Source organism: Neoarius graeffei, chromosome 18 (assembly GCF_027579695.1).
Source record: "Neoarius graeffei isolate fNeoGra1 chromosome 18, fNeoGra1.pri, whole genome shotgun sequence".
NCBI lineage: Eukaryota > Metazoa > Chordata > Actinopteri > Siluriformes > Ariidae > Neoarius > Neoarius graeffei.
In genome coordinates, this window is record NC_083586.1 from 45,427,639 (window position 1) to 45,668,232 (window position 240,594).

The 240,594-nt window shown below is 41.1% G+C and overlaps 1 protein-coding gene across 1 annotated transcript; it reads left to right on the plus strand.

Annotated features, from left to right (window-relative positions):
* The first annotated feature begins 16,892 nt into the window (after positions 1–16,892).
* grin2bb (glutamate receptor, ionotropic, N-methyl D-aspartate 2B, genome duplicate b) lies at positions 16,893–237,163 on the plus strand. The gene is made up of 17 exons (XM_060898923.1): positions 16,893–17,087; positions 117,842–117,985; positions 120,051–120,321; positions 120,494–120,686; positions 175,806–175,920; positions 176,656–176,864; positions 179,188–179,359; positions 186,877–187,030; positions 189,568–189,693; positions 193,553–193,782; positions 202,385–202,545; positions 209,803–209,990; positions 225,581–225,819; positions 234,698–235,832; positions 235,887–236,255; positions 236,301–236,858; positions 236,952–237,163. The coding sequence occupies exons 1-17, from the start codon at positions 16,893–16,895 to the stop codon at positions 237,161–237,163; spliced, it is 4,671 nt and encodes a 1,556-aa protein (XP_060754906.1).
* Positions 237,164–240,594: the final 3,431 nt, after the last annotated feature.

Genomic DNA, 240,594 nt, shown 5'->3' on the forward strand with positions numbered 1-240,594 from the left:
TGTATCTCTTCCCTCAGTTCTTTTCCTCCCACTCGCTCTCCTCTTCCCCACTTCCCTCCCTCTCAGAAGTGAGCGCATTCACAATTAGCATACGTACCTGCAATTAGTGCTGACAAACCTCCAATAATTATCCTGTAAGAGCTGCCTTTCTTTCGGATTAAACCCTCCTCCCCTCTCCTCTCATCCTCCCTATAGCATGTGGCGTGTTTACACCAGGCACCTGGCTTGCACACTTCTCCTTAAAGGGGCCGGCTCACCCTTCCCAAAAGCCTCTGCGCTAAATAGCGAGTCATCATTTTTAATACCATTAATATTCCACAGTGTTACATTTGAAAAACAGTCTGCAACAATGCGGCGACATCCTCGGCCATAGATCATAAATTGTAATGGGAAATTGAAGATATTTTGTCAGAGTAGTTGTTTTTTTTAAAATTCTTTCGACCTCTTTGCGTATGCTTATTCTGTTGTATAATGAACCAGATTCCATTACAGACTCGGGGGCAACCATGAAGGAAACATAATGAAACAATAATGAAATTAAAGTTGACAAAGTTGGCTTAGTAAGGGGTAATGTACAGCAAGCTGGTCTTTTTGCAAAATAAACCCTGACAGGGTGATGCGGGACTCTGATGTGAAGCAGAGGGGTATTGAATCATCCTGAAGGGGTCTATTTCACAATAATGACTGGCTTGCTGTACATTATCCCTTATTTAGTCAAATTTGTCAACTTTAATTTCATTATTGATTGTTTCATTATCTTTCCTTCATGGCTGCCCTTGAGTCTGGGTCTGCCAATGATGTAGTCCATAGTAGGGTGCATCAGTTGCCCTCACTTTCATAAAATCTGATGCATTTTTGTTTGGGTGTTCCTTTTCACCAATAAAGACATCCTGTAAAATTTTCTGACCATATTCAAAAGTCTAATGGTGGCACCATGAGGTTCATTTTTTGCCAAAAAACGCTTATTTTATGTTTTCGCGTAAGGTTTGAATCACAATGTTGGACTCCATTTATTGATTTCTTGTGACCCAGAGATCATGTTAAGAACCTTTGCAAGGGATTGAGAAGCATTAATGTGATTCATAATACATTTGTATTGTTTAAAAGTAGTTGAACAATGATTCAATGAACAGCTAAAACTCAAACTGTGCTTGATAATATATTTAGAATATGTACTAAAAATGTGTATCTAAGATATTTGGTATACTCTATAAGGTGCCATAATGTTTCATGAAAAGTGATTGAAATTGTCATAAAAGTCATAAAATAGCAGCTTTTTCCATAACTTTGAGCTCCTGGTGCCACCATTAAACTTTTGAATTTTTTCAAAATATTTCACCCAGTGTGCTTTCTTACCAAAAGGAACATAAAAACAAAAATGCATCATGATCGGAGGAACTTTTCATTTTTAGGGGGCAACTGATGCACCCTTGTCCCTAGCAATGGTCTGTTGTTCATAGCAATGGTCTGTTATTTGGAAATAACAAACTGAAAAATGCCATAATTGACCAATCAGAAGCGAGTTAGATAAACTTCAATCTTAACACTCGCTGAGGCTGATAATTATCCATTACATTACTGGTATTTAGCAGATGCACTTATCCAGAGCAACGTATAACATACCCAGAGCAGCCTGGGGTTAGGTGCCTTCCTCAAGGGCATTTCAGCCATTCCTGCTGGTCCAGGGAATCGACCCGGCAACCTTTTGGTTGCTTCTCTAACCATTAGGCCATGTTTTCCCCACAACTAGAGGTTGCCTGACTTTGTTGATCCTCTGTTATTGTTAATGATTTGATAGGATTGGAGACCCACAGACATTTAATTCCTGATAACTGGTCCCTTCTACATCTAGGTCGATGCTTGACTCATCATAATCTTTTTCTGCAACAATGTCTTCCAATTTTATTAGTGAAAGTTTTCTTGTAAAGGCTCGGTATTCAGCTAGGTGGGTGTTACGACCCGGCTCAAGACCGTAACAAAAGAGGAGGACACACATCTTAAATTAGAAAACTCAAGGATGTATTGAGATAAACCTAAATAAAACTTAAACTGAAGAAAGAATTAAAGACAAACAAAATAAGCAAATGGGTCAGTATGGATAGTCAGTAATCAATAGCATAAGGAAAGTGTCTAGATGAATGAAATAAAAGGTGTGGTGCCCTGTAAAAAAAAAAATAATAATGCAACAAAAAAACCCACAAGCCAAGAAGGCCAGCTTCCACCTGTCCCTCCTCTCTCTGGTATCTGCCAAACTGATCTTATATAGAGGCTGAACCAGGTGAGACAGGCCTCAGGTAAGCAGGTGGGAGGAGCCAACACAAAACAGGAAAAGCAAACGAGCCCAGAGATCGTTACAGTGAGCATGCACGAAGAGAGCTAGTACAGTAGCGGTCATGTGCTTTCAAAACGCAGTTGCTCGTATGTAAACAAAACCAATGCATTAGATTCTGGGTAGGTTGAGCTGGCCACTTTAATGCCACTGTGTCAAGCTGTCAAGCCCTTAAGAGACACGAGTGGAATACTGTCAACACTCACTCACTCACTCACTCACACACACACACACACACACACACTGCACATTTCTTGGTGACTAAGTGTTTGTCTCTGCATTGCTGCTAATGAGAATGGCAGGGAACAATAACAAGTTTCCTTCAGGCATTTACAAAGGAATGGAAAAAAGACGAGGAGAGCAAAAGGAGGGGGAGGAAAGAAGGAAAGAAGGAAAGAGTGAGTGTTGAGTGAGAGATAATGTGGATTCTTAACAGGATAAGGTCATATTTGTGCTATTGGACATTGGGTGTGTACCATAGACATGAGTGATATAGAATATTTTATTGATATTGCAATTAGTGAAGTATATATATATATATATATATATATATATATATATATATATATATATATATATACACAGTTTTCGAAATACCCGTCTGCAGTCTGCATTTTGCAGAATGATTTTCAAGATTGCAGAAGAAAAATTAAACAACCTGCAATTTTGCAGAATGAAAAAAGCAGGCTCGGGATTCAATGGTTCTCAATTTAGCAAACTAGTGGCGCTGTAAATAAACCGAAACCTGCGCCATGCAAACCTGACGGCGTTTTCCAGGTCAAAGTTGAGCAATATTTACGTAATACCGACGAAAGGTGACGACAACCAAATAAGGGCAGTTGCCATTTTCCGATGTAAGATTTCATCACGGCGGCACGGTGGTGTAGTGGTTAGCGCTGTCGCCTCACAGCAAGAAGGTCCGGGTTCGAGCCCCGTGGCCGGCGAGGGCCTTTCTGTGTGAAGTTTGCATGTTCTCCCCGTGTCCGCGTGGGTTTCCTCCGGGTGCTCCAGTTTCCCCCACAGCCCAAAGACATGCAGGTTAGGTTAACTGGTGACTCTAAATTGACCGTAGGTGTGAATGTGAGTGTGAATGGTTGTCTGTGTCTATGTGTCAGCCCTGTGATGACCTGGCGACTTGTCCAGGGTGTACCCCGCCTTTCGCCCGTAGTCAGCTGGGATAGGCTCCAGCTTGCCTGCGACCCTGTAGAACAGGATAAAGCGGCTACAGATAATGAGATGAGAAGATTTCATCACTTTTAATACTCGCCGGGAGGACCCGACAACTACCTTGGCAGTGTTCGGCAGTTTCCGCCATGCATCTCCCAGAATTCAATGCGGCACAACAAACATGGCTACCAAGAAGAGGATTGTTTCTTCGGGGCAAGAGTCCGACAAAAATGCCAAGAAAACAAGGACGATTTTATTGTATCTCGGCAAAACCGGCAGCCAGCGTGACTCCAACAACAGCGACAGATCACGCGTCCGTGAGGGGGACAAAAATGAAGCCGGTCGCTGCTGACTAGTTCTTATCTTGCATACATATATATTGGTAAATTGTATAGGTTTGTATATATTGTATTGTTGAATCATGCAAAATTATACTGATATTATATCCCTTTTGAAGACAGCAACAGTATTTTACCTTTATTCATAGATACTTTTGAATATTTTGTTTTCTCATACCAAGCTACACTAATACATGTTTTGTGTACATGTTCTATTTTTTTTTTTACTAGTGCTGTCTTGCCTGTGGTGCAGACTAGCACAAAGTAAAACAGTTACCCTGTAAGACAAAGCTCATGGGTTCAGTTCTGTAGCTCTCAGTAGTTCTGTAGCTCTCAGTTCTGCCATGATTAGTTTGTACCCAGTTCTCTGTTGTTAGTTTAGAGCAGTAAAGCCCCTGCAGTAGTTCTCAGTTCAGTTCATGACCTTGCACTTTAGAAGCCAGGCAAACACAATGAACCCAAATGTCTTTCCATTTGCCAGTTGGGTTTTATTCCATAATGGCATCAATTCTTTGCATCATCGTAAGATGCAACAGAGTGTAGAATTGAAACCTTGCTTTCAATTTAAAACTACAGGTTGCAGATGCAAACACTGTGAATGAAGTACATTTTGGGTAACAATCTATTATTCAAGCTAGAAACTTAATCTTGACAAAATGTAACATGACGTGTAACATGAAAATGAATGTTTTGTTTCTTGAAGAACAGTTGTGTTCTATTTTTTATTGTGGTGATACCTTTATTAGTATGTTGTGTTGAAGGATAATGTGTGGGTGTGATAACTAGTACATTTATGAATTACAGTGGTGCTCGAAAGTTTGTGAACCCTATAGAATTTTCTATTTTTCTGCATAAATATGACCTAAAACATCATCAGATTTTCACACAAGTCCTAGAAGTAGATAAAGAGAACCCAGTTAAACAAATGAGACAAAAATATTATACTTGGCCATTTACATATTGAGGAAAATGATCCAATATTACATATCTGTGAGTGGCAAAAGTATGTGACCCTTTGCTTTCAGTATCTGGTGTGACCCCCTTGTGCAGCAATAACTGCAACTAAACATTTGCGGTAACTGTTGATCAGTCCTGCACACCGGCTTGGAGGAATTTTAGCCCGTTCCTCCGTACAGAACAGCTTCAACTCTGGGATGTTGGTGGGTTTCCTCACATGAACTGCTCGCTTCAGGTCCTTCCACAACATTTCCATTGGATTAAGGTCAGGACTTTGACTTGGCCATTCCAAAACATTCACTTTATTCTTCTTTAACCATTCTTTGGTAGAACGACTTGTGTGCTTAGGGTCGTTGTCTTGCTGCATGACCCACCTTCTCTTGAGATTCAGTTCATGGAGAGATGTCCTGACATTTTCCTTTAGAATTCGCTGGTATAATTCAGAATTCATTGTTCCATCAATGATGGCAAGCCGTCCTGGCCCAGATGCAGCAAAACAGGCCCAAACCATGATACTACCACCACCATGTTTCACAGATGGGATAAGGTTCTTTTGCTGGAATGCAGTGTTTTCCTTTCTCCAAACATAACGCTTCTCATTTAAACCAAAAAGTTCTATTTTGGTCTCATCCATCCACAAAACATTTTTCCAATAGCCTTCTGGCTTGTCCAAGTGATCTTTAGCAAACTGCAGACTAGCAGCAATGTTCTTTTTGGAGAGCAGTGGCTTTCTCCTTCCAAACTTGCCTTACACACCATTGTTGTTCAGTGTTCTCCTGATGATGACCTCATGAACATTAATATTAACCAATGTGAGAGAGACCTTCGGTTGCTTAGATGTTACTCTGGGGTGCTTTGTGACCTCGCTGACTATTACACGCCTTGCTCTTGGAGTGATCTTTGTTGGTTGACTACTCCTGGGGAGGGTAACAATGGTCTTGAATTTCCTCCATTTGTACACAATCTGTCTGACTGTGGATTGGTGGAGTACAAACTCTTTAGAGATGGTTTTGTAACCTTTTCCAGCCTGATGAGCATCAACAACGCTTTTTCTGGGGTCCTCAGAAATCTCCTTTGTTCGTGCCATAATACACTTCCACAAACATGTGTTGTGAAGATCAGACTTTGATAGATCCCTGTTCTTTAAATAAAACAGGGTGCCCACTCACACCTGATTGTCATCCCACTGATTGAAAACGCCTGACTCTAATTTCACCTTCAAATTAACTGCTAATCCTAGAGGTTCACATACTTTTGCCACTCACAGATATGCAATATTGGATCATTTTCCTCAATAAATAAATGACCAAGGATAATAATTTTGTTTCATTTGTTTAACTGGGTTCTCTTTATCTACTTTTAGGACTTGTGTGAAAATCTGATGATGTTTTAGGTCATATTTATGCAGAAATATAGAAAATTCTAAAGGGTTCACAAACTTTCAAGCACCATTGTAGTTGGTATACTTCAAGTTGTAGTAGCCCGTAGTGTCAGGGCGAGGGGGATGAAAGACCTGTGGAGGTATCATGGAATAACTTTGCTGCAGAGAAGGATCTGTGAAGACTGAAATTAAAAATAGAGTGAGAGAATAAAGAATTACAGTAATGCTATGAGTTGTAAAGCTAGATATGATGTAAATATAGGCATTATTAGGTTGAGAAAGGTGTAGTATGGGGGCTTGTGTATTTGCAGAAAATATTTCCAAATTGCAGAACAAAATTGACATTCTGCAATATTGCAGAACACAGGAAAAAAGTATTTTGACCACTGAGATATATATATATATATATATACACACACACACACACACACACACACACACACACACACACACACGGGTAAGTCAAAAAGTTCTAAGACAGATGTTATAATTTCAAAATGTGTGAAAGACATTCCCCAGAATTCTACAAAGAAGGAATTCTCTGATGAAAACACCGCTCCACCCCGTCTGTCCCTCTGAGTTACATGTTGGTCCTGGGATCGAGATGCTGACCTCTACTGCTCTTCGGACCTGCCTGATCCATCCTGGTGCCCTGTGTCTGGTTGGAGTCTCATCACATTGCTCCTGTGGAGGGCAGCCCAATGTGGACAATTGGGGGTCGTGCCTGGAGGACTCTTGCAGTGGTGCTTTTGTGGCTGGGGACTGCAGTTGACTTGCTGCCTTTAGGGCTGCAGTTGACTTGCTGACTTTGGGACTGTGGTTGTCGTGAACGGTTTTGTGCTCGGGTTCCCGTTGGTGGGGGGTTTATAGCATGAACGAAGCTGACTTTATGTTAGGGCTGTTAATGTTATAGTCATGTTGTCTGTTGTTGCTCAAATGAGGATGGGTTCCCTTTCGAGTCTGGTTCCTCTTGAGGTTTCTTCCTCATGTCGTCTGAGGGAGTTTTTCCTTGCCACCGTCGCCACAGGCTTGCTCATTGGGGATAGATTAGGGATAAAATTAGCTCATATTTGAAGTCGTTCAAATTCTGTAAAGCTGCATTGCGACAATGTTTATTGTTAAAAGCGCGATACAAATAAACTTGACCACTTGCAGAAGTGTTTAGACTTAAATGGAGGATATGTAGAGAAATAGCTTTGCTATTTTCATAAATAAAGATTTTTTTCAATTTGTCTTAGAACTTTTTGACTTACCCTCGTGTGTGTGTGTATATATATAAAAAAAAAAATCTCCTTCTCACCCCCGGCGGGGGGGGTGGTATCCATGTCATCCTCAAGCTCGGGTCCTCTACCAGAGGCCTGGGAGTTTGAGGGTTCTGCGCAGTATCTTCGATGTTCCTAGGACTGCGCTCTTCTGGACTGAGGCTTCAGATGTTGTTCCTGGGATTTGCTGGAGCCACTCTCCCAGTTTGGGGGTTACTGCCCCAAGTGCCCCCACTACCACGGGGACCACGCAACCCTTGACCTTCCACATCCGTTCCAGCTGCTCTTTCAACCCTTGATACTTCTCAAGTTTCTCATGTTCCTTCTTCCTGATGTTGGCGTCAGCTGGGATCGCCACATCTATCACCACCACCCTCTTCTGCTCTTTGTCCACCACCACTATGTCCGGTTGGTTAGCCAGGATCTGTTTGTCAGCCTGGAAGCTGAAGTCCCACAGAATCTTGGCCCTGTTGTTCTCAGCCACCTTCTGTGGTATGGCCCATTGGGACTTGGGTACTTCTATTCCATACTGGTTGCAGATGTTCCTGTATACTATCCCAGCCACTTGGTTGTGCCTCTCCATGTACGCTGATCCAGCTAGCATCTTACACCCTGCTACTATGTGCTGGACTGTTTCAGGGGCTTCTTTGCACAGTCTGCATCTTGGGTCTGATCTACTCTGGTAGATCCTGGCCTCTATGGCTCTTGTGCTTATGGCCTGTTCTTGCGCTGCCATGATTAGTGCCTCTGTGCTGTCTGTCAGTCCTGCATTATCCAGCCACTGGTAGGATTTCTTGATATCAGCCACTTCCTCTATCTGACGGTGGTACATGCCATGTAGGGGTTTGTCTCTCCAGGTTGTCTGTTCCTCCTCCTCCTCTGCACTCTCATCAGGGTTCTGCTGCCTGAGACATTCACTTAGCAGTTCATCCTTTGGGGCCATCTTTCTGATGTATTCTCGGATTTTCGATGTTTCATCCTGGACCGTGGTCTTGACGCTCACTAGCCCTCGGCCTCCCTCTTTCCGCTTAGTGTATAGTCTCAGGGTGCTGGACTTGGGGTGGAACCCTCCATGCATGGTGAGGAGCTTTCTAGTCTTGATATCTGTGGCTTCTATCTCCTCCTTTGGCCAGTTTATGATACCAGCAGGGTATCTGATGACTGGTAGTGCATACATGTTGATGGCTCGGACCTTGTTTTTACCATTCAGCTGACTTTTCAGGACCTGCCTTACTCTCTGGAGGTATTTGGCTGTGGTTGACTTCCTTGTGGCCTCTTCATGGTTTCCATTAGCCTGTGGGATGCCAAGGTACTTGTAGCTGTCTTGGATATCACCTATGTTGCCCTCTGGTAGGTCAATCCCTTCAGTCTGGATCATCTTGCCTCTCTTTGAGACCATCCGGCCACACTTGTCCAATCCGAATGACATCCCTATGTCATCGCTGTAGATCCGGGTGGTGTGGATCAGCGAGTCTATTTCTCGCTCGTTCCTGGCATACAGCTTGATGTCATCCATGTAGAGCAGGTGGCTGATTGTTGCCCCACTACGGAATCGGTACCCGTAGCCGCTCTTCGTGATGATCTGACTGAGGGGGTTCAGGCCTATGCAGAACAGCAGTGGTGATAGCGCATCTCCTTGGTATATGCCGCACTTGATGTTGACTTGGGCAATGGGTTTTGAGTTGGCCTCTAGGGTTGTCTTCCACATTTCCATTGAGTTCTGTATGAAGGTCCTTAGGTTCCTGTTGATCTTATACAGTTCCAGACATTCCAGTATCCATGTGTGTGGCATTGAGTCGTAGGCTTTCTTGTAGTCAATCCAGGCAGTGCACAGGTTGGTCTGTCTCTTCTTACAGTCTCGGGCGACTGTTCTATCGGCCAGTAGCTGGTGCTTGGCTCCTCTGGTGTTACTGCCAATTCCTTTCTGTGCCTCGCTCATGTATTGAGCCACATGCTTACTCATTTTTGCCGCAATGATGCCTGACAGGGCCTTCCATGTTGTGCAGAGACAGGTAATTGGCCGGTAGTTGGATGGGATGGGTCCCTTCTGGGGGTCCTTCATGATTAGGACTGTCCTGCCTTGGGTTAGCCATTCTGGGTGGGTTCCATCCCTCAGCAGCTGGTTCATCTGTGCTGCTAGGCGTTCATGGAGTGCAGTTAGCTTCTTCAGCCAGTACGTATGGATCATATCGGGGCCTGGTGCTGTCCAGCTCTTCATCTTTGACACTCTTTCTTGGACGTCTGCCATTGAGATGGTTACTGGTTCTTGTTCTGGGAGGTTGCTGTGGTCAGCTCTTAGGTCCACTAACCATTGGGCATCGGTGTTGTGTGATGCCTTTCTTTCCCATATGTCTTTCCAGTATTTTTCCACCTCAGCTCTTGGTGGGTCTGACCGGTTGTTGTTCCCCTGCCATTGAGAGTACACCTTGGCTGGTTCAGTGGAGAACAGCTTGTTTATTCTCCTGGCCTCTCCTTCCTTGGTGTATCTCCTCAACCGGGTGGCCAGAGCTGTTAGTCGCTGTTTGGCAGTTTCGAGTGCCTCTGGTATGGAGAGTGAGTTGTACTTCCTGGGCGCCCCTTTATTCACCATGTTCCCTTTCTGTAGTTCAGCTAGCTGGCTAACTTCTCTCCTTGCTGCCTTTATCTTGGCCTCTAATCGTCTCTTCCATGGTGGATACTGTTTGTTATGTCCCGAGCCCACCTTGTGTCCAAGCATCTCCATGATTACTGTTGCTGTACTGTGTATCAGCTTGTTGGTCTCAGTGATGGTTCTTGTGGAGATTGTCTTCAGAGCAGCATTCACATCTACTAGTAGATCTTCTGAAGGTACTTGGCAACTCAGCTTCGGTATTCGTCGGGGGCTCCAGGTTTCCAGTTGGGTCACGATCTTCCTTCTCAGGTCAGCAGCTCTTGTGTTGAGGCTGTTAGCTGTTGGGGCTTGGTACCCAATCTCTGGTTGTGGGGATGATGACATCTCCCCGCTGACCTGTCTTCCTGGCTCCCCCTTGCCGTAGCATCGTTGTTGTATTTCATTAATCTCTAGTTGTGATAGCAGATTTCGATTATGGATGTTGGAACACTGGGCTAATAGCTGTTTCTTTGTTAGCCTTGATTGTGGGTTTCGAAGTATCCAATGGTCCCACATTCTCTGCATGTATCCCCTCTCTCTGGGATTGCTTGTATAGTAGCATTCCAGCAAATCCGTATTTTCTGTCCTCGTCCATCGATGTCTTGTTCCAGTAGCCCATTTCTCATCAGTTTGCCCTGGTTCCCTAGCAACTGACGCAGACCTTGTTGACCCGGGCGACGTCTGAGCCGGTATGACTCTTTCAGTTATGTTTTCACTCATTCCTGAGGTAGGCTGATATATCATGAGGGGTTTTTGCCTAAGGACCCTTACTGGATGATGTTTTGCCCCGACCGGGATTCGAACCCCGATCTAGTAGTCAGTGAGCATTACCACTGTACTATCCAGCTGATATATATATATATATGTGTGTGTGTGTGTGTGTATAACTTGCAATGTGTGTGTGTGTAATATACATATATATATATATATATATATACACAACCCCGATTCCAAAAAAGTTGGGACAAAGTACAAATTGTAAATAAAAACAGAATGCAATGATGTGGAAGTTTCAAAATTCCATATTTTATTCAGAATAGAACATAGATGACATATCAAATGTTTAAACTGAGAAAATGTATCATTTAAAGAGAAAAATTAGGTGATTTTAAATTTCATGACAACAACACATCTCAAAAAAGTTGGGACAAGGCCATGTTTACCACTGTGAGACATCCCCTTTTCTCTTTACAACAGTCTGTAAACGTCTGGGGACTGAGGAGACAAGCTGCTCAAGTTTAGGGATAGGAATGTTAACCCATTCTTGTCTAATGTAGGATTCTAGTTGCTCAACTGTCTTAGGTCTTTTTTGTCGTATCTTCCGTTTTATGAGGCGCCAAATGTTTTCTATGGGTGAAAGATCTGGACTGCAGGCTGGCCAGTTCAGTACCCGGACCCTTCTTCTACGCAGCCATGATGCTGTAATTGATGCAGTATGTGGTTTGGCATTGTCATGTTGGAAAATGCAAGGTCTTCCCTGAAAGAGACGTCGTCTGGATGGGAGCATATGTTGCTCTCAAACCTGGATATACCTTTCAGCATTGATGATGTCTTTCCAGATGTGTAAGCTGCCCATGCCACATGCACTAATGCAACCCCATACCATTAGAGATGCAGGCTTCTGAACTGAGCGCTGATAACATCTTGGGTCGTCCTTCTCCTCTTTAGTCCGAATGACACGGCGTCCCTGATTTCCATAAAGAACTTCAAATTTTGATTCGTCTGACCACAGAACAGTTTTCCACTTTGCCACAGTCCATTTTAAATGAGCCTTGGCCCAGAGAAGACGTCTGCGCTTCTGGATCATGTTTAGATATGGCTTCTTCTTTGAACTATAGCGTTTTAGCTGGCAACGGCGGATGTCACGGTGAATTGTGTTCACAGATAATGTTCTCTGGAAATATTCCTGAGCCCATTTTGTGATTTCCAATACAGAAGCATGCTTGTATGTGATGCAGTGCCATCTAAGGGTCCGAAGATCACGGGCACCCAGTATGGTTTTCCAGCCTTGACCCTTACACACAGAGATTCTTCCAGATTCTCTGAATCTTTTGATGATATTATGCACTGTAGATGATGATATGTTCAAACTCTTTGCAATTTTACACTGTCAAACTCCTTTCTGATATTGCTCCACTATTTGTCGGCGCAGGATTAGGGGAATTGGTGATCCTCTTCCCATCTTTACTTCTGAGAGCCGCTGCCACTCCAAGATGCTCTTTTTATACCCAGTCATGTTAATGACCTATTGCCAATTGACCTAATGAGTTGCAATTTGGTCCTCCAGCTGTTCCTTTTTTGTACCTTTAACTTTTCCAGCCTCTTATTGCCCTGTCCCAACTTTTTTGAGATGTTTTGCTGTCATGAAATTTCAAATGAGCCAATATTTGGCATGAAATTTCAAAATGTCTCACTTTCAACATTTGATATGTTGTCTATGTTCTATTGTGAATACAATATCAGTTTTTGAGATTTGTAAATTATTGCATTCCATTTTTATTTACAATTTGTACTTTGTCACAACTTTTTTGGAATCGGGGTTGTGTGTGTGTATATATATATATATATATATATATATATATATATATATATATATATATATATATATATATATATAAGACATTGTAGTATAATTAGTACTTTTATACCATCATCCATCACCATTGCAAGTTCTCAAACTGGACATTTATGTAAAACCTATATATGTAACAACTGTTTTATTTTTTTCTGTATTCCCACACATTAAAGGGGCTGTTTGTAATGTTCAGAGCACCCTGCTGTCTGCGCAATGAATTACAACTGCAGTGAAAAAAAATCTTGAGAAGCCTTCCCTGAGCAACCAACCAATCACCCCCTACCGACCCTACCGCCTGAGTTACCCATTTAAGGAAAAGGGGTGGAGCTGAGCATTTTTCCCCAGCAAGGGGCGGGGCTATTTTCCAGCCTTAGAAAAATGATAAACATCCATCCATCCATTATCTGTAGCCGCTTGTCCTTTGCAGGCTTACGGGCAAGCTGGAGCCTGTCCCAGCTGACTATGGGTGAGAGGCGGGGTACACCCTGGACAAGTCACCAGGTCATCACAGGGCTGACACATAGAGACGAATAACAATTCACACTCACATTCACACCTACGGTCAATTTGGAGCCACTAATTAGCCGTCAGAGCAGCCACGTCACTATAGTGATATGCCAAACTGGATGGATGGAATTAGCCTAACCTGCATGTCTTTGGACTGTGGGGGAAACCGGAGCACCTGGAGGAAACCAACCCATGCAAACATGGGGAGAACATGCAAACTCCACACAGAAAGGCCTCCGTTGGCCACTGGGCTCAAACCCAGAAGCTTCTTGCTGCGAGGCGACAGTGCTATCCACTACACCACTGCACCGCCCAAAATGAGAAACAGAATGCTGAAATAAAGAAACTATCCACATCCATTGCAAAGGTATAGAGTTTAAACTACACACTCTGACTTTAAATTAAAAAAATATATTTTTGCAATAACAAAAAAAAATACGTCATTGCTGTTTTGCAAGGCAAAGCTAAATATGCTGACATGTATCACATAGGTTTTGTGATATAATACCCCTGGTGTGCCATTCTGTCAACTAATCAACCAACTGGTGTCTCATTCTGTCTGCTCGACACATTCACATGCTGTCTCATTTTCTTGTTCTCTATCACCCTTTCTCTCTGTCTGTCGATATCTCATATCATCTGTCTATCACTGTCTTTCTCACTGCCCTTTCAAACCAAAGCTCATTGTGCTCCACAATCAATTTCCTTTAAAGCTTTTTGTTAACAGAGTGTGCTTTTGATTTTTTTGTCAATATGTGAGCATGCACTCCGAAAGTCGTGGTTCAATTCACATAAAGAATTTATTTGTTATCTGCAATACAATGCATTTACAGCCTATAAAACCAGTAACAAACGCACACATCTCCCTTCAGATGTGATCCATCAAACCATAAAATATAGCACTCGCCTCGTCTCATTAAAGGCGCATTTTACTCAAATGGCTTGGAAGAAAATATTCTTTTGAATTGCAGTTTATAGAAATGGCTTAAAGAAAAAAAGAAAAAAAAAAGCTTTGACTCCTGAGAGTTGTAGCTTATGGAAATGGCTTATGTAAAAAAAGAAGAAGAAAAAAAATCTGTCTTGATTTGTTTGAGTTCCTGTACTTACTTTAGTTAACCTGGGTACAGTGTATGTAAGAAGCAAATCCAAAAAATCTTTAAAGGAATATTATAATATTTTTTCAGCCTGATATCTACAGTACCAGTCAAAAGTTTGTACACCCCTACTCATTCATAGGTTTTTCTGTATTAGGACTATTTTCTACTGAAGACATCAAAACTATGAAATAGCATTATGGAACATATATGGAATTATGTAGTAAACAAAAATTTGTGAAACAAAATATGTTTCAGATTTAGATTCTTCAAAGTATCCACCGTTTTCCTTAATGACGTTTTGCACACTACTGGCATTATCTTAACCAGCTTCATGAGGTAGTCACCTGGAACGCTTTTCAACTAACAGGTGCCTCGTCAAAAGATAATTAGTGCAATTTCTTACCTTCTTAACACATTTGAGCTCAAACGGTAAATAAAAATAATAACAATACAGTAAATAGCCCTATTCTACTACTGTAGTAATCTGTATTATGTCCAGAACCACTCAACTAAGTAAAGAGGAACGACATCCATCATTACTTTAAGACATTAAGTGTCTTTTAATTAATAACATTAAAAAAACAGTGGAATTAGAGGTGTGTTCAAATGTTTGACTTGTACTGTATGTTCAGTATCTGTAATTTATGTGTGACTACCACAGTCAAGAATTTTGATATTTCTCTGTATTGAGAAATGATCATCAAACTAATTTACTCAAAAATCAATCAGAATTGAAATCTAAGGCCGGCTGTTGAATACAGCTTTGTAGAATGCTTCATGAATATTTCATGTTTCATAAATGGTTCTGATTAAGATATTTATCAATTAAGCTCTAGATTTAAAAAAAAAAATCTTTAAGAATGGCAGTATTTTTTCTGACTCAGAATTTGTGGTTATGTATTAAACAATGTACTGCAGCTTTAACACAGAAATGCCCCAGATTCTGCCTGATGGTGCATGGAAACCAAAAGAAAGAAAGAAAGAAAGCACAACTTTATTCATCATACACTTGTGAAATTCCTCTCTGCATTTAACCCATCTGAAGCAGTGAACACACACATGCACACACGTGAGCAATGAGCACACACACACCCAGAGCAATGGGCAGCCATGCTAACAGTGCCCGGGGAGCAGTTGGGAGTTAGGTGCCTCGCTCAAGGGCACCTCAGCCCAAGGCCGTCCCATATTAACCTAACCGCATGTCTTTGGACTGTGGGGGAAACCGGAGCACCCGGAGGAAACCCACGCAGACATGGGGAGAACATGCAAACTCCACACAGAAAGGCCCCCGCCGGCTGCTGGGCTCGAACCCAGAACCTTCTTGCTGTGAGGCGACCATGCTAACCACTTACATGACCGTGCCACCCAAAACTTTCATCCATCGATTATCTGTAACCACTTATCCTGTGTAGAGTCATGGGCAAGCTGGAGCCTATCCCAGCTGACTGTGGGCGAGAGGTGGGGTACACCCTGGACAAGTCGCCAGGTCATCACAGGGCTGACACATAGAGACAAACAACCATTCACACTCACATTCACACCTACGGTCAATTTAGATCCACCAATTAGCCTAACCTGCATGTCTTTGGACTGTGGGGGAAACCGGAGCACCCGGAGGAAACCCATGCAGGCACGGGGAGAACATACAAACTCCACACAGAAAGGCCTCCGTCGCCCACTGGGCTCGAACCCAGAACCTTCTTACTGTGAGGTGGCAGCGCTAACTACTACACCAATGTGCTGCCCCCCAAAACTTTCAGGAAAGTGAAAAGTTAGACAAAACTACATTACACTTAGCTTTGGTAAGATATTCTCTCTATTTTTGTTAGAGTGTAAGTTATAGTTTTAAATTTGTGCGGTACTGTCACATTTATTGACAGAATTCAACACCTGCCTTTAAACTTCCGTTATAAATGATTTTTGAGTAAACACGTTTTTGTTTCTTGTGTCATTACAGTGAAGCGTGAAAATAGATGTCTTTGGTAATCACTCATTATCCAGATGGATACAGTGGTAGACAGAAATTAGGGAAAAAAATAACTGCTGGAGAATTCCTTTAAAGATAGATGGTAAAAAGATGTTAAATATAGAAGTTTGGCAAACTTGTTACTAAATTCAACAGCTGTATGACAGAATTCTCTGGAGGCTTTCGACATTTCCATGGACCCTGTCCAAAACGTGCCATTAATTAGTAGTGAAGGCTGACGAAGAGAAAGCATATGACACATTTTTCTAAACTCTCTCCCTGTCTCCCTTCCTCCAGGGCCTGCGTCTTCACTTCGCTGCCATGCTTGTCAGCCTCGGCCTCTTTCCCTCCTTCCGCCGTACCCTCTCCTCGTCCTCCATCCTCCCTTCACCTTCCAGACTCCCTCGTTTCTCCTTTGTGCTCCTCCTGTCACTGCTGCTCTTCCCAGCTTGCGAGTCGCGACGGGGTGGTGGGGGCATGGCTGGGGGCGTGGCCACTGGCAACATCATTGGGCCTCCTCATTACGGTCCACCAAATCCGGTGGCATCAGTGCCCAAGTTGGCGCAGGGCCTTAGCATTGCCGTGGTGCTTGTGGGCAACTCGAGTGAGGTGGCGCTGGCTGAGGGCCTAGAAAAGGAGGACTTCCTGCATGTACCGCTGGCACCGAAGCTCGACCTGGTCACCATGAATGAAACAGACCCAAAGAGCATCATCACGCGCATATGTGCGCTCATGTCTCGCCATTGGCTCCAGGGCGTTGTGTTTGGAGATGACACAGACCAGGAGGCCATCGCCCAGATCCTTGATTTCATCTCAGCGCAGACCCACATCCCCATCCTCGGCATCCGCGGAGGTTCCTCCATGATCATGGCTGCCAAGGTAATGTCTCATCTCAAGAATGTCTCTTTATCTATTGTTAAAGGCTCTCTCTGACTATTTCTTTCAGCATCCCTTCTATCCCCTGGTCTATACTTTCAGAAATAAAGGTACCACAATAAACTGTACTTGTTGCTGGTTCAAGGTTAATCAATGTTTTGTATCTTTACTATGTATATTTTTGATGAAAACATGAACAGAGGGTACCTTTAAAAAGAACTTAAGCTACATAATTAGACCTCAAGGACCATTTTATCCTTAACTCACATGCACATTCCCAGGTAAAATATACATACTAAAGGTAAAAAGGATGTAACCTGGATGATACTATCACAGTGACAAGAAAAGCCTTTATTTCGGAGAGTGTAACATCTTCTGGCAAATCATTCTCTGGTTCATCTCTGAGTTTTTTTTTGTCTCTATCCAATGCCATGCTGAGGTTTTTAGACATGGGATGGAGAATGTGTTGGAAGAGCACACTTATTATAGTGACACTTAATTATGTACAGGTCCAAGAGAAGTTCCATTCTCAGAATGTCTGATTTGTTCTTTTGTGCAAAATGAGTAGCTGCATAATGACATTACTGGGTTGGCGTCATAGTTGCTGGATCGTTCTGAATACTCAATGGATGTGGTATAAATACCTGCAACACTCCAATGATAATTTGATATGAATGGAGTGATGAGCCTCTCTGAGATGTGATTAGGTCAGATTTAGGGTAACCATACTGTCCTCTCAATCTTTTTGTCGTACTCTTCTATCTGGTTTCACTCTCTTGCCCTTTTAGGCTCTCTTTATCCTTCTATCTGTCTTTACTTTTCTATTGATTTTCTTCTGTGCCTGTCTTTTAGTCATTCTAGCTTTCTTTTTGTCTTTTACCTCTTTTAGTCCCTTTTGCTTTTTGGCTTCTTCTCCTCTCTAACCTTCAGCCTGTTTTTTTTCTCAGTTTTTCTATGTCTTCTTTTTCATTAATTCATCTTCACTAACCACTGTAGCCTGATCAGGGTCACTGTGATTTCTATATTGCCCTGTGGCATCTCTCTGTCTTGCGCTTTTGGTCTCTCTCTATTTTTCTATCTGTTTTATCTCCTTTGGTTCTACTACCTCTTGGATTCTCCTTTCTCTCTAGTTTCTCTCTCTCTCTCTCTCTCTCTCTCTCTCTCTCTCTCTCTCTCTCTCTCTCTATATATATATATATATATATATATAGTGTGTTCTATTCAGAGCAATTACCAAGGTAATTGCACTATTGCACCAGTTGGTGAGTGTCATTTGAAAAAGCGATCCAGACCGTCCCAGTGTCCTACGTGTCAAAGACTCTTTTATCTGGTGCAAAGATCATGGGTAACATGGCTCAAAGGGGATTGAACAAAGCACTTTGAAGTCGAAAGTTGAAGATATTGCTGTGTTGGGTAGTAATGCGACGGGCTCGTGGGCTCAGTATTAGTATTCCTGTCACTTCTGCTATTATCACTACACTGCTGCCTTTTACACCAACAGACTTTGATGAACGACAGTAAGAGTGAATGAAGAAAAGAAAAAAGTCAACATCCAAGTGGTAAACAGGGAGAAGAAAGAGAGAAAGAGAGAAGGAGAAGGCCAGACTAAAAGAACCGTTATTGGTTTTAGCCTGTAGAAAGCAGAGGAATGAATAGACTGAGGGACAGAGAGAGAAAAGAGAAAGAAAGAAAGGAAATGTCAGCAAGACTTTTAGCAAATGCCACCAACTGATAGAGTGGGAGTCGAATACAGTTGTTTTGTCATTCTGGAGAAAAAGAAGGGGACCAAAGTTAAAAAAAAAAGCATGAGACTGTCTCAGCACGAGTCTAAATTGTGATGGTGAGAAATCACTGGACCAACCAAGCAGACGTATTCCAACAGCAATAAATAAGATATAAAAGACGACAGGGGATGCTGTTATAGGAAAATAATCAACAACAGGATGGGTTGATGAGACCTGAAGCAAAGCAGACTTTAGTCTTACCATCCCAAAGTTGATTATTTTCCTATAACTCCATATCTCCAAGAGCTTTATTTATCTTATACTGCAATTTGTAGATTAATGATTATGAAATTGTAATTTATTAATCAATCACACATCATACTTTATAGATCATTCAATGTTGTGGAACATCCACAAGACAAGTTAGTTCCTGTTATCACTTACATTATAACAGCTGTAAACAGTTTTCTCTTCTTGTGTCTCGTTTTTCTCTCTTGATGTTAATGAAAAAAAACAAAAACAAAACAAAACACAAAACTTTTCATGTTGCCAAGAAACTAGAAAGTGTGAAGTACATTACAAAGATCTGACACTGGAGACTCCTTCCTGAAATTCTTACTTTTTCAAATAACAATGCATTTGTTTTGTTATTAGACTTACAGTACCAGTTAAAAGTTTGGACACCTTCTAATTCAGTGTTTTTTCTTTAATTTTATTAATTAAAAGATAATTGTCTTGAAGTAATGATGGATGTCATTTCTCTTTACTTAGTTGAGCAGTTCTTGACATAATATGGATTACTACAGTTGTGGAATAGGGCTATTTACTGTATTTTTATTATTTACTATTTACTGTTTGATCTCAAACTCATTAAGAAGGCAAGAAATTAGTCCACTAATTAACTTTTGATGAGGCACTCCTGTCAATACAAAAGCATTCCAGGTGACTACCTCATGAAGCTGGTTAAGATAATGCCAATAGTGTGCAAAGTGTCATCAAGGTAAACGCTGGATACTATGAAGAATCTAAAATATGAAACATATTTTGTTTTTTAACACATTTTTGTCTCATCTCATCTCATTATCTCTAGCCGCTTTATCCTGTCCTACAGGGTCGCAGGCAAGCTGGAGCCTATCCCAGCTGACTACGGGCGAAAGGCGGGGTACACCCTGGACAAGTCGCCAGGTCATCACAGGGCTGACACATAGACACAGACAACCATTCACACTCACATTCACACCTACGGTCAATTTAGAGTCACCAGTTAACCTAACCTGCATGTCTTTGGACTGTGGGGGAAACCGGAGCACCCGGAGGAAACCCACGCGGACACGGGGAGAACATGCAAACTCCGCACAGAAAGGCCCTCGCCGGCCACGGGGCTCGAACCCGGACCTTCTTGCTGTGAGGCAACAGCGCTAACCACTACACCACCGTGCTGCCACACATTTTTGTTTACCACATAATTCCATATGTTCCATTTGTTGTTTCATAGCTTTGATGTCTTCAGTATTGTTCTACAATGTAGAAAATAGTCCAAATACAGAAAAACCTATGAAGCCAAGAAATTTTTATTTGTCATACTCAAGCACAGACTTAGTGAACATGCAAATGAGCAATGAGCACACACATACCCAGAGCAGAAGGCAGCTATGCTACAGCACCCGGGGAGCAGTTATGGATTAGGTGCCCTTGCTCAGGGGCACTTCAGTTCAACCTCAGTCCATGGCTGCCTCATGTTAACCTAACCGCATGTCTTTGAACTGTGGGGGAAACTGGAGCACCCAGAGGAAACCCACGCAGACATGGGAAGAACACGCAAACTTCACACAGAAAGGCCCCAAGGCTTGAACCCAGAACCTTCTTGCTGTGAGGCAACAGTGCTAACCACGACACCACTGTGCCACCGGCACGATGAATGAGTAGGGGTGTATAAACTTTTGACTCGTACTATAGATTATGTGGTGCATCCTCCATAAAAATACCTCTGAATTTGAAGTCTCATCTCATCATCTGTAGCCACTTTATCCTGTTCTACAGGGTTGCAGGCAAGCTGGAGCCTATCCCAGCTGACTATGGGCGAAAGGTGGGGTACACCCTGGACAAGTCGCCAGGTCATCACAGGGCTGACACATAGACACAGACAACCATTCACACTCACATTCACACCTACGGTCAATTTAGAGTCACCAGTTAACCTAACCTGCATGTCTTTGGACTGTGGGGGAAACCGGAACACCCAGAGGAAACCCACGCGGACACAGGGAGAACATGCAAACTCTGCACAGAAAGGCCCTCGCCGGCCACGGGGCTCGAACCCGGACCTTCTTGCTGTGAGGCGACAGCGCTAACCACTACACCACTGTGCCGCCCTGAATTTGAAGTCTTATCTCATCTCATTATCTCTAGCCGCTTTATCCTTCTACAGCGTCGCAGGCAAGCTGGAGCCTATCCCAGCTGACTACGGGCGAAAGGCGGGGTACACCCTGGACAAGTCGCCAGGTCATCACAGGGCTGACACATAGACACAGACAACCATTCACACTCACATTCACACCTACGGTCAATTTAGAGTCACCAGTTAACCTAACCTGCATGTCTTTGGACTGTGGGGGAAACCGGAGCACCCAGAGGAAACCCACGCGGACACGGGGAGAATATGCAAACTCTGCACAGAAAGGCCCTCACCGGCCACGGGGCTTGAACCCGGACCTTCTTGCTGTGAGGCAACAGCGCTAACCACTACACCACTGTGCCGCCCTGAATTTGAAGTTACTACAGAAAACCAACATATTAGAATGAGTGCATTAATACCAATGTGTGATTCGATTTACAGCCAGTTCTACTGTTCGAACTGCTGTTTAAAAAAAAAAAATTAAGTAATACCTTCCGACCAATCAGGTTCGAGTGTTCAAAAACATTGTGATATAAAAGTATGTAATAATTCAGACATTACAATACATTATTCTTTCATTGTATTCTGTATTTACATTTATTATTTGTCGGATATTTCATCCAAAGCCGCTGTATCACCGAGCAGATGAGGCTGAAGTCCTTTGTCAGCCTTTTTGTCACTAGAATGCTAGAGCAGAACCATAAGCACTGAAACACAACTGTCACAATAATAATGATCCTATTCACGAACGAATCCAAAATATCTTTCTGTATGACATCATCAATGCATGGTGTATTTCTGATCACTTTATACTGTAGAATGAAATTATGACCTGACAGAGATTTGAACTGTCTGACCAAAAATTCTTTATCAGTTTACATATGAGCCATTGGGTATTTATTTCATAACACAGTTTTAGAGCTCTCCCTCTTGCAGGAAAAAATAAAATTCGCTTCTTTTTAAGGAATAATGTATTATAGTAATACACTATGAGTCATATATTGTGATTATATATATATATATATATATATATATATATATATATATATATATATATAAACTTGTTCACTGGTTGTAATGTTCCAGTGGACAAATCCTATATATAGGATATAATATAAAGTAATATTTAGTTTTCTTGGCTAGTTTTTTTTTGGTCCTTTACACTCCTTCTCTACTTTTGTCTCTTACAGACTTTCCTTTAAGCTTTATATTTTCCTACTTTAATACTTTTTTTGTCCTTTCTCTTATTTGTTGGATAACCTTGGATAACGGTGTGCAGAAATAATCTAGGAATCGTATTACAGATTAATTAAGGGTGCTGATGATGATGTGGATATGGAGCAGCACCTTCTTCATCAGCACTAAAATACAGTGGTAAAATAGGACAGTGCCTTAAAGATGGCTGCCATGAAAAAGATGGAACAGTCGGGTTGGTGCTTGACTAAGTTCTGTAGTGACCTGGCATTCATTTACACACACACACACACATACACAATATATATATATATATATATATATATATATATATATATATATATATATATATATATATATATAATTTTCCTCAAAAAAATAAATCTCGTCATCAAATCACAAGCTCATGATCTAAGCAGCATCTGTAAATATTTCTAGTTGGGGGAAGTAATAAAGTATCAGTACGTTGTTAATGAAGTAATTGTCGCTTACATTTTATTTTCATTCACCTATACTTCAGACTTTTACTTACTGTGTTCCAAAATAAATATTTCTCCTTTCCACTAACTACATTTTAAACACCAGTGCATAAGGTGACTTTTTTAGCATCAGATGTTAATCTTGAAGATGTTAATCTCAACTCGTAATAAACAATAACTTTTAACTTATGATAATGTATTAATAATAACTTTAACAGATGTAGCAGCAAGAATGAAACCTAATACTCAAAACTGTAAAATGTCATTACTGTATGTACACTTTGTAGCACCATAGCTAGGAATTAGCATTTAGCTAGTTTGTCTCATTGTTATTGTATTGAGAGATTAGGGAAAAACCTGTCCTAATTTAGCCTTGGCCATTTTTTTGGGGACCAATATTCTTTCTTTGGTTCCTTGGTAAAAGAAGCACTAAATAGCATTACTACATCTGTAACTCAAATCAGGGTGTCAAGTCAAATATATTGTCCCACCAGGGGAAATTAGGTTGCAGTTAAGCATTTGAAAACATACAAACTAGAATAAATACAACATTGAAGACAAATACAAACAGACAGAGGTGGACAAAGTACCCAACTTCATTACTGAAGTAAAAGTACACATCCCACTGGTCAAATGTTACTCCGATACAAGTGAAAGTTGTACAGTCAAATTTTTACTTAAGTTAAAGTACTGAAGTATTTGCTTTTAAAAATACTTAAGTATTAAAAGTACATTTTCTGTCAATGCATCGTTGTTTTATTGCCACAACACTTACAAAACCTAACGCCGTTACCAAAGACAGAAATGTGAATTCACAAAATGAACGCATGCTGTGCCCGACATGCTAGCAAACTCTTTTCAAACTCAAAATCATACTGGGTAGCTAATGTTACTAGAAAAGAAAGATTTCTACATTCTGTTTATTTGGCAAGATTATGCTAAAACATATTTCTGAAAGGACTTCAGATAAGTTAACATTATTCATGTTAGCATAACTCCGTTTTTACATGCTAACTAACAGTGTCCAAGTTAACTAGCTAAGTGTTAATGTTAGCCATGGACAAGGCCATGGCAACTTGGCGGGCAAAGTCATTTGACTAACCAGACTGCATAGCTATTGCAACATTATCACTAGCTCTAAAAGCACAGCCAACTTTGTTGCAAGCATTCTCTAGGAATAAAACATTTACATACCTCAATATGCTTCTGCGGGTTGGATGGCGATTTTTTGTAGGCCGTGATGTGGTTCATTTTTGGCAAACAAAGCAAACATTTAAAACAAAAGAAATCTTTCTTCCTTTCCCCAGAGCATTCCCCAGAAGAACCACCTCCTTCCATTCTGCCATCAACTGATCGTGTTCAAATAATGCTGCTGAGAAATCATTGAACTTGATTTTATACAGTCTATGGATGTGACGTGACCCTAGTGATTACTGATAGGCTCTCAGTGTCACTTGCAAAAAAACCATCACATTTAGAAAATAAAAAAACATTCACTTTCAAAGCTGCTTCATACAGTGGTGCTTGAAAGTTTGTGAACCCTTTAGAATTTTCTATATTTCTGCATAACTATGACCTAAAACATCATCAGCTTTTCACACAAGTCCTAAAAGTAGATCAAGAGAACCCAGTTAAACAAATGAGACAAAAATATTATACTTGCTCATTTATTTATTGAGGAAAATGATCCAATATTACATATCTGTGAGTGGCAAAAGTATGTGAACCTCTAGGATTAGCAGTTCATTTGAAGGTGAAATTAGAGTCAGGTGTTTTCAATCAATGGGATGACAATCAGGTGTGAGTGGGCACCCTGTTTTATTTAAAGAATAGGGATCTATCAAAGTCTGATCTTCACAACACATGTTTGTGGAAGTGTATCATGGCACGAACAAAGGAGATTTCTGAGGACCTCAGAAAAAGTGTTGTTGATGCTCATCAGGCTGGAAAAGGTTACAAAACCATCTCTAAAGAGTTTGTACTCCACCAATCCACAGTCAGACAGATTGTGTACAAATGGAGGAAATTCAAGACCATTGTTACCCTCCCCAGGAGTGGTCGACCAACAAAGATAACTCCAAGAGCAAGGCGTGTAATAGTCGGCAAGGTCACAAAGGACCCCAGGGTAACTTCTAAGCAACTGAAGGCCTCTCTCACATTGGCTAATGTTAATGTTCATGAGTCCACCATCAGGAGAACACTGAACAACAATGGTGTGCATGGCAGGGTTGCAAGGATAAAGCCACTGCTCTCCAAAAAGAACATTGCTGCTCGTCTGCAGTTTGCTAAAGATCACGTGGACAAGCCAGAAGGCTATTGGAAAAAATGTTTTGTGGACGGATGAAACCAAAATAGAACTTTTTGGTTTAAATGAGAAGCATTATATTTGGAGAAAGGAAAACACTGCATTCCAGCATAAGAACCTTATCCCATCTGTGAAACATGGTGGTGGTAGTATCATGGTTTGGGCCTGTTTTGCTGCATCTGGGCCAGGACGGCTTGCCATCATTGATGGAACAATGAATTCTGAATTATACCAGCAAATTCTAAAAGAAAATGTCAGGACATCCGTCCATGAACTGAATCTCAAGAGAAGGTGGGTCATGCAGCAAGACAATGACCCTAAGCACACAAGTCGTTCTACCAAAGAATGGTTAAAGAAGAATAAAGTTAATGTTTTGGAATGGCCATGTCAAAGTCCTGACCTTAATCCAATCGAAATGTTGTGGAAGGACCTGAAGCGAGCAGTTCATGTGAGGAAACCCACCAACATCCCAGAGTCGAAGCTGTTCTGTACAGAGGAATGGGCTAAAATTCCTCCAAGCCGGTGTGCAGGACTGATCAACAGTTACCGGAAACATTTAGTTGCAGTTATTGCTGCACAAGGGGGTCACACCAGATACTGAAAGCAACGGTTCACATACTTTTGCCACTCACAGATATGTAATATTGGATCATTTTCCTCAATAAATAAATGAGCAAGTATAATATTTTTGTCTCATTTGTTTAACTGGGTTCTCTTTATCTACTTTTAGGACTTGTATGAAAATCTGATGATGTTTTAGGTCATATTTATGCAGAAATATAGAAAATTCTAAAGGGTTCACAAACTTTCAAGCACCACTGTAGTAACGAGGACCTTGATAGAAATGTAGTGGAGTAAAAAGTACGATATTTTCCTTTCAAATGTAGTGAAGTTAAAGTCATAAGTTTCCCAAAAAAATACTCAAGTAAAGTACAGATACTCAAAAAGTGTACTTAAGTACAGTACTCAAGTAAATGTACTTCGTTACTGTCCACCTCTGCAAACAGGTAACAGGGACTGAAGACACAGTACAGCACAATGCAAGATCACTACATGGAGAGGCCAGGATAAGCGAAAAGTCCAGTACAGAACTGTAAGGTGCAACAGTGACATCATTTGTGCAAATTCAGCATATTAATTGCAGTGCAGACAAAGGAAAGTTTGAATCTTTTTGTCCTGTGGGTGGGAACTCTGTATCTCCTACCTGAAGGTAGAAGTTCAAACTCCCTATAAAGGGGGTGGTCAATGTAGTCCAATATGATGATCATAAAGCTGAGCTTGAGTCACCTCAATGACCTTGCTGGCTACTCTAACAAGCCGACCAAGCTTATTCCTGTCTGTAAGCTTAAAGGTAGACTGCCTTTCAGATTTTTCAAGTGTAGGTCATAAAAAGAATTTTCCATGACACCCAATTATTCTTGTTTAGTGGACCGAAAGCTACTGAATTTGAATCACAGACTTCCAGTTTTATTATTATTATTATTATTATTATTATTATTATTATTATTTTATTTTTAAATAGAACAATTAATGAATTTAGGACCACATGGGTCTAAATTCTCTGCTATTTTTTCCTGCTTTACCATGACCAAATTCAAGATACTACGTCATGCATCACATGGTAGGCTTTCCCCGTTCGCGCAAAGCATTGTGGGATACAAATTTGGAAGAGGAGAGAAAAATAGAGGACATGAGTGTGTGAATGAAACATGAAAGACTGACTACAGTAATGGAACGTGAGAAGAAAAGACGTTATGTTGCGAAAGAAAGGAAACGCAGGACCAAACTAATAAATATCGGCGGTCAGCAAGCACCTCAGTGTGATCAGCTGTTTGTTTAACGACAAAATTATGTAACTGTCAGTGCATGGTCAAATGTAAACCTGTAGATGGCAGTAATGCAACACTGTGGATGCCAGCTGGTGTAAAACCCAAAAGAAGAAGAAGAAGGTAAACCTGTGCATGCGCACACAGACTTCCTCTGTCTGCTTGACTGTGCGAAGCGAGCAATTTCATGCACATCATTTGCTCGGGAATCCGCTCAAATTAAATAACTTCTTAGCCACAGAATGGCCTAATATTTTGTGAGATATTACAGAAATAAACATATATCACAATGACCAAATTTCAGAGGGAACTAAATTTCACCGATTTTATGAAATCGAAAGGCCGTCTAGCTTTAAGGTTACCAAACCATAAAACAATAGAGAAGGACAGGGCTGACTCAATAAAAGTTCTATAAAACAAAGTCACCATTTTGGTGCACACATTAAAAGAGTTCATTATTCTCAGAAAATGTGCGATGTAAGGTTTTCCTTTAGTGAATCTTTCCTGTACTTTTAAATACTGTTAGCAAATTTAAGAGCTTATATCTTTCTACTTTAACTTCACTGAAGAATTTGAAGATGTACTTCATAGGATTTGCATATTAAGATGAGTAACCATGATGCATGTTTAGTGGAGTGAAGAATTTCAGTAATTTTACAATCATTTTATTTTTAAGGTGATAAAATTTAGGTTTGCCATTAATATAAGAATCATTTATGAATCTTTTGGCAACATTGCGTGCAAATATTTTTGTAGGGCAAACTGAATAAAAAAAAATGAACAGTCAATTTACAAAAGTTTGGTCAAGCTGATTTTCTTTGTATTCGTGTGTATGTTGATGAAGGTCAATTACTTCTAAATTGCCAAGTGGTTTATTAACACTGAATGATGCCTAAATAATTCCATAAAAGGCAAGGCTCCAAAGAGCAAAAAAACAACAAAATGATGACTAGTTCATGAAGAAAGCCTCCTAAAAGCAGTATGTCCTCAATCTTCCAGTGAGGCAGCTTAGCCACTGAACTTAGTTTTTTGTCCCCCAAAACACTTATAAGAAATGATAGAATTTCAAAAATGTTGTTAAATTTGTGCATGCAATTAAAATAAACAAGCTATTTAATCTCAACTGTACAATCTGTCTACACAATTACAGTATCTCATGCTAATAAAATTATTCCTCATAGGACACAATCAATTTTCAGAATTAACAGTATTTTAATGACTAGACTCTTAATGAACAAAATTTTTCACCCATCTTTTCTAAACAGTCCTACAAACATTTATGAATAAATCCATTCATATCCAGCTTGATAAACAAGGCCCAGTGTATTCATTGACTATATTGTCAAACTTTTCAATCCCATGTTTTTTTTTCTTCATTCTTGCATACATTCATAATTATCGCTCAAAGTTATTTTATGCCAGATTCCTCAAAGTAGCTTTGATTACAGTTTTGTAATCCCTGGCATTCTCTCAACCAGCTTCATGATGTTTCCACCTGGGATAAGTTTCCACACATGCTGTGCGCTTGTTGGCTGTTTTTCCTAACAAGTATTGTAAATGAAAACTGTGCTGTGGGACATTTACAAAATGATTCAGCTTAGAGAAGTGTCAGATGTGGACTTATGTTCATATAATCTGTACATGTAAGTATCATGTAAATGAGGATATACTGTATAGACTGTTACAAATAGATTACAGCAGTAAGCTTTTATGTACTGTAAAAACACGTGTCTGAACTTCAAGTAATCAAGTGCATGTTAACAGTTTCAACAGGACATGCTTCCACAGGTCATTATAATTTTGTGAAAAGGTGAGAATAATTACATTTGTATGAACTGATGGTTTTCCAGGAACACTTTTCTTTCTGTTTTGATCAAGATGTGTTTAATTACTTACATTATTGGGTAAAATTGATATAACCTGTTATCATGTTACAGCATATTTACAGAGGTGTACGTTTTTTTTTTACAAGTTAGCCATAGTGTTTTGTATTTTGAGCTGAGATATATTTGAAAACTACACTCGCTCTATTTGCTGAGTGAAAAAGACAATTCACTAAGGGAAAAAAAATGTGGGATGTGAAAGGAACATTCATTTGCTGTTACTTGTTTCATGTTGACTTTATATAGGTGAACTTTGACCTGCAAAGTTGCAAACCTCGGTCTTGTGAAACAATAGAAAGTAAGTAGTCAGGACAGCGTTGTCTTTGGTGAGCGAAAAAAATGAACAAGCTCTCAAGTATTAATCTTCATAACATCATCATTCAACTAAATTCTTTTGAAAGATTAATAAGCTCTTTTGAATGACCAACAACTGATGTTCCATTGATTCGCTCGTCTTTCTAGATGTTGCACAACTGTGCCGTAGCATTTTGGATTTTTTAGCCACAATTGCGCAAAATCAATAAAGGCCATATACACTGCCTGGCCAAAACAAGAACATCCGTCCATTATCTGTAACTGCTTATCCTGTGCAGGGTTGTGGGCAAGCTGGAGCCTATCCCAGCTGGTTATGGGTGAGAGGCGGGGTACACCCTGGACAAGTTGCCAGATCATCACAGGGCTGACACATAGAGACAAGCACCTATTCACACTCACATTCACACCTACGGTCAATTTAGAGCCACCAATTAGCCTAACCTGCATGTCTTTGGACTGTGGGGGAAACCGGAGCACCTGGAGGAAACCCACACAGACACGGGGAGAACATGCAAACTCCACACAGAAGAGCCCCCATCAGCCGCTGGGCTCAAACCCAGAACCTTCTTGCTGTGAGGCGACAGTGCTAACCAGAACACCACTGTGCCACCAAACCAAGCTGTTGTTTTGATTTAACTAAACAAATACTTAAGAGCCTGTGATTGGAGAATTACTGCAGTGATTAATATGTTTCAGTGGGCAACAATTCTTTTAACCCTAACTGATGCAGTGAGTAGCTTCTCATTTCTTAAACAATCATTTTGGAAGATGTATCCCGTGGTTGTGGAAAAGATGTTGCTGTGTTTCAGAAGGGACAAATTATTGGCCTGCATCAAGCAAAGAAAACAACTAAGGAGACTGCTGAAATGACTGGAGGTGGGTGAAGAACTGTCCATGCATTATTAAAACCTGGAAGGATAGTGGAGAACCATCAACTTCACAGAAGAAATGTGGTCAGAAAAAAAATCTTGACTGACCGAGATCTGTGATCAATTAAACACTTGGTGAATTTGAATTATGGAAACTCAACAGTAGAATTTAATAGTGAAAGTAAGAGCATTTCCACAATACAACAGGAACTCACAGGATTGGGACTAAACAGATGTGTGGCCATAAAAAAACCTGCTTGTTCGTGAGGTTAATTGGAAGAAAAGGCTTCAAATTTTTAGGGAGCATAAAGATTGGACTCTGGAGCAATGGAGAAACATCATGTGGTCTGATGAGTCCAGATTGACCCCATTCCTGAGTGATGGGCGTGTCAGGGTAAGAAGGGAAGCACATGAAGTGATGCACCCATCATGCATAGTGACCACTGTACAAGCCTCTGGAGGCAGTGTTATGATCTGTGGTTGCTTCAGTTGGTCAGGTCAAGGCTCAGCAACATTATGTGGCAATAAAATGGAATCAGCTGATGACCTGAATGTACTGAATGACCAGATTATCACATTAATGGCTCAAATCATAAAATAATGGTTCAGAAAACATCAGGAATCCTTTTCACACATGAATTGGCCACCACAGAGTCATGACCTTACCTTAACCCCAATAAAAGTGCTGGAGAAGACTTTATGGAGCGGTTTGACTTTCCCATTGTCAATACAAGATCTCAGTGAAAAATTAATGCAACTTTGGATGGAAATAAACATTGTGACATTGCATAAAGCTGTTGAAACAATGCCATGGTGAATGCCTGCCATAATAAAAGCCAATGGCGGTCCGACAAAATACACTCACTCGTCACTTTATTAAGTACTCCCATACACCTGCTGTTTTATGCAGTTATCTAATCAGCCAATCCCTTGACAGCAGCGCAAGGCATAAAATCACGTAGATACAAATCCAGAGCTTCAGTTAAGGTTCACTTCAAACATCAGAATGGAAAAAATTGTGATCTCAAAGTGTGACTTTCTTTCACTGTGGCATGGGTGTTGGTTTGAGCCAGATGGACTGGTTTGAGTATTTCAGAAACTGCTGATCTCCTCGGGTTTTCACACATAGTCTCTAGAGTTTACACAGAATGGTGTGAAAAACAAAAAACATTGAGTGAGTGACAGTTCTGTGGGTGGAAACAAACGTCTTGTTGATAAGAGAGGTCAAAGGAAAATGGCCAGATTGGTTCGAGCTGCCAGGAAGGATATAGCATCTCATATAATCACTCTTTACAACTGTGGTGAGCAGAAAAGCATCTCAGCACGCAACAGCAGAAGACCACACTGGATTTCGCTCCTGCCAGCCAAGAACAGGAATCTTAGAATCAAGAACAAGTTCTTATTAAAGTGGCCAGTGAGCGTATTAGTGTGTGCGACTTTTTTTGGCCAGGCAGTGTATATAGCCATAGATTTATTATTGCCCCTAGTGGTCAATTTGGGAACTGCAGCAAGCACTGATAGAGGCTCATTTGGGGCAGGAATCACGCTGTCCTGTGCTCACTCCATTAATGTCTTCATTGGCTGAGGAGCAACAGACGTACACAAAAAAAAAATCTCATGGTTGCCATATCGTGTTTTTTTATGCCAAATTAGAGAATTTAAACAAATCCAGAGGCAGCTAAGATCTTGTTTTATAGTAAATAATCCAAATTATATCTTATAATTTTCCACAAACAAAGTGTAAATGCAGACAGTGTGTCTCTGATATAAAGAACAATTTTTGTTGTAAGATATTTTGGAGGAGGGAAAGGGAGTTTACGGAGTGGATGATATCTGAAAATCAGAAATACTTGTGCAAGACAGTGAACTGACTGAGACTGAGAAAAAGAAGAAAAAATTATTTTTGGGGCCAGTTTTGGTTCTTTTGTGTACTTTTTGAGATGTAGTTAATCTGGCAATCCTGGTTAATGATATTAGGTCTTCTGTGGGGTAGTAAAATTCTGTTCATTCTTTTTGATTGCGAGGGTTTCCTTGTTAGCAATGTTGGCAACTCTGCATTTATTCTACTGTAATTATGTAGAGGCTACACTTTAAATGTGGATCTGTTCTGAGTAGTTTGTACATAGGTAGTGCAGGGGTGATTATGTTACAACGTTTATATTGGCTTCACTTAAAAATACATGGGAAATTCCTTTTAGTGTGCAGGGAATAGTCACAAGCTGGAAGTAAAAACTCATCTCATCTCATTATCTCTAGCTGCTTTATCCTTCTACAGGGTTGCAGACAAGCTGGAGCCTATCCCAGCTGACTATGGGCGAAAGGCGGGGTACACCCTGGACAAGTCGCCAGGTCATCACAGGGCTGACACATAGACACAGACAACCATTCACACTCACATTCACACCTACGGTCAATTTAGAGTCACCAGTTAACCTAACCTGCATGTCTTTGGACTGTGGGGGAAAACCAGAGCACCCGGAGGAAACCCACGCGGACATGGGGAGAACATGCAAACTCTGCACAGAAAGGCCCTCGCCGGCCACAGGGCTCGAACCCGGACCTTCTTGCTGTGAGGCAACAGCACTAACCACTACACCACTGTGCCACCGAAGTAAAAACTTCTTACTGAAAAATCTGCACCCCATAAAAAATTTATTACAGGTTTATTATCATACTGTTGTATTCACAGTACATATGATGTACTGCTGTAATGCATCTATACGCATGCATACATACAACCCCAATTCTAAAAAAGTTTGGACACTGTGTAAAACATAAATAAAAACAGAATGTGAAGATTTGAATGTGAAATCATGGAAACCTTACATTTCATTGAAAATAGTACAAAGACAACATATCATATGTTGAAACTAAGAAATTTTATTGTTTTTTTGAAAAATATATATACTCATTTTGAATTTGATGTCAGCAATATGTTTCAGAAAAGCTGGGACAGGCACAACAAAAGACTGAAAAATTTATGTAATGCTAAAAACCCCCTAATTTGGTTAATTGGCAACAGGTCAGTAACATGATTGGGTATAAAAAGAGCATCCCAGAGTCTCTCAGAAGTAAAGATTGGGAGGGGTTCACTGCTCTGTGAAAGACTGCATGGGCAAACAGTGCAACAATATAAGAATAACGTTCCTCATTGTAAAACTACAAAAAATTTAGGGATCACGTCATCTATGGTACATAATATCATTAAACGATTCAGAGAATCTGGAGGAATCTCTGTATGCAAGAGACAAGGCTGGAAACTGACACTGGATGCCTGTGATCTTCAGGCCCTCAGGTGACACTGCATTAAAAGCAGACATGTGTCTGTAGTGGAAATCAGTGTATGGGCTCAGGAACACTTCAGAAAACCATCGTCTGTGAAAACAGTTCATTACTGCATCCACAAATGAAAGTTAAAATCATATATAAACAATATCCAGAAACACCACCACCTTCTCTTGACCCGAGTTCCTTTACGATGGACTGAGGCGAAGTGGAAAATTGTCTTGAGGTCTGACGAATCAAAAGTAAAAATTCTTTTTAGAAATCATGGACACCACGTCCTCCAGGCTAAGGAGGAGAGGGACCATCCGGCTTGTTATCAGTGCACAGTTCAAAAGCCAACATCTGTGATGGTATGAAGGTGCATTAATGCACATGGCATGGGTAGCTCGTACATCTGGGAAGTCATCATTAATGCTGAATGATATATACACGTTTCAGAGCAATATGCTGTTATCTGGCGGCACGGTGGTGTAATGATCAGTGCTGTTGCCTCACAGCAAGAAGGTCCAGGTTTGAGCCCCGGGGCCGGTGAGGGCCTTTCTGTGCAGAGTTTGCATGTTCTCCTGGTGTCCGCCTGAGTTTCCTCCGGGTGCTCCGGTTTCCCCCACAGTCCAAAGACATGCAGGTTAGGTTAACTGGTGTCTCTAAATTGACCGTAGGTATGAATGTGAGTGTGAATGGTTGTCTGTGTCTATGTGTCAGCCCTGTGATGACCTGGCGACTTGTCCAGGGTGTACCCCGCCTTTCGCCCGTAGTCAGCTGGGATAGGCTCCAGCTTACCTGCGACCCTGTAGAATAGGATAAAGCGGCTAGAGATAATGAGATGAGATGAGATGCTGTTATCCAGACAAAATCTTTTTCAGGGAAGGCCTTCCTTCTTTCAGCAAGACAATGCCAAACCACTTTCTGCACATATTAAAACATAATTACAGTGTTGTTAAACGTAGAGGTGATGCAACACAGTGGTAAACATGCCCCTGTCCCAACTTTTTTGAAACGTGTTGCTGACATCAAATTCAAAATGAGCATATATTTTTTCCAAAAACAATCAAATTTCTCAGTTTCAACATTTGATATGTTGTCTTTGTACTATTTTCAGTGAAATATAGGGTTTCCATGATTTACAAATTATTGCATTCTGTTTTTATGTACAGTTTACACAGCGTCCCAACTTTTTTGGAATTGGGGTTGTACTTAGTAATATATTGCATGTGCAGTTTACGTGTAACTACACAGGTAATAGCGAGAGCAAAATGCATCTTCAGCTTAAAGTTTTGGAGCAAATTGTTAATGAAAAAGTTGTCTTAGAAAGATTTAGACAAATAGAATAAGGGATTAAGAACAATTCAGCACACTGAAATGGAATTTGGTATCATCGATATGTGTCATATAAGACATAATATGTGACATGAACAAAAATTGAATTATGCACCAAAAAAAGATTAATTTTACTAGCTAAAAGCTTTACATTCTTCTGTAATAATTATAATTCCTGTTTTCTTTAAGAAATTGCTGTAGTGTATATTTATTTTATATTTATCAGTCAAATTCTTTCAATACCGCTGTATAACAGTGCAAATCATTTTGACTGAATGTATTAAAAAGAGATTGAGAATATGGAGAACAGGAAAGAGGAGGGATAAACATGCCATCTGGAGACAGAGATGGGTAGATTAGGAGCACACTGTACACTCCAAGAGAGAAGGAAAAGAAAGAAGAAGGGGGGTGTTATGAAACGAAGCGAACTGTGGGGGTGTGAAATAAAGGAAGCTTCTCAACATGCAATTACAACATGTTTAAGTTTGCAAAAGGAAGATTTTTTTAGGCGGAACACAAGAAAGAAGGCAGAACCTGAGCAGGCACTGGAGTCATCATCCGGGGACACAGAAAGATCTAGAGGAAGAGAAAGTGAGATGAGAAGCCGGCACAGGAAGCTGAGAGAAAGGAGCACAAAGTCAGAAAAAAAAACAAAAAACATGCAAGTGAGTAGCTGCAATTGGGAGGTGCAGATGGAGAGCGAGAAAAAGCATGTGAATGTAAAGGAGAGAGAGAGAGAGAGAGAGAGAGAGAGAGAGATTGAGGAGGAGGGAGATCTGTGACATGCCACAGGAGGAGGTGGTTAAATAGAGGGGATTGAGGAGTGTTTTCAACCCTGTCTTTTTCTTAATAATTACCTCTCTCTCACTCCCCCTCTCTCACACACACTCACACACACTAGTTCTGTGGGCTGAATCGGTTACCATGGTAACCAGTGGCACATACATTTATATATATGTAAAAGGATGCTCTGAGAGAGAGAGAGAGAGAGAGAGAGAGAGAGAGAGAGAGAGAGAGAGAGAGCATGCGAGAGCAGAATGGAGAAAAAGCAGCTGAGATAGAAGGAAAGAGTGTATTTTTTGAGGGAGTTGGTGGGGGGGGGGGGGGGGGGGAGAGCTTCAGGTGTTGATGGTAAAGAGGCAGAGGACATGCCAAAAGGGATGACACAACACACACACACACACACACACACGAAGAGAAATAGAAAAAAAGTAAGAAATTTAACAACAGAGTAATGTGAAAATGTGAAAGAGAGCGAGAGACTTAACTTAGTTTTTTTGTGTCACATTCTTAATAATTCATTAAAAAGCCATTTTGAATTAAAAACAACTCTTACATCATTGCAGTATGGAAGTATTCTAAATGCATCGTGTGGTCTTAAGCACAATGAGTAATCCTATAACACAATAATTCCTCATTACTGCCGTACCAGAGAGAATCTCCTGATCTCGAACATTTTGTCATTCTCCATTCTTATTTATCTCGCATTCCAACTTTTCTCTCATTAAACTCCTCTGAACCAAGCTGGAAAGCCTTATTACAGCTAAACAGATCAAACAAGCCTATAAGAGAGAGAACAGAAACACAGGTCACATGTTGTCTATTGCACAATAAAACCCATAAGTCTCTTTTAGACCTCTTTAAATGTTTTGGTCCAAAATGTTTGTGACAAAGAGTAATATATAAAAAGTCAATACCCCCATCCCCCACCATTCTTTTTTTTTTTTTTTAATAATTATATTCTGCTATGCTATGCTGGGAAACATTCCTAATGTTCACATTTGCATTCTTCTTCACTGTAAGTTGCTTATTAACTTGGGAAATCAAAATCCTCATCCCTGCTCTCTGATTAATCTCTAACACTTACCTCAGTTTATCTAAGGTGACGATACCATCTACACACTAATAACTGTGAGGAGCCATTAATCACGACTACATCATCTGCATATAAAGATGATATAACATTTCCTGGCTCCTCTGAAACCTATTATGAAATTGTGAATTCCCTACAAAGTGATTTCAAGTAGAACCCCTTTAGAAACCTTCAACTATCCAAAGAACCAGGCACACATGTATGAAACAAATGCATTGTGGAAACATTATGCTTTGCATGTTGTGTCATTTACCTTCAGATTTAAAATAGTAAATGTGTATAGTTAAAGATGGGGTTTTGAAAAGTTCCTGATGCGGTTGGTTATTCTGTGAAGCTTGTGTTGCCCAATCAGCAATGCGAGATGGTTCTTTGGTTAAACTATTGTGCTAATGATCAGAATGTCATGAGTTCAAATCCCAGCACAACCAAGCTGTCACTGTTGGGCGCTCAGTTGTATCTTGTCTAAACTGTAAAGGCTGAGTTATAGTTGTCCATAATCTCTACATAGAGCCTATGCTGTTGTGAGTGTTTATACTTGTATTTTAAAAAGCATTGAATTAGAAAGTACAGTTATGGTCAGAAGTTTACATACAGTGACATGAATGTCATGGCAATATTTGGGCATTCAGTAATTTCTTTGAACTGTTCTTTTTCTGTGGCAGACTGTACAGGATACATCTTTAATTAAAAAAACACACTAGAATTTGGTGCTCAAGTTTTAATTTTCTTTGGGTTTCCTGAGATCAGCACAGGGTCAAAATTATACATACAGGGCCAAAAATATACATACAGCACACCTAATATTTGGGTAAAATATCTCTTCGTAAGATTCACCTTGACCAAGCATTTTTGTTTACCATGAACAAGCTTCTGGCAGAATTCTGGTTGGATATTTCATGACTTTTCATTTTAGAATTGGTAGAGTTCAATTAAATTAGTTTTTTTCTTGGCATGTACTCGACTTATAAGCACGGTCCATATATTTTCAATAGGGTTGAAGTCAGGACTTGTTTTAAGCTTAATGTTAGCCTGTATTATCCTCCACAACCAGCTCTGATGCGTGTTTAGGTTCATTGTCCAGTTGTAAGTCTCATGTCCAAAGTCGTGTTCAAATTTCTGATGGTTTATGCTGAAGAATTCTGAGGTAGTCCTCCTTCATTATTCCATCCACTTTGTGCAATGAACCAGTTCCACTGGCAGCAAAACAGCCCCAGAGCATGATGATCCTACCACCACTACCAGCTGGTACAGTGTCCCTCTGTACATGGTGGTCATTGTGGCCAAACAACTCAATCTTTGTCTCATCTGACCATACAGCTATCCTCCAGAAGGCTTTTTCTTTGTCTGTGTGGTCAGCTTCAAACTTTTGTTAAGCTTGAAGGTGTCAATTTTGGAGCAGGGGGTTATTTCTTGGATAGCAGCCTCTTAGTCCATGGTGATCTGAACCGTAGACAGTGATCCATCAGCTTCCAGTTCATGGCAGGGCTGTGCCATGGTGGTTCCCAGGTTGTTCCTGACCACTCAAACCAATTTCCTTTCAGCTGAGGGTGATAGTTTGGGTTTTCTTGAAGCAAAGTGGCTTGGCAAAGTGACTACACCTCACAATAACTTGGATACAATTGTTTGAACTGATCTTGGAATTTGAAGTTGTTTAGAAATGGCTCCAAGAGACATTCTGGAGTTGTGTATATCTGCAATCCTCTTTTTCAGATCTGCACTGAGCTCCTTGGACTTTCCCATTTTACTGTCAAACCCTTTTTATGAAAGCACAGAGAAGCTACCAGCTGTAGTCAATCATGATCACTAACAGGAAGTTAAGAGACCTCGGTCTTGGCAAGATAAGAGACATTTTGTAAGTTTCAGCACCTCTGAATTAATAATCTAAGTGAGCGTATGTAAATTTTTGACCCTGTATGTATAATTTTGACCCTGTGTTGATTTCAGAAAACCCAAAGAAAATAAAACTTGTGCACCAAATTCGTGTTTTTTTTATTAAAGATGTATGCTGTATAATCATTCTGCCACAGAAAAAGAACAGTTCAAAGAAATAATTGAAAGCCTGAATACTGCCATGACATTCATATCCAAGATGACATTCATGTCACTGTATGCAAACTTCTGACCACAACTGTATGTCCAACTAAAAGTGTCCTTTATTCCTCCAGATGAAATGTACCTAAAGTTCCCGAAAAAAGTTCCTACAGTGGAAACACACTTACAACATTTGCAGCTCAGTCCTCAAGCTATGCAAAAAAAGAATGTATTGCTAAATAATATACCTTACCACACAGTGGGCAATCCTGTTGAATTCTTTTCTGAATGCTCATAAAATCCATTCCCAACCAATCCAATCACATTATAGACCAAGAAGAGATTGCTCAGTTGAGAAAGCAAGATTAACCTGAATTCATATTTTCATAGAATGGCACTTTAATTGTATTTTGTAGTCAAGAAACAATAATATCCCCAGCCTCCTGGTACTTCAAAAACTCTATTTTGAAAGAAGAAGCAATACTGCCCTTGTGAAACCAGTAGGTAGTCTTGCAACACTAAAGAACCATTTAAAAATCTCATACATTCCAAGTGCTTGACAAAAACATTAATAAGATTGGGTCGGCATGCCATCAATACCAGGTGCACAGCCAAATGAAAGCTGCTGAACAGCAATAGTTAGTTCCTGGGATTCAATATCAGAGTGCAGTGATTTGATTTGTACTGTCCCCAATTTAAGCAGTCCCATCAATAACTCGTCTCTACAAGATGGATCACAAGCATCAACACAGTAAAGGTCTGGATAAAAGTCGGTGGCAATCTGCAGGCTCTATAGTCAAAGTTCCAAGACTAGATCGAATCCATGCTACAGAAATGGGTAGAAATTGAGTTTTGAAAGCACTTGTATCTTCAATCTATTCGTCAAAATATTCTGCAAATAGTCTTGGTAATAGCAGTAGTGTGTGTAGCTCATCCTTTGGTCAGGTTACACTGATCCCTGTTTTGACCCACTATATACTGAGCCTCTTCTTTCAATAGTAGTTCAATGTTTTCATTTGTTTGTGGTTTGTGTGGGCTCTTAAGCGTTTTTTTCCTGATATCGTTGCACTCAAGGCACTGTGTACTTATACACACATGTATATGACTTATATACATTCCTCTGTGCCACAGTCTACAATACATCCATAGTAAGCTCATTTGTAAACATACCTCTCTGTTAAACGGCGCCATCCCACTTAACAAAATGAGGAAGTTCACATTTAACTAAATTATATACTCCTGATTAACTAAATTATGCACATAACTAAATTATGTACTCCAACGTACCACCATGTTGTCCTAAACAGGGCATCTCTTTAGGAAAAAAATGGTGGTACACTGGAGGACATAATTTAGTCACTGGCAAAAGTGATAGGATCAGTAAATAAAAAAAAGTTATGCTTACTGCAATTATGGACTTAATTAACAAATTAACAAAGTCCTTTCTCTTTAAAACATTACTACATCTGTGCTAGCATTACAGGAGAATGTAGGCAGTGATACTGTTTTAACAAGATAAAAGGTTCACACCAGACCTGAGAATAGAATGAGAGGGACAGGAAGTGTCCTCCATAAGAGCTGTCAATCAAAACTTGAATTTGAATGCCAGTATGTTCTGGGTGCATTTTAATGGCCAATACATGACATCATTAACGTAGCTGGTTAAGTCATATGTATGAACATTCTATACGCACTTGAGTTTTCAAATTACAACCCCGATTCCAAAAAAGTTGGGACAAAGTACAAATTGTAAATAAAAACGGAATGCAATGATGTGGAAGTTTCAAAATTCCATATTTTATTCAGAATAGAACATAGATGACATATCAAATGCTTAAACTGAGAAAATGTATCATTTAAAGAGAAAAATTAGGTGATTTTACATTTCATGCCAACAACACATCTCAAAAAAGTTGGGACAAGGCCATGTTTACCACTGTGAGACATCCCCTTTTCTCTTTACAACAGTCTGTAAATGTCTGGGGACTGAGGAGACAAGTTGCTCAAGTTTAGGGATAGGAATGTTAACCCATTCTTGTCTAACATAGGATTCTAGTTGCTCAACTGTCTTAGGTCTTTTTTGTCGTATCTTCTGTTTTATGATGCGCCAAATGTTTTCTATGGGTGAAAGATCTGGACTGCAGGCTGGCCAGTTCAGTACCCGGACCCTTCTTCTACGCAGCCATGATACTGTAATTGATGTAGTATGTGGTTTGGCATTGTCATGTTGGAAAATGCAAGGTCTTCCCTGAATGAGACGTCGTCTGGATGGGAGCATATGTTGCTATAGAACCTGGATATACCTTTCAGCATTGATGGTGTCTTTCCAGATGTGTAAGCTGCCCGTGCCACACGCACTAATGCAACCCCATACCATCAGAGATGCAGGCTTCTGAACTGAGCGCTGATAACAACTTGGGTCGTCCTTCTCCTCTTTAGTCCGAATGACACGGCGCCCCTGATTTCCATAAAGAACTTCAAATTTTGATTCGTCTGACCACAGTGGCACGGTGAATTGGCACGGTGAATTGTGTTCACAGATAATGTTCTCTGGAAATATTCCTGAGCCCATTTTGTGATTTCCAATACAGAAGCATGCCTGTATGTGATGCAGTGCCGTCTAAGGGCCCGAAGATCACGGGCACCCAGTATGGTTTTCCGGCCTTGACCCTTGCGCACAGAGATTCTTCCAGATTCTCTGAATCTTTTCATGATATTATGCACTGTAGATGATGATATGTTCAAACTCTTTGCAATTTTACACTGTCGAACTCCTTTCTGATATTGCTCCACTATTTGTCGGCGCAGAATTAGGGGGATTGGTGATCCTCTTCCCATCTTTACTTCTAAGAGCCGCTGCCACTCCAAGATGCTCTTTTTATACCCAGTCATGTTAATGACCTATTGCCAATTGACCTAATAAGTTGCAATTTGGTCCTCCAGCTGTTCCTTTTTTGTACCTTTAACTTTTCCAGCCTCTTATTGCCCCTGTCCCAACTTTTTTGTGATGTGTTGCTGTCATGAAATTTCAAATGAGCCAATATTTGGCATGAAATTTCAAAATGCCTCACTTTCGACATTTGATATGTTATCTATGTTCTATTGTGAATACAATGTCAGTTTTTGAGATTTGTAAATTATTGCATTCCGTTTTTATTTACAATTTGTACTTTGTCACAACTTTTTTGGAATTGGGGTTGTAAATAAATAAATTAAAAGAATGACCATGGATTAGTTGTTAGACAGAACTGGAGTCCAGAATTGTTCTACTGAGTGCCACATGAAAAGGATTAGAAGGGGTGAAATGGAATCACAGAGATTTTTTTTAACTAACTATTCAGATAAATGTGTACAATATTAAAAAGTAATAATAATTTAAACATAATACATAGTAATAATTTTTAAACATAGCACAATTTTATTAGGTGGCATGGTGGTGTAGTGGTTAGTACTGTTGCCTCACAGCAAGAAGGTTCTGGGTTCAAGCCCAGTGGCCGATGGCGTCCTTTCTGTGTGGAGTCTACATGTTCTTCCCATGTCTGTGTGGGATTCCTCCAAAGACATGCAGGTTAGATTAATTGGTAACTCTAAATTGACCGAAAGTGTGAGTGTGAATGGTTGTTTGTCTCTATGTGTCAGCCCTGTGATGACCTGCTGACTTGTCCAGGGTGTACCCCGCCTCTCGCCCATAGTCAGCTGGGATAGGCTCCAGCTTGCCCACAACCCTGTACAGGATAAGCAGTTATGGATAATAAGTGGACAATTTTATTAACCCAGCCGTTTCAACCAATTTTGCATCAAACCACAGCATCTGACTCCCATAATACACTCCCATATTAACCAATGTCAGAAGTGTGCAGCATCTACATTACCAGACAAAAGTTCAGACACACCTTCTAATTCAATGTTTTTTCTTTATTTTTATTAATTAAAAGTCACATTATGCCTTAAAGTGATGATGGAAGTTGTTTCTCGTTGCTTAGTAGAGCGATTCTTGACATAATATGGTTTACTACAGTTGTGGAATAGGGCTATTTACTGTATTTTTTTATTTATTATTTACTATTTACTGTTTGATCTCAAATGCATTAATAAGGCAAGAAACTAATTAACTTTTGACGAAGCACAGCTGTTAATTGAAAAGCGTTCCAGGTGACTACCTCACGAAGCTGGTTAAGATAATGCCAGTAGTGTGCAAAGCGTCATCAAGGTAAATGCTGGCTACTTTGAAGAATCTAAAATATGAAACATATTTTGTTTTTTTTTAAACTACATATATCCATATATGTTCCATATGTTATTTCATAGTTTTGATGTCTTCAGTATTGTTCTACAATGTAGAAAATAGTTCAAATACAGAAAAACCTATGAATGAGTAGGGAAACTCATGAATGATAGTCAAACTATTGACTGGTAATGTAAATATTTATTTGCTTGAGATGTTTCTGTGGTTTTGACCTAGAAATAACATAAAACATAATGTTCATGATACTGTATATTTTGCAATATCTAAATAGCACATGAGCTCTATTTCAGACTGTAGCCTGCTGCAGCATTGTGCCTTCTGGCAAACTTTCTCACTGTAACAGAGCACAGAAGTGAAAATCTCATTGAATTAACAAACATCATATGAGCTTATTCAGTGGTATTTCATGTTTTATATCCAGTAAAGATGTTTTTCCAAACTGGGCTTTATGTTCATGAAAATATTAGGTGAAATGGAATATATGAATCTGACTAAACTAATGAACTCTTCGTATCATGTCTGAACATGTATTTGAGTGAAGTAGGGTTCAGTGCATAAGGTGCATGAAATCCAAGCACTGAACTATGCTGGATATAACAACCAAAAACTTTAACACCTGACTTTGAGAAGCTACAGTGAGATTGTCTAATGTAGAAGGTGATTCATAAAAGCGTTTTAAAATTTGTTTTAAAAAAAGAAAACAAGTGGGACCCTCAAATGTAATGTTTTCCCATTCATGTGCTGCAACATGATTATATTATGTGTAGGACTGCAGCATTGAAATAAATGCTAACATGCTAGCACCTCAAATGGTTAGCCTCAGACATTTAACAATTATTCCATGAAACTGAGTTGGATATGCGCTGACAGCCGACGAGGTGTGTCGTGCCGAGTTGGCTATAAGCCATGTACAATGAGATTGAGTGGAATAACTGTTTTATTTTATCCACATTCACTGGAGTTTAAGAAACAGAGCATTTTTATTTTTATTTTTTTGCAAATTCAATGAGTAAAAACTTTACGCAAAACATCCGGCAAAATCGTTTCCGCTTAGAATGTAAACAAACTGGCGAAATGACAGGAGCAATTTGTGAAAAATGCTGGAATAATAATTCTTGAAAAATAAAAAAATGATATGTTCTTACCATCAAATTTTGTTGCTTTCTTTGTATTTTTTGGGGTTTTGTTTTCGAGTAGAGTTTTTATTTTGTCCTCGGTTGGTTCAGCAACACACTCCGCCATTTTGTTTTTCTTTACTCACAGTATATGAGCTGATAGCCTAGTAGTAGAGTAGCCAATCAGAGTGCATGATTGCTCATATCCAGTGAATGTGGATAGAATAATAGCTTTTATACTCTTTGTATTTCCCAGTTGCCTAGCAACAGTGTTCTCTTAATCACTTGAACACATGAATGGCGCACGCTTGAAACCTCTCCAAGTAAAAATTCACAAATTCACTATTTTGTATCTTGGATCATTGTGCGAACAATATTATAAGAATATTGTGACTCTTCTCACATTTTTCAGAACGTTGCAAAAATGTCACAGTTTAATCCTCTTATAATCGATAGAATTTAAGAAACTATTTTGATAATGCTCTTTCTGAGCCGTGAGCTTATACTAGTCTATGAGACCTTGAAATGTCTGAACAAAGCCTGAAGAAAAGCGGGACACAAAGGCCCAAATGACCATTCTCTGACCACATCACATACTCCATCTGCCCACACTCCCAGCATGCATCAGAGAGATAGAGAAAAAATTACATGATAGAGACTAATGGTGGACAGATTGCTTATTGTATTATGACTCGAGGCAAAACCATTTCCCGAATGTCTCAACATTACAGCTTGAGCCAGACTCAGGTGTTCTTAAACTAGCATTGTTATCTTCTTCACACGGTTGTGGATTTGATTATCCTCCTGAGTGCATATACTCTCTTCTGTCCTGGCAAAACCACCAGCACTGGCACGTGTGTGAGTGTGTGTGTGTGCACTAGAGAGATAATGACAGCAGTATTGTTCTCTGCAATTATGCCATTGGTTAGAAAGTGCCGATAATAATCCTCTTCATATTAGATCATACTTATTGTCGCACAGCTGGGGCAATAGAATGCAATAATGTTTTGGCCACTAGCAAGAGGTAAGATTTATGCTTCCATCCCATAATACTCGCTGCTCTGGGATGCCTGTCTTGGGGCCAAGTGTCACCACATGGGTCCAAACGGTTGCTACGGAGGTGTGGAGTAATTCTGAGATGGGATGGTGTGTTCAGCCTGTAACTGCTTCAGAGACATGCAGTCACACATACACACACACACACACACACGTCAATTATAGGTGTATAATATTATAAAGAAGTACAGAAATTATAGACAGATATTTATTATTTTAAATTTACTAAGAATAATGAATGCAGTATATGTTCTAAATAAATAATAAATAGTTTAAAAAATTATTATAGGCAAACAATAGGCACTGATTGAGTCAGGCTTTTTCTGTGTCTAAGTCTACATAAGGTATAACTGTTATTTTATACCCTATAAAGTGAACATAGACTGAATAGTAAATAGGAAGCCATTTGAGATTTAACCCGAATTGTGTGTTGGAGTGCAGTTACGGTACAGTGTAAAATTAGCAGTACACTGCCTTTTCTTTAGCATTTACCAACACATCTGAAGAAAATGTTAATATTACTGATAGTTTTGTCTTATTGGCACAATCACTATGTCTTTACATTGTCTGTATAAAAGATTGCTAGCTTCAGGCTTTAGCTAGCTTCCCTGGTTAGCATCCATATGTTCTAGTGATGTGCCTAGTGACAATGTTCTCACAATGTTTTTGGTCATTTGACAATTGAGGTTTTTCACCCACATGACCAAGTCATGTGATGCATCGTTAGGCTGCCATTTTGGACGTCACGGCTCGAATCAGTTTGAATGCGAGGAAGGCGACAAATGAAAAACATAAAAGAAAAAGGAGCGAGATGCAAAAAACACCTTCACTATCCAGCGACGTAGGGCATTTACAGGGCGAGCAGAGGGAGAGGTATTTGCAAAAATTGAGGTTAGCAGGCTTAGAGAACGACGTTTACCTGCTTCCACCAGGATTGTTCACTGACGTACGGAAGTACACGAAGCCCTCGTCTTTACCTGACTTCGGCCCACATGATCTGTATACCTATGTCGTTAAAAACCCATCGCCATACACAGGTATAGATCTGAAAGCGTATAAGAGTTTGGATGCCTACAAATATTTTGTGTCAGGCTGGGTAACATGCCTACATCAGCGGGTCGTCCCTGGAGCCGGTGGTCGCCATCTTATTACAGCTAAGGTTTGTTCACATTTTCATTTACTTTCGGTCCTCAGGAGAAACAAAATGTTATTAAATGTCATTGAAATAACTTCTTAGTCTGTTGAGACATGGCCCGTTATAAATTTGCTGTTACCAGGCAATGACCAAGAACTGTATTATTAGGGTCGGTGTCTGTGTTGTAGCAGTGTACTAGCAGCTAGCTGTTAGCACTAGCTAATGTCAACAACATAGTAGCTAGTATGTTACTGTAGCAATGTTTACGTTCAGTCATTTGGATGACTGTTAAAACCTTTCAGTCTCAAGTTTTTCCTTTACTGTATTTACTAGTTTACTGTAATTATGATCTGGCAGCTATTTACACTGGATCCAGTGTAAATAGCTGCCGGAGCGCGCTCCGGCTTGCTCCCCGTCAAATTAAGCAGCGTGCTCCGGCTTGCTCCTGGCTCCGGGAGCAAGCCGGAGCGCGCTGCTTAATTTGAGGGGGAGCAAGCCGGAGCGTGCTCCAGAACCTCGGCCGGAGCACTCCGGGAGCAAGCCGGAGCGTGCTGCTTAATTTGAGGGGGAGCAAGCCGGAGCGCGCTGCTTAATTTGAGGGGGAGCAAGCCGGAGCGCGCTCCAGAACCTCGGCCGGAGCACTCCGGGAGCAAGCCGGAGCGTGCTGCTTAATTTGAGGGGGAGCAAGCCGGAGCGCGCTCCGGAACCTTGGCCGGAGCACTCCGGGAGCAAGCCGGAGCGCGCTGCTTAATTTGACGGGGAGCAAGCCGGAGCGCGCTCCGGTAGCTATTTACACTGGATCCGGTGTAAATAGCTGCTGGATCATAATTACAGTAAACTAGTAAATACAGTAAAGGAAAAACTTGAGACTGAAAGGTTTTAACAGTCATCCAAATGACTGAACGTAAACATTGCTACAGTAACATACTAGCTACTATGTTGTTGACATTAGCTAGCTTGACCTTCAAAATGGCGGACACCGGGGCGTCACGTGACCCTGTGACGTCAGGTGAAATACCTCAATATACATATTAAAGGTAGACTGTCTTTCAGATTTTTCAAGTGTAGGTCATAAAAAGAATTTTCCAATTATTTTTGTTTAGTGGACCGTAAGCTACTGAATTCAGATCACAAACTTCCAATTTTATTAGTTTAAAAAAAATAGAACAATTAATGAATTTAGGGCCATGTGGCCCTAAATTGTCCGCTATTTTTTCCTGCTTCACCGTGACCCAATTCAAGATACTATGTCATACATCACGTGATGGGCTTTCCCTGTTCACGCAAGACATTGTGGGATACAAATTTGAATCAGGAGAGAAAAATGGAGGACGTGAGTCTGCGAATGAAACGTGAAAGACCGACTACAGTAACGGAAAGCGAGAAGAAAAGATGTTATGTTACGAAGGAAAGGAAACGCAGGACCACACTAATAAATATTGGCGGTCAGCGAGCACCTCGGGGTGATCAGCTGTTCATTTAGCGACAGAATGATGGAACTGTCAGTGCATGCTCAAAGGTAAACCTGTAGATGGCAGTAATGCAACACTGTGGATGCCAGCTGCCATAAAACCCAAAAGAAAAAGAGGAGGAGGAAGAAGAAGAAGGTAAACCTGCGCATGCACACACAAACTTCCTCTGTCTACTTGACTGCGCAAAGTGAGTGATTTCATGCACATTATTTGCTCGGGAATCCCATCAAATTAAATAACTTCCCAGCTACAGAATGGCCTGATATTATTTTTTTTTGTGAGATATTACAGAAATAAACATACAGCAAAACGACCAAATTTCAGAGGGAACTAAGGCCATGTACACACGTAGCCGGGTATTTTTAAAACCGAACATTTTCCCCCCCTCCGTTTATAAAAATGTTTTATCCACACCACCTCGTCTTCGAAAAAAATCCACACATAACCGAACATCTGCGTTTTCAATCACATTCATAAGCATTCCAAACCTGTAGATGGCATTATTTCCCCAAATCCTACCCCCTAATCACATCAGAATAGCCCTCTGTTGGCGTCACTTCCGCCTAAACATAAAACATGACGCCAAGCTCGTTCGTCTGGACAGACTCGGAGACAGAATTGCTTCTAAACACAATTTTGGAGTATAAACTTCAAAAGACGCAAGAAAACGTTGATTGGGAATCTTGTCAGTAGTTGGGCTTCTAAAATTAAACATGTAAATAGCACCTGCACAATAATTAATGCTTTCAAGGCACTACTCCGATCCATTACTCTTTGTCCATGCTTAATCTGGCTTCTGCAGTAAACAAAGGTCGCACGTTTGACGTCAGGGCAGATTTGTTGTCATTTTTTTGGCGCAGATTGTGACGTTCTAAAACGCAAAACTCCGGTTATCTCTGTCTACACGAAAAGGCATACACGGAGTTTTCAAAAATCTTCACTTTGCCCGGAGTTTTTTTAAATATTCGTTTTTGATGTGTTTTCATGTGGATGACAGGCCAAAACGTAGAAAAATATCTTCGATTTAGCAGATACCCGGCTACGTGTGGACGGGGTCTTAATTTCACCGATTTGATGAAATCGAAAGACCGTCTAGCTTTAAGTGTTGCATGTTTTTTTGTGAAGGAGGTTTTTTGTGAAGTGTTTGTTTTTAGGTGGCACCTGGTTACTGGAACATCAGGAATGTTCCAGTAACTCTGCTTCTTTAGCTTCTCTTTGCTTTATGTGTTAAAAACAGTTCATTAATTCATGTTTAATTAACTTTCTGATGACTTTGTTAGAGGTCGTGTGTGAATTAGCATGAGGCAGTTTATATCTGTGCAAGTCGAAGGCCCCCTAGTGGTGTGTCTCTGGGAAAATCTGTTACAGCAGAGATGAGTGCTCTCTCTCTCTCTCTCTCTCTCTCTGTCTCCCTCATATTCCCACACATGTGTATCCTTCATCGTGTTCCTCACCGTCTTCCCCTTTCTTGTTTCATGCTGGTCTGATTGTCCCACTGAAGAATGAATCCTACAGAGAATTTCTTCCGAAGATCTAGAGAAGGAAGAGAAATACGATCATGTTCTCATTTTGTCTTTTAGCGCTAAGTAATTCTGTGAGTTGTTAAAATGCGAAAGCAGCCCACGCATTCTCTCCTATCTGTCTCTCTTTTCTCTCTCTGTCTTGGCCTCTCATCTGCCGTCACATTTTATCTGCTCCTCTTTCTTCTCTCTTTTTCTCTGCTTTCTTTCTTCCCTTCTCCTGTTTCTCTCCATCCTCTCCCCTCTTTAGCTTTTCTTATTTCTCCTATCCTTTCTTTAACTCAGTTTATCCTCTCATCATGTTTATCTCCCCTTTTCTCTCTCCCTTCTTCTCTCCTCTCTGTAGTTCTTGTTTCCTTTCTCCCCATCACCTCCCTATCCTTTCCTCACTTTATCTCACCCCACGTTTCTTTATTTCTCCTCTCCTCAGCTCTGTCTCTCTCTTTCTTGACCTGTACTTTTACCACGGTTTCCTGCCTCAGCTTTCCTCTCTTTATCTCTCTCTCTCTCTCTCTCTCTCTCTCTCTCTCTCTCTATCTCATTTAAACATTTCCTCATCTCTCCTCTCTTGGGCACTCGTGTGTTTTGCCGTCCTCCTCTTCTACCTCCTCCACCTGCTTTCCTCTTTCCTCTCTCTCTCTCTCTCTCTCTCTCTCCCTCCCAAATATTTCTATACCTTCTGGTGTCCAGGTGTTTAGTAGAGTTGGACCATATGTTTATTTTGATGTTACAAATGTTCACTTTTTATCATTTTTGATGAACAAAACTTCTAGATACAGTTTACTTCCTTCTTGTCCATTTTCTGGTACTTTAAACGAGACCCCTTTCTCAAACACACTCCACACACTCTCTGGGATTCAGGTTCTGATCGTACTCCTGGGTTGAAATGTGTGTGTGTGTGCGCCGCTCTGCTCAAAGATCACAGGAGTTTGAGTGTGTGTCATAGATCAAAGGGGAATGTGGTGAAGACACCGAGCATGCCAATGATTACAAGGCCTCTGTGTGTGTGTGTGTGTATGCATGGCTCGGGTTTGCAGCAGACCCATATTAGCTCCAATTTTTCAGTCATTTCCAATTCCCACCCACTAGCTAGTTTTCTTCAATCACACAGCAACCAACCAGGGAAAAGATTATTTATTTCCAGCCTTACCTACGAACCTCTCATATTACTTTTAGGAGGTATACTTGCTGTATTTACTACTAGAGACCTGTGCAGGTTTGAGCTCAGCCTTTTACGTCAATAGCAGGATTTGAACCGACATTGCAAAATCTGTTCCTTGCATGGACAGCGCTCTAGACCACTCAGCCACGTCACAAACTGAGATTATGTAACGTGGTGCTTACATAGTCAGTACGCAGCAGCACTACACCACGACTGTGGAATCTCTACCTGAGGCTGGTACGCCAATTATATTCTTAAATACGCTCAAACTCGGTTAAACATACACATACAGACAGGCGCGTCTATAGACTTCAGCCAAAGGCTGAGCCAAAAATGGTATTGAAAGCTCTTTAACTGGTCTAGTTGCATTCAAATCTATTATGATTTATTAGGAATACCATGCCATTCAAAAGTTTGTACACCCCTACTCATTCACAAGGTTTTTTTTGTATTTGGACTATTTTCTACATTGTAGAACAATACTGCAGACATCAAAACTATGGAACAACACATGGAACATATATGGAATTATGCTGTAAACAAAAAAGTGATGAAAAACAAAATGTTTCATATTTTAGATTCTTCAAAGTATCCAACGTTTACCTTGATGACACTTTGCACACTATTGGCATTATCTTAACCAGCTTCATGAGGTAGTCACCTGGAATGCTTTTCAATTAACAGCTGTGCTTCATCAAAAGTTAATTATTGCAATTTCTTTCCTTCTTAATGCATCTAAGATCAAGTAATAAATAGTAAATAATAAAAGCACAGTAAATAGCCCTATTCCACTACTGTAGTAATCCATATTATGCCAAGAACCGCTCAACTAAGTCAAGAGAAACGACATCCATCATTACTTTACAACATGAAGTGACTTTTAATTAATAAAAATAAAGGAAACTTGAATTAGAAGGTGTGTCTGAACTTTTGTCTGGTACTCTATGTGTATTAATGATGTCCTCAAACTAAATTAATAAATAAAGTAGCATTTTATAACTCTATTATCAAGCACTATGTATGCAAATGGATAACTTGTAAGATAAATATGAAAACTTAAGAATACATTGAACTTTTAATGGTTGTCCCTATGAAGAAAGCCTTAAAGGTTTGATGTAAAACACTTTTAAGAGAGTAAAAACCCTTAATCATTCAATGAACCTTAAAGCTAGATGGCCTTTCGATTTCATAAAATCAGTGAAATTTAGTTCCCTCTGAAATTTGGTCATTGTGATATATGTTTATTTCTATAATATCTCACAAAATATCAGGCCATTCTGTGACTGGGAAGTTATTTAATTTGAGGGGATTCCTGAGCAAATAATGTGCATGAAATCGCTTGCTTTGTGCAGTCAAGTAGACAGAGGAAGTCCGTGTGCACATGTGCAGATTTACCTTCTTCTTCTTCTTTTGGGTTTTATGGCAGCTGACATCCAGTATTGCATTACTGTCATCTCCAGGTTTACCTTGACCGTGCACTGACAGTTACATCATTTTGTCGCTAAACGAACAACTGATCACACGACGTCATCCACATTTCATGAAAATCGCTTCTTCTCTCTGAATTCTTCACTGATTTTTATTCTTTTTAGCAGGAAGGTAGGTCTGCCTGGGGTGCATATGGTTTCTACTCAAATTTGCATAATTGCAATTAATAATGAAGATATGGAGTAATTAAGTCCTCACGAGCAGTTTCCATACAAATCGCTTCTTCTCCCTCAATTCTTCACCGATTTTGATTCTTTCTGGCATGAAGGCAGGGGTACCTAGGTTGCATATAACTTCTACCCAGATTTGCTTAATTGCACTTATTAATGACGTTACGGATTAATTAAGTCTTAATGAGCAGTTCAACAAAAATCGCTTCTTCTCAGTCAATTCCTTGCTATTTTGGATTCTTTCTGGTAAATGGGTAGGTATTCCTAGCTTCTATATATAGCTTGTAAATAGTATATATAGCTTGCAACATTTATTGCGCAAGGTGACTCACTTTAGATCATTCCTTCTGGACTAGATGGGGTCAGAGTGAGCTATGCCTTGATTGACGGTCTTGTTATGTATTTATTACAGGCAATTATGCCTCATTATAAGTATGTGTAAGAGTGTGTGTGGACATTTTTGAGGAGCTTGTTCTCAGTCTCCCTCACTACACAATGAACCATTACTTCGTGACACCCTTTTTGTCACAAATACACACAAACACTACAAATGAAAAAAAAAGAGGAAGAGTCAGGGTCACAGATACAGATAATATGAAAGAACTGCACAAAATACATTCAATGGCTTGAAACCATCTGGCACTGATATGCTATTTATTAGAGGATAATAATGTGGTAACCTCCCCAAAGTTGAGTAGCTTGATTGGTTGTCATGGTCACAAAATGACTCCACCCCTCAACAGTTCTTGGTTCCAAATCGGCAGCATTTTGCTTAATAGTTTAAAATTAGACACTGTTACTGTGATGGTGGATAAGGGCTGTGTGTGTGTGTGTGTGTGTGTTCACCAGACTACACTACAGACCATATGTCGCTGTGGGTGGGAGTGTACGCTTGTACGGTTGTTATGTATTTATTACAGGCAATTATGCCTCATTATAGGTATGTGTGAGAGCATGTGTGCATTTTTGAGGAGCTTGTTCTCAGTATCCCTCACTACACGATGAACCATCACTTCATGACACCCTTTTTTCACAAATACACACAAACACTACAAAAGAGTCACAGATACGCAGATGGAGGACACACACACACACACACACACACACACACACACACACACACACACACACACACACACACACACACACACACACAGGCTGAGTTGAGTCAACTGTGTGTGATATATGAAGGAACTCTGCCATCAGATTGTATTAGTCTACCTCAAGACATTAACCATGCTCGCTCTCTCTCGCTCTCTCACACACACACACACACACACACACACACACACACACACACACACACACACACACACACACAGAGTGTATAGTCTACAATAATGCTCATGACCCTTCACAGATTTCATATTATGTACATTATGCATATGGTATACAATATAATCTATTATTATAAATACCGGACACTTTTTCGATGGACTAAAAACATGTGTTCTATTCCCTTCTAGCGGGTTTCATTAATTTGGTTTGATAGCATGTAATATTGTTAGTATATCGCTTATCCTATGTGTATTACATCACTCTACCCAAAGAAGAATGACTGTTGAATATGGTTTACGATATTGCATGGTTGTCAAGACAACATGATGTCACATGTCGGATCTGATGCAAATAATCAATGAGAGAGTTTTCTGCTGCGCATGTACAGAAGCATTTCTTTGTTCGCTGGGAAAGAGAAAGGCCAGGCTAATCCAGTGCTAGGATTAGCTATGCTATAATTTAGCACTAAAATAAACAAACTGAAAACTGAAACTAAAGACGTGTTGAACAATCACACATGCACTATTCTTCACACATAATTACAAGCAGTGGTGAGCTGTTACTATTAGAGCTGGGACTTCAGATCAACCAAACCTTAGCCAGACACCAAAACAGCAACAGGGCAAAGGATTTTGCAAGGGATTAGTGGCAGGGTGCCAGGTCGCTCCATTGTGTGTAGTTGTCATTGTTGATTTTAAAAGTAACTAAGTAAATTACAGAAGGAAATGAATACTTAAGTCAGAGTGAAAAATACTGTAGTGAGCATGCAGCATGGAAGAAGAGTCTGGAGACAGAAATCTTAGGCTACGTTTACATTAGACCGTATCTGTATCGTTTTCTTCGCAGATGCACTGTCCGTTTACATTAAACCGCCTGGAAACGCCGGGAAACGGGAATCCGCCAGCGTCCACGTATTCAATCCAGATCGTGTCAGCTCCGGTGCTGTGTAAACATTCAGAATACGCGGATACGCTGTGCTGAGCTCTAGCTGGCGTCGTCATTGGACAACGTCACTGTGACATCCACCTTCCTGATTCGCTGGCGTTGGTCATGTGACACGACTGCTGAAAAACGGCGCGGACTTCCGCCTTGTATCACCTTTCATTAAAGAGTATAAAAGTATGAAAATACTGCAAATACTGATGCAAATACTGCCCATTGTGTAGTTATGATTGTCTTTAGGCTTGCCATCCTTCCACTTGCAAGTGGTAAGTGATGTGTGCTGGGATCACACACACAGCGGCTCAGTCCCGAATCACAGCTTGTTCACTTCACTCGCGTGCTCTGTGAGCTGCGCAAGGCCGGAGTGCGCACCCTCCAGAGGGCACTCGCTGTTCAGGGCGGAGTGATTTGGAGCGCAGGATGCCTGCGGAGCCGAGCGTATCCGTGTATTGGTATTGCTGTGTGCACGCAAATCGTGTATTGGTGTTGCCGTGTGCACACTAATCGTTTTAAAAATGTTAATCTGATGATCCGCTGATACGGTCTAATGTAAACATGGGCTTAGTTTCTTGGTTGTTAGCCTGTGCTACTTGCTCTCGATAGCACTGGCTTGACCGCTTTATTAGCATTTGCTAACACAACTGATGAACGCTACACCGGCTGGAAGGTGGCTTCACTGCTGTGCTGATGGCACCGACTCGCGGTTAAGCTAGCGTTGGCCTTCGAGAAGGCTGAGGGTGATAAATTTTTGGTCCCTCCCACTATAACTCAAAATCTGATTGGTTAATTTATCTGCCACTTCCTGTATAAACAGACAATGCCATGGCCTTCTGTCCCGGCAATGAAGTCGAAACCAATAAATGAGCCAGCTTTAAACTCTTCTCTGCCTAGAGACAACAAACAAAAAAAATCTCATTGGATAACTCTAATTTAATGTTTTCAGGACAGTAACCCTTTCATTTCTGAAGCAAATTTGAGAGAAAATGAGACCAAATTAGAATTAGAAGAGAATAATGATCATGAAATTATGAAAGAATGAAAGAAATTAAATATGACATTTGAAATGCTGATATGTTTGGGCCTTCTCTGGAGGCCTAGAAGGCCCTGAGAGTTCTCCTCTGTTTACAGGAGAAAAACATAAAAACGGACATCGAAAAACTGGAAAAAGAGAGTGTGTATGTATAATAATAATATTGGCTGGCTTTTTTTGTGGTATATTAGATATATTCCATTCAGCTAGCATGATATTGAACTTGTCTTCGACTTGTTCAGTATCATGTTGGCTGAATGGAATATATTTGATGTACCACTCAATGCCAGCCAATATTACTTAAATATATAATGTATAGTACTGGGGTGGAGCTCGGGTATTGTGTCGGGGGGGCGGGATATGTCCCCCCCCCCCCCACTGATATGTTGCAGTAGCCCAGTCTATTATACTAGCCAATTCTAAATGTTGGCTTACACTAGCGTAATTTCAGCAACCTTTCCATTCACACATGTAACATGCAGTACAAACCAAAATATTTAATATATGTTTATTTCAGAAAAAAAACCCTTTGATCATAGCTGCCTATTCCAGTCAAACAAGCAAACAACAACTTTGCAAACTCATTTAACATGTTAAAGGGACAACAACTATCCCATCCTTTTTAAAGAAAATAAACTTAGGCTAAATGAAAACAATATCCCATAGCCAACGCCTATCGGGAAAATGAACGATTGTGAACTCAAGAATGTTAAAAGTTGGCCCACTTTTAAGAATTTCAACAAAGAAAAAACCAGACACATAGCCTAACAGGCCTAAAAGGACATGCACACTGCAAAAACATTTAATCTATTTTGAGCTTTAGCATCCTCTCCTTCATGTTTGCAAATCTGTCGACTACTTTATCCTTATATGGTCTCTCCCGATACAGAGCAGCACCAGGTCTGACAGCCGCGACTCACCCATGGTGGAGCGCAAGAAACTCTTAATAAGTTTCAGTCGGCTAAAACTTCTCTCTGCCTTCGCACTGCTTATTGGAATTGTCAAATAAATGCGATAAAGAATGGCACGATTTGGAAAAGCCCAATCCATGTCGTTTGCGATGAGAAATGGGAGGATTCTGTGTGTGTTTAAATGCACGCACAGCTCACTGTACATTGCACAAAATATATCAAACTTATTAACCACTTCGTCTGCACTGGATAGATCCTGTGAATAAAAGTCCGCAAAAAAAAAAGTCCGCAAAAAAAAAAATCCTGACCAGTGGGGGCCCCCCCAGCGGAGAGGCCCCGGATTGTTCGTGCTGCAGCCCCCCCCCCCCCAATCTCTGCTACTGGTATAGTATAATATAATCAATGTATTCCTTACTGCATTATGAAATGTATACCCTATTGTATGGAATATAATATAATATATAGTGCATATATTATATGCACTATATATTATATATAGTGCATATAATATATGCACTATATATATTATATATATTATATCTATTCCAATATCGCAGTGCTTATTGGAATCGTCAAATAAATGCGATAAAGAAACTCTGCCTTCGCACTGCTTATTGGAATTGTCAAATAAATGCGATAAAGAATGGCACGATTTGGAAAAGCCCAATCCATGTCATTTGCTATGAGAAATAGGAGGATTCTGTGTGTGTTTAAATGCACGCACAGCTCACTGTACATTGCACAAAATGTATCAAACTTATTAACCACTTCGTCTGCACTGGATAGATCCTGTGAATAAAAGTCCGCAAAAAAAAAGTCCGCAAAAAAAAAAAATCCTGACCAGTGGGGGCCCCCCCAGCGGAGAGGCCCCGGATTGTTCGCGCTGCAGTCCCCCCCCCCAATCTCTGCTACTGGTATAGTATAATATAATCAATGTATTCCTTACTGCATTATGAAATATATACCCTATTGTATGGAATATAATATAATATATAGTGCATATAACAGTATCATATACACTACCATTCAAAAGTTTGGGGTCACCCAGACAATTTTGTGTTTTCCATGAAAAGTCACACTTTTATTTACCACCATAAGTTGTAAAATGAATAGAAAATATAGTCAAGACATTTTTCTGGCCATTTTGAGCATTTAATCGACCCCACAAATGTGCTCCAGAAACTCAATCTGCTCAAAGGAAGGTCAGTTTTATAGCTTCTCTAAAGAGCTCAACTGTTTTCAGCTGTGCTAACATGATTGTACAAGGGTTTTCTAATCATCCATTAGCCTTCTGAGGCAATGAGCAAACACATTGTACCATTAGAACACTGGAGTGATAGTTGCTGGAAATGGGCCTCTATACACCTATGGAGATATTGCACCAAAAACCAGACATTTGCAGCTAGAATAGTCATTTACCACATTAGCAATGTATAGAGTGGATTTCTGATTAGTTTAAAGTGATCTTCATTGAAAAGAACAGAGCTTTTCTTTCAAAAATAAGGAAATTTCAAAGTGACCCCAAACTTTTGAATGGTAGTGTAATATAAAGCAGTGTTGTAGTCGAGTCACTAAACCTCGAGTCTGAGTCCAAGTCATTAAAAAAATTTCAAGTTGAGTCCGAGTCGAATCCACTATTGATCTGAGTCGAGTCTGAGAACAAGACTCCAACCGCACCATTTGACGGTGGCTGTTTTAGTGCCATTAATATTAGTTTGTTCCTGAACATGATGTATGAACAGGTGAATGTGCATTCTCTTGTCAGGGAGTGCGATGTACTCTGTCAGAGATGGTTGGGAGATGGATGTAAGTGCAGAAGATGTGTTTATTAATGCAAGTGAAGACAGGTAAACAATCTGGAATGGCAGGCAAAATTGTAAAACGGTGAAACAGGCAATAGGTTGAGCGAGGCATAAACAGGCTATCGTAGACTTGGCAGACTCAAAAATGAGAAACAGGAAATCAGGGATCAGGAAACCAAACAAGGAAATAAGGCTCGGTAATGTGTCAGCAACGTAAAACAATACTTCGCAAAGTAAGTGCATTTTCACAGTTATTATATAGAGATCTTGCAGTCACGTGACTGGAAAGTACACAGCCGCCATCTTGTCGGTAAAAAACACCGCTGAATACTGCTGCACTCGTGTACAAAATGGATAAATTTCAACTGACGGACTACACGGCTCATTTTTCTAATGAACAGATAACTAGATATATGTCTAAAATAAACGACCTACAGATTAGTGACCCTTATCGATTACCGGACGTAGTTTTCACGACCGTGTCAGTGGATATTGAACTGCCAGAGGTGGAATACCCAGACGTGTATAATTACCTCATTAACTTTCCCTCGCTGTTCAGTGGTGAAGCACTGCGTGCTTATAAATCTCTGGACAGTTATCTTTACAGAAATTCAGGATTTGTCAGCCGCCCTCAGATGTGGCATCTTGTAAACAAGAAAATAACAATCCTCATTGGACAGGTAAGTCACTTAAGTATTACTAGTACTGATACTAGATATATCAGTAGTATCTAGTATAGCACTGACCAGCCACTTATAGAATAGAATAGAATAGAATAGAATAAGGTAATTCCAGCTGTAATTCCAAATCGTCCATCTTGTTTACCATGGATCTGGCGTTGGAGAGATAGAGGCTTGGCAGTGGAGGTTTGAGTGGCTGTTTTCTGAGCTTAGTCAACAGGCCGGCTCTGCAGCCTTGCTTTTGCTTCCACTCCCAATGCCGCCTCCTTCGCCTGCCAGACCCGATAACAATCCACGGAGACCCCGCTGGTCTCGCTATCTCGTCCGGAATGTTGTGCATGCAATGGAAATCTCTACAAACCGTCATTTTCTGCTGGAAACCAATGTCCAGTAAGTCCATACGGTTGTAGTGGATATTGAAGTCCGGTACAGACGAACAACATGCAAAAATACACACAAAAAACATTAAAAATGTGCACAGGTAGGGAGAGCTTGTAGCCGCAGCCGTTGTAGTAGAATTGTATATAGTAGGGTTTTCCAGAAGAAAAGGTAGAAGTAGAACCAGAAGTAGAAGTAGAAGGTGGAAATATGGCGTTTGACCGACAAGATGGCGTCTGTTACAATCTGGATCGGCTGTGACATCACATGCAAGATCTCTATAGGCCCGCTGATTGCACCTTAATCCTGTGCAGGTGCGAGTCGTTTACGGCGCACGCACGAGAGTCCCCAAGAGTCTATCTGATGCACGCACCAAGGCGTGCAGGTGTGACACTCTTGCACGAAATTAGTACAAAAATTTATGTAGATATAAATATCTTATGCCAAATTATTATGGCATGTTACAAAAAATAAAGAAAAAATTCAAGTCCTCATCTCCTTATGAGTCCGAATGCAGTTAATGCATGAGTCTGAGTCCAAGTGCGAATCACCAGCGCTCAAGTCGGAGTCAAATCATGAGTCCTTAAAATTAGGGCATGAGTCAGACTCGAGTACTACAAACCTAATATAAAGTTTAAAACACAATATAATGTTTAGTGTATAGTATGATATATAGTATAATAATGTAAAAGGCTAAAATCAAAGAGTAATCCTATGAATAAATTATAAGCTATAATAAATAACAAAATGGGTTATGGGTTTATAGTATTATTAATCTGTGATATTTTTTCATACCATTACAGTCCTACTTAGTATCTAGCCAAGCATCCTGCATTTTTTAATGTTCTGCTGCTATGCTGTTTTATAACACTTCAATTACAAAACGCATTTAATTTAATTTAATTTATTGAAATCCTGCAAGGCGTATTGAGGGCATGCTCCCTTGTTTATAATAGTGCTGAAATACAGGACCCCCCAGAAATCAGAACGTAACAAAGACAAAGATTAAAGATTACAAAACTGAAAATGTAGGAAAGGTCACACACAGCAAGGCTGAAGCTCCTCTGAAAGTGTGTTCTACATGTGTGCAGAGCTGTATTGGATGGCTGTCATTCTCAGGTCAGGATGAACATGATATATTGAACATTCATGACTATACTGAGCAGGTCTTGTAGGTGGAGAGGTAGTGTTGCATGCTCACAGCTCCAGGGTCCCTGGTTTGATCTTTACTGTCTGTGTGGAGCTCCACTTGTTCTCCTTAGGTTTGCATGGGTTTCTTCCAGGTTCTCCAGTTTCCTTAAACTAACCAAAAACATGTAATTAGGCAGATTGGCTATGTGAAGTTGCCTCTGGGTGTGAATTCTCCCAACTTGAGTTCAGTGTTCCTGCAGTTGGCTCCAGATCCATGGCACCATTGACCAGGATAAAAATGGTGCTGAAGATGTCTGAATAAATGGGTTTATTGTAGTGCTGGTACAAGTCCATCAGTGGTCATTTAATGATGGACATCTACGGTTGGACATTGTTTCCCAAACCAGTCTTACATAACCCAAACCCATTCACATTTTTCTCTCCCACCATGCTCCTGCTCAGTATTTAGTGGGCTTGAATGCTTGTTTTCCGTCCATTGGGGCTTTGGAAAGAATACAAATGTGGGCTGGATTGATTTCCTACAGAAGCCATGCCAGAAAAAGAAAAACAGATCAGTATCATGTTATAATGTGAAAGGTTTGTTGTTATAACAAGATGTTTTACATGTTTTAACAAGATATGTTTACGTTATTTCAACATACAAACTAATTATACATTACTTTTCTTGTTATATAGCAATATTGCATAACAGGCATTTAGTAGACGCTCTTATCCAGAGCAACATACAACAATGGGGTACATGACACAGTGCTCTTGGAGCAGAGAGGATTAAGGGCCCTAGTCAAGGGCCCTACGTTGGCAACTTGTCAGTGCTGGGGCATGAACCTGTGACCTTCTGGTCAGTAACCCAGAATCTTAACTGTTGAATCACCACTGCCCCCTAAATAGTAAATATACTATTTATCTTGTTATTCAACATAATGAATTATTGTTAAAACAGTGTTATTACATTTTAACATAAAATGTTTCATGTCATAGCAAGATAAATACATTGTTAGAACAAGAACATTTTTCTTATAATGTGATAAGTTTGTATGTTGAAATAACGTGAAAATATCTTGTTATCACAACAAACTTCATGTTATAACATGACACTGATCCGTGTTTCTTTTTCTTGCATGGTAGCAATACACTTGCGTAAGTCTCCGAGGATGAACTGTGGAAACACTTGGATAGACAGATTGTGAATAGCAGCAGATGGGATACAGTCAGTCTAATTGTATAATTACAATTATGCATTTATACCCATAATTATACTTTGGTGTACTATATAGCATATGTTAGGTGACCCTGATAAACTCCCTGCCTATACTAAACTATTTTATCAAAAATGGTCTCGTCTGAGGCTGAGAGAACGTCTTGCTACTTTCTTATATCAAATATAAAAGCTGAGAGAATCATAAGGGTTAGAGTTTAAGTACAGAGAAGAAAGCATGTCTGTTAATTATCTCCATCACCAAGAACTAAGAGAACTTTCTTTGCTCTACTGACATTTCCCTATTTATCATATCTCTCCTTTTTCAAGAATGTAATATGGCAGTCAAGTAGAGGTGCCGTCGTCTGCCTCTTCACCTCCGGAATGTTCTAAGAGATCCACCATTTAAATATAGAACCTGATATTAATTTAAATATAGAACTCGAAGGCCTCTTGTTGTCATGATGAGATAGAAGCCCTGGCCTGTGACCATGGTGATATGTAAAGGAACTTGGCGTCTTGATGGGCGAGAGACAGTGGCATGACATGATGACATAACAGTATCGTAGCTGTTGTTTTGATACAAGCTCTGTTCTGTCCCTTACTGAATCATCGTACACACACACACACACACACACACACACACATAAATCAAGGTGTGTGTAATTCCCAAGACATTTCTAATTTACACACCCAATAAACGGGGCAGCACGGTGGTGTAGTGGTTAGCACTGTCGCCTCACAGCAAGAAGGTCCGGGTTCAAGCCCCGTGGCCGGCGAGGGCCTTTCTGTGCGGAGTTTGCATGTTCTCCCCGTGTCCGCGTGGATTCCCTCTGGGTGCTCCGGTTTCCCCCACAGTCCAAAGACATGCAGGTTAGGTTAACTGGTGACTCTAAATTGACCGTAGGTGTGAATGTGAGTGTGAATGGTTGTCTGTGTCTATATGTCAGCCTTGTGATGACCTGGCGACTTGTCCAGGGTGTACCCTGCCTTTCGCCCGTAGTCAGCTGGGATAGGCTCCTGCGACCCTGTAGAACAGGATAAAGCGGCTAGAGATAATGAGATGAGACACCCAATAAACACACACACACAGCCTCTGTGGTGTTTTACAATATTACACAAAATACAATATTTATGCACATCGTACAGCACAGTGTAATATGTATGTAGCCTGTTCAGCAATTTAAAACATGAAAAAAGGAAACACACACACACACACACACTAATAATCTAATCCTAATCATAAACTTTTAACGCTACACTCTCAACCCTAATCTAACCCTAAGGTTATCAACCTTATCCTTGATAACTCTAACCTCACAAACCTCACTAGCTCTACCAAATCCTAATCTCTAACCTCACTAACCCCTAATTCTAGTCCTTACCTCTAACCTCACTAACCCCTAATCCTTGCCTCTAACCTCACTAACCCCTAACCCTAATCCTTACCTTTAACCTCACGAACCTCTAATCCTAGTCCTTACCTCTAACCTCACTAACCCCTAATCCTAATCCTTACATTTAACCTCACTAACCCCTAACCCTTATCCTTACCTCTAACTTCAATAACCCCTAATCCTTACCTTTAACCTTACTAACCCCAATCCTAGTACTTGCCTCTAACCACACTAACCCCTAATCCTAACCTCTAAACTCACTAACCCCTAGTCATAATATTTAGCTCTGACCTCACTAACCTCTAATCCTAATCCTTAATCCTATGATCACTAACACCTAATCCTAATCCCTAACCTCACTTATCCCATCCTAATCCATAATTCTAAATTCAAAAACCCTAATCCTAATCCCTAACCTCACTAACCCTACCCTAATCCTTACCTTTAACCTCGCTAACCCTACCCTAATCCATACCTCTAACCTCACTAACCCCAATCATAATTCTTACCTCTAACCTCACTAACCCCTAACCCTAATCCTTATCTCTAACCTCACTATCCAATAATCCTGATCCTTACCTTTAACCTCACTAACCCCTAATCCTGGTCCTTACCTCTAACATCACTAACCCCTACCCATAGCCCTTACCTCTAACCTCACTAACCATAATCCTTACCTATAACCTCACTAACCCCTAATCCTTACATTTAACATCACTAACCCCAACCATTATCCCTACCTCTAACCTCACTAACCCCTAATCCTAATCCTTACCGTTAACCTCACGAACCCCTAATCATAGTACTTACCTCTAACCTCACTAACCCCAATCCTAATCCTTACCTCTAAACTCACTAACCCCTAGTCATAATATTTAGCTCTAACCTCACTAACCTCTAATCCTAATCCTTAATTCTATGATCAATAACACCTAATCCTAATCCCTAACCTCACTTATCCCATCTTAATCCATAATTCTAACTTCAAAAACCCTAATCCTAATCCCTAACCGCACTAACCCTACCCTAATCCTTACCTTTAACCTCGCTAATCCTACCCTACTCCTTACCTTGAACCTCACTAACCCTACCCTAATCCGTACCTCTAACCTCGCTAACCATACCCTAATCCTTACCTGTAACCTCACTAATCCTACCCTAATCCTTACCTCAAGCCTCACTAACACCTAATCCTAATCCCTAACCCCACTTACCCTATCCTAATCCACAATTCTAACTTCAAAAACCCTAATCATAATTCCTAATCTCACTAACCCTACCCTAATCCTATCTGTAACCTCAATAAAGCATAATCTTTATCTCTAACATCGTTAACCATACTCCTAATCCCGAGCACTAACCTTACTATCTTAGATCCCTTACCTCTATCACCATATGTAAACACAGAGTCTAATGATGGGGTAGCCAGTAAAATATCTCTTAACACCCCATCATTAACCCTAACCTCCTCTAATATTAACCTCAATGTCTAAAAAGAGAACTTTCTGCTGTTTTAATTTTGCACTTTTCTTCATAGAGACTAACCAAATGTCTCCTCAATGTCAAAACAGCCACGTATTTCATAAATCAATGGGACATTTGGCTCCTACAAAGAGCTAAATATACATGCCTACACACATAGGCACATACTCTTGCACACATACAGATGGATACTCTTAAAGTGAGGTATTTTTCTCGAGCGATATCGATGTTTCTACTTGCCATCGACTATTAGTCCAGTTTAATGTGCTAAAGGGGTTGTTCTTATGGGAAACAAATACTTGTGTGTTACTGCAGTACACTCTGTATATGTGTGTGTGTTTGTGTGTGTGTGTGTGTGTGTGTGTTTCATGGGTGAATGTTCCAGTATGGAGTATATATTTGTGTCTGTGTGACTTTTGCTTGTTTGTGTTTGAATATGTGTGTATACCCCCTGTGATGACCTGGCGACTTGTCCAGGGTGTACCCCGCCTTTCGCCCGTAGTCAGCTGGGATAGGCTCCAGCTTGCTTGCGACCCTGTAGAACAGGATAAAGCGGCTAGAGATAATGAGATGAGATGAGATGTGTGTATACCTGTATGTGTTTGTGTGTACAGTGCTTTGGAGTACAAGTGGATATTTTTTCACTCTCATGGCATCTTTAGCGAGACCGTTACGATGGAAACTATGTTGCCATGGAAACGCTGGATGTCTCTTTGAATTAGACATCTCTCCTGACTTCCTCCCATCTCTCTCCTATATTCTCTCTCTCTCTCTCTCTCTCTCTTTCAGAATGCTGTAGCTCTAAACGCACTTGTGTATGTGGAATGTTTTATTGGTGCCGCTTGCTGACCCTTGGGCGCACTTTCTCTCCGTGACAGAAAAATCATATCCATACTTTCTTTTCCTTCATGTTTTTGTCACTTTTACAGTGCCAGCTGCACTAGTTCTCTACAGCCTGATTTGATGGCATTAGTTTTCCATGGGGCAGTGAAACTATTCCTTCCTCTAAAGGTGCTACACTTTGACCTTATCAATCTTGAAAAAAGATGCTTTGGTAGTCTTTCTAAAAGGACACTGTATCATTGGAAGATTACAGGTTCAAATCCTGATGATGCCACAGCCATCCATAGGGAGCCAGAGAGCAAAATTGGCCGTGCTCTCATGGTGGGAGGGATGACATACTCTCTCTCCCCTGTCAATCACAGTGACACTAGCCAATTGTGGATGTCTATGAGCTCATGTACGCTTAAAGGGTAGATAGCGCTTTTTTCTGAGTGTGTTACGCTGACATGAGTATCAGTTAGAAAAAATGCAGCTGGATCAGAGGAAGCACATGTTAGCCTTTATTCTGCCTGGTTGGTACCAGTGTTGTAGTCAAGTCACTAAACCTTGAGTCCAAGTCCAGTCTTGAGTCCCCAGAGTTCAAGTCCCAGTCAAGTCCAAGTCATTAAAGAAAATTTTGAGTCGAGTCCACTACTGAGCCAAGTCTGAGTCGAGTCTGAGAACAAGACTCCAGCTGCACCATTTGATGGTGGCTGTTGCCACCTTTATGTGAAACCGTCTCTGCTACTGTGTTGGACTAACGCTACTGCTTGACTGCCCCATTTTAGTTAATATGCTACAGATGAAAAGCTTTTTCATTGCTCAGCAAGCCCCACCCACTATCAACAGGGCAAATAACATGAGAGAGAGGGTTAACACTAGCTAGTTCATTGGTCAACAAGTAAGCCCCGCAATCAACAGAGCAATGAACATAGTGTGTCACTTCCTTCTCTGGGTGGAGTCTTACCAAATGACGATTGAAGTTCGAGGTTGTCCCCATCATCTCCTTGATAGTTCTTCTACATATGGAACACAGCAGTGCATTTTTTCCCACTGCACGAGAAGTCTGTATAAGCAAAGTGGGCAATCCTAGGGCTTCTCTCCAGGCATTTTAGCTCCATTAATGTTAGTTTGTTCCTGCACATGACGTATGAACAGGTGAATGTGCATTCTCTTGCACAAAATTAGGATAAAAATAATGTGGATATAAATATCTTCTGCTAAATTATTATGGCATGTTACAAAAAATAAAGAAAAAAATCTGAGTCCTCGTCTCCAATTTACGAGTCCGAATGCAGTTAATGCACGAGTTTGAGTCTGAGTCATCAGCGCTCAAGTCCAAGCCAAGTCATGAGTCCTTAAAATTAGTGCACGAGTCGGACTCGAGTCGGACTCCTGGACTCGAGTACTATACAAGCCTGGTTGGTACGTAGCTGTCATATGATAGGCATCAACTGGATGTTGGGTAGGAATTAGCAGGTGATAAAATGACAAAACTCCACGCCAAAATATAGAAAAGAAAGCCTCATTTTATATTTACATGTGCTGAAAATGTAATCATTTTGGCATGTGTTACAAACATCCAGGTTGTTAGGTAAAGGAACTCGTTCCATGTCACCTGGATGCAGGAGTTTTGTCAGGGAAATAAAACAAGCTGAGAAACGAATACTGTCTGGAGAGGAGTACAGTATACTTTTAACCCTTTTCCTTTAGTCTCTCTCTCTCTCTCTCTCTCTCTCTCGTTTTGCTTGTTTGTTGACAGTGCAGGTGTCCCATGTCAGGAAGTGTTTGAAGCAGACAGAAATTCAAATTTAAAACAGAAGTGCGGAAGTATCTGGAGTGTCTTGATTTAGAAATATAAAGACAGGTGGATTCATGGACAGGAAACTTAAAGAAATAATTGCCTCCGTAAAGAGATAGGCAGAGGAAAGGTGAGTGAAGAAGTGTGGCGGAACTGGAGTGGCGAGATAAGCTTAGAAGCAGTGGATAACAGATGTAAGAAGGGCGTTAGTGACTGTGTGTGTGTGTGTGTGTGTGTGACAGACACGCTCAGCGAAGAAAACTGACAGAGGGAGGATTGGGTGAGAGAGAGGAGAGCTTTAAAGAGGGAGAGACGAGAAGAGAAATGAAGAGTAGTGTAGGAGGAGGAAAAAACAGGCATAAAGAAAGAGTTGATGGGATGTGAGCTGGAGTGGAAACGAGTGTGTTTAAGATGAAGGGGTAGAGAGAAACACACAGAATCGCTCACACACACAGAATCACACACTCATTGGACACATACCTACATTAGAGATAGAGAGAAAGCACAGGGACTGAATGAACGCAGAAGACCCCCCCCACACACACACACACACTCAGAGCTCTTCATAAATGGGGGACATTTTTACACTTTCAGTGTGCTGCTTGGTTTCACAGCCTAGTGAATAGCTCTGATTCATTAAGCTAATGAAACTTAATGGATCTGTCCCTTTCAGAACGAAATGGTAAACATCGTAACAGAAGAGCCCCTTAGCTATTGTTCTGTATTTGGGAGGACATGTTTTTGTATTTTAGTGAAGACCAAATGATAGGAAGATAGGAATATCTATCCATTTTGATCATTTGTGGATATTTGGATGGTCCCCACAAGGGAGACTGTTTTTTTTTTTGTCTTTTATTTAATAAGCCAAAAGACCCATATTGTTTCTTTTTGGTGAGTGAGGTGAGGTTGAGGGTAAGGCTAGATTTAGAAAAAGGAATAGCATTAATTAAGTGCAGGGTTCTAAATAGGACTTGTCAGTGTATTGGGCCGATATGCAATGTTTCCTTATTGCTACGTCCACAATATTGCCGGCACGCCTGTAAAAGTTGCCGCTACACTCATAAAAAGACTTGTCAATTTTGAAAATGTGGCCTTTTATTTCATTTTCTCTTGTTGTCCCCACACGGCGGTGATGGCATGCCACCATGCAAATGTTCTACATTGAGACATACTCCACTCCCCGTCTATGTAAGTGCCCAGTGCATAGCTGCCTGAGTAGTTCTGTGTGAAGATTGTCACTGATCATGCTAGTCCAGTTTACCTCCTTCCTTATGCTGTGTTCACGGTAAAGTGCCATCCGTGTTAAGAGGCACTTACACGCCATGCACATAACACATGCCAGGCCCTGAGTTAGATCTGGATAGTCATGTATTGTAATTGAATGGCTGAAGTTGAAAATAAAGCTGACACTTGGTGAACATCAATTGGTTGTTGTATTCTTATTCCATACATATGTCACCAATATAGTTGAATATTAATTATAATAAGTCTTCAATAAAAAAATCACAGCAACTTTTGACAAAAACAAAACAGAACAACAACTCATTAATATTACCAAAAAAGAGTGACTTTCAGGGAGGCCTGCAAGTGCCAAGAAATGCACTAGAATGCATCTCTGAGCATGTAGAACCCATGAGCTTTTGGGAGACTAAGGTGGCCCCCGAACCCCCAGCTGTTATGACTGGTGCCACTACACTGATATTTTGGTCTAGTTAGAACATTGAGGTGCATTAATAATTATGTCTATAGAAGGTCCTCACAAGGATAGGAAGGACAAACACACACAAAGCTAGATTTATATCTGTCATATATAAATACACATTTTCACAATATATTTAATCCTTTACAGACTACACTTCAGTAATCTGACATCGAGAAAACCTGAAATCTACACAAGTCAATTGGGTTTTTGATTTTTTTTCCTCCTCAAATGCATAACACAGGCGAAATAGGGCACTCACTTTACAAACCACCAGTAAATCCAAACTTACCATAGAGCCACTTAACTGCTACATCTGGAGGCTTTTATGATTTTAAAATGCTGCCCTGGTTCAACCTGATAACCCCAATGACATATCGCTGCATTCCCACAGACTACTGCCCATGAGGGGCAAAACCTCAACTTGGGCAAAAAGCATCAGGTACAGTGTCTTGCAAAAGTATTCATCCCCCTTGGTGTTTGTCCTGTTTGGTCACATTACAAGCTGAAGTTAAAATGGATTTTTTGGGGGTTAGCACCATTTGATTTACACAACATTCCTACCACTTTAAAGGTGCACATTGTTGTTTTATTGTGACACAAACAATAATTAAGATGAAAAAACTGAAATCTGGAGTGTGCACAGGTATTCACCCCCTTTTGTATGAAACACCTAAATAAGAGCTGGTCCAACCAATTCACTTCATAAGTCACATAGTTGATTAAAGGTCCCATGGCATGGTGGTTTGTTGATGCTTTAAACGGGATCGTGGAGGCTTCCGGATGTTGTATCCGCAGCCTTTCTCGAAATGAACCCTCGGAACGTAAATATAGCCTCCTGGAAGAAAGCCCCATTTCAGCGCTTTTCCCAGTGCGTCGTTTTGCTAATGAGAAGCAGGAGGCGGGGAAGGGTAGAGGGTGGGGGCATGCCATGGGGGGAGGGGGAGGGGCTGCCGTCTGCATCCCAAGCTGGCCAAGAGCGCTCCTCGTCGGGCACGGCCAGGCGGGCGAATGCCCTGGTCCGTCCGCCCTGTCTAAAAAAATGGTACAACTCGAGCCCATGGTAAAACTGGGACTTTGTCGGGTTTTTTTCAGCCTGAGGCCCATGGTAAAACTGAGCAGTTTTACCATGGAGGAGTGGGGACTTTGCCGTTTCCTCGCCCCTGGAAGAACCGCTGCCTCCACGGGTGGCCGGTGCCGCTGGAGGGCCGCCCGCGCGACCTCGGCTCCCGACAAAAGATTGGATCTAGGGCTGACTTTCAATGGATCGCAGCGATGGAGCTGCTCTGCCACTCACGACACCCCGGCCCAGAATCAGGGAAAAATACCTCGCGCTGACGTCATTAAGGTGTGACGCGAGGAAATAAAATAAATTCAACAAATGTTTGGGTTTTTACTGAACAAACAAAACATAAAATGAACAAGTGACTTAAAAAAAAGAATGTGGATGTCTTTGTAAAAACTGTTTTGATTGGCTATTATAACAGAGGTAGCGCAGAGTACCTGGCTAACTGCAGGAAGCGGTTAGCTGCACAGCTAATGTAGCCATTGCAAATGCACTGATTTTAAAACACGGCAAAACGACTTAACAGTTATACACTTACTTGTTCGGTGTTTGTTGCTGATGCGGCAGGGATGCTTAGTACGGACCCAGGCTTCAGTGACAGTTGATGAGCAAAACCTGCCCTGTTGTTTCCCAAGTTGTGGAAACATTCATCAGGAAAATGCTTCCGACAAACATACACCGTCTTAGGTAGACTCAACGGTGTATTATTGAAGTAAATAAAATTAAGCCACTGCGTCTTCAGGGGCTTTCCCGTCGGCAGTAAAAACAGACTCTTTTCTGTGTTGTCACATCCATATACAGTGCAATTTCCATGTTTCGCTCGCTTAGGTGATGCCATGTTGTTGTGTCCTCCCTCTATGGTCTCCTCACTACAACTGGGCGGGGCAATCCATAAAGTGGGTGGGAATCCAGAGTGGGGGCGTGGGGATCATCTCCCTTGCTGACGTAGTGAAGGGAAGAGTTTATCAATGCACCGTTTTGACGCGCCATTCTCAAATGTTGGGCATAGTTTGGTTTACACATTATGAAATTTCTAGCAACTGGGGTGACTTAAGAAGGTCAGAGGAACTCATTTTAATGTTAAAAAACCTCAGAAAGTGAAAATTTCATGCCATGGGACCTTTAAGATCCACCTTTGTGCAATCAAAGTGTCACATGATCTGTCACATGATGTCTGTATAAATCAAGCTGTTCTGGAAGGACCCTGACTCTGCTACACTACTAAACAAGCAACATGAAAACCAAGGAGCCTCCAAACAGGTCAGAGACAAAGTTGTGAAGAAGTATGGATCAGGGTTGGGGTATAAAAAATATCCCAAACTTTGAATATCCCAGGGAGCACCATTACATCCATTATAGCAAACTGGAAAGAATATGGCACCACTACAAACCTGACAAGAGAAGGCCACCCACTAAAGCTCACAGACCGGACAAGGAGGGCATTAATCAGAGATGCAAGATAACATTGAAGGAGCTGCAAAGATCCACAGCCGAAATGGGAGTATCTGTCCATAGGACCACTTTAAAGTGCATATTCTGGACCAATTTCGTGTTTTTTTATATGAAAGAAGGGTAATTTTGCACCAGGCCATCTGTCTACAGCTGAAAAAAATAAAATAACAAAACACGTCTGGAAAAATCCCAAGGGAGTCTGGAGCCAGATTCGTGACGTTACCTGCGGAAGTGCCAGCAGGCTGCGCGAGCTTTGCACAGTTTCAGTACACAGCCTGTGTAGACCAAGCGCTCCCATTTCTCTCTCATTGTCCGGTCTTTTGGAAAATGATGAGTACTAATCTCATCAAGATTGGTGTTGCTACACACTCCTACGATACATCTATTAACCAGTTTAATAATTACGCGATAACATTGAAGAAATTTGCAGAAAACCACCAGGTCGTTTTCTCATAAACTAACCAGCGCTGACGTAGGATTCAGAGGGAGGTGTCCCGCAGATGACATCACAAAAATCAATGTTTGCCAGGAAATCCAAATGCCAAGTTTTTTCAGAGGCGGATCAATTCGCCTCAAATGGCTTGATTTCAACTGAATTTTTCTGGTATTGTGCAAGGTAAAAAAAATTGCAGAGAATGCAGAATGTTACAGATATTTGACCAAAGTTTAATATAAAATAGGAGAATTACATTGATCTTGCTCCTGAATTTACCCGTGATATGCACTTTAAGCCGTACACTCCACAGAGTGGGGCTTTATGGAAGAGTGGCCAGAAAAAAGTCATTGCTTAAGAAAACACGTTTGGAGTTTGCCTAACAGCATGTGGCAGACTCCCCAAACACATGGAAGAAGTTTCTCCAGTCAAATGAGACTAAAATTGATCTTTTTGGCCATCATAGGAAATGCCATGTGTGGCACAAACCCAACACCCCGAGAACACCATTCCTACAGTGAAGCATGGTGGTGGCAGCATCATGCTGTGGGGATATTTTTTATCTGCAGGGACAGGAAAGCTGGTCAGGACTGAAGGAAAGATGGATGGCACTAAATACAGGGCAATTCTGGAGGAAAACCTGTTTGAATCGGCCAGAGATTTGAGACTGGGACGAAGGTTCACGTTCCAGCAGGACCATGACCCTAAACATACTGCTAAAGCTACACTGGAGTGCTTTAAAGGGAAAAATTTAAATGTCTTTGAATGGCCTAATCAAAGCCCAGACCTCAATCCAATTGAGGATCTGTGGCATAACTTGAAGATTGCTGTACACCAACGCAACCCATCTAACTTGAAGGAGTTGGAGCAGTTTTGCCTTGAGCAATGGGCAAAAATCCCAGTGGCTAGATGTGCTAAGCTAATAGAGACATACTTCAAGAGACTTGCAGCTGTAATTGTTGCAAAAGGTGGCTCTACAAAGTATTGACTTTTGGGGGAATACCTGTGCACACTCCAGATTTCTGTTTTTCATCTTAATTATTGTTTGTGTCACAATAAAACAACAATTTTTACCTTTAAAGTGGTAGGTATGTTGTGTAAATCAAATGATGCTAACCTCCCAAAAATCCATTTTAATTCCAGCTTGTAATGTGACAAAACAGGACAAACACTAAGTGGGATGAATACTTTTGCAAGACATTGTAAAGTTGAAGTGTAAATGAATGTGAGAAAGTTTAACGCACAAGGTGGCTAAGAACTGCCGAACTGATTCTTATTGCAATTGTTCAATCCCAGACCCTGATTTTAAAGAACTTGCATCCTTGGCCATCTTCCCAGGCAATTTCCAGTCAAAACCAGGCTCCAATCTAATTGAATAGGTAATGACCCATAAACCTGGAATGAATTGAAAAAAATATCCACTAAAATCAGTGTTACAGTCTGACAAAAAAATTATGTAAATAATTTGCAGTCTTCAGGACGCTCTGTGAATGTGCATGTGCTTTTCTCCATAACAAGCAGGGCAAAGGCCAGACCAAAGCATGGGCTGAATCCCAAATGTCTTTCTGTCTCCTACAAACTTCCAAAACACTGGGTAAGCATAATAGCTTCTAAAGTAATGCATAAGCCAGTGTGCAGCCTTTAAATAGCTTACTATATTCTATGGAAGGTGGAGCTAAGGTGTATAGGACCAGTCAAAAGTTTAGACCCACCTTTGATTCAGTGGTTTTTCTTTATTTTTATTGATTAAAAGATGCTTCATGTCTTAAAGTAATGATGGATGTCGTTTCTCTTTACTTAGTTGAGCAGTTCTTGACATAATATGGATTACTACAGTTGTGGAATAGGGCTATTTACTGTATTTTTATTATTTACTATTTACTGTTTGATCTCAAACACATTAAGAAGGCAAGAAATGGCACTATTTAACTTTTGACGAGGCACTCCTGTTGGTCAGTATGTTATTTCATAGTTTTGATGTCTTCAGTATTGTTCTATAATGCAGAAAATAGTCAAAATACAGAAAAACCTATGAACGAGTAGGTGTGTCCAAACTTTTGACTGGGCCTGTATTTCCAGTGGGAGTTGTATTTATAGATACTTCCATGTAGCTAACACAGTCACAATCATATCTCCTTGGCATGATCTTCACTGATATGTTAGTTCTGAGGATTGGCTGCAGTTCTTGGCATGGAGAGAAATCTCAAGCATAATATGTTGATTATGAGGTAACATTAGCCAAAAAACAGACAGAAATGTCACAGAGGAAGTTAGTGGAATCTGATATGTCTAGCTTTTTCCACTAACAAACGATACCTCTTTTTATTGAAGGGGCAGGACATGTGTATTCCAGCCACCATTTTAAGTGTTCCATGCTATCTGAGGCACATTCCAACCTGTACACTGTGTCTACTCTTCATAGAGTCTCTTGTTGTACCATACACATCAGATTTTCATTGATGGATCGTGTGAGTCTGTGACTCTATTCACCCAAGGAGGATTTTTCCGCCACCCACCCAACCTGGCTCTTTACATCCTTATACTGTAAGGATGAAGGCTAGATACTCCTGTAAAAACAAGGAAGAAGAAGCCTTTATTTATCACACGTACACTCAAACACAGACTGAAGCACAGTGAAATGTGTCCTCTGTATTTAACCCATCTGAAGCAGTAAACATACACATGCACACAAGTGAGCAATGAGCACACATACATACCCTGAGCAGTGGGGAGCGATGCTACAGTACCCGGGGATTGGTTGGGGGTTAGGTGCCTTGCTTAAGGGCACTTCAGCCCAACCTTCAGGCCATGGCTGCCTCATTTAACCTTACTGCATGTCTTTGGACTGTAGGGGAAACTGGAGCACCCAGAGGAAACCCACACAGACATGGGGAGAACATGCAAACTCCACACAGAAAGGCCCCCGTCAGCCACTGGGCTTGAACCCAGAACCTTCTGGGTTCTGAGGTGACAGTGCTAACCACTACACCACCATGTCTTGTATACTCTCGTTATACAGTACATTATACAAATGAATGGGCTACATCTAAGATGTTTTTAAAGCAATTCTTGAGATGTGATCACAACTTTAAATTGATATAATATTGTGTAGTAAACTATTTATGTGACCACTTGAATAATCTGGTAACCAGAAGAAGAGTGTATTATGAGTGTAAATGCAGTGAGTCTCCTCAAATTCTCATTCTCTCGTCCCTGTTTTCTCTTGCTCTTTCCGTTCTGTCACTGTGTGAAAGTCCTAGCTATTACTGTTCTTACTGGAAAAATGTTCAGCTGTAATTACACTCTATTGTCTGTGTTTTTTTGCTTTTCTCTTTCCAGTCTAAGATTGTGAGAGATCCTAAGACCACAGATTTAACTACACAAGCCTACTGTGTAAAAATACAGATTAATGGTTGTTTGTTATATGTGGATTGTGTCCGTCTCTCTCTCTCTCTCTCTCTCTCTCTCTGTGCGTGTCACTCTGATGTGGCTCATATCAGTCAGTGATTAATAGCTTTTATACTCTCTTTGGCTAGCAAGCTTAATGAACTCCTAAGCATCGCGAATTTAATTAGCCATGGGTCGAATGGCATTGGAACATATTGACTCCACCTTCTTACTGCCCTCCCCATGAACACGAGACAAAGAGAATGAACAGAAAGAGCGTGAGACATTGCAACATGAGCACCGACAGCACGCCATGGAGATGTCAGGGCCCGTTTTATGATTAGCATATAATGTTGAGACTAATTTTGACTCCTGAAGATTGATCTCTTTTGATTACAAATTCATATGTAGATAAAGGAGGGATGAAAGAAGCTTCTTTTGAGATTCTTTCAAGGGTTGGTGAATTGGAATGAGATGTCTTGAGGGGAAAAAAGAAAGAAAGAGAGAACATGACAGACCTACAGTGACTGAAAAGGCACAAAGAACAAATGAAATAGAGAGGTTATGAAAATCAAAGGATTTTAGGGCTGCTGGTGTGACACCAGATGATGATGCATGTCATAGAATTAATTTTATTTTCGTATTAATTTTACACTATACACTGTGCCTGTCTACTATACTGTCCAGTGCAACTAAAACAGTGCATTGTAATAATGAGTTTAACTAATTTAAAAAATATATTTTAAAGCCGTTAGAACGAGAGTGGTGCTTGAAAGTTTGTGAACCCTTTAGAATTTTCTATATTTCTGCATAAATATGACCTAAAACATCATCACATTTTCACACAAGTCCTAAAAGTACATAAAGAGAACCCAGTTAAACAAATGAGACAAAAATATTATACTTGCTCATTTATTTATTGAGGGGCGGCACGGTGGTGTAGTGGTTAGCGCTGTCGCCTCACAGCAAGGAGGTCCTGGGTTTGAGCCCCGGGTCCGGCGAGGGCCTTTCTGTGTGGAGTTTGCATGTTCTCCCTGTGTCTGCGTGGGTTTCCTCCGGGTGCTCCGGTTTCCCCCACAGTCCAAAGACATGCAGGTCAGGTTAACTGGTGACTCTAAATTGACCGTAGGTGTGAATGGTTGTCTGTGTCTATGTGTCAGCCCTGTGATGACCTGGCGACTTGTCCAGGGTGTACCCCGCCTTTCGCCCGTAGTCAGCTGGGAAAGGCTCCAGCTTGCCTGCGACCCTGTAGAAGGATAAAGCGGCTAGAGATAATGAGATGAGATGAGATTTATTTATTGAGGAAAATGATCCAATATTACATATCTGTGAGTGGCAAAAGTATGTGAACCTTTGCTTTCAATATCTGGTGTGACCCCCTTGTGCAGCAATAACTGCAGCTAAACGTTTCCGGTAACTGTTGATCAGTCCTGCACACCGGCTTGGAGGAATTTTAGCCCATTCCTCCGTACAGAACAGCTTCAACTCTGGGATGTTGGTGGGTTTCCTCACATGAACTGCTCACTTCAGGTCCTTCCACAACATTTCGACTGGATTAAGGTCAGGTGTGGCAGCGGGGGCGTGGTCAAGCGCCGGTCTGTGACAGGAGGGCGGAGTCAGGGAAGGTAAGTGGCAGAATCACTACACCTGATGTCAATTAACCTGTGTTTGTGTGTCTTCCCAGTGACCGCGCCCTATATAAAGAGAGAGAGAGCAGAGGAAGGCAGCTCTCTCTTGAACCAGCCAACTGGTGTGTTCTGTGGGACTGAAATATATTTGTGTCTGAAAAGAACAAATAAATACAATTATGGAACTTTATTCTGGCCTGCCGTCTTTCTGTGCTCCTCCCCCTCCTACGAACTGCTACAGTGGTGCTGTAACCCAGGAGAATTTGCGGCAGGCCCAAGAACGGCAAACCCGTCTGTATGACAGGGGTACGCACCTTAGGGAGTTTGCACCGGGAGATAAAGTACTCGTACTGTTGCCCACATCGAGCTCCAAATTGATCGCCAAGTGGCAAGGACCCTTTGAGGTCACACGGCGAGTCGGGGACGTCGACTATGAGGTGAGGCGAACGGACAGGGGTGGGGCGCTACAGATTTACCACCTCAATCTACTCAAACTCTGGAACGAGGAGGTCCCCATAGCATTGGTGTCGGTGGTTCCGGAGAAGGCGGAGCTGGGGCCGGAAGTTCAAAAGGGCGCATTGGCATCGCATACCTCTCCGGTCCCCTGTGGAGACCACCTCTCCCCGACCCAACTAGCGGAGGTCGCCCAGTTGCAGACCGAGTTTTCGGACGTGTTCTCGCCCCTGCCCAGCCGCACTGACCTCATAGAGCACCACATTGAGACGCCCCCGGGGGTGGTAGTGCGTAGCCGCCCTTACAGGCTGCCTGAACACAAGGAAAAAGTGGTTCAGGAAGAACTCGAGGCCATGCTCGAGATGGGCATTGTCGAGGTGTCCCACAGTGACTGGAGCAGCCCAGTGGTCTTGGTTCCCAAGGCCGACGGGTCGGTCCGGTTCTGTGTGGACTACAGAAAAGTCAACGCGGTGTCTAAATTTGACGCATACCCAATGTCTCGTATTGATGAGTTGCTCGATCGGCTAGGCACGGCTCGCTTTTACTTGACACTGGATTTGACAAAGGGTTATTGGCAGATCCCCTTGACTCCATTTTCCTGAGAAAAAACGGCCTTTTCCACACCGTTCGGCTTACACCAGTTTGTCACACTTCCTTTTGGGCTGTTTGGGGCGCCCGCTACGTTTCAGCGGCTGATGGACAGGGTCCTCCGCCCCCACGCCACCTATGCGGCCGCATACCTCGACGATATCATTATTTATAGTAATGACTGGCAGCGGCACTTACAACACCTGAGGGCCGTCCTTAAGTCGCTGAGGCGAGCGGGTCTCACAGCCAACCCAAAGAAGTGTGCGATTGGGCGGGTGGAAGTACGGTATCGGGGCTTCCACTTGGGCAACGGGCAGGTGCGTCCCCAAATTAACAAGACAGCAGCAATTGCGGCCTGCCCGAGGCCCAAGACCAAAAAGGGGGTGAGACAGTTCCTGGGGCTGTCTGGCTACTATCGTAGGTTTATACCTAATTATTCGGACGTCACCAGCCCGCTGACTGATCTCACTAAAAAGGGGGCACCAGATCCGGTCCAGTGGACGGAGCAATGCCAGCGGGTTTTCTCTGAGGTAAAGGCTGCACTGTGCGGGGGGCCACTATTACACTCCCCTGACTTTTCTCTCCCTTTTATGTTACAGTCGGATACGTTGGACAGAGGGCTGGGGGCCGTGTTGTCCCAGGAGGTGGAGGGAGAGGATCGTCCTGTGCTGTACATCAGCAGAAAGCTGTCGGTACGCGAGGGGCGCTACAGCACGATAGAAAAGGAGTGCCTCGGGATCAAGTGGGCGGTCCTCGCCCTCTGATACTACCTGTTGGGACGCCCTTTCACCCTCTGTTCGGACCACGCGCCCCTCCAGTGGTTCCACCGCATGAAGGATGCCAACGCGTGGATCACCCGTTGGTATCTGGCACTCCAACCCTTAATTTCAAGGTGATCCACAGGCCGGGGGCGCAGATGGTTGTGGTGGACTTTCTCTCCCGTCAGGGGGGGAGTTGGCTGCAGGCCGGACGGCTGCCCGGCCTGAGTCGGGCGGTGGGGGTATATGGCAGCGGGGGCGTGGTCAAGCGCCAGTCTGTGACAGGAGGGCGGAGTCAGGGAAGGTAAGTGGCAGAATCACTACACCTGATGTCAATTAACCTGTGTTTGTGTGTCTTCCCAGTGACTGTGCCCTATATAAAGAGAGAGAGAGCAGAGGAAGGCAGCTCTCTCTTGAACCAGCCAACTGGTGTGTTCTGTGGGACTGAAATATATTTGTGTCTGAAAAGAACAAATAAATACAATTATGGAACTTTAATCTGGCCTGCCATCTTTCTGTGCTCCTCCCCCTCCTACGAACTGCTACATCAGGACTTTGACTTGGTCATTCTAAAACATTAACTTTATTCTTCTTTAACCATTCTTTGGTAGAACGACTTGTGTGCTTAGGGTCATTGTCTTGCTGCATGACCCACCTTCTCTTGAGATTCAGTTCAAGGACAGATGCCCTGACATTTTCTTTTAGAATTTGCTGGTATAATTCAGAATTCATTGTTCCATCAATGATGGCAAGCCGTCCTAGCCCAGATGCAGCAAAACAGGCCCAAACCATGATACTACCACCACCATGTTTCACAGATGGGATAAGGTTCTTATGCTGGAATGCAGTGTTTTCCTTTCTCCAAACATAATGCTTCTCATTTAAACCAAAATGTTCTATTTTGGCCTCACTCGTCCACAAAACATTTTTCCAATAGCCTTCTGGCTTGTCCATGTGATCTTTAACAAACTGCAGAAGAGCAGCAATGTTCTTTTTGGAGAGCAGTGGCTTTCTTCTTGCAACCCTGCCATGCACACCATTGTTGTTCAGTGTTCTCCTGATGATGGACTCATGAACATTAGCCAATGTGAGAGAGACCTTCAGTTGCTTAGAAGTTACCCTAGGGTCCTTTGTGACCTCTCTGACTATTACACGCCTTGCTCTTGGAGTGATCTTTGTTGGGCGACCACTCCTGGAGAGGGTAACAATGGTCTTGAATTTCCTCCATTTGTACACAATCTGTCTGACTGTGGATTGGTGGAGTCCAAACTTTTTAGAGATGGTTTTGTAACCTTTTCCAGCCTGATGAGCATCAACAACACTTTTTCTGAGGTCCTCAGAAATCTCCTTTGTTCGTGCCATGATACACTTCCACAAACATGTGTTGTGAAGATCAGACTTTGATAGATCCCTGTTCTTCAAATAAAACAGGGTGCCCACTCACACCTGATTGTCATCCCATTGATTGAAAACACCCGACTCTAATTTCACCTTCAAATTAACTGCTAATCCTAGAGGTTCACATACTTTTGCCACTCACAGATATGTAATATTGGATCATTTTCCTCAATAAATAAATGGCCATGTATAATATTTTTGTCTCATTTGTTTAACTGGGTTCTCCTTATCTACTTTTAGGACTTGTGTGAAAATGTGATGATGTTTTACGTCATATTTATGCAGAAATATAGAACATTCTAAAGGGTTCACAAACTTTCAAGCACCACTGTAGAAGGGAGCTCGGTAGAGTGTATACCTCCACCAAAACACATATTATCAACATCAAAATCAAATCACTTGAACCTAGGATAATATTCAAGCTGTACACCAAATTTCATCAAAATCCATTCACTACTTTTTGAGTTGCATTGGGAAAAGACAAAAAAATAAATAGATCCTGGATCTACATACATATCCAGATTTGCATCAAAATCTTAACAATTGTTCCTTGACCCTTGGCTCACCTTTGCTCAAATTTTCATCAAAATCCATTCACTACTTTTAAACATAACCACCTCCAACAAAGTTGGCAGAGGTAATTACTTGGATACTTTCTTGTCTCTGTGTGTGTGTGTGTGTGTGTGTGTGTGTGTGTGTGTGCACGTACATGTGTGCGTGACAGCATACCAAGACCTTTCAACAAGGTCACATAGTGATGTATGAACTGTATTTGCAATAAATATCAGGGTCACACAAGCCATGTTTCACCTTTTACATGTCAGACCACATGCACACCATATGGAGCAATCTTCCTAACAGTAAGCCTCCAGTAATAACCAGTCCAATAGTAACTGAATTCCACTAACATGAAATACTACGGCTGTAGTTTGGATTCCCTCTATCTGCCCCTCATTCTTCCCACGTGGCCAAACAAACCATTCTCACAGTACTTTTAGTTCACCATAGCTTGGTTTGCTCATCCAGCCATAGGCCAGGCCAGATGAGCTTATGCAGTCACGTGTCGTCTGTCCGTCATCATCGTCCATCCACAATTTACAAAAATCGCTATTCCTCTTACAGGATTGATCAAATTTCGATCAAACTCACACATTATGTTCCCCAGGTTGGTATATATAAAAGTTGTCAAGATATTGGCGCCACCTGTCATATTTATGATTTTATGGGTGTCTGAAATTTTTGGGTGACTCGTCACATTACTACTACTACTCTTTGTAAACTGCTGGGATGTTTTCACTGAAACTCACCCAGAAGACTCTAAAGACATACCAACAAGAGTTGTTCACCAGGTGGCGCCACTTAACATGGATGAGACTACAGAAGGGTCACATGCAATTTCACGAAAATCGCTACTCCTCCTACAGGAGTGATCGGCTTTTGATCAAACTCATATGGAATGTTCCCCAGGTGGGTATGCATAAACGTTGTCAAGATGGTGGCATCACCTGTCATATTTAACATTTTATGGGTGTTTGAAAATTTTGGGTGACTCATCACACCAAACACTACTGTTTGTAAACTGCGAGGATGTTTTCACTGAAACTCACCCAGAAGACTCTAAAGACATATTCCAACAAGAATTGTTCACCAGGTGGCACCACCTGCCATGGATGCGGCTACATAGGGGTCATATGCAATTTCACGAAAATTGCTACTCCTCCCACGGGATTGATTGGATTTCAAGCTCACACACAACAACAGTGGCTGGTATGAGCTATAGCCTCACTGAGGCTATTTTTTTGTAGTCCAAGACCCACAAAGGTTCCACCTGCCTCGCACAGTTTTTAGTCAGACAGAATGACGCTTTCAGGCCCCTAGCAGGTGCTTAAGCATCCCCATCATTCTTGCCAGTCAGGCCTTTCCCAGCTAAATGTTCACCAAAGAAGGTCCTGGGACCAGCGACAGTATGCTTTACAGCTGAAAACTTTGCTCACTTGTAAGCAACTGTATCAGATTCGTAGAATGTCTGAGAGATACAGATTCCACTTCCTAAGCTGGCCACCAACCTTCTCAGGGCTCAGAGACTTATTGATATCAGATCCTAATAAAGTTTGAACCCAAGAAGCTCTTCAAGACATGATTGAGAAGGCTCAATGCAAATGGTTTTTCTCAACATACTGCCTTGGTGAGAAGAAAGATGGTGTTTTCCATACAATTCTAGATCTTAAAGGTCTGAACTGGTTCCTAAAGACCCCTTTTATTCATATTTCCTTAAGTTTATTAGATGCCATACAACCACAAGACTGATTCACCTGCATTGTACCTAGTTTATATCCTCTTATAAGAATAGCCTTCCAAGGACTGTCATTTAAATTCAAAATTCTCCTCTTTGGCCTCTCCCTAGCACCATGGGTGTTTTCAGGTGGCCTTGTCTCGCCCGAAGGCCAAAAGATCAATATGTTGATAAAGCTGGACTCTAAATACCACACAGATGGTTCCGCTTTACAGCAAGAGGGGAACAGGCCTTAGCTTGCTGAAGACACAAGGCTTCTTAATGAAAGGGGGAGCAGTGACCCATTGGAAAGAGATAGTCACCACAGGTGCTCCTCAGTGTGGAGTCACAGTGTCACGCCCCCCAGTATGTGATCAAAGCACATCAACAAGCTGGAACTGAGACAATGCATCTGATTAATGATTAATGACATTTAGCAGACGCCCTTATCCAGAGTGACGTACAATATATCCAGAGCAGCCTGGGGAGCAGTTGGGGGTTAGGTGCCTTGCTCAAGGGCACTTCAGCCATTCCTGCTGGTCCAGGGAATTGGACCGGCAACCTTTTGGTCCCAAAGCTGCTTCTCTAACCATTTGGCCCTCAGGTTTTTCTTAGTGATTTTGAGATGACATCATCTATTAGTCTGATCAGACAACATCGTGACATTCAGATATATCAATCATCAGGCAGGCACGAAGTCAGACGTCTTTCTGCCTCCTCTGGAAGCTTCTTAGGTGGGTGTGAGATAGAGAAAGTGATACACAATGAGAGACAGAGAGACAGAGAGAGCAGGTAACATGATGAAGGCTATGCGGGTGGCAGATGTGTGTGTGTGTTTGGCATAGGCATTAGTAATCTGTAGTGTTAGGATGCTAAGCAACTGTAGCTTTTGCTTTGAAAGATGAAGTTTATTCGTTCGACATGTGAGTCTTTGGAAGATGAAGCGTTTTCAGCTGTGATTTTATGACAGCATTTTTCACTCTGATTGAAGCTCATCTATCTATGTCTCAGCAAGGGACCACATCTGTGTGCGTGTGTGGTGGATGCAGGTGTGTGGTGTCTTTCTAAAGAAAATACATTTATTGGCCTTTTACATGGATTTCTCATGTATATATTTCAGATGTGGTACAATAATATAAACAGGAACATGTGACTACCAAGAGCTGCTTTTACTTCATCAAATCAAAGAACACAGCATTTATTCAGGAGAGCTGTATTATTCAGAAAGTACATTATTTAAAGAACCCTCAGTGAAAATACATGCTGAATAGCTGAATATCCTGCTCACACATCACTTCCTTCATTTTTTAACAAATTATTGTAAGGCCATATATTGCATTCAAAATATTCAGTGTTGAGAGGCATAGTCGCTTAATTGCTTACATTTGCCATTGCCTCAAAGAGCATTGTCCTGTATATATCACCCCTACTGCTTTCATTGAATAAAAACCTTTTTCTTAGATGCATATTAATGAAGAGTGATGTATTTAAAAAAAAAGGAACATTATTATTTGTCAGCTGATGTATTTCATCAACTCACAATACAAAATCAAAGTCTTTCCCATGCCATTTGGGCAGTGCCAATCTCCATTTCTATAGCCCTCGGTCTCTCGCCTATTACATAGCTAGGGTTACAGCTGGGGGGCTAGTCCTCCGGTGACTGCGAGAGTTTGACTTCCTACTCACATCTGCATTGTGGTGCGCCTTGCCAGATGGCACCATTTTTATGATGGTTTTTGGTACAACCCGAACATGAATAGAACACAACAATCTTCCTGTGGCGAGGCAGACATGCTAACCACTAGGCCAACTCGCAGTAACTCCCAACACAGTTGAGTGCAAAATTGTACCTAAACTTGAGAAAAAATGATGAAGGCAAGAAATTTAATAAGGAGCTAAACAGTAAATTGGTGTATGTAATATTGTATGCGAGATATTAATAATAAAGTAATAGATGCTCAAATCAGTCCAGACATTTTATCTTCTTCTTGACATGTACTGTACATTATAAGTGACAGATTTCATAACAACACTCTAATTTGAAGATTAGAACAAGTCTTAATGTTTTAAATGGTTGTCATGTTGCAGAATAAACCTACATCTAATCATCACCATTTTTCTTTTTTCCAATTAAAACCCATGGGTGACGTAAACTCAAATATATACTATACTATACTATACTATACTATACTATACTATACTATACTATACTGTGTAGACTCTCAGACAGTGAAATCAGGACAGATAAGATGCATGTGAGCTTCCACGGAGGAATCTGGGTAACCATGGTAATTTGCATGACACATGCTTCTGCCCAAGGGGTATATTTAACACTATTAGCATAGAATTTTGCTGTGGATATACTTATCTTCTGTATACAAGCCGATCAAAGCCTAGTCCTACTGCACAGGAAGCATTGCGGCCTTTTATCAAGATTATGCAGGCAAACTACCTTTTTAGATGAAGCGTTGTCTTAGCTCGACTAGTGAATACACTATAGCCCGGGTAAATATTTTGTGCATCTGTGAATGTTACAGCAGTCCAGTTTCAGTGAGCCTGTTCCCTGTAGCCTCAGATTTCTATTCTTGGCTGAGAGGAGTGTCTAGCACCAACAACCATGCCACAGTCAAAGTCGACAGATCACATTTCCCCCTGTTCTGATGTTTGATATGAACATTAACTGAATGAATTGCATGCATGTGCAGATCTTCCTGTGTTCCAACAAGATCAACTGTGAGTTACTGCTCACTTACGTATCCCCCCATTCTCGCTTATATCAGAATGCAAGCAATCGAAGGAATAGGACACTTATTATGAATGTTGACTTCAACAAAAAAATGAACCCTGAAACAAGTAAGAAAAGAGCAGTGTTCTCTCCAGGAATTTGAAATAGCATCCTGGTAAACCAGACCTGGGCATTTTACGGCCCGCGGGCCGCATCCAGCCCTTTGATTCATTCTGACCGGCCCGCGTAAAGTTAATGAGAAATTACAAAATAAACTTATTTTCTAATTTTACCTCATGCATGGACTAAATGTGCATTGCTTTTATTTTGAAGTTGTGTTCAACAAAAACGCAATGTGTGCGACATGAACATGACATGAAATCCCACAAAACCTAATCCCGCGATAACTACTTCCGTAATTTGTCCAGACCAACCACAAACTTGTACGTCATCCTTCAAATGGTCCAGCCAATCACATAGTGTGACGTCACCAGCAGGCGCCGGAGCCCGAGCCGATCTGTAGATCTGATACCTACACCGAATCGACATTGTTGCGAGCAGATCACAAGAAGACTTTAGCCCCCAAAATGTCCGCAAAAAGAAGAAAGGTAGATGCCGAATGCAGGGCTTTCAACAAACATGAGGAGACATGCTCAGAAGATGTTTGTTCTCTTTGGCTCTACCTACATATGTGAACAAACATTTTCAGTGATGAAGTTTAACAAATCCAGGTATAGATCCTCTCTCACCGATGATCATCTGTCAGCTGTGCTTCGCATCTCCACCTCAGACATTCAGCCTGACTTTGATGCACTCGTTAAAGACCAACGGAGACTAGATTTCTCTCACTGAACAAATAAAAAACTGAAAAACACCAAATGAAGTGATTAGACTACAAATGTGGGCATCATTATTACAATATGATGTATCTTGCTTGATATTTGGAGTAGGGAAGACAATATTGTGATGTCTTTATTGCGTTTTGGGGTGAATGTGACTGAAAAAAATGGTACAAATGTTCACATTTTGTTAACCATTGTTTTGGGAAATTTGATTGAATAAATGACATTTATTTTGTAAGGCAACCTCGTTTTTTCCATACTCTTACCAGTCTTAGCAGCTTGTAAAAACAATGTTATTTACTACTTTATATAAAGAAATACAATTAATATTATGCAGAATTTAGTTCAGCCTTTTGGTCCGGCCCTCCACAAAATCTTCTGTTTCTCATGTGGCCCCATGGAAAAATAATTGCCCACCCCTGTGGTAAACTGTCATTTTGCAATAGTATTTTGCTTCTTGAAATAGCATCAAAATCCACCCTATATGTTTCGTAAATACATTCAGTCAGTAAACAGGAAGTTGATGTGCAACAGACCTGAAAACAGTATACATGGTATAGAACCCCAAGCTGAAGCTCAATATCAAATATCAAGCAGTTGTGATTTGTAGTTGCGGAGAAAAGTGTTCTGAAAATTGTGTAACTCCACCCTATCTGTTTTGTAAATAAATTCAGTCAGTAAACAGGAAGTTGATGTGTGACAGACTTGAAAACAGTATACACTGTATAGAACCCCAAACTGAAGTTTGGTACCAAGTGGCTATGATTTGTGGTTGCTGAGAAAAAGGGTGTTCTGGACAGATGGAGATACGGATGGACGGAGGTAAACCAGTATACCGCCATCCTTTGGAGCAGGGGCATAATAAAGTGGACAGTGAGTGTATGTAATGAATGAATGAATGATGATATTCATAGCCTTTTTTAAGACTATTTTTAGATACCCTTGTCGACTTACCTCTCGATTCCATCTTAATGGCTGTTCCATTACTGTGTATTCGAATGACATTTGTTAGATGACCCCTTGGAGAAGCAAAAGGTCAAGTCAAAATAAATGGACTCCTGAGGTGCAGAACCTGCCCAGGAATCATCTCAATCAAACACAATTTCATTTAAATTACTTATTCAATATTGATTCAATGAGTCATTCTTCCCTGCGACCCTGTAGGACAGGATAAGCGGCTATAGATAATGGATGGATGGATGGATCTTCCCTTGTTTGGCAGGTGACCAATTGTTTGACATTTGAGTCATAAGGGGAAGTCAGTGAGAGCTTCTTATTTATAAATAAATAAATAAATAAATAACTGAAACAGAGCCTGAGTGCCATACTGGAACAGGACAGAGAGGAGCTGTCACTATGTTAGCACAGGTATTAATGGGGTAGTCTGGCGTTCGTATTATTCATACTCCATTTACTTTTACACACAGCAAATTAATGGCAAATCTGTGAGCCATATAAATGTTTGCATATTAGCAAACAGGGGGACATCATTAGCATTTCAGTCATTAATATAGACTAATTGCTTCAACCATGTTGCGGGTTTCAGTACTTATTTAATAAAAAAAAAAAGTGAATAGTAACGTGACCACACATTTAGAGTAAAAGATTAAATTTGGCCGCTGGGAGTAAGGATTAAAGAGAGTGAGAGAGAGTTTTGCTTTTAATAAAAGGAAGGCATATTCTCTCTTCACTCAATGCCAAGGAGTACTGCAAGAGCCAAGAGAAGCGTAGCCACGACCTCTTCATGTGATGCAGGAAGTTCAACAAAAATAAATTCAACTACAATGACTTCTGGAGATCTGCTGTCAATCAGAGAATTTTCTTCTCCAACATATGGAGTGATGGGAAATTTTGACAACAACAAATTCCAAAATAAATGTATTAAATACAGGCTTGTAGTACTCGAGTCCAGGACTCGGACTTGAGTCTAACTCATGCCCTAATTTTAAGGACTCGTGACTTGACTTGGACTTAAGCACTGATGACTCGGACTGCATTTGGACTCATAAATCGGAGATGAGGACTCGGATTTTTTCTTTATTTTTTGTAACATGGCATATTAATTTGGCATAAGATATTTATCTCTACATTAATTTTTATACTAATTTCGTGCAAGAGAATGCACATTCACCTGTTCATACGCCATGTTCAGGAGCAAACTAACGTTAATGGCACTAAAATGCCTGGAGAGAAGCCCCTAGGATTGTCCACTTTGCTTATACAGACTTCTTGTGCAGTGGGAAAAAATGCACTGCTATGTGTCCCATATGTAGAAGAACTATTGAGGAGATGACGGGGACAACCTCGAACTTCAATCGTCATTTGGCAAGATTCCACCCAGAGAAGGAAGTGACACGCTATGTTCATTGCTCTGTTAATAGCGGGGTTTGCTTGTTGACTGAGGAACTAGCTAGTGTTAACCCTCTCTCATGTTATTTGCCCTGTTGATAGTGGGCGTGGCTTGCTGAGTGATGAACAAGCTTTTTATCTGTAACTTATTAACTAAAATGGGGCAGTCAAGCAGTAATGTTAGTCCAAAACAGTAGCAGAGATGGTTTCACATAAAGGCAGCAACAGCCACCATCAAATGGTGCGGTTCTTGGACTCGACTCAAAATTTTCTTTAATGACTTGGACTTGACTCGGACTTGAACACTGGGGACTCGAGACTGGACTCGGACTCGAGGTTTAGTGACTCGACTACAGCACTGATTAAATATGTAAATAAAATTAAAACAGCTGGCTTGCCACTGGGCTTTAAGACTGTTATAATCACCTGCATCATTATCTTAATCATTTCACTGATTGTGACTGTATCTTCATCCAATATACTGTGTCCATCATCCACTGTCATATCTACATCGTCTTTTCTGTTATTATCTTCACCATCACCTTCTTTTCTGCAACTGTGCTATTCACAGTGACTCATAACTCCATTACCTTCCATGTGCTAATCCAAAAACCCCTGAGCTGCATATGTGTGTTGTATTGCTCAGAATTTCTGATCTTGGCCGACGGAACATGCCTGATGGAATTCATATTATTTCAGTTACAATCATCATCCCATCGGCAGAAAGAGGGAGGAAAACATTTACGCTATTCCCAACAGAACCAACACTGTTTGCCTCAAAGCTGATGTAGTTAATGCAGAAAAAAATAACAGTGAGACAATTCAGTGTGGTGAGAAAGGTTAATAAGTAGAAGGCAGAGACAAATCAAGAGAGGAAAAGTCAGTCTTAGAAGACGAGACTGTCTTATCTAGATGTAGTGTCTTGGATAATCAACAAAAAAGGAAGATGAAAGACAGAGAAAAGGGCTGGGTGTTGAACAACAGAAGAGGAAAAGCTTGAGCAAGGTGAGAGGAGGGAACAACAGAGAGATGACAGAATAAGACAGAATAACAGAGAACGATAATGGAGGAACCACTTTCAACAATTAATGAGTAGATCTCATTTTCTGCAGGAGAAGAACAACGGATCAGAGAAGAGAGGCAGAAAGGCGAGAGCCTCAGGTCTCATTTCCCCCTCAGGCTCCCTGAGGCTGAAGAACGTAAAAAAAAAAAGACAGCAAATGAGGTCATTGCTACATAGAACATGACTTAGGTCATTGCCAATAGCTTTGATGGCAATCCTTGCCTACTTCATTAAGAATTGCGAAAAGACATGGTCATGCTATTAAACCTCATTAGCTGGATTACACTAAACTGACTGTTTTCACATCATTGGCAAGGTGGCCATGGGGAATATTCTATTTCCCACTCCCTGTTTTTCAATAAAAAGGTAGTCCCCTGTTTACTGTTAAACCATCGTGCAGCCATGTTGTAATTCATGACGACAAGATGTCAGCATCTGTACTTTACATCGCCTGGTCTTTTCCCTGTCTTCACCTGTCCAGTTTCCTGCACTCACTGTAGCCTCAGATTGATTTTTGGCTGACAGGAGTGGAATCCAATGTGGTCTTCTACTGTTGTAACCATCCACCTGAAAGACTGATGTGTTGTGCATCCTGAGATGCTTTTCTGCTCACCGTGGTTGTAAAGAGTGGTTTTTTTGAATTACTATACTGCAACTATTCTATGAGTGCAAACCAGCCTGCCCATTCTTCTCTGACCTTTCTCATCAGTGCTTTGTGACTGCAGACCAGACACTCACTGGTAGTTTATTTTCCCTACACCATTCTGTGTAAACTCTACAGACTGTTGTGGTTGAAAATGCCGGGAGCTCTGCAGTTTCTGAAACATTTAAACCAGCAACCATGCCACGATCAAAGTCACTGAGATAACACTTTTCACATTCTGATGTCTGATGTGAGCGTTAACTGAAGCTCTTGACCTGTATTGTGCTACTGCCACTTGATTGGCTGATTGAATAATTGCATGAATGTGCAGGTGCACAGGTGATCCTGTTAAAATGGTCGGTGAGTGTATAGAGTTTGTTCCCTCTGGAACAATAACATGCATAATGGAGCAAGAAGATGAAAATCTTGGATTTGTCATATGGAAGGAAGCCATGGCCTAATGGCTAGAAAAGTAGCTTTAGTACCAAAGGGTTGTTGGTTCAGTTCTCTGTACCAGCAGGAATGGCGGAAGTGCCTTTGAGCAAGGCACCTAACCCCCAACTGCTCCCCAGGCTGCTCTGGGTATGTTGTATGTCACTCTGGATAAAAGCATCTGAAGAGTTTGGTTCCAAAACGCTATATATCCAATTCCACTGTTTTGAGAAAAATCACTTTTTCTGATTATGGGAAGTGATAAAAGGAAAACCATTGTATCCTGTTTTAAAATTTATTGACTAACTCCTTAATGATAATAAACTTCAAAAATGAAATCCAGAACTAATTAACAGCTTTTAACTGAACCAAGTAATTATTTTATGTCAAGTCGCTACATATCCACACCACGGCATTTTTTCCCCCAAAATGCTACATATCCCTTTCTATTTAAAGTGCATTTAACCATGTTCTTTCATGACAGATTATTTTATTTTAGAGATTATTTTATTTTTTAGATTATTTTATTAAAATTATTCATAATTCAGCGTGAAATTGTTCAATAAATGCAAGAAGTGATGAAGCGATTTCCTACTTTATGGGTGCAGCCATCTTAGAAGGCTTCATGCCAATGGCGGCCTCTGACTGGCCAAATAGATATGTCTGGTTTTGAGAAAAAATCAGTGATGTTGTTTGTTGCGTTTTGGAATGAAAGGCCATAATGCAGTGTGTAAATCAATGGCAGATATCGGGTTTTGGCAAAAACTGAATATGGTACGAGTAAGATATGATTATTGCTGATGGTTTGGTGTCGGGAGTTTCAGTTTTTCAAATTTAGTGTTTATCGCGTTTTGGAACCAAATTCTTCATTTGCTATATGCTACTAATGTAATGAAATACATCCTGAACTGAAGTGACATATTTACCAATATCCTCACTTGTAAGGATATTGATGAATTGTTTTGATAAGTTTGCGTACTTTTTGTTTGTGAACGTGTTACTGGGAAATACGGCACTCGTATTTTTCATACAAACTACATCCGGGACATTGAGTAACATATTTTTCAATATCTTCACTCATGAGGAAACTGATGAATTGTTTTGATCAATTTGGGTACTTTTTGTTTGTGAATGTGTCTATACAATAAAAAGAAAATCACACTTTGTCTTGAACATATGAAGTTTATCTTCTCGTGTTGAAAAACGTGTATTCTTGTATTTTTCCTAAGAAATACGTCATGGATCTGAGTGACATATTTTCCGATATTTCACTCCGATGACGTCCCTCCCAGTGTTTTCCTGTTGGCTGTCTTGTTAAAATGGCGAACCAGTTCAAAATTAAAATTCTTTTGATTAACTTGTGTTTATATAATAAAAAGAGTATTACGCAGTGGTGCGAACATATGAAGTTTATCTTCTTGTGTTGAAAAATATTTCACTTGTTTGCTTCACTCACTTCTGAATATGTTCACTACTCGAAAATAAACTTCATATCTTCACGCCACCATATAATATTATATATCACCTATAGTAAACTATACTAAATATAGTATTATTAATTATGATATATACTGTAACAGTATAGAACTGTCTATGGCACCACTTCAGGCTTCTAATATTGCACTAAATAATTTGCACTACATTATTCTGAAGGCCATGTATACAGCACATATTATATTTTAACATTAATATTATAATTAAATAGTACTGTACATATTAGAGTAAATAGTAAATAGCATTATGCTTTAGCAGCATGACCTATTTATAAATATTGTGTTCATTCTGTTCTACTTCATCCTTATCATGGTTCCTTATCCATGGCTTTGTCTGGTTTTTTGTTTGTTTGTTTGTTTACTGGATTACTTGGTTTTACTTTGTGTGTTCATCCGTCATTCCACTCATTCAGAGAAAGATAAGCTTTACCTAATCAGTTTAGCTACCCGTATGTTGTTAGCAATATGCTAATTTAAGCCCCCAGACTAAATATCCACTGCGACGCATTATCTCTGACTGAATCTCATTGAGAATTTAGTAGTTTCTTCTCACCACATTTGGCACAGATTGGAAACATTATCAATATTTCAGTATTCAGAAAGATGAAACTACTCATGGAAGTACCTCGAAGGATTTATTATGCAGCAGGAAGCTTAATTTGTGGGCTGGTGACCAATTGCTTAGAAAAAGAAAGGGATGAAGTAACCCCAGTATCCGGTTGATAATAGGCAGTGTTATATAAAGAACCCGGTAGCCATAAGTAAAAGGAAAAATACTGTACATTTCTGAGACATGATTTAATTTACTGTGAGAAAAGTATTTAAGTTTTTAAGATATATGACAATTTAAGCATCAAAACTGTCAAAAATAGCAAAAAATACATTTTGCATGTTTTATAAAGAATATAAATGTCCAATCTGCCAGCTTTTTGTGCCAATCAGTAATGTTTTTGTGAACTATTAATGTTTAAGACAAACACATGAAGCTTTTTAATGAATCTGTGAAAAGTAGTCATTAGCTTTCGAAAATGCACTTAGTAAAGTCTGAAACATTTGTATTACCAAATCATCATATTAGTGGATTAATAACTGGTTATGTCAGCAATGTGAATAGGCTCACTCTGTAGCAAAACTATGGTAGGCTCCAGGACACATTAATAAACCGAAATGTTTGGCCACCTCATTCAGAAAGTCTCGTTACAAAAGAAATGGCTTTCTAGTGCCTTTACTTGTACATGTAGATGGTATTAGCTTACAAAACATGAGCAAGCTATGAAGCACCAGGTAGCTTAGCTACCTCCCCAAGGCTGCTGTCACTCCATCTTTACTATAGCTAGTTATAAAGTGTGTTAAGTATATTTTACTGGAATGTTTGCTAACTTAGCCTGACTAACTTCTTAAGTCACAGAGCCTTTTGCTACCTATCACATCGAGCAATGGAGGGCCCTTTGCCACTTAGCATATCTACAACCCCAATTCCAAAAAAGTTGGGACACGGTGTAAAACATAAATAAAACAGTGTGAAGATTTTAAAATCATGGAAACACTATATTTCATTAAAAATAGTACAAAGACAACATATCAAATGTTAAAACTGAGAAATTTTATTGTTTTTTGAAAAATATATGTTCATTTTGAATTTGATGTCAGCAGCACGTTTCAGAAAAGTTGGGACAGGAGCAACAAAAGACAGAAAAAGTCGTGTAATGCTAAAAAAAACCCCAAACAAACAACCCCCCCCCCCCCCCCCCCCAATTTGGTAAATTGGTAACAGGTCAGTAACATGATTGGGTATAAAAAGAGCATCCCAGAGAGGCGGAGTCTCTTACAAGTAAAGATGGGGAGGGGTTCACTGCTCTGTGAAAGACTGTGTGGGCAAACAGTGCAACAATTTAAGAATAATGTTCCTCAGTGTAAAATTGTAAACAATTTGGGGATCACATCATCTATGGTACATAATATCTTTAAAAGATTCAGATAGTCTGGAGGAATCTCTGTATGCAAGAGACAAGGCTGGAAACTGACATTGGATGCCTATGATCTTCAGGCCCTCAGGTAATGCTGCATTAAAAGCAGACATGTGTCTGTAGTGGAAATCACTGCACTGTAAAAAAAGAATAGTTGAGAATACTTGAAATTTCAAGGCAACAGTCTGCATTAAGAATTTTATGTTTTGCCAATGATGTGCCCATGATAATCCAAACTATGATAAAACTGTTATCTTTATTAAGTCAATTTTCAATTCCTCATTCTGCCAACATAGATTTCTCTTTTTGCTGAACAGTGGCATTCACAGTAGTACAAAAAGGCAATTGAGGTTATCAGACTTTTTTCACCTTTATTTGGATAGGACAGTGTAGAAACAGGAAATAAGCAGGAGAGAGAGACAGGGAGGGATTGTGAAATGACCTCGGCTCAGAATCGAACCCGGGTCCCCGGATTTATGGTATGGCACCTTATCCACCTGAGCCACAACGCCATACCCACGATGTGGGTTTTAAAAACTTTATTTCAATATTGAAGTTTTGTAATTGTGTAGAACAATGAAAAAAGGCATGTATAGTTTAATGATAAATTGTGATAACCTCAGGCGTCGTGGCTCAGGTGGATAAGGCGCCATACCATAAATCCGGGGACCCGGGTTTGGTTCCGACCTGAGGTAATTTCCCGATCCCTCCCCATTTCTCTCTCTCCCGCTCATTTCCTGTCTCTACGCTGTCCTATCCAAATAGAGGTGAAAAAAGCCCCCCCAAAATTGCGATAACCTCAAATGCCTTTTTGCACTACTGTGAATGCCACTGTTCAGCAAAAAGAGAAATCTATGTTGGCAGAATGAGGAATTGAAAATTGACTTAATTAAGAATTCTTAATAAAGATAACAGTTTTATCATAGTTTGGATTATCATGGGCACATCGTTGGCAAAACATAAAATTCTTAATGCAGACGGTTGCCTTGAAATTTCAAGTATTCTCAACTATTTTTTTTTACAGTGTGCATGGGCTCAGGAACACTTCAGAAAACCATCATCTGTGAAAACAGTTCACTACTGCATCCACAAATGCAAGTTAAAAGCAGATATAAACAATATCCAGAAACACCACCACCTTCTCTGGGCCCGAGCTCTTTTACGGTGGACTGAGGCTTGTTATTAGTGCAGTTCAAAAGCCAGCATCTGTGATGGTATGAGGGTGCATTAGTGCACATGGCATGGGTAGCTTGTACATCTGGGAAAGCATCATTAATGCTGAATGAAATAACATGTTTCAGAGCAATATGCTGCCATCTAGACAAAATCTTTTTCAGGGAAGGCCTTCCTTCTTTCAGCAAGACAATGCCAAACTGCTTTCTGCACATATTAAAACTGCATGGCTCTGTAGCAAAAGAGAAAAGAGTCCAGGTGATAAACTGGCCTGCCTGCAGTCCAGACCTGTCTCCCATTTAAAACATTTGGCGCATTATGAAGCGCAAAATATGACAAAGGAGACCCTGAACTGGGTGGCACGGTGGTGTAGTGGTTAGCGCTGTCACCTCTCAGCAAGAAGGTCCAGGTTCGAGCCCCGTGGCCGGCGAGGGCCTTTCTGTGCGGAGTTTGCATGTTCTCCCCGTGTCCGTGTGGGTTTCCTCCGGGTGCTCCGGTTTCCCCCACAGTCCAAAGACATGCAGGTTAGGTTAACTGGTGACTCTAAATTGACCGTAGGTGTGAATGTGAGTGTGAATGGTTGTCTGTGTCTATGTGTCAGCCCTGTGATGACCTGTCGACTTGTCCAGGGTGTACCCCGCCTTTCGCCCGTAGTCAGCTGGGATAGGCTCCAGCTTGCCTGCGACCCTGTAGAACAGGATAAAGCGGCTAGAGATGATGAGATGAGATGAGACCCTGAACTGTTGAGCAACTGAAATTGTATATCAGGCAAGAATGGGACAACATTTCTCTTTCAGAACTACAGCAATTGGTCTCCTCAGGTCCCAAACGTTTACAGAGTGCTGTTAAAAGTAGAGGTGATGCAACACCATGGTAAACATGTCCCATCCCAACTTTTTTGAAACGTGTTGCTAACATCAAATTCAAAATGAGCATATATATATTTTTTCAAAAAAACAATACACTTTCTCAGTTTCAACATTTGATATGCTGTCTTTGTACTATTTTCAATGAAATATAGTGTTTCCATGATTTTAAAATCTTCACACTGTTTTATTTATGTTTTACACTGTGTCCCAACTTTTTTGGAATTGGGGTTGTAGATAGGTAGCTGATCAGTTTTTCACACATGGTTTGTATGCTCTGAAAGATTCTAAATCATGCCCGTTTTCCCAAAAACATCATAAAATTAACTTGTAGAGAGTGTTCAGTGTGACGCTCGAACTACCTTTTAACAATGATCTTTTGGAATGCTTTTGAGAAACAGTCCAGTTTACAACGTGAATGAAGTGTAATAATAACATGTTCTGTAGAAAACCTTATTAACCACATTTGCAAACTTGGGGAAGTAGACTATGGAGTGAAAGTGTGTGTATTTGGATGCAACACAAAAGGAATGTAAAAAGCAGCAAAGAAAGAAAGAGAATAAAATTAATTATCTCTGTTGGACAGAAATAGCTTCATGTTTCAATCAAAGCCAGGCTTTCTTTAAAAATTTGATTTAAAAGAGAAAGAAGGGATGGGGTATGATAATGGGATTTGAGGTCGTTGGCGTTAATTATGCTTCGCATGTGACATGTAATTAATTCGGCATGTGTTTGATTAGAGATTGATGGGACTTCATAAAAAAGGTAGGCAGGATGAACTGAGAAAAAAGTGAGAATAAAATAAAAAGATGAAAAGGAGGGGCAGGATTCGAATGTTATCTGGATGGAAAAATGTAGTGGTAAGGAGTGACACAAAAGCTTGGAAAATGGGCCAGACAAAAGAACGTACTGGAGAAAAGAAGTAATCAATTTTAAAATGGTAAAAAAAATGGGGTGCGACAGGAATGTGAGAAATGATTTAAAGATTAGACGATACAACATGCTGCATGCAGAGATGAGCAGTGACAATGAGAGACTGCGGATGGCCAGATGGATGATAAAGCGTAGAGTCTGTCACTTTTCAAAAGAGTGAAGATGGATGAATTTAGACAGATGAAATGTAGTTCAGAATAGAATAATGGCCATGTAATGGTCATCAGCAGAGTTTATCTTCTTGCTGACGTACTATATCGTGTGCCTATGACTACATAACAGCCAATATGTAGCGTGGGGGTGGTGTACCTTCAGAAAGGACACTGGAATCTCTCCAGTGTGATCCGGCAAGGAGTTTTATTTTAAATATGTTAAAATGATGACTGGACACATTGAGCATTAATCCACCACATACTGCGTTTTCGAGGCTGTAATCGGGGTTAAACCAGGAAGACTCTGCAATTAGTTTGCAAAAGTTCACAGCCGCTGATTACCTTTTCCTTAATACTCTGATTGTTGAGTTTCTAAGGAGCAAATTCTTGCACAGTATTTATTTATTTATTTATTTATTTATTTATTTATTTTTGCCTCATAGTAGTAAAGGAGTGGTCCACTGACAAGATCTGACATTTATGCCGCTTTTCCACTACAAACGCGGCTGTGCCGTGCCGAGTCGAGCTGAGTCGAGCTGAGCGGGGCTGTTGGAGTTGCATTTCGACTACAACCGCGCTGAACCGTGCTGGCTGGAAGTGGGTGGACACATTGGGTGGAGTTAGCGAAAGTGGGTGGACGTCAGGTGATGTCGTTAAGCAGCGCAAACAGTGACATCAGTGACAGTGGCGGAACAAGTCAGAGCCGGGCCGGGGGCGGGGCAAATGACCGGGCCCTTTATTAAAGCTTATCATAACATCATTTTAGGCTACAAAATGTCCGCAACTGCGGTGTTTACCAATTTCAACACTACCGGGTGCAACTATGTTATTTAGTACATCAAGTCCTTCAAACGAACATGTAACTCAGAAACAAAAAAACATTAGGATACTGTACATGGCTCATAATAAAACATCAATAGCCTATACTGCGCACATTATTTGAAGGGCATACGAATGAGCGCTCAGAGTGGTGACAGGAAGAGTCAGAAATAAAAGGAGGGCGGTGCAAACCTCACTGAATGCACTGTGTTTACCAATTTCAACACTCCGGGGTGCAACTGTTATTTTGTACATTAAGTCCTTCAAACGAACATGTAACTCAGAAACAAAAAAACATTCGGCGACATACTGTACATGGCTCATAATAAAACATCAATAGCCTACTGCGCGCATTATTTGAAGGGCATACGACGAGCCTTGCGCTCCGCGAACTCGTCCACGATGCTCTGTATGTCACTGATTCAGTGAGCTTTTCAGCGGTAGTCTCACAACCCGGATAGTAAACAATAAACATGGAGGACATGGAGTTGTTAGTGTTGCTGGTCTTGGTGCTGTGGCTTGTTGTCACCGACAACGCCAACAGATACTGGCAAGAGCGTATAGATGAGGCGAGGCGCATAAGGCTTCAGAAATTCTCGTAATTCGTAATTATTCTTCTTCCGGGTTTGCGGTGTTTACAGATCCCAGCGCGCTCGCGGGGCGTGTGTGGGCATGTGAGGACACTCCTCCTCACCAATCAGTGCACAGGGGAGTGTCTGCTCACGCCCCCAGCCTCAGTTGGCACGGTTTGGCTCGCTTCAGCCCCACTCCAAAACGGTGTGAGTTTTAGGGGCTAAGCAGGGCTGAAACGAGCTGAGTCGTGCTGGTTTTTGGTAGTCGAAACGCGAGCCGTGTCGGGCTGAAGCGAGCTGAAAAAGGGTAGTGGAAAAGGGCCATTAGTATGAAATCAATTCTCCTGCAGTGTGTTCATTCAGTGACAGTTATATTTTGTCATTAAGGAACATGACAAAACATATTATAATCAAGTGCATGTGTAAAATGTTGAAGGTTTTCTCTATATGCATTAATTATAGATTAATAAGAAGGCTCTCTTGACTGGATATAAAAATTCTACTTTCTAGTGAGACAAATACAGGGTGTTTCAAAAAATCTGATATCATTTCACAATCTAATAACTTTGCCAATTCTCGTTCAATTGACCTCAAATTTTAACAGCATATGTGGAAACAGGCAAAAATTTGATGTTTAATGTTTTTTGTTTTCATCTTTTTAGGTATAGAAATGCCATTCACTGGAAAAGAAAATGTGTTTTGTGTGTTAGAGTACGCTCGAACACAGCCGAACAAGACTGTGCAGCGTGCATTTACAGTATGAGAGAAATCTCTAAAAATGCACTGTTACCAGAAAAGACTGTTACCAAAGACATGCTGCAGCATGTTTGGCAGGAGCTGGACTACCGACTTGACGTGTGTCTGTGTCTCAGTCGGCGCGCTTATTGAAAATTTGTGAAATCGTTCATGGAATCTACATACCTTTGGATTTCTCATTCAAATTTTGAGGAATAAATCTGATATTGTTCAACATTAAGCCTCTTCAGTTTCATTTGCCTAGACTATGTAGTTTCTGGAATATTTACATCTCAAGTAATATAAAATTTTTTGAAACACCTTGTATTGTTAGCAGTGGCTCGTGATTATAGAGTTTGGTGGGGCAGGACGACAATAATAACAACATAGCCTCAAACAAAATTAAGATGAGAGGCTTTCACACTTATGCTATTGACTACTACTAAGTAAACTTTTAGAGTAACCCCATAATAGACAGTTGACATTTCATTTACATTTATGTCATTTAGCAGACAGCAAATGAGTCATCATTCAAGATTCAAGAGAGCTTGATAGGCAATACGTCCATACACAAGGGTACAGTGCATTGAAATACCCTCAGGTTCCCCATAATGCATTTAGAGAGAAAATAGAAAGATTACAAAACAAGGTATATAAATAACTGTATTTAGTATAAATATGCAGATGATTATAGAAAATCACAAGCGCTGATTGGTTGAGAAATTCGGACTATTTCTTGATAATCACCTCGAGCGACTCGGTAAAATGGCGGCCGATCGCTTTGTCACCGTAGGTGAGGAAGAATTACAAATTATGAAAGAAAATACTGTTCCTAAAAGCACTAAAGATGCTATAAAGCTTGGTCTAAAACTATTCAAAGGTAAGGTGGAATTGTGATTTATTTGATCAATTTCCAAACAAAGTATTTTATATGAGTTGGCATAGATAAGTGACCCAAGTCTGTGTGTGCCTTTATTAGATTTGCATGTCGCTTTTGAAGTTTTAAATAAATGAGTTTTTTAATACAATTTTTAAAAATAATCACCTGTGTATTTATATTAAAACAATTATCTGCCTCAAGCTCAGTGAATATCGGTGAATAATAACTTTGTCTCGGTTATTATTCACTGATATTCACTTCACCTTCAATGAATAACTGTTAATTATTCTATCGACAGTCACTGGATATGAGCAATCGCATGCTCTGATTGGCTACTCTACTACTAGGATATCAGCTCATATACCGTGAGTAGAGAAAAACAAAATGGCAGAGTGTGTTGCTGAACCAACCGAGGATGAAATAAAAACTCTACTCAAAAACAAAACCCCAAAAATTACAAAAAAAGTGCAACAAAATATGGAATGAAAGTATTTGATGGTAAGAACCTATCTTTTTTATTTTTCAAGAATTATTATTATTATAGCAGTTTTCACAAATTGCTACTGTCTTTTCGCTAGTTTATTTGCATTCTAAGCAGAAATTATTTTGTCAGATGTTTTGTATGAAGTTTTTACTTATCAAATTTGCAAAAAATAAAAATAAAAATGCTCTGTTTCTCAAACTCCAGTAAATGTGGATGGAATAAAACAGTTATTCCACTCAATCTCATCGCACATGGCTTATAGCCAACTTGGTGCTACATGCCTCATTGGCTACCAGCTCATGTACGACTTGATTTCGTAGAATAACTGTTAAATATTGCTATCTAAGTAACATTTAGCTATCAAAACATCTCGCTATCTAAACATCTAGCTATCAAAGTACAATAAACAACATAAATGACAAAACAAAGACAGGTGCAAAGTGACATTGTGCATTCATGTTCTAATAATAATAATAATAATAATAATAATTTCAATTTATATAGCGCCTTTCTCAAAACCCAAGGTCTCTTTACAGTTATAGGGAACAAACAAACAAACAAACAAAGTCCACCAAATAGAGGCCAGGATATCATTCCAACGGTGTAGCAGCCACAGTCCCACTAAAAGGCACATGAAAACAAGTCCCACACCGCCAGCACAGCACAGCAAATGGTCATTTTAGTGCAAAAATTCAAGAGGCAAGAGTTCAAGTTTTACCAGGATATTACAAAAAAGACTAGAGAGGTGCAAAATGAGCATTGTGTATGTGGAAATGGGCAGTGTAGTGCAAATGGATGAGAAACTGTAGTTTCAGTTTGAATTGTTTGATTACTGTCAGTTCTTCAAGGGTAACACTGAGTTGAAGACTCTGACTGCCTGGGGAAAGAAGCTGTTGCAGTGTTTGGAAGTGACGATTCAGATGCTTCGGTATCTTCTGCCAGATGGCAGGAGGGAGAACAGTGGATGTGATGGGTGGGACTTGTCCTGCACTATGCCGTTGTCACAGCGCATGATGTGCTTTTTATAGGAGTTGGGAGATGGGTGGGAGAGGAACCCCAACGATCCTGTCTGCTATCCTCACTATCCACTGCAGAGACTTTTGTTCAACAATGTTGCAGTTCCTGAACCAGACAGTGATGTAATAACAGAGAACACTCTCAATTGTCCCTTGGGAGAAGAATGTGAGCATGGGAAGAGGGAGGCTGGCCTTCTTCAGCTTTCGCAGAAAGTGTAAATGCTGTTGAGCTTCTACACTTCATCATACAGTCGCCCAGCATGCAGTCTAGCAACTCCTTTGTTCAGTCGTTTTTGATACAGGAAGTGTTCACCATTAACCAGGGTTGCCAGGTCTCAGCAAAATTTCCAGTAAAACTGCATCTCAAAAACTACACAAAAGACCCAAATCTATCCCCAAAATCTATGCACTGAAAATGGGAGACACATTTTTCTTCTTCTTTTTTTTTTAGCTTCTGCTTAGAAAGTATGGTCGCTGTGGTGCACATGCATTTCTGATGTACATTATCTACTCCATATTCCTCCTTTCCCTCTCCCAACCTTTGCAATATATTTTACAATAGCAATAATTCTGTGCATCAGAGACATACTGTCTGCAATTACACTTTATCTTTGTTTGTGAAAACGTATTAGTTTTAATTGTGCTATAAAATACAATCTTGACACTGTGGAGTATGTGGAGCACAATTTGGCAACCCTGTCATAAACCAGCAAGGACTGCTGTTCCTCCACTGAGCATGGGGCAGCATGAGTCGTACCCCAGTAGGCTTCTATTAGCACTTATTGCAGTTCCCATATTTGACCAGTAGGTGCAATAATAACTGTGAGTGCACTGCCCCATGACAGCACAACATCTATGATGAAATAATGATCCAATATGGTCAGTGGCGGCTGGTAGTCTTTCAAACAGGGGAGGCTGGTCGGTTACGATATTTCCAGATTTTAAAAGAAAAAACACATCAATTTTGCCCATACTCTTGCCTCTGATCTGGCTGATTGTTGGCAGGGTCACAAACTGTGAAATAACAGGTTCTTTTGGCCCATTAGCCTACTGTCCAATATACATGATGGTGGTGTTGGGGGGGTATTTTAACATTTTATATTTTAAAATTGTTGTTTAAAAATTGATCATTATTGAAAGCAGCTCTTTGTCAGGAACCTCAGCAGTAGAGCTGGGTGCCACACATTTCATTCAATGACACTTTCCCTATATTTTACTTATTTTGACTGAGAAATGTTTTATTGACAAATTTTGATAACCCTTCACTTTTAATCCAGGTCTGTAGTGTGAAATGTTCTCGGCTGTGTTTTTGTTTAAAAATGTTTTCCAAATTGTAGCTGTGTTTAATTCATATCCAGAAAAATATATATTCCAATATAATATACTCAGCATAAACATTTTAAATAGATTCTATATTTTTGGTCCATCCATGACATATTACTAAAGTAGCCTATTTACTGTTGTTGATGTGGGTCACTTGCTGTTAGCCAATTCACTTTCTCGTACCAGGAGAGCTGAAAGGAACGAGTATTATTCCCTACCTTTTTCACCAAGTCAATTTGAGGCGTTGGTCTCTTTAATTTTAATTTTTTCCTCGAAAGGAAGACTGACAAATGGCTTCGCCAAAATTAAATCAGCAATGCTTGGCATCCGTGCGCAGCTTTCTTGCTAGCTGACTAGCCCCCTCAAGTTCAAGTTCAGTCACTCAAATAAACGAAATTTCTGGAACTAAGATAGCAAACTTGACAACACTATATTTACACTTTATTTACAATGAAAATATATACAAACTAAAAAAGCTGGTAGAAACCGTATGTAATGAATGAAATCGAAATGTAAGCTGAGCTCTTACAATACACCACAGCACTTCCGAATCCGCATGGGCCTGAACCGAAAGTTACCGCTGCCTGTCTATAGTTGAAACGAGCTGTCAATCAAAGAAAATATCCGGCCGCTTTCACCAATCACCAGTCTCCTCGCGGAAACTGCCATGTCCCTCCCATGTGAGGCTCGGAGTCCGTAGGCGGGCGTTTTCGCAGTATTTGTCCAATAACCGTCTTGCATTTTGAGATTGAAAAGCGCATAGCTCCCAAATGCTGTTGAAGTCCACTGAGGCTGGGAGTCCGTGGGAGTCCGTAGGCGGGCATTTTCACAGTATTTGTCCAATAATCGTCTTGCATTTTGAGATTGAAAAGCGCAGAGCTCCCAAATGCCATTGAAGTCCACTGAGGCTGCGCTGCATCATGCTGTCACGAGGGGGAAAAACTCACGCGCACATTAAAGTTATAAGGGCATTTTTAGAGGAGGCTGAGCCTCCCTCGTTGTCTTAGAGCAATCGCCCGTGAATATGGTATATAGTAATAGCAACCATATTTATAAGAATCACAACTGAAGCTGTTCATTCCTGTTGACAAGAGTCTACTCATATCCAGCAAACGATCCTTACTACTGCAAGGCTGTGGTGTAAATTTTCACTGACAAATGTAAATTTGTGATTTAAGATTGTAAATTGCTATGTGACAGAGTATATGAAGGAAAATCTATGAAGGGCCTCTCAATAAGGCTTCCAAAATTGTACATTTTTAATTACACATATTTTTTCACTCTGGATTTTACTCATTGATATGATGTTTCAAATAAATCTACATCACTCTTTTGTTCTCAATCTACATGTCATATTATATATCTGCTTTTTTTAATTTGCATTGTGTGTGTGTGTGTGTGTGTGTGTGTGTGTAGATATTCAGTAGGCACTGGCTGAGTTATTGCCTCTTGTTGCCTGTTTTGTGTTATATGGTGAGCTTAATGGTTGCAGTCAGGTTTATCAAGCCCACGGTTGTTGTGATTGTTAGCACTCAGGTTGACCTTCAAAAGGTCTCAAAAGGTCTCCTTTTCACCCACCTGAACCTGCACCAGCTTTCATTAGAGCTGCTGAAGAGAATGATATACCACTTTGATGGACATTATACTGGATTCTTTCCGGCTTCTGAGTTAAAAGTTATTTGTGGACGTTTTCAAATGAGCATTGGCATGCTGGTTTGTTTTCATGGTCCCAATTAATGTTCTAAAAACTTAAATCTACTAAGACTTAAATATACAGTGGTGCTTGAAAGTTTGTGAACTCTTTAGAATTTTCTATATTTCTGCATAAATATGACCTAAAACATCAGATTTTCACACAAGTCCTAAAAGTAGATAAAGAAAATCCAGTTAAACAAATGAGACAAAAATACTTGGTCATTTATTTATTGAGGAAAATGATCTAATATTACATATCTGTGAGTGGCAAAAGTATGTGAACTGTTGCTTTCAGTATCTGGTGTGATCCCCTTGTGCAGCAATAACTGCAACTCAACGTTTCCGGTAACTGTTGATCAGTCCTGCACACTGGCTTGGAGGAATTTTAGCCCATTCCTCTGTACAGAACAGCTTCAACTCTGGGATGTTGGTGGGTTTCCTCACATGAACTGCTCGCTTCAGGTCCTTCCACAACATTTCGATTGGATTAAGGTCAGGACTTTGACTTGGCCATTCCAAAACATTAACTTTATTCTTCTTTGACCATTCTTTGGTAGAACGACTTGTGTGCTTAGGGTCGTTGTCTTGCTGCATGACCCACCTTCTCTTGAGATTCAGTTCATGGACAGATGTCCTGACATTTTCTTTTAGAATTTGCTGGTATAATTCAGAATTCATTGTTCCATCAACGATGGCAAGCCGTCCTGGCCCAGATGCAGCAAAACAGGCCCAAACCACGATACTACCACCACCATGTTTCACAGATGGGATAAGGTTCTTATGCTGGAATGCAGTGTTTTCCTTTCTCCAAACATAACGCTTCTCATTTAAACCAAAATGTTCTATTTTGGTCTCATCTGTTCACAAAACATTTTTTCAATAGCCTTCTGGCTTGTCCACTCCTGGGGAGGGTAACAATGGTCTTGAATTTCCTCCATTTGTACACAATCTGTCTGACTGTGCATTGGTGGAGTCCAAACTCTTTAGAGATGGTTTTGTAACCTTTTCCAGCCTGATGAGCATCAACAGTGCTTTTTCTGAGGTCCTCAGAAATCTCCTTTGTTCGTGCCATGATACACTTCCACAAATGTGTTATGAAGATCAGACTTTGATAGATCCCTGTTCTTTAAATAAAACAGGGTGCCCACTCACACCTGATTGTCATCCCATTGATTGAAAACACCTGACCCTAATTTCATCTTCAAATGAACTGCTAATCCTAGAGGTTCACATACTTTTGCCACTCACAAATATGTAATATTGGATCATTTTCCTCAATAAATAAATGACCAAGTATAATCTTTTTGTCTCATTTGTTTAACTGGGTTCTCTTGATCTACTTTTAGGACTTGTGTGAAAAGCTGATGATGTTTTAGGTCATATTTATGCAGAAAAATAGAAAATTCTAAAGGGTTCACAAATTTTCAAGCACCGTTGTATTATCCCCCCTCCCCGGATTCTTTACATTGGCAACTAATTAATACAAAGGTGTTCATCTGTCGCCACATTATACTCATTATACAGGCTTCAAACATCCTATGCATTAGGTATTTCATACATTCATATCGATCATGTCTCCTGTGACTCGCTGTTTCAAATTTTCAGCTGTTCATTCCTATAAGTCATGCTGTGATCGAATGAGGTTTTGTTCATCATGTTTACAATGTGATTTGATTACAAATGAATAGCCTGAGGCGGCACGGTGGTGTAGTGGTTAGCACTGTCGCCTCACAGCAAGAAGGTTTTGGGTTCGAGCCCAGTGGCCGACGGGGGTCTTTCTGTGTGGAGTTTGCATGTTCTCCCAGTGTCTGCGTGGATTTCCTCCGAGTGTTCCAGTTTCCCCCACAGTTCAAAGAAATGCAAATTAGGTAAAATACCCAGCCACTGGGGTTGTACAAGCCAGTGCATACTTAGTGCTGATCCCAAGCCTGGATAGATTGGAGAGGGTTGCATCAGGAAGGGCATCCAGTGTAAAAAACCTGTGCCAAATCAAATATGTGGATCAGGATCCATTGTGGCGACCCCGAATGGGAGCAGCCGAAGTAATAATAATAATAAAAATAATAATAAGCCATGGCCTAAAGGTTAGAGAAAAGGTTACCAGTTCGATGCCCTATACCAGCAGGAATGGCTGAAGTGTCCCTGACCAAGGCCCCGACTGTGCCCCAGGCTGCACTGAGTATGTTGTATGTTGCTCTGGATAAGAGCGTCTGCTAAAAGACATTAATGTAATAATAATAATAATAATATTAATAATAAATATACTGTATATATAAATATATAGCAAAGAAATCTAGTCAACTGGATAAAAAAAAAGCTGACCCCCGTGCTAAGAGCACTGTTATGGTTAAAGTGTGCTCATCATGTAAGGTGGTTTTGTTCAAATCAGCACAAAATGTGCCCCAGGTGGTGCTTTTTTTTTTTTTTTTGCCTCGTGTGAACGCAGTTTATTACGTTCTAGCATCCTAGTGAGAATTCTAGAACCACACGTTCTAATTTACTCACACCTCCAAGGCTTAGCGCTGTAATAGAGCCAGATGAAAAACACATCCCCAAAACCAAATTGCCCTCACTACACAACAACTTCTCTTACCACGTCGTTTTTTTTGTTTGTTTTTTTTAAACCCAGAGCCCCTTGTTGCTGAACTGATGCTATTTGCCATACTTGAACCTCTCCAGCCTATTTTAATGCTGCACTCTGCTCACACTCGCTCATGGACGTCACAGGTCTAGCTCGATTTCCCCCTGGCCAGCAGCAGAGGGACTTGCCAGAGAAATTATTTAAGGGCCTCATTATTAAGTCTGATATTAGAATTGCTCTGTTCTTATATACTTGCACTGCGGGACACGCTGAGCCTTTCTCTCACCAAGATTATTAGTAACAGAGAGTGAGCTAGCAAGAGAGAAATGAAAAGAATAGCAGGAATTAGTAGTAAGGTTTCAGAGGCTATTAGCATGCCACGGTTTGTCCAGGCCTGCTGGGGGAAGGAGTGAGAAGGGCTGGCCACTTCAGTGTATTAAACATTGAAGAGAATAAATGGACAGGACCTGCAGATTCAATTATTGTTTAAATGTGCAGGAGATGTACGGGTAGTGGAACACTGAATGATGGAGAGACTAAACTTAAAATGGCAAGAGAGTGAGAGGCTGGAGGCTAGAGCGATGGAGAGAAATCTGAGATGTTGGAAGGATAAATAAATGTGATGCAGTATTTTAGAGGGAGAAATTTGGCTGATATCAAGTGAGTGTTTCAGTGTGTCTGTGTGTGGTAATGTGGTGTTTTGTGAAGTATATGTATTTTTCATGAAAACCTGCCGACTCAACCTTGGGGAAGAACTTACATGGTGAGAAAGTGGTAGTAATAACATATGAAGAGCTAGGTAACTAGTTAACTGTGTTAATACAAAGAGAAACAAATGAGCATAAAAATTCCTGTATAATTGACGACTCTGTTTATGCATATCATAATCTTCTAACAAAGTCTCTACATAGTCAGCACGTCATTGGACTAAATTTTGCAGATAGTGTGATGTGGCGGTGCTCTCTCCTCACGCTGCAAGGAAAATATATTAAGTCTGTGTAGTTTCTTAATTTTTTAGTTAACAGTTATTCACCGAAGGCAAAGTGAATATCGGTGATTATTATATGACACTAGCTACTTCCGGTAAAATCATGCACTCTGATTGGTTCCTTGGTGGGCAGAATTTTCCTGTCATGCCTGTGAGCCATTACAGACTTTCTCTGTAAGGCGCTGGCTTTCAATGTTGCAAAAAAACAAACAAAAACAAAACGAAAAAAAAGATTAATTGGAAATCAAAACGGAATCAAAACCGGCTGAAACACAAAAACAAACAAGAGTCACTGAGTTGCTCAAGAAACGAGCAACGAAGAGCATTCACAAACTGCTAACCGCCAACAGAAATTCAGTCTTGAAACCGCTAGCTGTTTATTCTGCATGCGTTACAAATATTACCTGACTGAAAGCAGCGTCATGCCTCATTACAGTGACCGTCTATTTTAATCTTAGAAATAAAAAAGCCATATAATAAACTCCTTATTAACCTTGCTAGCTTTGTCTTTACAGGAAAATATCAGACTCGCCTACAGTTCGGTCCGTACTGTCAAGACCTCAGTCTGATATTTTCCCGTAAAGACCTCGTGCAGTGCCTCTGACTGGAAGAATGTGAGGATAGTGGTGAGGACAGCAGAGAAAATCATTGGGACTTCTCTCCATTCAGGACATGGCACCAAGGCGTTGCATGTCTCGAGCCAGAAACATCATCAGTGTCCCCTCACACCCTCACTATAGACTGTTCTCACCTCTGGCCTCTGGAAAGAGGTTCCGCAGCATTTGGTGCAGGACCACCAGGTTCTGTAACAGCTTTTTCCCCCAGGTCACCAGACTGCTGAACTCCAAACCCAAACTCTAAACTTCTATTTATAACTTGAACATTCCTAATTCCACAGGTCACTTTATACTACTGCACTTTATAATATTTTTGTTGCTGCATAATTTAATTTAATTTAATTTAATACACTTCATATTTATTTCTATGCTGAGCCAAATTGCAACGAAATTTCATTCGGTGTACACTTGTTGCATACTGAATGACAATAAAGGGTGTCTAAGTCTCTAAGTGCTCAGTTAATAAATAGATAATGATAAGCGAGACAAAGTCGAGGTTATTATTCACCGATTTTTTTATCTATTTCAAAACAAAGTATTTTATGTGAGTCGGCATAGATAAGTGACAGTCTGTGCCGCGCCTTTATCACATCTGCATGCTGGTTTTGAAGTTTGAAATAAATGATTTTTTATATGATTTTTCTTAAATAATCACCTGTGTATTTATTTATATTAAAACAATTATCCGCCTCAGGCTCAGTGAATAGATTAGATTAGATCAATAAAGTTTTATCTAATCTAATCTAATCTAATCTAATCTATTCACTGAACCTGAGGCAGATGATTGTTTTAATATAAATACACAGGTGATTATTTAAGAAAAATCATATAAAAATAATTTATTTCAAACTTCAAAACCAGCATGCAGATGTAAAAAAAGGCGTGGCACATACTGTCACTTATCTATGCTGACTCACATAAAATTCTTTGTTTTGAAATAGATAAAATAAATTACAATGCCACCTTACTTTTGAATAGTTTTAGATCAAACTTTGGAGCATCTTTAGTGCTTTTAGGAACAGCATTTTCTTTCATAATTTGTAATTATTCCTCACTTATGGTGACAAAGCAATTGGCAGCCATTTTGCTGAGTCGCTCAAGGTGATTATCGAGAAATAGTCAGAATTTCTCGACCAGTCAGCATGCGCAATTTTCTATAATCACCTGTGTATTTATACTAAACGTGTTTAACTGCGAGATGTATAAATGTGTTTGGTAAAAAGAAGTGTTATATGACAGATTTGCACTAAACATTATTTTACTTGGCTTCATTAGTGTTTCCACATACCTATGTATTCCATATTCAGAAAAAAATCATCTGTTATTGTTATTCAAGCCAATTAATAAAATAAAATTAAAAACCTGTTACAGTGTCAGCAAGCTTAAGCTTTGGCTGATGTGTGTAGCGCAGCAGGTGGTGGGATTCAGAAACATGTGCTACAGTAATTACTACATCAAGGTACATCACATCACATACTCTATACACCAAATGGAAATATGAGTTTTGTGAATTTAATAGGATGTAGCTTTCTTTTCTCTCTCTGGTTCTTAAACGTACTTGTCCTATGAATAAATGACTAAGCGTCTAATGGAATCTGCTTCTCCCGGGTACCAGGGCTACTGATTTGATTAAAAAAGGCAGCTGTTAAATACAGTCATTAGCACTGAAAATATACAACAATATACTATAGAGCTAATTAACAGTTATTCCACAAAATTGAATCGTATATGAGCTGATAGCTGAGTTGGCTATAAGCCATGTACAATGAGAGTGGAATAACTTACATTCTATCCACATTTACTGGATTTTGAGAAACAGAGCATTTTTATTTTCATTTTTTGCTAATTCAATAAATAAAAACTTTATACAAAACATTCGACAAAATCATTTCCGCTTAGAATGTAAACAAACCAGCGAAACGACAGTAGCAATTTGTGAAAAATGTTATAATAATAATAATTCTTGAAAAATAAAAAAGATACGTTCTTACCACCAAGTACTTTCATTCCATATTTTGTTACTTTTTATTTTTATTTTTTGGGGTTTTGTTTTCGATTAGAGTTTTTATTTTGTCCTTGGTTGATTCAGCAACACACTCCGTCATTTTGGTTTCCTCTACTCACAGTATATGAGCTGATAGCTTAGTAGTAGAGTAGCCAATCAGAGCACGTGATTGCTCATGTCCAGTGAATGTGGATAGAATAATAAAATATAAACTACAATGAAGGTAAATAAATAAAAATTAGTAATTAGTAATAACTAATAATAATTCAAACATTATTGATTTTGTTATTTAATATACTTCCAGTGCATATATTCACTTCAAATGTACATACATGATTTTTTTTCCTTTGGTCATTGGTCTTTGGGCTTATAAACATCATGTTTATAACATGAAGAAAAAAGGTGTATTGATGAAATTATTTATTCTGAAATTATTAATGATAGGAGAAAAAGTATTCAGATACAACAAATGAACAGCATTAGGATTTGGACACACTATGTCTTCCTGAAAGAACTAATTGGCTTTTTGCAGTATTGTGGTTTAATGTTTGCTTATTCCTCTTGGAAAATCATGTTTACTTCTCAGAGGTCTCTGAGAATCCCTTGGAAATTGGACTTTTCAATGGGATTCAAGTCAGGAGACTGGCAAGAACATGCAAGGTCTTCTTGAGTTATTTTGGCTGTATATTCTATAGAAATGTCCATCTTCTCACCAGATTATCTCACTATCATGCATGTCCTGGGACATCACTTCATTTATGTTTCCTTGATGACATGTCATGCCCCAGTCGAAAAAGTCAAAAGTTCTTCCCGTGCCATATGATGCATAGAGCAGCGCCAGTCTCCATTTCTGTAGCCCTCGGCCTCTCGCCTATTACATAGTTAGGGTTACAGTGGGGAGCTAGAGCTCTGGTAACCACGAGAGTTTGACTCCCCACTCGCATCTGTATTGCAGTGTGACTTGCCAGATGTCAGTAGGTACCATTTTTATGATGGTCTTTGGTATTACCTGACCGCGAGTACACTGTAAAAAAAAAAATCCGTTGTTTTTACGGAAAAATACTGGCAGCTATGGTTGCCAGAATAATCCTGTTAAAAATACAGTGAAATGTAAACATTACAGAATAACTTGTACATTTCACTGGGATTCCATGTACAATTAATGATAACTAAATGTAAATTTTACAGGTATTCAGTGTACAATAATCAATACATAACTGTTAATTTTACGGATATTCATTGTACAATAAAAAAGCATCTAGGAATGAATTGCGAGTGTTCTCGATTATTGGTTTTTGTGGCTCCAAAATGATAGTTACAAGCAATGATCTACTAGGCAGATATTTTATTTGATTTAGAGTTTTACGAAATGTGCCGGAGAGCCTCTACTGACATTTTTAAATTTTTTTAACAGGGCAATGATGTAATTTTAACTATCACATTCTGTTTTAGTATTACAGCTTGTCTGTGTTTAAACTACAACAATTTGTAAATTCTACAAAAAAAATGATCAATTCAACATATTCTTACTGTTAAATTAACAGTGGTATTTGGTTAGGAGTTTTACAGTATATTGATGTAAATTACACACTGCTTCATTGTTTTTGTATTTACAGTTTTTTTATGTCATGATTTTACATAAATTCACTGTTAATTCTACGGACATTTTTTACAGTGTAGAACTCACGATCTCCTGATTGAGAGGCGGACACGCTAACCACTAGGCCAACTCGCATTTTAATAATGCCCCAGTATCACTCTCAATAAGTCAAACAACTTGATGTGCATAAATTTGAAGTGGATATATGCACTGGAAGAATATTAAATAGCAAAAATCACAAGTGTCCAAATACTTATTTCCCCTTACTGTATATAAAACTATTCAAAACCCCAACTGTTACATTAAAATAAAGTACTTAGGATGAGACAAACATTTGAGAATGTCTTTGAAGTCTGGTGCAATGTGCTCGAGTCAATTACACCTTCCTAAATGTTTTGTAGAGTACATACGCAATCAGGAGAAAAGTCTCTGAGAAAAAGTGATTTATGAATTATCTTTACTACTGGGCGGCATGGTGGTGTAGTGGTTAGCGCTGTCGCCTCACAGCAAGAAGGTCCGGGTTCGAGCCCCGTGGCCGGCGAGGGCCTTTCTGTGCGGAGTTTGCATGTTCTCCCCGTGTCCGCGTGGGTTTCCTCCGGGTGCTCCGGTTTCCCCCACAGTCCAAAGACATGCAGGTTAGGTTAACTGGTGACTCTAAATTGAGCGTAGGTGTGAATGTGAGTGTGAATGGTTGTCTGTGTCTATGTGTCAGCCCTGTGATGACCTGGCGACTTGTCCAGGGTGTACCCCGCCTTTCACCCGTAGTCAGCTGGGATAGGCTCCAGCTTGCCTGCGACCCTGTAGAACAGGATAAAGTGGCTACAGATAATGAGATGAGATCTTTACTACTAAAGGAAGGCTGTCTGTCTCTCGGTCTGTCTCTTCACCAACATGGCTGGAGGCACATACTCCATACTTTGCACATGGGTTGGTGACACCCCAGAGGGGCCCAAGACAACATTTTTGATTTTCCAAAACATGGGATTAGTGCTAATCCAAAACACTATCATTTCCCATAGGCTACATGCTCACGCTAACACACTGTGCTAATCCAAGACTCTATCATTTCCCATAGGCTACATGCTCATGAAAAAAATATCTGTAATTAAAAACGTACAATCTTGGAAGCTTTATTGAGAGGCCCTTCATAGATTTTCCTTCATATACTCTGTCATATACTGTAGCAATTTACAATTTTAAATAACAAATCCCCTCCCCGACTTGCCTGAGAGTTTTGACTGTACAGGACCTCGCAATCAGCGCTCCTTGCTGGAGATTTCCACGAGGGCCAAGTCTACCGAGTCACTGAGGAGACGCAGGGAGCGATTTATGTCATTTTGACAGAACACAGTGAAAACATATATCATCACACATGCCCACTCAACTTTCCACTGGGCCTTCTAGACCTGTGTTATACAAAGGTACCATTCAGAGGAAATGAAGTTCACGGGCAATAACTACTCGTTCTGATTGAAACCTAACTGCCCTTAGACTTCCGTTAGGGGCTCATTTCACCGAGTACGATCTGGAAAAATTGCACGCGACCACGCGCGACTATGATCGCGGCTATGTTTTCCCATAGTCGCGGGCAAAATCTGTGCGACCTAAACCCATTATTTTCTGTGTACGCTCTATGTTCGATGTTATCTCATTCGACCTTCTATGTGTACGCTCTACCTGTGTCCTATACGCTCTGTAGACGCTTTACATACGCTCTACTTGCGTCTATCCACTCGATCTGATACGATCTTAACACAACCAAGGCTCGTTCTGTTCAACCAATCTGCAACATAGCGTCGATCTCTTGGCGATCTGTCCTTGGAAGTCTGCGACCTTGGCCGATCAAGGCTCAATCTTGGCCGATCTAGCTACGTACGAGTTGCAACGTACCCTTGATCAATATGATTTAGCCTGCGATATAAACGTTCTAGCCTCGCTCTGTACGCGCAATTCTCGAGCTTTTCTAGACAGATTCTCACCTGAGCTACGCGCAAATTTGTCATGGTCGCCCGGATTTGCGTGTGACCCACTGCGCCCGTATAAAAAGGCCCGGCGATTGGTGGCCGACCATCAGTTTTTGACCAGCCTCCAAAGGGACAACATGGACCCAATCGCTCTGCATCATGCTATGTTATTACAGCACTGTCAGGGGTGAAAGTAACTTTTATTTCTTGCCGGTACTATTATTTTGAGTCATAATGCGTGCGCACAGCGCGCGCCGGAAAATACACCTAATTATTTATTATTGTCTACTTATCAAGCATTCACTAGGACTTCTTATCACTCAGTAGTACTAGTATAGTACTTTTTATCACTCTTTCATCCACCTGTATCAGTTTTTGATTATAAATAAATTGCAAACACATCATTTCAACAACACAATTTAAAAACATTTTTTTTAGCTGAACAGTTGAAAACTAACTTTTCTCTTTGGACATTGGACACAGAACAGTGTAACAGAACAGAAAAGTGAAAGTTTTTAGGTAAAACACTTAAAATAAATTCCAAAGAGGCTTGAACGTTTGAGAAAGTGCGTGCGTTCTACAGTAAGTGCGTGTGTTCTCCATGCATTGGGAGCCTAGTTACTCTGCTCGCTCCAACCAGACAGTAATCTAGAATCTTTGCCCCAACTTCCACTCGATTTACGAATTCTGATCAAAGTAATTTTTAAATAGTCTATCATGAAACATTAACATGTTTCTTTATATGCCTTTTTATTTGGGAGACTTTGCAACTAACGTCTGTCTGCTAAAACACTTTGATTACCAGCTATTACCACGTTATAGCACAAGATCTGGTTAATTTTTTTTTTTAGTTTTTAAATTTTTTTTTCAGAGACAGTATATTTTTCTTTCCAGTATGGCCAAATCTTTTAGTGGTACGCCGGACCGGCCAGGACCGGCTTACTTTCACCCCTGAGCACCGTGCCCTGCAACTGCAGCAAGACTCTCTGGTTATGCTTAATGCGCCCTATTTATATGACATTCAGTACGCGTAGCTTTAATAGGATTAGGCGAAGGTAGGTCGCAACTTAAGCGATGGTCGATCTTTATTGGTTGAAGAAGGTCGCACCTTAATCCTCTTTAGAATCCAATCGTGCCCATGGGAAGAATAGGGAGTGTACGGGTCTAGGGAAGGTCTGGGACAGGTTGCGTGGAGCGAGGCTTGATCGCAAAAGAGTGAAGCTAGATCACACGGATTGAGTGAGTGTCGAGGACGGGCCGAGCAGCACAACCACGCGCGCAATCAGTTCTCGCGCGAGAAGACTGAGCATCGCTCATCCCCGTTCTAGCCTCGATTGTCTCTCGACCAATGCGTCCTTTCCTCGACCTTGTTCGCTCTTTCGACGCTCTCTGTGCGACTTTTAGGTCGAGGCTCAGTTTTTTTACATGTCAAAAAACCGAGCTACGATCTCTTTGTTGGGGAGACCATTCCTCGACCACGTGCAACCACGGAAGACCAAGGCGTGACCAACCCTCGGTCAACCGTCGACTGCGTACGACCTGCGGCAACCAAACCACGTTCTGAGATCGCAGCTCGGTCTTCCGGGAAGATTTCTCGGTGAAATGACCCCCTTACATAAGTTAATTTTGAGTAAAGGGTTGTTTTACAAACAGGGTACAAAGTTTGTGTCACAGGGGTCCAAAATTCAAATAAAAAAAAATATATATCAAATCTGTACTTTTGGAAATTAATACACATATGAACATAGGCATGTGTAATAGTTTGTATTATAACAAGATTTTTAAGATATTTTTTTTTTTGGGCTTTTTGCACCTTTATTGGATAGGACAGTGTAGAGACAGGAAATGAGCGGGAGAGAGAGAGACAGGAAGGGATCGGGAAATGACCTCGAGCCGGAATCGAACCCGGGTCGCCCGCATTCAGTGGTATGGCGCCTTAACCACGACGCCCCCTTATTATAACAAGATTAAGTGTAGCTTTAAGCAGGGCTGGGAGAAACAAATGAAGTGATACTCGGAGAGGACATTTTTTTTTTTTGACAATTCAGAATCCACTACTTCCATAGTGCTTTTAAATATAAGGCTGTAAGCTTTGTGTTAGTTGTCTCTAATATTTATGTCCCAATATCTTGACCACATTTTAGGATGGGCGGCACGGTGGTGTAGTGGTTAGCGCTGTTGCCTCACAGCAAGAAGGTCCTGGGTTCGAGCCCCAGGGCCGGCGAGGGCCTTTCTGTGCGGAGTTTGCATGTTCTCCCCGTGTCCGCGTGGGTTTCCTCCGGGTGCTCCGGTTTCCCACACAGTCCAAAGACATGCAGGTTAGGTTAACTGGTGACTCTAAATTGAGCGTAGGTGTGAATGTGAGTGTGAATGGTTGTCTGTGTCTATGTGTCAGCCCTGTGATGACCTGGCGACTTGTCCAGGGTGTACCCCGCCTTTCGCCCGTAGTCAGCTGGGATAGGCTCCAGCTTGCCTGCGACCCTGTAAAAGGATAAAGCGGCTAGAGATAATGAGATGAGAATTTTAGGATGAAAATAATCATTTTAGATATGTTATTTTATATTGAAAAATTAGCTGTCTCGGAGAGGACATTTTTTTGACACAATTACATACTAATTTGATCAAAATAGTCTGAAAACTTACTGGCATTCAACATTAAAACTTAACTATGTTTCCAATGATATGGAACCAAATATGTGTTTTATGGTATAAAGAATGATTTAAGTGCATCCCTTTTGGAGCTACCTGTGGTCAAAAAAGCACTTTTTCTAAACGACACGAGTAATTTTGCTAAATATGACACATATTGCCATACATTCACCAAAAATAACGTTATCACCAAATATTTTTTTTGCATGGTAAATAGAGCAATCACAGGGCTACAATAAACAACCAAGTTTATTTAGTCAAGCCTTTTGATATTGAAGATAATAAGTGTTAAATGTGATTTTTAGCTTGCGTACCCCGATTGTAAAACAACCCATAAGTTAATTTTGAGTAAACAGGATTTGTGTTCTTTCTTCAGGACAAAAAAAATTTTTGCCTGGTAATCCCACATCCCGCAGATAATAGATAAAGATTAAGATAGATAGATAAATAAATAAATATGCCTGAGTGTTCATTTAACTTCCATCTAAACACAAATTCCCACTGCACGGAGATACATTCAACACTATAGGTGTTAGGTTAATGGTGGGGATTTTTTTTGCTGTGCCCCCTACCTCTGTCTGCTGTGTCAGTGTTTTTATCTCATTAAAGCCGAAGCGAGGTAGCGGATGAGTCCATGAGTCCACTTCCCGGGGGTGTGCACTCCAGGGTAGTGAGCTTTGATGTTGATTGGAGCGTTGAGACCTGAGAGACAGACACAGAAAGAATGAATTAGTTCAGCATGCATCATGATCACACACTCATATACGGCTGATTTCATGGACGCGCGCACACACACATACACACACACAACCTAAATTGTCCATTTTTTACTCATGAACACAGTTCACTGGCCAAAATCCAAAACCAATGATGCATAAATACATGAACAAGGCATTGTAATTTGTTGACTTGGATGCAGCTGGGAGTGCGCGCATGCACACACACACGGCGCAACCCACTTTTGTGTATACAAGTCTATTTACAACATATTACATGCACAGAAGCTCTTGTGCTCATACTGACGGCATTTAGACTTGCTGGAACAAAAGCTAAACATTACTTTTGGATATGAAAACGTGCATAGAAAAACAATGAATGCACAATCAAGTGAGGAAATGCATGTGACATGGTATTATATTGGCTCGTGTGTTGTAACGATACAGCATCTCAGTTTTACAGCTGACTTTCTGATCGTGATGTTGTTCCAACATTGATTAGCAATTAGTGCATAATGAATAAGAGGCGTCTCGTATGCAGTCACCTACTGAATGGCTCGTTTCGTATTCATGCATTTGTATTCACATCAGGTCTGTTTTCTGCTCGGCAGGATGACAACTCCATGTTCTTCCAGTTTGGGCCGTCTATAGAGCAGCAGGCGTCCGTCATGCTCAACATCATGGAGGAGTACGATTGGTACATCTTCTCCATCGTCACTACCTACTACCCAGGGTACCAGGACTTCGTCAACAGGGTGAGAAAGATACTCTAAAATGTCTAATTCTTCCCCATTATGAAAAGATAAAATATACATAAAATGTATGTTTATATTTTATACCAAATGTAAAAATTTGGACAAACAGGTTTGGTGTCTGAAGGGAGCTCATGAGACTAACATAAACAATAAGGGAGGTTTAGAGCTTCCAGTTTAACATACAAAGTTAAACAGACTTGAGGCATTGTTATGTATAAAACTTGACAAAAGGACATCATAGAGCTTCAAAAAGTAGCAGCTATGTGGAGCAAGGTTTGTCTTTTAGATTTCCAAAGTCTGAAGGTGAAATATTATGTTAAAACTGAATGTAGTTAATAAATAGAGGATATTACACAGTGGCGCAAAGATATGAAGTTTATTTTCAAGTTTATTTTATAACACAAGAAGATAAACTGGGGCGGCACGGTGGTGTAGTGGTTAGCGCTGTCGCCTCGCAGCAAGAAGGTCCGTGTTCGAGCCCCGTGGCCGGCGAGGGCTTTTCTGTGTGGAGTTTGCATGTTGTCCGCGTGGGTTTCCTCCGGGTGCTCCGGTTTCCCCCACAGTCCAAAGACATGCAGGTTAGGTTAACTGGTGACTCTAAATTGACCGTAGGTGTGAATGTGAGTGTGAATGGTTGTCTGTGTCTATGTGTCAGCCCTGTGATGACCTGGCGACTTGTCCAGGGTGTACCCCGCCTTTCGCCCGTAGTCAGCTGGGATAGGCTCCAGCTTGCCTGCGACCCTGTAGAACAGGATAAAGCGGCTAGAGATAATGAGATGAGATGAGAAGAAGATAAACTTCATATCTTGGCATCACAGTGTAATGTTTATATTATATGAACACACAAAAAATCTGCAAGTTAATCAAAAGAATTTTAATTTTGAACCCGTTTGCCATTTTGACAAGTCAGTGGGAAAACACTGGGAGTGACGTCATCAGATTGAAGTATCGGGAAATATTACACAAACAAGCGACTTTTTCGATGGAATAAAAACATGTTCGATTCCCTTCTAGCGGGTTTCGTTCATTTGGTTTGATAGCATGCAATATTGTTAGCATATCACTTATTCTACGTGTATTACGTCACGCTACCCAATGGAGAATGAGTGTGCAATATTGTTACAATATTGCATGGTTGTCGGGACAACATGACATCACACGTCGGAAATGTAAAACTTCCGCGCTAGCGACCGACTGTGATGATTTGTAAACAAACATGGCCACCAGGTTTGCTTCGTTAAATATGGAAGATTTTGTCTCAGTCTCGATACACTTTAGTCTTGGTCATGACTTGGTCTTGGTTTAGGTGGTCTTGACTACAGCACTACGTATAATAGAAGTAGTTGATTGTGATCGCCATCATATGCATGTAATAACTAATTAATGACAAAAAATTATTAAAATAAAACAAACAGAGCAGGTTAATACTAAAATGTCTGACAACAGTAGTTGACTGATGTCTATAGTATTAAGCAGACAATCAGATAAATAAGTAAACAAACAAACAAATGGAATAAAACAAACAAAAACAAACAACTAAATACAAATCAAGCAAACAAACATACAAATAAATAAATCAAGGAACTTTCTTGCTGTTTATCACTGGCCCCTGTAGGTTCTTGGACCCCGCTTTGAGAAATGAATCACTGGTAATAATAATAATAATAATAATAATAATGTGTTGTAATGTAATAGTAATAATACAGAGCCATTTCCCAAGACTGCTGTATTAGGGCCAAATAAAAAGAAAGTTGTTCATTCGAACAGTCTCATTAAGAATACAGAAATTCTGATCCTTTTAAACAGAAGAAACTCTCTGCTGAGGTTTTACTTTCACTGATCATTGTGTCTCGATGCAGTCTGACTGATGAACAGTCCCACTATTCAAGCAACGTTTCGTGAATGATCCCAATCAAACCTTATTCCCACTGAATCCGGTTCAATCAGTAACTCAGCTTTCTGTCTTTCAGAAACGAATGCTGCATCAATGATAAACATTCTCAAGTATAATTATTTTGTCTCGATGATGTTGATGAAGACATTCTGCCATGTTTATCACCCACAGATCCGGAGTACCATAGAGAATAGCTTTGTGGGTTGGGAACTGGAGGAGGTGTTATTGCTCGATATGTCAGTGGACGATGGTGACTCTAAGATCCAGAACCAGCTGAAGAAGCTCCAGAGCCCCGTTATACTGCTGTACTGCACTAAAGAAGAGGCCACCACCATTTTCGAGGTGGCGCATTCTGTCGGCCTCACCGGATACGGTTACACCTGGATCGTACCAGCACTGGTAGCTGGAGACGCCGACAACGTGCCCAATGTCTTTCCTACAGGTCTAAAAAGATAGTGTTGATAAATTTTGTTGCATTAAAAGATATTAAGGTTTAGATCTAAAAAATGCTGTGTGCTATAAAATGGTAAAATGTTGAATAATGAAAAGCAAGGAAAGGAGACGAAAGCTTTCTGTTTTTCGTTTTTTGTTTTGTTTTTTTTAAACTCTCTCAGGCCTGATTTCGGTGTCCTATGATGAGTGGGACTATGGACTGGAGGCGCGTGTGCGTGATGCCGTAGCAATCATTGCCATGGCAACCTCCACCATGATGCTGGACAGAGGTCCCCACACACTGTTGAAGTCAGGTTGCCACGGTGCACCTGAAAAGAAAGGCCTGAAAGGGGGGAACCCTAATGAAGTTCTGAGGTGAGTCACCCACACACACACACACACACACCCCTACAGTTTTTGGATTTAAAAAGAAAGGCATATTGATGCGCTTGTCCTTTCTTCCTCCTGCCGTGCCTGTTTGGCCTTTTAGCTAGAACTAATACTCAGTATAATGAGTACAGAATGGACACAGTGTTCCTACACACACACAGGCACACACACAAACACACACACGCATGTATATACGTCTCTGGGAAGCACTTAGGTGCACTCAATTTGTCTTAGTCAATTGAAGGAAAGAGATAGAAGGAGAGAGAGATACTAAGGCTGTGATTTACTGAGTGCACTATCAGGAGCAGCTAATTTGCTTGCGCAGAAAATTTAATGGCATCAGAAATCCATTTCCTGTTTATTGGTGTCTTGGAAAATGTTGTTGCTTAACCTGTCAGTCAATTTGCAGGTATATTCAGACCTTCTTAGTAACCTAAGGGCTCGGTCGCCTGCACAAAATAATGGAAAGCATCAATCCTATAGTTTCCAGTTGCATAGTTTTTGGTACTTGTTAAAGATAAAGAAGAGTGTGGCTAGCATTGCTAGGGGTGGCACAACAGGTAGTGTTACTCCCTCACAGCTCCAAGTTTACTGGTTTGATCTTGAGGGGTGGAGCTACACTGTTAGACATCGGGGTAGAGTAGGAGTCCATTTCTGTCCCTCAAGGTACAATCTACATTAATTTACCTCCCTATGGCTCATTATTGGACCTCAAGGTAACTATGTGTACCTTTTTAGGGCCAAAAAGGTACATATATGGTCCCGATCGGCATATCGTAAGTGCTAAAGAAGGCAACTGGACTTGCTTGAAATTCTTGAACACATTTCACCTCTCATCCGAAAGGCTTCTTCAGTTCTGTCTGACTAGTGGGGAGTTTCAGGTATTTATCCTTTAATGGATCAAAAGCAACCCTAGGGAGAGTCATTGAGGTCACATGGGTTGTTGACCCTCTTAGGCTACATCCACACGACAACGGCAACGAGATTTTTTTTTTTAAAATATCGCGTCCACATGGGCAACGGATCAGTAAAATTTCAGGTACATATGGCAATGCAACGCTTGCTGAAAACAATGCAATACACATGCCACACCTCTACGTGCGCTGTAAGACGGTCCCATCGGAGACACCAGAACAATAGAAGAAGTAGACGCATGCGCATAAACCCCTTCTTCTGTAGCATTAGCCACATAAAATTTTGATTATTAATCAGTAGCGTAAAACGAAAGACGCGGAAAGAGGAATGAATGGGGGTAGATGGAAGCCGGTACGCCAACATTCTGATATCCTCCAGAATTCTTTAATGGTCCGGAATAAATTGAATGCTACACGTTGATGGATTACTTTGTTCTTCTACGCCCTTTTTGAGGAATGTATTGTCGGACTTAAACCAACATCTGAAGAGGTGAGATCGCTCCTTTTTTTTCCCCTATTTTTGCTGGCGGGATTGTTTTTGTTTTTGGAAAGTGCACGGGCGGTGCGCGGTTTGGTACTGCTTCCGCAGTGTTTGGACTAAAGACTCTGCCCTAAGGGCTATTCTCTCTCTCTCTCTCTCTCTCTCTCTCTCTCTCTCTCTCTCTCTCACTTTGCACCATTACACAATAAATATTCACAGTGAAAATATTTTGTAAGCGCGTTTCATGAACCAAGTTATAGGATTTGTTGACAACTCGCATCGAGTTCGTTACACTTCTACCCAGTGTGAAGCACTGACAGTCATGTGGTTGTGACGTCATCGTAAACAAATCCGTTCTAGTCATCCAGACGACTTCGCAACGGCGCTGTTGCCAGATTTTTCCACTCTGGAACCCATTCTCAAAAGATTTCGTTTTGGGGCACCCAAAACGCTGGTGCCGTGTGGACGCCAGGCCGAAACGATAAACAATTTTATCAGATTCACCTGAATCCGTTGCCGTGTGGACAGGGCCTTAGTCATACCTCCGATTTCTCACGCTAGAAAAAAATCTAGTTTATCTATCTGATCTAGGCTACCCATTGCATCGCGCCAACCACTTGTGATTGATCAATTACGCCTTACGCATGGCTAAACAGGCAGAGAGGTGTTCCCTTCTGTACACACTCCCCTATGGTAGGTGGCGCATCTAATGATGCTGCACTCGCCGGAAGTTGGATAATTGCCTACCATCAATTTAGAGGAAGAGGAGGGAGAAGAAGGTATCCAAGTTGAAGATGGGTGTCTCAGACAGGTTTGTACATATGCACGCCAATGTGTGGTGTTACTGGTGTAATTATGAACTTATATAAAGTTTCTTAATAGTTTTAGCCTATAAGTGTTGTGAGAATATTTAATGCCATATCGAGAGCTGTGTACTAGGCATGCTAAATCATTATAGGCCTACTGCTGTGCCACAGCCTCTATCTTCCCCAACAAGCAGCACGGGAGAGCACCTCCTTAGCACACGTTTATTAAGGCGCATTTTTAGTTTGTTTACTGTATGTTATCATACTTTATGACTTTATTTGAAGCCATACTGGAAATGTTGTAAAATAAAGCAAGTAAGAGATAATATTACAAATGCAAGAAGAGCCATTAGCCACCATACCTATTGTTTATTTACAGGGTATTTATTTTTAATTATTTATGATGTATGTAATTGCTCAGTTAAAGTAAATAAAGCATGGTCACCTGTAATATCAAAGAACTTGAACTTGTGAATAATTAAAAAAAAAAGACAGAGAACAATATACTGAGGACACAGGGTTTCAAAGAGGGCGAGACAGACAGAGAATGTTTGCCAGATAACAGGCCCTGACGAATGCTCTATTACTAATAAGAAACATAGATAAGAAATAAATTAATAAGAAATATATTAATATAGCTTATTTAAGTATGACCAAAATGTTTAAGCCCAACTTTGTGTGCACATTCCCACCTATGGCCAAGGTTCAGGTTTTGTGTTTCAATACTGTTCAAACTTAATCATTTTAATGTTTCTTGTAGCACATGCACATTTTGCTTACTGTTTAAGCATTTTATTTGTTCTTTTGCTGTTGATATTTTTCCCCATGCCAATCTTCTGCTGAACCCAGTGGTGGGGAAAGCCCTTAAATGCATAATGAATAGTCAGTGAGGGACAATCTTATTTTTTGCAACAGTTATTAAAAACTTAACATTTAGTTTCAATTCAGAAGGTGTTTAGGCTTAGCTGATGAAATATTTTCAAACATGAACTTGCCTTTAAATCTGAAACACAGGTCTATAGGGCTACAGGAACATTGGCAGTCATCTGTAGTTTTCTAGTGTGGGGGCTTTTAAGCCAAAACTTGGTGCTTTTGTTGGCCACAAGCTGAAGGCCTGGCAAGTCAGGGTGTGTAAGAATGTAGGTATGGCACAGCAGGCCACTCCAAAAATCCACCAGAATGCAGGAACATCTACTAAATCCAAAATCTCAACCCCCCCCCCCCCCCCCCCCCCCCAATTGTCCATCTCCAGCTGGACGACCCACAAACAAAACACCAGAATGCAGGGGGACAAGTGAATATCAAACTGAATACAAAATTCCCACTTACTGCATGGTGTGCGGAAAAATTTTGCTGTCGACCCCCCCCCCCCAAAAAAAAATCTCACTCCAAGGAATTTCGAAAAGTTGGCAGCCCTGTCTAAAACCACCTCTTCTGACAAGACAGAAGTGCTGACTTGGAGGAAGAAATCTGACCAGGCAACACAACCTGGCATCCAAGAGAAGTGAATGAAGAACTTATCCGACAGGGAACTCACTCAACCAGAGAAGGGTGTTTTGTCCAAAGGACTAAACTTTGCAGTTTCACCAGAGCAGATATCAGTGGTAGATCTCATCACAGCCACAAAGTCAGCCATCTAGCCAATGACCCACAGATCACCCTAATGACTCTCTAGGTTTCTAATACCATTCACACCCAGCATCCAGTGACCCTAACACCTACAGGATGACTGAGGCCAAGTTTACATTAGACCGTATCTGTCTCGTTTTCTTCGCGGATGCACTGTCCGTTTACATTAAAACACCTGGAAACGCCGGGAAACGGGAATCCGCCAGGGTCCACGTATTCAATCCAGATCGTGTCTGGTCCGGTGCTGTGTAAACATTGAGATACGCAGATACGCTGTGCTGAGCTCTAGCTGGCATCGTCATTGGACAACGTCACTGTGACATCCACCTTCCTGATTCGCTGGCGTTGGTCATGTGACGCGACTGCTGAAAAACGGCGCGGACTTCCGCCTTGTATCACCTTTCATTAAAGAGTATAAAAGTATGAAAATACTGCAAATACTGATGCAAATACTGCCCATTGTGTAGTTATGATTGTCTTTAGGCTTGCCATCCTTCCACTTGCAAGTGGTAAGTGATGCATGCCCGATATGCACTAGGATCACACACACAGCGGCTCAGTCCCGAATCACTGCTCGTGCACTTCACTCGCGCGCTCTGTGAGCTGCTCAGGGCCAGAGTGCGCACCCTCCAGAGGGCACTCGCTGTTCAGGGCGGAGTGATTTGGAGCGCAGGATGCCTGCGGAGCCAAGCTGCTGAGGAGAAATTTCCACATTACACATTTACACATTTCAACTTACGTGCCGTCTAATTAGTCATGTGATTAGCGTGTCCGTGTATTGGCATTGCTGTGTGCACGCAAATTGTGTATTGGCGTTGCTGTGTGCACGCTAATCGTTTTTAAAAACGTTAATCTGATGATCCGCTGATACGGTCTAATGTAAACCCCACCTGAGAGGGCCAATGACCCATGTGACCTCAACGACTCTCCTCAGAGTTGCTTTTGTTCCATTAGAGGATAAATACCTGGAACTCCTCACTAGTCAGAACTGAAGAAGATTTTCGGATGAGAGGTGAAACGTCTTCAAGGATTTCAAGCAAGTCCAGTTGCCTTCTTTAGCACCTACGGTTTACTATGACCTGGATGACTGAAAACCTTCACAGACATGTCCCAAGCAGTATAGAAGAAGAAGAAGAAGAAGAAGAAGAAGCATTTACTAGTCACATGCACACTCAAGCACAGTGAAATTCAACCTCTGTATTTAACCCATCTGAAGCAGTGAACACACGCACACACACCCAGAGCAGTGGGCAGCCACACTACAGTGACCGGGGAGCAGTTAGGGGTTAGGTACCTTGCTCAAGGGCACTTCAGCCCAAGGCTGCCCCATGTTAAAGGACAACTGAAGTGATTTTTAAACTTGTTTTATTTCTTAATTAATGTGTTATTCAATTACGTTTTCGGTTTTAGTAACCTTATATCATGAGTCATATTGACAACTAATTGCAATTAAATATTATACTTATCGGCCTATTCGGTTTTTAGCCATGTTGAATGTAGTTCATTTGGTCCACAGCAGGCGTCACTTATCCGCGCGATCTTCGCGAGACTTGTGCGAGACTTTGAAATGTGAAGTGTCAGCCAGGTGTCAGTGCCGCCATTTTGAAAACTGTTTTCCAAATGAAATATTGCACAAGAACAAGTTTAAATGATGATTACTGCCTTTTTTTTCAAACTTTCCTGATTGCTATCAAAACAAACACAACTTCCAGCTTGATTACATCAGCATTCGAAAGCAGAGGTGGACAAAGTACCCAACTTCATTACTTAAGTGAAAGTACAGATCCCACTGGTCAAATGTTACTCCGATACAAGTGAAAGTTGTCTAGTCAAATGTTTACTTTAACTTAAATATTGAAGTACTTACTTTTAAAAATACTTAAGTATTAAAAGTACATTTTCCATCAACGCATTGTTGTATTATTGCCACAATGCTTACAAAACCTAATGCCATTACCAAAGACAGAAATGTGAATTCACAAAATGAATGCATGCTGTGCCATCATGGTGGTATAACGTTAAGCTAGCTAGTCAGTGAAACGCCACCTGACATGCTAGCAAACTATTTTCAAGCTTGAAATCGTATTGGGTAGGTAACGCTACTAGAAAAGAAAGATTTCTACATTGTTTATTTGGGAAGATTATGCTAAAACATATTTCTGAAAGGACTTCAGATAAGGGGCAGCACGGTGGTGTAGTGGTTAGCGCTGTCGCCTCACAGCAAGAAGGTCCGGGTTCGAGCCCCATGGCCGGCGAGGGCCTTTCTGTGTGGAGTTTGCATGTTCTCCCTGTGTCCACGTGGGTTTCCTCCGGGTGCTCCGGTTTCCCCCACAGTCCAAAGACATGCAGGTTAGGTTAACTGGTGACTCTAAATTGACCGTAGGTGTGAGTGTGAATGGTTGTCTGTGTCTGTGTCAGCCCTGTGATGACCTGGCGACTTGTCCAGGGTGTACCCCGCCTTTCGCCCGTAATCAGCTGGGATAGGCTCCACCTTGCCTGCGACCCTGTAGAACAGGATTAAGTGGCTAGAGATAATGAGATGAGATGAGACTTCAGATAAGTTAATGTTATTCATGTTAGCGTAACTCCGTTTTTACATGCTAACTAACAGTGTCCAAGTTAACTAGCTATGTGTAAATGCTAGCCATGGACAAGGCTATGGCAGCTTGGTGGGAAAATCCATAGAAAGTCATTTGACTAGCCAGACTGCATAGCTTTTGCAAAGTTATCACTAACTCTAAAAGCACAGACAACTTCATTGCAAGCTTTCTCTTGGAATAAAACATTTATATACCTCAAGATACTTCCGCAGGTCGCATGGCAAGTTTTTGTAGGCTGTGATGTGGTTTGTTTTCGGCAAACAAAGCAAACATTTAAAACGAAATGAATCTTTAATCCTTTCAGAAAACTGAAACATGGGTTCTAGGTATAGCCATGAGTGTGTGCATTCCCCAGAAGAACCGCCTCCTTCCATTCTGCCATCAACTGATCATGTTAAATAATGCTGCTGAGAAATCATTGATCTTGATTTTATACAGTCAATGCACGTGACGTGACCCTAGTGATTACTGATAGGCTTTCAGTGTCACCTGCTAAAAAAAACCAACCACGTTTTAGAAAAGAAAAGAAAAAAACTTTCAAAGCCACTTCATAGTAATGAGTAACGAGTACCTTGACAGAAATGTAGTGGAGTAAAAAGTACAATATTTGTCTTTCAAATGTAGTGAAGTTAAAGTCATAAGTTTGCAAAAAAAAATAATACTCAAGTACAGTACAGATACTCAAAAGGTGTACTTAAATATAGTACTCAAGTAAATGTACTTCGTTACTGTCCACCTCTGTTCAAAAGAGGGCGCGTGTATCTTTTGACAATGTTGGCAGATGTTGGTCACTTTGATTTCCTCTGTACGTTTTACTTCCATCCTACGATGTCTCGCACAGGTTTCAATGAATCTCGTTTATGGCCATTGCTTTGACATATGGACTGATATATTACATAGCATATTTCAAACACTCATGACTTGCTATAGCAGTGACAAAATAGCTGTCAGAAATGTATTCCTATATTTAATAAAATGAGATAAATAGAATTTTGATAATAAAAAAATTTGCCTTTAGTTCTCCTTTAACCTAACGTGTACACACACACACAGTATATATATATATATATATATATATATATATATATATATATATATATATATATATATATATATATGCACACACACACACACACGTTATATAAAGAGTACATATAAGTACCTTAGAGTGTATTGCATCAGTGACAAGTCATTGTACCCCTAAAGGTACAATAACGTATTTAATTTTTTTCTCGGTACGGTTTCCATCAAATCCTGTGCTCTGATTGGCTGGCAAGCGGGTCTGTATCCTACAATACAGACCCCAGTTACGGACCCAGGTTACAGACCTCTGGCGACTTGCTCATTCACAACAACAACAAACATAGTAGCAATTTTTGTCAACAATTATTTTTGCATTTCTCAGGAGAATAGCATTGATTTTACATCATGAATAGTGATAACGACAGGCTTCACAGCGAAAGTGAGTTTTACTACCCTGAGGAAGAAGAAATAAAAGAAAACTGTAAGAATCTGAGCAGGTGGGTGGAGCACAGAAGACAGCAGGCCAGAACTGAGTTCTCTCAAACTCTTTATTTTAGCTTTTCAGCTTTCACTTTACATTCTCCCAGTCACACGTATGCACACACACAAGCGTTCTGGTTGGGGAGAGAGCTCCCTTTCTCTGCTCTCTCTCTCCTTTTATAGGGTGCGGTCACTGGGTAAGACACACAAACACAAGTTAACTCGCATCAGGTGCAGTAATTCTGCCACTTACCTTCCCTGACTCCGCCCTCCATTCACAGACCGACGCTTGACCACTCCCCCGCTGCCACATACCCCCACCGCCCAACTCAGGCCGGGGAGCCGCCCGGCCTGCAGCTGACTCCCCCCCGACGAGAGAGGAAATCCGCCACGACCATCTGCGCCCCTGGCCTGTGGACCACCTTGAACTTAAACAGCTGGAGTGCCAGATACCAACGGGTGATCCGCGCGTTGGCATCCTTCATGCGGTGGAGCCACTGGAGGGGCGCATGGTCCGAACAGAGGGTGAAAGGGCATCCCAGCAGGTAGTAGCGGAGGGCGAGGACCGCCCACTTGATGGCAAGGCACTACTTTTCTATGGTGCTGTACCGGCCCTCACGCACTGACAGCTTCCGGCTGATGTACAGCACTGGACGATCCCCCCCCTCCACCTCCTGGGACAGAACAGCCCCCAGCCCTCTGTCCGACGCGTCTGTCTGCAAAACAAAGGGGAGAGAAAAGTCAGGGGAGTGTAACAGTGGCCCCCCACACAGTGCACCCTTTACCTCAGAGAAAGCCCGCTGGCATTGCTCTGTCCACTGGACCGGATCTGGTGCCCCCTTTTTAGTGAGATCAGTCAGCGGGCTGGTGACGTCCGAATAATTAGGTATAAACCTACGATAGTAGCCAGCCAACCCCAGGAACTATCTCACCCCTTTTTTGGTCTTGGGCCTCGGACAGGCTGCAATCGCTGCTGTCTTATTAATTTGGAGATGCACCTGCCCATTGCCCAAGTGGAAGCCCAGATACCGTACTTCCACCCGCCCAATCGCACACTTCTTCGGGTTGGCTGTGAGACCCGCTTGCTTCAGCGACCTAAGGATGGCCCTTAGATGTTGTAGGTGTCACGGCCAGTCATTACTATAAATAATGATGTCATCCAAGTATGCGGCCGCGTAGGCAGTGTGGGGGCGGAGGACCCTATCCATAAGCCGCTGGAACGTAGCGGGCACCCCAAACAGCCCAAAAGGAAGTGTGACAAACTGGTGTAAGCCAAACGGTGTGGAAAAGGCAGTTTTCTCTCAGAATAATGGAGTCAAGGGGATCTGCCAATATCCCTTTGTCAAATCCAGTGTTGAATAAAAACAAGCCGTGCCTAGTCAATCAAGCAACTCGTCAATACGAGGCATTGGGTATGCATTGAATTTAGACACCGCGTTGACTTTTCTATAGTCCACACAGAACTGGACCGACCTGTCAGCCTTGGGAACCAAGACCACCGGGCTGCTCCAGTCACTGTGGGACTCCTCGACAATGCCCATGTCGAGCATGGCCTCGAGTTCTTCCCGAACCACCTTTTTCTTGTGTTCGGGAAGCCGGTAAGGGCGGCTGCGCACTACCACCCCTGGGGGTGTCTCAATGTGGTGTTCTATGAGGCGGGTGCAGCTGGGCAGGGATGAGAACACGTCAGAAAATTCTGTCTGCAACTGGGCAACCTCCGTGAGTTGGGTCAGGGAGAGGTGGTCTCCACAGGGGACCAGAGTGGTAGGCGATGTCAATGTTCCCTTTTGAACCTCCGACCCCAGCTCCTCCTTCTCTGGAACCAATGACACCAATGCCACCGGGGCCTCCCCCTGCTAAACTATGGCAGGCCCCACTCTTCACTAAATGAGTCATTAATTCCCCAAATCCCAGCCAATCAGTCCCCAAAATTATCGAGTGGGTAAGACAAGGATTAACCACTGCCTTTACTCTAAATTTCTCCCCTCAAAATAGAATGTGGACCGACACTAAAGGGTAGTTGTGAACATCCCTGTGCACACACAACACCTTCACCAATTGTGCTCTCCCCAATGCCTCGTCTTGCACCAGGCTTTGGTGGATTGAGGTCTGATTACAGCCAGAGTCCATCAAAGCCTGATACGTATCCCCTTGGATACTCACTGGTATGCGATACGCTCCGGCCTGATCGAGGGCGGTCCCAGGCGCGTCGGGGATCCAGACCACCGCACCCACCTCCATCGCTGAGCACTGATGCTGGAGGTGCCCCAGCTCCCCGCAGCGCCAGCAAATCAGCCCAGGCTCTCTCTCTGCACCGGTGTTCTGGAGCTCACTCACCTGAGGGGGGGGGAGAGACAGACACGGAAGTGGGAAATGGTAGGGCACCGCGGGTGCGGCGGGCTGGCTGGGGTGGAGCCGGCCCCCGTCTCCGTGGTGGGGGAACGGGGTGAGGACGAGGAACAGAAGGGGAGGGAGAGACAGAGAGAGAGGAGAGGGGAGAAGAGGAGACATGCTGTCCTGCCATCAGAACAGACACCAAATGGTCCTCCGCCAGCTCGATGGCCTGATCCAGCGACGCCGGGCGATGGCACTGGACCCACTCCGCTGTTCCTTCGGGAAGTCGGGCAATGAATTGTTCCAGCAGCACCAGGTCGATGATTCCCTTGGCATCGCGGTTGTCGGCCCTCAGCCACCGCCGGCAGGCATCCCAGAGTTGCTGGCCAAACGCGAACGGCCAGCCGACCTCCTCTAGGCGCAGTGCATGGAAGCGCTGCTGTTGTTGCTCCGGGGTGCACCCCACACGCTGGAGGACAGCCCCACGGAGGTCGGCGTAGACCAGCTGGCTGTCGGCGGGGAGCTGTAGCGCGGCCAGCTGCGCCTCGCCCGTTAGCAGGGGGAGAAGACGCACCGTGCCCTGTTCCACCGGCCAGCCCCACGCCTCTGCTGCCTGCTCAAAGAGAGCGAGGAAGGCCTTGGGGTCGTCGTGCGGGCCCATCTTTGTTAGGGTGAGGTGGGGAGGGTCCACGGCAGTGGAGGTGGTGGATCCCGCTGATGCGAGTAGGTGTCGGAACGCCTGGCGATCTTTCTGCTGCGCCAGCACCAGGGCCTCGAACCTTTGCTCCTGCTTCTTCCGGAGGGCGACCAGCACCTGGTGCTGGCTCTGTTGGGCCGTGGCGAGGGCATGGATCAGGTCCTTGAAAGAGGAGGACTCCATGGGGCTGTTCTCCTCTGCGCTCCGTTCCCAGGTTTCGGCACCACTGTAAGAATCTGAGCAGGTGGGTGGAGCACAGAAGCATGGCAGGCCAGAACTGAGTTCTCTCAAACTGTTTATTTTAGCTTTTCAGCTTTCACTTTACACTCTCCCAGTCACATGCATGCACACACACAAGCGTTCTGGTTGGGGAGAGAGCTCCCTTTCTCTGCTCTCTCTCTCCTTTTATAGGGCGCGGTCACTGGGGAAGACACACAAACACAGGTTAACTCACATCAGGTGCAGTGATTCTGCCACTTACCTTCCCTGACTCCGCCCTCCATTCACAGACCAACGCTTGACCATGCCCCCGCTGCCACAAAAACATTTCAGGAGAAAGCTAAAAACCTCTAACTGTTGCTAACGCCAAGAAAAACATGGCTGAATCCTGAATAACTCAATTTTGTATAAATAGGGGACTACATAGGCGGCAAAATGTAGTTTTTTTTTCCTGCCATGGAAGTGCACTTGTATACCGAGTAGGAAGCCATTTGCATTACAGCCATGAATGAGGATTCAAAATAGCATTAATTTTACAGCATGGATAGCGGTAACAACAGTGTTCACAGCGAAAGTGAGTTTTACTACCCTGAGGAAGAAGAATTAAAAGAGAACATTTCAGGAGAAAGCTAAAAACTGTTGCTAATGCCGAGCAAAAACATGGCTGAATCCTGAATGACTCAATTTTTTATAAATAGGGGACTACATAGGCGGCAACATGTAGTTTTTTTCCTGCCATGGAAGTGCACTTGTATACTGAGGAGGAAGCAATTTGCATTACAGCCGTGAATGAGGATTCAAAATGGCGGCTCGGCTCGGTTTTCCCTTTCAGACGCTCTCGTTTTCTGTTAGAATTTGGTAAAGAAAAAAAAATATTATTTACCAGCTTAAGGTCAGTCTGTATGGTGAAATACCGTGACCTCGGCCTTGAATGCTGACCTCGGCCCAGTAGGCCTCGGTCAGTACTTTCAAGACCTTGGTCACGGTATTTCACGATACAGACCTCCCAGCTGGTAAATAACATATATGTATTTTCTGAGAATGGATGTCAGGTCAGGTAATCACCTGCTACTGGTAAGCTGTAGCCCAGTACTATCCTGTCTCAGCCCCAGCTATCGACACCTAGCCCCACTGCCTTGTGGGTGGCCTGGAAAAGCCAAAGGCTAAGGGAGTCAACCCTGACAGAAAAACCGGAGTGGTGCCCCGAAGGCGGTTGTTTGGCATAGTTGCCTGCTTCCGGCAGCGCTTGCATCCTGCTACGTCCCCAGCCGTCTTGACTCTGTCTTGCCACTGGATCCGGCGTACCAAGACGAGAGAGTGAGGCTGATTCAGCGCATGTCTCCCTCACTTTAATCCAATTCACGCACAAGTCAAGACTTCATATGTTTTCACATCCTCCAAGTCCTACGGCGATAGACGAGTGGCGAAGCGACAGGTGTGGACTCACTGGCAGTCATAGTCACAAATCTACACGTTAGGCGGCTCAGGCCATAGGGTCGCTTTCCAGCGAATGAGACAGCACTGGAATTCGGCAGCCACCTGAGCGACGAAGCAGCCCTCTTTAGGACAGCACTGCTTCCCCCCTAGCCTGGGGAAGGGGCTAGAAAAGGTGCCCCAAAAATTGCCTGTCTCACCTCTCCCTGGCCAGTATGCCGTGGCTGGCGGGGGTCCCATACCAGCGGTAAGAAGACAAAGAAGAGAACCAAAACACCTATGGTGACAGCTGTCACCCTGGGCGCATGGAATATCTGAACCCTTCTTGATTGTGCCGGTGCAAACAGACCAGAGAGACGAACCGCCCTCATTGCCAGTGAGCTTGCTCGCTATAATGTGCACATCGCGGCCCTCAGTGAGACACGTCTAGCTGAGGAAGGAGAACTGACAGAGGAGTCTGCTGGCTACACTTTCTTCTGGATCGGACGAAGTCAGAACGAACGACGAGAGGCAGGAGTTGGCTTTGCCATCCAGTCCAACCTGCTCCAGAAGCTGGCTGCTCGCCCAAAAGGGATCAATGACCGGCTGATGACAGCCCGCCTCCCCCTTCCGAAGAAGAAATTTGCCACACTGATAAGCGCCTATGCCCCCACTATGACAAATCCTGACGAGGTGAAAGAGAGATTCTACGAAGATCTGAAGGATGCCATTGCAGCAGTGCCGCGGACTGATAAGCTCATCATCCTTGGTGACTTCAATGCCCGAGTTGGGAAACACCACACAGCTTGGGAGGGAGTACTGGGGCGCCACGGTATTGGCAAATGCAACAGCAATGGCCTACTCCTGCTTGAGACGTGCGCCGCGAATGATCTCCTTATAACCAACACGGTCTTTCGCCTGCCTAACCGCAACAAGACGTCCTGGATGCACCCTCGCTCCAAGCACTGGCATTTACTTGACTACGTCATTATCAGACAACAGGACAGGCAGGACGTCAGAGTCACGAAGACCATGTGCGGCACGGAATGCTGGACAGACCACCGCTTGCTAATCTCCAAGTTGAACCTCCGCATTACTCAACCTAGGAGGCCTCAAGGCATCAAAGTACCAAAACATCTGAACGTCACGAAGCTCAAGAACGACTCGGTGAAACAACAGCTCGTTGATGTGCTGCAAGAGAAGTTACCACCCCCCAATGTCGGCCCCAACGCCGACGTGGAAGCTGAATGGGCCAGCCTCCGCGACTCTCTCTATGATGCAGCCTCTAATGTCTTAGGCCAATCAGTCCACAAACACCGGGACTGGTTCGATGAAAACAACACTCGCATCCAGTCACTTCTCAAAGAGAAGCGGAAACTCCAGCGCGCACTCCTTGATGATCCAACATCTGTCTCTAAAAGGGATGCCTTTCGCACAGCCAAAAACACAGTTCAGACTGAGCTCCGGCGCATGCAAGAGGACTGGTACAGTCAACAAGCCGATTCTATCCAGGCATTCGCCGACAAAAAAGATATGAAGAACTTCTATAGTGCCCTCAAGACCGTCTACGGTCCAACCTCATCCAGCTCGCCCCCTCTCCTCAGCGCAGACGGAAACACACTGATCTCGGACAAGGAGAAAATTCTTGAGCGTTGAGCGGAACACTTCGAAAATGTCCTTAACCGCCCCTCGAACATCAACGAAGAAGCCATTGAACGACTGCCTCAGATTCCAATTGATGAGTCACTGGCTGATCCACCAACTGTAGAAGAAGTCACAAATGCCATTAAGCGCCTCTCCAGCGGCAAGGCACCTGGTGCTGACTCTATCCCTGCAGAAATCTATGCCTGTGGCTGTCCCAAACTGACGCAGAGCCTCACTAGTCTGTTTAACACCATGTGGACTCAGGAAAAACTGCCGCAGGAGCACAAAGACGCCTCTATCATCCACCAGTACAAGTGCAAAGGGGATAGAAAATTGTGCGATAATCACTGTGGCATCTCCTTGCTTGTCATTGCGGGGAAAATCCTGGCCAGGATCATGCTCAATCACCTCAACACACATCTGGAACATGGCTTACTTCCAGAAAGCCAGTGCGGTTTCCGTGAAGGCCGCGGTACCACCGACATGATCTTTGCAGCCCAACAACTCCAGGAAAAATGTCAGGAACAGAACGTTGGACTTTATTCTACCTTTGTGGACCTAATGAAAGCCTTTGACACTGTCTGCCATGAGGGTCTATGGAAGATCATGGCCAAGTTTGGCTGTCCAGCTAAGTTCATTGCGATGGTTCGGCAATTCCATGACGGCATGAACGCAAGGGTACGAGATGATGGTGAATACTCGCAGCCCTTTCCCGTCTCCAATGGCGTGAAACAGGGCTGCATGTTAGCTCCTACTCTCTTTAGCATGGTGTTCTCCGCAATGCTATCTGACGCCTTCAGAGATGGTGATATTGGTATTGGCTTCCATTTCCGCACTGATGGCAACCTATTCAACCTCCGTAGACTGCAGGCAAAGACTAAAGTACATCATGACACAGCCCGTGATTTCTTGTTTGCTGATGACTGCGCACTGAATGCCAGTACCCATCACGACATGCAGCAGAGCGTGAATCTCTTCTCCAAAGCCTGTGATGACTTTGGTCTCACAATATCCACCAAGAAGACTGAAGTCCTTTACCAACCAGCACCAGGCTCACCCTACACCGAACCAAACATCAAAGTCAATGGCGAGAGATTAGCAGTCTCAGAAAAGTTTGTCTACCTTGGAAGCACTCTCTCACGCTCAGCTAACATTGATGAAGAGGTGGCCTACAGAATAGCTAGAGCAAGCACAGCGTTTGGCCGCTTGAAGCAGAATGTGTGGGAGCGTCGTGGGCTCAGCCTGGAAACTAAGCTCAAAGTGTACCGAGCAGTTGTGTTACCATCTTTGCTCTATGCATGTGAGACATGGACCGTCTACAGCCGACATGCCAAACAGCTCAATGCTTTCCACCTGAGGTGTCTAAGAGCATTGCTCCGCGTCAAGTGGCAGGACAAAGTGCCCGATACCGAAGTTCTTAAGCGTGCTGAGTCTGAGAGCATCCATGCCATCCTCCTACGCTCTCAGCTCCGTTGGGCTGGTCATGTCCGTCGCATGGACGACAGTCGCCTCCCGAAAAGACTGCTATATGGCGAATTGTCAACAGGCAAGCGCTCACTGGGGCGTCCAAAGATGCGTTACAAAGACACCCTGAAAGTAGCCCTCAAACACTGCTTGATCCCGAATTCTTCGTGGGAAAGGTGTGCTGAGAACCGGTCTGCGTGGCGTTCGCTTGTCAGCTCGGGAGTAACAGCCTTCGAAAACAAACGCATCCACGACAAAGAGCAGAGCCGCATGAGGAGGAAAGAGAGACAAAGCGCTACCTGTCAACCTGGCCAGACACCAAGGATTCCCTGCCCTCATTGCGACAGACATTTCTCAGCCAAGATTGGTCTCATCAGCCATCTTCGTACCCATCCCAACCCCCAGTGATCAGAAGTCTTGGTCCTATTCGAATACGAATGACGAACATCATTTTCTGAGAGTGTAGAAGCATAACTAAAGACACAAATATTTGCAAAAATGAATTAAAAAAAACCCCAAACACAAAAAAATTGGTTGGTTCATTGGTGTGCCAATTGTGCTCAGAAGCAACATTGTGCTATTTGTTGTTGTTGTTGATTTGTTTTTGTCAACGTGTTGAAATTAAAATCATTTTAATTTGTCACGGTTTGCCTTTTTGTAATGTCGTTATCGTTGACAAAATGGAAAAACAACCATCATCACTCAGGCTTTTTGTAAATAATTTAGTTTCAATTATTGCCACTAATCTCTCTTTGACAGCTGATTAACCAGACCGACAATCCGACAAAGGAACGATTTTAATCCAGACCCTCCTTCCATGTTAACTTTAATAGCATTGTTACACACTGAATTGATGATGCAACCCATTTCATTGTCGTCCTTCATGTGGAAAATGAATTTGTACTACAACCTTAAGGTCCATTGGCTGCTATTTGGGATGATTCTCGTTTTCTTCAGTGGGAAGACGCTGTATTTAGTAACCGACTGAGGTGATTTCAGGACCCTGAGAGGTAAAATGGGTGTCATATAAGAAAGAGTATTAGAGTTCAGCCAACAGGATTGTGATGTACTGAATTGGTTGAATTGAATGCAGAGTTGCAGCACCCAGCTGTCATGTTAATGCTGAGGCGGGGAACATTGTGAGGAGAGCACGCAAAAAGAAAATGAGCTAAATCAAAAAGACCTAGGCGAGATGAACTTTAGGATAGCCAGCATGCTGGAAGAAATCGTTGCTATAATAGAGTGACAGCATTCACACAAAAGAAGCATTTCATTTCATTCAGGGATTCGACAGGAGCCGCTATTCTTTTCATTACTGTTACATGGTCTATTGTTCTGTAGCATGCACAGCACTTCAGGGGGTTCAAATGACTACTGCAGGTCGCCTATTGCTCCTTTTGAAATGGCATGGCAGGAGGAGTCACGCATGTGAATATATCTGACCTGTGAATCTGAATGAGTTCATCTTCCACTCGTATCAGGCAGCTGCTAACTCTTCTAACAATGGATTTCTACGCACTTGGTGATTAATCTGGTGATTAGTGTCCATTATGATGAGAGTCAGTGTCTTTACATATCCACACTGAGGCCTGGATTTGACCTAGTATAAAAAATGAGTACATGATGAGGAAGAAATATCCATAAATATAACTCCTGCAGCTTGTCCTTTTAATGATGCACTCATAGGGATTCACAAGGGCTTGTACAGTCAGCTATCGTGATAAAAATGAACCAGATTTCTTACAGATATTTACCCAGACTCCATTTTCATATCTGATTGTCAACACATTTATGGAAAGAAACAATTTTTAGCTGCTTTAGGCATGGAGTAAAACAGAATACTGTGCAAAAAAAAAAATCTGCTGAAAAAAATTTGACAAATAGTTACACTGACTGGCCACTTTATTAGGTACACCCACACACCTGCTGTTCTGTTTTATGCAGTTCTCTAATCAGCCAATCCCTTGACAGCAGCACAATGCATAAAATCATGCAGATACAAATCAAGAGCTTCAGTTAATATTCACTTCAAACATCAGAATGGGAAAAATTGTAATCTCAAAGTGTGAATTTCTTTCACTGTGGCATGGGTGTTAATTTGAGCCAGATGGACTGGTTTGAGTATTTCAGAAACTGTTGATCTCCTGGGGTTTTCACACACAACAGTCTGTAGAGTTTACATGGAATGGTGCGGAAAACAAAAAAACATTGAATGAGTGACAGTTCTGTGGGTGGAAACAAACGCCTTGCTGATAAGAGAGGTCAGAGGAAAATGGGCAGATTGGTTCAAAGTGCCAGGAAGGATATAGTAACTCATAGCAACTCTTTACAACTGTGGTGAGCAGAAAAGCATCTCAGCATGCAACAGCAGAAGACCACATTGGGTTCCACTCCTGCCAGCCAAGAACAGGAATCTTAGAATCAAGAACAAGTTCCTATTAAAGTGGACAATGAGTATATAAATGCAATGTGACTGACACTTGATAAACAGAACAGATAAACACACTTGAATCTTAATCCTTTCAGATTCAGTTTTTAATCATTCATCTCAAAGCATATTACTTCCTATGAACTATTCAACAATAAATTTAATAAAATGTTATCATATGACCCATATGGACCCGTGTGCATGATCTTTATAAAACCACTGGGAAAAGTCACGTGACTGGACAGATATGGATTTTTGAATCCAGTCCAGAAAAAGCCGTGTGCGGCCCTGGACCCATTTCCCTTGCTTCCACCATTTTCGTTTTGCTCTGAATTGATACTTTGAAAAATGAGCGACATGACTGAGCACAGTGAAAGTGAATTTTATTATCTAGATGATTTGTCAGACACAGACCTAATTGAACAAGCTGAAATTGTCGAAGAAAATGAAAAAAGTAATTTTGAGAAAAGAAATTCACTTGTTTAAACAAGGATAACAACAAGAAAACACTGTAAAAAAAAAAAAAAACTAAGTACGACATGAATGTTTTAAAAAGATTTCTTAGGAAACCGTCATAACACTCATCCCCTCTAAGGAGCTAGACAGCTTGCTATGTAGTTTCTATATAAAAGCAAAGAAAAAAGGAAATTTAGACTACGAACCTGACACTTTGTCTTCCTTTTCACAAAGTATTCGATACGGTCAATCAAATAAAAATTGGTTCATTTTTCGCACACCATTGTTCACTGTTTTCCACTGTGTATGTTAGTTAAAAAGGTCATATGATAAAATGCTTATTGACCGAGTTAGGTCAGGCTGGACAGGAAAATATTTGGTTCGAGGTCATGCCGTATTGATTGAGTGCAGCGAGCCCTCACACTCAGTCAATAATTACATATTATTTAACTGATACAGTGGATATAAAAAGTATACACACCGCATTAAAATGATAAGTTTTTCTGATGTAAAAAAATGAGACCATGATAAATAATTTCAAAACTTTTCCTAGCTTTAATGTGACCTATAACCTGTACAATTCAATTGAAAAACAAACAAATCTGTTAGGGGGAAAAACACACCTGCCATCAATTAAAATGACTCTGATTAACCCCAAATAAAGTTCAGACATTTACTCAGTTGCATCCTCCAGCAAAAGCCAGGATTCACAGAGAGCTTACAAAGCGTCAAAGGGATCTCACTGTTGAAAGGTATCAGTCAGGAGAAGGGTACAAAAACATTTCCACAGCATTAGATATACCATGGAGCACAGTGAAGACAATCATCAAGAAGTGGAGAACATATGGGACAACAGTGACATTACCGAGAACTGGACGTCCCTCCAAAACTGATGAAAAGACAAGACAAAAACTGGTCAGGGAGGCTGCCAAGAGGCCTACAGCAACACTGAAGGAGCTGCAGGAATTTCTGGCAAGTATTGGTTGTGTATTACATGTGACAACAATCTCCTGTATTCTCCATATGTCTGGACTATGAGGTAGGGTCAAAGAAAAACATCCAGGCCCGGCTAAATTTTGCAAAAAACACAAACAAACAAACAAAAAACCTCTCCCAAAAGCATGTGGGAAAATGTGTTATGGTCTGATGAAACCAAGGTTGAACTTTTTGGTCACAATTCCAAAAGGTATGTTTGGCTCAAAAACAACACTGCACATCACCAAAAGAACACCGTACCCATGGTGAAGCATGGTGGTGGCAGTATTATGTTTTGGGGTTGTTTTTCTTCAACTGGAACAGGGGCTTTAGTCAAGGTGGAGGGAATTATGAACAGTTCTAAATACCAGTCAATTTTGGCCCAAAACCTTCAGGTGTCTGCTAGAAAGCTGAAGATGAAGAGGAATTTCATCTTTCAGCATGACAATGACCGCAAAAAAGTTTTGGAATGGCCCAGCCAGAGCCCAGACCTAAATCCAATTGAAAATCTGTGGGGTGACCTGAAGAGGTCTGTGCACAAGAGATGCCCTCGCAATCTGACAGACTTTTGCAAGGAAGAGTGGGCAAATATTGCCAAGTCTAGATGTGGCAGGCTGATAGACTCTGACCCAAAAAGACTGAATGCTGTAATTAAATCAAAAGGTGCGTCAACAAAGTATTAGTTTAAGGGTGTGCACACTTATGCAACCAGCTTATTGTATGTTTTTTATTTTTTATGTTTTCCCCCCTATCAGATTTGTTTGTTTTTCAATTGAACTGTACAGGTCACATTAAAGGTGGGAAAAGTTTTGAAATTATTTATCGTGTGTTTTTGTTTTTTTATATATCAGAATAACCTATCATTTTAATGGGGTGTGTACACTTTTTATATCCACTGTATATTGTTTCACCGGCAGTCACTTCAGTGTTCAACAGTTCAATGTTGGCATGATTGAAAAGCATTCTTACCATCTTGTCTACACAGTTGTGAACAAGTGAAACAGTTTTGTCTGATTCATGCATGAAATCTCAGGCGAATAAACACAATCACATGACGTTACAAATAACACTAACATTAATACTCTTATTACGAATGTTTAATGCCAGATAATGCTTGATGCGAGCTAATACTTACACAGTAGACTGCTTTTTATGGAATCATAAATCAGTCAGTAGTAATGTTGTTATCCTGATCACTATTCTATTTTGCTGTCAGGTTTGAGTTGCGATTTGCTTTGATATATTTTGAATACGTCTTGGCAGTTAAAAACCATTGACAGGATAGATGAAGGGTGGGGGAGGGGTTGGGTCGAGTGTTTCTTTTCTCAGCAACTTTTTGACATTTTGACAGCATGCAACGTGTCTGCTTATTATCTCGGCTTTTGTAGTTTTACAAACACCCACGTTTTAATTGCCACATGAAAAACCACCTTTCACTCAAGCAGCTTTGCCTCTCCGTTGTTTTGATACTTGACACAGAGGGGGCATTGATTGCTAATTATTAATTAGCATTTAGGCTTTGTAGCACTCACTTTTAGCAGGGCCATTTGTTCTGCAGTGGTGTCAGTAATAGAGCGCTCAGGGCGAAGCTGAATTAGAGACAGAAGGGAACAGCAGACTGCCTTTCTTTCTCTCACCTTTTTTTCTAATCAGACTTTTTCCTCTTCCCAGATATTTTTATCTATCCCTTATCCACTCATTCCACTTTCATGTTTCTCTCCTCATCTTTTTAGCTCTTGACCTCTTTAGTACACCCTTTCTTTCTTTCTTTCTTTCTTTCTTTCTTTCTTTCTTTCTTTCTTTCTTTCTTTCTTTCTTTCTTTCTTTCTTTCTTTCTTTCTTTCTTTCTTTCTTTCTTTCTTTCTTTCTTTCTTTCTTTCTTTCTTTCTTTCTTTCTTTCTTTCTTTCTTTCTTTCTTGTCTACACCACATTTATGCCACACTTTGGAGCATATTTTCCTTCTCCTTGTCTTAGCTGTAATTAAATAAGAGCATGATATTCATTGTATAATTAGCTAACTAGAAAACTAGTATGAACGGTTAGGGTTTGCCTTGTACACGTAGTTCTTCAGTACTGTTTGTTTCAGCCTTTTGCAATCAGTGCTGCTTGAATTGTTTGTCACACAGAGCGAATGAGACTCTCACCGTGCAGCTGTGTGATTTTCGCTCACTCCTATTGAAGAGATTGACAAAGTTGCTAGACTTTCCCAGGGAGAGGATCTCACCGTCTCTGCTTTTATGATCCTGAAGTGAAAGATCAGAATGTTTGGTTCTGCCAGGCATTCTACAGTGTCTGGAAATGCAGGCATATCTTATATGTGCCTGGAACACACCAATAACTTTCTATCCTCTTTCACATGACATTTGAAAACTGATTAAAGGAATATTTCAGACTTTTTCAGTCAAATCTCTATGTACCACATTCACTGGATATGAGCAATCATGTGCTCTGATTGGCTACTCTACTACTAGGCTATCAGCTCATATACCGGGAGTAGAGAAAGACAAAATGGCGGAGCGCATCAAGTCAGATATATCACTTTGTTACCAAGTATTTAAAAGAAACAGAAATAGCTAAATAAAAGAATATAGTTCCCCCCCCAGTATCTACTGTTCCACACTCCAGCCCAGTCAGTGGCAGTAATGCATCTTTAAAGTGCATATTCTGGACCAATTTCATTTTTTTTTAGATGAAAGTATGTCCCTTTACACACTCATCCAGAAGGGTAATTTTGCACAAGGCTATCTGTCTACAGAAGAACAAAATAAAATAACAAAATGCGTCTGGAAAAATCCCAAGGGAGTCTGGAGCCAGATTCGTGACGTTACCTGCGGAAGCGCCAGCAGGCTGCGCGAGCTTGCATGGTTTCAATGCACAGCCTGTGTAGACCAAGCGCTCCCATTTCTCTCTCATTGTCCGGTCTTTTGGGAAACGATGAGTACTAATCCCATCAAGATTGGTGTTGGTACACCCTCCTACGATACATCTGTTAACCGTTTTAATAATTACGCGATAACATTGAAGAAATTTGCAGAAAACCACCAGGTCGTTTTCTCATAAACAAACCAGCGCTGATGTAGGATTCAGAAGTAAGCGTCCCGCACACGACGTCACAAAAATCAATGTTTCCCGGGAAATCCAAATGCCAAGTTTTTTCAGAGGCGGATCAATTCGCCTCAAATGGCTTGATTTCAACTGAATTTTCCTGGTATTGCGCAAAGTAAAAAAATTGCAGAAAATGCAGAATGTTACAGATATTTGACCATATTTTGCCAACCATCACTAAAAGAAGAAAAGAAAATGGCAGATCGTGTTACTGAACCAACCAAGGACAAAACAAAACCCCTCCCAAAAAAACAAACAAAAAAAGCAACAACATATGGAATAAAAGTATTTGATGATGAGAACGTATCTTTTTTTCAAGAATTATTATTATAACATTTTTCACAAATTGATCCTGTCATTTCGACGGTTTGTTTATATTCTAAGCAGAAACGATTTTGTCGAATGTTTTGTATAAAGTTTTTATTTATCAAATTTGCAAAAACTAAAAATAAAAATGCTCCGTTTCTCAAAATCCAGTGCATGTGGATAGAATAAAACAGTTATTCTACTCAATCTCCTCGTACATGGTTTGCAGCCAACTTGGCGCTACACGCCTCGTCAGCTGTCAGCTCATGTATGACTCGATTTCGTGGAATAACTGTTAAATAATGCTCATTCACGTGTAGCTGGAAGTGTTAAAGAGAGACTCAGCCATACTCATATATTCTTATCTAACTTTTATCTGCTGCATCTGCAGCATGTGTGTCGTTATCAGAGCCAAAAATTTCGACATGTTTGTCTGTGCTGAGAAAAGACCAGAAAAACTGCTTACTTTAAACTCACTTATTGAAGTCTAAGGGCAGTTGTTTGATTGCATAAATAGACTTTGATGTCACAAGATCTCGTGAATGATCCAATCAGAGTAACTTTGGTAATGCATTACCTGGGTAGTACATTTTTACATGATAATATATCAGTCCTACAAAATATTTGCAAAACCAGAACTTGTAGCAATCCCACAGAAGAGCTACTGTAGCACAAACTGCTGAAAAAGTTAATGGTGACACCTTTCTGTTTTAGCCAGCATTAACTTTTTCAGCAGTTTGTGCTACAGGAGCTCTTCTGTGAGATTGGACCATATGGGCTAGCCTTCGTGCCCCATGTGAATCAATGAGCCTTCAACACCCATGACCTTGTCGTCGGTTCACCGGTTGTCCTTCCTTGGACCACTTTTGGTAGGTACTAACCACAACTATTGCATACCATGAACACCCTACAAGATGGGCCATTTTGGAGATGCTCAGACCCAGTCATCTAGCCATCACAATTTGGCCCTTGTCAGAGTCACTCAGATCCTTACACTTGCCCATTTTTCCTGCTTCCAACACATCAACTTCAAGAACTGACTGTTCTCTTGCTGCCTAATATATCCCACCCTTGACAGGTGCCATTGTAATGAGATAATCAGTGTAATTCACTTCACCTGTCATAATGTTATGGCTGATCAGTGTACAGTGCTTTGCAAAAGTATTCATCCCCCTTGGTGTTTATCAGGTTTTGTCACATTACAAGCTGGAATTAAAATGGATTTTTGGAGGGTTAGCACCATTTGATTTACACAACATGCCTACCACTTTAAAGGCGCACATTGTTTTTTTTTATTGTGACACAAACAATTAAAATGAAAAAAAAAATCAGAAATCTGGAGTGTGCATAGGTATTCACCCCCCAAGTCAATACTTTATAGGGCCACCTTTTGCTACAATTACAGCTGCAAGTCTCTTGGAGTATGTCTCTATTAGTTTAGCATATCTAGCCACTGGGATTTTTGCCCGTTCCTCAAGGCAAAACTGCTCCAACTCCTTCAAGTTAGATGGGTTGCGTTGGTGTACAGCAATCTTGAAGTTATGCCACAGATTCCAATTGGATTGAGGTCTGAGCTTTGACTAGGCCATTCCAAGACATTTAAATGTTTCCCTTTAAATCACTCCAGTGTAGCTTTAGCAGTATGTTTAGGGTCATTGTCCTGCTGGAACGTGAACCTTTGTCCCAATTTCAAACCTCTGGATGACTCAAACAGGTTTTCCTCCAGAATTGCCCTGTATTTAGTGCCATCCATCTTTCCTTCAGTCCTGACCAGCTTTCCTGTCCCTGCAGATGAAAAACATCCCCACAGCATGATGCTGCCACCACCATGCTTCAATGTAGGGATGGTGTTCTCAGGATGTTGGGTTTGTACCACACATGGCATTTCCCATGATGGCCAAAAAGTTAAATTTTTTATCTCATTTGACCAGAGAATCTTCTTCCATGTGTTTGGGGAGTCTGCCAAATGCTGTTGGGCAAACTCCAAACATGATTTCTTTAGTAATGACTTTTTCTGGCCACTCTTCCATAAAGCCCCACTCTGTGGAGTGTATGGCTTAAAGTGGTCCTATGGGCAGATACTCCCATCTCCGCTGTGGATCCTTGCAGCTCCTTCAGTGTTATCTTTGGTGTCTTTGTTGCATCTCTGATTAATGCCCTCCTTGCCTGGTCTGTGAGTTTTGGTGGGCGGCCTTCTCTTGTCAGGTTTGTAGTGCTGCCATATTCTTTCCATTTTGCTATAATGGATTTAATGGTGCTCCCTGGGATATTCAAAGTTTGGGATATTTTTTTATAACCCAACCCTGATCTATACTTCTCCACAACTTTGTCTCTGACCTGTTTGGAGTGCTCCTTGGTTTTCATGTTGCTTGCTGAGGAGTGTTGCAGAGTCAGGGTCCTTCCAGAACAGGTTGATTTATACAGGCATCATGTGACATATCATACGACACTTTGGTTGCACACATGTGGATCTTAATCAACTAATTATGTGACTTATGAAGTGAATTGGTTGGACCAGCTCTTATTTAGGGGTTTCATACGAAAGGGTGTGAATACCTATGCACACTTCAGATTTCTGTTTTTTTCATCTTAATTATTGTTTGTGTCACAATAAAACAACAATATTCATCTTTAAAGTGGTAGGCATGTTGTGTAAATCAAATGGTGCTAACCCCCCAAAAATCCATTTTAATTCCATCTTGTAATGCGACAAAACAGGACAAACACCAAGGGGGATGAATACTTTTGCAAGGCACTGCATATGGTGAATAGTGACTAGAATGAAAAACACTGAAGTATTCCTTTAAGCATAGTCTATATATTCAGTGACCTACACATTGAATTAAAACTTTCTGCCTGATTATACACTCTAAAAATTCATCCAATTCACTCTTATTTTACTTAAAATACACTGAAAACTTTCATCACAGATATATAATTTTTCTTTCATTCTAGAAATTTCTTCTCCTATGAGTATTTCTCTCTCCTGGTTTCTCTTTCTTTTTGGTTGCAACTCTTGATCTTCCCATCCTATCTTTCCTTTCTCTCTCTCTCTCTCTCTCTCTCTCTCTCTCTCTCTCTAACAACTCATTAAAACAGCTATGTCTTGCAGAAGCAGTTTTTCATGGCAGACACTGGTACAGAGACAAGCTGTGTGTAGGAGCGCGTCCCTTAAACACTCCTACCCAACCCAAAAGCACCATTCATCCTCAATCCTCATGCTCCACTCTCCTCGCCATCCAAAATAAATGCTCTAAAATATTCCATGCTAAATTTGGCATTTGAAGAGATACAGCTGTGTAAACAGCAGTATAGAAATGAACTCCAGTATAACTTTTGACACCATAATTTCAGGCTTTTAGTGTTTGCGTAAGCTTTAAGAAATTAGAAACCTACATCAAGAAGCAGTTCATGGGAAATCATTAGTTAACTCTTTTATATATTGCAAATATATGGAAGTATTGATTAATGACCAAATAAATAATTACTGTTACAGTGATTTATGGACCGATCAGTCACATGGGCTGAATCTTTGTCTTTGCGATGACAGAGACAGGTTAAATGGTTGAGTAATCGACGTTCTAGACTATAAGGCAGTATAATTATTTTAAGTGTATTTACATTATATGATCTTTTAGAAGATGATGGTTAATTTTCTCTAAGAGCTTTGCTCTGACAGCTGTGCTGGCTTTAAATAAAATGATTACTTCTATCATAACAGGTCATATTCACAAGGACTTGTATTAGGAACGTTCCACATAATTTAAGACTCACAATAAATGGATTTAAAATCATGTTTGTATTTAACAAAGAAAAGTGTACAATCATCAATATGTTGAAGCTTTCTGTAACAATATGTTTATTTAAAATTTTTGAGAAAGTCTCCAGTGTTAGAGCTTTGTCATTTCTGCCATTCAGGACAGGGGACTTGACGCTTCTAGGTTTCTTGGTAACACGCCAAACTACATGTACTTCAAGAAAAAGAAAAAAGAGAGAGAGGCTGGTGAGGGAACTGTTAATAATTGCTATAACAGAAGTGAAAACAGGAATGAACTTTTCTTCCTTGTGGTCATTCCATAAAATTATATGTAATTATAAACATTTATAAACAAAAAAGTTTTAAAAAGCATGATGTCATTTATTAATAATAAAAATATATAATTTTGGGCAAATTGCTGTATTTGTATGAGGAATAAAACAATTTGGGATGTGCTTTTGCACATTGACAGTTAAGCACAAAAACATATTGAGGCTATGTTAAATTTTCAAATGTGATCTTTTAAAAAAATGCACATGAGGCATATCAGGCATATCAGGTGAAAACTCAAACTCTATCCAAATTGCTTGAAATGGCTCTTGTTGAATTCAGAATTGAATGTAGAACAACATACTTTTTACAGAATTAAAATATGTTTATCCGTTCTGGAGATATTACAAATCAAAGATTGAAAAAACGGCTTAATTTTTCAAAAACTGCTGTAATGTTCTGTATGAGGATCACATGGTTCAAAATGGGCCTCATTAACGAATGAGATCAAATGTTTTTTCTTAATAACTTTTCTATTTTTCAAGATATGTACATGGAAATTGGCAGGCACATAGATGGTTGTATACTGAATACAAAGGTTGAAAAATTAGTAAAAACAAATTATGCAAATTAATATTTAATTAGTATTGATTATGCTAGTTTGGTAAAAATGTTAAATCAGTTCACTCAATAAAAAAGTAATAAAGCATTATTTCTTATACCTTCTTTGTGCTCTGTAGGCCTTTGTATTTCTCAAAAGTAGGGCCTACTAGTGTTTATATTAAAGAATATAAATGATAATATTCACAGCTTTCAAGGTGAGTTTCGAAAAAACTGTGTGAGCCACATCCAATAAACACTTCACATTAATTGAACTGAAATTAACACTCACGTTTCTGACTTCCGGTTTTTTAAAATATCATTCCGACCACTAAGATCTAAATATTTTTCATCAAAACAACTACAGTTATATTCTAAAATAGTTATTTACTTACATGAATCAGTTTGATTTGAAAAAAATAAGTAGGTAAAGCTATGAAAACTCAATTCAAAGTCTCCCATGAATCATAACATCAAAACTAGCTGATGGGAAATTTTGCTGAATACTTCATCAGAAACAGTAAGATAGAGAGAACATCCCTATAACAGTTATCTGATTGATATTCTTGAGTAATCCAGTCAGAAACCAATCAGAAGAGAGAGAGCCTGACTGCTTTCGTGTGACTTGGAAAGCACCAGCAGTTTCCTGACGTCACGTGAGCAGAGAGTTTTTACTCTGTTGTACCAACTTCAACCTGCCGTTACTCCCAAAGTAATGAACAGATCTTCTCGTCTCGTCTTCTTCTGCTTATCCAGGACCGGGTCGCGGAGGCAGCAGTCTAAGCATGGAAGCCCAAACTTCCCTTTCCTCAGACACCTCGGCCAGCTCCTCGGGAAGAACACCGAGGCGTTCCCAGGCCAGCCGAGAGACATAGTCCCTCCAGCATGTCCTGGGTCTTCCCCGGGGCCTCTTCCCGGGGGGACATGCCTGGAACACCTCCCCAGGGAGGCGTCCAGGAGGCATCCGAAAAAGATGCCCGAGCCACCTCAGCTGATTCCTCTCGATGTGGAGGAGCAGCAGCTCTACTCCGAGCTCCTCCTGAGTGACTGTGCTTCTCACCCTATCTCTAAGGGAGCGCCCAGCCACCCTGCGAAGGAAACTCATTTCCACCGCTTGTATCCGCGATCTTGTTCTTTCGGTCATTACCCAAAGTTCATGACCATAGGTGAGAGTCTGAACGTAGATCAACCGGTAAATTGAGAGCTTCGCCTTTTGGCTCCGCTCCTTCACCACGACAGACCGGTAAAGCGACCGCATCACTGCAGAGGCTGCACCGATCCGCCTGTCGATCTCACGCTCCATCCTTCCCTCACTTGTGAACAAGATCCCGAGATACTTAAACTCCTCCACTTGAGGCAGGACTTCTCCACCAACCTGGAGAGGGCAAGCCACCCTTTTCCAGTCGAGAACCATGGCCTCGGACTTGGAGGTGCTGATTCTCATCCCAGCCGCTTCACACTCGACTGCAAACCGCCCCAGTGCATGCTGAAGGTCCTGGTTTGAAGAAGCCAACAGGACAACATCATCTGCAAAAAGCAGAGATGAAATCCTGTGGTTCCCAAACAGGATTCCTTCCGGCCCCTGGCTGTGCCTAGAAATTCTGTCCATAAAAATTATGAACAGAACCGGTGACAAAGGGCAGCCCTGCCGGAGTCCAACATGCACTGGGAACAGGTCTGACTTACTGCCGGCAATGCGAACCAGACTCCTGCTCCGTTCATACAGGGACCGGACAGCCCTTAGCAAAGAGCCCCGAACCCCATACTCCCGAAGCACCCCCCACAGAATACCACGGGGGACACGGTCGAATGCCTTCTCCAGATCCACAAAGCACATGTGGACTGGTTGGGCAAACTCCCATGAACCCTCAAGCACCCTATGAAGGGTATAGAGCTGGTCCAGTGTTCCGCGACCAGGACGAAAACCGCATTGTTCCTCCTGGATCCGAGGTTCGACTATTGGTCGAGTTCTCCTCTCCAGTACCCTGGAGTAAACCTTCCCTGGGAGGTTTTGAACAGATCTTAACAAGATAAATTTCTTTGGAAAACAGAAATTATAAGCTTTTTAATGATAGTATTCATGATAGAAAAAATTCAAGAATTAAATAATGACAGATTTGGAAACTTAGATGAGCGTTTGCATTTACAGTTTTCACAGCACGGCCAGCGAGCGTCTGATATGCCTATGAATAGCTCATTTGTGTAAACTGTGCATACAAATTTACTCTCTAAGATAAACTAGAAGGGAACTCGGTAGAGTGTATACCTCCACCAAGACACATATTATCAACATGAAAATCAAATCACTTGAACCAGGATAATACTAAAGCTGTACACCAAATTTAAGCAAAAGCTGTTCACTACTTTTTGAGTTACATTGGGAACAGACAAAAAAAAAAAATAATAATAATCCTGGATCGGGGCGGCACGGTGGTGTAGTGGTTAGCGCTGTCGCCTCACAGCAAGAAGGTCCGGGTTCGAGCCCCGTGGCCGGCGAGGGCCTTTCTGTGCGGAGTTTGCATGTTCTCCCCATGTCCGCGTGGGTTTCCTCCGGGTGCTCCGGTTTCCCCCACAGTCCAAAGACATGCAGGTTAGGTTAACTGGTGACTCTAAATTGACCGTAGGTGTGAATGTGAGTATGAATGGTTGTCTGTGTCTATGTGTCAGCCCTGTGATGACCTGGCGACTTGTCCAGGGTGTACCCCGCCTTTCGCCCGTAGTCAGCTGGGATAGGCTCCAGCTTGCCTGTGACCCTGTAGAAGAGGATAAAGTGGCTAGAGATAATGAGATAAGATGAGATAATCCTGGATCCACATACATATCTGGATTTGCATCAAAATCTAAACAATTGTTCCTTGGCTCATGGCTCACCTTTCCTCAAAATTTCATCAAAATCTGTTCACTAATTTTTGAGCTACGTTAGGAGCAGACAAACAAACAGAACAAACAAGCAAACAAATAAACGGAGGTGAAAACATAACCTCCTCCAAAAAAATTGGGGCAGGCAATAAAGAGCCTAACTATACCTCATTTTGGCCAATCTGACATCCTTTCGGTTTGCAATCAGGGAAAATAAGAATGATGACTGCAACTGTTCATTCTACTCACAGCCGTAATTACACAGAAAGTACAGCTAAATATAGAAAAAAATGATTTTACTCCTCTTGAACAGCCAAGCACAGCACTAAATTCACATTTTCTCCTTTGAAGCAGTGACTTTCTCAATACTTTTATTTAAAAAAAAAAAAGATTTCAGGTCAGTGTGAATGATTTGTGGTACCTGGAAGTTTTATTCATGGAACTTGTATGCAAAGCTAGCTAGCTAACTTAGCTAATATTATGAATGAACAAAATATGGGTTGTTGTAGTATTTTGATAGGATATAATACGATTACCTATCTGTCTAAGAATATGACAATTAAATAAAACTCAGACGCTGAAACCTCACTGACTGCCTGTAGTAAAGGCAGCTAGGTTACTACCAGGCAGCTAATTAGCTAGCTAATTTAGCTAATGAACAAAATAATTGTTTTGCTATGATCATATAAACCATTGAAAATCTCACTCAAATCTCACTTAGTGCCACCTGAGTGAGTGGGATTTCAGTCAGTTAATTTACTAGCTGACAGAAATGCAAGATAGTTTGTTAGCAGGTAACTAGCCTGCTAGGTGTTTGGGATGACAGGAGGACTTGAGGCATTTCCAAATTGCATTTTCATGTGTAGTAATGTTTGGAAGCCGCTCATAGTGGCATCATGGGTATTTTTTATGGTTTCAAATGACATTTAGGAACAGTTTCATTATTTTATGATTAAGTCACAGTTATGAAAAGCAGTGGGTGATTTCTTCCATATGATAGAGATCTGGGGATTTATGCATAGAGAAAAACAGAAGCTATGAACAAACGAGTAAAAATAATTATAATGATATACGGTAACACACATTTTATATATATATATACTATCAGCTGGATAGTACAGTGGTAATGCTCACTGACTACGACGCAGGAGATCGGGGTTCGAATCCCGGTCGGGGCAAAACATCATCCAGTAAGGGTCCTTAGGCAAAACCCCTCATGATATATCAGCCTACCTCAGGAATGAGTGAAAACATAACTGATAGAGTCATACCGGCTCAGACGTCGCCCGGGTCAACAAGGTCTGCGTCAGTTGCTAGGGAACCAGGGCAAACTGATGAGAAATGGGCTACTGGAACAAGACATCGATGGACGAGGACAGAAAATACGGATTTGCTGGAATGCTACTATACAAGCAATCCCAGAGAGAGGGGATACATGCAGCGAATGTGGGACCATTGGATACTTCGAAACCCACAATTAGCCCAGTGTTCCAACATCCATAATCGAAATCTGCTATCACAACTAGAGATTAATGAAATACAACAATGATGCTACGGCAAGGGGGAGCCAGGAAGACAGGTCAGAGGGGAGATGTCATCATCCCCACAACCAGAGATTGGGTACCAAGCCCCAACAGCTAACAGCCTCAACACAAGAGCTGCTGACCTGAGAAGGAAGATCGTGACCCAACTGGAAACCTGGAGCCCCCGACGAATACCGAAGCTGAGTTGCAAGTATCTTCAGAAGATCTACTAGTAGATGTGAATGCTGCTCTGAAGACAATCTCCACAAGAACCATCACTGAGACCAACAAGCTGATACACAGTACAGCAACAGTAATCATGGAGATGCTTGGACACAAGGTGGGCTCGGGACATAACAAACAGTATCCACCATGGAAGAGACGATTAGAGGCCAAGATAAAGGCAGCAAGGAGAGAAGGTACTCGAAACTGCCAAACAGCGACTAACAGCTCTGGCCACCCGGTTGAGGAGATACACCAAGGAGGGAGAGGCCAGGAGAATAAACAAGCTGTTCTCCACTGAACCAGCCAAGGTAGGGGAACAACAACTGGTCAGACCCACCAAGAGCTGAGGTGGAAAAATACTGGAAAGAAAGGCATCACACAACACCGATGCCCAATGGTTAGTGGACCTAAGAGCTGACCACAGCAACCTCCCAGAACAAGAACCAGTAACCATCTCAATGGCAGACGTCCAAGAAAGAGTGTCAAAGATGAAGAGCTGGACAGCACCAGGCCCCGATATGATCCATACGTACTGGCTGAAGAAGCTAACTGCACTCCATGAACGCCTAGCAGCACAGATGAACCAGCTGCTGAGGGATGGAACCCACCCAGAATGGCTAACCCAAGGCAGGACAGTCCTAATCATGAAGGACCCCCAGAAGGGACCCATCCCATCCAACTACCGGCCAATTACCTGTCTCTGCACAACATGGAAGGCCCTGTCAGGCATCATTGTGGCAAAAATGAGTAAGCATGTGGCTCAATACATGAGCGAGGCACAGAAAGGAATTGGCAGTAACACCAGAGGAGCCAAGCACCAGCTACTGGCCGATAGAACAGTCGCCCGAGACTGTAAGAAGAGACAGACCAACCTGTGCACTGCCTGGATTGACTACAAGAAAGCCTACGACTCAATGCCACACACATGGATACTGGAATGTCTGGAACTGTATAAGATCAACAGGAACCTAAGGACCTTCATACAGAACTCAATGGAAATGTGGAAGACAACCCTAGAGGCCAACTCAAAACCCATTGCCCAAGTCAACATCAAGTGCGGCATATACCAAGGAGATGCGCTATCACCACTGCTGTTCTGCATAGGCCTGAACCCCCTCAGTCAGATCATCACGAAGAGCGGCTACGGGTACCGATTCCGTAGTGGGGCAACAATCAGCCACCTGCTCTACATGGATGACATCAAGCTGTATGCCAGGAATGAGCGAGAAATAGACTCGCTGATCCACACCACCCGGATCTACAGCGATGACATAGGGATGTCATTCGGATTGGACAAGTGTGGCCGGATGGTCTCAAAGAGAGGCAAGATGATCCGGACTGAAGGGATTGACCTACCAGAGGGCAACATAGGTGATATCCAAGACAGCTACAAGTACCTTGGCATCCCACAGGCTAATGGAAACCATGAAGAGGCCACAAGGAAGTCAACCACAGCCAAATACCTCCAGAGAGTAAGGCAGGTCCTGAAAAGTCAGCTGAATGGTAAAAACAAGGTCCGAGCCATCATGTATGCACTACCAGTCATCAGATACCCCGCTGGTATCATAAACTGGCCAAAGGAGGAGATAGAAGCCACAGATATCAAGACTAGAAAGCTCCTCACCATGCATGGAGGGTTCCACCCCAAGTCCAGCACCCTGAGACTATACACTAAGCGGAAAGAGGGAGGCCGAGGGCTAGTGAGCGTCAAGACCACGGTCCAGGATGAAACATCGAAAATCCGAGAATACATCAGAAAGATGGCCCCAAAGGATGAACTGCTAAGTGAATGTCTCAGGCAGCAGAACCCTGATGAGAGTGCAGAGGAGGAGGAGGAACAGACAACCTGGAGAGACAAACCCCTACATGGCATGTACCACCGTCAGATAGAGGAAGTGGCTGATATCAAGAAATCCTACCAGTGGCTGGATAATGCAGGACTGACAGACAGCACAGAGGCACTAATCATGGCAGCACAAGAACAGGCCATAAGCACAAGAGCCATAGAGGCCAGGATCTACCAGAGTAGATCAGACCCAAGATGCAGACTGTGCAAAGAAGCCCCTGAAACAGTCCAGCACATAGTAGCAGGGTGTAAGATGCTAGCTGGATCAGCGTACATGGAGAGGCACAACCAAGTGGCTGGGATAGTATACAGGAACATCTGCAACCAGTATGGAATAGAAATACCCAAGTCCCAATGGGCCATACCACAGAAGGTGGCTGAGAACAACAGGGCCAAGATTCTGTGGGACTTCAGCTTCCAGACTGACAAACAGATCCTGGCTAACCAACCGGACATAGTGGTGGTGGACAAAGAGCAGAAGAGGGTGGTGGTGATAGATGTGGCGATCCCAGCTGACGCCAACATCAGGAAGAAGGAACATGAGAAACTTGAGAAGTATCAAGGGTTGAAAGAGCAGCTGGAACGGATGTGGAAGGTCAAGGGTTGCGTGGTCCCCGTGGTAGTGGGGGCACTTGGGGCAGTAACCCCCAAACTGGGAGAGTGGCTCCAGCAAATCCCAGGAACAACATCTGAAGCCTCAGTCCAGAAGAGCGCAGTCCTAGGAACATCGAAGATACTGCGCAGAACCCTCAAACTCCCAGTCTTCTGGTAGAGGACCCGAGCTTGAGGATGCCATGGATACCACCCCCCCACCGGGGGTGAGAAGGAGATTTTTTTTTTTTATTTGATTATGGCTTGATAACAGTATAATAAGATGTCAGAAATGACAATCACTCGACTCGCTGACCCTCAGCACATTTTAAAAGCTTTGTTTCCAGGACAAATAGGGACAGCGGTGCTGCCATTTCATAATTTCATTATATTTCTGGAACATTCTGTTGTGCAGTGTTGTTCAAGGAGAGGAAGGCAAATCAGTGTCATATGTAAACATGGTACAGAGGGAGGGAGGGATGGCAGGATTGAATAGGGTTTATGTGTTCCTCATTTCTGTGTGTGCGTGTTTGTCTGTAGGTCCCAGTGTGTGCTTTGTTTTTCATTTGTATTGCTCTTGTATCTAGGCTATGCAGCTTCTCTGTGTGCATGCACAGCCAAGTGCAAAAGTTTGCATACTGTTTGGACTAAATTAACATATTAATTTGTTACAAGAAGCTATAGATATACATTGATGTGCATTGTGTGCCTTACAGATGTTACATTATCACAAGTATCAAAAAATGATCAATTAGTTTATGTTAAAATATTAATAGTAAAAAACTAAATTATCTGAGTTCATATTTGATAGCAGATTGTATTTCACTTTGTAAATAGGATGTTAACTTTTGCCTTTATATCTAGCACCAACCTCCATTGTGTCCTTTGAACAGTTTTCTTTTTTCTTTTTATAGCTTTTTTTAATGAGAGGGAGGGTCATGGGTGAAAAAAAAATCTCATTTTACCTCATATTGTATTAGAATACAGTACCACTGAATTCTGGGATACTATTTTTAATTATATCAAAAAAGACCACGAGGGATGCAAACTTCTGCTCTGCTCTCAATATTGTGTTCTGTATATTTAACAGTTATTCCACAAAATCAAGTTGTACATGAGCCTTGGCTATAAGCCATGTACGACAAGATTGAGTGGAATAATTGTTTATTCTATCCACATTCACTGGATTTTGAGAAACACAGCATTTTTATTTTTATTTTTTGCAAATTTGATAAATAAAAACTTTGTACAAAACGTCTGACAAAATCATTTCCGCTTAGGCGGACTTCTTAAAAACATATCGATGGCTGCATGAACTGACTTTAGTGGGGTTTTTTTTGTTTGTTTGTTTTTAAATTTATAGAAAGTGCCATCTTGCTGTCATGCCAATAGCTTTAGATATTTATTTAACTCTTCCTTGGACATTTCAGTTATGTAATTTTTAAACGTCTTTGAGATTTTGAACCAGTCTAAAAAAATTCAACAATTTTTAATGCTTTAAGATGAAGAATGTAAAACAAATGAAGAACAAACCGGTGGAATTATAATAATAATTCTTGAAAAATAAAAAAGATATGTTCTTACCATCAAATAATTTCTTTCCATATTTTGTTGCGCTTTTTTGTGTATTTTTTGTGGTTTGGTTTTCGAGTAGTTTTTATTTTGTCCTCTGTTGGTTCAGCAACACGCTCCGCCATTTTGTTTTTCTCAACTCATGGTATATGAGCTGATAGCCTAGTACTAGACACAGTAGCCAGTCAGAGCACACAGTTGCTCATATCCAGTGAATGTGGAGAGAGTAATTATGTTTATCCTTTGCAAGTGTCTTTACATGTCTCCGTTTCATCCTGCCTTGAGCCATTGCTCAAAGAAGCTAAACCACCCATGCCAAAACAGAAGCGTCTTTTTGACATAGGTATGACATATCTCTGGCGCTGTGGGAGATGGCTGCCTCTCCAGTAGCTCTGTAGTTTTTAACTCTTTAAACCTCTTTTTTTCCACTTGTTTACTTTTCTGCTCTTCTTACAAAGACATAGCGTGTTTTTCTTCATATTCCATGGATATTTTTAACTTTAACACGCAACCAGGAGCCAGTCTTCTCGCTTATTCGAGAGAGGAGCTGCTGGTCCTGAAAACAATGGGACAAGCCGGGATACGACACCCCATCCCGGCGGAGCTGAGGAGGAGACCCAGGGGCTGCAAAGCCGGGGCAAAGCTAAAGGCTAGGCTAGCAGACAACCGGCGGCGCTGCAAACCACCCATTCCCTCCATTATCATGGGGAATGTGAATTCGCTGCCAAACAAGGTTGACAAGCTATCCGCACTGAACAGCCAATGGATTTACCATGAGAGCAGCTTGTTTATTTTTACAGAGACATGGCTAACCCACCTTGTACCGGATGCTAATGTGGACCTGAGGGGATTCACTGCTGTGAGAGCCGACAGAGACACTAAAGCATGCGGGAAAAGCAAAGGTGGGGGACTCATCATCTACGTGAACAACCGCTGGTGTAACCCAGGACATATCTCCGTAAAGACAGTTTTATGTTACCCGGACTTGGAGCTGTTAGCCGTTAGCCTGCGGCCATATTATCTGCCAAGGGAGTTCAGTCACGTGATCACCATCTGTGTTTACATCCTCCACGGGCAGCTGCAGCCGCTGCATGTTTGAGGATTCACTCTGTCACAGCAAGGCTGCAGACACAGCACCCTGAGGCATTTATGATAATTTCTGGGGACTTTAATCATGCTACTTTGGACTCTACTTTGGCTGCTTTTTACCAGGTTGTGGGCTGTCCAACAAGGAACAACAGGACAATTGATTTGCTGTATGCTAATGTGAGGGATGCATACAGAGTCACACCCCTCCCCCCACTAGGGAAGTCTGACCACAACCTGGTTTGTCTACAGCGGAAGTACACCTCCCTGGTCCAAAGGCAGCCTGCAACAACTAGCTCCATCAGGAGGTGGTCCCCTGAAATGGAAGATGCCTTCAGAGACTGTTATGACACCACGGCCTGGGATGTGCTGCTTAGCCCACACTGTGAGGACATAGAGGGGCTGACACACTGTCTGACGGATTACCTCAACTTCTGTGCAGACATGGTCTCCCCCGCTAAGACTGTACGGTGTTACCCTAATAACAAGCCATGGGTAACACAGGAAATCAAAGCTGTCCTCAACAGGAAGAAGGCCGTCTTCAAGAGCAGGGATAGGGATGCAATGAAAGCAGCACAGCAGGAGGTGAAACGCTGCATGAGGGAAGCTAAGTACAGCTGCAGGAGAAAGGTGGAGCAGAAGCTGAAGGAGAACACCATAAGGGAGGTCTGGGAAAGTGTGAAAACCATCACAGGCCACAACACAAAGACCAGAGTTATAGGGGGGACAGTGGAGAGGGCGAATGAGCTGAATGACTTCTTCAACCAGTTCAACCAGTCCACGTCCCCCCCACCCTCCCCCTCACTGCAGCCATCTCTCCTTCTTCCCTCAACACACCTCCCCCCAGTCATCACAGCAGCCCCCTTCTCCTCCTCCCTCACCTCAACACAGACTCCTCCATGCATCACTGCAGACCAGGTCAGAGGTCAACTGAGGAAGCTTCACCCCAGGAAAGCAGCAGGCCCAGACAAGGTGTATCCCCAACTACTGAAGACCTGTGCTGCTGAACTGGGTGAACCACTCCAACGTATCTTCAACCTCAGCCTGCAGCTGGGGAGAGTGCCCACCCTCTGGAAGACATCATGCATCGTTCCAGTTCCCAAGAAGAACCGGTCCAGAGAGCTGAACAACTTCCGACTGGTGGCACTCACTTCATATCTGATGAAGACGTTGGAGCGGCTCTTCTTCAGCCTCCTCAGACCTCAGATGCAACACGCCTAGGACTGTCTGCAGTTTGCGTACCGGGCAGGTGTTGGTGTGGAAGACGCCATCCTCTACCTGCTACACCGAGCCCACTCGCATCTGGATAAGGGAAATGGCACAGTGAGGATCCTCTTCTTGGACTTCTCAAGTGCCTTCAACACCATCCAGCCCCTTATGCTTCAGGACAAATTGAACAGGATGCGAGTGGACCCCTGCCTGGTCACCTGGATCTCCAGCTACCTCACCGACAGGCCACAGTACGTCAGGCTGAAGGACATCACGTCTGACACTGTGATTAGCAGCACCGGTGCACCCCAGAGCACGGTGCTGGCCCCTCTTCTCTTCACCATGTACATTGTGGACTTCTGCTACAACTTGGAGCTGTGTCACATTCAGAAGTTCGGTGATGACATAGCCATAGTGGGGTATATCAGGGACGACAGAGAGGAGGAGTACAGGAGCCTGGTGAGGGACTTTGCCATTTGGTGCAACAGGAACCATCTGCAGCTCAACACTTCGAAGACCAAGGAGCTGGTCATTGACTTTGGGAGGTCCAGACCAAGGTCATGACCAGTTCTGATCGAGGGAGTCGAGGTGGAGGCTGTGGATTCCTACAAGTACCTTGGGCTGTGGCTGGACAGCAAGCTGGACTGGACTTGCAACACCAACCACCTGTACAGGAAGGTACAGAGCAGGCTGTACTTCCTGAGGAGGCTGCGGTCCTTTAACATCTGCAGGAAACTCCTGTGAATGTTCTATCAGTCCGTGGTTGCCAGTGTCCTGTTTTACACTGTGGTGTGCTGGGGGGGCAGCACATCCAAGAAGGACACATCCAGGCTGGACAAACTTATCAGGCGGGCCTGTTCTGTGGTCAGCATGAAACTGGATTCTCTGGTGACGGTGGCAGAGAAGAAGACTATAGATAAACTACTGAACATCATGGATGATGCCAGTCACCCTCTGCACACCGTCATCAGCAACCAGAGGAGTCTGTTCAGTGACAGAATGCCCCTTCCCAAGTGCAGGACTAACAGACTTAAAAACTCCTTTGTCCCTCATGCCATCAGACTGTACAACTCCTCTCTGGGGGGGGGGACAGGAGGACAGAGGACGAGAAGGAGCAGTAGCCTAGCCTGACAAAAAGCAATACTGGACAATGTGCGATATAAATGTGCAATACCTCTCCTGCTGGACTTTTTTCATATCTTTTTTAATATATTTGTATATGTAAATACTTAATTTATCTAGAATTTTTCTAAATACTTAATTTATCTAGAAGTCCTCTCTTTTTTCTATTCTCTGTTTATCCTGTAATGATACTACTGGAATTTTAATTTCCCTGAGGGAACCCTCCCAAAGGGATCAATAAAGTTCTAATCTAATCTAATCTAATCTAATCTAATCTAATCTTGAGTTTATTCATATATGTATTTTTAAAGAAAGTGGTTTAGAGAGCATGTACAGGATGATGTGGGAACATCAGTCCATCTCCCCAGGCAGGCATAAAGAACCTACACATACACTCTCATGCACATACCAGTGCTACAGCAGTGTTGATATGTTTTACATCTCATTAAAGAAGAAATGTACCTAAATCCTGATTAGCGTTCCCACCATACTTATGTCAAAATATGACCTCATGACAGCATCATTCTAATTCCCTTCAGGATTAGTGTTGCCTTCTCAGCCAAAACACCTCATTTTGGTTTTAGTTAAAAATGTCTTTAGTATGTCTTGGTTTAATTGTAGGAGTAAAAATACAGTGTCTTGCAGAAGTATTCATCCCCCTTGGTGTTTGTCCTGTTTTGTCACATTACAAGCTGGAATTAAAATGGATTGTTGGGGGGTTAGCACCATTTGATTTACACAATATGCATACCACTTTAAAGGTCCACATTGTTTTTTATTGTGACACAAACAATAATTAAGATGAAAAAACAGAAATCTGGAGTGTGCACAGGTATTCACCCGCTTTCGTATAAAACCCCTAAATAAGAGCTGGTCCAACCAATTTTCTTCATAAGTCACGTAATTAGTTGATTAAGATCCACCTGTGAGCAAAGTGTCACATGACCTGTCACATGATGTCTGTATAAATCAACCTGTTCTGGAAGGACTCTGACTCTGCAACACTACTCAGCAGGCAACATGAAAACCAAGGCGCACTCCAAACAGGTCAGAGACAAAGTTGTGGAGACGTATAGATCAGGGTTGGGTTATAAAAAATATCCCAAACTTTGAATATCCCAGGGAGCACCATTAAATCCATTATAGCAAAATGGAAAGGATATGGCACCACTACAAACCTGACGAGAAGGCCACCCACCAAAAACTCACAGACCGGGCAAGGAGAGCATTAATCAGAGATGCAACAAAGACACCAAAGATAACACTGAAGGAGCTGCAAAGATCCACAGCAGAGATGGGAGTATCTGTCCATAGGACCACTTTAAGCTGTACATGTCTGTGAAGATTCTCAGTCATCCATGTCATAGTAAACTGTGGGTGGTAAAAGAGAGCAACTGGACTTGCTTGAAGATTCTTGAAGACGTTTCACCTCTCATCCGAAAGGCTTCTTCAGTTCTGTCTGACTGGTAGGGAGTATCAGGTATTTATCCTCTCATGGATGAAAAGCTCATCTAAGGTGTCATTGAGTCATCCTGTTGGTGTGGGTCACTGGGGGCTGGTTGTGAAGAGAATCTTCAAGAATCTTCAAGCAAGTCCAGTTGCTCTCTTTTACCACCCACAGTTTAAGCTGTACACTCCACAGAGCGGGGCTTTATGGAAGAGTGGCCAGAAAAAAGAAAAAAAATAAGAAAACACATTTGGAGTTTGCCCAACAGCATGTGACAGACTCCCCAAACACATGGAAGAAGATTCTCTGGTCAAATAAGACTAAAATTGATCTTTTTGCCCATCATGGGAAATGCCATGTGTGGTGCAAACCCAACACCCTGAGAACACCATTATTACAGTGAAGCATGGTGGTGGCAGCATCATGCTGTGGGGATGTTTTTCATCTGCAGAGACAGGAAAGCTGGTCAAAACTGAAGGAAAGATGGATGGCACTAAATGCAGGGCAATTCTGGAGGAAAACTTGTTTGAGGCAGCTAGAGGTTTGAGACTGGGACGAAGGTTCACATTCCAGCAGGACAATGACCCTAAACATACTGCTAAAGCTACACTGGAGTGGTTTAAAGGGAAACATTTAATGTCTTGGAATGGTCTAATCAAAGCCCAGATCTCAATCCAATTGAGAATCTGTGGCATAACTTGAAGATTGCTGTACACCAATGCAAACCATCTAACTTGAAGGACTTGGAGCGGTTTTGCCTTGAGCAATGGGCAAAAATCCCAGTGGCTAGATGTGCTAAGCTAATAGAGACATACTCCAAGAGATTTGCGGCTGCAATTGCAGCAAAAGGTGGCTCTACAAAGTACTGACTTGGGGGGTTGTTAATACCTGTGCACACTCCAGATTTCTGTTTTTTCATCTTAATTATTGTTTGTGTCACAATAAAACAACAATTTGCACCTTTAAAGTGGTAGGCATGTTGTGTAAATCAAATGGTGCTAACCCTCCAAAAATTCATTTTAATTCTAGCTTGTAATGCAACAAAACAGGACAAACACCAAGGGGGATGAATACTTTTGCAAGACACTGTAGGTGTCGCATCTTGTACTTTTTTAAGAGAGGAGTTTTAAAGCCAGTCTGTTCAGGGTTAAGTTTAGTTTAAACATTTGTAGTGAACATCTGTTGCACTTGGGTCAACACACTGAAATTTTGTGATTAAAGTCTAAACACACTAAAGACACTAAAAAAGACCTCAGTCCAAAGCAGCATCAAAGGCATATTCGTGCAGACAGTCTTCTATCATGTTCATGTATTGATCTGCTTGTATTTATATATAGAGAGATTTATTAGGGTACTCCTGCTTCATGTCACTAGTACAAGTGTGAGAATGATGGATGAGAGAAACACAGAAAGAGAGAAATGAAGGGAGTGAGGGACAGATGGAGGGTTGTGGGGGCAACAGTCTGGGTAAGAAAGATTTTCTCTCTCTCTCTTTCTGGTGAGATTATAGTTCCCATGGCAACACAGCAGATTGCTAGGAAATCACTGTGGTTGTGGGCACCATGGTAACGCATTTCATATGCCACTGAGTCTCTCTCTCTCTCTCTCTCTCTCTCTCTCTCTCTTTCTCTCTCTCTCACACACACACACACACACACACACACACTCTCTCTCAAATCATGATACATGTGTATCAGTCATAACACATACACACACCCACACACATTGCAGCCAACACTCACTGGTGATTCTCGAGGGTTTTTATCTAACGCTGAGTGTTTGTATATGTTTATACCTCAACTTACAGGACCCTGCCTCGGTAGCCCTAGAGCCTGTTACCCAATGTAGATGTGTGGTACTGCATTCTAACACACTCCTCAGTGCATTAAAGCTCTTGATTCTAATTGCTCCTTTGGTGTTCTGCATCTGCGTGGCGTGAGTAATGGGGCTGTATTGCTGCAACGTACTGTAAATGTACGCTATAAGGCATGACACACACTCAGTATGCATTTGCTCTATCTTACTTTCTCACACCCTGTCTATGTTGTGCCCACCCCCCATTTGGAGTTATTTCTTGCATGGTGAGCCGTTTTTCTGCGGCTGAGTGTTGTCATGGCGATGGCAGCCTACGGCTCAAGAACAGGTTTGGGAGGGTTGTATGAAGGATAGCAGAGAAGATTACACTGGCACTGACACAAACTTGTTGACACACATTTGAAGTGCCTTTACCCAGCAACATCTGGTGCTTTTGGGTGCTATGTTGAGTAAAGAATGCCTAGCCGAGACCTACGAAGGCAAGTTTGACACCTACTGTAGTAATGCTCTCTTCATATACAGTATGTATATCATGAGAGAGAGATGTAGTAGAATTACCTCAGGAGATTTAACAAAGAAAGAAAAGTTAAGCCATATCCTTTGACATGCATGAACCAAGATCCAAACATCCTGACAATACAGAGACTTTTGTCATACATAACACTTGTATATGCTAATTAAACAGACGTGTTCTAAAGGCATAGCAAATAACTTGACTACTACATATTCTTCCTATAAATACGAAGGCTCTCTCCAGCTGTGCACAACTTAGGAACAGACTCATTCTTATCAGACCGCCGTATGTGGTTGAAAAGCTGTCAGAGCTCTGTAGGGAATGCTTCAGAGAAACTCCAAAATAGAAATGGTATAAGCTGGTACAACTAATTCTTGACCAGGCAGAACCTAATAAACCTTGGCTCACTGCCTGGCCTTACAGTGATGGTTATTTCAATCCTTGAGAATTTGTCAGGTTGATGAAGCGTTTGACAGAGTCTGAGGTCACTGATGTTTGCATTAGTGTCACTGGTTTTCCTACTGAAAAATCCAGTTACCAGCTGCCAAACCAGGGCTGAGGTGGTAGGTACAGTAAGTGTTGACTGGCTTAGCCATGTCAAGGTAGAGCTAGTTTACATCCATCAGCACTTACAAGCTCAGCCTGTGTTTTTGGCAGTTGATACAGTATCTGGCTACACCTAAGTGGATTTTTCTATGCAGTCTCCATTACTGTTAGCCACTGGCTTACATCTGAAAATTTCTGTGAGATACCAAGCAGGTTAATTTATATGGACAACCTTTGCTATAGTAGTTATGTCTTTCTAATTAGGTCATCAGATTGGTAGGAAACATTACACTGTATCTGATTATAATAGTACTTTGAGTTGTTGTGACTGACATCTAACTCTGCTTGATTTCCCACTTAATAATGTGCTTCCTGGAGTAAAATTCTCAGGTTCTCAGGGTGGAGTATAACACACTCATTATGATCATCATAAATAGGCATGTGATTAGGCTAAGTGGGATTCATCATGTGGTATTTTCATAAAGGGTACTTGTCTCAAAAAATGTGTCTGTCTCTGACAAAACCATGGATTAAGAGTGTTATTCACAGTCTTTGTTGGGTTTATCTGTGTATGATGTGATTTTATAAGTCTGTGTTTAGATCCATGAGCAGAGACAACTTGTTCCGTTTAAAAAACAAAAAAACACCCACTAACAAGTGGTGATCTTACTGGTGTAAGTAATAGATTCTCCAAACCATGTAAAGATTTCACTAAGAACTTACTGTTGCAACTTTAAGAAGTACCCAGTGAAGAACATCCACACATATGTTTCCAAGCTCTGTGATGACACAAGTTCAGGAAACATCTTTGGGTTTGGATTTGTGCACTGGCAAACAGAACAAAACCATTTTTGCCAGAAGAAAAGTCATGAAAGAAGACAGAAGAATGGTGATAACATACAGTTCCAGTTAAAAGTCTGGACACACCTACTCATTCATGGGTTTTTCTGTATTTGGACTATTTTCTACATTGTAGAACAATACTGAAGACATCAAAACTATGAAATAACATATGGAACATATATGGAATTGTGTGGTAAACAAAAAAGTGTTAATAAAACAAAATATGTTTCGTATTTTAGATTCTTCAAAGTAGCCGCCGTTTTCATTGATGACACTTTGCACACTATTGGCGTTATCTTAACAAGCTTCATGATGTAGTCACCTGGAATGCTCTTCAATGAACGGGTGTGCCTCGTCAAAAGTTAATTAGTGCAATTTCGTACCTTCTTAATGCATTACAGTAAACAGTAAATAATAAAAATACAGTAAATAGCCCTATTCCACAACTGTAGTACTCCATATTATGTCAAGAACCACTCAACTATATAAAGAGAAACGACATCCATCATCACTTTAAAACACGAAGTGACTTTTAATGAATAAAAATAAAGAAAACCCATTGAATTAGAAGGTGTCTCCAAACTTTTGACTGGTACTGTAAGTCCTGAATTACAGTAGGAACTTTAGGTATAGGTTCAGTAGGTACAGTACAGTAGGTTCAATTGAGAAAATACTATGGTGATTATAGTACTTAGCAAGGTTGTCTTCCTTTCCATTTTTTTATAACGATATATGTTGTGTAATCACAGAACAACAGAGGGACTAGTTGTACCTGCTCAAGATCTGTTTTATAAATGTCAGTATGAAAACAGTAATTGCAGTCAGTCATCTCAGCTAAATGGTGCACAGTCTCAAATACCAAATCTCTTGTTGGAAACAATGGTAGGAACTTATCTAAGCTAAAAATGGTCATATTTGCTTCACATCATGCAAGAATTTCTAAAAGTTGTGGGTACATTGTTCATCCCAAAGACTAGCACATGGAACTGGAGCAAACTAGATAGAGATGTAAAAGCAGTCTTGGGTCATGATGACTTCTTCATAGCCCCCTGCCAATAGCCGTGAGTCAGGTCTATGGCGGTGAAGAACATCCCTCCAGCAACACACAAAGGAGATATGAATTTTTAACAGCAAGTCAACACAAAACCTTGCTCCCTACCAGAATGTTCATAGTGTCAGCTGGAGCTTCCTGTGGGCTTATTCTGGTTTATTTAAACTGCAACATGTATTGTATTTGTTCTTCAGTAACATCTATGTTTTAATCAGATCATCATCAGATTTGATGACCAATATATGATCTCCAAGCAGTGCCCTCCAAACGGAGCAATGCATAGTTTAAGAAGTAAGGATTGTCTCTGCGGAACAGCCATCCCTTTTTCATTCTGCCTATCATACAGTCTGAATCTATCAGCTTTGTCATCCTTCATTGCATTTTTTTCTCCTCTTGACTGGAAGTTTGAGCAGCAGGTTTTGGAAGAATGAGCTCAGTAGCTGAGGTTTCAGTTTTGCAGACATATATGGGGAGCAGCACTGCATTCAGAACAGGGTTGAGGTAAAGCTGAATAACATTAAAAGCAGTAGGTTTTACCTGTAGATATTTTAACCTGTGCTGATAGCTGCTCTGGCCTCTGGGGCCAAGAACAGAATGGGGCTAATGACCATGCAGGAGAAGTCACTGAAAGAATACATCTATCACTAAAAGAATACATCTATCACTAAAAGAATACATCTATCACAAAAGTACAACACTATATTTGTCAAGTGAAGGTCAGGATGATCTCCTACTGCTCAGGTTTTCAGGAGGTGGGCTTCTTAGCTTATTGAACCCACTCGACATGTATGAAATGAAGGTAGAGATGGGCTCTTTGGGTATCTCTGTATGGTCAAGAATACCAAGAATGGTCAAGTTGGTAGAGAGATTACCAAAATTACAAAATTTTGCCAGGGTGAAAATATGCACTGGATATTGTCTAATATCTCTAGTTTTTTAAATGGAAACTATTTCAGCTTCTGTAGCAGATCCTCTGTTCTGGCCAATCGCATATATTGTAATTTATTCACCTCAAAGCCAGTCACCAACAACAAAAAAGAAAGTTTCACAAACATTGTGAAGGATAACATGCAAAACAAGAAATAACCACTTTGAACTAAACATTTATTACACAGCCTTGCTGAATACTCAATTCTAATTGGTCAGTTACAGCATTCTATAGTGGGGCGGCACGGTGGTGTAGTGGTTAGCGCTGTCGCCTCACAGCAAGAAGGTCCGGGTTTGAGCCCCGTGGCCGGCGAGGGCCTTTCTGTGTGGAGTTTGCATGTTCTCCCCGTGTCCGCGTGGGTTTCCTCCGGGTGCTCCGGTTTCCCCCACAGTCCAAAGACATGCAGGTTAGGTTAACTGGCGACTCTAAATTGACCGTAGGTGTGAATGTGAGTGTGAATGGTTGTCTGTGTCTATGTGTCAGCCCTGTGATGACCTGGCGACTTGTCCAGGGTGTACCCCACCTTTCGCCCGTAGTCAGCTGGGATAGGCTCCAGCTTGCCTGCGACCCTGTAGGACAGGATAAAGTGGCTAGAGATGATGAGATGAGCATTCTATAGTCTGTTATTTCTTTATGATGTTTGATGGTCATCCTTTGGGGTCGAAGATGACCATGATTTCAATTTGGTGGGTGATGGTTGTGGATCCGGAGGTGACTGATGAAGCCAATCCAGGCTTTGAAGGTACGCCCACATGTCAACATTCCATGTGCCAAGGTTGAGTGCCTTCACTATCTTTTTGCTGTATTTTGACCGCTGAGTGGGATCCCTGCCAGCCACAGTGTGCTGGCCAGGGTGAGGTGAAGCAGGCTATGTTTGAGGCACCTTTATAGCCCCTTCCTCTATGGAGGTGAGTAGAGTGAATCCTAAACAGGGCTGCTCAGACACCCAGGGGGCTGCTGAACTCTGCTTCTGCTTCGTTCCAGCAGAGAGCGACCCTATGCCCTATGAATTTGAATTTGAAGTCATGACTTGCGCGTGACTTGGATTTGAGTGAAGGATAGTTGTGCAGCTGTCAGCCTCACACTCTTGTCCCTATCTAACTGGGTCCAGGGGCAAGACAAAATCAAAATGGCTGGAGGTAGGTCAGGATGCAGTGGATGGCCAACAGTGTTCTACGTGTTGCACTGTGCCCTGATCGCACTCCACAAACAGTTTGCTAGGTGTGCCTTTCTGTCTGTTGAACCACCAGGTGGTGGTCTTCTCCATGCAATCTACCAAGTCCAGTCTTTGGTCATAATCCTGACCAGAGGGAGCAAGGAGTTGCTAGTGCTTGCTCAAGGCACCACGCCAGGCTAGTGGAGGGAAGGATAGTGGAGGGAAGGACAGTGGAGGGAATTTCTTTACACTGCCATATTTCGTTACATGGTGTATTTCTGTATAACAGACCATTGCTCTGTATAACAGACAGTTGCTATGGACCACGTCATTAGCGGAAGCAATAAAATCACTTTTAAATCAATATTTTGTGTCAAATTATTGATTTCTTTAGTAAGTAGCCATGTAATAAGTGGGATAATTATGGTGGTTTTTTTCACTTATCTTTAATCAAGAGTATGGTCTTTCAATTTGAGAGCATTATTTATTCATTTCACATACAGATTTTGCAATGTTTTCTCCTTTGTCTCAAATATCCCCTGCTCTTGTGCAAATTTGCTCTGCTCCTGCTGAGAAAACCTGCCCTCTCTCTCAAATAGCCCCTGCTTACACCCGGACTGCTTTTTTGCACTCGGGAATCTTCTGCTCACAGATTTCTGCGAGCTTTCTCACAGAGTTTGGTGAGACAACCCTATCAAAATTTATCAAAACATACTGTTTAACAGGGTTCATCCACTCCCACCATCGAGGACCTTATTACCGGTATATGGTATGTACTTCACAATTTTATTGGTCAGTGTCATGTCTTGCATTCTATCTGTTGGTGAAATTTGATTTTCTTTCACCAAAATCTAAGAGAGAGCACAGAAATCTGTGAGCAGAAGATTCATGAGCACACAAAAGCAAAGTATGAGTGCAAGCAGGGGCTATTTGAGAGAGAGGGCAGGTGTTTTTGAGCAAGAGCAGAGCAAATTTGGACGCAAACAGGGGCTATTTGAGAGAAGGCGGGGGGTACTGCAAAATCGGACCGTGAAATGAATAAATACTGCTGTCAATTTGAAAGACCACGCTCTTGATTGAAGATAGGAGAAAAATTCATAGATAATGTACAGCAAGCCAGTTGTCATTACAAAATAACCCCTTCAGGGTGATTCTTCACCAGCCTGTCAGGGTTTATTTTGTAATAATGACCAGCTTGCTGTACAATATCCCTTATATTCACAAACATATCAGTAATAGCTAAGTATTAAAATGGAACTGAAGAAGCCCTTTCAAGTAGACCCTTGGAATCGGTTACATCTAACAAGGGCTTGTAAATGTTGCTTCATGAAAACCATCCCTCAGGTTTTTACCATCATCTATGTTCACAGGTGGCTAGGCTGGGGAAGAATTGATGCAATGGTGCAAATTGCATGGTGCAGGTGCAGATAGCTGGGTTTGATTAGGTAAAGTGTGTGTGTGTGTGTGTGTGTGTGTGTGTGTACTTGCTAAATATTGAGGACCAGAGCACACGTTTAACCAACAGAGTTAGGACATTTATGGGAAGTGAGAACATTTTTGGCTGGTACTCACTTCTTCAAAGGGCTGCTTCAGGATTAAGACTTAGTTTTAAGGTTGAGGTTGGAATTAGGCTTAGGTTAGGGTTAGGGTGAGGGTTTAGGTTTGGCATTTAGTTGTGATGGTTATGGTTGGGATAAGGGGCATGATGTCAATGAGTGTCCCCACAAAGATAGAAGTGTGTGTGTGTGTGTGTGAGAGAGAGAGAGAGAGAGAGAGAGAAGCAATAGGAGTAATGGAGCCCAGTCCCCTGGTTCTGTTGCAGTATCCAGGAGTACTGTAAATAAAGAGAACAATAGATGTTCCTGCAGAAATCGCACATGTCCCTCAATAACCTATGGCAGTCCAGTCAGTCAGTCTGTCTGCGTGACTGCCTGTCAAATCAGTGTATAAGTCAGTGTGTGTGGCAGGTTCAGTATGGACCGATGTTATTCCTAGAAGAGATAACCATAATGAAATTTATAACTTTCTTCAATAACTGAAGTGTGGAATCTGTCTGTACCGTAACACCTCAACATCACGACAAACAATGCAAAAGAGATTTTAAAGTAGCTCTGTAGAAGAACATATTGAGAGATAGAGAATCACTTTAATAGCAGTGTAAGCAAGCTCATTGACAACAGCATACAGTGTCAATTTCACAGCAAAACTTTATTACCAGAGGGCTAAGAAATAAAAGTTAAAGTACGGTATAAGCATATCCAGTGTCATTCATCAAATGGGATCAACACAACTCTGATAATACAGAGAGAGAGAGAGAGAGAGAGAGAGAGAGCTATAACATATGCATGTGCAAATGAAGCAGGAGCATCTTAAAACTACAGCAAATCACCTGACTGTTACAACATGCACCACAATAAGAACACTCTGATGATGGCTCACATAACAGCACAGCCCACACATACACACACCTGACAACAGACCGATTCACTGGCTCTGTCAAAAGTGGGTCAGTGGTTGCTTGTCACAAACTGGACAATCACACAGAGAAAAGTGGGGAATGATTATGTTTCAAAGATTCACTCAAATATGGCTGTCTTTATTTCGAGTCTTTATAGTGGGTTATTATCTAAATAATTTCAGGGCAGATATGACGCATGTCCTCCACAAGACCTTTTTATAGAAGGGCTGGGAAAAAAACAAGTCTATTACCATAGACCATCACCTTTATCAGTTTATTTTTCTTATTCATTATACACCATTTCCCTGTTGAGATGACATTTGCGCTGTTTGCTCTGATCGTGAATGATGTCATGACATTTCTTCTGGCTTTTCTGCTTGAGGGGAACTGAACATTAAGTGAGTAGGGGGTCAGCAGTTTTGTGCTTGCTTATGTTACCTGTCAAGACCTCTAGTGCTGAATCAGAATCTCTACGATTGCAAAGACCTGAGTGACATACCTGTAGTATAAGATCACTATTTCAGTGTTTCAGGCTCCTTTTTTATATATATACACACATAGACACAGACAACCATTCACACTAACATTCACACCTACGGTCAATTTAGAGTCACCAGTTAACCTAACCTGCATGTCTTTGGACTGTGGGGGAAAACGGAGCACCCATATATATATATATATATATATATATATATATATATATATATATATATATATATATATATATATATATATATATATATATATATATATGGGTGCTCCGTTTTCCCCCACAGTCCAAAGACATGCAGGTTAGGTTAACTGGTGACTCTAAATTGACCGTAGGTGTGAATGTTAGTGTGAATGGTTGTCTGTGTCTATGTGTCAGCCCTGCGATGACCTGGCGACTTGTCCAGGATGTACCCCGCCTTTCGCCCGTAGTCAGCTGGGATAGGCTCCAGCTTGCCTGCGACCCTGTAGAACAGGATAAAGCGGCTAGAGATAATGAGATGAGATGAGATACTAGTGCATTTAAAACAACTAGAATATCATCAAAAAAAAAGTTGGTCCACTGTGTTTTATCAAGTCCAAAGTCAATACAGTCAAAACAACTTCACCACAACTGTCGCATTCCTAATATCAAGCCACTCCTGAACCAGAGACATCAGAACCATCTTACCTGGTCTAAGGAGAGAAAGAACTTGACTGTTGCTCAGTGGTCCAAAATCCTCTTTTCAGAGGAAAGTAAATTTTGCAGTTCATTCAGAAATCAAGGTCTGAGAGTCTGAAGAAAGAGTGGAGAGGCACAGAATCCAAGGTGATTGAAGTTCAGTGTGAAGTTTCCACAGTCTGTGATGATTTGGGGTGCTGTGTCATCTGCCGTTGTTGGTCCACTGTGTTTTATCAAGTCCAAAGTCAACACAGCCATCTACCAGGAAATTTTAGAGCACTTCATACTTCCATCTGCTGACAAGCTTTATGGAGATTCTGATTTCCTTTTCTAGCAGGACTTAGCACCTGCCCACAATGACAAAACTACTACCAAATGGTTTGTTGATTATGATATTACTAAGCTTGATTGACCAGTCAACTCACCTGACCTGAACCCCAGACAGAATCTGTGGGGTATTATCAAGAGGAAGATGAGAAACACCTGACACAAAAATACAGACAAGCTGAAGGCCGCTATAAAAGCAACATGGGCTTCAGTAACACTTTAGCAGTGTCACAGGCTGATCACGTCCACGCCACACCGCATTGATGCAGTAATTTGTGGTAAAGGAGCCCCAACCAAGTATTGAGTGTATACTAAATGAACATACTTTTCAGAAGTTGGACATTTTCTGTCTTGTAAATCCTTTTTTGACTGATCTTAGGAAATATTCTCATAATTTGAGACACTGGATTTCTGATTTTAAAGAGCTATAAGCCATAATCATCAAAATGAAAGAGGATTAAAATATTTCACTTTATGTGCAATGAATCTAGAATATATGAAAGTTTACCTTCTTGAATTATCTCATCTCTCATCTCATCTCATTATCTCTAGCCGCTTTATCCTTCTACAGGGTCGCAGGCAAGCTGGAGCCTATCCCAGCTGACTATGGGCAAAAGGCGGGGTACACCCTGGACAAGTCGCCAGGTCATCACAGGGCCTTCTTGAATTAAATTACAAAAAATTAACTTTTTCATATTATTCTACAACCCCAATTCCAAAAAAGTTGGGACAAAGTACAAATTGTAAATAAAAACAGAATGCAATAATTTACAAATCTCAAAAACTGATATTGTATTCACAATAGAACATAGACAACATATCAAATGTTGAAAGGGAGACATTTTGAAATTTCATGCCAAATATTGGCGACCCTGTAGAAGGATAAAGCGGCTAGAGATAATGAGATGAGAATGAGATGAGATATTGGCTCATTTGAAATTTCATGACAGCAACACATCTCAAAAAAGTTGGGACAGGGGCAATAAGAGGCTGGACAAGTTAAAGGTACAAAAAAGGAACAGCTGGAGGATCAAATTGCAACTCATTAGGTCAATTGGCAATAGGTCATTAACATGACTGGGTATAAAAAGAGCATCTTGGAGTGGCAGCGGCTCTCAGAAGTAAAGATGGGAAGAGGATCACCAATTCCCCCTAATTCTGCGCCGACAAATAGTGGAGCAATATCAGAAAGGAGTTTGACAGTGTAAAATTGCAAAGAGTTTGAACATATCATCATCTACAGTGCATAATATCATCAAAAGATTCAGAGAATCTGGAAGAATCTCTGTGCGTAAGGGTCAAGGCCGGAAAACCATACTGGGTGCCCGTGATCTTCGGGCCCTTAGACGGCACTGCATCACATACAGGCATGCTTCTGTATTGGAAATCACAAAATGGGCTCAGGAATATTTCCAGAGAACATTATCTGTGAACACAATTCACCGTGCCATCCGCCGTTGCCAGCTAAAACTCTATAGTTCAAAGAAGCAGCCGTATCTAAACATGATCCAGAAGCGCAGACGTCTTCTCTGGGCCAAGGCTCATTTAAAATGGACTGTGACAAAGTGGAAAACTGTTTTGTGGTCAGACGAATCAAAATTTGAAGTTTGTTATGGAAATCAGGGACGCCGTGTCATTCGGACTAAAGAGGAGAAGGACGACCCAGGTTGTCATCAGCGCTCGGTTCAGAAGCCTGCATCTCTGATGGTATGGGGTTGCATTAGTGCGTGTGGCATGGGCAGCTTACACATCTGGAAAGACACCATCAATGCTGAAAGGTATATCCAGGTTCTAGAGCAACATATGCTCCCATCCAGACGACGTCTCTTTCAGGGAAGACCTTGCATTTTCCAACATGACAATGCCAAACCACATACTGCATCAATTACAGCATCATGGCTGCGTAGAAGAAGGGTCCGGGTACTGAACTGGCCAGCCTGCAGTCCAGATCTTTCACCCATAGAAAACATTTGGCGCATCATAAAATGGAAGATACGACAAAAAAGACCTGAGACAGTTGAGCAACTAGAATCCTACATTAGACAAGAATGGGTTAACATTCCTATCCCTAAACTTGAGCAACTTGTCTCCTCAGTGCCCAGACGTTTACAGACTGTTGTAAAGAGAAAAGGGGATGTCTCACAGTGGTAAACATGGCCTTGTCCCAACTTTTTGAGATGTGTTGTTGTCATGAAATTTAAAATCACCTAATTTTTCTCTTTCAATGATACATTTTCTCAGTTTAAACATTTGATATGTCATCTATGTTCTATTCTGAATAAAATATGGAATTTTGAAACTTCCACATCATTGCGTTCCGTTTTTATTTACAATTTGTACTTTGTTCCAACTTTTTTGGAATCGGGGTTGTCTTTTTTATATAACTTCCTGGAGCTTTTGAACCAGTCTAAAAAAATTCAACAAATGTTAAAGCTTAAAGATGAAGAATGTAAACAAACTGGTGAAATGACAGTAGCAATTTGTGAAAAAAATGCTATAATAATAATTCTTGAAATATAAACAAAAGAGGGTGGCACGGTGGTGTAGTGGTTAGCGCTGTTGCCTCACAGCAAGAAGGTCCGGGTTCGAGCCCCGTGGCCGGTGAGGGCCTTTCTGTGTGGAATTTGCATGTTCTCCCCATGTCTGCGTGGGTGTGCTCCGGTTTCCCCCACAGTCCAAAGACATGCAGGTTAGGTTAACTGGTGACTCTAAATTGACCGTAGGTGTGAATGTGAGTGTGAATGGTTGTCTGTGTCTACATGTCAGCCCTGTGATGACCTGGTGACTTGTCCAGGGTGTACCCTGCCTTTCGCCCATAGTCAGCTGGGATAGGCTCCAGCTTGCCTGCGACCCTGTAGAACAGGATAAAGCGGCTAGAGATAATGAGATGAGATAAACAAAAGATGTTCTTACCATCAAATACTTTCATTCCATATTTTGTTGCTATTTTGCATTTTTGGGGGTTTTGTTTTCGAGTAGAGTTTTTATTTCGTCCTTGGTTGGTTCAGCAACACGCTCCGGCATTTTGTTTTTCTCTACTCATGGTATATGAGTTGATAGCCTAGTAGTAGACTAGCCCATCGGAGTATGTGATTACTCATATTCAGTGAATGTGGAGAGAATAATATGTATTTTATTATAAGGATATATACAGTATATATAAAGAGTCCCAAAGCCCAGTTGATATGGTATCTCTCTGAATTTTATTACATGTTCTCTGATGTTGTGTCCTTAGATACCTCATGAACGTGACCTTCGAGGGGCGTAATCTCTCCTTCAGTGAGGATGGCTACCAAATGCACCCCAAGCTGGTTATTATTTTGCTGGATAAGGAGAGACAGTGGGACAGGGTGAGTGTTTATTTTCAATACTTTCTTTCTTCCCTTGTCCTCTTTATCTGAGTCTCTAGAGAGTCCTCTAACCCCACTTACACCAGTAGTGATATTTCGCCTTGCATTGCTACACTGGTTGTTATGAGTGTTCTCGTCTTTACTCCACTGTTGGTTGCCACAATTTAACTGGTGATATCCAAAGAAGCTAGCTATAGAGTGTATAGAAAGTCACCTATTTAAACACAATTAAGATGCATTCCTGCAAAAATTACATTTTGAATTAGTCCAAAACACGGTTTACCACCTATATTTAGGTTTAAAGGCTGATGACACCCATTCCTGATGGTAGCAACCAAATCTCTTCACTGATCATTCATATCCTTTGCAACAAAGAAATGTTGCTTTGCTCACCAGACCAAATTTTGCATTGCTAATTGTTGCTTCATCTACTGTATCTTGAAGTTTCAAAGTCTTATTATAAATAAATTACTTCTGGTCACTTTATCACATCTCACCACAGCCAGTGTGACTGCGTGTTAACACTTCTATAGAAAAACATCACACCACCTGACATCATAAGACCATAATCAGCCTACACAGCCCTCTTTCTATCTTTTCACTTCCTATTATTCAGCCACACTCACATTAATCCAGCCCTGACCTTTCTGACTCTCTTATCTCCCTCTTTCCTACTTGTCCTTAATCTCTCTCTAACCACTTTCCTTCTTCTTCTCTCATTCTCATGCTTCCCAGGTTGGTAAGTGGGAGAATGGCTCGTTGACCATGAAATACCACGTGTGGCCACGCTTTGAGCTCTATTCAGATGCAGAAGAAAGGGATGATGACCACCTGTCTATCGTCACACTGGAGGAGGCCCCATTTGTCATCGTGGAGGATGTGGACCCCCTCAGTGGCACCTGCATGAGGAACACGGTTCCCTGCAGAAAACAGCTCAAAGCCCAGTAAGCAGCCTGCCAGTGCAGTTCACTACTGAATGCAGGTTTTGATTAAAAGGCAACAGTCTGTACAGACTTTACTGCAAATGCTTTTTTTGGGTAAAACTTTACTGAAAGGGCTGCATGACACCCATATAAACCCTTTATGATAACCGATATGAAATTGTTTTAAGGCTTATTCTAATACCCACTACGTATAGCTTTTCCCCTTATACCGTAAGAGGCTGTATATCAGATTAATGAATAGGAAAGCAATAGATACTTACAGTATAAAGCATTACTGTAAGATCACTTACAGTAATGCTTTTATGGCTGAGAACTACAGTTGACTTGCTGACTTTAGGACTGCAGTTGTCATGAACAGTTTTGCACTCAAGTTTCCAGCAATGAAGAGTTATAACATCAATGAAACAGACTTCATGTTAAAACACCCAAATGAGGATGGGTTCCCTTTTGAGTCTGGTTCCTTTTGACGTTTCTTCCTCATGTCGTCTGAGGGAGTTTTTCCTTGCCACCGTCGCCACAGGCTTGCTTATTGGGGATCAATTAGGGATAAAATTAGCTCATGTTTAAAGTCATTAAAATTCTGTAAAGCTGCTTTGCAACAATGTCTATTGTTAAAAGCGCTATACAAATAAACTTGACTTGAGATACTTCACAGAAAATGTGCTTCAAGTAAAAACACACATGAAGTACAGGGTTAAAAATTCTACAGAAACTCAGAAACCCAAATTTATTATTTAAGGCTGTCTTTTTTTCATGTCAAGTGTAGCAATATCACTGCACAAGTTTTGTTTGCTTTACACAAGGCCCACAACACCTTTTATAAGTTGTGTTATAAAATTCCTGGTTTAAAAAAAGTGTTCCAAAATTTGAGACATGAAGCAAAAACAGGCAAATTATTGTTCGCTCATCTGGCTGTAGGCCAGACCGGATGAGCTTATGCAATCACACATCATCCATCCGTTGTCCATCGTCGTCCGTCATTGTTGTCCGTCCACAATTTACAAAAATCGCTACTTCTCCTACACGATTGACCAGATTTTGATCAAACTCACTCACAATGTTCCCCAGGTGGGTGTGCATAAAAGTTGTCAAGACAGTAGCGCCACCTGTCATATTTACAATTTTATCAGTGTCTGAAATTTTTGGGTGACTCGTCACATTAAACGCTACTCTTCGTAAACTGCTGGGACGTTTTCACTGAACCTGACCCAGAAGACTCTAAAGACATGTTCCAACAAGAGATGATCACCAGGTGGCACCACCTGCCATGGATGAGGCTATACAGGGGTCATGTGCAATTTCACAAAAATCACTACTGCTCCTACAGGAGTGATCACACTTTGATCAAACTCATACTGAATGTTCCCCAGGTTGATATGTATAAAAATTGTCAAGACAATGGTGCCACCTGTCATATTTAACATTTTATGGGCGTTTGAAAATTTTTGGGTGACTCGTCACACCAAACACTACTGTTCATAAACTGCTAGGATGTTTTCACTGAAACTCACTCAGAAGACTCTAAAGACATATTCCAACAAGAGTTGTTCACCAGGTGGTGCCACCTGCCATGGATGCAGCTACACAGGGGTCATATGCAATTTCACAAAAATCGCTACTCCTCCCAAAGGATTGATCAGATTTCAAACTCACACAACAACAACAGTGGCTGGTATGAGCTACAGCCTCATTGAGGCTATTTTTATTAATGAAATACAGCAATTTGGTGGGGCAATATGACAAAAATGCACAAAATATGATACAAAATATCACAAAATACTTGGTTTGCTACTTTGACAAGATTTAATAACGCGTAACCACTGGTTGTTGACAGGACACCTCTATAATTGGTCTAAATCTTGCTTTTATGTAGAAATCAAATTCCTGATGATACCATAGTTTGATGGAATTCTCAGAACATCTATAGCACATTGTCATATTTTTTCCAAATGTCAACAAGAAACGTCTCAAAATCTTGTGGCCATGTGTCACATCAGGAAAGAAACTACTAGCGTATGTAAGAACATTGGGTGAGGGCTAAAACTCACTAATAGGGATAGAAAGGTTTAAACAGAATATCAGCTTGATGATAGCAATGAGAAAAGACTGCCATTAGAGCAAAATAAAAGAGAGAATGCCTCAGAGACAAATTTACTGTGGTATAATAACCACAAAATCTGGACTTTGAAGAAATAGAGGATAGTAATGTCATCAAAATGTTTACTTTCTTTTAGTTTTTTGTCTTGTTATTCATCATTAATGTCTCAAAACAACTGAAATGCTTCCTTCTGTCAGTTTACACGCACCTTCTTTCATTTTTCAGAAACCAAACAGGAGATTCAGGGATCTATATTAAGCGCTGTTGCAAGGGCTTCTGCATAGACATCCTCAAAAAGATCGCTAAATCTGTGAAGTTCACCTACGACCTCTACCTAGTGACCAATGGGAAACACGGCAAGAAGATCAATGGCACATGGAACGGCATGGTGGGCGAGGTAGGGTTGTTTTTCAAATACAAGCCAGATCACGTTTGTTTCTGTTAAATCATTCTAGAAATTTCTTGCAGCAGAGGCTAAAGAGAGGGATTTGCGTCTGGACACGTTAATGAAATATTAAAGTTGCAGTCAGGATTTTTGAGGAAAACATTTCATAATGTTTTGGCGATGTTTTTGTCATGTTCTAAGTGCAATCTATATAAACCTGCTGAGATGTGAAACACCAGTCTCTGAAACACTGCAGGGTCTGGTCACAGGAGAAAAGAAATAAATTATGTGCACCTCCAGGATCCAACCAATCAGGGCCATGATTCAGTCAGCCATGTTTCCTGTCAGTTATAAAAAAGTTCAACCTATAATGGTTCCTCAGTGATTCTTGGTAATGGTTTATGGTTCTAGCATTTTAATTGGACTCTTTAAAGGGAAACGATCTGTTATAAGATTCTGTAACGACTTTAAGGGGTCCTAAAGAAAAAATAAATCGAATAATGCTTTATGGTGCTGGATGGATACTGTTTATTTATTTGTTTATTTATTCATTGATTGATTTATTTTTTTTAAAGTCCAACTTAGGCAGACTGCCATGAGACATGGCTTTGGAGGGCTGCATTTATTTGGCTTCAGCTAAACTTTTGCTAAAATTTCAGACTGCTGCTTTAAACTGAAGAGTGGTTCATACGTTCAGTTTCTGAAGGGAGTAAGAGAGTGCATTATGTATTTGTTTTTAAAATGTCAGTTTAGATTCATTTCACGCAATGTGTCCAGTTCTCCACTCCCCTTACAGCGGAGACTCTTTTCCCAGTTTTATTTTCTTCCCCACAGTTATTGAAAGACCTGATAAAGTCATCGATTAAAAAAAAAAGTGCAGTCTGAATGTTCACTGAATAAGCACATTACATCAGCTACCTATTGAGCTCATCAGCACAAGTACAGCGAGACACTCCATTATGAAATGCCTGGTGTTGTGTAGAAGCTGCCGTTGCTTCAGGTGCTATTTGAATTGCTCATGCATGTGAGCCAATATTCGCATCAAGATGCCTATCGGAATAATTTAATTTGAAATGAGGTGATCAGCATGCTCACTGTGTTTCATCGAAGGAGAATTTACATTGCTGTGATGCACAAACTGATGCGGTTGTTGGAAGTCAAGGAGGCCGCAGGGTGCTGACTTTATCCAAGGAGACACAACATATTTATAAGAATCTTTTCAAAGTGGATTAACATTTTGACTCTTTTAAACTTAGAGGTTAAGTCATTAATAATCTAATTAATACATGAGTGTTAGAAGATGAAGTTCTTTAGCAAGTAGCAGACGCTACTCCATTTTATTTACCTCCTTAATATTAATTTATTGGTAATTATTTTGGCTGGCATGTAATTTTGATAGAACATGAAGTGATTGTTTTTCACTGGTAATGTGTCACTTAGCAGTTGTGAAAGTGTGAGAAAAAGAATGTGGTGAAAAGAGAGTGAGTCAACGACACAGAGACAGCACGAGACAGACAGAGAGAAGAAACAGAGAGAGAGAGAGAGAGAGAGAGAACGCAAGCTGGAGTTCAGCAAGTATTTTAATTCAAATTAGAAATAATTCACAGTTACTCCATGAAATTGAGTTGTACATGAGCTAATAGTCGAGTTGGCTTTTAGCCATGTACGATGAGATTGAGTGGAATAACTGTTTTATTCTATCCACATTCACTGGATTTTGAGAAACAGAATATTTTTAGTTTTATTTTTTGCAAATTCGATAAATAAAAACTTTACACAAAATGTCCGACAAAATAATTTCAGCTTAGAATGTAAACAAACTGGCGAAATGACACTAGCAATTTGTAAAAAATGTTATAATCATAATTCTTGAAAAATAAAAAAGATAATAAATACGAAATAATAAATAAATAAATAAATAAATAAATACTTTTATTCTATATTTTGTTGCTTTTTTATTTTCTTCTTCTTCTTCAGGTTTTTTTTTGGTGGTTGGCAAACCAACTTAAAGGTCAAGTCAAGTTTATTTGTATAGCGCTTTTAACAATAAACATTGTCGCAAAGCAGCTTTACAGAATTTGAACGACTTAAAACATGAGCTAATTTTGTCCCTAATCTATCCCCAATGAGCAAGCCTGTGGCGACGGTGGCAAGGAAAAACTCCCTCAGACGACATGAGGAAGAAACCTCGAGAGGAACCAGACTCAAAAGGGAACCCATCCTCATTTGGGCAACAACAGACAGCATGACTATAACATTAACAGTTTTAACATGAAGACAGTTTCGTTGATGTTATAAACTCTTCATTGATGGAAACTTGAGTGCAAAACTGTTCACGACAACTGCAGTCCTAAAGTTAGCAAGTCAACTGTAGTCCTCAGCCATAAAAGCATTACTGTAAGAGTCCAGAGCATCCTCCAGGTATAACCCTCAACTGTCCTCATGGGGCCGTCCTTCACAGGAGCGATGCGATAAAACTCCGACCAGACACAGGGCACCAGGATGGATCAAGCAGGTCCGAGGGGCAGAAGAGGCCAGCATCTCAATCCCAGGACCAACATGTAACTCAGAGGGACAGATTGGGGGGGGGGGGAAGAAAACACAGGTTGTTAGGTATGCCCTAAAAATGACACAAGTATTAAATCTGTGTGGTAGGCTCGCAGAGACGAGAGTCTTGACATCAGGCATAATACACAACAATGGCATGTTAATATGGTTAAAAAAATCATGACCTGCTCTGGCTGGATGCTTGATTGGGTGATGGGAGCACACTCCTCAGCAATGATGAGATGCAGATGGGACCCTTAGGGCTGGCCAAGACAATTCAGTTACATTTCACCGGGTCTGGGACATGCGACAGAATGTCTGACGGCCAATTCCCTGCAGGCTACGATAGCCAGTCGAGGTCTCCACCCTCTCCACCAAAAGATTTCCTGTTGACTCCATGTAACTCAGAGGGACAGATTTGGGGGGGGGAGGGAAAGAAAAGAAAACACAGGTTGTTAGGTATGCCCAATGTCACCTGAATAAGTAGGAACAGTATACATATTGCACTGAGTACAAGCAGGGACTCCGGCAACTAACTATGACAGCATAACTAAAAGGGGAGAGCCAGAAGGTAACACAGGCATGAGGGAGCCCCGGGACATAAAGCAGCCAGCCACTACACCGTCAACAAACTCGAGTGAGCAAGCGAGTGGGGACTGACAGCATCCATACATCCCAGTTTACCAAAACACTCTATGTCTGAGGATCCTCTAGATCTACACCTTTACCTCATAAACACCATTAACAAAAGGCTTGACTAAACAGATATGTTTTCAGCCTAGGCTTAAATGCTGAGACTGTGTCTGATTCCCGAACATTACTTGGAAGGCTGTTCCATAACTGTGGAGCTTTGTAAGAAAAGGCTCTGCCCCCTGATGTAGCCTTCACTATACGAGGTACCAGCAGATAGCCTGCACCTTTTGATCTAAGTAGGCGTGGCGGGTCATAGAGGAGCAGAAGTTCACTCAGGTACTGTGGTGCGAGACCATTTAGTGCTTTAAAGGTCAATAGTAGTATTTTATAATCAATACGAAATTTGATTGGGAGCCAGTGCAGTGTGGATAAGACAGGCGTGATGTGGTCATATTTTCTAGTTCTAGTAAGGACTCTTGCTGCTTTGAACTAACTGGAGCTTGTTTATGCACTTATTGGAACATTCAGACAGTAAGGCATTACAATAATCCAACCTGGAGGTAACAAAAGCATGGACTGGTTTTTCTGCGTCATGTAATGACATTAAATTTCTTATCTTTGCAATATTTCTGAGATGAAAGAAAGCTATCCGGGTGATGTTATCAATGTGAGTTTCGAATGAAAGCCTGGGGTCAATAATCACTCCGAGGTCTTTTACTGCTGCACGTGAAGAAACAGAAAGGCCATCCAGAGTCACTGTGTAATCAGAAAACTTACTTCTAGCTGTAAGTGGTCCTAGTACAAGTACTTCAGTCTGGTCAGAGTTAAGCAGAAGGAAATTAATAAGCATCCAGTGTCTAATGTCCTTAACACATTCCTCAATTCTATAAAGCTGGTGTCTCTCATCAGGTTTTGCAGAGACATACAACTGTGTGTCATCAGCATAACAGTGGAAACTAATACAATGTTTACGAATAATATCACCCAGAGGTAACATATATAGAGAAAAAAGCAGTGGACCCAAGACAGAACCTTGTAGAACACCAAACTTTACCTCAGTACGTCTAGAAATATCACCATTTATATCAACATACTGATAACGATCAGTTAAATAAGACCTGAGCCAGGAGAGGGCCGTTCCCTTAACTCCCACAACATTTTCTAGTCTATGCAGAAGAATGGAATGATCAATGGTATCAAATACTGCACTAAGGTCAAGCAACACAAGTAGCGAGATACAGCCCTGATCAGACGCCAACAGTAGGTGCATTACCGCCACCGACTGGGCTGGAGTGTGGTACAGGAGCTATGGGGGGAGGGCAGTATTCTTTTAGTTACTTCTGTTTCTTTTAAATACTTGATAACAATTTTTAGGGTTTTGTTTTCGAGTAAAGTTTTTATTTTGTCCTTGGTTGGTTCAGCAACACACGCCACCATTTTGTTTTTCTCTACGTTTGGTATATGAGCTGATATCCTTGTAGTAGAGTAGCCAATCAGAGCATGTGATTGCTCATATCCAGTGAATGTGGATAGAATAATATCTGTTGCAGATTGCAGTCACAGTCGTTTATATGATTGTGGCATATTTGTCCAACTCCTTTTCATTTACAGTCATGTTAATTATCGTCACATCAGTCACAATGTTTGGGTAGGCTACTGCTCTCAGCTGAACAGCTTGCTCCTTAATAACTGTACATGATGGCTCATGAGTTTTATAACACATTTTTACACAAACAGACACACGTTTCATGTAGAAGATAATATCAGTTACGTTAATGGGAATGAGAATGGCAGCAGAGAGATAAAGAGGAAGTGTGTTCATTAAGATAAGGCAAAGAGAGACAGGGCTGTATCTCTGTAGCATACATTTTACCTTATTAATTCAGTGTGTTTTACCCTATTTTCTTGTGTAGCCCAAAGCCTCTGATATTTAAAGCTAAATATACCTCAGATGTAGCAGGGTCTAGGGAAGGGAAAAAGCGACTAGAGAAGAAGGACGAGGAAAAAAAACAAGGGTGTGATAATTTCCACATACTGTGACTCACTGTAGTAACCTAATTTCTCTTTTACCTTTATTCATTCTTTCTGCTTTTCTTCTCTTTTTTCTTTGTATATTTAGTTTTTTTTTCTCTTCCTGCCCTGTGTTTCTTTCATTCTTTTTGTCAGCTGGTTTGTTCATGTATCTTAAAACTGTGTCAGCTTTCTCTTACCATTATTAAAAAAAATATATATATATATATATATATATATATATATATATATATATATATATATATATATATATATATATACACAAAACCCTGATTCCAAAAAAGTTGGGACACAGTACAAATTGTAAATAAAAATGGAATGCAATAATTTACAAATCTCAAAAACTGATACTGTATTCACAATAGAACATAGACAACATATCAGATGTCGAAAGGGAGACATTTTGAAATTTCATGCTAAATATTGGCTCATTTGAAATTTCATGACAGCAACACATCTCAAAAAAGTTGGGACGGGGCAATAAGAGGCTGGAAAAGTTAGGAAAAGTTAAAGGTACAAAAAAGGAACAGCTGGAGGACCAAATTGCAACTCATTAGGTCAACTGGCAATAGGTCATTAACATGACTGGGTATAAAAAGAGCATCTTGGAGTGGCAGCAGCTCTCAGAAGTAAAGATGGGAAGAGGATCAACAATCCCCCTAATTCTGGGCCAATAAATAGTGGAGCAATATCAGAAAGGAGTTTGACAGTGTAAAATTGCAAAGAGTTTGAACATATCATCATCTACAGTGCATAATATCAGAAGATTCAGAGAATCTGGAAGAATCTCTGTGCATAAGGGTCAAGGCCGGAAAACCATACTGGGTGCCCGTGATCTTCGGGCCCTTAGATGGCACTGCATCACATACAGGCATGCTTCTGTATTGGAAATCACAAAATGGGCTCAGGAATATTTCCAGAGAACATTATCTATGAACACAATTCACTGTGCCATCCGCCGTTGCCAGCTAAAACTCTATAGTTCAAAGAAGAAGCTGTATCTAAACATGATCCAGAAGCACAGATGTCTTCTCTGGGCCAAGGCTCATTTAAAATGGACTGTGACAAAGTGGAAAACTGTTCTGTGGTCAGACGAATCAAAATTTGAAGTTCTTTATGGAAATCAGGGACGCCGTGTCATTCGGACTAAAGAGGAGAAGGACGACCCGAGTTGTTATCAGCGCTCAGTTCAGAAGCCTGCATCTCTGATGGTATGGGGTTGCATTAGTGTGTGTGGCATGGGCAGCTTACACATCTGGAAAGACACCATCAATGCTGAAAGGTATATCCAGGTTCTAGAGCAACATATGTTCCCATCCAGACGACGTCTCTTTCAAGGAAGACCTTGCATTTTCCAACATGACAATGCCAAACCACATACTGCATCAATTACAGCATCATGGCTGCGTAGAAGAAGGGTCCGGGTACTGAATTGGCCAGCCTGCAGTCCAGATCTTTCACCCATAGAAAACATTTGGCGCATCATAAAACGGAAGATAGGACAAAAAAGACCTAAGACAGTTGAGCAACTAGAATCCTACATTAGACAAGAATGGGTTAACATTCCTATCCCTAAACTTGAGCAACTTGTCTCCTCAGTCCCCAGACGTTTACAGACTGTTGTAAAGAGAAAAGGGGATGTCTCACAGTGGTAAACATGGCCTTGTCCCAACTTTTTTGAGATGTGGTGTTGTCATGAAATTTAAAATCACCTAATTTTTCTCTTTAAATGATACATTTTCTCAGTTTAAACATTTGATATGTCATCTATGTTCTACTCTGAATAAAATATGGAATTTTGAAACTTCCACATCATTGGATTCCATTTTTATTTACAATTTGTACTTTGTCCCAACTTTTTTGGAATCGGGGTTGTGTGTGTGTGTGTGTGTGTGTGTGTGTAATATATATGTCGCCTCACAGCAAGAAGGTCCTGGGTTCGAGCCCCGGGGCCGGCGGGGGCCTTTCTGTGTGGAGTTTGCATGTTCTCCCCGTGTCCGCGTGGGTTTCCTCCGGGTGCTCCGGTTTCCCCCACAGTCCAAAGACATGCAGGTTAGGTTAACTGGTGACTCTAAATTGACCGTAGGTGTGAATGTGAGTGTGAATGGTTGTCTGTGTCTATGTGTCAGCCCTGTGATGACCTGGCGACTTGTCCAGGGTGTACCCCGCCTTTCGCCCGTAGTAAGCTGGGATAGGCTCCAGCTTGCCTGTGACCCTGTAGAAGGATAAAGCGGCTAGAGATAATGAGATGAGATGAGATGAGATATATATATATATATATATGACTCTCCCTCTTTTCTCTCTCTCCTGCACTGTAGGTGGTGTTTAAGAACGCTCACATGGCAGTGGGCTCTCTGACCATCAACGAGGAAAGGTCAGAGGTCATTGACTTCTCCGTCCCCTTCATAGAGACGGGCATTAGTGTCATGGTCTCACGTAGCAATGGCACCGTGTCTCCTTCTGCATTTCTAGGTGTGGAATAAAACACGCGCGCGCGCGCGCACACACACACACACACTTGCCTCAACAAGCACACTTCAGTTTCAAGACCCTCAATCTGTCTAGTGTAGGAAAGGTCAGGTGAATCGAGAATGGCTGAAATAATAGAAAATCTTCAGAAATACCTTTAAAAAATATTATTAATAAAAATGATAACAATTAGAGCACCAGTTTGGTGGATATGGAATAATAAGAGATCAACAAGAAAACAAATGTTATAATAATTTATTTAATATTTTGGATCCAATTTTTTTTTTTTTTGCATTTTTAGGGGTGTTTTTTTCCTTTTTTTTGCATTTTTTGCATTTTTTTAGGGGTGTTTTTTTTGTAAAAGGTAAATGTTTAAAGGAACAATTTGTAATTTTTAGAGCCCTCTGCTGTCTGTAAGTTGTTCACAATAATACTGACAAGCCAGCTACCATCCCCATGAGTACTAAACATAAGTACATAAGTACTTTACTGCTTTGCTGGAACTACATACAATGGATATAAAAAGAGTATACACCGCTGTTAAACTTGCACAGTTACTGGGATATGAAAAATAAAACCACGATCATATTGATTTTAGCAATTTTATTCCATTCCTCCTTCCAAAATAAATAAATAAATAAAATGGAAAAAGCTCCAGATCTAACAAATTGCGAGAGGATCTCCTGTGCACAGCCCTCCTCAAATCATTTCACAGCTTTCTACAGAGTTTCGATCTACACTCTGACTGGGCCATTCTTGGATCAAATCTTGGATCTGTGCTTTGGGTCTTCACCTCCAGCTGTCTAATAGAGGCCTGCATGTTTTATGCTAAGTGTTTTGTGTGGTATTTGAAGCTATCCATGATCCCCATTAACTTGACTAAATTCCCAGTCCCAGTTAAACAGACAGCCCCATAGTGTGATGTTGCCACCACCATGCTTCACTGTAGGTTTGGTGTTCTTTGGGTGATAAGCTCTCTTGTTTCTGCATCAAACATATCTTTTAGAATTATACCCAGTTCTACCTTGGTCTCATCAGACCATAACGCAATTTGCCTTCCATCTAGGCACCCTACTCCATGTGAATAATGCAAGAGATTGTTGTGACATGCGGGGAATAACCAGTACCTGTCAGATATTTCTGCATCTCCTGTTGCTGTAAATCTCTTGGCAGCCTGTGACTGGTTTATTCACATGCCCCTTTATACATGGGTGTGCAGACTTAAGCAAGCAGGTGATTGTAACTATCCCCCCCCCCTTTTCCCACAGTGTTTCTATTTGTTTTTCACTTAATTTTTTTGAGTACTACCTCACATTAAAGGCAACCGGGGTAAAACTATGCTCCAATTAATATGACATGGATGAAAAGGGGGTTGCACAGTGGTGTAGTGGTTAGCAAGAAGGTTCTGGGTTCAAGCCCAGTGACTGATGGGAGCCTTTCTGTGTGGTGTTTGCATGTTCTCCCTGTGTTTGCATGGGTTTCCTCCAGGTGCGCCGGTTTCCTCCACAGTCTAAAGACATGCAGGTTAGGCTAATTGGTGGCTCTAAATTGACCGTAGGTGTGAATGTGAGTGTGAATGGTTGTTTGTCTCTATGTGTCAGCCCTGTGATGATCTGGCGACTTGTCTAGGGTGTACCCTGCCTCTCACCCATAGTCAGCTGGGATAGGCTCCAGCTTGCCTGCGACCCTGCACAAGATAAGCGGTTACAGATAATGGATGGATGGATCAAAAGGGTCCACATGGCAGTGACCCCACACACATACAGTAAGTGGGATAAGCAGGAAGGAGTGAGTGACTATCTCACATTAAAGGTGGAAAAAAAAAGATCTGACATCAGTTATTTCAGTTTCATTTTTTCCGTCACTAAGCCTGCTATTTTAACAGGGGTGTGTAAACTTTTTATATCCACCGAATGTCTTATGAGTCACCTTCTCAAAAAGTTGGCCAGCTTTCTTGTGACTGGCCATGGAGCTAGTTTCCAGGCCAGAAAATCTGAAATAAAGGAACTAGCCAGAACTATTATGTGGCAAAATAGAGTGAATTACAGTTTTCCGTCACACATTCAGAGGTGGGAATTTCACAGGACATTTATAGCATTGTTTGACATATATTTTGGGTTTTTTAAAATGTATTTATTTATTTATTGACATACTTCCTTATAGTCCTTTTTTGAATTTAATTCCACTCTTTCGGAGTTATGTTTCATTTTATTTCTTATTATTTTAGATAAAAAAAAGATCTTATGAAATGTGCTGTAATGTGTAAACATTTTTGGACCTAATAAACCTATAATTTCACATTTTCAAACTTTTTAGGTTTTGTCTTGTAAACTCAGTCTGTTCTTGTTAACCTTCTGCATTCGAAGTGTTTTCTTAGACGAAGTGCATCTTTGCATCTTGATGTTTCTGATAGCAGGAATAGCAAAGACAGTCACCTCTCAGAGAAGCTGTTTTTTATATATATATATATATATATATATATATATATATATATATATATATATATATCTGTCTCCATTCTTTCTCCCTCTCTTTCTCAGAGCCGTTCAGTGCTGATGTGTGGGTGATGATGTTTGTGATGCTGCTGATTGTATCTGCTGTGGCCGTCTTTGTCTTCGAGTACTTCAGTCCGGTTGGCTATAACCGCTGTCTGGCGGATGGACGAGGTACGCATGCACTGACACTCGCTTGCGTGTACATGGTGGGAGAACACCTATTAAACACCCTGACACATTACAGCCAGGATTTCAAATCACTCTCTCCCTGCAAGTAAAATGTCTATGCCTACGCAAGTAAAGCATGTTTCTTCCCATTATATTGAGCATCACAGTGTGCTAAGATCTTTCTCTATAAAATTAAGTATAGATTTTAAAGGAGAACTGAAGTCATTTTTAAACTCGCTTTATTTCTTAATTAACATGTTATTCAATTATGTTTTCGGTTTTAGTAACCTTATATCGTGACTCGTATTGGCAACTAATTGCAATTTAATATTATACTTATCTGCCTATTCAGTTTTTAGCCATGTTGAATTTAGTTCGTTTGGTCCACGGCAGGCGTCGCTTATCCGCGCGATCTTCACAAGACTTGTGCGAGACTTCGAAACGTGAAGTGTCAGCCAGGTGTCAGTACCGCCATTTTGAAAACTGTTTTCCAAACAAAATATTGCACAAAAACGAGTTTAAATGACGATTACTGCCTACTTTTTTCAAATTTTCCTGATTGCTCTCAAAACAAACAAAACTTCCGGCTTGATTACATCAACATTCGAAAGAGGGCTCACGCGTCTTTTGACAATGTTGGCAGATGTTGGTCACTTTGATTTCCGCTGTATGTTTTACTTCCATCCTACGATGTCTCGCACAGGTCTCAACGAATCTCATTTACGGCCATTGCTTTGACATATGGACTGCTACAGGTATATTACATAGCATATTCCAAACACTCATAATTTGCTATAGCAGTGACAAAATAGCTATCAAAAATGCATTCCTATATTTAATAAAATGAGAGAAATAGAATTTTGATAAAAAAAATTTGCCTTCAGTTCTCCTTTAATTTAACATATAATCAGAGTTCAGTTTGGAAAGAGAGAGGTGTAGGGGTGAAGTTGTGCATCATGGATGTATTCAATATAGTCAAAGAAAAGCTAATATGAAAAAAACAATTCCTAGAATCATTACTCACTGGATTGCATTAAGTGTAAAGACAGTATTAATTGTGATAAACTACATTGGGATAAAAGTCAAAATTAATTGTCGACACAGTTGCATTTTCCTACTGCACATAAACAGTATAATAATGGTATTTTTAAAGCTAGGCAGCCTTTCGATTTCATAAAATTGGTGAAATTTAGTTCCTTCTGAAATTTGGTCACTGTGATATATGTTTATTTCTACAATATCTAAAAAAAAAAACAGGCCATTCTGTGGCTGGGAAGTTGTTTAATTTGAGGGGATTCCTGAGCAAATAATGCGCATGAAATAGCTCACTTTGCGCAGTCAAGCAGACAGAGGAAGTCCGTGTGCGCATGCGCAGGTTTACCACCTTCTTCTTTTGGGTTTTCCAGCAGCTGGTATCCACAGTGTTGCATTACTGCCATCTACAGGTTTACTGTGACTGTGCACTGACAGTTCCATCATACTGTCGTTAAACAAACAGTTGATCACACTGAGGTACTCGCTGACCGCTGATATTTATTAGTTTGGTCCTGCATTTCCTTTCCTTCGCAACATAACGTCTTTTCTTCTCACGTTCCGTTAATGTAGTCAATCTTTCACGTTTCATTCATACACTCACGTCCTCCATTTTTCTCTCCTGTTTCAAAGTTGTATCCCACAATGCCTTGCGCAAATGGGGAAAGCCTACCACGTGATGCATGACATAGTATCTTGAATTGGGTCATGGTGAAGCAAAAAAAAATAGCAGAGGATTTAGGGTCAAGTGGCCCTAAATTCATTAATTGTTCTGTTAAAAAAATAATAAAATTGTAAGTCTGTGATTCTAATTCAGTAGCTTTGGTCCACTAAACAAAAATAATTGGCTGTCAGGGAAAATTATTTTTATGACCTAAACTTGAAAAATCTGAAAGGCAGTCTACCTTTAAACATTATTCAGTGTTAATTTTAGGTCGGGATGTACGTGAATACAAATGTATTTTTCTAAATAAGATAACAGATACCACACACTGGAGGAACGCTGTTGTTTTTTTTTTCTTTTACAAAAGCTTGCCAGAAAGGTTCAAAAGGCATCCAGTGGTGTGCATCAGAAATGGGATTCCCCTGGATGCAACAATAAAAAGTAATCCAAATTAATTATTTCATTAAAAAATTAGTTTCGAAAAATATCATCAGCAGGTACGCACAAATATAGTGCTGGCATTTGTAGGCTTGGGTTTTTCAGTGTTACCAGAGGAATAGTGTTACAATTTATATTTGATTTTTTTTTAAAAAACCTTTCTATTTCGACCATGCCCCCTTTGGGTCTTAGGCTGTAGCCTCCTGAGTCATGATTAAAGTTAAAGTCCTTCCCACGCCCAGTACTTGGTATTCCTTGGCAGTCTCCCACTCAAGTACTAACCAGGCCCAACTCTGATGGTGGCGCATCGGGCGGCGCCGATCTCTGTTTCCGTAGCCCTCGGCCTCTCGCCTATTACATAGCTAGGGTTACAGTGGGGGGCTAGTCCTCTGGTAACCACGAGAGTTCAACTCCCCATGCACATCTGTATTGCAGCATGCCTTGCCAGATGGTAGTGGGTACCATTTTTATGATGGTCTTTGGTATGACCCGACCGTGAATAGAACTCACGATCTCCCGATCGAGAGGCGGACATGCAACCACTAGGCCACTAGTCGGTCCCCCTGAGTCACGATACTGTGTATTAAAAAAAAAAATTTTTTTTAAATCAGTGGTGTCTAAATAATCAACATGTCAATGATGTCGTTGCCAGAATGCAGGCACTTACGGATGTATGTGCAGGGGAGAGCGGGGAAAGCAAACTGGAAACAAAGCCAAAACGTGAGACTAGAATCAAGCTTGTCAGACAGGTGAGGGTTGATCGATCGGTAGATGGGGTAATGCAGACAGGGCTAGAGAATAACAAGTAAGATATGAGAACGAGGGTCAAAAACACAATAAAGAAGGCAATATAATAAAGGCTTGGTATGACAGGAATGAACACTGGACAATACTTTGCATCAAGGGAGAGTGGGAGAGGTGTTTATGTCATAGGGGCTGATGAACCAGGAAATGAGTGACAAGTGTACTTAATAAACAGGTGATAGAGGGTACTGGGGTTCGTGGGTGTTGTAGTTCTGAGCGTCCATGTTTGTAGTTGGGTTCGGACTGGCACTCTCGACAGCATTACTGACAGTCGTAGACAATCTACCTGCTTTGGATTTAAAATGCAATCCAGATCCAGATCCAGATATATCATCCTTGCATTATCTCACTAATGTTTTATTTCCAGGGAGCGCAGCATTAAGAATAAGATCTTGCCAGACAGAATAACTCACAGTAATCAAATGAGACTTATTTGAATAGATATATGGTGAAACCAAAGCACAGACAGTGCTGCACTGTTCTGTGTTCAGGTATTCGCTGGGAGCTGAGAGAATACAGAGACTACTGATTTCTCTTCTCGCCCCCAGGCCCGTGTTTAATGACATGTCCCCATTACATAAGCCTGTTGTACTGTGCTGGAGCTTAAAAGCTATTCTAATTTTCCATAACTATAACACACTGTAGAGTCCCTCTGTGTCTCTCTGTCTAGCCATCTGAGTACATTATGCTTTTTCACCTCAAATTACTGTTTTAGCTTCTCCTGAATATGCTTATGCTTGCATCCATCTACTTATAAACAGCTTCTCTTTCTTTTCTCCTTTAAAAAATACCCCCCTTAATCTCTGCCTTTTTTCTAACCATTTTTTTTTTACATATAATCACTCTCTTTCTCAGGGCTTTTCTTCATAGGTAGGGCCTTGTTTCTTTTCGCTGCTCACTCTTTTTCATTCTGCCTGTCTTCAGAGCCTGGTGGTCCCTCGTTCACAATCGGAAAGGCCATATGGCTGCTCTGGGGTCTAGTCTTCAACAACTCTGTGCCTGTACAAAACCCCAAAGGCACCACCAGTAAGATAATGGTATCAGTGTGGGCCTTCTTCGCTGTCATCTTCCTGGCCAGTTACACTGCCAACCTGGCTGCTTTCATGATCCAAGAGGAGTATGTTGACCAGGTGTCTGGACTCAGCGATAAGAAGGTACTGAGGATTTACCTATAAAACCCAGATTACTGGAGATAAGGTCAAGGGCTTTTTTGTCAGTACTGTGGGAGTAACCTTTAAACACTGGCCTTCACAGTTCAATAAACCTAGAATAACACTGCATATATTATTTACAACCTAATTTCTGTAGTGCTAGAATCAATTTATACCTTGATACAGTGATGAAGGGTCGTGTTTAGCTGTATATTGTCCAATCCCAAATCAGAAAAAGTTGGGACGGTATATATAAATTGAAATTAAAGCTGGAAAAATGGATTTGTAAATAATTTTCAACCTGTATTTCACTTAAACAATACAACAGCACATTATTTGATGTTCTACCTCATGAATTTGATTGTTTTTTCAAAATAAACACATTTCAATTTTGATTCTTGCAACACATTTCAAAAAAGTTGGGATGGTAAAGCATTTACCATGTTATAACGTTGTCATTCCTTCTCATAACACTTAAAAGATGTTTAGGGACTGAAGACACCAAGTGCTGAAGTGTTTCAGCTGTTACTTTGTCCCATTCTTCCTGCAAACAGGTCTTAAAGCGTGCAACAGTATGGAGTCGTCGTTGTTATATTGTTCACTTCAAAATTCACCACACATTCTCTATTGGGGACAGAGGGGACAGGCACCCTCTTCTTCCTGTCTTGTTGAAAAATCCTTGGAAAAGGTGTTGTCTTGAAGGCAGCATATGTTACTCTAAAATCGCAATGTACTCAAGGTCCGGGGCACATGGCGTCCATTTCTTCCAAAAAAGACCTGGAATACCGATTCGTCTCACCACAGTAGACATTTTCACTGTGTAATGGTCCATCCCAGATGCCTCCAAGCCCAGAGAAGTTGACAGCACTTCTGGATACAGTTAACATAAGGCTTCCTTTTTCCACAGTCAAGTTTTAACTGACATTTGCGGATGCAACTCAGTACTGTAGTGCTTGACAAAGGTTTGCCAAAGTAATCCTGAGCCCATGTGGTTATATCAGCTATACAACCCCGATTCCAAAAAAGTTGGGACAAAGTACAAATTGTAAATAAAAATGGAATGCAATAATTTACAAATCTCAAAAACTGATATTGTATTCACAATAGAACATAGACAACATATCAAATGTCGAAAGTGAGACATTTTAAAATTTCGTGCCAAATATTGGCTCATTTGAAATTTCATGACAGCAACACATCTCAAAAAAGTTGGGACAGGGGCAATAAGAGGCTGGAAAAGTTAAAGGTACAAAAAAGGAACAGCTGGAGGACCAAATTGCAACTCATTAGGTCAATTGGCAATAGGTCATTAACATGACTGGGTATAAAAAGAGCATCTTGGAGTGGCAGCGGCTCTCAGAAGTAAAGATGGGAAGAGGATCACCAATCCCCCTAATTCTGCGCCGACAAATAGTGGAGCAATATCAGAAAGGAGTTCGACAGTGTAAAATTGCAAAGAGTTTGAACATATCATCATCTACAGTGCATAATATCATCAAAAGATTCCGAGAATCTGGAAGAATCTCTGTGCATAAGGGTCAAGGCCGGAAAACCATACTGGATGCCCGTGATCTTTGGGCCCTTAGACGGCACTGCATCACATACAGGCATGCTTCTGTATTGGAAATCACAAAATGGGCTCAGGAATATTTCCAGAGAACATTATCTGTGAACACAATTCACTGTGCCATCCGCCGTTGCCAGCTAAAACTCTATAGTTCAAAGAAGAAGCCGTATCTAAACATGATCCAGAAGCGCAGACGTCTTCTCTGGGCCAAGGCTCATTTGAAATGGACTGTGGCAAAGTGGAAAACTGTTCTGTGGTCAGACGAATCAAAATTTGAAGTTCTTTATGGAAATCAGGGACGCCGTGTCATTCGGACTAAAGAGGAGAAGGATGACCCAAGTTGTTATCAGCGCTCAGTTCAGAAGCCTGCATCTCTGATGGTATGGGGTTGCATTAGTGCGTGTGCATGGGCAGCTTACACATCTGGAAAGACACCATCAATGCTGAAAGGTATATCCAGGTTCTAGAGCAACATATGTTCCCATCCAGATGACGTCTCTTTCAGGGAAGACCTTGCATTTTCCAACATGACAATGCCAAACCACATACTGCATCAATTACAGCATCATGGCTGCGTAGAAGAAGGGTCCGGGTACTGAACTGGCCAGCCTGCAGTCCAGATCTTTCACCCATAGAAAACATTTGGCGCATCATAAAATGGAAGATACAACAAAAAAGACCTAAGACAGTTGAGCAACTAGAATCCTACATTAGACAAGCATGGGTTAACATTCCTATCCCTAAACTTGAGCAACTTGTCTCCTCAGTCCCCAGACGTTTACAGACTGTTGTAAAGAGAAAAGGGGATGTCTCACAGTGCTAAACATGGCCTTGTCCCAACTTTTTTGAGATGTGTTGTTGTCATGAAATTTAAAATCACCTAATTTTTCTCTTTAAATGATGCATTTTCTCAGATTAAACATTTGATATCTCATCTATGTTCTGTTCTGAATAAAATATGGAATTTTGAAACTTCCACATCATTGCATTCCGTTTTTATTTACAATTTGTACTTTGTCCCAACTTTTCTGGAATTGGGGTTGTAGATGAATGACAGTTCTTGATGCAGTGTCATCTGAGGGATTGGAGATCATGGGTGTTCAACTTAGGCTTGAGCCCTTGCCCGTTACAAACCAAAATACTCCTATTCCTTGAATTATTTAATGATATTATGCACCATAGAGGGTGAAATATCAAAATCCCTTCTCATCTTTCTTTGAGGAATATTGTTTTTAAACATTTCAATAATTTTCTCATGCATTTGTTGACAAACTTGGATCCTCGACCCATCTTTGCTCCTCAAAGACTAGGCTTTTCCCCAATATTGATTTTGTGCCAAATCATGATTACAATCACCTGTTGACATCACCGTTTCAAATCACATCATTATTTAATCATTTTACATCATTACTAGCCCTAAATTGTCTCCACCCAAATTTTTTTTTTTGGAATGTGTTGCACGCCTGAAATGCAAGAATGGATGTATATTAACAAATGAAATTAAGTTGACCAGACAAAACATGAAATATCTTGGGTTCATACTGTCTGCAATGAAATACAAGTCAAAGTAAATTTAGAAATAATTGCTTTCTTTTTTTTTTATTTGCATTTTCCATAATGTCCCAACTTTTTCTGATTTGGGGTTGCATATAACTGAGCAAATGTCTTATGTAAGCCATACAGTACCAGTCAAAAGTTTGGACACAGCTTCTAATTCACAGTTTTTTCTTTATTTTTATTATTTTCTACATTGTAGAACAATGCTGAAGGCTTCAAAACTATGAAATACCACATGGAATTATGTAGTATGCAAAAAAAAAAGTGTAAAAAAAGTAGCCACATTTTGCTTTGAGGACACTTTGCACACTCTTTGCATTCTCTCAACCAACTTCAAGAGGTAATCACCTGGAATGGTTTTCCAGCAGTCTTGAAGAGTTCCCATATATGTTGAACACTTGTTAGCTCCTTTTCTTTCAATCTGCAGTCCAACTCATCCCAAACCATCTCAATTGGGTTTAGGTTGGGATGATTGTAGAGGCCAGGTCTTCTGATGTAGCACTCCTTTAGGCTACATCCACACGACAACGGCAACGAGATGTTATTTAAAAATATATCGCGTCCAAATGGGCAACGATCAGTAAAATATCAGGTCCATATGGCAACGCAACGCTTGCTGAAAATGATGCAATACACATGCCACACCTCTAGGGGCGCTGTAAGACGGTCCCTTCGGAGACACCAGAACAATAGAAGAAGTAAGGACGCATGCGCATAAACTATTATGCGTGAGACTTCATATTAGCCACAAAGTCAGGAAAATCTGTTCGTAAAATTACATTATAATGACCAAATACAATGAAAAGTATTTTTCCAGTCTCACCTGTGAAAGGTAATCCCATGTGATCTCGTTTGGACGGCAAACCTGTTGGTACAGTTAAACACAGCTAATCTTTATTCTCCGCTTTGACCTATCCAATATGGCGGCGAGGATGACGTATGATTCTACGCGGAAGGCGGCGTCTTTAATGGTCCGGAATAAATTGAATGCTACACGTTGATGGATTAATTTGTTGTTTCTCACCTGTGAAAGGTAATCCCATGTGATCTCGTTTGGACGGTAAACCTGTTGGTACAGTTAAACGCAGCACATGAATCTTTATTCTCCGCTTTGACCTATCCAATATGGCGGCGAGGATGACGTATGATTCTACGCGGAAGGCGGCGTCTTTAATGGTCCGGAATAAATTGAATGCTACACGTTGATGGATTAATTTGCTCTTCTACGCCCTTTTTGAGGAATGTATTGTAGGATTTAAACCAACATCTGAAGAGGTGAGATCGCTCCTTTTTTTTCCCTATTTTTGCTGGCGGGATTGACTCTGCCCTAAGGGCAGAGTCTCTCTCTCTCTCTCTCTCTCTCTCTCACTTTGCACCATTACACAATAAATATTCACAGTGAAAATATTTTGTAAGCGCGTTTCATGAACCAAGTTATAGGATTTGTTGACAACTCGCATCGAGTTCATTACACTTCTACCCGGCGTGAAGCAATCACAGTCATGTGGTTGTGACGTCATCGTAAACAAATCCGTTCTACTCATCCAGACGACTTCACAACGGCAACGTTGCCAGATCTTTCCACTCTGGAACCCGTTCTCAAAAAGATTGCATTTTGGGCACCCAAAACGCCGGTGCCGTGTGGACACCAGGCCTAAACGATAAGCAATTGTATCGGAGTCACCTGAATCCATTGCCGTGTGGACAGGGCCTTACTCTCCTTCTTGGTTAAATAGCCCTTTCATAGCCTGCAGGTGTGGTTGTGTCATTGTCCTGTTGAAAAACAAATGATGGTCTCACTAAGCACAAACCAGACGGGAAGGCATGTCACTGCAGAATGCTGGGCTATTGATGCTGGTTAGGTGTGCCTTCAATTTTGAACAAATCACCAACAGTGTCACTCGCAAATCACCCCCATACCATCACACCACTTCCATCATGCTTCACAGTGGGAATGACACATGCAGTTACCATCAGTTCCTCTTTTCTGTGTCTCACAAAGACATAACGGTTGGCACCAAAAACCTCAAATTTGGACTCATGAGAGTTAAGTACAGATTTCCCCTGGTCTAACATCTAGTCCTTTGTGTTTCTTGGACCAAGCAATTCTCTTCTTCTTCTTCTTCTTGGCCTCCCTCAGGTAGTGGTTTCATTGCAGCAGTTCGACTGTGAAGTCCTGATTTACGCAGTCTCTTCTGAACAGTTGCTCTTGATATGTGTCTGCTACTTGAACTCTGTGAAGCATTCAAGTAGGCTTTAATCTGAGGTGCTGTTAATTGGCGATTTCTGAAGCTAGTAACTCTAATGATCTTATCCTCTGCAGTCTTGGTCTTCCTTTCCTGGGACGGTCCTCATGAGAGCCACTTTCATCATAGCGTTTGACAGATTTTGCAACTGCATTTGAAGATACATACAGAGTTCTTGCAATTTTCTGGACTGACTGACCTTCATGTCTTAAAGTAATGATGGACTGTTGTTTCTCTTTAGTGGTTCTTGACATAATATGGATTACTACAGTTGTGGAATAGGGCTATTTACTGTATTTTTATTATTTACTATTTACTGTTTGATCTCATGCATTAATAAGACAAGAAATTACGCTAATTAACTTTTGACGAGGCACAGCTGTTAACTGAATAGCATTCCTGGTGACTACCTCATGAATCTGGTTAAGATAATGCCAACAGTGTGTAAAGCATCATCAAGGTAAACTCTGGCTACTTGGAAAAGTCTAAAATATGAAACATATTTTGTTTTATTAACACTTTTTTGTTTACCACATAGTTCCATATATGTTCTACATGTTGTTTCATAGTTTTGATGTCTTCAGTATTGTTCTATGTACAAAATAGTCCAAATACATAAAAACCTATAAATGCGTGTCCAATATTTTTACTGGTACTGGATGTAAAAAATAAAAAAATAAGTACACTGTAAGCAAGTACTTGTACACTGAAAGCAGAAAATGAAAAAAGTTGATTATGTTCAAGGGCGGCGGCACGGTGGTGTAGTGGTTAGCGCTGTCGCCTCACAGCAAGAAGGTCCGGGTTCGAGCCCCGTGGCCGGCGAGGGCCTTTCTGTGCGGAGTTTGCATGTTCTCCCCATGTCCACGTGGGTTTCCTCCGGGTGCTCCGGTTTCCCCCACAGCCCGAAGACATGCAGGTTAGGTTAACTGGTGACTCTAAATTGACCGTAGGTGTGAATGTGAGTGTGAATGGTTGTCTGTGTCTATGTGTCAGCCCTGTGATGACCTGGTGACTTGTCCAGGGTGTACCCCGCCTTTCACCCGTAGTCAGCTGGGATAGGCTCCAGCTTGCCTGCGACCCTGTAGAACAGGATAAAGCGGCTAGAGATAATGAGATGAGATGAGATGTTCAAGGGCGGCGGCACGGTGGTGTAGTGGTTAGCGCTGTCGCCTCACAGCAAGAAGGTCTGGGTTCGAGCCCCGTGGCCGGCGAGGGTCTTTCTGTGTGGAGTTTGCATGTTCTCCCCGTGTCCGCGTGGGTTTCCTCCGGGTGCTCCGGTTTCCCCCACAGTCCAAAGACGTGCAGGCTAGGTTAACTGGTGACTCTAAATTGACCGTAGGTGTGAATGTGAGTGTGAATGGTTGTCTGTGTCTATGTGTCAACCCTGTGATGACCTGTCGACTTGTCCAGGGTGTACCCCACCTTTCGCCTGTAGTCAGCTGGGATAGGCTCCAGCTTGCCTGCGACCCTGTAGAACAGGATAAAGCAGCTAGAGATAATGAGATGAGATGTTCAAGGGCTATTAAAAGTACAGATGCCACGTTAACATGTGAGGTTTCTACCTTCGATAAAGGTGATGCCAGCGAAAGTCCTTTACAGATGACAGTCAGTTTGGAATGTGTTGAAGAACGTCTGGGTTTGTTTGCCCTCTAACTTTGCCTGCATACATAATTTTAATAACCCTAGGTTGTATTCAGAGTAAGTGACTTTAGTCTAAAATTACATCAATATTTATGCAGAGAAAGTTACTTGTATGCAGATTTGGTTATGCAGCTGCTTAAGTAATTTGGGGAGGGGGGATGCTGAATGAAGAACAACACACGCTCACACATACGCACGCACGCACACACACACAGACACACACCGATCGGCCATAACATTAAAACTACTGACAGGTGAAGTGAATAACTTTATAACATTTATTATTTCATTACAATGGCACCTTTCAAGGGGTGGGATAATATTAGGCAGCAAGAGAACAGTCAGTTCTTGAAGCTGATGTTTTGGAAGCAGGAAAAATGGGCAAGTGTAAGGAATTGAGTGACTTTGACATGGGCCAAATTGTGATGGCTAGATGACTGGGTCTGAGTATCTCCAAAATGGCACATCTTGTGGGGTGTTCCCGGTATGCAGTGGTTAGTACCTACCAAAAGTGGTCTAAGGAAGGACAACCAGTGAACCGGCAACAGGTTCATGGGTGTCAAAGGCTCATTGATTCACCTGGGGCACGAAGGCTAGCCTATATGGTCCAATCCCACAGAAGTGCTACTGTAGCACAAACTGCTGAAAAAGTTAATGCTGCCTAAAACAGAAGGTATCAGCATATCTTGATTGATTCAGCATATCTTGTATTATTTTAATTTTTGCATGAACTTAAGTAGCCTTGAGGTACTAAATCAAGGGCAGGAAACTGTAAAGTGTGCATGATGTTTTAAACTGTTGAACTAATAATATAAAATGCCAATTTTTTTTGCAATCTTCTATAAAGATTTTTGTAATACAAACCACACGGTCCTTGTGTCTATACACAGCCCACTCCCCACAAGACAAACTTCCAGGATCTTGTGTTAACCGTTGTGATTATTGGTTTGACTTTTGTTAGATATTTGTTTGGTCAATTTAAGGAAATATGGACGGGATGTACAGTATGTTTTATGTTTGTCATTGTAAATTTAGTTAAAGTGCCTGTACTTGGCCTGTGTGGATGATATACATCAATACTCATTTGTGCTAATGATTGCTTGTGCACCCCTTGTACTTGTGGTATGTTTTTGTAGCTTTGCACTTGGCCTTTATAAATGAGAAATTATTAGGCTAATGGGAACTAGGTTACAGCTGCTAAAACAGGCAAGGAGAACTGACAAGGAGAATCTGCAGTAGCCACTCAATAATTCATGTGAAGAGGGTTAAAAAAAAACAGCGAAAAAAAGAAACTTTCTTTAGGCTGTGATGTATTTTTAAATGTCATTAAAGGATGGTGTATATTTTTTTAAATCGCATCACAGAAGATGTATTTGATAAAATGAAACAAAAAGAAAATATTTTATTTGTCTTTTATGATTTGAAGTAGCCAAGATGGCACAGGGATGTAAAATAGTTATGGCAGTGTTTAAAAATTATTTTGCACCCACCTGTTGAAAATACCTTACACTGCATACAATAGTGTTTCTGGATGAATGCAGGTTTAACTACCGTGTTCACACTGACCTCTCTCTCTCTCTCTTTCTCTCTTCAGTTTCAAAGGCCAAATGACTTTTCTCCGCCGTTCCGTTTTGGCACAGTTCCAAATGGCAGCACGGAGAGGAACATTAGGAACAACTACAAAGAAATGCACAGCTACATGACCAGCTTCCACCAGAAAAACGTAGACGAGGCCCTCCACAGCCTGAAAACAGGGTAAAAGAGAGAAAGAGGTTAAAAAAAAGCTACAAAAGTGTGCTGGGGGCCGGAGAGAACGATAGAGGGAGACAGATAGGATATGAATGTGTGTGAGTGGGTGTTCAGTGAACATGTAGCTGCTAATAGCAACAAACTGGAGAAGCCTGCGGCTGTTTGTTTAGAAATGACTAAACCACACATGTAACGTATGCATATTTCATCTACCAGAGTCCAAATCTAATATGTGTAAGATTCACATTTACACACTACACTATTAAATGCAAGAGGCAAAAACTGTTCTATATTGTACTACTCCTAAAATAGGACACACACATCATCAAAGGTATTGCAACACCTCTCTATTTGCAGAGAAAATTTGTGAGAAGTGTTCTGTACTACAACAAAGAGGAAAGTTACTGTATATGATGTGACTTATGAGGAATGTGTGCCATTACAGCACAAAAGAAAATTCCCAAATTAACTGTGCATGTTATCTCAAACAATAAGAAGGTGAATGAAAGGACTGGAGAAAAGAGGAGGTTGGACAAATTACTCCCAGACCAAGACTCTCATCCATCTATTATCTATACAGCTTATCCATCAGAGTCATGGGTGAGCTCAAGCCACTCAAGCAATCCCAGCTGACTTCAGGCGTGGGGCGGGGTTCACCCTGGACAGGTCACCAAGCTACCACAGGGCTAACACAGAGACGAATAAACATTCACACATCACATTCACACCTATGGGCAATTTAGGCTACATCCACACGACAACGGCAACGAGATGTTATTTAAAAAAATATCGCGTCCAAATGGGCAACGATCAGTAAAATATCAGGTCCATATGGCAACGCAACGCTTGCTGAAAATGATGCAATATACATGCCACACCTCTAGGGGCGCTGTAAGACGGTCCCTTAGGAGACACCAGAACAATAGAAGAAGTAAGGACGCATGCGCATAAACTATTATGCGCGAGACTTCATATTAGCCACAAAGTCAGAAAAATCTGTTCGTAAAATTACATGATAATGACCAAATACAATGAAAAGTATTTTTCCAGTCTCACCTGTGAAAGGTAATCCCATGTGATCTCGTTTAGACGGTAAACCTGTTGGTACAGTTAAACGCAGCACATGAATGAGGCATCTTTATTCTCCGCTTTGACCCATCCAATATGGCGGCGAGGATGACGTATGAGTCTACGCGGAAGGCGGCGTCTTTAATGGTCCGGAATAAATTGAATGCTACACGCTGATGGATTAATTTGTTCTTCTACGCCCTTTTTGAGGAATGTATTGTAGGACTTAAACCAACATCTGAAGAGGTGAGATCGCTCCTTTTTTTCCCTATTTTTGCTGGCGGGATTGACTCTGCCCTAAGGGCTATTCTCTCTCACTCTCTCTCACTTTGCACCATTACACAATAAATATTCACAGTGAAAATATTTTGTAAGCGCGTTTCATGAACCAAGTTATAGGATTTGTTGACAACTCGCATCGAGTTTGTTACGCTTCTACCCGGCGTGAAGCACTCACAGTCATGTGGTTGTGACGTCATCGTAAACAAATCCGTTCTACTCATCCAGACGACTTCGCAACGGCAACGTTGCCAGATCTTTCCACTCTGGAACCCGTTCTCAAAAGATTGCGTTTTGGGCACCCAAAACGCCGGTGCCGTGTGGACGCCAGGCCTAAACGATAAACAATTGTATCAGATTCACCTGAATCCGTTGCCATGTGGACAGGGCCTTAGAGTAGCCAGTTGACCCAATCCTCATGTCGTTGGACTGTGGGAGGAAACAGGAAAGAGGAGCACCCACAGGAGAACAAAATAACAATTTCATTTTCATGAAATCTCTAATACATAAAGAATAAACATGGACTGTGTGGTTATAGGAAAATAATCAATCATGGTTTGGTGTGATGCCTGATGTGAAGCAGATTTATTGTTACCAGCTCAAATATTTACACCTAATTATTTTTAGTGGACCGAAAGCTACTGAATTCGAATCACAGACTTCAAATTTTATTACTTTTTTTCCCTAAAAGAACAATTAATGAATTTAGAGCCACGTGGCCCTAAATTCTCTGCCATTTTTTTCTTACCTCACCATGACCTAAACCAAGATACTATGTCATGCATGACGTGGTGGGGTTTCCCCGTTCGCAACGCATTGTGGGATACAAATTTGCAACTTGAGAGAACAATGGAGCATGTGAGTGTGCACTTTGAGCATGGAAGACCGACTACAGAAATGAAAAGTGAGAAGAAAAGACCCTGTATTGTGAAGGAAAGGAAATGCAGGCCCAAACTAATAAATATCAGTAATTGGATATATCCCAGGCGGCACGGTGGTGTAGTGGTTAGCGCTGTCGCCTCACAGCAAGAAGGTCCGGGTTCGAGCCCCGGGGCCGGCGAGGGCCTTTCTGTGTGGAGTTTGCATGTTCTCCCCGTGTCCGCGTGGGTTTCCTCTGGGTGCTCCGGTTTCCCCCACAGTCCAAAGACATGCAGGTTAGGTTAACTGGTGACTCTAAATTGACCGTGAGTGTGAATGGTTGTCTGTGTCTATGTGTCAGCCCTGTGATGACCTGGCGACTTGTCCAGGGTGTACCCCGCCTTTTGCCCGTAGTCAGCTGGGATAGGCTCCTGCTTGCCTGCGACCCTGTAGGACAGGATAAAGCGGCTAGAGATAATGAGATGAGATATATCCCATCACTTCTTCAATCAAACTTAAGAGATTTGTTTTTCTGTCCTCGGGCTCATGTCTGAAATGGGTGGGTTACACAGGAAATTCACAAGGTTATACTAAAGTCGAGTTTAGGAAAGTCAATTAGCGGCATTACAAAGATAGTGGAGTGTTCATATTCCCAAAATTATTACTTCTGATCACTACGTTTGGCAAAAACATTAGCAAACACAAAAATCAAAAAGATGAATGTAACAGCTTCCCTGATATAGTGGACACTGAAACAGGTAGCCAGGATCAAGTTCACTTTCATTTTTATTTTTTCAACTGTCACTTAATACAAAACACACTTTTCAGCAGTTTCAAAATAAACTGTGTGCTACTGCACCGACGTGATTTCAGCCATGAGAAGAGATCCTCAATCCCTGCTCCTTCTCTCTCACACACACACACACACACACACACACAGAGCACCTTCCCCGGTCTCGCTCTCCATTCACAAACCGGTGCTTGACCACGCTCCTACTGCCACAGTGAAAAAGAACCATGTACTGTCTTGCTCAACGAAATAAACTGCACAGTATGATAGCAAATTGATGGGTTGTTCACTAGAAGTTGTGCAATATAGGTGCATAGTCTAATTACACATTTTTGCTCAACGGTCTTCACCATCATAATGATGAAAAAAGGACCTTCTATATAAACTATCTAATGCGCAGGAATAATATTTACATTGTGAAATCAATACGTAATTTTCGTTATGACTAACAAATATTGGCTAGAATACACTCAATGAAAAATGGACTTCAACAAGATGAGTGACCAGGCTCAAGTTCGTCTCAAAAAGATACATATTTGGGTTAATCGCAGCATGTTCTTCACTAATTACAATATTTATGATAGGGAGAAACATACTAACCAGCATTTGATGTGTAAGATTCATTGGCTCAGTCATATTTTCTGTCACAACTTGAGTACTGAACTTGCAATGTGAATGTTATGATTAGCTCCTCGTCTCGTGGCAAAATGATGTGGGTCAGTGCATGGTCAATGAAAACTTGTGCAAGCACACTCCGGACTTCCTCTGTCTGCTTGACTGTGCGAAGCGTGCGAGTTCATGCACATTATTTGCTCAAGAATCCCTTCAAATTAAATAACTTCCCAGCCACAGAATGGCCTAGTTTTTTGATATATTACAGAAATAAACATATCACAATGACCAAATTTCAGAGGAAACTAAATTTCACCAATTTTATGAAATTGAAAGGCTGTCTTGCTTTAACAGCCTGCCTACCACAACAGATTGTAAAGCCCTCTGTCCTGAAAACTATCCTGTGGTGAAAAACTTAAAGTTACAGCTTTATTTCTAATGATTACAAAGCAGTGACACTGGAGACTCCTTCTAAAAATGCTTAAAATGTGTTCTCTTGGAATACTTCACCATAGCAATATTAAACTATTATTAACGTATTAATTAAATCATTTTGGTGTGATATGCTTTGCAGCTGCTCTTATAGAAAACTAACCCACATTTTCTGACCAATCAGATTGGAAATGTAACAGCTCTCTGGTATAAATTTATTTAAACCAATGGTGGACGTATGAATTATGCAGTTTCACAATGAAAGAACTGCACTATTCATAACATTTATACTCAAGTATATTTTTTAAAATGACTAACGTTTTTAAAAAATGTCTGATTCAAAACTGCACTTTCTGATGTCAGGTATCTTGCTGTGGCTTAGACTTGTCTCATCATGCTTAGAACCAACACTCTACTCAGCTGCTACAGGGCCAGTCACAGTCTCAGCAAGAAGTCCTTTGATTAGTAATGCAGTACATTGACTTTTTTTAGTTTGTTATTTACTACATTGACCAGTAATATTTGAGCTCTACGGAGTGAAGCTCCATATTTAAGAGAATATGGTAATGCATCGACCTGATTTTTGATGACTTTTGTGACCGTATGAAGTACAAACGATGTATGTGTACCACCACAGGGTACCCAATCATACAGTAAGTGCAAGGCAACATATCTCAAACACTTGACCACCGGACAATGAAATGTATATCTTTATTTAGATAAGAGACAGTGGTGCTTGAAGGTTTGTGAACCCTTTAGAATTTTCTATATTTCTGCATAAATATGATCTAAAACTTCATCAGATTTTCACACAAGTCCTAAAAGTAGATAAAGAGAACCCAGTTAAACAAATGAGACAAAAATATTAGACTTGGTCATTTATTTATTGAGGAAAATGATCCAATATTACATATCTGTGAGTGGCAAAAGTATATGAACCTTTGCTTTCAGTATCTGGTGTGACTCCCTTGTGCAACAACAACTGCAACTAAGCATTTCTGGTAACTGTTGATCAGCCCTGCACACCGGCTTGGAGGAATTTTAGCCCGTTCCTCCGTACAGAACAGCTTCAACTCTGGGATGTTGGTGGGTTTCCTCACATGAGCTGCTCGCTTCAGGTCCTTCCACAACATTTCGATAGGATTAAGGTCAGGACTTTGACTTGGCCATTCCAAAACATTCACTTTATTCTTCTTTAACCATTCTTTGGTAGAACGACTTGTGTGCGTAGGGTCGTTGTCTTGCTGCATGACCCAGCTTCTCTTGAGATTCAGTTCATGGACAGATGTCTTGACATTTTCCTTTAGAATTCGCTGGTATAATTCAGAATTCATTGTTCCATCAATGATGGCAAGCTGTCCTGGCCCAGATGCAGCAAAACAGGCCCAAACCATGATACTATCACCACCATTTTTCACAGATGGGATAAGGTTCTTATGCTGGAATGCAGTGTTTTCCTTTCTCCAAACATAACGCTTCTCATTTAAACCAAAAAGTTCTATTTTGGTCTCATCCGTCCACAAAACTTTTTTCCAATAGCCTTCTGGCTTGTCCACGTGATCTTTAACAAACTGCAGATGAACAGCAATGTTCTTTTTGGAGAGCATTGGCTTTCTCCTTGCAACCCTGCCATGCACACCATTGTTGTTCAGTGTTCTCCTAATGGTGGACTCATTAACATTAACATAAGCCAATGTGAGAGAGGCCTTCATTTGCTTAGAAGTTACCCTGGGGTCTTTTCTGACCTCACCGACTATTACACGCCTTGCTTTTGGAGTGATCTTTGTTGGTCGACTGCTCCTGGGGAGGGTAACAATGGTCTTGAATTTCCTCCATTTGTACACAATCTGTCTGACTGTGGATTGGTGGAGTTCAAACTCTTTAGAGATGGTTTTGTAACCTTTTCCAGCCTGATGAGCATCAACAACGCTTTTTCTGAGGTCCTTAGAAATCTCCTTTGTTCGGGCCATGATACACTTCCACAAACATGTGTTGTGAAGATCAGACTTTGATAGATCCCTGTTCTTTAAATAAAACAGGGTGCCCACTCACACCTGATTGTCATCCCATTGATTGAAAACACCTGACTCTAATTTCACCTTCAAATGAACTGCTAATCCTAGAGGTTCACATACTTTTGCCACTCACAGACATGTAATATTGGATCATTTTCCTGAATAAATAAATGACCAAGTATAATATTTTTGTCTCATTTGTTTAACTGGGTTCTCTTTATCTACTTTTAGGACTTGTGTGAAAATCTGATGATGTTTTAGGTCATATTTATGCAGAAATATAGAAAATTCTAAAGGGTTCACAAACTTTCAAGCACCACTGTAAATGGGATTTTATCCAGCATTGATTTTAATTTGCTTTTTAAAAAATAACATGGGATTATTTACTAACACTGTCGTAGCCCTTGGCATTAAGAACAACAACAAAGAGTGTCTGACGGGTGCATATGCGTTTTATTCTTCTTGAACACAAGTATAGCATCGAACACTAGACATCGAACACCATACACCGTATGCTGAACACCATGAAAACTAAAAAAATAAAATAAAATAAATAATAATAATAATTAGCGTGACATGGTTGTAAAGAAATACACAGTTTTACACAGTAATGTTTACAGACTATGCTCTTAACGTTACACACCTTGCTCCTCTCAACCAAGGGTGCAAACCTCTACAAGTTAGCCAAACATACGCCATTAGACTCTGCATTTAAAGTTCCGTGCTAAACCACAGTTCAACCAATGCACTGAATACAAACAAAACATACTCAGTAAACAGTGCATACAAACTTTACACTGTGCATGAATGACATCTATCTATCTATCTATCTATCTATCTATCTATCTATCTATCTGTTATATATAACATATATAACAGACAGCAAAACTTTATAATATACTGTGCTAAACCTCTTTAGCATAACAAATACAGCTTCCTGGGCTGACAGCTCTGCTCGTAACATGAATAATGAGTGACAGCTCTGGCTGCCACTGACAAACACATTTTACACTCATCAGGAGCTCCGCTTTTAGGCAGTGCCTAAATATATATATTAAAAATACATCCCAAAATGTTAACATAGATTAGTCACAGTCTAAAACACACTGAAGACTTCTGGATATTAATTTGTCTCGTCAAATAAAGCTAGCAGTTATTAGCTTCAATCAATGCCCAAACCAATGGTCTTTCCTTCTTTTTTCTTGACAGAAAATTAGATGCATTTATCTATGATGCTGCTGTGCTGAACTACATGGCAGGCAGAGATGAGGGCTGCAAGCTTGTGACGATTGGTAGTGGTTATATCTTCGCTACCACAGGTTACGGCATCGCCATCCAGAAAGATTCTGGTTGGAAGAGACCTGTGGACCTTGCCATTCTGCAGCTGTTTGGAGATGGTGAGAACTGCTATTTCATATTCATATATTATTTCTCACTTGAGCAACGCTTCTTAAATCATGTAGTGAATAACCATTTATGACATATTGATACTAATAGATTTAGTGATAATCACACTACAGATGGTAATATCTGTGGTGTATGTTGATTTTATAGCAGATTATTTTTCCTCACAAAAACACAGTGTGCTTAAATATAAGAAACAATGTTGACAAGTCATCCAAGAACTTTCTTGTATTGATCAGGCTACTCTGAATCTAAAGCCCGCCGCACACCTTCCCGATTCGCTTACGATTTTGTCGGGCCAATTAAATCGCTTGCGAATCGTAAATGTGTGCGGGGGCTCCTCGTAGCCGATTTCATCAGTTCTCGGTTGCTCGGTTCAGCTCAAACTGGTCTTGATATTTTCGGACGCGATCTCCTCGTACTCAACACAATCGGTAGGGTGTGCGTTGTTATTACGATCTCATCGGTTACGATAATTTTAAACAGCCAATTGGAGTGCCAGGATTGATCACACGTGGACTGCAGACCAGGAAGCACAACTTGTGTCACTTTGGGAAGCGTCCACCTGTCTTTATGACATTAATTCATCTGATTACAGCAAACAGGAAAAGAGGAACAAGGCTATGGCTATAATTGTGACAGCTTTGAAAATGCCTTGTAAAGTATTATAGCATTGCCAGTGGTACAGAAATCGCTTGTCCGGAATCCCGGAACAAGTTGAATTTTAAGAACGACTGAACAAATTAGAATCAATTCTTATTATTGATTTGTCTAGTTGGGATTATTATATCCCTTTTTGATTCTTATATTCAAAATTTAATACTTGTCTATGTATGTGTGTGTGTGTGTATACACACACACACACACACACAGTATATTGTACTATCACGTGATATCTTGAACATGTGACCATCTATTCAGGCTGAACATGTACGATGTCTTGCAAATGTGTGCGGGGAACTTTGAACCGATCAAATTGGGCCCGTATACTCGTAACTGATCGCCCGACACACAAAGCCCCGATGAAATCGGGAAGGTGTGTGCTGGGCTTAATATAGAGCTTCTGCAATATTCTGAAGAGCGTTCCTCGAAAGGCAGGTATCATATTCATTCTGAAATATGAAATTACAAGGACTTGGACTGAATGGGGTGATTTTTATGTAAATGTAGACCACAGTAGTGATTCAGATGGCTACTGTTTCTTTTTCTATACTCTTTCTGCATTACTTTTCTATTCTATATGGCCTTGAGGAACAGATCTGTCTCTTTTAACCATCAAGTCAATTCCCAGTTCTTTCTTAAAGGACCCAAAGCCAGCCCACAGTTTCACTGTTTCAATCTTCACAAAAAGAATAGATTTCCTGACTGTAGTAGTATGTTGAAGAGCTGACATAGTACACAGCACGAACTCGCTGAATTTTCTCACAGAGTACACTGATATTATGATACAAGCTGTATGACTGTGTGTGTGGGTGGGGTGGGGGTAACTGATAAGTCATTTCACATCAAGTTGTATAGTCATGGTACAATCCCAATTCCAAAAACGTTGGGAAGCTGTGTAAAATGTAAATAAAAACAGAATGCTATGATTTGTCAGTCCTCTTTGATCTATATTCAGCTGAATACAATACAAAGACAAGATATTTAATGTTCAATCTGATAAATTGTATTGTTTATTGTAAAGCCAAGAAGCCTTTATTTGTCACACATACACTCAAGCACAGACTTAAAGGAACAGTCCACCGTACTTCCATAATGAAATATGCTCTTATCTGAATTGAGACGAGCTGCTCCGTACCTCTCCGAGCTTTGCGCGACCTCCCAGTCAGTCAGACACGCTGTCACTCCTGTTAGCAATGTAGCTAGGCTCAGCATGGCCAATGGTATTTTTTGGGGCTGTAGTTAGATGCGACCAAACTCTTCCGCGTTTTTCCTGTTTACATAGGTTTATATGACCAGTGACATGAAACAAGTTCAGTTACACAAATTGAAACGTAGCGATTTTCTATGCTATGGAAAGTCCGCACTATAATGACAGGCGTACTAACACCTTCTGCGCGCTTCGACAGCGCATTGATACGGAGCTCAGTATCAATGCGCTGTCGAAGCGCGCAGAAGGTGTTAGTACGCCTTAGTTAGTACGCAGAAGGTGTTAGTATGGAGCAGCTCGTCTCAATTCAGATAAGAGCATATTTCATTATGGAAATACGGTGGACTGTTCCTTTAAGCACACAGTGAAATTTAACCTCTGCATTTAACCCATCTGAAGCAGTGAACACACACATGCACACACAAGTGAGCAATGAGCACACACACCCACATACCCAGAGCAGTGGGCAGCTATGCTACAGCACCCAGGAAGCGGTTGGGGGTTAGGTGCCCTTACTCAAGGGCACTTCAGGCCAACCTCAGGCCATGGCTGCTCCATGTTAACCTAACCACATGTCTTTGAACGCTCAAAAACCACCTGTTTGGAACATTCTACAGGTAGACAGGTTAATTAGTAACAGGTAAAAGGGGCATCCTCGAAAGACTCAGTCATTCACAAATAAAGATGGGGCAAAGTTCACAAAATTGCATGGGCAAATAGTCCAGCAGTTTAAGAAGAATGTTTCTCAACATACAATTGCAAAGAATTTATGGATTTCACCATTGACCATCCATAATATCATCAAAAAATTCCTAGAATCCAGAGAAATCTCTGCATGTAAGGGGAAAAGCTGAAAACCAACATTGAACGCCTGTGACCTTTGATCTCTCAGGCAGCACTGTATTAAAAACTGGCATATTTGTACAAAGGACATTACTACGTGGGCTTAGAAACGCTTTGGAAAACTGTTGTCGGTAAACACATTTCATTGCTGCATCTACAAATACAAAACAAAAGCCATACATCAACAACATCCAGAAACGTTGCTGAATTCTCTGGGGTTGAGCTCAGATGTGATGGACTGATGCAAAGTGGAAAAGTGTGCTGTGGTCTGACGAGTCCACATTTTGAACTGTTTTTGGAAATCAGTCGTTTCCTTTGGGCTAAAGAGGAAAAGGACCATCCATATTGTTACCAGTACAACGTTCAAAAGCCAGCATCTGTGAGAGTATGGATGTGTATTAGTACCCATGGCATGAGTAACTTGCACATCTGTAAAGGCAACATTAATGCTGAAAGGTACATACAGATTTTGGCGCAACATATGCCGCCCTCCAGATGACATCTTTTTCAGGGATGTTCCAGCAAGACCATGACAAGCCAATTTTTGTATGCATTACAACAGCATGGTTTCATAGTAAAAGAGTGCAGGTGCTAAACTGGTCTGCCTGCCTCCCATTGAAAATGTGTGGTGCATTATGAAGCACAAAATACGACAACGGAGATCTCGGACTGTTGAGCAACTGAAGTCATATCTCAAGCAAGAATGGGAAAGAATTTCACATTCAAATCAGGGCTTTACATTAGCACCCGCCCACCCGCCAAATGCGGGTAAAATTCGGCTTTGGCGGGTAATAACTTTAGCCTCACTAGCCACTTTGGCGGGTGGTTTATTCTGTGGTATGACAATATATTTTAATTGTAGTTTTCTCTGAAGGTATCTGATATAATAAATGCATTGCAATGTAATATTACACACCTACAACTCCCATGAGCACCTGCATAAACATTCTGACATGTTAGAATTGTTTAGAACATTCGTTAATGTCTCAGATAAAATCAATGATACGGTAACCTGCGGTTAATGAATGAAGCAACAAAGTTGCTGACGACTGACAAGCGCACTATGTGGCGGCATATAGCTGGAGTTTCAAACCCTGCTGCTCAGGGAAAAAGGGGCAAAGATGGTCAGGGCCGGAGGCAGCATTTTAAAATCACCGAGGTCCGTGATGCGCAAAGTGTGCGCTGAAAAATGTTCGACATATTTAAATGAGAGGGGTGAATTACATGTCACACGAGATCTATTCCTGAAATTACTTTTAATGGTGTTTGAACTGAATATCATCAGTTTTGAAAAAAAAATCATGTATGTGGCAAGAGTAAGAATAATTTAAGCTTGTTTAATGGTTTGATCTGGCACAAGCAATGAGGACAAAAGATACCCTCACCATGTAGCCTATGGAACTAAGATACATTAACAATCTGGCATCCGTTACACCTACACAAAAAAAAAAAAAAAAATTCTGGGAAAAAAATCAGTATACACCACCATGTTTTAGGCAAAGTTATCCAAGGCAAACATAAGTTGAAACTTTCCACTCTATTGCTTTGGCTTATCGAATGATTTATTTTTAAAATCACAAACAAGGTAGGCTACAACTGCGCTGCTTCAAAAATGTAAATTTAACAGCTTGATGAAAGTGCGCTGATGGTTACCATGAAAAAAACATGTCTACTGCACTGCGTTCCTCCCCTGAGTCACGTGCTCATTCATTTTTGTGTTCTTGGTCTCAGAGCTGCATGAAACAGACACAGAAGACAGAATCAATGTTTAATATAATTAACAATGCACTTTTTATGATGACATTTTAATGTTATTCTTTATTTTTTTTTATCCAGTTGAATATTTAGCATACAAATGTATTTTCAGCTCTTAAAAATGACCGAGGTCTGGACTGCAGGGGCCTCATAGCTGGCTATGGCCATGGAGATGAACAAGATGCTAATAGGAAGATAAGACAGTTCAATGACAAATAGAAGTTAGGGTGAGATTGGCTAGTTCATAGCAAAACCGAAAATACCATGTACTGCGAAAACTGTAGAAAGTCTGGCAAAGACAGGCACCAGTAATTTTAAACTCAAAACTATAAAGGACCACGAAAAGTCAAATGCACACATCGGTAGTATAACATCAAAACCGGCGAAGACGGCTAGTTCACTACAGGACAGCATTGCTTTCAAGTCCCTGGCTGTCATGAAGTCGGCTGAGCTGGAGAGGATGGAGCTGCTGTTTAGAAATGTTCACGCGATTGTAAAGAAGTTGATCCGCCCCAGCTATCAACTTATGGCCTGCTGGAAGCCTCAAGTCACGAAGACCATTTTTCATGGACCATTCAGACTCATCTGATGATGAATGTAATGAGGACATTTAATGTCTCTCTCTACACATGTTCACACACACACACACACACACAATTAATAGATAATACATAATATACATAATAATACTTGATAATACACATAATACTTGCATATCAAAACATCAAATGTTTTTCAATGAAAAATGTTTTGAATTGGACTTTTAATATTAGAATCAGTTCAGTTGTACTGAATGTTATTTTTCATATTATACGATATTTCATATTGTAAGGGGCTTGAATTTGAGTTCAATAAACAGAATACTCTGTTTATATTTTTGTCTGAATTGGTTGCATGTTTTCATATAGGGAGCTACCTTAACATCACTGAATACTTGAGTGCTACTGTAGAGATACATTATACGCTGCCATTCATAATTAAATCTAGATCTTCCGAACTTTAACGTATCATGGTGAAGAAAAAACTACAATTTCCTGGCAACAAAATTGTGGCTAGTGAAAAGGCTGAATGGCTAGTGACTCAGGAAAACCACTAGCCACAGTGGCTGGTGAGCAAAAAAGTTAATGTAAAGCCCTGATTCAAAACTTCAACAATTAGTGTCTTCAGTTCTCAAATGCTACAGTTCGCAAACATTCTTAAACATTAAAAGGCGGTGTAAACATGCCCCTGTCCCAACTTTTGGGGAACATGTTGCAGGCATCAAATTCAGAATGTGTGTACTGTATATTGACAAAGAACTTTAAAGTTGATCAGCTTGAGCATTAAATATCTGGTCTTTGTATTGTGTTCAATTGAATGTATGTCAAAAAAGGATTTACAAATCATTGCATTCTGTTTTTGTATTACACAGCTTCCCAACTTTTTTTTAATTGGTGTTGTAAACAATTGATACATTATTTCCTGATTCAAATTGATCGAAAGAATGCAATGTAGTGTATTTAAACACTTCTTTTCATTGTATTTTAATTATATAGTACACACACACACACCTTTTTGACTAACAGGGAACAGGTTCTTTAACCAGTTCCATTCAGGATTTTATGAACCTTGGTGTTAGCTCGCGTTTTCACCAGTTTTGATGGAACCATTGTACTCAAGGATGCATCATGAACTGAAGGTGTTGCACAATGGAAGCAAACAATAGTAGCAAGATGGCAGAGTGCATTGATTACCTGCAAGCATTTGTTCTGTTATTGCAGATGTTTGTTTTCATTCCACTTTTTCTGATGATTATCTTTTCCCATTGTGTTCTCCATTGCTGTGCTCTGCTGCCTCTCCAAGCTAATGGCACACCCACTGATATCATCACAGTTTGTGCTGGAAAAACTAGCTATATTTTGGTTCCAGCTGGGAACCAACTTTTCAGGTTCCAAATCACTTCATTTTTGGTCGAAATGCTCTGAATGGTTCAAAATCTGGTGTGTGATCCAAAACAGAACTTGTGCCATGTTGGTGGAAAAGGGGAAACACAAGCACTGGAACAAACAGTCTCATCAAACACTAACTATGTGACAGCAATATTACCAATAAACCTATTAATGTTAGCCTAGCTGCTATTACAGGTGCTGAACAAACAAACGTTAATTTAACGGTGTTAATTGTGGTCTCGGCTGGAGCGCCTGGTTCAGGTTCAGCATTGCTTTTGTTTTCATCCTTGTCCTCATTAACCTTAGTATTTATATCATTAATTTTATTTTTTCATTGACTTAAATATGACTTAACACATGCTGTTTGCCATCCTTTGCCATCCATTTATTGTTCAAAGTCTACATTTCCTCAATAAATTTACTCAATAAATAATCAAAAATATCTATTCAGTGGAACCCAATACCAATGTTTTAACTCATTAATACTCTAATATATGTTTTATTTTACACATTGAACTGAGATTAGGCAAGAATCTCATGTAATATAATCTAAGAGCCTAGGTTTATTACAATAAACTACCTTAGGAAAAGACTAAAATAGCAAAATAAAATTAGCACACTGTACTTAACATTCAGACACATTTCAAATTGAAAAAAATTAAAATGAAGTAAATCTCATTTTTAATTAATTATGGGGTTATTTTTGTTACTGTTAGTCTGCACTTGTAGTCTAGCTCAATTCTGCTTCACAAAAAATATCCTTATGACATTCCACTGTTCTTGTTACTGTCACCCATTTTTGACCCTCTTTGCTTAGCATATGTTGCTTATTTGGTCACATGTTGAGTCTATTAATTTCAACTGGTGCCACCTGGTCTTCATTTTCCACTTCCTTATTTAAGCTTTTCCTCTGGTCTTTGTTAGGTCTTGTATGTTTCTTGGTAATTCTGAGCCATGATTTTTATAATCTAGCTCCAGTTTTTCCACCATGTACAAATTTCTCTTCTCCTGATCCTGGCTTGTCTTTTTTTGGGAAGGTTATTGAATTAGTTATGGAATTGGTTCCATCCATTCTTTCTACTTGTGTTTTGAAGTATGCTCTGGATATCAATGTTTCTGATAAAACCCCTAATAAAACTTGGCAGATGGAGTCATGCCACTTACCAGAGTCCTCCTTGTTACAGTTCATATATTTCCCCCTTATTTCTGGATTTTTTGTGAGCTCATATACAGTGGTGCTTGAAAGTTTGTGAACCCTTTAGCATTTTCGATATTTCTGCATAAATATGACCTAAAACATCATCAGATTTTCACATAAGTCCTAAAAGTAGATAAAGAGAACCCAGTTAAACAAATGAGACAAAAATATTAGACTTGGTCATTTATTTATTGAGGAAAATGATCCAATATTACATATCTGTGAGTGGCAAAAGTATGTGAACCTTGAGGATTAGCAGTTAATTTGAAGGTGAAATTAGAGTCAGGTGTTTTCAATCAATGTGTTAGGGTTTTGCTGGGATTCGAACCTGGTTCGTTGGTGTGATGATCCAGCAAACCCCCACTAGGCCACCAGGGGAATGACTCAAATGCAGAGGCGTGAGGCGGAAGTAGAAAAAGTAACAAAAGGTTTATTTATACTATGTACACTATATACAATCCAGGGCAAAACAAAAAAAACAAAAACAAAGAGTATAATTCAAAAAGAAAAAGGCAAAAATGCAAAAGCTCAGAAGATCCACAAAACACAGTACAAAGGAAACTGGAGATAAACATAGCACAAAGACTCCGTGACAAGAGGACTGAACTCAGGGGTATAAATACACAAACTAATTAAGGACACAGGTGAAGATAATTAGGACTAACAGGCAATTAACAAAAACACAAAACACAGGAACAGTGGCGGCCTCTAGAGGCCAAAATAAACAAGACACGAAAAGGAAATAACAGCGGCCTCTAGAGGCCAAAACAGTCCAAGTCCTAACACAATGGGATGACAATCAAGTGTGAGTGGGCACCCTGTTTTATTTAAAGAACAGGGATCTATCAAAGTCTGATCTTCACAACACATGTTTGTGGAAGTGTATCATGGCATGAACAAAGGAGATTTCTGAGGACCTCAGAAAAAGCGTTGTTGATGCTCATCAGGCTGGAAAAGGTTATAAAACCATCTCTAAAGAGTTTGGACTCCACCAATCCACAGTCAGACAGATTGTGTACAAATGGAGGAAATTCAAGACCATTGTTACCCTCCCCAGGAGTGGTCGACCAACAAAGATCACTCCAAGAGCAAGGCGTGTAATAGTCAGCAAGGTCACAAAGGACCCCAGGGTAACTTCTAAGCAACTGAAGGCCTCTCTCACATTGGCTAATGTTAATGTTCATGAGTCCACCATCAGGAGAACACTGAACAACAATGGTGTGCATGGCAGGGTTGCAAGGAGAAAACCACTGCTCTCCAAAAAGAACATTGCTGTTCGTCTGCAGTTTGCTAAAGATCACGTGGACAAGGCAGAAGGCTATTAGAAAAATGTTTTGTGGATGGATGAGACCAAAATACAACTTTTTGGTTTAAATGAGAAGCGTTATGTTTGAAGAAAGGAAAACACTGCATTCCAGCATGAGAGCCTTATCCCATCTGTGAAACATGGTGGTGGTAGTATCATGGTTTGAGCCTGCTTTGCTGCATCTGGGCCAGGACGGCTTGTCATCATTGATGGAACAATGAATTCTGAATTAACCAGTGAATTCTAAAGGAAAATGTCAGGACATCTGTCCATGAACTGAATCTCAAGAGAAGGTGGGTCATGCAGCAAGACAACGACCCTAAGCACACAAGTCGTTCTACCAAAGAATGGTTAAAGAAGAATAAAGTGAATGTTTTGGAATGGCCAAGTCAAAGTCCTGACCTTAATCCAATTGAAATGTTGTGGAAGGACCTGAAGCAAGCAGTTCATGTGAGGAAACCCACCAACATCCCAGAGTTAAAGTTGTTCTGTATGGAGGAATGGGCTAAAATTCCTCCAAGCCGGTGTGCAGGACTGATCAACAGTTACTGGAAATGTTTAGCTGCAGTTATTGCTTCACAAGGGGGTCACACCAGATACTGAAAGCAAAGGTTCACATACTTTTGCCACTCACAGATATGTAATATTGGATCATTTTCCTCAATAAATAAATGACCAAGTCTAATATTTTTGTCTTATTTGTTTAACTGGGTTCTCTTTATCTACTTTTAGGACTTGTGTGAAAATCTGATCATGTTTTTGGTCATATTTATGCAGAAGTATAGAAAATTCCAAAGGGTTCACAAACTTTCAAGCACCACTGTATGAATTCTGCTGCATCCACAAACCTCTTGTTTCAAAATTCAGTTATAAGGTCTTAGTAAATAATGAGAAATGAGCTTGTACCAAAATGCTAGCTTTGGAGCTCAAACGTAAGTATGAAGAATACACCAAAGGTATATCCTGAGAGTAAAATAAAAATGCTGAATGTGTAAGAATTTTGGGTTCTTACAATACCTTGCTGTTTCTACTGCTTCCTTGTCCATTTAATGAGCCATCACTGACGACACTCTCATTCTGAACAAATTGATAGCTATACAAAGGATGTGATTGTGTTTCATTTTGAGAACAAAAAGATTTTGTGAATAGATTTTTACATCATGCATCATACATGTGTTGGATTGATCCAAACAAAGTATTCTCCATTTAGTTTACATTATCCCCAGCCTAGTTACTGGACTGCCTTTGAGTGACTTGCTTGCTCATGCATCCATATAGACATACACAGATGTGGTACAGTAGCAGTGCAGCAGCTGCCTGTTTGGCGGTCAGGTCTGCTGTAGGTGTATTCGGGTGTGTTGCATGTTATTTTGTGACTGGTAGACATTATATAATATTAGATAAGTGCCAGGACTGAGGTCATAGGTGTATAATGGCTTGCTTGGTTATGAGTGAATTGGGGATGATAGTGTGTGTGTGTGTGTGTGAGTGAGAGAGAGAGAGATGTACTTGCAGTTGTATGTGCACAGATAGCTTTCTTTCTCTCTCTTCAGCTTTTTCTGACTTTCACACTCACACACTTCTGTCTAAAGGGAACAGACTACAGTGCTTTAATGGGAGCATGGTTCCCCTTAACTCAGACAAGACCAATACACTGACAAAGAAATGTCTCCTAAGTCCTACAGCCTATAACTCCTATCAGATCTCTTCTCCTACTCTCTTAAAGTAGGTCATTGTTAAAAATTTGAGCTGTCTCTAAATGTCAGAATGTCTTTTGCAAGCATGTGTGTGTGGACTCTTTTTCTTTGGGCATGACATCAGAGGTCAGACTCTTTCCAAGCTCCTGACTCCCACCCTTCCATCAAAACCTGGATTGTGTATTTGGTTCTTTTTTTTCCTTTCTATAAGATGGAGCCTTGTAACGTGTGCATTACAGAAAAGGAAATGCACTGTAAAAAAATAATAGTTGAGAATACTTGAAATTTCAAGGCAACAGTCTGCATTAAGAATTTTATGTTTTGCCAATGATGTGTCTCGGGTCGGAATCGAACCCAGGTCCCTGGATTTATGGTACGGCGCCTTATCCACCTGAGCCACGACGCCATACCCACGATGTGGGTTTTAAAAACTTTATTTCAATATTGAAGTTTTGTAATTGTGTAGAACAATGAAAAAAGGCATGTATAGTTTAATGATAAATTGTGATAACCTCAGGGGTGTCGTGGCTCAGGTGGATAAGGCGCCATACCATAAATTCGGGGACCCGGGTTTGATTCTGACCCGAGGTCATTTCCCGATCCCTCCCCGTCCCTCTCTCCCACTCATTTCCTGTCTCTACACTGTCCTATCCAAATAAAGGTGAAAAAAGCCCCCCAAAAAAGTCTGATAACCTCAGTTGCCTTTTTGCACTACTGTGAATGCCACTGTTCAGCAAAAAGAGAAATCTATGTTGGCAGAATGAGGAATTGAAAATTGACTTAATTAAGAATTCTTAATAAAGATAACAGTTTTATCATAGTTTGGATTATCATGGGCACATCGTTGGCAAAACATAAAATTCTTAATGCAGACGGTTGCCTTGAAATTTCAAGTATTCTCAACTATTTTTTTTACAGTGTGCTTTTCTTCACATATCTCAGCTTGTTAGGAATTTGGAGTCAAAGCGCAGGGTCAGCCAAGATATAGCACCTGTGGAACAGAGAATGTTAAGGGCCTTGCTCAAGGGCCAACAATGGCAGCCTGACAGTGCTGAGGTTTGAACCCTGAACTTTGCCACAAACCCTGGACAAAGCATTGGGATCATTCATGTTGCATTCGTCACAGACCCAGTACAAACAATTTCATTTATATTATGGTACCAATAACTGTTATTAAAAGAAAAAAAAACATGGACAGTGTATCACCTGTAAAAAGTCAAGCCACCACAGGTCTAGCACCCCTGCTGGCTGCAGTACAATTTTTAGTCAAAACAGCTTTTCCGTGTCACTTTTCTGATCTAAAATGTCTTTCCATCTACAGTGTCTCATCCAAACAGTTAGTTTCCCAATGCTGATATCTGAACACTTTTATTTATTTATTTTTTGACAGAAAAGCTTTTAAAATGTTATTCTACTAAAATTATAAAAAGGCATGGATAAACTTGGGAATTCAGTGATTGACAGCCTTGGTGATGCACTGGACATTGGTATTAGGAGAAGGAGATGGGGCTACTTCATGAGTAACTGTACCTGACTTCAACTTTCATCTCTACTGCGCAGACTCTGGCTCCAAATAACAACAGAAAGTCCCTACTGAAAGAAACTACAATCTGGCTCCAAATCTGACAATGTGGTAGAGGAATTTTGGCTTCATTTCTATATCATGGAAAGGCACAGAGCCACACCGTCCATGTTTTTCACAGTTGTTGTTTGGTACCAATGGGACCTAATGTTGGAACTAGACACACTGTTTGTTTTGGTTATTTACTGTAGTCAATATAAGCTGGTTAGCCAAATAACCAGTCACACAAATCAACAATGTTAATGTCCAGGTACTTTTTCCATGCTAGACATGCATGTTGGAAATGACGATGCAGTAGCCTTTACTATTATCAGCAGGTGCCCAAGTTCTGCTGGTTCCTGTTTTGGCCAGTTTTCAACTGTGCATGTGCAGTGGAAAACTATCATTTGTTTCTTTAAGAACAAGAGCTGACGTATGGAATACGGTTGGGGTGGGCATGATATGACAAAAATATTATATCATGATACATCTCTGTATCTGCTTGGTGCTACAAATATTTGTTTTTGTGTTTAAATCTGATGTAGACTTTCTTTTTTTTTTGTAATTTATTTTAATTAAACTGTCGCACTATGGCAGTGGAAATACTAGAAAGAAAACCTGGAGGTAAAAATGCCAAACATATGGTCTGTGAAGTCTGGTTCTGATAGTTCCTTCACCTCAAATTTGCATAGGACTGTTTTCATAATTATTTATAATTAATTGTTAGTTTTATGTACCTGCCCATAATATTTTCACACACAGTTAGTTGGTTCTATTTCCCAAAATATAAATAAATGAATAGCCCAATGAACCTTTCTGACATGTTTTCAAATAAATAAGTGCACCTCCTATTTATGTTTGTATTTATATCTGTTTAGAACACATGCTCACTCTGAATAATGTATTTATATTTGGTTACATCTGATGTCTACAACCCTAATTCCAAAAAAGTTGGGATGCTGTGTGAACTGGAAATAAAAACAGACCACAAAAATTTGCAAATCATGGAAACCCTATATTTCATTGAAAATAGTACAAAGACAACATATCAAATGTTGAAATTGAGAAATTTTATTGTTTTTTTTAAAATGCTCATTTTGAATTTGATGTCAGCAACACGTTTCAAAAAAGTCGGGACAAGGGCATGTTTACTACTGTGTCGCTTTTAACAACACTCTGTAAATGTTTGGGAACTGAGGAGACCAATATTTCTGTAGTTCTGAAAGAAAAATGTTGTCCCATTCTTGCCTGATATACAATTTCAGTTGCTCAACAGTTCGGGGTCTCCTTTGTCATATTTTGCTCTTCATAATGTACTGAATGTTTTAAATAAGAGACAGGTCTGGACTGCAGGCAGGCCAGTTTAGCACCTGGACTCTTTTACTACGGAGCCATGCAGTTTTAATATGTGCAGAAAGCAGTTTGGCATTGTCTTGCTGAAAGAAGGAAGGCCTTCCCTGAAAAAGATTTTGTCTGGATGGCAGCATATTGCTCTGAAATGTGTTTATATCATTCAGCATTAATGATGCCTTCTCAGATGTACCAGCTACCCATGTCATGTGCACTAATGCACCCTCATACCATCACAGATGCTGGCTTTTGAACTGCACACTGATAACAAGCCGGATGGTCCCTCTCCTCTTTAGCCTGGAGGACGTGGTGTCCATGAGTTCTAAAAAGAATTTCTACTTTTGATTCATCAGACCTTGGGACAATTTTCTACTTCACTTCAGTCCATCGTAAAAGAGCTCGGGCCCGGAGAAGGTGGCGGTGTTTCTGGATATTGTTTATATCTGGTTTTAACTTGCATTTGTGGATGCAGTAATTAACTGTTTTCACACATGATGGTTTTCTAAAGTGTTCCTGAGCCCGTACACTGATTTCCACTACAGACATGTGTCTGCTTTTAATGCAGTGTCTCCTGAGGGGCTGAAGATCACAGGCATCCAGTGTCAGTTTTCAGCCATGTCTCTTGCATACAGAGATTTCTTCAGATTCTCTGAATCTTTTAATGATATTATGGACCATAGATGATGTGATCCCCAAATTCTTTGCAATTTTCCATTGAGGAATGTTATTCTTAAATTGTTGCACTGTTTGCCCACGCAGTCTTCCCCAGAGCAGTGAATCTCTCCCCATCTTTACTTCTGAGAGACTGCCTTTCTGGGATGCTCTTTTTATACCCAATCATGTTACTGACCTGTTGCCAATTAACCAAATTAGGGTTTTTTTTAGCATTACACAACTTTTTTAGTCTTTTGTTGCCCTGTCCCAACTTTTTTGAAATGTGCTGCTGACATCAAATTCAAAATGAACAAATATTTTTCAAAAAACAATAAATTTTCTCAGTTTCAACATTTGATATGTTGTCTTTGTACTATTTTCAATGAAATATAGGGTTTCCATGATTCGCAAATCTTCACATTCTGTTTTTACTTATGTTTTACACAGTGTCCCAGCTTTTTTGGAATTGGGGTTGTATTTTAAAAAATGCATTCTACTATTTACATTTTTTTAAATTACAATTTTAAAGGTTCAGTACATTTCTTTTTCAAATGAGTTTCTTCCAGTCAGTTTGCAATTGCTCTTTTTTTTAAAAAAAAAAAGTACGACAAAACCTATGATATCTCAAAGTCTATTGTGATATAATTTATCACGTTTGATATCATCATATTGCCCAGCCCTAGTGATGGGGGCATGATCCTGTCCCTGCTTTGATGACTGCCAGAGCCTTAAGGTCACCCCTTAGCTCCACAAGCTAAATCACAAGTGACACTCATGATCAATCATTAATGAGGAAGCACTCCGTTGGGAAAACATCCGGAGTAATGCAACATGACAAATGTGTGTCTCAGGGGCTTAAATTTGTTTACGACACTCTGCATCAGACAACTTCAAATCAAATAAAGTTCTAAAAAAAAAAAAAACATGCATTAACACAAAACCATGAAAAAGAACACCCAGAGTGCATTAGCCATGAAAGCAAAGGGAAAAAACATTAATGCACATTTAAATAAACCCTTAAAAGCATTCATAGACTCCCATGTTCTATTCAGACACAAGTACAATATGTGACACACACTTCAACTTGGATTACTACAGTACAGACACTTTAACTCAAGGCAAAGACATCACACACTTGCTCTTCTCTATTTTTCTCTGCCCGTTCTCTCAACCTCTCTGTGTCCTTCACCCAAATAAATCCCCTGACCTACTGCCATCATCACATTATCCCCTTCTTTTCATAACCTACCCCTCTGTCACCTGTTCCCTCTTCAAAAAACTCATTCATTGTCCTCATACAAAATTGCTTTAACAATTCCATCCATTCCTCATCTTTCTCTTGCTTTCACCCCTTCCATTGCACCTTTTCCTCCATCTACACCTCTCTTTCTCTCACTCTCTCTCTCTTTTTCTCTCCACAGGTGAGATGGAGGAGCTGGAGGCACTGTGGTTGACCGGGATTTGTCACAATGAGAAGAACGAGGTGATGAGCAGCCAGCTGGATGTCGATAACATGGCTGGCGTCTTCTACATGCTGGGGGCAGCCATGGCGCTGTCACTCATCACCTTCATAGCTGAGCACCTGTTCTACTGGCAACTACGCTTCTGCTTCATGGGCGTGTGCTCAGGCAAGCCCGGCATCACATTCTCCATTAGCAGGGTGAGTGGATCCCTCTGCTTTTCCATTACAAGTTATGCAATGGGAACTGTTATACAGTAGTATACTTGTTTGAAAACCCCTGAGGTAGGTGTCTAAAACTAGCCTGACAATTTATTAACCGTAGCTACAGTGGCATGCAAAAGTTTGGGCACCCTTACTGAAAATGTCTGTTACTGTGAATAGTTAAGTGAGCAGAAGATGAACTGATCACCAAAAGGCATAAAGGTAAAGACGACACATTTATTTTCAACGTTTTCTGCAAGATTTGTGTATTATTTTCGTTTCGTACAATTGGAGAGTGAAAAAAGAAAAGGAACACCATGTGAAAGTTTGGGTACCCCAATACATTTGAGTTCTCAGGTAACTTTTACCAAGGTTCCAGACCTTAATTAGCTTAGTGAGCTGTGGCTTGTTCAAATTCTTCATTAGGAAAGGTCAGATGATGCAGGTTTCAAAGCTGTATAAATTCTCTGACTCCTCAAACTTGTCCCTAAAATCAACAGCCATGGGCTCCTCTACAGTAAGCAACTCCCTCACATTCTGGATAATAAAATAATTGATACTCACAAAGCAGGAGAAGGCTACAAGAACATAGCAAAGTGTTTTCAGGTAGCTGTGTCCTCAGATTGTAATGTTATTAAAGGTGCCCTTCCACCAAAAACGTTTAATACTGGCTCTTTTTGAAATACCATAGTTCACTCCGAGTTGCATATGCATGCTGCATGTGAAAATGTAATTCTACTCCCATTCCCTGTATTAGCTTATGAAAGAAAATAGTCGGAAAAACGAGCGAATCTGAAAAAGCCCTACGAACTTACGTCACTTCGAAAATTAGTATTCATGGCCTCGCCCACCTTGGCTTGCGACCGCCCATGGGAAGAAAGTTTGGATTTAAGCGCGAGGAGAGATAGCAGAGCCCATCTCGTCAGTAGCTAACGAAGAGGACCTAACAGCAAGTTGAAAACATGTCAGAACAAGTTTGTGCCTGTGTTATTTGTGGCAGTAACACATCAACATTGCATTTCTTGCCCAAGATAGAAGAGGTGAAGAAGAAATGGTTGGAATTTATCTTTGGAACACCACCAGCGAAGTATAATGTAATGTTAGTACTGTGTTCTGATAATTTCAACCACAGTGACTTTTCAAACTTCGGTGCCTTCAGTAGTGGCTTTGCTTCGAGGTTGTTTTTAATACCTGGATCTGTACCGTCAAGACGATCGACTACCAGCTCACAAGCTGTAAGTAAAACATGAACTTTTTGTTTGAAGGTTTTTGTTACAAAATAGCATGTTCATATTCTTGACGTTAGCATGCATGACATGGTCACAAGCTAGGCAGGGATGAGAGTTTTCCACTTTTCGGTGGATTTCCACTTTTTCTGAGTAAAAAACGGCCTTTTTATATTATGCCAAATCCGTTGAGAATTTTTTTTATTAATTTCGGGGGGTTGGGGTATGTTCCTTCATGCTGTTCAAACTTTATTAACTCCAACGATGTTTACACATTATTTGTAAGTCGCCATCTTTAGTCTCATTTAAATCTCGTTGAATGTAGGGTGACCAGCTGCTCATAAGCCCAAGGGGGGACAAGGGGTATATTTTTGAGGGACAATGTGGGACGCCGCCCCCACTGTGCCGTGCCGGCCGCTGGAAGACTCACAGATAGTGGTTTGCGCATTTCTAGCACATACTACCTTACATGGTACATCAATAATACCCTAATCTGCTGTTATTGGTGATGTATGGTCATGAACAGGCCACCAAATGTGTGTTTTTTTTTAAATAAACATTCATAATATTTTGACCATTCAGTGACTTGACAGACACACTTCCACTTATGATTTACTGAAGCTACTCAATTTTATTTATTTTCCATTACAATTTATTCACTTTAAATCAATCATAATATAATATTGAGTCTGAGGCTTTGCAGTGCATCAGAACAGCAGGAATAGTGACAAGTCTCCATTTAGTTTTCAGTGGATTAACAGGAATTGTAGTGGCTCAGCACCACAGAAACAGCAGAAAAAAAGTCTCTTAACTCACAACCGCAGTCACTTTGTCAACTAGAGAGTCGTTTTTAGGTCGGAGGAAAGCATCCATAGATTTAGACGTTTCTTTCTGTTGCACACTTTTCTTGTGAGTCTCCGCGAGCCTGTGTCGTTTCACATCGTGTTCCCCACCATGGAACTAAGATCCATGCATGCATGTCCGATTGAGAAAGATGTTTTGCAAAGGTCACAAAAAGCCCTCTCGGTATCCCCCTCAACCCCTTTCAGCCACAAATATTCATTTTCCCACTCTTTCCTGTACATACACCTTCTCTTTTTAACTGGAGGTGGCGGTGCCTCACCTGCCATCTCCCCGGTACCTTTCTCCATTTTTTAATATGAAAGCAATGCATGCGTTGCACCTGCGTCCCTCGTCACTGTCTGTGCACGTGAGTGCGGTGTCATGGCAACAACAAAAAGTTGACAGCAACCAGTCAGTTGTGAGGGGTGTGTGTGTGGTTTTGTTCTACAGTCTATAGTGGCGACGGTGGTGTGCCGAAATGTCAAGTAATATTCGTTTGGCTGCCTGGGTGGCCCGGGGAGAGCGACATCCCCCTCAGCAAGCATCGATTATGCGGGACACGTTCTGAATTTGTGGGACGCATAAATTCGGCTTCAAATGCTGTACGCGCACGCGCTATGCGGGACAGGTGGTCACCCTAGTTGAATGTGATGTAAAATTTGTGTTATCTACATTGTTATTGGTCAAAACATCGATGTTGAGACCATAATAGCCAATCAAAACAGTTTTTACAAAGACACCCACATCCGCATCCACATCCCACTGGAGGTAGCGTCACAGTGCTGTTAGCCAATCAGAGGTAACACGTTTACTGATTGCTATTAGCCAATCAGAGGTAACACGTTTACGTGTCATGAATATTAATAAGTAAGAGCTGAAATCCTGTCATTCTCCCACCACCCACTCCTCCACCAAACTAGAACAGCCTGAAACAGGAGAACCACAGCATTTTTTTCACCAAAACCGGCTCACAGGGCATTCATTCATACGAGAGACCACCACACAATTAATGAAAAAATGATGCAATAAGACCTTTAAGAAATGGCAGTTAACAGAAACAGTGGAGCTCAAGGTGAGGTCTGGAAGATGAAGAAAACTTTCTGAAAGAACTGCTCATTGGATTGCTAGAAAGGCAAATAAAAACCCCTGTTTGACTGCAAAAGACCTTCAGAAAGATTTAGCAGACCCTGGAGTGGTGGTGCACTGTTCTACTATGCAGCGACACCTGAACAAATATGACCTTCATCGGAGAGTCATCAGAAGAAAACCTTTCCTGCGTCCTAGCCACAAAATTCAGCGTCTGAAGTTTGCAAATGAACATCTAAATAAGCCTGATGCATTTTGGAAACAAGTCCTGTGGACTGATGAAATCAAAATAGAACTTTTTGGCCACAATGTGCAAAGGTATGTTTGGAGAAAAAAGGTTGCCAAATTCCAGGAAAAGAACGCCTCTCCAACTCTGAAGCATGGGTGTGGATCGATCATGCTTTGGGGTTGTGTTGCAGCCAGTGGCACAGGACACATTTCATTGGTCGAGGGAAGCATGGATTCTAATAAATACCAGCAAATTCTGGAAGGAAACATCACACCATCTGTAAAAAAGTTGAAGTTAAAAAGAGGATGGGTCCTACAATAAGACGATGATCCAAAACACACCTCAAAATCTACAATGGAATACCTCAAGAGGCACAAGCTGAAGGTTTTGCCATGGCCCTCACAGTCCCCTGACCTAAACATCACTGAAAATCTGTGGATAGATCCAAAAGAGCAGTGCATGCAAGACAGCCCAGGAAACTTGTAGAACTGGAAGCCTTTTGCAAGGATGAATGTGTGAAAATCCCCCAGGTAAGAACTGAAAGATTATTAGCTGGCTACAAAGTGTTTGCAATCTGTGATACTTGCCAAAGGGGGTGTTACTAGGTACTAACCATGCAGGGTGCCCAAACTTTTGCTTTGGACCCTTTTCCTTTTTTGTCATTTTGAAAATGTAAAAGATGAAAATAAATTGTTTTTGCTTAAAATATAAAGGGAATGAGTCATCCTTAACTTTATGCCTTTTGGAGATCATTTCATCTGCAACAGTAACAGCAATTATGACCAGGGGTGCCCAAACTTTTGCATACCACTGTATGCTGCAAATTACCGTGAGTTGGCCTAGTGGTTCGCGTGTCTGCCTCTCGACCAGGAGATCACGAGTTCTACTCACAGTTGGGTCATACCAAAGACCATCATAAAAATGGTACCTACTGTCATCTGGCAAGGAACACTGCAATGTAGATGCAAGTAGGGAGTCAAACTTTTGTGATTACCAGAGGACTAGGCCCCCACTGTAACCCTAGCTATGTAATAGGTGAGAGGCTGAGGGCTATAGAAACGGAGAGTGGTGCCGCACCCATGCGCCTCAAAGAGCTGGGCAATACTGGGACAGGAGACTGCCTGGGAAGACCAGATTCTGGTGTGAGAGGGACTTTGATGATGATGCTGCAAATCATGAAATTCTCTCAGCTGAGATTTGTAAAACCTTGGATGAATCTTGGATGGCTTTCTCAATGGAAATAGTTGGAGCCCTCTCTAAAATGGAAAACCCTCTGTTGTAGGGTTTTACTGAAAGCCTTGAAGGGTTGCCCCAGATGGATGAGTTCAGTAATGATTGTATCATCTGAAGAACCATGCAAGAAGGACATGCTACCTATTCAAAGAAATTCTATTTCCAAGAATGTGGAGTAGATTTTTGACAACCTATGCAAGAAGTCATTTCAAAGTGGAATCAATTGGAACCGACTCAGAAAACTCACTGTTGTAACGTTCTCCATGTCATCTTAAGGGTGTTTCACATACTGTCTTAACACCAAATGAATTTAGCAACAGAAATTCATACCATCTGAAGAACCATACAAGTGTTACCCATTCAACCCTGGAGAAACAGAAGTTATCTGTTTGGTTTCATCATATTTAAGTCATTCAAAACCCAGTTGAGTCAATTAAGTTGCCCCTTTAGTGATGTTGTCTAACTTTTAGTATACACTTAGACTGTAAGTTTGGGGACTTGTCTTGTTCTTAACTTTCTGAGTGAGCCACGTTTTTCACCAACCCCAAACACAACCCAAAGGTGTGCAAGAAATATGTGGAAAGGATGGAGGGCTGTCTGTAATAAAATGGCCTGCCCATTCAATCAAACTTCACCCAACTGTACTGCTCTGGAAGGCCTTAGAGCAAAAGCTGAGAGAAAGTTTCCAACCAGCTCCAAAGACCTCTGTAGAGTCCTGCAAGATACCTGGCAAAGCATCTCTGAAAAATCTGGCTGATCTTAAATTATTTCAAACTGAAAAAAAGCTCATGTATTTTTAAAAGGATAAGATCTCCACAAAATTTCCACCAGCAGTCTCTTTAACTGTAAGGATTATATCCCTGCAAAGGCAGCACTTATATTATATTATATTATTTTATATGACAACCTTGATTACGAGCACTGAAGCATTTCTTGAGGTGGAAGTGTATAATCAAATGTTCAAATGTTAAAGAATACAGGAGCAGAACAGGGATGGAAGACACAGTAAGAATAGCTTCAGGATAAGAAAAGCAAAGGTGAAGAGAAACTGAGACAACGTGTGTGGGGGGGTGGAGTAACAAGTGATAAAATTTAAAAAAAGAGGTAGACACCTCTAGGGGGGAAAGAAAGAGAAACACGATATCAGAGCCATGAGAATATGTCAGTAGCAGACCAATCAGATGAAGGGGTCAGGAGATAAATGAGAGAAAAGAGCCAAGCTGGCAAGAATGGCCAAAAGCGACAGGATGTAGTTGAGATATGGCTGACACAAAGAAAGTGCACAAAAAATGGATGTATGTGGTGAGACAGACAAAAAAATGACTAAAAGGTGGACACGAAACCGTTTACATAGTCTCTCAGAGGGCCTGTGAATATTCTTAGGAGTACTTTTATAGTATTTTTATATGGTCTCTCTCTCTCTCTCTCTCTCTCTCTCTCTCTCTCTCATATATATATATATATATATATATATATATATATATATATATATATATATATATATGTGTGTGTGTGTGTAAAATAGTACTGTGCAAAAGTCTTAGGCAACCTATTTTTTTTCATATAAACTTTTTGTTACAGATTTCTATTTTATGACTTCTTTATTATCAAGTCAGTACAAAAACATTTTAGCGTTCCAAACATTTGTTTTCCAGCACAAAATTAAATGTTACAGAAAAAAAATTATTAAAAAATAAAACTTAATGATGGCTACTGGATTTTGCTGCAAAATTTAAGAAGCAGGTGTGACAGTGTCCAGAAGAACTGTGGCTGGTTCTGCAAGATGCTCAGTAAAACCTACTTAAAATTTGCCACACATTCTCTATTGGGACGGCACGGTGGTGTAGTGGTTAGCGCTGTCGCCTCACAGCAAGAAGGTCCTGGGTTCGAGCCCCGGGGCCGGCGAGGGCCTTTCTGTGTGGAGTTTGCATGTTCTCCCCGTGTCCGCGTGGGTTTCCTCCGGGTGCTCCGGTTTTCCCCCACAGTCCAAAGACATGCAGGTTAGGTTAACTGGTGACTCTAAATTGACCGTAGGTGTGAGTGTGAATGGTTGTCTGTGTCTATGTGTCAGCCCTGTGATGACCTGGCGACTTGTCCAGGGTGTACCCTGCCTTTCGCCCGTAGTCAGTTGGGATAGGCTCCAGCTTGCCTGCAACCCTGTAGAAGGATAAAGCGGCTAGAGATAATGAGATGAGATTCTCTATTGGGGGGAAAAAAGGGGATAGGTGCCTTCTTCTTCTGCAGTTATGCCTTTGTAATGTGTGCAGAATGTGGTTTTGCATTGTCTTGTTGAAATATCCCTAGAAAAGATGTCATCTTGAGGCAGCATATGTTGCTCCAAAATCTCAATGTGCTTTTCTGCATTAATGCTGGCATCACAGAAGTGTAAGTTCCCTTTGCCAAGGGCACTGACACAACCCCATACCAGATGCCTCTGAGCCCAGAAAAGTTGATGACACTTATAGACACAATTAACATAAGGCTTCCTTTTTGGACAGTGAAGTTTTAATATGCAATTCTGGCTATAACTCTGTATTGTAGCGCTTGCCAAAGGTTTGCTTAAGTAATCCTGAGCCCATGTGATTATAGCTACTATAGATAAATGAAGGTTCTTGAAGTGCTGGAGATTGAGGGTGTTCAGCTTAGGCTTGCGCCCTTGCCCTTTATGCACCAAATTCCTCTAGATTCTTTGAATTGTTTAATGATATTATGCACTGTAGAGGGTAAAAATATCCAACTCCTTTTGTATCTTTTTGAGTAACACTTGTTTTTCAACATTTCAATAATTTTCTCATGCATTTGTTGACAAACTGGAGATCCTTGGCCCATCTTTGCTCCTCAAAGACTAGGCCTTTCTTGGATATTGATTTTGGGCCAAATCATGATTGCAATCACCTGTTGACATCACCCATTTCAAATCACATCATTATTTATTTGTTTTACCTCATTACTTGCCCTAAATTACCCCATCCCAACATTTTTGTAATGTGTTACAGGCCTGAAATGCAGACATGGATATATATTAACAAATTAAATGAAGTTGAACAGACAAAACATGAACTATCTTGGGTTCATACTGTCTGCAATGAAACATAAGCCAAAGTAAATTTAGAAATCACTGCCTTCTTTTTTTATTTGTATTTTCAATACCATCCCAAGTTTTTCTGATTTGGGGTTGTATTTAAGGGGTTCCTTTAAGCACTAAAGGTTTGAGAAATAGAATTGACATTCAGGTAGACATGGTGGGGCAGTGGTTAGCACGGTCACCTCACAGCAAGCAGGTTCCAGATTCAAATCTGCTGGTTGACCAGGGCCTTTCTGTGTGGAGTTTGCGTGTTCTCCCCATGCCTACATGGGTTTTGCTCTGGATGCTCCAGTTTCCTCCCACAGTCCAAAGATGTGGATTAGGTCAACTGGCTACTCTAGGTGTGAATGCGAGTGCCAATGGCTGTCTGTCTCTCTGTGGGTGTACCCGGCCTCTTGCTCGATGTGAGGTGAGAACTGGGATTGGCTTCAGCTCACCTGCAAGCAGCAGTGGATATCGTATGGGTATACGGTAGATAATGAATGAGTGAATGAATGAATTGACATGCATTATGCAAAATTAGAAATTATTATTCTGTCATTTGATAGAGTATTTTTAATTTGGCGAAGTGCATTAAAAACCAATACACTTACATATCTTGATTACACTGAAGAGGTTCAGATAATGTTGTGTAATTAATTTTTTTGACGTGTCTCTCAGGACAAGATCTGAAAAAATGCAGTGATATCCGCTGAATTTTTAATCACATTATCACCTATTGATTGTCAGTGAAAAACATTCTTGCTGCAAAAACACAGTCACACGTATACCACTTATTTTATCTCAAACCTGTCTTTGACTCTAACCCCTCCTTCATTTTACAGTACAGGCTTGGGGTCTGATGTATGAAGCTTTAATGAACCTATCATTTACTATTCCCTCCTTTAGTATTGATTCTTACGGTATGAGACCCACTGTGTTGCATTCTTCAGTCTACATAGCAAGGGTAATGATTCAAATTTAATATTGTACTTTACAATTTACAATAAATGCAGCATCCTTCCATCCATTATTGATAATGCTTATCCTTCAGGGTCATGAGAGAAGCTGGAACCAATCTCCACTGACTTTAGGCGAAATGTGGGGTTAACTGCAACATAGTAATTCTTATTTTTTTATGTCTTAGTTTACTCTGCCCCTGTTTTTTACTTTTTTCTTTCATTTCTCCACTAGGGCATCTACAGCTGCATCCATGGTGTTCAGATCGAGGAGAACAAATCAGGCCTCAACTCTCCATCAGCCACTATGAACATGAACATGAACAACACCCACTCTAACATCCTTCGCTTGCTACGCACAGCCAAAAACATGACCTCTGTGCCTGGGGTCAATGGCTCCCCCCACAGTGCCCTGGACTATGGCCACCGTGAATCAGCTGTCTATGACATCAGTGAGCATCGACGCAGTCTGGCAGGCCACAGTGACTGCAAGCCCCCACCTCCATATCTGCCAGAAGATAATATGTTCAGCGACTATGTGAGTGACGTGGAGAGGACTTTTGGGAACATGCATCTGAAGGACAGTAACCTGTACCAGGATCATTACCTGCACCACCATGGGGGCACGGGATCCGGACTGGCTCTGGGTATGTCCGGTCCCTTGCCTAACCGACCTCGTAGCTTAGGCAGTGCCAGCTCATTGGAGGGAGGGATGTACGATTGTGACAGTTTAGGGGGAGGGGTAGCACCTATTTTCACCACCCAACCCCGTCAGTCACTGACGCACAGAAACAGGGAAAAGTTTGACCTGATTGCAGGCCACCCCACCCAGTCGAGCTTCAAATCTGGCCTGCCTGATCTATATGGGAAGTTTTCCTTCAAAGGTGGGGCATCCAGTTCAGGGTTTATTGCAGGACATGACAGGTACTGTGGGGGAGGAGGGGCAGGCTCGGGAGGGGATGACGGAAATATCCGTTCTGATGTGTCAGATATTTCCACTCACACCGTGACCTATGGAAATCTTGAGGGCAACGCAAAGCGACGCAAGCAGTACAGGGACAGTCTGAAAAAAAGACCAGCATCTGCCAAGTCTCGCCGGGAGCAGGATGAAATTGAGCTGGGCTTCCGGAGGCGCACCCACCACACCATCCACCACCACCACCACCACCATCATCCTGTTACACAAGGGCATCGTTCAGCTACCCCACCTGTGGAACGCAAGAGCCTGAGAGGCGGCAATTCCTCATACATGTTCCGTGACAAAGATAATCTGAGGGACTTCTACGTTGACCAGTTCCGATCCAAGGAAGGGGCATCCCAATGGGAGCACTTGGATTTGAGTGACACTCCCGGAATGGGTGGCGGAGGGGGTCTGGGTGGGGGCGGATGTGGCGGCATAGTCAGCAGTGGTGGTGGCGGGGGAGCGTGCACTAGTTTGGTTCCTGTGGACGATTTCTTGAAAGGTAAATCCAAGAAGACAGAGTGTAAGAGTGGAGTGGGAGGATCTCCTGGGCAGCAGGGCCATGCATGCTGGGAAAAGAACATTGGAGGGGTGGGGGGTTTGGCCGGAGGGGATTGGGAATGCCGTAACTGCCATAGTGGAGGCAACAAGCCTGTTTGCATGCATGGGGGAGGAGGGGGTGTAGGGGGGTCAAGTGGAGGAGGTGGGGGTAGTGGACAAGCCTCCAGCCGGCCAAACTCAGCCACTTGCAAACGATGTGATTCATGCAAGAAGCCAGGCAACTTGTATGACATCAGTGAGGACAACCACCTCCTCCTGGATCAAATGGGGAGCAAGTTCTCCCTGGAAGGTGGGAAGGGAGGTGGGGGAGGTGGAGGTGGAGGAGCCCAAACCCAGGTGCAGAGGCGCAAATTTGGCCCAGGGGGTAGGGTGTTGCGTAGGCAGCATTCTTATGACACATTCGTAGACCTACAGAAAGAAGGGGCGGGTAGGATGGGAGGCTCTGGAGGGTTTGGAGGAGCATCTATGCTTCCTCAACCCCGGAGTGTGAGCCTGAAAGACAAAGATCGCTACATGGAAGGTACAAGCCCATATGCTCAGATGTTTGAGCGGTATATGGGAGGGGAGCGGGAGACTACGTTTTTTAGTGGTGGGGATCAGGGAAAGGGAGGTGGCTCGTCGTTTAACTTGTTCCGTGGGGGTGAGGGTGGGTTGCACCGTCGCTCAGTAGGTGAAAGAGACATGAGGGACAGGGATAGAGGCATGATGGGAGGAGGTATGGGAGGTACCCGAGGGGTTGGGACTTACTCCTTGTCTAAATCTCTCTACCCAGATAAGGTGAACCAGAACCCATTCATCCCAACCTTCGGCGATGACCAGTGCCTATTACATGGCGCCAAATCGTACTACATCAAAAAGCAGCAGGCTCAGCAACAGACGCAACAGCAGCAACAGCTCCTCAACAACAACAACCGGGCAGACTTCCGCGGCTCCATGGGGGTGACTTCTTATTTGCCAGCCTCTGCCTCTGCTGGGGTTTTGTCCAACGTGGGACCCCGTTTTCCCAAGGAGCTGTGCCTGGGTGGGCCCCTCAGCAACCACCATGGAGGGGCAGCAGGCAACAACAAGCTGCTGTCAGCAAGGGACGGGTTAGGGATGGGGCAAGGACAGAGACCTTTCAATGGTTCAAGTAATGGACACGTATACGAGAAGCTCTCCAGCATTGAATCTGATGTCTGATGTTTATGTGTAAGTGAGAGACAGAGGCAAAAAGAGATAAATGTAAAGACAAGCAATGGATGTGGATATTCAAAACCAAGGAGGCAACAGACTAAGGTAATGACCAACAGATCAAATCTACTTTGTAATTTCACTTTCAAAACCAAGCAAGCAAGCAAGCAAGAGGAACTGAGCTATGCTTGATACAGGTGGATATAACACTGTTGGAGTACTGTAAATAGAGAAAAGGGATCTGCTCACAAGACAAAAGCTCAGATCAGATAGTGACAACCTCAGTATATCCCTCTATTTTATCCTTTCTTCTTTTTATTATCCCTTCTATTTTTCTGCTCCTTATACCAAAACACAATGTCCAATCCAGCTTAGGCGCAGGGGCCTGGTACAATCGTGAAGAGAAATCAGTTATTGTCTAGAAACAACAGGGTAAACCTTACAATAATTGTACTGATGATGTTGACAATAATATTATTAGATATGATTACAATGTTGTTCAGTTTGAGATTGATTTCTGTATGTTATATGCTGTAATATCTTTGTACTCTGCTTACAATTCTTTGTTAGCATACTACTTTGCAGAGAATTCTTATTTCATCATTGGTTGTCATTTGATCCTATTTGTCAACCGAACTTGCATTGTCTTACACCATGCCATTTTGCCCTGATCTGGACTCCAGGACCGCCAGGGACAATGCCAAGCTGGAAAAAAATCTAGACAAACTTGTTTTCCTTTCATGTTTATTTACTATTAATTATTCATGTTTATTTCATTTATTGAGTGCTGTAATATTACATGTAAAAGGCATGATTTGCAAAATACTTCAGTTGTACTCGAGATCTTGTGCTGAAGGACAATTATTATGATCTCTTTTTATGGCTTTACAATTTTTATAATGTTGCATTAATGTCAGTAGAGCGTTGGTTTAGTACACAGCACATTACGTGCCTTAGCAGGAGTCCCAGAATTCTAATTATACAGGTCATGTTGCTATGGCAACTTTCTGGTCACTGCACACAGATCGGTCATTGGATGATTATCCATGATTCTGAATTGTTACTTGTGATAAAGACACCTGACATGGAATCACAATGTCCAGTGACGTGCAGAGACACAACACAGTCATAAATTGTATGATTGTGCAGCACGGATGTAAATTCAGAATTATTGTTTTACAAAATTAATTTTGAACTGAATTTGCACAGCTTTGTGTGAAACCTGTTCTATAGATAACAAATTGCATATATTTAGTGAATTTATTAGACTTAAAAATCAGACAGGAGGAATACCTAGGATGTCTTCTATTTGAATTGAGCTGCAGGGTGTTAAGTTCAAATACTGGACAAACAAACATCAATCAATTAATTATTTTTCCACACTTTGTTTTGAATTTATTTTTCCCCTTACTTTTTGTGCACCCTTAGCCAAGAATGAGATGGGTGTTACAGGATTACACGAAAGAGCTTTGCCTTGGCATCTGCTTGTATTTTATAAGTGTAAATATTCCTTTTTCCCCCCATAGTGTACATTGAAAATACAGCAAAGATGTAATTTTAGAAATGTGTTTTACTCAATTAGATATGAAATTAAATTAGAATATTTGTACAATTCAACCTGGCCAAAAATGAGGGATACAGAGACCATTAAAATTATAGCATTATAAGGACAAATGTTACTTAGTTCTTTACCATCACTACATGTTTTTGCAGACGGCACCCTGACTAGCTCTGGGAGGCAGAATAAACTTTCTTGCTTATATAACACTTAAGTGCTGTTCTGTCAAGACCACCCATCTGTTTTATTTATTTTTATTTATTTATTTTTTTAATTCCAACTCATTATGTTTCCGTGAAGCTTACCAATCAAATTAAACATGATAAATGTAATAATTTACTTATATTAACCTAAACACGCTTGGACAACCAGCAATAGTCTAAAGGTAGTCAAGATTACTGCTTACAAACAGAATTGAGGTATTTTGTCTAGTATTACTTGGCTTGGACAAAAATTACTTAGTTAGCTTTCCAACTAGCCAATAATTTAAATAGATTAACCAGTAAACTTGGTCATTTAGTGGTATAATCACTATTTTTTTGTCATATTTACTTTTTGTCATCCCACCAATGAACATATAAACTTTTCTGATAACCCCAGAAATCCAATTCTTTTCTCATATAACTCGAAATGAGTTTGTTTTGTGAGTGAACTATACATTTTCTTTATTCACATTTTATAAACATTCTCTCCGCTGAACGGATCTCCAATTCAAGCACAATGTTTATATTAATAATTGCTGTGTAAATATCTATTTTGTGGACTTTAAGAAAACACCACTTTTATTGCCACACTTATTCATTTTTTTGCTAAGTGTGTGAGAGTTTGTGAAACCGTGAGTACATTGTGAGATACATGCATGCATCTTTCTTTCTATTTTGCATTCCAGCTTTTAGATTATGTATAATTCCAAGACCACGTTGAGTGTTTTTCTTTTTTGTGTAAAGAAATGTCTTTCTTTTGCTTAACTTGTACCAGTTAGTGCCACACAGCGTTCAGACTGTAAGATAACTGTATGGTCTGGCATGATGGGCGAATATACTAAAGGGATTCGACATGTTGTTGGAATATATATATTTTTTAAAAAATGGATGGACGTTTGACAGAAAGCATTATCATGTCCTCAGCCTGAACTTCTAACTTGAGAATAAGTTTATTTTCATTATTGTGTTCATAGGGCTATTTTTTTTTCACTGTAAGTGATTGAAATCTTAACTTGTCATTGCAAAAAAAAAAAAGAAAAAAGATATTTGCATGCTTGACCCTTGGCAAATTGTGTTGTTTTTTTTATTATTTAAGCGTGGTCTTTTTTATTATTATTGAAGGTATATTTTTCCTTCATTTATGTGTATTCCTCTAATGAGCGATATTTTGCAGGTTTGGTGTACAATTATGCAGTGTGGCCACTTCTTCTGTCACTCTTGATATTTCATGTGGGATGGATTTGGTAGCAGAGGACAGAGAAAATCTGTGTGTGTGGGTGAGAGTGGAAGAGGGAGCATCTATCAGAAAGGAAGTCACACAGGCTAACTCAAAAGCTATAGGGTTAGCAGTCCTACGGAATGCAATGAATTGCCTGTTAAAATTCTTTATTTTTGCAAGAAATTGAGCTGGCAAGGAACAGGGTTCGCCTTTGCTCTTCCTTAGAAACAGCTGCAGTTCTCCCTGTAACATAGCCTATAGTTTGGACTCGCACCAATTCACTGGAGGCTCTGTGATGGCAGAGTTTTTCGCTGCATGTAGGTGGAGATCACGAGAGACAATGGCAGGGGCGTACACATGAGAGAGTGAAAGATAGTAGCCTACATTTCATTTTTGCACTCCTCATTTTCACTCATGATTCTTGGGAGTTGGCTTTTGCACAAAGAGAGTGCAACATTGA

Excerpts from the sequence above, each read along its gene's own strand:
- grin2bb (XM_060898923.1), top strand. The coding sequence starts at position 16,893 with ATGAATGAAACAGACCCAAAGAGCATCATCACGCGCATATGTGCGCTC. Across the intron at positions 187,031-189,567 it reads GTCTCCTTCTGCATTTCTAG|AGCCGTTCAGTGCTGATGTG; the intron begins GTGTGGAATAAA and ends TCTCTTTCTCAG. Across the intron at positions 189,694-193,552 it reads CTGTCTGGCGGATGGACGAG|AGCCTGGTGGTCCCTCGTTC; the intron begins GTACGCATGCAC and ends GCCTGTCTTCAG.